This window comes from Periplaneta americana, chromosome 8 (genome assembly GCF_040183065.1).
Source record: "Periplaneta americana isolate PAMFEO1 chromosome 8, P.americana_PAMFEO1_priV1, whole genome shotgun sequence".
NCBI classification, from domain to species: Eukaryota; Metazoa; Arthropoda; class Insecta; order Blattodea; family Blattidae; genus Periplaneta; species Periplaneta americana.
The window spans coordinates 114,882,333-115,098,627 of NC_091124.1; the positions used below are offsets into that span (position 1 = coordinate 114,882,333).

Consider the following 216,295-nt stretch of genomic DNA (forward strand, 5'->3'; position numbering starts at 1 on the left):
TCTTCCAAGATATTTGAATTTTTGTCCACACCTGCAGAGTAACGGTTAGCGCGTCTAGCCGCGAAACCAGGTGACTCTGGTTTGATTCCCGGTCGGGACAAGTTACCTGGTTGAGGTTTTTTCCGTGGGTTTCCCTCAACCCAATATGAGCAAATGCCGGGTAACTTTCAGTGTTGGACCTTGAATTCACTTCACCGGCATTATCACCGTCATCTCATTCAGAGGCTAAATAGCCTAAGATGTTGATAAAGCGTCGTAATATAACCTACTAAAATAAAATAAAATATTTGAATTTTTCCACTTCTTCAAAGGATACAACTCCAATTTTTATATTTTCATTTCGTACAATATTATGGCCACGAAATATAATAATCTTTCCCTGTCACTCGGAAATTCGTGGAATGATATTGCTTCTATTCGGAGTACACAGTAGTACACAACAATACAGCATTTTGAATCATATCACAATAAACTCACATACCAGTAGAAAGAAGCGCAATATTACTAATTATAATCGTACAAGAAACCATACATATATTCCTCAGTGAACCTTGGGATTCAGTGCCATCTGGCGGGAATTTAATATTTTTCTCGATTACAGCTTTAACACAGAGATCGAAATGAATTGTCAAGGCCGGTAAAGAGAAGCGAAGCAAAGAGTTTGTAATATATAACTAGAGACACCAACGGCGCTAGTTTCGCGTACAAAATTGAACTGCTGTTCGGCCGCCATTAAAGGGAGTTGATGCTTCGCCGGGAGTGCGAGCAGTTCATGCTTATTGAGGAGTACGAATAAATATAAGTACACTTGAAAATGGTGAAATACTGCGCCGCAAATAAAATTGTTCGAACATAGCTACTATTGTAGGATGCTCAGGAAAGCATGCATATCTTAATATTTGGAAGAATGTTTCAAATGCAGTTCCTCCTTTGAATGTGTTTACAGAATGTCGGAATATTTCTTGGATAAAGTTTTTCCAGAAACACATTAATCAGGTTTATAAGGTTGGTTTCAACAATGTATGTAAGGGTTACGTGCCATCACATTACAGTGGATTATAATAGCAGAGTGCATAAGAAAATCCTCAGACTATATCTGTCTAAAACTGTTTTGTTTCACAATAAATGAATTAATCATTCAATTTCCGTTTTGTACAGATTGCACTTCCAGTTTTTGGTTGTATTAAATGCAAAGAAATTAGTGAGAACATAGCTGATGGCGTAGCTAGGCCTATTATTACCACTGCTACTACGCCTACTATTACCACTACTACTAGGCCTATTATTACCACTACTACTAGGTCTACTAGGCCTATTACTAATACTACTAGGCCAATTATTACCACTACTACTAGGTCTATTATTATCACTACTACTACGCCTATTATTACCACTGCTACTACGCCTATTATTACCACTACTACAAGGCCTATTACTAATACTATTAGGCCTATTATTACCACTGCTACTACGCCTACTATTACCACGACTACTAGGCCTATTATTACCACTACTACTAGATCTACTAGGCCTATTAATAATACTACTAGGCCTATTATTACCACTACTACTAGGTCTACTAGGCCTATTACCAATACTACTACGCGTACTATTACCACTACTACTAGGTCTATTATTACCACTACTACTAGGCCTACTGTTACTGCTATTAATTCTATTAAAAAGTCTGATCTCTAACTTGGTGGTCATCAACTACACATTGAATAGATTATTGTATGATAAAATTTATTCTCATTATGTTTTAAATCAGTTTCCAGAATTTTTATGGTCTCATATTTCACCACTAAATATTTTCTAAGCACCATATACCTTCCTCTTTCTTTGCATGAAAGGACTGAAATATAGATCATTTTAAATATTACAGTAAATATCCATTATTATGTCCTTAAAACAATACTACTAATACTGAAAATTAATGTTGACACTGCCATTATTCAATATTTCACATACTTATCCCGAGTGTATATGGGCGATTTAATTTATTTTTAGAACATCGCCCAAGATGAATCATTATAATACTTTAATAAATATAGCGCTCCTCTGCCATTCATGTTTATTTCATCACGATCCATCCTTGTAGAAGATGTTTAAAACAGTGTCTATCACGAGGCTACATCAATGTATTGTGGTACTGTTTTGGAATTTCGCGCCGCAAACACTCCCTTTAATGGCGGATGCTAGCCGATTCAATTTGTGACATTTTTCTTGCCTGCCACTCACGGGTATGTGTCTCTAGTAAGTATTACAAACTCTTTGAAGCGAAGCGAGCATCAAGTCGGCCGTGCTTCCACAACAACACCTGCAGCAACAATCGCTACCACGATCCCAGCGGCAACTGTATGTGCTCATTATGTGCAAAAATGTGTGAACGATACCATATTCTTCGTTGTGAGAAAAGGAAGAAGACTTTGACACAATATAGCAAAGATTAAATAACTAAATACCCATTGGTTGCTCTTTCTCTTTATTAATTAAATGTACGTTTTTGCGAAAGCATGAAAGGGAAATGTAATGTTCGATGGTAGTAATTGTTGGCGACACTCCCTGCTATTGAAATGAGAAACAAGAGAAGGTGATTTTCAAAATGCGCAAGAGATAAAATTCGTGTAGTATATTCGTTATGTGTAAGTTAGTGTAGTAATTTGGAATTATTGCAGTGAAAGGTAATGTTACTTAAATAGAAGAAAGAATTTTAAGAAAGTATTAATTACATTAATGCCGGGTGTGTAATAATTTAAATGTTATTACGAGTATATGTTGCTTGGTGTTGGTTTTTCTGTGTATCACTTCCGAGGGCCCATTTTTCTCAGTCCGTGCTACCGGTATATGATTTATTAAGATTTTATGTTCATGCTTACAACTTACATTAATATTAGTTATATAGTAAGAATCACTTGGAATAATTTTAAAGCCGTATTAGCGAATGTTGATGTGTCTAAAGTAAGAATAATTGCACAGTCCTGCAGAGGCTGTAGAATTGATTCTGTATGCTTTGTATCCGTGTAAATTTCAGATGACGGAGGATTTAGACTATCCTTTCTTAGCAAAAGTCCATATTCATGGTTTTGTGTTTAAGGTTTTCAGATGTTACTACGTAGTTATGTATCGCCAACGTGCACGAGTTAAAGTGAGATTTTAAACATTGGGAATGTGTAATTCATGTGTAAGACTTCCCTGTACAAGCCTACAAGAAAAATACTATAATCTCTAACAGCCACTATTACTATAACAGATAAATTCTGTAGGAGTAAAAATTAATCTTTACGTAGTTAACTATCAGAATATGTTGACTATAAAATGTCCAGATATATCGGCATGAATGTTAAGAGGAGGTCGTAAATTAAAATGGATTACGATTTTCTTTTCTGTAGGAAAAGAATGAGATAAAGAGCTACTTGGATTATGTTCAAGAAATATAAATGTTATGAAGATACTAAAGTAATCAAAATAATCCTGTAAAAGTCGTATTGGAAAATTTAAGTTAGCAGTATTCGCAATCATATTCACACTGATCTTCTGCGTAACAACCGGGTGTGATTTCTTTGGAAAGTTTTCTATTTCTCTGCCAGTATGACTCCTAAATACATTTTCTTTCGGTGTGTGTAGTTTTTAATTTAAGGAAAGTACGGAAGATAATTTCGGAGTAGGACCAGAATACCTCGATATTATACAGGAACCAAATCGTTAAATTATGTTTATGTTCCTAAAAGGAAAAGTAATGTAGCAAATTGCAAAATAATAGCCATGAATTGCCAGAATAAATTATGATGTTCTTATGCCTAAACATATAGCGATAAACCATAGGTTTATCATGCAAGAAGAGGGTTGTGCTTCTGAGAGATAGTCCAGATTCAGATTCATTACTTTATCTGAATGGAGAAATGGACGTTGAGGTAGTTCCAGTGATTCTAGAAGTGAAAATGGTTGAATTTGTAAGGGATTTCGGGTCTTGCGGAGATGAATTTTGAAAGTTAAGGATTTTATAGGGAAATATTTCAAGCGAAGAAAATTGTTCGGAAATGTAGGCCTAGTACTGTCATTGCAAGTTATCTTGAACCTTACATCCCCTAAGTCTGTCTTTGGAACTGCTTGGTACGGCATGTACTCATCAACGTAACGACACGGCAAGGATGCCCCTCCCTCGGGTAACGTGACTCTTTTAAAAAAACGTTGGTTCTTTTACCTTACGGCTCTCTACTGTAAAAGAACTTGGTTCAATACAGACATCATCTTCTCTCGATACTCCGGCTTTGAGAGGAGAACATAGTTTCGTAGCAAGTTTTAATTAACCTGTAATGAGTAAGTATTTAAATATAATCGTGTGTACACTCCTCTCTCATCTGGGCTGGGGACTGGCAATGGAGGAGTTACTACAGCTACTTCTATACATTATATCAGCTAATATGTACATATTCTTATAACAATATTTTACAGGCTTATTATTTGAATTTACATTAATTCACAATTATACACAATCCATATCCCTATCATTGCTGCCATCATCGCTTGTTTCAAAATTAATTATTTCGCCAATGGCATCATCCATTCGGAATTATCTACTTAATCATAGGTACTACTTTCTGAACACGATAGAATTCTTTGATTGTATCCCGAATAACATGTTGATCGAAGTCGTCCACTTCAACATTACACAAGTCTAATTCTGGAATGAAATAATATGTTTAGTAGAACTATAAGAAAATAATAACTTGCAACAGTAATTCATTATGTCGCTCTCAATACACACACTATTGTACATAACTATTATAGCAATAATTTCTAAACATTACATACCTATTCTTTCCCGGAGTAGTGTGAGGTTCATTCGGTTGTAATTCAATATTATTTTTAATTCTCTTCACGGAACTAATACTTTTGCCAGAGTATTTAGCTGCTCTCTCATATTCCTTAGCAAGAGGTTCCAGCAAATATATATTTAATTTTTCCTCCTCGCAACGCTTAATTTTATTATATTTGCGATAATTTCTCTTTCTCGGCTATGGATAACAGCGTTACTTTTTCTCTGCAGTGGTATGATTTCACCATAATTACTACCCTGTGGTTGCTGCTCCATGGTAACACTACTGGTGGGCAGTGAAGGAAACAGCTCTATGTTTCTTGACAAGAGATTATGATGCGGAGCATGCGCAAACAACTCAGTTGGCTCCACCCGCGTTACGCGCTTCCTTTCCTCTGCCCCTCTGTCCACGCTCAGAAGGTTCAAGATAACTTGCAATAACAGTAAATTACGTGTGAATGAGAGATGCGTGGTAATGGAAGTGGTCAATTCCACTGTGACGGGTGTTACTTTCAGAAAGAGATTCTTCGAAATTTAATTGGAATACAATAATTAAGTCGTCCACTTCAACATTACACAAGTCTAATTCTGGAATGAAATAATATGTTTAGTAGAACTATAAGAAAATAATAACTTGCAACAGTAATTCATTATGTCGCTCTCAATACACACACTATTGTACATAACTATTATAGCAATAATTTCTAAACATTACATACCTATTCTTTCCCGGAGTAGTGTGAGGTTCATTCGGTTGTAATTCAATATTATTTTTAATTCTCTTCACGGAACTAATACTTTTGCCAGAGTATTTAGCTGCTCTCTCATATTCCTTAGCAAGAGGTTCCAGCAAATATATATTTAATTTTTCCTCCTCGCAACGCTTAATTTTATTATATTTGCGATAATTTCTCTTTCTCGGCTATGGATAACAGCGTTACTTTTTCTCTGCAGTGGTATGATTTCACCATAATTACTACCCTGTGGTTGCTGCTCCATGGTAACACTACTGGTGGGCAGTGAAGGAAACAGCTCTATGTTTCTTGACAAGAGATTATGATGCGGAGCATGCGCAAACAACTCAGTTGGCTCCACCCGCGTTACGCGCTTCCTTTCCTCTGCCCCTCTGTCCACGCTCAGAAGGTTCAAGATAACTTGCAATAACAGTAAATTACGTGTGAATGAGAGATGCGTGGTAATGGAAGTGGTCAATTCCACTGTGACGGGTGTTACTTTCAGAAAGAGATTCTTCGAAATTTAATTGGAATACAATAATTAAGTCGTCCACTTCAACATTACACAAGTCTAATTCTGGAATGAAATAATATGTTTAGTAGAACTATAAGAAAATAATAACTTGCAACAGTAATTCATTATGTCGCTCTCAATACACACACTATTGTACATAACTATTATAGCAATAATTTCTAAACATTACATACCTATTCTTTCCCGGAGTAGTGTGAGGTTCATTCGGTTGTAATTCAATATTATTTTTAATTCTCTTCACGGAACTAATACTTTTGCCAGAGTATTTAGCTGCTCTCTCATATTCCTTAGCAAGAGGTTCCAGCAAATATATATTTAATTTTTCCTCCTCGCAACGCTTAATTTTATTATATTTGCGATAATTTCTCTTTCTCGGCTATGGATAACAGCGTTACTTTTTCTCCGCAATGGTATGATTTCACCATAATTACTACCCTGTGGTTGCTGCTCCATGGTAACACTACTGGTGGGCAGTGAAGGAAACAGCTCTATGTTTCTTGACAAGAGATTATGATGCGGAGCATGCGCAAACAACTCAGTTGGCTCCACCCGCGTTACGCGCTTCCTTTCCTCTGCCCCTCTGTCCACGCTCAGAAGGTTCAAGATAACTTGCAATAACAGTAAATTACGTGTGAATGAGAGATGCGTGGTAATGGAAGTGGTCAATTCCACTGTGACGGGTGTTACTTTCAGAAAGAGATTCTTCGAAATTTAATTGGAATACAATAATTAATAAAATATTTTTATTAGTTATTTTATACTCCAATGAATCTCCACTTCTTGCTTGTCAGACACAACTAATTATTTTTTTTTCTAAACATTATTTGTCAGGTGATATAAGTGAAATAAACAATGTGACGGGTGTAACATGAAAAAGACATGCATAAATTAATGATACAATTTAACTGATAACTCTGTGAAGTTCACAGTTTGAATTAATTGTGTTACCTATTTTCAGTGAGAGGAAAGTTCAAGGAATCAAGTAGTATAATGGATGTAATTAAAATATTAAGCCCTACACTTACAATTTAATTAACCTTATGTGACGGGTGTTACTTAATAATGTTACGGATGTTACTTGTCTGAAGAAATTTCACATTTGGTTTTTTTTTTTGGTTCAAATCATAGAACATATATTTTCTGTAGTTCACTACATAGACTTAAGAGTACTGGTAGCCTAATATCAATGGTAGACATATGTTTTCAAAGTGTGCAATTTTTTTTAAGTTAACTTTCACTTAGTAAATTACAAATATGATGTTGACAGCTTCAAAATTGTACATCTGACGCACTAAAGTAAATTAATACAAATATTTAATAGAAACAATAAAAAATACAGCCATAAAATCAAAATAGTGTGGCTAGAAGTACAGATTCGCTTTTGATATTAAACTGTTGTTCCTAACATAAATTTACATTTTAGTATATATGCTCACTTCAACAAATGCTAAATATAAATTTATATTTCTCACAATGGAATTTAATAAATTATACTAAAACTGTAATTACAAAACAAAATGCACAACTTAAGCAGCATCATACTCAGAGCTGTCTCAATTTTTACTATTTGGACAGCTTTTCCTAGTGACTGGAATTTCGTACACAGGTGAATCACTGAAAATACTAGTGTTTATTAATGCCGCTTTTCTTGCCCTTTAGTTTCAAACTTTCAGTTTTGTTTTCTTACTGTGAGCAGTAAATTCTTTTCTTGATAGCTTCTTTGTTCTCCTAAGCTTTTCCCTCCCTCCCTCCCTCTCTCTCTCTCTCTCTCTCTCTCTCTCTCTCTCTCTTTCTGCAAATAGTCTTCATATCTGTGTTGGGTAAAGGGAGATGTCATAAAATGAGCTTGGTGATAAATGAAAATTAAACTTGGAACTCTTACTGAAAATACTTTTCTACACAAAACACAACAACTGCTAGTATTCTTTTCATTTTTGCACACTAACTTGTATAATTTAACTTGTGTGTTCATCTGGGGAACAAAATTCCATCTGCACAAAAAATTACTTATCCCCCTTTACTCGAACACCACAGAAGTGTATCTTTATTTAATTTTCTTCGCCAAGGGCATTCAGGTTGCCTCTCAGCTGCTGATTTCCCCATTCTGCAATTAACTATATACGGTGTCCAGCTATCTCATGGTTAACATGCAGCTTCGTATATCCTAAAAATGCAGCAGCTTAATCTGCATTTATTTTTAGGTTATGCTAGTGATTAATATCGTCAGTAATTCATTCCTTGTTAAGTAAGCAAGAAATAATGTTACAGAATAGAAAAGTACTATGATTAACTAAAATAGAACATAAGTGGGCCTACATTTACCTTTGTAGCCTATAATTTTTATGTAAATCAGAACTTTCGACCAAACATTCAGCTTAATGTAAATTTGGTGGGAAATCTTTCAGACAAGTAAGATTTTGGAGGAAACAGGTATTAACGACTGTTGATAACTTAAACTTCAGATTTACCAACATTTGAAACCTATTTAATAATGTGTTGTGGGAACTACCTGCAATAAATCAAAATACAGAATTCCTGTGTTCTCCGTACTCTAATTTTGTAACACCCATCACATTAAAACACTTGTTATTTTTAGTACTTTTGGCATCATATTTTGACTTTGCTTTCAAAAATTGGTGCCTTCAGGACAAAAACTGAGAGCAAGAGAGTAACTTTAAGCATATTCTGTGACAGGTGTTACATAAAAACACTTATTTTAAAAATAGCAAATTTTTAGACTCACTGACATTCATAAAAGTAAATTGACACTGATTTTAAAGTCTTCTCTTTCTGTTAATAGAATTACAACAGAGAACAGCCTTGTTTATTAATTTTAAGTTATGGTTTGGCAACAAACTGCCAAAGTAAATTTGACAAATCAAAAGTACACACTAAAAATATTCACTTTGGATGTATATAAAACAAAGATGAATTAAGTAAATCTAACTTTTCTGTTAATTTCTGAAAATATGAACTTTCCTGAAGAAAATGATATAAAGAACATATACTGAACACGAAATTTAATTTTTAACTTCAGTGTCCAACATATCGTGGAATTGACCAAGTGCAAACATTGTATTTTCTAATGAAAGAAAGTAAGTTAACGTAGGGGCATAAAACACACTATACGATGTACGGTAATGTGAAGAACGCAAAACTTGTATTAAATAACAATTGGAATACAGCGAAGCGCAACAATGAAATAGACACAACATTTCTATATTGTAACTTCGTTTCCACGTCGGCCATTATGTTAGCCAGTACTGACATCACTAAACAAAAATCACCAGGCTTTGAAAATCCTACAGAGATTCGTATATGCAAGGTATAACAAAAGCCTAAACTAACCTAACCTATGACAGATTCGTATATGCAAGGCATATATTGTTAGTTTACACTAGGGTGAAACCTTCGTAATGTGACCAAAGTTATGTTGGTATGAGAGTTAAGACATTTGAAGGTGTATAAGCGAATTGGGAAGGGAACTACTTCTGCATTTGCTTAAATTTGAAGTGCACAGAATAGGCCTACAATTTGGTGTTTTGTAATTGCCTATCTTATGAAGATGATGTTCTTATGCCTAAACATTTGGCGATAAACCATTGGTTTTCTTACACTCAGTTATATTTTAGGGATGGTAGGCCTTTCATGCATGGAAAGAGTTGTGCACTTGTTGAGGTAGTCCAGATTCATTACTTTATTTGAATTACACGGAATAGGCCTACAATTTGGTGTTTTGTAAATTCCTATCTTGTGAAGTTGGCCTGTCAATAGCCTGAACATTGCAACTGTAGGCTTTCGTGATTCTTGTGGTATTACTTCAGGATTAGTTACAGTAATCTTCAATTTCTTGTCTTTAGCGACATTTTTATTATTTTGCTTCCTGATAAATCGAAATTGACCCAGCAAATTGACTTTCTTTTATTGTGTACAATAGGTTTGTAAGGATATAAATAAAGGCCTAGCAGCAATTTCTCCATAAAATATTTTGAGTGAACTATAAGGAGCAGGCGTATGTTAGCCTAATTCTGTAAAAGGAGCATTCCACTGTTACGTATGGGACAGTTGCTCACAATTTTATTTTGAAACAATTACTCTAACAGTTAGTAAAATAGTTGCAAAATAATTTGGCTTGTTGAGACTTAACAGGACACTTCAGGAGATTGAGTGCATTTAGATTCTTAGTGCAAGCCCTATTACTAGGGTTACTTAATTAAGATTTTATTGTCACGTATGGGACACTCGAAGTCTACTGTCATATTGCTTTTGTAAGACTACTATCAAAATTCAGCTAAACTATCAATGTTAAAAATTTGACAAATTTTTTATGTTTTCATTGTGAAGTTTGCTTATCGGCTAGACCATTCAGATTAACTTCTTGCTCTTCAACGGAGTAGAATTTACCTTTAATTGTGTTGTCACGTTTGGGACATCAACTGTCACGTATGGGACTTGTGCATTAAACTATGAAAAATGAGGTCAAGAACATGATTTCTTGGCGTCCTCAAAGCATTTAGTTAGACAGCAACACATTTAACATATAACAAACAACAGTGTGACAACATTAGCATGAAATATTACAGATTCTCAAATTTGAAACTTCTTTCTTGTTCACCTCTCTGGGTGATCATTTTTACAATGTCCCCCAGATCATAGATTATGCATTCTGGATCCTTTGAACATTTGTACTCCCAGTGCAAAACTCTTGCCTAACTGACATTTAATTCTATTACCTGAATTAATCTTTTTGACCTTATCTGGGTATCCATTCTACTTCTTACTTGAATTTCTTCTGACAGGGTGTGTACTTTGCAACTTACATTTATGTCATGACATGAAAGGTAGAAATGCCTGGAAACACGACCACTGTGTTCCATTTATTGTCATTACAGATTTACAAATTGTGGGTGCGCTTCCGAACAGGGGCAGCGGCATTTCCCCTAAGGTTAGAGCCCAGTTTAGGTGTGTGTGTGTATTAATCGAAAATATGTCATATAAACATGCGTCCTATTCTCAATATTTTCTAGCCCCTAATTTTCGATTACCGTAATACACACACACACACACCTAAACTGAGTCTAACCTTAGAGGAAATACTGCTGCCCCTGTTTGGAAGCACACCCCAAATTGTTTATATTTTTATTTTTTATTTATTTTATTGGGTTATTTTACGATGCTGTATCAACATCTAGGTTATTTAGCGTCTGAATGATATGAAGGTAATAATGCCGGTGAAATGAGTCCAGGGTCCAACACCGAAAGTTACCCAGCATTTGCTCGTATTGGGTTGAGGGAAATCCCGGAAAAAAACCTCAACCAGATAACTTGCCCCGACCGGGATTCGGACCCGGGCCACCTGGTTTCGCGGCCTGACGCGCTGACCATTACTCCACAGATGTGGAAATTGTTTATAAATGACTAAATAATTTTAATTATAACCTATAGAAGTTTTGTTTATTGAGAATTCATGGAAAATCATATTTATAAACGGACTGTAGGGGTGTCACCTGTAGGTGATATTGGGGAATAAATCTTATCGTTACATTTGGTCAATTCCACTGTGACGGGTGTTACTTTCAGAAAGAGATTCTTCGAAATTTAACTTGAATACAATAATTAATAAAATATTATTACTAGTTATTTTGTATTCCAATGAATCTCCACTTCTTGCTTGTCAGACACAACTAATTGTTTTTTTTCTAACCATTATTTGTCAGGTGATATAAGTGAAATAAACAATGTGACGGGTGTAACATGAAAAAGACATGCATAAATTAATGATACAGTTTAACTGATAACTCTGTGAAGTTCACAGTTTGAATTGTGTTACCAATTTTCAGTAAGAGGAGAGTTCAAGGAATCGAGTGATATAATGGATGTAATTAAAATATTAAGCCTTGCACTTACAATTTAATTAATCTTATGTGATGGATGTTACTTAATAATGTGACAGGTGTTACTTGTCTGAAGAAATTTCACCTTTTTTTTTTTTTTTGTGTTCAAATCATAGAACATACATTTTCTGTAGTTCATTACATAGACTTAAGAGTACTGGTAGCCTAATATCAATGGTAGACATATGTTTTCAAAGTGTGCAATTTTTTTGAAGTTAACTTTCACTTAGTAAATTACAAATATGATGTTAACAGGTTCACAATTGTACTTCTGACGCACTAAAGTAAATTAATACAAATATTTAATAGAAACAATAAAAAAATACAGCCATAAAATCGAAAGTGTGGCTAGAAAAACAGATTCGCTTTTGATATTAAACTGTTGTTCCTAACATAAATTTACTTTTTAGTATATAGGCCTCTACTCACTTCACCAAATGCTAAATATAAATTTATATTTCTCACAATGGAATTTAATAAATTATACTAAAACTGTAATTACAAAACAAAATGCACAACTTAAGCAGCATCATACTCAGAGCTGTCTCAATTTTTACTATTTGGACAGCTTTCCTAGTGACTGGAATTTCGTACACAGGTGAATCACTGAAAATACTAGTGTTTATTAATGCAGCTTTTCTTGCCCTTTAGTTTCAAACTTTCAGTTTTGTTTTCTTACTGTGAGCAGTAAATTCTTTTCTTGATAGCTTCTTTGTTCTCCTAAGCTTTTCCCTCCCTCTCTCTCTCTCTCTCTCTCTCTCTCTCTTTCTGCAAATAGTCTTCATATCTGTGTTGGGTAAAGGGAGATGTCATAAAAATGAGTTTGGAGATAAATGAAAATTAAACTTGGAACTCTTACTGAAAATACTTTTCTACACAAAACATATCAACTGCTAGTATTCTTTTCATTTTTGCACACTCACTTGTATAATCTAACTTGTGTGTTCATCTGGAGAACAAAATTCCATCTGCACAAAAAATTACTTTATCTTTATTTAATTTTCTTCACCTACGCCATTCAGGTTGCCTCTCAGCTGCTGATTTCCCCATTCTGCAATTAAATATATACGGTATCCAGCTATCTTAAAATGTTAAAATTAATAATTGCATGGTTAACATGCAGCTTTGTGTATCCTAAAAATGCTGCAGCTTAATCTACATTTATTTTTAAGTTATGCTAGTGGTTAATATCTTCAGCGGTTAGCGAGTCTGGCGGCGAAACCAGGTGACCCGGGTTCATTCCCGGTCGGGGCAAGTTACCTGGTTGAGGTTTTTTCCGAGGTTTTCCCTCAACCCAATATGAGAAAATGCTGGGTAACTTTCGATGCTGGACCCCGGACTCATTTCACCGGCATTATCACCTTCATCTCATTCAGACGCTAAATAACCTAAGCTGTTGATAAAGCGTTGTAAAATAATCTACTAAAAAAAAATATCTTCAGTAATTCATTCTTTGTTAAGTAAACAAGAAATAATGTTACAGAATAGAAAAGTACTATGACTAACTAAAATAGAACATAAGTGGGCCTACATTTACCTTTGTAGCCTATAATTTTTATGTAAATCAGAACTTTCGACCAAACATTCAACTTAATGTAACTTTGGTGGGAAATCTTTCAGACAAGTAAGCTTTTGGAGGAAACGGGTATTGACGACTGTTGATAACTTGAACTTCAGATTTACCAATATTCGAAACCTATTTTATGTGTTGTGGGAACTACCTGCAATAAATCAAAATACAGAATTCCTGTGTTCTCTGTGCTCTACTTTTGTAACACCCATCACATTAAAACACTTGTTATTTTTAGTTTAAAAAAAATTTAAAATATACTGTACTTTTGGCATCATATTTTGACTTAGCTATCAAAAATTGGTGCCTTCAGGACAAAAACTGAGAGCAAGAGAGTAACTTTAAGCATATTCTGTGACAGGTGTTACATAAAAACACTTATTTTAAAAATAGCAAATTTTTAAACTCACTGATATTCATAAAAGTAAATTGATACTGATTTTAAAGTCTTCTCTTTCTGTTAATAGAATTACAACAGAGAACAGCCTTGTTTATTAATTTTAAGTTTTAGTTTGGAAACAAACTGCCAAAGTAAATTTGACAGATCAAAAGTACACACTAAAAATATTCACTTTGGATGTATGTAAAACAAAGATGAATTAAATAAAATCGAACTTTTCTGCTAATTTCTAAAAATATGAACTTTCCTGAAGAAAATGATATAAAGAACATATACTGAACACGAAATTTAATTTTAACTTCAATGTCCAACCTATCGTGGAATTGACCATTTAATGACTGCAATATCATATTTTATTCAGTGGAGAATACGTATTTAAAATAGCATATATGTAATAATACTACTGGATGAGACTGAATCACTGACTGGATGTCTGTATGGATCTTTTCCATAGAGACCACAACATACTTGCACGATATTTCACCGGAATTCACAATACGTCAAGTCTTTTTGTATTGCATTTCTTCTTGATACTAACCACGCATTATGACAGGCTGCATCGAGACCAAATGCAAAAAGTGGGTACCACCATTTCGTTCCATGAAAGCTCACTTTCAAGGAATGAACATTTTCGTCAAATCTACCTACTTACTCCTCCCATGTATTTGATGTACTATTCAATAACTACTTGAATTTTGCTTCGTTTCCCTGCAATAACACTAACTCGATCTTTCAGAATTGGAGTTACATTGTGGCAGTTTGAAGCAAGAGTGACAGTATTATTATCATGCCATCGAACAACATCATCCTGTGTCACAGTGAAAGATATTGCACCACGATTGCGCTTTTTCATGTGCTTAGCATCATTTTTCAACCACACACTTCCCATGGGTTTTTCTCTAATGGTTCCTGTTCCTCCATTTGTGTTCAGTAAGAACTGACAACAACTCGGGACTTGTGAAGAAATTGTCAAAGTAAAAACTAAGGTGAAAAAGCTGCCGGTAATCTGCTTTCAAGTTCCAACACAACAGCAGCTACTAACCCATATTCTGCTTGGCCTGTTTAGCTCCTTGGTATGGTTCAAACACAGCGAGATAGCCAAGATGTGTAGCTGCTGACCATAGTTTATATCCAAAACTCAATGGCTTTCCATGAATATGCTGATTGACACTATGTCTCTCATAATAGGGAACCATTGTTTCATGAATAGATTTGTGACTCGACCATACCTTTTCAAACTCTTGGCCAAAATTATCATTTAGAATCTTGAAGTATCTTCGGACTTTACCAAATTCATCATTAGGAGGAAGATTGAAATTGTCCGAAAGATGTAAATATTTGTGGATTTTTGTAAACCTACTTCTCGTCATGGTATTGGATACAAGTTCATTGTGTACATCTGATTTTGTTTCCCAAAACATTCTTATGCTTTGGGGAGACATGTAGCCCGTCAATAAGAGAATGGCAATGTAAACTTTTTATATAATTTTTGTCCAATTCAATAGACTGATTCCTTTGGAGGACATACAATTTTGACATTTCACACATGTCATGACAGCAAGTATTTATTTACTGAACAAGAGCTCGAAACATTAGACAGGAGTAAGTTTCGGTTCATTATAATCTGCAAATGTTTCATCTACGTCGCCTCTTCCAGATTTACAAGTAAAGATTTTTTCTTTGTCAGACCACTCTTTATTATGAAAAGAAATATTAGAAGTAGATTATTTTGTTTTTTTTTTTTTTTCTCTGCCGAGGTCTGACTAATACTAGAAATAGATTGTCTTTCATCGCGAGAAATGTTAGAATAATACTGTGTTTTCTTTCGTAGACCATAATTATTTCTTCCATGTATATTCGATCTGAATTCGGTAGTTTGTTTTTGTCTATTGAAACTGGTCAATCGCTGATGGTCTCGGGTTATTTCCTTCATCATTATCTATTAGTATGTCATTGGCAGAAGTAATGTTGACTTCAAATGTAGATGAGTATTCTTCCTGGAAGATGGTTGATGTCACTTTTTGTTTCGTCACCACTTTCCTCATCGATAACTGGTCCATCAGCTGGTAGAAATATGGTAATATCACTTACAGACGATGCTCCAACTGTATCTTCGTCCATCATCTCCAGTATTTCATACACAGTGAGACTATAAAAGAAAAATAAATAACATAACTATACTAATATAATGAGTTCAGATGTTTAATGTATCTGACCAATGTCACCTGGAGGTGACATGTCACTTTGTAGTCCCTATATGAATCTCTTTTGTTTGAAAGGGCATCAGTCACCTAACGTAAATATTAAGAAAACAGCAAAAAACTATATTAATTGAAACAGACGTTTATAAAATATGTGTTTTATTATTTTTCTGTTTCATCATCATGTACCTTACATTTTGGGAATAATTTGTATTGTTGCATTAATTATTACTTTTTTTTTATTGATTTTTGAATTTTTGAAAATGATGCCCTTTCAATAAAAATTGAAGATTTAATGCATGAAACAATTACATTTTATTTTTATTGAATGAACAATGAAGTTATTTATTACAATAAAGTTAAATCAACCACTTGTGAAAAATAATATACAATAGTAGTTGTTTTCTAATGCCAGGAGTTTGACAAGAAAGTAATTTGACCTCTTGCACTCCAATATTTTTCAAAGATATTGTCATGGTCAGCCACTGAAGCACAGATCTCCCAGCTAGGTCCAATGGACCCGTCGACCAACAGCAGGTGTGGTCCTCCAGACATTCTGGGGGTTGTGTGTGAATGAAGTAGCCACCAAAACGTTAAAATATGGTGTTCACTTAAATCGGCTACAACTTGCCATTTTCACTTCAATATGAAATGAGTACCATTAAGGTAAAATTATCCAGAGGTAAAATAGTCCCCCAATCGGATCTCCGGGTGGGGACTACTTTAATGGTACAGAATCAACTAAACATCTTACAATCGAATGCTGGCAGTATAACATCAGCTAATATACAATAGTATAGTATTGTGTAGCATACAAAATTGGCTTTCTTGAGGAAATGAACACACTATATGAGGCTAGTCGTCATCTTGTCTGAGAACTGCTGTTGTCACTGGCCAGTTCAAAATGTCATTATAAAGTTCAGTCTTTTCCTGTGGTACAAAGTCTTTCAATCTCACAAAATCACTCATTTTGCTTGATTTAATAGGGACTTTCCCTGCTGGATATGCCTTTCTTTGTGTGGGTTGGATCACTTGATGCCATTGGAGTGCCATCTGAAAAGTATGAATGTTGAGGCCATTGATAGTGGTGTAACTTGTGACATAACCCTTTTTATCCATCTCAAAAACGAAGTGAAACTGTGCAGAGATGGAAAAGAACACCCGTTCTTTCCTTGGCTTATGTTCGCTTTCAATCGAAACTGGTATCTTCTTGTAGTAGTCCTTCCACCACTGCTTGTAATCACAGATGTCTGATGCTTCTACTTCCTTAACAATAAATTTTCCTGGTTTAGCACTAAGAATGATGTGTTCAACTACATCATGAATAGTGTATATTCTATCATGTCTCCGTAATCTACGCTTTATGATTCCAAAATCTCTGTCACAAGGCAGAAAACTGTGCCCCCTGACAGGAAAAAACTGCTCTATTTTGTTGAATTGTCCCAAATCTATGAGAGATAAACGGTATCTACAGAGAGTCTGGTTTTTGTTTTGAGCTGAGCAATTGTCTGCAAAGAGCCTGAGTTCAGTAATGTCATCACCTTTATTCTCCTTTAGGTAGTCACTCAAGAAACTACAAACTTCGTCGGGGCTTTTACGTCTATTGCCCTCATGATACACATAAAGAGTGCTTGTCTTTTTCTTTATGTTGGTTATGCAAAAAACATTAACAGTCAATTGTCTGAGGTAAAACAGTTCTTGTAGCGGTACTTTCGGAAGAGAAACATTCTGCATGAAGTCAAATGCTAATGATAAAACATGTGTTTCATTTTGACCTTCTTTTGAACTTTGATATTGTAGAGTATTGTAAAATTTCTTGCTCTTTCTCTTATGAACCATCAACTCGGCCACTGCTGTATGTTTTGCTGCTTCGTTGAGATGAGGAGATTTTATTTTTAAGTTTAGCTCCTCACACGTACAGCATGTATCCACTTGTGGCCTCCCAAATCTGTAGTTGAAGTGTTTTCTGAAATAGTCCCAGTATTTCCAGTAAGAACATTTAACATCAGGATGTTTTTGTACAAACCACTTCCACATCAGGATAATATTGAGATCAGCATTTAAGTAGTAGATTATTTTCCCCGAATAATGAGACTAACTTGAAATGATTCAGTATGTTCTCGAATCATCATTTCAACATCATGTGGTGTGGAATTGGAAACACCTCTACCTCTTCGGTCTTGTGGTGTTTTTCCTACTATTTTCAAATCACGAACCCTTTGTACTCGTTTTACACTAATGGCAAAAACCGATAACATTGCATCAAAACACACCTCGTTTCGATGAGCTCCAGTTTGTAAATGATACTTGAAAGAGGCTGATTTTAATCTACTTGACTCCGATCTTGGGCGCCTCTGTTTCACTTCTTGCACATCAATAAGCCCCTGAAGATATAAATCTTGTTGATTCTTTGTGGGCATATCTTAAAATTTAGTGAAGATGTCTATACAGTTGTCATTTCCTATTCCAAGCACTTTTTCTTGCACCTACGAGATATGTTCCATAAAAAAGACTCAGAAATTGCTTATATTCTGTACAGTTATAATGGTTATTCAAATTGAAAGTATGTTCCACTTAGCCTATACTTCATATTTCACATAAAGGTTATTTAAACTGTATTATGATTATTATTTTATTAATAAAATGGGAATTTTATTGTAGTAACGGTACTTACTTGCACTTAAATCCTGGCTCTTTAGCTGGTTTCTGGATTCCAATATAACTTACGTACTCATTTCCTTTCAATCTAGCGACACTTTATAATATTTCTCTTATATACATCAGGATTCCTTTTCCTTTTACTTGTACTTCTTATTGTACCACCATTCTCTTCTTTATCACTTTAAATCATGTTTTAAATTAAAGAAAACACACTGTGAGAAAAACTGTTACAATTATAATAAACAAAAACAAACGAATGTGATCCTTAGCAACTACAACTACAACTAGTACCATCTTCAGTTTTAAAAAGGAACTCACAGAAAAAATAAAATCCTACTGAGCTGCCAGATGGTGACATCTTCTGTGTTGAAACGGCATGAGTCAGTGACTGATGCCTTTTCAAAACCAATCTCAGTCTTTGCGTGCAAGTATTTTAGCTTTAAAACGGACTATATGATACCCTTTCAACACAAATGAACGAGTCTATGTCTGAAGATACCAACATAAGAAAAAAGTAAAAATGGAAAAATTAGTGACTGATGCCCTTTCAAAACAAATAGATTCATATACACTATATGCATCTTTTTTTTACTTGTTTATGAAAATTGCATATAAAATATCAATAGTTTAGTAATGTTTATATGGAAACAAAAATAAAACTACTTGACTCTTAGTTCTATTTTCACACGCCATTATGTGAAGTGCGAACAAAGTTGAGATTCTTCTGCATCCACACTGATGTTTTCTTCTCTACTACTGCAGATTTACGAGCTAGTCGCCAACAGTGGTTGAAATTCTGTTACAAGTTGTCTATTAAGGCATTGTCGACGGCATTTTTGTTTAAATATATTTATTGGTAATTTTGGACAGTTTGTTAGGAAGCGGCACCTGTAGGTGACATTGGGACATCAAGAATTAAATTCAGAAGCTGGTTCATCACTCCAAATTGCTTCTTCAGCAGGCTGTAGTGAATCCCCTTCCAGCATAAATATTCTGTTACAAAGTTGATCATGTCAAATAAAATATCTTTATCCTTGTGTGCAGTATTAGAATAGATTTGAAAGATCTTGCATTTATCCATGAAAAATGTAGCAGCTGTAAACAAAAGGATGCTTCTCCTGGACCATGAAGCACTTTGTATTTAATCCTGGTATTCACAACTGAATGATATTGAGAAGTTCACCTGTAATATACGAATATTATAATCCAATTTGTCATTTTCAAATGTGATGGCCTGAATTCTCTTTAGAGTGACATGTCACATCATTTCTGGAAAATCGTTAATTACAATATCTCGAAGTTCATCAACAAAGCCTTCCTTCAAGAACAAAGTCAGTCTGCCGTCTGAATCTTTTTCCTAGACCTTCCATGTGATTTTAGTTTAATTTCATCGGACACACTAATTTTTTTCCATTTGAGCAATCGTTGCAAGAGTTCTACCAACATGCAGAATTTGTTGAAAAATTACTTAGTGTAAATTTCCAGAATTATTCAGAATAATTTACTTTTAGTGCTTTCAGTTTCAAAATGAAGTGTTCATGTATCTGAAATCTGCATTGATCATATGGTATATCCTTCAATAAGAGGACCTTTTATGGTTTTCAAACTGCAAAACTTTGAAAAGCTGAACTGAAGCCTGGATTTTCCTCTCGAAAGATCGCAAAAGCCTCTTTCAATAACAATGTAATGTAATGTTTTTGTAGTGTCATCTTTTTGCCATTTTCCCATATAACAGTTGAATCTTTCCTGGGCATGTGTATACAATGTCAGGACGAAAAAAGAAGTTTGTAAACAAACTAGGCCTATAGTCTTTCTGCGAATAACACTAGTGGATTTTTTAAGCTTTTCATCCATTCTATACTATAAATACATACAATTCAATATTACATTATTATATAGTACTGATACATATAGTAAAAATTGTTCAGTAGTTCACTCCCAGTCACTTGATTCAAATTACTAACAATTCCATGTCACATATGGGACATGAAAACAATTGCAAATATGTAAATAAAAAAACGCATTAAAATTCTCAAAATTGCAAATGAATGTTAGTCATGCTAATGCTATTTAAAAATATGAAAACTTTACTCCTATTATATGTTGCTTTCAAAGAATATGAAAATATAACCTTTTAATGTCACGTATGGGACACACAACAATAAAATATTTCTGTAGTTTGAATCTTTCTTTGTTATAGACGGACTTAGGTTTTAATACCTGTGAACATACTACAAATACTCGTACCTTTCTGTCAGTACTCAAAAACCTTTCAATATCTTCTTAAAAATGCTGCTAGTCACTCCCAAACTTATGTTATTTTTCTTTGCTTTCACAGCTATTCCAAAGTCTTTATTTTTAAACAGGAATACTGCATATATATAACATGCAATTAACCTAATTTTCAACCAGACGTGCTTAATATAAAGTTTTTTTAACAACTTTAAGGAGAAGAAATTCTTCTTCATTAACTTTCCCAAAATCGTGTCTGGGTTGACTTTCCTTGGAATGCCCCAAAAGCTGGGTGCTTTTTACATCAGGCTTATTTCACTTTTGGACTACTCTTACATCTCGTAGGTATTGCTGTTAACACTGTGTTTGTTATTGATTATGTCGGTTTTTAACTGTTTAGACATAATAGAAGAATTGTTGCAAAAGTACATTATAATAACTTAATGGTTAATATCTTATCTGAAATAGATACCGTCTTTGCAGGTATAGCAGTATTAATACACAAATTACGGTATATAGTTATATATACATAATTACGTCATTTCGATACTCACCATGTTTGCTGTCTTCACTCATACTTTTGAAATGTCATTAATGTGAAATTTTGAAATAATAACCCGTACAGATGTTGTTGTAAAATTTGAATTTAGCCTAAATCATTTCTGTATTGCTTGAATAAATTAATTTGCATTGATAGTTGAAATACATTAACTAATGTATGTATGTCTTGTAAAGAATTTTAAGTTTGAATTTTTGAACAATGTTGTGGTCTAATGGTTAAGACGAGAGACTGCTAAGCAAAGGGTTTCTGGATCGATTCCCAGTGATACTAATATGGTAAGTAAAATTGGAACAAGTGCACAATACCTGAGCAGTGGATTTACTGGGAAATAAAAAAGGAAATTACACTCCTGTTCTCTTCTCCTCCTCGTCTCTTTCTCCTCCTCTTCTATCTGTCATATCTTATCTATTTTATATCTTATATCACTCACAATGTCAGTTATTTCACACATTACTTATATTTAACCTACATTAAACCAACTACAATGCATATTGTATTTTTAAATTTCTTACCTCTCCTAAGGGGAATTCGATCCTCGAACCTCCCAACTCGACACACTAGTAGCTTCAGTAGCTTAACCACTGTTACAAAGTCAAGTTGAAAGAACAACCTCTAAATCTCCAAGATAAATACACCTTCATTAATAGAAAGCCCACACTAGATCAGTGTTCCTCAACCGGTGTGCCTTCACAAGGTCAAAGGTGTGACGCGAACTTTTACCTATTATTGTAAGAAATTGATAAAATTAATTAAAATTAAAATTGAACTATTTTCATAAATATATTTTTGCATATAGGCCATTCGGTATCTTGTAAACCTACATACCCGCCGAGTTAGTGACATGTACAGTGACATCGAATACATTATGAAGGAGAAAATAAAGAGCAGTCAGAAGTTGTCACTTCAGATTAACGAGTCCAATGATATTGGTCATGCACACCTTCTTTCCCACATTCGGTACATTGATGATAATGTAATTGCAAGTAATTTATTTGTTTGCAAAGAACTGCCCGAGCGAGCTACCAGTGAAGAAGTATTTTGTACAACAAATGAATATGTGGTTTGTAATGAATTAACATAGGAGAATTGCGTTAGTGTTTGTAAAGACGGAGCCGCTTCTATGACAGGCTGAGTGAAAGGATTCGTGGTTACAGTATGTGAAGCAAATCCTAACATACGGAGCAACCACTGTCTCATTCACCGCAAAGCCATTGTTGCTAAGTCTTTGCCATCTTCTCTGAAAATTGTGTTGGACGACGTAGTAAAAGTCGTGAATTTCATCAAATCGCAGCCCCTAAATACGAGGCTTTTTCTGTTTTGTGTCAGGAAATGGATCAGAGCACATTACACTCGTGCTACATACAGAAGTGCAATGGTTATAACGAGGTAAAGTGTTAGGGCGAATGTTTGAACTTAAAGAGGAGGTACCGTACATGAATACGTAGATTATTTCCAGATGATGAATGCGTATCTAAGTTGGCATATCTTTTCGATATTTTCGTACATTTGAATGAGCATAAGAGAGAAATGCAAGGTAGGAACGAAAATATTCTGACTAGTATGGATGAGATTCAAGATTTGTGAATAAACTGAATTTGTGGATACAGATTATTTAAAATCGGTGGTTTGAGAGATGTGCCCAACTTTGCTGACGATAATAAAGTGTTGATGGACTTAATTAAAGAACATTTAGTAATCTTGCAGCGGAAGTTGAATTATTTTGGAGAGAATGTTCAAGATTTCGACTGGGTTCGTGTTCCATTGTGGATTCAAACAATCTTCCGAATAATATACTCGTACAAGAGGAACTGGCAAATTTAAAAGCAGACAAAACACTGACATTATAACTTCTCGAAATGCCTTTGGAAACATTTTGGTTGTCAGTAAGGAGTGAATACCCGGTTATCTCCTAGATGGCAGTTAATACATTATTGCCAATTTCAACTACGTATAATATGTGTGAAGTGGGCTTCTTGATGTTAACTGAAATTAAAACATGAAAGAGGGAGAGACTCAAATCCATCGATGAAGAAATTAGGCTTGCACTGTGAACGATTCCGACACGGATCAACTATGTGAAGTTAACCCCTTACCGCATGGGACAGTCTTGCACACATTGGTTTAATATTCAAATAATTTAAGTAGTTCTTTCTTTCTCAACTGATGTCACATATGGTCGAATCAAATTCTTGACAGTGTGTCATATCTGTCCCAGTATGCAGTTTGAAATATTATATGCTTATATTATAAATTATAAGAATATAAAACCGATATGTGCCATATCTGTCCCAGAATGTGGTAAGAGGTTAAGCAGGCCCAAGTATCACATTGAAAATATGAGTAGAGTTATTTACTTTATTTGAACCCTGGTTTTCAGCTCTACATGCTGACGCTCTATCCACTAAGCCACACTGGATTCCCATCCCGATGTCGATCGAATCCTCCCAGTGTAAGTTCCACCTCTTGGGTTCCCTAATTCGGTTTTTACTTTTTTTTTTCATTGCATATTATCTTTGGTTTTTTATTTAGATCCGATTTTCAGGTTTATATATGAATAATTTTTTTACTCGTTATGGGTGACAAAGTGACCGGGATCAGACGGAATTAGCGCCATCTTTAAATCACTAAGTGATTATTTTCCACATATCATATATTATTACGATGTATCGAAGTACATATGATATTTCCGTGCAGATATTCTGCGTCATCATATGATGAAAGATGAGTGGAACAGAGAAAAATTCTCTCCAGCACCGAGATTTGAACCCGGGTTTACCGATCGATCCTCTGCACATGTATGGGCATTGTGCCATTGTCATGCATCTATGACGCAGTGCATGAGGGTAGGCCACTAGAGGAAACCCAAGAGATGGAACTTAAACTGGGAGGATTCGATCTGACATCTGGATGGGAATCTGGTGTGGCTTAGCATGTAGAGCTGAAAACCCGGGTTCAAATCCCAGTGCCAGAGACAATTTTTCTCCGTTCCATTCATCTTTCATCATAGATTTTATCTGCTTCACCTCGGGTGACAATTTGCACGAGCATATAAAATGTGTTTACTCTAGTGTGCTATACAATATTTTATCATTACTGGTATGTAAATTTAATTTTAAATTGTACGCCTTTTCATTGTAATGTGTTGTTGGCGAAGAAGTTTTAAATTAAAGAATATATTCATTTTATTATTGCTAATATGTTGGTTGTCATAATAGAGAGTAATTTAAAAAACATAATTCACTGCTGTCAGTTAAAAACTTTTAAGCACTGCTATGAATAAAGCCATTGTGTAGGTTGCTAGGGATAATGAAATAAAGACTAGTTTAGATATCAGTCATGGATAAATTCCTTCTTTACATGATAGTGTATTTTTTCATCATTACAGCAAACGGCCACCATTATTGGAAGTTGATTTTACTGAATTCAGAGTTGCCAAACTAGCAAAGTATGTTGAAATATTACAAATAATTGCTCTAGTGTTGTAATTAAAGTTACTCCTGCCATCTATGACGAACTTCTTACTGAGAATCAGTCAGCTGTTCATAGTCTAATGTACGTAGATACTGTATATTAATATTTTTAAAAATATTATTTTCAAAATATACTATCGTGCAAAAATACTATACAATACACGTTTGTGAAGTGCATTACAAAATCTCGGAAATTGAAAAACTCGTTCTGCTCGTTTTTCAAACTCGTCCTCAGTTTTGTAAAAAGCACTTCCCAACCTTATATTGTAATATACTATTACATATTTTTTTATACAAAAATCATATTAAAACACAAAATAATATATTTGTTTCTCTTTCAGTTTAGTTGCCTGATGTAGATGTAAATTTTCTGTATGCCTAAGTAATGTTATAAGATACGAAATATGATTTAATTAATTAAGGGGGCTTGTACACTTCTTACACCTTAAAATCCTGTTATGTAAAATATAGGCCTAATATAAAATTTACATTTCTGCACCAACTATTGAAATTCATTACTTAACAACACTGTATCGATTACTAGGTTATTTAGTGTCGATGAAATTGGTGATAGCAAGATGGTATTTAGTGAGATGGAGGTCGAGAATTCACTATAGATTACCTGACATTCGTCTTACAGTTGGGGAAAATCTCGGGAAAATCCCAATCAGGTAATCAGCCCAAACAGGAATCGAACCCACGCACAAGTACAACTTCGGATTGGCACTTAGGCGCCTTAGCCGACTGAGCTACGCCGGTGGCTCTGTATTAGTTCTGAAGTTACGATTTTTAATGCAATGTGCGGCACTGGCTGTAATAGCTGTTAAGTGGAAAATGGTATGAGCTTTTTTTATTTTTTCCACAAACTATATTTCTTAAAACTGTTTCCTTGGTAATTTCGAAACTACTGGATAGAATCGAATGAAACTTTTCTGCATTCTTAAACATAATGTACAAATCAGGCCAGAATAATTATTTCCGCAAGATTATTTGCTGTTGGTAATATTTCTTTCATGTCCATATACCGTTCGAATATGAAATCACGCGTAAAATCGTCTATCTTCTGTTTTAGTTTTGTTTATTTTCTTTTTAGTTGGTCTACCATAAGTCTTAATTATATTTTTTTTTACTGTAGTAATACCAATGCCGCAGGTTGATCCAATGTTAAGTGATTAAGATTTTTACTTATCATACTGCCACAGCTTTCGATTACTGATTACTCCATGGATAAAATTCCTAACATTAGTCAGAATTTTAACACTTGGTTTTCTTAGCTATGCTCCTCTGCAAATAACATATTCTGCTTTCTTTGACAGTGTTCTTTGTTCTTGTTGTGATGGTCCTGGATCTCCAGGTCAATCAGGAGGCCTGACTGTGGATCATCTGCTCCGACACCCATTAGTCACGGCCAGAAAAAATTATACATGTTTTATTTTTATTTATTTGTTATTGAACATAACAGGTAAAGCCCAATTACAATGTTCAAGACTGACAAAGTAATTTATAAAACATAAACAAGAAAAAGGAAACATACTCTTATTAAAAACTGAAACAAAATAGAAAAAAAAAAAAAAGAGAGAGAGAGAGGAAAAAAAAAGAGAAATTAAAAATAAGGTGTGAGAGTAGCTTCAAATTAACTAACAACAATATTCTGTAAAATATGATAACAAATAATTCTGTATTTAGAGTTCATATTGAAAGTATTAACATTCGGATGTGGATGTAATTTATTGTATGATTGGAAAACTGGGGAATTTTTGTGCGATTCAGTATTTTGCCTTTTGTATGAAAAATAAATTTCGAAATTTTGTATTAAGCTTAGGTGCATATAATGTTATATAGTAAAATAAACCAACACAGTCCAACTTATTGTTAATAATTTTATAAAGAAAATAAAAAAATTGACAATTTCGTCTAATTTGCAAACTAGTAAAATGGAAATCTTAAAGCATTGTAGCATAACTCTCATAAGTAGGATAATTAATATAAAGTCTATAATATAACCATTTTAGAAATTTATTTTGAATTTTTTCTAGTAACAGAATATATGTTTAGTAACTGGGTTCCAGATACTGCAGCATACTTTAATTTAGATCGAACAATGGAATTATACAAAATTATTATAGTTTTGATTTTAAATTTACAAGAATTTCTCATAACAAAACCTAAACTTTATAGGACAAATTTATACTATTATTAATATGACTATGAAATGTAAAATTACTGCTAAATAATGTACCTAAATCTTTATATTTATTTTCTGCTGGTAAAACTTTTGCCTCTATTGTATTTTTCAATCTAGAAAAGGTCACATGTGTACACTTATTAATATCAAATAACAATTTATTATTAATACTCCAAATATGTAAGTTTGTAATATCTTTCTGAAGTAGCGTACAATCTAATATACTCGTAGTTTTGATTTCTTTATACAATTTAATATCATCCACAAATAATAAAATTTTAGAATGTTGTGCACAATTCACAATATAATTAACAAACAATTAAAAACAATAATGGACCAAGATTAGAACCTTGAGGCACACCAGAATTTACTGTAAAAGGCTTAGAAATATGTCCATGAAAGCTCACAACTTGTGTTCTTCCTTTCAAATAAGATTTAATTAACGATAGCAATGAGAAAGAAAATCCAAATTGTTTCAATTTCAATAAAGGAATATCATGGTCACCCTTACCAGATGCTTTCTGAAAATCTGTATAAATAACGCCAACTTGTAATTTATTATCTAGTTGGGTTGAAACAAATTGAGCGAAATTTAGTAAATTTTGATGGTTCTTCTTCCAATCATAAACCCATGTTGATCATGTGAAATTGATTTTGGTAGCCTACGTAAGTATAAGTTTGTTTATATATTAATGATTCAAATATTTTAGCTGCTGTTGATAAAATTGCAATAGGTCTATAATATTGAATTTCGTTAATTTTACCAGACTTGAATGTTGGAGTAATTTTTGTATATTTCCATTCTTTAGGGAAACAGTTTTATTTTATAATGAGATTGAATATACTAGTTAGTGGTGTTACTAAATTATCTGTACAAACTTTAAACACATAAGGTGGTAATATTTTCATGGCACATTTTACATCTTCATGTGTAAAATACATTAAGTTTACAGATTACAGTCATTGACTATATCAGTTGATACATCACACACAGGGTCCACATTATAAATGGGTTCAGTTGAAGAATAAATAGATTGAAAATAGTTGACAAAACCTTCAGATATTTCATTCAACATTTTTTCCCATTATATTCCATGCAACGCAAGTAATTTGTGTTTTCTCTTTTATTTTTAACAAAATTCCAGACATTATTAGAATCAAACAAAATTGTACTGTCTATGTTATTGATATATTGATCATAAGCTTTTTCATTTCATTTTTCGTGAGACTCCGATAAAATTGATACATCAGTAAATAATATTCTGAAATATGTTTTTTCTTTCTAAACTTTTCTTTCAGTTTTAAGTTTTTTATAACATTATTATTAAACCATATAGGATACTTATTTTTATATGGTTTAGTTCTGGGAACACATTGATGTATAATAAAATACATTTTAGTATAGAATATATGAACAACAAGATCAACATCGTCGCAAAGATGAATACTTGTCCAGTCACATTTTTGTGTAAGTCGATATAATTTCTCAAAGTCAGCTTTACGAAAATTATATTGCCCAGATTGACTGACTGAGTTACTAATTTAACTAATTTAAATGTTACAGACATTGCAGGATGGTTAATATCTATCTGTTCTAAAGACGGAATTTCTTCTTCAACCTCTAAATATTCTATAATGCTTATTACTAGATCAAGAGTTCTATTGTTTATATTAGATATTTTATTATGAGATTTTAAATTGAATAAATTCATAAATTTCATTAACTGTCTTGCTTTAAGTGATCCGCTCGAAAGATCATACATATCATTAATAATTTCAGGTATGTTAAGGTCTTCCAAAATCAAAATTTTACCGTCAGAAAAATTTTTATAATTTTTATAAGCATTTTCAAAAAAGTTATTGTAAATTTCAATTTTGCCAGATAATTGAATAAATAGCCTACTAGTATGTACAAAAAAAAAGTTCGTATTTCATAGTGCCAAATGTTCAGATTGCAGCCATATGTAGCTTATTTCTCTATCACTTGCTCATAACTGAATAAACATAAAAACTGTGTGGATTTTCCTTATTAAAACACATTACTTACTTACTTACTTACTGGCTTTTAAGGAACCGGGAGGTTCATTGCCACCTCACATAAGCCCGCCATTGGTCCCTATCCTGAGCAAAATTAATCCATTCTCTATCATCATATCCCACCTCCCTCAAATCCATTTTAATATTATCTTCCCATCTACGTCTCGGCCTCCCTAAAGGTCTTTTTCCCTCCGGCCTCCCAACTAACACTCTATATGCATTTCTGGATTCGCCCATACGTGCTACATGCCCTGCCCATCTCAAACGTCTGGATTTAATGTTCCTAATTATGTCAGGTGAAGAATACAATGCGTGCAGTTCTGTGTTGTGTAACTTTCTCCATTCTCCTGTAACTTCATCCCTCTTAGCCCCAAATATTTTCCTAAGAATCTTATTCTCAAACACCTGTAGTCTCTGTTCCTCTCTCAAAGTGAGAGTCCAAGTTTCACAACACATTACACAACACAAATAATACACAAATTCTAGGTTCGAATATTCCTTGAAAATTAAACTTCATGTGAACTTGCTAATTTGCCAACACTGACGGTATAAAACAACACCTCGACAAATGTCTGAAAAGACACTGAGAGCGGGTGAAAGCCATCAGGTAGAGGCAATGACTGCTAGATTTGGCAGTGCTGGGATCTATTGTATTTCTGCCACGCGACTAGGGGTTGAGTAGAGAATGGGGGTTTATGAGAGTTTACCAATTCCAAGAAAAGAGGCCATCATGTTTTGGAGGCAAGTTTATCCCAAGTGCAAGTATTTTGTTGAAGGTTGATCCTGGTCCTGCAACTGGACGAATGTACATATTAAGTGCTACAGAAATCCGAACTACAGAAGCAGCACTGCACAGGAGAAGCCACTAACTTGTTTGTTTTGTGAAAATTGTATGTACTGGTAGCATTATGTACTACCTTAGGTATGTACAAATTTCTGCACAAATGAAGTCATCTCAATGCGTTAATACATTTTTTCTCAAGTCCCGAAGCCTTCCTAAGATTAAACCTACACTACACCAAAGGGCATGACCCATGACCTTGCAATTAAAAACTGTATATTTTAGAATGAAACTCTTTTTTTATAACATTTCAGTTCCTTTAGCTTCAAAATAAGCCCAAGATGAAAGTTGTAGCATAATTAGAAGCAAAATTATTAATAACCGATTAAATGGCGATCTTACTAGTGTTAATTGTGTAAGCATGTGCGGCTTACAGCAGTTTCGGTGCTACTTCACACCAAATTAAACATGGATTATCAAAATTATTAATTTTTTGTTGACCTTGCAATCATATATTTTAACATTTTTATCATGTTTGCAACCCTGCTGTATGAACGCAGTCCGTTACTGAAGTCTGCTCTTTCACATATGTAAATTACTTTGTGACCTCTACAATCCTACCAACTTTATTGAAGATCTGAGATGGTCGGGTTGTGAGCTGTGTTGATTTGGCATGAAAAGACCCATATACAAATGTGTGACAGCTTAGGTTTGGTTAGTTTAGGCCTTTGTTATGCATTGCATATATGATCAATAGTATCTCCACAAAAGTCCCTTATAAATTCAACGATTTTCACTTCCAAAATCACTGGAACTATCTCAGCACTAGTTTCACCTTAAATGTAATATGAGTTAATATAAACGTATAATTTAGGTAGTAGAAAGTGAGAAGGAGAAGAAGAGAGAAAAAGGGAAGATAGGAGAGAAAGGAGAAGAGTTTTTATTCTCTATCCCCTTGCTTCCACAATCCTGTAAGACACTTGAGTTAATGCATCACTAGCTTAAGTGAAAAGCAGGCGGGTATTCCGCACTTGTTCCAAAATTTTTTGTGATGTAAGGAGAAAAGAGTGCATGTTTCTCCAGCTTGTTCCTCTATGATTTGATATTAAGAGATCCATTCTTAAAGATTTATGACCAGTCTGTGCGTGAATATTGTAATTCATTAGGGTGATTTCATAGAAATTTTGTAGAGTGGGTTGGGATAATTTGGGTATAGAAAACAAACCGTTTTTAAGTTTAGGGATTCATAGCCTGTTACCACTATACATTTTTCCAGTTAACTCTTTGTATGTGGCACTGTGACCTATAGAATATTTCCTTATTAAAACATATTACACAACACAAATAATACACAAATTCTAGATTCGAATATTCACTGAAAATGAAAGTTTGTGCGAACTTCCTAATGTGGCAACACTGACAGTCCGAACATAACTAACTAAACATTAAAACTGTGTGGATTTTCTTTATTAAAACACATTACACAACCCAAATAATACACTAATTTTAGGTTAGAATATTCACTGAAAACGAAAATTCTTGTGAACTTCCTAATGTGGCAAAACTGACTGTGGCAATCTGGCAGATTAAAATTTCTTTTTTGCCAAGCCAAAAGTGCAATTGTTTTGGTATTGCTGGTTATTTGGGTTACCAGGAATTTTACTATACGAAGCGTGCATTTCCAGAATGTTATAAGTGCCAATTTGTAATGTTTACAGTAGGAACAAAAATAGTTTTATATAGTACATACAACGTTGTAACTTGCACAACCTGAAAGGGCACTACTTTATTACTGGGAGCAGCATTTTCTTTATAACCTTTCGTAATATTGTCAAACAGGGCACCTACAACTGATATAATATGTGAAAAAATAGATTCTCCCGGTTTCAGCACTTACAACGTTATGGAAATGCACGCTTCATATGTGGATCTTTTTTTATCGTAATAATAACCCTAAGTTTAACTATACCCAATTTACTCCATGAATAGGGAAATTTGGGTAGGCTATAATATGTACCCGGTATTGTTGAATTAAAACATTCTTCAAAATCCTTATAAAATCAAATTATTCCATCCATAGCTTAGTGTATGTATCCTAGAACAGAATGCACAGGTTAGATAGGTATTTAAAATTTTTAATTAGGCCTAACAAGATAAAAAAATGTTAGCCATAGGCTACTTAAATTCTTGATAAGACTTATTTTGTAAATTTAAAATTATCTTTCATTAAAATTAGGAACAGAAAACACTTAGGATATTTGTCTTTCACCAATCCATTGTTTGTATAGGTCTATGTGCCATGATCTGGAACGAAAAACTAGGTTAGTTGTCAATTAACCTATAGTTAGCTTATACTCAAATTACCCCACGTTTGTAAATTGTAATTTACTAAGACACTATTAATGATATATTATTACATTTATTAAAACATGTTATAAACATGTGTAATGTACACGTGCATGAATTTGGTTACTATATCACAGCTGATTCCCCAACAATATTGCTTTGAATGTGATGGGTCATTTCATGGACTGACAAAAAAAAGTTTATTACCATGCAGTATCAGTGTGATTAACACAAATTTTTAACACTCCAGGATAGGCAGTTGTGAAATAGACAGTATACTGGATGCCTCAGGATGAATGTAAAATACTTTATGATAATATAGTTTGAGTTAAACTAGGCCTACATCAATTTAATCTGCTATACCTATGTCTGAAGTCTAATGGTTGGGGAGAAATACTGGAATGTATTGCTGTTCCACATACTTTACTTGACGTGTTACGTTATATCTTTTGCACAGGACACCATCTGGGTACAGCAACATCCCACAACTGAATACACATTCACCTGACATTTAATTCAGTTGAGTTGTGTCCACAGTGTGTGTTTACATTGCTTTTAATTCTTCAGTAGACAGTATTATTGTTAAGTACATTGCAGTTGCATTACTATAGTGCTGTGTTGAGTCATTGCATGTCAAATTAACACAGTTTGAATAAAAATCTCCCTTGACTTCTCATTTTGATGAAACTTGCTATATCAAGTGATCTTACATTTATGAATGGAAATCGTAAGAAAAACTGGTCTTTCTCTCAGAAGTTCTTTAGTATTAATTTGTACATTTTTTTATCAAGAAATGCTGCGTGCTGAAATAGTTAATTACCATTTTTGCCAGAACCAGATAACTTACAGACCTGGACAATGTCTCATTTTAAAGCTCTTTTGATGGACTTTAATTTTATTTGTAACATGATAGGGGTTATGATATAAAAATGTATCTTAAAATTCAAACAAATTTTTAAAATTAAAATTTTTCTGGAAATAGTATTTTTAAAATTTTGAATAAAGATTACAAAACTACTTCATACTATCATCTTACACCTCGCAGTTTCATTTTGGGATCATAATGGGATCAGGTGATATAAGGAATATAAGTTTCACATGTACAGAGAAATAGCCAGCATATCTGATCTAGCATTTGACAAAAGTTTTGTGTTAGACATGTCTAGCTATCTTATTACCAGCAGTTATAAACAATATATTTGCTAATATAAATGCTATTTTTAGTATATGGATCATTCCATGTCAATTAATTCAGAAAATTCTGAAAATGTCAGGGATTTACATAAAAACTTGCTACAAGCATATCTATGAATAGTCTTACAATTTGAATGGATTTTGCAGATTGGTTGCAGACTAGTGACTATTGGAAGTTACAGATGTAGGATTGAAAATTCTTACATGTCAACACACAAAATGTTCTGTATGTTCTACAGTGTTTGAGCTAGACATTTGATCTTTGGAAATGAAACTGTAGAATGACCTTCAGAATTAGATATGTAGTTTGCTAATTTGAGATCGTGGTTTATGCAGTCAGCCTCTGTACATAAAATTTAATTGCGAAAGTTCTCTTCTTTTTTTTTCATATTATTATGATGATCATGATGATGATGATGATGATTATTATTATTATTATTATTATTATTATTATTATTATTATTCTTAAATATTCGTGGAAAAGAACCCTAATTCACCAAGCAGTATGCTAGGGCTGTAGTTTTGTTATACGTTATACTACTTCTCTATACTACTCATTTATGTACACAGATAATGGTGAAATATTTCTCTACAGTCTTTTAAAGATAAAGTTTAACAAATCTATGAATTCTCGGTACCGACAGGGTTTTTTGATCACTAAACATAGTGGAGTCTGTATTCAGTGTTGCAGTCCAGAAGATGTGGCTTTAGTTGAAATCTCTTTATTTCAATAATTGGACAGTCAAACAGAAGGTGTTTCACACTGTGAAGGTCTTCGCGGCAGGAGCATATAGAGTCGATGTCTGCTAGAATGTTGAATCTGTTGAAGTAAGTTCCAAATTTCCCATGTCCAGAAAGAAACTGCGTTGTTATGAAAGTTGGTTTGAAGTGATGGCTTTTGAGTCTGTCGTGGATTGTTGGGAAGTAGGTGTCTCTTGTTAGTGATCTGGTTGTGCTTGTTGTCCATCTAGTATTCTGTTTTTTTTTTTTTTTTTTTTTTTTTTTCATAATGCCACACCATCAAATACCATGGAATGTCTATGGAATAATTATAGACTCATAAGGTTCTAAGAGGAAAAAAAACATATTTTGGAGAAACAATGGGTAGTATTGGAATAGCATGTTTTCAGTAGAAGAGAAAATGTTAGCTGTTATCATATTTTTTTTTCTCAAAGGCATATTGGTTCCGTTAAGTTCAATGTAATTGAAAAATGAGTTCTATTCAGTCAATATTTAACATAAAACACAATAAAACATGTTATAATAACATTTACACAGATTTAAAAACAAACGTTTTCGCCAATTTTGATTGGCATCATCAGGTCGTGTAGGTCGAATGGAACATGTTATAAAAAGTGAACACTTGGTATATGACGTTAAAAACCAAAGTTACAACTGTAATGTCACTTAAAAACAGAGAATAGAATATAGCAAAAAGCCTCCACGATGTGTGTAGAATCACTGTGTTGAAAGAGGCGTGTGTGAACCAAGAAAACAGCAAAACTCTTCTGTCATTGCAGATACAGTTTTCAAGATAGATTTGAAGATGCTACAAACAGGTCGGTCGTGTGGCCGTTATGGAGAGCAGGAAAAATAAAAAAATGGAAGAACGTCTTGAAATCCATGAGGACGACGACATGACTGATCTTTACATTAAGTGGTAGTGTATTCTTCACCTGATATAATTAGGAACATTAAATCCAGACGTTTGAGATGGGCAGGGCATGTAGTATATATGGGCGAATCCAGAAATGCATATAGAGTGTTAGTTGGGAGGCCGGAGGGAAAAAGACCTTTAGGGAGGCCGAGACGTAGATGGGAAGATAATATTAAAATGAATTTGAAGGAGGTGGGATATGATGATAGAGACTGGATTAATCTTGCTGAGGATAGGGATGAAGGGCGGGCTTATGTAAGGGCGGCAATGAAAGTCCGGGTTCCTTAAAAGATAGTAAGTAAGTAAATATGGTTTATTTTAACTGTCAGAGTTAAGGCCATTTGGCCTTCTCTTCCACTCAACCAGTATGATAGAAAATTACTACATTGCTATGAATATAACGTAATTAATATAATACGATACGATACAATACAATATAATACATAATTAATATAATACAATGACAATTCTTTTTATCTTCAGAACACCAATAAAATAATTATGTAATAATAATAATAATAATAATAATAATAATAATAATAATAGTCATACCTAAATTAAATTAAATTATTAAACTCAATCACAATATTATAACTTCAATTTGACTGCGCCCATAAGAAATTGTTTAGCCATTTCTTTAAAGTGGTTATTGTCTGGCAGCTTCTAACCTTCTGAGGTAGAGAATTCCATTCACGGGTGACTGATACAGTGGGGACTGATACAGTAAAAGAGGATGAATAGTGGGATGTTCTATGGGCAGGAATTGCTAGGATTTGGTTCTCCTGTGACCTGGTGTTTAGATTATGATTGGAGGATAAGTAGTTAAACCGGGAACGAAGGTAATTTGGAGTAGAAGTGTGGAGAACTCGAAACAGAAGAGACAGCGAATGAAGTGTTCTACGGTTTTTAAGTTGCAGCCAGGATAAAGATTTGAACGATGATGTAATATGGTCAAATTTGTGAGCATTGCTGATGAATCTGACACACATATTGTGCACACACTGCAGCTTGTTCGAAAGTTCATTTGTCAAGTCTGTAAGTATTACGTCGCAATAGCCAAACAGTGATAGTATGAGGGTTTGCACTAAAGTCTGTTTTAATTCTAGCGGGAGGAAGTTTCTGAATGGGTTAAGAGAATGCATGTTATAACACACTCTCTTGGATATTTCCTTCATTTGGCATTCCCAATTTAAATTTTCGTCCAAGAAAATGACGAGGTTTCTGACGATGGAACGGTAGGGAATAGTGGCATTATTTACTATAATAATTGGGATATGTCTGTTGTTCATTATGTTCAGTAGTCTCTTATGTCCAATTATTATAGCTTGTGACTTACTAGCATTTAACTTAAGTCCGAACTTATTTGCCCATGAAGAAACTTGATTCAAGTCCTGATTAAGTTTTCCAATAGTTACATCAATTTCGTCTGGTCGGGAGTGTATATAGAGTTGTAAGTCGTCTGCGTAAAAGTGATACTTGCAGTAATGCAAGTTTGTAGTCACGTCATTAATATAAATGGAGAAAAGCAGTGGTCCAAGCACGGTATCTTGAGGTACTCCTGCTTTCGTGTATCGCCAAGGGGAAAACCGATTTTGTACAGACACACATTGTTGACGATCACGAAGATAAGAGTCCATCCAATTAATGCAGTTGTCAGATAAGTATAACATTCTTAGTCTTGCAAGTAGTAGGTCAAGATCAACTGAGATCATCTCGCTATCACCAATCTCATCGACGCTAAATAACCTAGTAGTTGATACAGCGTCGTTAAATAACCAACTAAAAAAAGATCAACTGAGTCGAATGCTTTACTGAAGTGAAGTAGAGTTAATATGGTCACATCTCTTCTGTCCATTGCTTCTCGCATGTCTTCAGTCACTTTGAGTAGGGCAGTTGTTGTACTGTGTCCTGTTCTGAAACCAGATTGGTGTTCGTTGATAAGTTTGTACATGTTTAAGTGGTCTGTCAGTTGTCGATGTACGATGTGTTCCAGTGCTTTGGAGAGAGCGGGGAGAATATTTATAGGCCTGTAGTCATTTGTAGAGATCGGAGTTTTCCTCTTGGGTATAGGTGTTACTAGTGCCATTTTCCAAATTTTAGGAAAGGTATTAGTTATGAGAGATGCATTAAATATATGGGTCACTGTTGGCACGATCACGTCAATTATTTTATTTAACAGTGATATGCTCACACTGTCTGTGCCTTGTGCGTTAGATTTCAGTCGTCTTAGAGATTTTCTGACGTCAATTTCAGTAATGTATGTAAAGTGAAATAACGTGTCTATTGTAGTCGAAGCATTAGACAGGATGTCTTCCTTTGTTTGGTCCTTTTGTAGAGGTTTGGGAGGTGGGGTTCATTCAGATCAGTGAGTGATATGTCAATGGTCTATACCTGCTGCTTCTGTTCTCTTAATCCCATGGAGTTGATATTTTTCCATAGCTCCTTCATACTAACAGAAGGTTGGATGAGTGAGTGAGCGAGCATGACGAAGTCTTGCATTTCTGATTGACTGGTTTGTCCGTTTGTGTAGGTGTCTATCATTATCGTAATCAGAAATACATTTTGTTCTTCGGTACTTTCGATATGGAGCATCTCTTTCCGCCATGAGTATATGCAACGATTCGCACATCCAAAGAGCAGGTCTTCGAGTAGTGGTTCGTCTAGTTTTCAGTGTTTGTCATATAGCTGGATGACTAAATTATTAAATGTCTCAACTTTTTCGTCTACACTTCTCAGCGTCCAGGTAGTCTGCCACGGTAGTTTAGTTGCGTCATTAATTAGTTCGTCATGGTTAATGTGATTGAGGTCGCGATATGTTACAATATGAGGTTTATGTCTATGGCATCGTGAAGAAAATTCAGCGTAGATAATATGTTTTGAGATTCCAGGAGCAGGCACTTGTCCATTTGTTATTACGTCATGAAGTTTGTTTGTCGCGATAATGTCTAGTAACGTCTCTGAATAAGGAGTGTGATGTGTAGGTTCGAAAGGGAGAATTGTCATATTGCAGGACTGGAACATGTTCTGTAGTTGTATTGTTGTGTTGCTGTTAGCTGAAAGTAAATTTATGTTAAAGTCGCCAAGTACCACAGCATGCGGATAATTGGGAACCAGATTCAGTAGTGTCGCTTCAATATCACACAAATGATTTACCTTTGGCAGTTTGTAAACCACCCCAAGGAGGCATTTTTGATATTTTATTTTCACCTCTACAAATAGAAATTCTGGCCGTTCACTTTCTTCATTTGAAGACTTATGAATAATTTTATATGTGATGTCTGATCTTACATACATAGCTACGCCACCACCCCTCTTGTTGATGCGGTCATTTCTAACAAGTGAGTAGTTGAGAATATTAATGGTAGAGGAAGAGTGAGAAGATTTTAACCAGGATTCTGAAATTAGTATACCATGCAGATCTAACGGTGCGAAAATAGTAAGGAATTCGTTGAAATGTGACAAAAAATCCCACAAAAATTCCCCAGTTTTCCAAATGTTACAGTTATACAATAAATTACATCCTCATCCTAATGTTGATATTTTCAATATGAATTTCTCTAGATACAGAATTATTTATCATATTTTACAGAATATTGTTGTTAGTTAATTTGAAGCTACTTTCACACCTTATTTCAATTTCTCTTTTTTTCTTTCTCTTATTTCTATTTTGTTTCAGTTTTTAATAAGCGTATGTTTCCTTTTTCTTGTTTATATTTTATAAATTAGTTAGTCGTGAACATTGTAATTGGGCTTTGCCTTTTATGTTCAACAACAAATGAATAAATAAATAAATAAATAAATGAATGAATGAATGAATGAATGAATAAAAGGCTCTGTATGTTGATATGGGCTATTTTAAATGTCTCTGGATGTGTGCTGAAACAAGATTTTAACAAGTCGCAGGTAGAAAGGACTGTTACTCTGTCAGTGGATAGACTGGAAGAGAGAGTGGTTGCTGAGCGCGTCGCAGAGGGGCTGCAGACAATAGTTCTGACTCTAAAGCGTCAATGTTGCCAACTTACTAATGTTCCTGTACTATTGAATACTAAAATTATTTGAAATAGTTTGTTAAGGTTTGCAGTTAATACAAAAATAACACTAAATTACTTATTTACTAATAAACAGATGTTAAGGGTGCAGAAAAATTGTAGTTAATATAAGAATAACAGTAAATCAATTAGAATAACACTAAATCAATTATAACACTAAATCAAAGGAAATACAGTAAATAAAATCGGAAATAATTTGAGTGGAAGCGAGTCGCATAACAAAACTAGTGAATATCAGATGCACGAAAAATCTGCCTCTTGACCTCTCCAGTTTTTACAAAGATGTTACCATCAATTGTCCAGACACTAGTAACGTCATACTTGTCAATACATTGTCTTAACAGTTTGTGCCTAGCTTGAGTCAAGTCTTCTCTAATCGTAATTTGTTTACTTTTAAGTTTTTTCTTATTCAGGAAGACTTATCTTCTTTTCCTATAACTCACTAACTTGACGATCACCGGTCGTGGACGTTCTCCTCTCCTCCCCACACGATGGCTCATGTCGATGTCGTGCAACTCCAATTCCATACCGATTTGGGCTGCGACATCAACTGCTATCGCGTCAGTATCCTCACCTTCAGACTCTGGCACCCCGACGATACGCAGACAATGACGACGTTGATACTGCTCCAAGCAGTCGTTCTTTTCTTCGAACTTCGCTTCAAGAATGGAAATTTTCTCGTCCTTTTCTTTTAAGGCCACTTCCAATTTCTCAATAATAGCACTATTTCTGTCGAGTACGGCCTTTAACTCCGACACTATCGTGTCCCGCACAGAGTTCTTTATTAGGTTGGCAAGTTCACTCAACATGGTGGGATCCCTCCATGCTTCCTGTACACTGCGTCTAAGATTGTCGTCAGCAGCTGGAACCTCTTGCTTTTGGTTTCTCCTTCTCATTTTCAGGCAAGCAGGAACTAAGTGCTAAATACACTGATATGGCACACAATTAGTGTACACAACTTACAAACACTTCCGAAAAAATAAGCGAACTCATGAACCGACACAAGCGTCACATTCTACAATCCGCCATGATACTATATAGTGTGGTGCAACTGTTATATGACACATATGATAATACAATGAGTCCCAGCTAACATTCCCGGTGTTTCTGTTGGTGACCAGCAGTACATTCCTCCTGCTACCACCTCCACTTGCAGCCACGAACTCATGGCACTTTGTTGGATTAAAGTTTAAGTACAATATTATTTTATTATAGGTCTATTAGTAACATTTGGGTCTCTCTCTCTATTCAGTAGCTGACGGAAATGTTACCTGTCTTGTGTGATACTTAATTCACATCACATACACAAAATCTGTTTCATTAAACCTGTTCACTAAATTTAGCAATGTTTTTCTATACAAACTGGGTGGCTAGGAAATTTATGTCTAAAGTTTTCCCTTATTCTGCCACTCCAATTTCAGTTTCAATATGTATATTTTCAAAATGTATACATGCTCACGTAGTTAATATGTAACCATTTCAAAACACAGCGTAATAAAACTGCACAAGTATAACTACAAGTGTAACTACTCATTTTTCTCTGTTGTAACTTTGGTCCCCACGGAATATCAAACTCTCAACTTGTTTTTACAGGTATCTCTCATAGAGTAGGCCTACTCTTTGTATTAAAAATTTCAAATTTTTTATTTGGTCCCCCACATATTAAGGCTCAAATTAAGAGAAAATACTGAAAAGCGAGCATTTTTGAACTGCTTTAATTAAAAAGGGGACGAGTAAGAGAACTCTATTTCTTGCTAAAATTTTGAGTGTATAAGTGTCCTCTAACAAATGAGAGCCAGGTATTTCTTTCCTTCCTACTGCAAAAAATTAAAACTGTAATTTTTTTAAATACGATAATCAACTTCGGCCTTAATTTTCAATTATTAGAAAGAGAGATAGGGTAAAAAGGTACAGGACATAAAATGTAGCTTGTAATGTGCTGGAAATTGCTTCTCCCACCTTTCTGTCATTTTTGTGAACTGAACTATTGCATTTACTGCAATTGTCTGCAAAAGTAAAAAATGTGGAGTGATGTAATATAAAAATGACTTCCATTTACAGTATATACGAAGATAAATAATAAACTAATATTAATTTCTGTCAACTTACAGATAGGGGTCATCATTACTAAAAAATAAACATTTTTAAAAATCGTCGAGGTACCAGTTAATTTATTCCTGGAACATTTGACCCTAATTAGATGATGTGTATCAGAAAGGTAATTCAGACAAATTAAGCAAAATGCATAAAAATTCCTCTCACTGTAAAAGAATTTTATTTTAAGACACTAGGTGAAATTAAAGTGTTGTTGTTGTTGTTGATCAATGCTAAGGATCTTGGATTTCTTCCATTCTCCTGCAGGCATCCCAATAGTATTTAGTGAACTGCGATGGTAAATCAGCATCTATTTTCTTTATTGCTGGGCATTGTAGCAAATGTTCTTTATTCATGATGGAGTTCTGATTTCTACAGAGGGTGCACTGTGGATGCTGGTAGATATTAATTTGGTGTAGATGAGAGGTGAGACAATCATGTCCGATTGTTAAGTGAAATATAGCAATAGCCTTGGAGAAATTAAAGTAGGAAGTGTGTCTTCAGTGTTGTAAGACATAGTCCTGCAAGCTAAGCAGTATCCAACAACATTCTCTGTAAGAGTAGGCTATATTTTTTACTTCATTTCATTTGCCTCAAATATATTCAACTAAAACTTCCCTGGACTCTTGATCGTGTGCAGAATTAATTTCCATTCTGAGGTTAGGATGCTTGTAATGCATAATTAATTACTTTTAGTGATAGGAAGATGAGTGCGAATGGTGACTATCAATTAGATTTTTAGTGGTAAGTTTTGTTTATAGCCCTTCTCACTCAGTAAAGGGGTTCTTTCACGTGCCATAAATCAGTGATAATGGGAGTCCAACGAGGAAAACATATTATACATTTCTATTACCGTTAACCCTTTGAGACATAGTGGCTTCATTTGAATCATTCTTTACCACAGTAGTTCTGGTATTGTTTTTAGGTAAAAGTATGAATTGTATTAATATCGTGAAGTTGTGCCACAGTGGCTTCAAATAAAGCCACCTCCTAATTTTAATTTGTAGGTCTATGCAGATTTATGTATTTTATTTCATTTGACCAATATCCACCTCAAATTTGTTAATTAAGAGTTCTGTGTCTCAAAAGGTTGAAGTGTATCACTGTCAGTTGGTAAGTTTTAACCTGCAAATCTCGGATTTGAGAGTGAGTAGGCCTTTGATAACTGATGTGACTTGTCAGTATCATGTGCTGTTTATAAATGCTCAGAAGCACATACTATGTATCAGCTCTTCGACTTGTTCATTATTTGTTGCACTTTCTATGCGCTATTGCTATTAACTATTTTAACTACTTTTGATTATATAATAGTTGTTTTCTCTTTGTAAATATTGTTTTTGATATGTGTTGATAAATAAGTAATTTTTATATTATTTTATGTTACAGATTTTAAAATATGAAATTATTAAAATACTTGTAAAGCAATGTGATATTACAAGAATTGACCAATGAAATCACATTGTGGTATTATACAGACACTGCAGTAAATAATTTCAATGGATCATAATTGAATGACACAGTTATACACTTCTCTCAATGAATGCTTGAACTGGTGGAATATTGAGTGACGAGCAATATGGACATTGCAACAGCACAGTCCATGGTACTAGAAACATTACAAAGAGCAGCTAATCAGAATGCCGAAATTCTCAAACCTGCTGAACTGAAACTGAAAGAATGGGAAACTGAACCTGGTTTTTATTCAATTTTATTGGTATGTAATGTAGAAAATATTATTGTACAATTGCTATTGTTAAATAGTGAGTGTGCCTATGTTTACACACAAACACACTCACGCACACATATACACTCTATTAAAATATATGTACTCTTTATATTATTTTTTTTCCCTTCCAGAATATTTTTTCAAATCATTCCATAGATGTAAATGTACGGTGGCTGGCAGTGTTATATTTTAAAAATGGTGTTGATCGCTACTGGCGAAAAACAGCGCCCAAGTGAGTATGTCATTCAAAATAATAATTATAATATTAGGCGTATGTATATTATTGTATGTGTGTCAATCATTATGCATTGAGGCTAGTTTCACACATCCTGTTTGTAACCAGCAATTAAGCCCATCTTTTTGCTGAAGTAATGAAGCATGTGAAAGCATAGAAATATTTACACTACCTAATTTTAGTTTAGGAAGAACATTGCATGGATTAATAGCTTTGCTGTCCACTTCTGAAATCGCTTGATGGACAGAAACTGAGTATAGTGGAGTATGTGATCCTTTCTGTTTCATATGTCCAGTTTGCAACTGGCTTAAGCTCTGTCTTCAGTCTGCATATGTGTTCACACATGTAATTTGGGTGCTTCCAATTCATACCAACATAGAACTCTCTCTCTTTAAACTGAAATGAGTTCACCAATATAATAAACACTGGCTTGTTAATATTTCTAGTGGAAAATAGGCATATCTATGAGATAAAAACACTAAGATATGTAAGGACAGGAATAAAACTAAGCAACCTGAGGGAGGTTTGTGTAGGTCTCAGAGAAAATGTAAAACATCTGAAGAGAAAGAGAAAAGGATAGTTTTGATGAGTATTACCATAATTTATTTAAATCATGTATTGCACACTGCACAAAGTACAGAGCCTATGTACACTTCTTCTTCTTCCTCCTCTTCTTCTTCTTCTTCCTCCTCTTCTCCTTCTTCCTCCTCCTGCTCCATGCCACTAAGCTAATGTTGCCAGATTTATAGGTATGAAATAAGGAATGTCTTTTATCGACATCAAGTTTTCATGTATTTCTCACTTGACAATACCATATTTAGCAGTTTTTTGTGTGACAAAATCAATTTGTAAAGTTTGTAACAGTTTTCATCATAATTAAAATATACATTTTAGATCAATTCTACAGAACTCGTATTCCTTTCATTTCTCCACTTAATACCCATGATTGAAAATATTCTCTCTGTAAATGAATTTGATGGAAACATGCTTAATAAAAACTTAATTACAATTAAAGTGATTTTAAATTTTTGTGGACCAATGAAACCTACAAGGTAAACCCATCTTTCTGGTATTGTCATACTTGTGATACTTTTCTTTTAGTCTTTCTGCTATCTCTGCCTCCCCAGAAAAAAAAAAATCTCCAATTTCAGTTACTTAAGAATACATTTCATCAACATTTAGTTTTTCCTCTTGTCAAACTGGGGTGTATTCTCTAATGTTAGAACATTCATCATTAACAAAATATTATCACTATTGAAATCAAACCATTTATATAGGTAATCGACGCAAATTTCATATACATGTTCATATTCATTTATGCAGGCTTTATAACTTATTTAATGTGTGCATCACTTTATAACCAAAAAATTGGTTCTTCATGCTCTTTTCTAGTTGAACTTTCACGCTTTGCATTACATTGTACACTTTACAGTCAACTGATTTTTTTGTACTTTAGAATTGACTTGTGGAAAATTTCAGCAAGATGTAATAAAAAATGCAGATATAATTTTACAAGAATTTGTTGCTTGTTTGATTCTGAGGAACCCAATGAGTGTTTCGAATGAAAACTGGACAATCATCTACACTAGAAAAGTAAGGTATTACAGCTGAAAGATTCTTTAACAATCTTCCAATAGCAGGTTTTATAGAAACCATCTTGTTGGCACATGTCATAACAAATTAGTACCGTGTATTCGGTTTCAAAAAACTCAAAGACCTCTTTTAAGTGTTTAACTCTTTTGGTTGAATTTGAAAAATAATTGAATATTTTAATTATTACCATTTCAATAACAAAAGACATAGAGTTCATGCCAGATTTACAAGCATTGTGAGAATATGTGCAAAAGAGTTTGATTTTACTAAACTAGGATGATGTTTCCTCAAATGAACATATATAGAGCTATTTATCCTGTAGTTTGCATTGTTGTTATCTGCGGTATAACTTGAAACCTGGGATAATTTTAAACCATGATTTGTATTACGGGATAAAATTTGTTCAGCCATTGCAGTTGCACTTTTATCAGGATCTTCATAAAAATCGAGAATTCTGTTACAAACACCTGCTTTCTCATCAAAATATCTAACAGCTATAGGAAAACATTTTTGGTTCCCCTTATTTGATGCATCAAAACCCACACCAAAATATATATTTTCTTGTAGATTATATTTAACATGTGTCAAACTTTCGGATCCTATTATAATTATATTTCACCAAAGCCTCGTACTTTGTCTTTCCACAAGTGAACTTATTTGTTGTTGAAGAATCTGGAAAAAATTGCGGCAATAGTTCCACGATGAAATCTGTGCTAGCATAATTTAGATGGTGTTTTACAGCATGTTAGGCCAGTGCAAGCTCCGATACACTGATCTGAAATGCATGTAAATTAGACACATTTACAACTGCTTATTTAAACCTATTTCAATTCAAAGAATATGTACTATGAGTAATATGACATACCTTTTCTGACTCTGGAGAGTTATTGAATACATTCTTCATTAACATGGTTTGCAGTGATGGTTTCTACCTTTCCTTATGCAATATACTATTGAAATGCTGTCTGACATCTGTAATTCCACCATGAGAAATAGAAAAGCCATCCCCTGTTTTTCCTACACAAATGGCATATTTCACTTTGTACTCGTTATTGGTTACTGGGCAAATTCAGGAAATTCTTTTTCCCAGATGGTCTGATATTGCTGTAACCTCCTCTTTTTCTTTGTGTGTTCGCTATTTTCACTTTATCGTTATTTGTTTGCTTGTTCAAGAACTTATCCATAATACATACGGGAACGTTCATGAGAAAATGTCCAAAAATGAAAATAATAAAAATATATTTTCGTCTACGTATTATATATCAAATGAAAGCTTGAAATTACTGCTTTTAGGCTACATATCAATTTTCTTCATTTTAAGAATGTATTGGACACTACATTATAAGAAATATGACATGGTCCAACACCTAGCATTATGACAATTCTTAACATTATTTCACGTTATGTTCAGAAGTCTAATAAGTGAGGCACACATAGTTTTTAGGCACCAAGATATCCACTCTATCTTCTATTTCAAAAATATAATCCTTTTATGTAAGTATACTATAAGGAAAAATCAATATTTTTAATTTTGAAAATGGTTGTCTTCATGTCACACTACTGACAAAATATTTTAAAAATTTCCGTAATAAGATTATTACTGGTGCAATTTACTGGAAATTTTAAGAAATGCTAGTTTATTGAGTGGTCCATAGGTGGTGCAAAAAGTTGTTTCGCTAGCAACGTGGTTTTTTTTTTAAATAATTGTCCAAACATTGGTCACACTACTGACGCTGCTGCTGTTTGAAGTGTATTCAGTGCTGTATCATCTGAAAAATTGCTCTATTGAATCTACTAGCCTTAATAACAAGTAGTAAATATTGTATTATATTATGTGTGCAATATTTAAGCTAAAGTACCTCAGTTTGAATCCATACTTAACATAACTATACAAGCAACTAAGGTTATTGTAGATTAATTTAAATATTTTTACTTCATCTTTTTATTATTTTTAAAGTTCTAGAATTACTAAAACTGGAGCTGAGAGACAAAGGGCATACATATGCAGAAAAAAAATAAGAATGATGAAGACTACAAACGCCATAGAGCTGCCATTGATAAGCGTTATAGAGAGAAGAGAAAATCGACAGAAACTATCCTGGAACGGAATATAAGAAAATCTAAGGCTGCGATTAGGAAGCAGAAGAGTCAAAGACAAATTGAATAGACGGCCCGGATGGCTCAAGAAGTGGTAGGGGCACGGCATGTCTCTATCGCTTGTTCCGAAGGGTTGTGGGTTCGAGTCCCGCCTCGGGCATGGGTGTTGTGTACGTACTAGTTTAAGAGAGTGGAAAACAGAAAAACAGAAAAAAAGAGAAAAAGGAAAAATAATAAAATAAAATAAAGAATTACTCGAGGATAGTAGTGAGGCTTCACCATCTGCAATGTGAAAGGCATCCAAGAAAGTTGATAGAAATATGCGTCGATCTCCAAGGAAGCAGAGGGCTACGGTTGTAAAATTAGCCACAAAATATGGTGTTCCATTAGAAAATAAAGTATTAGCTATTAAGAGGGAAAGATTTTCTGATGATGTAACTAATCTCATTACAGAATTTTATGTAAATGATGAGATCAGTCGTGTTGATCCAAGTTTGAAGGGTGTCTCATCACAAAGATTCATCACAACAGCACGACGACATCTTCTCTATCCAATTAGGGAAGTCCATAATATTTTTTGCAGAAATATCCAAACAAGAAAGTTGGTCGTAGCAAGTTTGCCTCTTTGCGCCCTCCACATGTGAAACCATACAGGGATATGCCACATAATGTGTGTGTATGCTGCTATCATAAGAATTTCTCTAATCTTCATGAGAAGATTTCAGGTGTCCTGCCAGGATTTGGAGCATCCATTAGACTTCATACAAATACCTGTCTGTGACCATCAAAAGAAAAATGAAGCGATGAAGAATGTTAACATATTTTCTGATGGGTGTGCTGGACAACTCAAGTGCAAATATAACTTTTCAAACATTACTCTTCTCAAAGAACAGTTCAATCTGTCCAATCTGACTTGGACATTCTTTGCCACGTCACACGGCAAAGGTGCCGTTGATGGTATTGGTGCTGTAGTGAAACGAAAGGTTTGGAACTTGGTTAGAGCCAGAAAGGTAACCGTGCGAGATGCTGAAACATTTGCTCGAGCCTGTAGCTCACTCAAAGTAAATGTGCTTCATGTTAAGAGTGAGGAAATAAATTCTATGACAAAGAACTGGATAAAGCTTGGGAAAATACCCTACCTATTACGAGGACGCAAAAAATTCAACATGTTATTGCTGTGTCAGCCTATAAGATCAAATATAAATATTTTCCGCAGAACTCCAGTGAATTGGAAGAGTATCTTCGCCCTGAAGTCCGTAAGAGGCGGGGAGAAAGCGTCCAGTTCATCACAAGTAAAGAGGAGTGTGTCCCTGGTTGTAAGAACACTTGTCTTGCACATCAAATATAAAATGCAATTGGAAGTCACACTACTGACGCACATTATATTCTAAAATACTTTTTATAATTAAAATAGTTATAGTTAATTAAACAAAACATTATGCAAGATACATTGAAAGACTCATATTTGTGTCACCAGTCACTGTAATTAGTCCATCATTTTCAATTTTGCAGTAACATATCAAATTGTTTTCTACTACTTCACACCAGTATAAAAATTGTCACACTACTGACGTGTAAAAAAATTGAGGTAGGATTAATTAAGTTCGACTGTTGTTAACAAAATTTTGTACATGACTTTGCAAGTGCTCAAAAAGTATATACATACATTTGGTAAATGAGATTAATAAGAAATAACTTGCTAAATTTCACACAATAATAAAAATTGTGTCACACTACTGACGGTGCACACTACTGATGGCTACATTTAACAAAGATAAATTCCCCCAAAAAAGAATTAATGCGTTACAAAATTAGATTAATCCATGACGACAGTGTACGCTGGCTTTATAAAAAAAGACTTGAACAAAAAATGTTAGAAATACCTGAAGATGAAGACATTCACAAAGAATGGGAAAATATTAAAACTCAAATATCACAGGCAGCCACTGAGAGCATCGGAAAATATAAGGCTTTCACACAAAAGAAAAAATTAAGATCATGGGATGATGAAATTAAGGAGATCATAAAAAATAAAAATATAGCTTATAGAAAATACCTTCAAACAAAATCCGTTAATGATGAAATAGATTATAAACATAAAAGGGCGATAGCTAACAGAGAAATTAGAAAACGACACAGGCAATCATGGAAAGAGTTTATATCTTTTTTAGAAACTGACATTTATAAAATGAAACCCAATACATATAAAATTTTAAAATACATGAACAGAGACATAAAGGAATCCGCCAAGATAAACCCTTGCCCCAAAATAGAAACATTCCTAGACTTTTACAAAAACTTACGGAACAATCCTACTTTTGATTCAAAATTCTGGGACACAAAAAACCCAGATGAACAATGCATTACCAAAGAAGAACTACAAGAAGCATTAAAGAAGACGAAAAATAGTAAATAACCTAAAGAAGATAACCTAAATTCAGAATTGTATAAATATGCAGGAGATCTATTTCAAGAAAGATTACTAAGATTTCTAAACAGAATATATCTGACTGCCACTTTACCGGAAGAATGGAAAAATAGTGTAATTATTCCCATATATAAAACAGGAGATAAACAGAATGTTGAAAACTATAGAGGGATTAGTATCCTCAACACATGTTATAAGATATTTAGTAGGATTTTAAATGAAAAATTAAAAAAACATGCTGAAACTTTCCTTCTGGAGTGTCAAAATGGCTTTAGAAAAGGAAGATCATGTGTAGATCCATTATTTAGTATGAAACTATTGTTAGAAAAAAGAAGAGAATTTAATTTAGAAACCCATATACCTTTTATTGATTTTGTGAAAGCTTTTGATAAAGTCCGAAGAGACCTTTTATTCGACATATTACAAGAAAAAAATATTCCAAATTTGCTATTGCAAAATATAATAGAAATCTACACAGACAGCAAAATAAGTGTCAAAATAAATAACTGTATATCCGAAAGAAAATTTGTTAATAATGTTGTTCGACAAGGTTGTCCACTATTACCAACTTTATTTAATATTTATATAAATGAAATTATTTTAAAATGGAACCAAATCTACACATCAGGAATCAAAATAACCAGTGCTCTAACATTAAATACCTTACTCTATGCTGATGATCAAGTCATAATTTCCAATTCAGAGGATAATTTACAAAGAGGATTGTATACATTAAATAAAATATTAAAAGATTTTGGGATGGAAATTTCAGCACAAAAATCAAAAGTAATGGCATTTTTAGGACAAGACCCAGTCAGAAGTAAGATAATACACAATAACCAATGCCTCGAACAAGTGCAAAATTTCAATTATCTGGGTTGTGAAATATCTTATCAAAATGAAAAAGATGTGAACAAGAAAATTACCAAATTTACACAAATTCTAGGAATAATAAACAATGCATTAAAAGCTAAATTAGTACAAAAATCTACAAGAATAAAAATATATAATACACTAGCATTACCCACCCTTTTATACGGAAGCGAGATTTGGTCATTAAAGAAAAAAGATGTGAACAGAATCAAAGCAACGGAAATGAAATTTTTGAGGAGGACAGCAGGATATACTCTTTTAGACCGAAAAAGGAATGAAGAAATTTTAGAACAATTAGAAGTAGAGTCAGTAGAAGAAAAAATCAGCAGATACAAATTCAATTGGCTAGATCATGTAAGAAGAATGGAAAATTCAAGAATCCCAAAAATTATGATGCAGTATAAACCTAGAGGACATCGTCGACCAGGAAGACCTTTAAGAAGACTGCTAGATGGGGCCGAAACAGGTCTACAGAGGCCTAATTCATGAATGATGATGATGATGATGATACTGATGGTGGACATGCCCATACACAATATTCATAAACTTCGCACATGGTAAACAGATGCTCAGTACTTATGCTTAGTACAGTGCACTTGCATGCTACCTCACGCTACTCAGTCCACAAGCCAAGTGGATTACAATCATACTTTCATGGCTTTACGAATACCTATGTTGGCGTCACCACTGTGGATGTGATGTAGGTTACATGGGTATCAGCACAGCCTTCAACAAATGGATATAAAAATGGAATATTTGACATATGATTTAAAACTTCCACCTTACGTAGAATGAAAATGGAAAAACCATATTGTTCTGGGTAAAACCGTACATTTGGCAACCCAAACTACAGCCATGGTTGGCCTTTGCCTCCTCTATGGATCTCCTCTATTCATCTCTGTCTACAGCTCCTCCTATCTCTGTAATCGAAATCTTCCCAGATCCCTGTAAACCCAATCCCACCATATAAAGCATATGCACATGCACATGTTAGAACTATAATGGTTATTTTATGTGCAACAGATAATTATAATTGCAACAATTTTTTTAATATATTAGTAAATAAATAAAGGAATAGGAAAATTATTGTTTGGAATTTGTAATTGAACAACTCTATTTTCTGTTAAAAATAATCAGTAAATTTTTTAAATTTAAAATGATTTATTGTGTCAATTACAAATTAATAACGTGTTACTTTATTTATCAGTTTATTTACCAGTATTTGTTTGTTTGTTTACTTATTTATTTGTTTTACTTATTTATTTACTTATTTTTTCACTTATTCATTCATTGATAGATTTTGAGCCCTAATGATAGCCCAGCCTGTTACCTAATCAGGGCTGGGCAAAATACTGACATGCAAGTATTTCAAATACATGTATTTCAAATACTGCCCAGCCCTGTATCTAATCATACCAGACCATTTCTAAATGTCGGCAGGTTGTCCTTGGACACTATGGCCATCTGTCATATGCTAGCAACTCTCGCCATTGGCATTGGGAATACTCATATACGACATTCTAAAGTGATATTTAGTGCTTGGTTGTGCTTCACAGAAAAGACATAATTTGGCTGGAAATTTCCATAAGGCAATACCAAAACTCGTACTTCACACTATAACCATATTTTCCGATGATATGGAATGAGATAATGAATGATTAAATGAAGAATATTGAAATAAAATACAAGAATCTTGTTCACCACAAGTCTCACTCAGTGAATGCTAATGATTGAACTTGAGTCTGTGGAATGTAAGCACTTGGTCAAGCACTGATTTGGTGTAAGGACATTGTGTGTTCTGGTATCATTGTGTAAGCCTTCAGCTTGAGAAGTACAGACTTCAGGATTTTGGTGGGCATACTGAAGGGGGACAGTAACTTTAACATAATATTTGCACAGGATGAAGATCTATGATAAACACCACTAGTCATGCAGTTTATGAATATGATACATTACATCTCGGAAGGTGCCAGTTGTTTAGTATTATAGAGAGTAGAGAATATCACAAAAGAGATTGATTGTAAATTTATGAAACTGGTAAACATTTTGTATAAGTTTTATTGACTATAGCTCCCATTCTTGAGTGCAGCAAGGAATAAAGGATATTTTGCTAGAATGCATAAAGACGTGCTAAAAGTGAACGGGAAAATCTACAATCTAGAATTTTGTCAAGAAAACTTAAAAATTATTCATCAAGAATTACCTGATAAACGTAAAGGAATAAAAAAAATTAAATATATTAAAAATTTTAACAAAAAAAAATTAAATGTATTAAAAATTTTAACATTGCAACATAACATATGATTGAAAGCTCACGGAGTTTGGGATATATGCCAACACAAAAGGAAGTGAGGATGTAGTTAAAGAATTAAGGAAAATTGACGGACAAACGAAAACAAGATGTGTGGACATGGACGAAAGATTAGGGGTCATCAGCCAAGATGGAACAGTAAGCGGTGACAACAAATTGCAGGAAGCAACAATGAACATAAAAATGTATAGGGGACAAGTGTAACCCAGTTGATGGCAGAGGACATTGGCAAGACGAATAAGAACAAGATGTCAGTGCAATTCAAACAACAGAGCACATGGTCGAGTGTATTGCAGACGACAACATGTACTCAATGCATAACTGGTGAGAGAAACAGATTTGGCGACTTACCCCAACTATGTAGTAACATGTGGGTCAAGAGTACAGATGGTCATAAGGAAAGCTATAACTGAGATCAAGAAGTACAGGTAGAAGGAAACTACATCAAATATTAAGGAGGCCAAGGACGCAGAGAGAAAACCTCGAACTAGAAGAAGAGAAGAGTAAGAAGGCATTGGTAGTAAGAAATGTGAGTAGCTGTGCGAGAAATGTGAAGAATATAAGTGATACAGGGTTAAGGAAGTACTTATTTAAAGAAAAAAGAGAGAGAAAAGGTAACAAATAAAAGGGAGGGATTGTTAAATGAAGAAATAGAAGATGGAGTGAGGCATAATGAGTTGGAGATGAGTCTATTATCGAGTTTAAGTGATGAAGCAAGGCCAGCAACTAAGAGTGATATTGATAAGAGTGTTAAGTATTCTGTAAAAAGTCGAGGAGTTATATAAAATGACTATTGAGCTGTTAGGGAATGGAAAATAGGAGCGAAGTGTGATGAGGGTGATGTGCTAGATTAGTGAGAAACCTAATATAAGTTAAGTGAGTAAGAAAACAAACAATGACACGTGAATTTAGTGACATTGTAATAATGAAAGAATTGGAGCTAACAATGTTGCTATTTTTCAATGGTAAAGAAGCGATTAGTGGAAAGTTTTGCTAGTAAATGAGTAGTGATCAATAAAGTGAACTAATTAAAAATGATCCATGTAAGAAGTAGCTAAGCAATAAGTGTGCATACGTTATGTTAAGGCATAGATTTTTATTATGGTGAAGAGAGAAAAAGTGAGTGGGGTGTGAAATAAGTGGTTATAAAATTCAGTGAAAAAAAGAGTTGAAATTAGGATAGTAGGAAGAATGATCTAATGAAGAATAAATAGATTTAAATTATTAGGTTATTAATGAAGAGTAGATTAGAATATATTTAATGAAGGAAGAAAGAGATAGTTACATGGATGACATTAAGAAAGGGAGTAATTTAGGATTACTTCCTAAATAGTGCATACATTATGTTAAGGCATAGATTTGTATTATGGCGAAGAGAGAAGAAGTGAGTGGGGTGTGAAATAAGTGGTTATAAAATTCAGTGAAAAAAAGAGTTGAAATTAGGATAGTAGGAAGAATGATCTAATGAAGAATAAATAGATTTAAATTATTAGTTATTAATGAAGAGTAGATTAGAATATATTTAATGAAGGAAGAAAGAGATAGTTACATGGATGACATTAAGAAAGGGAGTAATTTAGGATTACTTCCTAAATAGTCAGTAAGGAAAAAAAGATAGGCTAAGTACAGTTTAAATCATGAATTTAACAATAGGGAACTGAAGAAGTAATTATTAGGAGAATACTGTAAGTCAGTGTAAATGGAACAAATGGTAATGGTGACACCATATACAAAAATATGAGGTCACATTTCATGTGAAGAGTTGCTTGACAATATATATATATATATATATATATATATATATATATATATATATCATACATCATATCTTAGAAATGGATTCGAAACACCTCAAAATCTGTGCTTCAGTGGCTGACCATGACAATATCTTTGAAAAATATTGGAGTGCAAGAGGTCAAATGATTTCATTGTCAAATGTCTGGCATTAGAAAACAACATATATATCATATCGTATATCATATATGTTCTTTTAACTGCCCTTTTGTGTAAAAGAGGTTGCCATAATTGTTTCACTTCAGCTGAAATGTTCTATTTATTTGTATTCTTTTTTAAATTGTACATATTTGTTTATATATACTTTATTTTCGTTCGAAAAGTATTAATTTTTATGGACATTTGTCATGTTTCAGTGCTCTATCTGAAGCAGAGAAGTCAACACTGCGCCAGGGTTTGGTATCTAATTTTCAAGAGCCTATCAATCAAATAGCGACACAGCTTGCTGTGCTCATATCAAAAGTTGCCAGGTACAACATCCATATTGCATGCAGTGTTTTCTTTAAAGCATTAATAAATATTTCTGTTTTCAGTTTTTGAATTTATACATTTACAAATAAATAAACACATAATATATAGCTTAGTATGTTTATGCCTAAAGCTTTATGTGTAAAAATGAACAGAGGAATTAAGGGGGAAGGAGTATCTGCATCTAGTGTAAGAGATCATAGAATAAAACTTGTGTAAGAACTGTTCTTCAAAGCAAGGTCTCAGCAAAGGAACCAGAATGCATTTCCATTAAGATTCGTTACTGAGAAAATGGTAGTGGGAAATGTTCACTCAGTAATAACAAATTAGTACAGCATGAAGAGTAAATTTAATATTTGTACTTTTTTAATTAATATACTTTGAAACTGTACTTCAGACTGTTCAATCAGGAAAGTTTCACTAGACAAAATAGTATTTGGAAGTGTAATAGATGTTATCTAAAACTACATTGTACATTTTTCTTACACTTTTATATGGTGATTTTAATATTGGATGATATTATTATCAGATAATGGTGATAGCAATGTTTGGCAAATTGTTTCTACTTGGGAATATGGACACAGTCAGATGCGGTTGTTCGATGTACAACCAACAAATTGTATTTGTAATGTAGATTGAGAAGTTTAGTGTTGTATTATTACAGTAAAACAAACCTCATTTTAATGTTATTGTGTTTAAGGAATGATTTTGAAAGTCCTGACAGAACTGCTGTAAAAACTGTAATTGATCCTACTTCAAAGGAATTAATTTCAATAAATTTGTGAATACACAACTCATTTCAGTAAAATCCGAACGTGTTGCAGATGTTTGTGATCTGTTTCTTTACAAGGTGTGATCTTAACAGTGTAGCATTAGTACACTGTAATCAGTATCTTGATCGATAGTACACATCATATAATACACCAGGCTATGAATTTATTTGATGTCCCGCACCATGGCGTCATGGTCTAAGGCATCCTGCCTAGGACTCGCGTTACAAATGCGCGCTGGTTCGAGTCCTCATGGGGGAAGAAATTTTCTCATGAAATTTCGGCCAGTGTATGGGACCAGTGCCTACCCAGCATCATGATGCACTTGGGGAGCTACGATAGGTAGCGAAATCCGGTTGCAAAAGCTAGCTATAACGGCTGGGGGGGATCATCGTGCTAACCACACGATACCTCCATTCTGGTTGGATGATCGTCCACCTCTGCTTCGGCATGTGGGCGTGAGGCCAACAGCTGGCTGGTTGGTCTGGGCCCTTCAAGGGCTGTAGCGCCACAGATTATTATTATTATTATTATTATTATTATTACTATTATTATTATTATTATTATTAATTTATTTGCAGTATTTAAGAATATATGTTACTCTGATTTTGTGAAAACATATTGTATGTTTGCTAATGGTACATTTAATGAGCATTAAGAATATGGTTACTATTACTCTTAGAGATGGGACCTCGATACTTGCAATCTCGGTACTTACGATACTCAGTAGTATCGAACCATGTCTAATACATCAGGATAAGTCCTTGATACCTTTTCGATACTTTCAATTTCTGCATTTCAAATAATATTCAATTCTAAATCCAAGAATTTCAACACATAGTGATCATGTTACGATCCTCTCTCCAAAAGGCAAAAATCATTGTACCTGGCATGCACAGTTCCCTCAATTAATGATTAGAAAATATAATGCATGTGTTGCCTCTACTCTTTTCCTATTGCCAGTCGGTTCAATTAGTGAATACTGAATAACAAAAACTGGTGGTGAAAGGTAATACAGTATTACTCCATTATGTAATTTCTGTACTTTACGTCAAAGACATTTACAATATGTCCTGTACTTGATTCTTTCGAGAAAAAGTCATTTATAACCGTGTGTGTGTTCTCCAAGTCCTCATGTTCACCACACTTCACTTTTCTGCGCTTACATCCTCTCGATGTCGCAGCTGCAGTGATTGAGTCATGAGTTTTTTATTATCGTCCTTAATGTCGATGATGGGATTCCTAATGAATCAGAGTGTTGTTTCTATTTAAGAGTACTGTTTTCATCGCACTTTTGTAAGATTTCCTTCATCACACTTTTGTAAGATTTCCAATTTTTCCGACACAGAAAGCACTTTTCCTGTAACACATATTGTAATCACACTCACAAACACTTCAATACACTAAAAGACAACAAACTGGCCAGCAAAAATTTCCATTCAATGGCCAAAATGTTTCACTGTTGTTATAGTACATTGCTGAAAATTACATCGAAAATATTCCACAAAAATAGAGTATTTTGTGGGACTTCAGCACAACAAATGGAGTATTTTATGAAGGCATTATATATGAAATGTGCAAGCATATAATAATCGCTGTTTTTGCAAGACTATGCTTCGACATCATGGACATAATGCTATTTAGGGCCATGTCAATCAATTTGTACAGAAAATACTAATTCAAATTAAGCCTATCATTCAATTTATTTTATCACACTGCGCCTTTGTGTTATTCGACAACTTTATTAACCCTAATAAAAGTAAAACTATTACAGAAACTAATATAAACTCAGCTAGTACGATTATTCACGTCTGACTCAACTAATTTTTCTATATTTTGTGACTTATTTTCATTCGATGCAGTCTGATGATATTTATTATTATTATTATTATTATTATCATTATCATTATCATCATCATCATCATCATCATCATCATCATCATCAAGAAGCCCTCTGCACCTCCCTATCAAACCAATCTCAGGTAAAGGGTCATGCTCCACAGTTTTAAAACTACTGCCGCTGAGAGACAGAGACGGAGAGAGTAGTAAGTGACTACATCGAGCTCGCATGTTACTGGTGCTCGCGAAACATCAGGAGGTTTGACCGCGACTGTATGAGTAGTTATTTATAACTTAAGGTATTTTGAGAAGTTGACAGCTATAAGATGAAAGTCGATACTCTTTCCACACCACCAGTTTTTGTTATTCAGTATTCACTAACTGAACCGACTGGCAATAGGAAAAGAGTAGAGGCAATACATGCATTATATTTAACATGCATTATATTTTCTAATCATTAATTGAGGGAACAGTGCATGCCAGGTACAATGATTTTTGCCTTTTGGAGAGAGGATCTTAACATGATCACTACGTGTTGAAATTCTTGGATTTAGGATTGAATATTATTTGAAATGCAGAAATTGAAAGTATCGAAAAGGTATCAAGAACTTATCCTGATGTATTAGACATGGTTCGATACTACTGATTATCGTAAGTACCGAGGTATTGCAAGTATTGAGGTCCCATCTCTAATAGTAATAGTAACCATATTCTTAATGTATCATGTATTTAAATAAAGAAAAATGCTAATAGATACTGTATATAAGTAAACATTAGTATACCCGCCTAATACGTGGTCCTGGTTAATACATGGTTTACACGCGATATTAACCCATAAAATTGAAACCACTGGAGGTAGAAATGTGATTTATGTTTCTGTGTGTTCAGAAAACATTAAACATTCATCATACATACATGCAGGGTCCCTACAACATACCAATTTTCCGAGCACACTTATTATTTTATTTTGAGACTTTCTAAGCGGCGAGTATGCATGCCCTTATATTGCAACGCAGAACTGCCGCTATTGGTTATCTATCGCTGATAAGTGGACACACCTGCAAAAGTCAGGAGGTTTAAGCGCTACTGTATGTAAGCAATACCATAAATATAAAAGAAGAATAAACCGTAGATTCGTAGTACTAGTTACAATATTTGTAATTTAAAATAAAAGATTGATGACAGGAGGTGAAAACGATAGTGTGAGAAGAGACATACTACCTAGCTACCTGCAATGACAGTTCTTGGGAGAAGAAAAAAAAGGGTGTTATTCTTAATGTTTTCAAAATAATTAGAATTCACTATAAAAGACATACCATATTATACTTTCCCTAACCTCTGTGGTGGCTGAATGGTCAGACCTTCAGACTGTCACGTAAGTGGCCTGGGTTCGATTCCTGATCAGGTCTGGGATTTTGGGTTCGATTTCCGGTTAGGTCTGGGATTTTGGGTTCGATTTCCGGTCAGGTCGGATTTTTTCAATTTTTTCATTGAAAAAATCCATAGTGACACTTGTGGCAGACAAGTGCGCAGTTGGAGTTTTTCCCGGGGTTCTCCCAATTTTCCCCAAATTAGGCTTTTACACCATTCCGTCACCATTTCTCAATTTCATTATCATTACGTAGCGTTCCCCAAATGCCGGCCGGCAACACATGGAGGGGTTGGCCTAGGGACGAGTGGGGTTGCCTGCTCGAAACCTGGTCCAGAGAACTTTAGCGTGGTTGGACTGTGTGGGTTGGGAATGCGTCACCAGAGGGCTAGCGCAATAGATCTGAACAAGGTCGCAGTGCTGGGCCATAGCGCCCCACTTCGTTAAATTCAATTCAATTCAAAATACTTTACCTAACGTTTCTCTCGCAGCTTCGAGGTTTCTTTCAGCAGATTATAATGTTACTGTCAATACTGTAGTGTGTAGTTCGTTTGTGTCTGACCATTCAACAGTGTGCTGTACATTCTATATCATCTGGAAAGTTTACAAATAAGTTTTTAACAATTGAGTATTGAGTAATGGGTATCAGTGTCAAAATTTTGGTATCAGTATTGGGTATTGTCCTTCGAAGAGGTGGAAAAATTCAAATATCTTGGAGCAACAGTAACAAATATAAATGACACTTGGGAGGAAATTAAACGCAGAATAAATATGGGAAATGCGTGTTATTATTCGGTTGAGAAGCTCTTATCATCCAGTCTGCTGTCGAAAAATCTGAAAGTTAGAATTTATAAAACAGTTATATTACCAGTTGTTCTGTATGGTTGTGAAACTTGGACTCTCACTCTGAGAGAGGAACATAGGTTAAGGGTGTTTGAGAATAAGGTTCTTAGGAAAATATTTGGGGCTAAGAGGGATGAAATTACAGGAGAATGGAGAAAGTTACACAACGCAGAACTGCACGCATTGTGTTCTTCACCTGACATAATTAGGAACAGTAAATCCAGATGTTTGAGATGGGCAGGGCATGTAGCACATTTGGGCGAATCCAGAAATGCATATAGAGTGTTAGTTGGGAGACCGGAGGGAAAAAGACCTTTAGGGACCGAGACGTAGATGGGAGGATAATATTAAAATGGATTTGAGGGAGGTGGGATATGATGATAGAGACTGGATTAATCTTGCACAGGATAGGGACCGATGGCGGGCTTATGTGAGGGCGGCAATGAACCTTCGGGTTCCTTAAAAGCCATTTGTAAGTAAGTAAGTATTGGGTATTGAGTATTGACAAAAAGCAGTATTGTCCCATCTCTAATTACTGCTATTAATTGATTAATTCATACAGGTCTTTCACTGCAAACCCAACATTCTCCATTCTTTCCTATTTTCTGTCTTCCTCTTAGTTTCTGCATATGATCCATATCTATAGTCTATCATCTGATTTTTTCTTCTGCCCTGAACTCTTCTCCCGTCACCATTCCTTACAATGCATTCTTCAGTAGGCAGTTTCTTCTCAGCCAGTGATCCAATCAGTTCCTTTTTGTTTTCCTGATCAGTTTCAGCATCATTCTTTCTTCACTCACTCTTTCCAACACAGCTTTGTTTCTTATTCTCTCTGTCCATTTCACATGCTTCATATTTCTCCATATCCACATTTCAAATGCTTCTAGTTTTTCTTCACTTTGTCGTAATGTTCAGGTTTCTCCTCATACAATGCCACACTCCACACAAAGCACTTCAGTAGTATCTTCCTTCGTTCTTTTCCCAGAGACCCACACAATATGCTCCTTTTTCTATTAAAAGTTTACTTTGCCGTTGCTATCCTGCTTTTGACTTCCTGGCAGCAGCTCATATTACTGCTTATAGTAGGCTACAACCCATGTATTCGAAGCTATTCATTTGCTCTACTCCTTCATTTAGAATTCGCAAGTTCACCTTCTTTATTTTTATCATCATCTTATCTTCTACTAACAATGCTATATCATCAGCAAATCTTATGAACTTTATTCATCCTCCTACTATCATTCCTCCCATGTTCTGAAAACAGTTCTTCACTAAATCTTTCAAGTAGATGTTGAACAGAGTAAGTGATACAGAGCAACCTTGTCGTACATTTACTATTATTAATGGAGAAAAATTTGTTCCGACACTGAGAATCAAACCCAGGATCCCCTCAGCTTGCCATGCTGAGTGCTCTTAATGAACTGAACTATGCCAGGATCTGTTCCACAATGTTCAATAGAGGATGGTAAGGTCCTCAGATAAGAATACGAATATGTTTAATTAGTTGGTGTCCAATGCTAAGCTCTTCGCTACGATTCCATCTGCCATCTTGCAACCCAGTAATGTTATTCATGTCTGTAGAAATCTTCTATTCACATGTGTCCTCTGAGTGGTGCCAAAGAACAATCCGAATTGCTCAATAGGAAGCAGCAAGAGTATTAAGAATACGTAATTTAATATGGATAAAAGCCTAAGAGTTGTTTTAATTTTTATTTTAAAGCCCTTCCTTGCTCATATTAAGTGAAAACTTCCTTTTAAGGAAAACCCACATATTTGGGAGATGGAAGTTAAAAATGAGTACCCCAGAGATTTGTTAAAAGGTTTTACTGTATTAATAATAATAATAATAATAATAATAATAATAATAATAATAATAATGTTAGTGTCTTATATTTAGGTTTGATTGTCCCCGTGAGTGGCCTGAATTGGTTCCTACCCTTTTGACTGCTGTGAAAAGTGAAGACCCTTTGATTCAACATCGAGCATTATTGATGTTACATCATGTTATTAAGACACTTTCTTCAAAAAGATTGGCGGGAGACCGCAGGTTGTTCCAAGAACTTACTGGTAATGTGTTCTCCTTCGTCCTCAACTTATGGAATAGTCACGTGGAGAACTTTTTGGCACAGGTTTGTACTGTTTGTGTTAAGCGCTTTATATTAATGATATCTTGTAAATGTAATATTAACTATAAATTACATATATTTTTTAAAAGAGAAGATGAACATTTTTATTATTTCCCCCCCTCTCCTCCCCTGATTAAGAACCATTTTCATCTACCTTTTCTTTTTGTAAAACTTGGCATTTTTGTCCTGTTCTTTTTTTCAGTTGAATTGTGTTAATCACTTTATTGTTTATGAAAGTTTCGGCTGTATTTTTCCTTTGTGTGTTTTGTACCGTATTATCCTCATTCACACATTTTGCAAGGATCTGACTTACCTTCTACTAGAGAAAAGATGCTCAAAAATAGCGTGTTCTTTGTTGCAACACTTAAAATTATAAGTTTTAATGATCTCATCTCATCACTATTGAATCCTTGTGCTCTTTTTACACATGGTTCATGTTATGCATGTGTTTTGTTGTCTGTGTAGCACTATATCAGTTTCTAATATGCCAAAGAGTGATGCTTGAAAACCACATTGTGATAAATTAGATTTTCTTATATTTGGATGTCACATAGAAGTGAACCTTTCTCCAAATATAGTTATGCAGTTCCTGAAATGTTTTTTTAATGTACAACAGGTAAATACAAATAATAACGAGATGGGAGCAACATTAGAAAAAGCTTTGCTGGCATTGAGGATATTGAGAAAGTTGACAGTACACGGTTTTAAGAAGCCTCATGAATCTACAGATGCAGTGCACTTTCTCAATATGGTATTTGATCGTGCAAAGACTATGTTGGAGTGCAGTAAGTATTAATCCTACTGTTACAGTTCTGTCCAAAAACATATTCTTAATATGTGAATTTTAGACATAAAACGTATTAATGTGTCATTCATGTGGGGAAAATTACGAGATTATTGTAATGTGTGAATTTCTCTCCCCCCCCCCTCCCCCCAATAATTTTAAAATTTTACTATGTTTGAGAAATTCAAGGCCAATGTTCTTAACACATGACCTTCAAATGTGGTTCAAGGTTTTTACAGTGTTGTTTTGTAACACAACATCAACATCATAAGCTTCAAAATGACATCTTTAAAAGTCTTGTTGCTCAATTACAACTTGAGATATATTTAAATTCTAACATTAAGAAGTAAGGTGAAAATATCCGATTTTTTTTTTTTTAATTTAAATATTAATTCCAAAAAAAGTATTCATCCGAGATTTTTAATTCTTAACAAAATTAATTCAAACTACAAAATCGTTAAATGTGCAAAGTTTCATGACTATCCAAGAAGGTTGGGTTGTGTCCTGTGTTCATTCGACATGGAATGATGTGTGAGATATTGCAGGTTTTCATTTGATTGTATAACTTGTTTCTTTTGGGACATGTTCATTTTGGATGTTTATAGGTTTTGAATTTAGTTCTCAGAAGTGTCGGTTGAATGATTTGAACATTTATATTTTTTTAGGAAAGTCACTTCGCAGCAGAGGTACAAATCTGTTGGAACTGTGTGAAAAGTTCATAATACATCTCACAAAGGTACTAATTGCTGTATTAGAGCACCATCCCTTCTCCTATGTTGATCTGATACAACCGTCACTGGAATTTGCTGTGTATTATGTGTTCACACCTTCTGGCGAGACTCTTCTGTTCGAGAGGTTTATTATTCAATGTTTGAACCTCATTAAAGGAATTCTGCTTTGTGCAGAATATAAACCAGCAAAAGTGATAGAAGGTGAGTTTTTTTAAACTTTAAGAAAGCAATGTTGGAAATTATATTATAAGTATATTAAGGTATTCAGGTATATCTCTTCCTTGAAATAGTAAAGATTGTATAATTTTTTCTTATTTATACCCAGAAACAAAAGAGCCTGGAACATTACGTGCACATCAGATAAAGATGTCATTCTTCACAGCAAATACACTGACAGAAATGTGCCGAAAACTAGTAACACATTACTTCCTGCTGACACGTGATGATCTTGAACTCTGGGATAGTGATCCTGAAAGTTTTGGTAAGTTTTATGTTTTGTTTTAAGTCATATGTAATTTATTATATTATATACTGAAAATGTTGATGTTTATGCACTTCATATTGTTACAATTTTATAACTGTTGAAATAATAATTGATGTATCTTTTTACTTTTGCATTATGCAAAGTGTAAGACAAGATTAAAAAAAATCGATTTCGAGATTTTCTCATAATTTGTTCTCAGCATCATTGATACTAAAAACGTGGTTGCGATTATACACTGTTGGACAGATTTTGTTCATACTCAGTATTTACAAGTCAATTTATCCAGAAACTATACACATGGTGGCTGGGTAGCTCATTTGATAGAGCAACTGGCTATGGACTAGAAGGTCGTGGGTTCAATCCCAGGTGGTGGTGCGATTTTTCTCATTGCTTAACCTTACAGAACAGGCCTGGGATCCACTCAGCCTTCTCTCAAATTAAGTAGCAGAACTTCGGGAGTAAAAGATAGTCAGAGCATGCTGCTGACCATACTACTTAATCTAGTGCTAAGGTCATGAAAACATACCCCCTTGTGCCTTTACGACACATAATCATTTTTAGTAAAATTTAAGAGGTCATACTTGAGTAATAATAATAATAATAATAATAATAATAATAATAATAATAATAATAATAATAATAATAATAATAGTGATACTTACTGTCCTTTAAGGAACCCGGAGGTTCATTGCTACCCTCACATAAGCCCGCCATTGGTCCCTATCCTGAGCAAGATTGATCCAGTCTCTATCATCATATCCCACCTCCCTCAAATCCATTTTAATATTATCTTCCCATCTACGTCTCGGCCTTCTCAAAGGCCTTTTTCCCTCTGGCCTCCCAACTAACACTCTGTGCATTTCTGGATTCGCCCATATGTGCTACATGCCCTGCCCATCTCAGACGTCTGGATTTAATGTTCCTAATTATGTCAGGTGAAGAATACAATGCGTGCAGTTCTGTGTTGTGTAACTTTCTCCATTCTCCTGTAACCTCATCCCTCTTAGCCCCAAATATTTTCCTAAGAACCTTATTCTCAAACACCTTAATCTATGTTCCGCTCTCAAAGTAAGAGTCCAAGTTTCACAACCATAAAGAACAACCGGTAATATAACTATTTTATAAATTCTAACTTCCAGATTTCTTGACAGCAGACCGGATGATAAAAGCTTCTCAACCGAATAATAACAGGCACATTTATTCTCTCCCGAGTATCATTTATATTTGTTACTGTTGCTCCCAGGTATTTAAATTTTTCCACTTCTTCAAAAGATAAATTTCCAATTTTTATATTTTCATTTCATACAATATTCTGGTCACGAGACATAATCATATACTTTGTCTTTTCGGGATTTACTTCCAAACCTATCTCTTTACTTGCTACAAGTAAAATTCCTGTGTTTTCCCTAATCGTTTGTGGATTTTCTCCTAATATGTTCACGTCATCCGCATAGACAAGCAGCTGATGTAACCTGTTCAATTCCAAACCCTCGCTGTTATCCTGGACTTTCCTAATGGCATACTCTAGAGCAAAGTTAAAAAGTAAAGGTGATAGTGCATCTGCTTGCTTTAGCCCTAAGTGAATTGAAATGCATCTAACAGAAATTGACGTATACGGACTCTGCTATACGTTTCACTGAGACACATTGTAATTAATCGAACTAGTTTCTTGGGAATACCAAATTCAGTAAGAATATCATATAAAATGTCTCTCTCTATCGAATAATAATAATAATAATAATAATAATAATAATAATAATAATAATAATAATAATAATAATAAAACAAAATAGGGATTACTTTTTTTTTTTTTGTACAAAATGAAGGGATAATGAAATAAAATGAGCATATGTTCGCTAACCCCAAAGTTTTGAAGAAAATGTTATATCCAAAATTATTTGTACCTTCGTTGGGAATTTTGTTAGACTGTCTACAAAAGTTTCCACACCACACTAGATTATGTAAGCCAAGTATACATACATACATACATACATACATACATACATACATACATACATACATACATACATACATACATACATACATACATACATACATAAGTGTTCTACCCATGGACAGGTCTTTCACTGCAAACCCAATATTCTCCAATCTTTCCTATTTTCTGCCTTCCTCTTAGTTTCCGCATGTGATCCATATATCTTAATGTCGTCTATCATCTGATATGTTCTAGTCACATCATTGTTGCAGAACTAAATCCTTACTAAATACATTTTTATGTGCAAATGAACCACTTTTGAATATCGAGTTTCATAAAATATAGAAGAATTATATTAGAAGTGGTTACATACAGCTACTTTATGTAAATTTATATAGAATTAAGTCCATCTATGTACTTAAGCCATGCAATACATAATTGACGTCAAATGTCTTATCTTTGGAATTATTGTATTAATAAATAATGACCTTTGTGTACAGTTCAGGAAACGAAAGTTCATCTTACTTGGGTGTGTATTAAATGAGTTCATTTATATATGTCTTCCGAGTATTAGTTAAAGAAAATAACTATAAACAAAAAAAAAAAACTTTAAGACAATTTGTTATATTTTTATTACCTACTGTTTATATTTCAGATCTTTGTTTGTTTATACTTTGCATTGCATGTATTGTATGTTTTAAGAGAATGGCCTTTGGTCAAGTTCTAAGCTACATTGGAAAAAAGAAATATATATAGTCCAGAAATGCTTGCACTAAAAGTTAAGAATGTCACCGAGTATGCTGGACTGAATGTGGTATCCATTTACTACGATTTTAAGCTTGATCCACAAGACACTTCAATCTAACATTGGATAACAAGTCACAAAGACTGGCAAATGAATCCTGTAAACCACATGTTGACGTGTGACATTGAAGGTCCATTAATGATACCAAAGTGAAATATTGACAACAGTGGCTTCTCAAATGAGTGGGAATATGACTTGTATGTTATAAACTGTCCTGGGTAAAAATATCAACTTTTAATGCATATACAGGATGATTCACGAAGTTTTACCACTATTAATGAAGCATTTTCCTGAAGTGATTTAAAACATGTTTTCCTAATAAATTTTTTTTCTTATCTCATATAATAATTGTATTGGTATTAATAGAGTTCTCAAATGTCAGCGTATGCACTTACTTTGCAGTGCATCAAGAGTTATTTATTGCACGTTCAGTTGATATTCATACATTGTGGAATTAGCAGCTTGTTAGTTGTCTTAAGATGCTAAATAAATTTACAACTGAGGAATATACTGATATGTTATTTATTTATGGTGTGTGAGGGAAATGCAACAACTGTTGTGGCTGAATATCACTGCCATTATCCTAATCGTAGGATTCAGAATCCTAAAACTATTAGTGGAACATTTAACACACTAAGGCAAACTGGTTCACTCCCAGTATTCGTATTCAGTTTGAAGGACATCAGCAACATGATACAGCAGAAGGAGAAAACATCCTCAATATTGTAGAATGCAGTCCTTGAATTTCAACAAGACATGTAGCTTGGTGATTCTGTGTTACTCAGTCAAAGGTATGGAGGACTTTACATGTAAGTGAACTGTATCTGTATCATCTTCAAGAAGTGCAACATTTAGAGCCACAAGATCATTCCCATCTTGTCGAGTTCTGCACCTGGTTAAACAGAAATGGTAGAGAGTTTTACCACTGTATTACAGTAAAATCTCGTTTTAACATTCCCATTTTTAAGAAATAATCTGTTAAATCCCAGCCAAATTACCATCATAAGAATAATATAATTCCCGCATTTAAGGAAACCTGGTTTAAAGAATACTTTTCAAGTGGGTTTTGTGATAATGTAGCCCGAAATATGGATTCAACTTTCATTAATAGTACCATCATATTCAATAGCGCATACCAATCAATAGTAATGCGGCTGCGTTGTTCTTTATGGTCTGGCTTTGCATTACTTTCACACAGTGGTTGCTTTGTTTTCGCGAGTTGTGTAGATCCTGTTTCCAATTTTTTTTTTTTTTTTTTTTTTTTTTAAGTTTGTGCTGTTTGTATATTGTTATAATGGCAACTAAATGGAAGAAATTAATTATTGGACAGAAAGTGAAAAAAATAAGGGATGTCGAGGCCAATCCTCAAATAACACTATCGCATATGACAAAAAGATATAGTTTGCCAGCTACTTCATTATGGGAAATAATGAAGATGGAAGAAGAAATTTTCAATGCCGAGCTTCAGTGTGGTTCAAGTTGAACCAAACAGAAAAACATTCGTACCTCACCATTTGAGTTAGAAAATATAATGAAATTTGTTACAAATAAAAATTGTAGTCCTAATTAAATAATTGTTATAATGTTTGGTATATAACACACGTTAGTTACTAGTTATTTTAGCCTTTCCTTTGCTTTTTAAGTAAACCCCCTTATAAGGAAAACCCGTATTTCAGGAAAAAAAAAGTAATTTCTCATCAGAGATTCGTTAAAAACGAAGTTTGCTGTATGTTCACTGATGAGTCACAATTCACACAGGATGGCATTAATAACTTACATGAATGGGCAGATATTAACCCTAAAGCCACAGAGAAAACCAATTTTCAACATCGATTCTGTGTAAATTCTGTGTGGTGTTCTATATGAACAACTGACGGGACCATTCATTTTACCTGGAAACTTAAATGGTGGCAATACCTAGGGTGACCAACTCTCCTGTATTTTTGTAGGAAGTCCCGTTTTTTAGCTTTTTTTTTATCCTCCTGACTCCTGTATTGCTCTTCTAATTCTTCCGTATTTTTCATACATCAGTGTTCGCTATTTTTATTGTAATATAATAATAAACTCAGTAAAATGTTAAAATTTTAGACATCATGTTAAGTATAGCAGGATCAAATGTCCACAGTGAAAGTATTCCTAATGTTGAACAGTAAATGGGCAGAGCAGAGAAATCAAAGCAGCTTGGAAGTAATAAAGTCAGACGCAATGATCATAATCAATAAAATTGTGACTGATGGAAAGAGTTTGTTTAGTTTGAATTGTAAGATAAAAAAATATTGTGCAGCATCCTGGTGATAATAGGCTAAATAAGTTAAAAGTAAGAAACATGCATATTTTAAAATATTATTTTACTCAATATTGTGACTTAAATCATATTTGTGTTATAATTAAATTCATAGTTTTATATTAAAAAATAAACCATATCATCAATGAATCCTGGCTTCACAACCCAAAAAATTGTACTAAAATTTGTTGTGACTAATCTCCCGTATTTTTGTGATAAAAGTTGGATACCCTACATATACCTACACTTTCTACAAAACAAATTGCCACAGTTACTAGAGATGTTCCTCTTGGAACGAGACTTAATATGCACTTCCAACTTTATGTGGTGCCTGTTCATTTCACCCTTGCAATAAGAAATCATCAAAACCAGTATTTCTCACACCATTGAATTGATTGTGGACAGCCAGGTCTCAAGATTTGGCACCTCTTCATTATTGACTATGGGGATGAATGAAGCATCTTGTGTACCAGATTAAGGTAAATGTACTTGAAGAATTAATTGTGCGCATTATGGATGCCACAGCAATCATAAGGAACAGCCTTGATAAGGAATGTGACGCATGTGAATCATAAGCTTGCGACCAAGTATGTGGAGGTACAGGGAGACACATTTGAAAATCTCTTGTAAAACTAAGAATTGATGAGCAGATGAAGTTTACAACAAGTAAGCAGTTATAAGAGTGGGAACTGTAGCCATTTTTTGTTTTTTATGTAGTGATATTATTACATTTTTCCACTACTTTCAAATTTTTTCAGTGCTTTTCCTTCAGTAAAGTCTCATTTTATAAACCTATGGATCAACAATTGGCTCTCTTCTGACAAAGGAAAAATTTTACAGTCTGTACAAAAGAAACCAAATGACCTAGAAATGTGCAAAAACTTGCTCAGACATGTTCAAACATTTTTAACAAGAGCCAGAACAGGTCGGATTGTCACACAATTGTACCTACAGCGATTTCACCTTTCTGATAATCCTACTTCTGTGTGGTATAATAATCATGATGAAGATCTGGAACACAGTCTTCTATACTGTCCATTCATAAACCACAAAAGAAGTAAATTAAAATCATCAGTACCAGTTACAGAAGACACAGCCCTGCAGTATATATTGACTACACCCCAACTCTAGCTACTAGCAACAGGCATCTATAATGAACACTGATCAAAATACCCCTCATTTCTCATAAAAAACAAAAACTGAATAGACTACAGTGGGCTATAGTGGACTTCATGTTGTCAGCAAACAGCTGGATACATAAATAAGATTGATTGATTTCAAATTTTCAGTAACCTGTGGCAGCTATAAGTCAGATCCTATTTTTTATTTACATTTTTTTTTTCTTTTGCTCCAGTTGATCTCAGAAAGGCCCACTCTAAGTGGCAGTGAAACTTCGTGAATCACTCTGTATATTCAGGCTCTGGGCTAATATAATTTATAACATGACAAAAAAACTCAGTTATGAAATGCATATTATGTAATGAGAAATTGTCTATTTCTTGACTCTCATTTGTTTTCATTGGCTTTCTAATTTAATCCAGAGGTTTCTTCATTATTTTGTTTCTTGCCATTGAGATTTTTACAAATCAGAATACAGTAGAACCCTGATTATCCGTCACTCTATTAACCAATTGGTGGATTATCTGACTGTCTTTCTCTCGGACTTTTTTTGTTACATAAATATATGAAGTACTGTACATTATATTAGGACGTTACTTTTTCTAGAGAGGGTTATTACAACACTTTAACCCTTACACAGTATGGTCTACTGTTGGAGTTGTCATACTGTATAATTTCTATATAAAATGTCTTTCACGGGTATCAAAAGAAATCATGTTGTACTAAGTATAAAAAAGTGCAAATAGAGTGGTTTGGGGAACGAGAAACTGTGGTTCATCTCAGAATACAAGTCTGGCGTCACAACCTTGTGCAATTTAATAAAAATCGAGGCTACAGTATACAGGGTGATTCACGAGGAAAGGTAAAAAATTTAGGACATGATATCTTAGGCCATTTTGAGTGAAAAAGTTCATATGAACATAGGTCCGTTTTCGAACGATGGCAGAGCTAGAAGCATTTTTTTGGTAAAAGTCTTGCCCCAATGTGAATCAGACGTTACCATATCGCTGGCTCAATATTACAAGATTCTATGTTTATATCAGAAATATTACTATATACACCCTTGTAACATTTAGCCAGCGATATGCTGCTGACTTGAGACAAGGTCACCAATCGCAATGAATGACGTAACATTGGAATCTGCATTGTGAGCGATGTAGATAAGAGAAGAGAAACAAACCGGGTGGTGGGGCATTACAAATGTCACAACAAATACGCCATCACTTATCACAGCAGTTTAGTCAACTACCTACAGTACAGTAGTTATACAGATTTAATTGTCGTAAGTGTTAAGTTGTGTTTTTCAAGATACCTTATAAATTTTCGACTACAGAATATGCCGATATTGTATATATTTATGATTTGTGCGATGGAAGTACATTGCATGCCGTCGCTGAATATGAACGACACTTTCCGAACAGAAGGGTACCATATCGAAGAGTATTTACTGTCTGTGGGGTTGGATGAAAGACTTGGTATAGCAAAGGAACGGGAAACGAGAGAGGCGCTAATCGACCGTATTTTGGATGCGGCATAAGAACGGCCACGTGCAACTCTCCCAAGCGAGGAGCGCGATTCACGCCAGAGCGCAACAGTGCATTGAAGCAGAAGGAGGTACCTTTGAAAATGTGCGAAAACATCGATCCCGACTTCTAGAATATTAGGTATCTATGCTTATGTGAATATATACTTTAAATTTGTTCGTAATCTGTCTCTAAATACGAGTTAGTACAATGGAATCTCAGAAGTTTTTGTGAAATCAAAGAGCCATAACTCCGTAACTGTTCGAAAATGGACCTATATTCATATGAACTTTTTGACTCACAATGACTTGAGAATTCACATCCTAAATTTTTTAACTTTCCCCGTGAATCACCCTGTATAAAGTATGTAAATATACAACATGAGACCTCTACTAATTCTATCTTCCCACAGAAGAGTTTTCTTGCCCCTTAAAAACCCGTCATTAATAACCAGACATAAATCAGTGAATTTCTGGTGCACTACCTAGCATGTTGAATACAAGGTCATGGAGAAAATTACGAAAGTGTAAGCATTATTCACAAATTTACGAAAATGTTTTATGGTATGGATTATCCGATTTTTTCGATTAACCATTCAGCCCACCCCTTTCATTACCACGGATAATAGAGGTTTTACTGTATAACATATTTGTACTTGAAAATGCCTTTTGATAATATTAACTATATGTTATTATTGTTGAAAAATTGTATTTATGACAGCAGGTACTTGGTACTTAAAAGAAATTGAAATAATTTATTGCATAATTACTTGTACAATAATATTGCTTCCATGCTGCATATATGTAGATGTAATTATACAGAGTCTGGCAGAATGATCTCCCCGGTTTGAATTGACTGCTGCACAGGTTCCTTGATAGCTGCGCTTGAGTGGCATATATCTTTGAGCAGCACAAGCCATGCCATTTCAGTTACCATCATGGCGAGGATAGCTGAATGTTGTGCATTTTGTTGTTGAAGCATTTTAAATATGGCTATTCTGTGATTGCAAAGCAGTGGCAATTTCCTACCCATTTTGGAGTAGGTTGATGCGAAATAATTCCTGATAAGAAAACAATACTGTTATGGGTGAGAAATTTCAGACAAAAGGTTCAACTTTGAAACAGAAATCGCCCAGTAGATGTTGCAATGTTTGAACTCCTGAGAATATCGCAGTAGTGAGGCTTACTGTTACATTTCCACAATACAATGTTCAGCCTTTAAACATGCTGTGATACTGGGAATATCTGACTGGAGTGTCAGACGAATCGTACACCTAGACCTCAAGTTCTATCCCTACAAAGTTACAGTGGTTCAGGAACTTCAGCAATGTGACTGACTCAACCACTCAACCGCTAAGATACTTGCAAAATCATATTGGAAAAGATGTTCCAGTAGTGCTAAGCTCATTTTCATTTGTCGGGCTGCATCAACAAACAAAACCATCGGGATTGGGCTCCAGAAAATCCTAGAGAAATGCATCAGCGACCTCTTCACAGCGAGCATGTTACTGTTTGGTGTGCTGTTGCACAATTTGGGGTAATAGGGCCATATTTTTTTGAGAAAGAAGGACTCACAGTCACTGTTTCAGGAGTGTATAGCTCGTGAGGGCAAGCATTTGGACGATATTTTATTTAAAACAAAGTGATGTTAAAATGGCAAGCATTCTTCTGTAAGATGGTAAAATAAAAAATTTTAAATGGGATCTATGTTTTTTTTTATTTATGTTTCAAATCAGGGAGACCATTCTGCCAGACCTTGTATATATATTAAAACCCCTCTTCTACATTTTACAAGGGATTAGGGGAAAAGTGGTGTAATTTGAGGGGAATGATTTAATGGTACAAAATTACAGTAATCTGTAGGTCTCCTAACTCACCCACAAAATGACATGTAATTTTTACTATTTTTTTTTTTTCTGGTAAAGTAGGTCCACACCTGTGGAGTAATGGTTAGCACGGCTGGCCGCGAAACCAGGTGGCCCGGGTTCGAATCCTGGTCAGGGCAAGTTACCTGGTTGAGGTTTTTTCCAGGGTTTTCCCTCAACCCAATTTGAGCAAATGCGGGGTAACTTTTGGTGCTGGACCCTGGACTCATTTCACCGGCAATATCAGCTTCATATCATTCAGATGTTAAATAACCTAAGATGTTGATACAGCATCGTAAAATAACCTACTTAAATAAATCGTAAAGCAGTTCGATATTTTAGTTTTTTTTATGTTTTGCAAAAACTCTGTCTGTTTTTCTAGTTCATATAGCTTCTCGAACACTGTCATCACTAGTAGCCATCACTATCTGAAGCAGAAAGGCAATTTTGCAATATTCCCATTCCTGTAATTGCCTCTGCACTTGGGGAAACAACTTCACAATAATTACCATGGTCACCATCCTGTCATTGCCACCACTATTGACACTGTCATTATGAAACGATCTTCAGCTGTTTCTTGTAACTGCTGTTCTAATGTAGTCGCCATTATTTTACTGCTGGGTCATTCCATATAAAATTTTAAAATTCGCAATGTCAAGTTCTGGATTTTTTCAATATTCTAGTAAATGAATGTCATAATAATAAATAGTTAAATGGTTTAATATGAACTTCATATCACCAATGGTTGAAAAGTAATGGAGGGTGAAATATTCGGGGAGTTGATATGTAGACTGTTGTTAAAAATATTATTAAAATGATATGCTTCATTGTATAAACGTAAAAATTGTGCCAATACAATGATAACTCTATGCATTTAAACTTACTGAAAGTTATTATGGATTTTTACTTCGAGCATGTATTGAAACTTACAGTAAAATAAAGAAATGTTAATATTTTCAAATCAAATATTTTTTTTACCATCCTCTATTTTTTTATGGTGAGATTAAACAGTTTCTTAATCTATTACAAAAATTTTATGATGGAATCTCTAATACTTTGGTAAATATTAAATAAACCAGAATTGCAAATGTTATCGTTAAGGATCAAAGTCACGTGCAGTGTACTACGTCCCGTGCTCATACCAGACACCCATACGCGTGCTTAGCGATCAATATGACAAATTCCTGATGTTATAACATCTGCTCAATGGTGCATTAATAGATTTCACGTGAGAGTTTGTTTTTTTCCTGTTATAATCTCAGCGCAACTTTTTCCCTTCAGTTTAGAGGGTGATTTTGTTCTGTTCTGTCCTGTCATTGTAACTTCTTCCCTTCAGTTTAGACGGCGAGTTTGATCTGTTCTGTCATTGTAAGTTGTAAGTGTTCAATATGCCTAAATTAAAGACGAAAAGTTGGAGTCATCTGTGGTGTTGCAACACTTTCAGACCTTAAAAACATTCGTCACAAGTCTGTAAAAGAAAAGTGACAAGTAGCATGTGTAAAAAAAGTCCCGCATTTAGTGGTAGGTGATGCTATTTGCGAACGCTTTTGCCATAGGATTTCAAAAATTGAAATAATTAGTGAAGTTGTTGGGACTGAAAGTAAGGTCGACAAATCAACAAGCGAATAAGGTTTACAAACAGAGGCAGGAAATTCAACAAGTGAAGAAAAATATGCTCCTGAACGTAAGGAACTATAAATGTATCTATCAGAAATCCATCAGAAATGTTGACGTCATTGTTATAGAGAAATTTACTAGAAATTTAGTACAAGGAATGGACGACAACTGACAGGGCCGATATGATTATAGTGAAAAGTGACAATGTAAATTTCATTAATAACTTCATTGGTTGGCTTAAAAAATTCAAGATACTGTACACAACTTCATTGCAAAGTCCCAAGCAAATTATTTAAAGTAGCTGAAAAATGAAATAAAGCCCGATGAGTTTATTATCATTGGTGATTTTTCAGAGAATTACAGTTTCATTATTCAGGATGCTACACAAGGTCATCACTGGAGTGCTTCTCAAGCAACAATACACCCATTCACAGTATATTACAGAAATTCAATTGGTGGTACTTTAGAGAACCTTTGTTTTTAGTAATTTCGGAATGCTTAGTTCACGATAGTGCAACAGTTCATGTTTTTTTAAAGGAAAATGATAGAACATCTGAAACAAGCACATACCGAAATATCTAAAATATATGATTTCAGTGATGGAGCAGCTAGCCAATACAAGAAGGAAAAAAAAACTCCGTTAATATACTCAATCATGAAAACGATTTTCAAATACCTGCGGAGTGGCATTTCTTTGGAACTAGTCATGGTAAAGGGCCAGGTGACGGTGTAAGGGGTACAATCAAGCGACTCGCTGCAAAAGCCAGGAACTCTAATTTCAACTCCTAAAGGACTGTATGATTGGTCAAAATGCAATATACAGGGAATTATTGTGTCATTCACATCCATTGAAAAACATGAAGAAGTAGTTACAAATCTAAATCCTCAAAGATTTGCCAGCCTCAAGACTGTTCCTGGAACAAGAAGTGTTCACTGTGTGCTTCCAGTTAATGGAAAGTTAGCAATAAAACCCTATTCTGCTTCATCAGAAGTACCGATACTAGTTGGAATCAGACGTGTGACACTCACCGGTCGTCAATGTGGAAACGCTTCTCGCAGTGACCAGCAGCAGTGATGGCGCATGGCACAGCAGCATAGATCAACCTTTACACGGCGAGTTGTTTTAATTTATAACCTATTTTTGAAGATCCCATTATGAAAATTTGACAGCCTAATGAAAATGCTCAGTAAATTGTCATTTATTTTTTTTTCATGCGAAGTGAAATATTTGATTTTATGTAATGGCGTTTTTTAAAATACATTTTTGAATTTCTCTAAATATAATTTTCAGAGCTGCACTGAATTATAGTATCTTAATAACCTATTTTGTAAGCTATCTAATGATATCTTTAAAAAAATTTTGTAATTATTCTTATGGTCAGAAAACAAATTGAAAATAGAGCTATGTGCTCAAATAAAAATATTTTAACTGCTCATTACATTTAAACGGTAGCTGTCGCAAACATAATTTTCTACATGATTAATATATACTACATAAAGAGTTGAATGTACAATTTTTAACAAATTTGGAGATATTAATGTTTTTCGTCATACTGTTTTGCATGGAATTATCCTGATGTGAATTCTGAAAATGATGCATTTGACTGAAGATTTTCCCAGTTTGCTTTTTTAAGTCGATGTGCAGTGGTGTAAATGGAGGAGAACTTGATCCTGCACTAACATAAATGCAGTGTATATATTGTCAGTTTACAAACAGAACACATTAAGTTAAAAATATAACTTCTGAGGAAAAAGTGTGTATAATGTGCATAATGTATGTGTATAAACTTGAAATTGGGAAATTAAATACACACAAAGAGATACAACGTACTAAAAGTAATATTTTCAGAATTCCGTTTTGTTAAGAGCTTTCAGAACGCCTTTTTTTCAGGTGTAATATTTAATATTGCTTGCAAGCTGACGATATAACTTTATGAATGTAGAGAAAATAATCTACACTTACACGAACACTTACACATACACTCATCCTAGTATACGACATAACTCTTCACAGATATACATCATGTACAGCGTGGTCTGCCGAAGTGGGTACAAATTGAAAATGGGTCACAGTCCTGCCATCTATCCACAATATACAGAACCCGAATCACGCAAGTGTAGTGGGTAGACATTAAATACACATACATATAGGGAAAATAATGGATAAAAAATAGTTGCATAAATGGTGAGAAAACGTAAATTGTGAGGGCTTAAAAGCAGGATTCTACTGTAGCCAATACCATTATTTTTTACATGCGGAATTGTTCTATTGAAAGATCGGGTGTGAGTTTACCTGCCACTAAGTTATTTGGCGATATTACGCACCTCTGGAGGATTATTGTTACTGTTTTGGTTCCAAGCCGATTACACAGTACAGTCACTTCTAAATATGAATAATTACCAGTACCTTCAGTATGTGTTACCTGTACATGGAAATTAACATATTGGAAATATACGCCTTTTAAATTTACGTTTTGTAGAAAGAATATTTAAAGTAACAAAAATTTGTTGTGTTTCAGTTCATCTATTCCTGACATGTCTTCAGATTCTACGTCATTATTGTCATTCATTTCTATACCTCTGAAATCAGGTGAAGTAATTCTCTCACCAAAAGCTTATATTGTTATCTTCAACAAGAACACCTCTGCTAGATTTGCTTTTTCATTTAAATCAAGACTTTTGAGGATCTTCTCAGACTTGTGGAGAAGCATTGAAAATTAATAACATCAATTTTACTAACAATATCTTTATGGTCAACATAGAACACTCTTGCACATATACTAGATACAATCATTGGGAAGCACAGTGAAATTTGTTTAATTATTTGTTTTGTATTTTGTGTTGTATTGTTGTCAGAGTCATGGCTAATGATAAGCTCAAAAGTCCTGTATTAAATAAAAAAAAAGTCATAAATAAGAGTCAGTTGCATATGAGACCCTTCCTCGTAATTTTTTGAAGAGATTAAAGAAAAATAGTATAAAAATGTTTATTGCTGGCCAATAAAGATAACTAACCCTCCATCTCTCTCTCTCTGTCTCTTCTCTCCCCCTTTAGCTGCTAGTATATATTATTGTCTATAATTATCTTTTTTTTTTTACTATGATAATACATTAAATGTTTTGAAATATATTTTTAAGGATATGAAGTTTTTATCATTTCATGTTTTGATTCCATACTAATTTTTTAGATATCTGCATATAGGACCCTACTCAATTTTTTTGGCATTGGAAATAAAAAGAAATGTCTTATATGCGAGTAAATACAGTATTTTATATGACAGTAATCGGCCAAATTCTTCTAATAAAGGTCGTTTACTTGCATAAAGTGGTCATGTATTGAATTTACAAGAAAAACAGTTGTACGGAAACAGTGCCAGCACACAACTTTCCACACATTATTATGCTAAACCTAAGTATGCAAGTAAATTGTCTGGGCCTGACTCCCCATATGAAGAAAGAGGATTTTGTTGTTATAGTTCAATTTCTAATGAATCACAATTAAATCTCCTGGCTAGTGTTAACAGAAACATTTTAAATTTATTTTTGAACTTACTGTTAGACACTACTCAACGCAAAGTAAATAAAGTAGACTTTTATGTTAGCCTTGCCATTTGCTGCCCTTTCTGTAGTTTTCGATGTTCACCGAGTACTATTTCTATAATGTTCCAATCTGTTTTACCTATACTTGCACAGGCAACTAAAAAGTTTGTTTTCTGGCCTGGCAAAGATACTATTAATGCAACATTGCCTACTGTTGTTTTTAAAGATAATAATCCGAACTGTAGAGCTATTATTGACTGCACTGAAGTTAAAACAGAACAACCTCCTGAAATCAGTCAGCGTATATATAGATACTCTTTATTATAAGTCTGCTTATACTGCAAAAAGTCTTAATGGTATTGCACTTTGTGGTGTGGTAAGATTAATTTCCAAATGTTGTGGAGGTAGAGCCAGTGATAGTTTAATCACAAATGACTGTGGAATTTTGAAACTGATAGAACCAGGAGATCAAATTATAGAAGATAAAGGTTTCCCCAGAATAAAAACTGTATTGGAGGAGAGCAATGAAATTTTGGTAATGCCACCTTTTATGAGTGAAGGTCATTAACACATGATCAAGTTGATGACTTATAATATTGCTAGTGTGCAGATCCACGTTGAACGCTGCATTCAAGGAGTGTAAGTGTATAACACATTTTTATAGCCTCCTCCCCACTAGATATAATTACCATCATAACAATCGGGAAGTCCAGGACGAATTACTAGGGAAATGGTCAGTTTCCCTAGTACTGCATTCAGGGGCCTGTTTCATAAAAGTTACAAAGCTACAAGCAGTAGGTCAATAGTGTAATGCAGCGGATCCCAACCTATGATACGCGCACCACTGGTGGTACATGAGCCCTATCAGTGGTACCTAAGCGAAGTGTGAAATAAAAATATGAATTATTGCAAATATAAAAATACATATATAATTGTTTTCAAACTTCAAACAATGAAAAAATAAATAAAATAATTTCTATAATATGTGTTTGAATATAAAATGATTTCATTAATATGTGTTTTAATATTTCTAATTGTTGACCAATTTCATCAAACTCGTTAATATTAATTCAATAATATCCAGTAAAACTAGACAAGATAACAAGTCAGACACTTGCATTAAAAGACTATTAGCTTTTATGAATCAAGGCCCTGGACCTCTCAAGTGTTACGTATATTTGTAACAAGTAGGGAGGGGGGCTACAACACATCATTATTCTACACAGATAATTACTCAAGTAAGTACTTTATATGTTGAGGAGTGCACCGAGATCGAAGGGCTAGTTCCATTCTTCGAATAAAAAAAGAGGAACAGCGCGTATTATTAATTGCAAAATATACATTGTATAAGTTACAGAATAAGAACATTTCCTGGTGTAAATGTACCAGTCAATAATAGACTACCGGTACAGCTTTGGTGTTGCACAGGAAGCATACAGGAGAAGGGCTATTTTAACAAGTGAAATTGGGCAAAATTAGATCATTGTTAGAAAGGAGTCAAAATCTATCGATCGTTTAGCAGCACAGTGTGCAGTTTCACGTGGATCCACACATACAACATTCATTCATAAAGGATGGCATTACCAAAATTGCATTGCTCTGCTCCAATACAGTTTTTATTCTGGGGAATTAGGGAACCTGTAGATGAACAACGAATGTTGTATTTAAATGTTAATCTTCTCTTTGAATTTTGTACATGAGTAGTCTTTACTGTAGAACACTTGCAATGTTGTAGAATACAATTATCCTGTTGTATTTTTCTTTAGACTGATAAAATATCTTATGGAACTTCATTATATCAATCATTCGTAATGTTGTACACCGGAATATTTTCGTCTTGTGCTTGGAATGGGAGAAAACCCGTAGCAATGTTGATGTTGACATAATAAAACGAACGTAAACAAACTTGGAGGTTGTGTTAATTACCTATCTTGGCGCATTCTATATCTTTTCCAGTTTTCTCTTTGTCTCTGTCGCTTTATAGATTTATCCAGTGGAACAATAGAACCATGTGCACTGAATTTGCTCATTTTTATTGTGATTTGCAACAAAAAACATAATTACGTTTCACAACAGAATCGTATTTAAGCTACAACAGAATGCATGATCGCCATAATGGCATGTGACCGCATCATCATCATCATCATCATCATCATCATCATCATCATCATCATCATCATCATCGTAATCGTTTGGCTCTTTTGTTGATAGAGGATTTCGATTCTAACAACTTTGTAAGTTTTACATTCTATAGGGGATTTTGATACTAAAGTCAATTTTCATCACTCTCTCTCAGCCCAATTGAGCGGCTTTCAACCTCAATATTTATAACGGTATTAGAATTCATTATACAGATTCAAATGGTATAAAAACATGAAAATGTGTGAAAATTGCGTTTAGGGGGATTTGAATCTAGACGACTCATATAATAGTTACTATTAGTTAAAATACTTAAATCCCAAATACTCAATTTCAGTGTACTCCTTACTGCTAATATCCACCGTCTTTTCAAATCCATTTTGTGGGCTCGTGATGGAAAATGATAAAACTTAACAGTTTGCTCTATATTACAATATTTATTATTATAGCCAAAAACACAGCACATAATTTTGCTGGACTGCTTTGACATTTTCAAAATAAATAATCTAAAGACAACACTGTATGAAAGATTGAATAAATGCGTATAAAATTACTCCTATTCAAATCTTCCAGCAGTCAGCTGTTAACACAGAGAGCACACAGCTGTTGATGACAAACCTACAAGTAGTTCTCGTAGTATCCGCCTGTAGCAGCACATTGCTATACGCACAGAGCCTATACAAAAGGAAAGTTCTACATTCACAAGTGAGGCATATGGTACGATTTTCACTTTTCATTGTATTATACATAGTTAATTCATTCATATTTTCTGCTCAAGGGCAAGTCTTTTACTACAAACCCAGCATTCTCCAATCTTCCCTATTTTCCACCTTTCTCTTAATCTCTTCATATACTCCCTATATCTTAATGTTGTCTATCATCTGATAACTACTGTTGAAGTTTCTAATCTTGGAACCTGACAGGAATGTGATGTGACCCTACAGTTCGCGATAGCGACCCCTATTAATAATTCTAGCCTGCTACCACCTGCCTAAAAACTGTGTTACCTACCTCATAGTGGAAGCTGTTGAGCAAGTTGCATGTCAGTGTCACTGGTTTCACAGTTATCTTGCGTTGTGTTGTCACCGTTCTCACTATCCCTGCTACCATCACCATTATCAGAATTACTAATAATATCACTATCACTACCACTGTCATCAACCCTTAAATTTATAACAATATGATCAGTCATATCTAATAGGAGTCTATCTTTTTTCCAATATTGTTTTTCTGTATGTTGAATACATTGTCTACAGAATCCTTCCTAGTCTTCTTTTGTCACAAGTGAAAGTGCAATTTTTGTCACTTGCATTAATTTCTGTAAATTTAAATCACCCATGACATTATTGTCCCTGACAATACGTTTCACTTTAGCCCAAGCCAATTCAACTGGATTCAACTCGCACATGTAAGGTGGCAATCTAAGAACTTTGTGGTTATGTTCCAAAATGTTGTCAATTCTGTAACTTTTTTGCTTTGGTTTCAGAGGTAGAATAAGGTTATAGAGGTCGTTCTTTCTCATACCTTCATCACAGTTCACTCCTTTCTTGCGAAGCCAAGAGATCATGTCTGCCTTTATTGCATATGCAGATGGAGGTTTGTCGATCTGGAGACAGTGATACGGAGCGTTGTCGAGAACAATAACTGATTAAGGAGGAAGATTGGGTATCAGTTTTTGTATAACCCATCTTTCAAAATTTTCGGCGTTCATCTGACCGTGGTAATCTCCTGTTGCACTTCTGGCTTTATATATAAGTTCTGCATTAGGAAGGAAGCCGTTAATTCCTCCTACATGTACCACGATCAATCTTTGTCCAGAGTTCGCATTCGTGTGGACACACACTCTCATTCTGCCAACATTTTCGACATGTCATATTGCTATCCACCCAAGTCTCATCTATATAAAAAATTGAATGTCGCTTGCTCTGGAATTCATTTATTTGCACCAAATATCTCGAGCTCCAGTCTATGATATCTCCTCTCTCGATCAGAATCTTTCTTTTGGATTGGCATTTTCTCTATTTAAAACCCAGACTTTTCACAATTCCCCATAGAAAATCGATCTTCTGTTTTATTACTGGTAGAAGTTTAGGAATCGTTGGCACTCTTTTTTCTTCGATGTAAAAATCTTATATTGCCCTTTTGATGACACCCTTATCAAAGTCATCTACAAAAATCACATTCGTCTCTTCTTTCCTGGTGATTTGAGAAGCTGAGTAGGATCTGAAATATTCCTTTCCTTGTGCTTCTTTCATATTCTTATTATGGACGACTGAGATTTCCCCGAATACATAGCTGCTCTCTCTGTTGCCTTACTCAGCGATAACAATAACTGTTGTTTCCTCGACTCCTCGTCACATTTTTTAATTAAGTTGGCAATAATTTCCATGCCTTCTCGGTGAATGACAACATTTTTAGGCAGTGACATTTCGCCTGATGTACCTGCACATAACTCTTTACCCTGAGATTTGTATACTAAACTTTATGAAAAAAAAAAAAAAAATCTAGCCTATCACTTGTTGCTACAACGTATAGAAAACACTACCACACTGCACATGTACACACTGGAAGAACGAAAGTAGTACTGAGGGTGAAATTATTTTCAGAACATCTTGTAATAGTGAACACGTGCAGTGATGAGAGACAAGCCTCAGTACGTTATCTGTTGTTTTTGATTCCCTGCTTAGACCCGCTTCCTCACACCGCAAGTTCCAAGATTAGAGTCTTCTGCCCTGAACTTTTCTCCCATTCACCTTTTCTTCCAGTGCATCCTTCAGTTGGCAGTTTTTTCTTAGCCAGTGGCCAGTGGCAGCTAGGCTTCCGAAACAGGAGGAGCAATCCAAAAGCAATTTAGTAATAATTATTATTAAAATTAACTGATGATAATATTGTAACTTTTATTCTACTTTTGACCACCACACCTGTCAACAATGTGACTTTTATTTCTACTTAATAATTCACCCTACAACAATGGGTATTCCACTTAACACAGCAACATAGTAGTCGTTATTACACTCCATACAGCGACAATGACAATACACGGGTATTATTGAGAAGAACAACAATGTACTCCTAATTTCAACTACTGTTCACAAGCACTATGTGCCGAACAAATCTGTCAGTTCACAGTTCTTCTAGCTCACTGTTCAAGTTCACTGCACATCGAACTCTGATCTTCCTGATACGCCGCACTCGCCTAGACGCTGCCACAGTTACGGACTCAAGTTCACTGCACGTTGAACTCAGGACTTCCGATACACCAATTAAAAAAATCAGTAATGAACAGTCATATATGTTTGATTAAGTAAGACTAATACTCTGTAACAGTCTTACCTTATCGTTTATAATGCAGATCTTTGTTTCCAGATTAAGATTAGGTTTTGGAGGACAATCCTTTATTATTCTACGTTTATTGCTATAACTCAGTACACTAAACTGCATTTGCAAAAGTTTGTCACTTACACAGTGATGATCGTGCAAGGATGTCATATTTCAAGCCTCACAATATATTTAATAATAATGCAAACCCCGTTATTTCAGTAACCATCTCAACTCCCATCCATAGATGTTTCAGGGTTCATTCACATAAAGTCGAGGAAAAAAAAACGACACTGGAAACTAATAAGTGGAATGGGAAAGATATTATTTTGTGCCATGTGCTTCAGTCAGCCGCTGAGATTGCATACATAATTTGTGGCATTATGTTTTCTCGAAGAGTTCAATTTATCTCGCATTCAGTATTAAATACCAACTGCAATATATTTTAATAAACAATATAATACACAGGGAATGTACTTTCTCATTAATAGTATAATTTAATTTAACATCATCTTTGAATTTATCATAGCTTGCAGTAAAAGGGAAAGATAATTTCATACCTATAGGCCTACTTTAGTTCACTTCATTAATACAATATGTTCAAACATAGCCTAATATAATCAATGTATTAAGTAAATTCAATTAACGAATAATATTTATGAAGCATATTAGGCTTATTGTGTTATAAACTTGATAGAAGTGAATCATCTAAATAATCTGAAAATATTTAATAATTTCCTTTATATTTAAAGTCATTAAGATATTTTAACGTGTATTTATTTTTTAATGGTTTGTTTACAAGTTAGGTAAGTCTATTCTTTATTTCCGATTATCATGTCATAAAAATGCATTACAGTATTCTTCGAAACATATGAATTTCCTTGTAATCTAAGAGTTATTTAGAGTTTCGCACTAGGTGAAATGCAATATAATGTCATAACATTTTCATGATTTTAATGCTGTACTTTTTAAATATTTTTCATATAAGTAGTTTAATTAAATTTAGGGATTATAATTGAAGAGTCCACTGCAAGAATGATGGATGTCACTTTCTTATCGAAAGTGAACCAAGACTGTCAATGCATAGCTTAAGACATATAGAATTTACATAGAGAGTTATATGGCATTAACATTGATAGTCATTGTCCGGTAATGATCGGAAAATAACAGTTAAGCTTTGAGCGCTAAGCATTTCAAACTTTCAATTGCTAGTTTCTGTTTACTGCATTTTATTTCAAACATTGCTATCCTCTTCTGTCTGTAAGATGCCTAAAATAAGTAAAGACAAATTTATATAATTTAATGTAGGTATATAATTCCACTTCCCTATACAGTAAAACCCCGATAGGACGCTGTTCAAGGGATTGCGTGTAAATTGCGTATTAATCGGGTCCATGTATTAGGCGGGTATACTAATTTTGACTTATAAACAGTATCTATTAGCATATTTCTTTATTGAAATACATGATTCATGAAATGTAATATAGCAATGTTACTCAAATTTTTTTGAAGTGGGAACCATTTTTTTAAGTCAGAACAGTTCCGTGGACCACCTTACTCTTATTCCCTTTGAAAGCATATTGATCATTTTTGTAGCATATTTTAATACTAGTATACTTATATTTTAAAGTAGAATTAATTTATTTCAATTAATTTTATATTAGTATTAACTAATTAAGTTAATGTTAATAGAAAAAAATTCATTTTAGTTTTTTTAATAATTCAAATCTATTAGAGTTTGGCTAATCTTTAACTTATTAATTAAAAAAATAAATAAATGTTGGTACTCACATTAATATTGTAATTCGACAAGTTTGCTTTTTACACTTGTGTGTTTCATCTCTAAGTGCCATTTCAATTTCGCGAGTTTCATACAAACAACGCATCGAGGATGTGGTTCACTCTCATTGTCACACCAAGTAAATTCAACTTCCAAATAACTCTTGTCATATTTACGAAAGTATTTTTTCTTTGAACAGCTACCACTAGGACTAGATATTTTTTTAATGGCACTAGAATCACTGAATATCACAGCTTCTGAACTATTGGCAGTGCCTAAATGAAGTGTATCATCACGTTCCTTTCTTTTCAAAGATGTATAATGGGCACTGTTTAACAGAGACATAGACAACAAATAGCCTGTACCACATAAGGATTTCAAACATGTAACTGCTAACAGGCAAGTGATGAATCAACAATGCACAGAATTTGTTATAAGTTACTTGTGATTGGCTGCAAAAATATAATTATAAAAGTATTGTAATTTGAATTTCTGGATCTGATTCGCCTGGATTTTAAAATAGGCGGAGTCTAAAATTTCTTATATCGTCATCTGAAAAAAAAAAAACAAATAACGCAGAAACATGTCCGATTTTCAACAAGTAAAGATGCAATTTGGCACATTCTATTATTGGTGTACGACATACAGTATGTGACCATTTCAATGTGCAAACTGGGTGTCGGCAAAACTATTAAAGTCATAAATACACGAAAAGATTCGTTACTTTGGTCCTCTGTTGTGAATTCGGGTGGTGTCTGGCTGGGTTACAGGTGTGGCACCAGACATGCTGGGAAAAGATGGTGAGAAACACCACGTTCATAGTCCTTTAAATTCCTCTTTAGTTGCTGAAAGTAGAATGAGAATTCGGTAGATGCGTAGGGTAATAAAATTCATAAAATGTCAGTATTGGGAGAAAAAGTGAAAGGCGATTGCCATGTATCATTGAGATTTTCAGCTAGAGTGTGATCGCAATTCGTTTGAATTTCATTTTTTTTGTCTTTTTTGAAGGCCACAAGGGCAGACTTTGAGGACCACAGGTGGTCCATGGACCATAGTTTGAGAAACACTGTAATATAGTATTACTCCATTATGTAATTACTGTACTGTACGTCAAAGACATTTACAATATGTACTGTACTTCTTTAGAAAAAAGTCATTTATAGTTGTCTGCCATATGCGTGTTCTCCAAGCCCTCATGTTTACCACACTTCACTTTCCCGCGCTTACATCCTCCTGACGTTGCAGTTGCAGTGATTGAGTCGCGATTTTTTATTATCATCCTTAATGTCGATGATGGATTCCTAATGAATCAGAGAGTTGTTTCTGATTAAGAGTACTGTTTTCATCGTATATTTGTAAGATTTCCACTTTTTCCGACACAGCGCTTTTCGTTTAACACTCATTGCAGTCACACTCACAGACATTTCAATACACTAAAGGACAACAAACTGACCAGCAAAAATTTCCAGAATTTTATTACTGCTGAGTGAGGAATGTTGTTTGAGATAGAGGGTTAGCAAGAGAATGGGGTATTGTAACTGTTTATAGGCTTTAAGCATGCAGATAAAGAGTTGAATAAGAGAGCGTAACAAGAGGGTGGGGTATTGTACAGTATGAAGATTTAAGTGTGCAGGTAAAAGGTCGAATACCAGTACTTTTCAGGTTAATAGCATCAATGAGTTCAATGGCCAAAATGTTTCATTGCTGAAAATTACATCGAAAATATTCCACAAAAATAGTGTATTATGCAGAACTTCAGCGCAACAAATGGGTTATTTTATAAATGCTTTATATATGAAATGTACAGGGACTGAACAAAAAAAAAAAAAGTGTATTACACGGGATAGCATAGTAAACGGGCGTGTCTTATCGAGGTTTTACTGTATTTTCAGTTTAAGACTTGTCTGCTTCAAAGATACATATAACGACATTTACACCTAAGATACATATAACAACATTTACACAATTAAATTTAGGTTGCCTACTTAAGTTTAGTTTCCCATATCGTAATTCTGATGTTGCTGTCCCCTTCTGATGTGCATATAAATGCGTAAAAAGATTTTTTTATGGCCTACTTCAATATTTTAAAACCTACTTTAGATGCCAAAATGACCTTTTTTAGAGTTTAAATATCCAAAGTCTACTCATAAAAAAATAGAACGGTTTGCATAATTTTGACGCCATGGGTGAGGATATAGAGATTCACAAAAACCACTTAGTTGTATTTAGTGATTATGTATTATTACTATTATTTATATCATTATTATTATTATTATTACTATAATTATATTCATATTGTTTATTATAATATTTGCTAATAATGTCATTCTTATAGCTGTAATATTAACATATTCATGTGACTATTAGTAATGTCACAGTAATTTAATTTTTGAAACACTACACAGTATCACATCGCATACATAACACGTGCTACTGGCTGATGCTAGTCAGTACAGCAGAGAAAGAGAGCGGAAGCCAAAACTCAGTTACATACCCTAAGAGACAGCATTATGCTTCTGTATCTGTCTCCCTTTTTCTTCCCAGCAACCCATGGTCACAAACAGGTATTAGGAAGCAAATATCTAACATCGACCTGTGAGTTCAAATTCATCGCGAGTCAAAATATCTTATAAACAGGAAATGAAATAGAAGAAACAACAAATAACAAAGTTGTTTCTGTATAAAAATAAAAGAAAATCTTTCTTAAAAAATAAATGGACACTATGCCTCTGCCAGTGGCCCAGCCAGTTTCTTTTTCTCTTCTGATCAATTTCAGCATTCACCCACTCTTTCTAACACGCTTTCATTTCTTATTCTGTCTGTCCATTTCATGCGTTCCATTTTTCTCTATATTCACATTCCAAATGCTTCTAGTCTCTTCTCTTCACTCGTAATGTCCATGTTTCTGCCCCATACAGTGCCACACTCCACTCAAAGTACTTCACTAGTCTCTTCCGTAGTTCTTTTTCCAGAGTTCTGCACACAGTGCTCCTTTTTCTATTAAAATCTTGCGACTTCCTGACAACAGTTCATGTTATTGCTTACAGTACATCCCAAGTATTTAAAATTGTCCACTTGTTCTACTGCCTCATTTCAAGTTCCCATTGTACCTTCTTTATTTTTCTTCTGGTAGCCATAGTCTTTGTCTTGTTTGCATTTATTTTCGTCCCAGCTGTCATTTAGCTCCAGTAGCGTATCCCTTAGTATCATCAGCAAATCTTATACATTTTATATTCTTTTTCCTTTTATCACTCCTTCCATGTTTGAAAATAGTTCTTCACTAAATTCTTCAAGTAGATGTACAGGGCAGGTGACAAAAGGGCATTCTTATCGTATTCCTCTCCTTGTTACACTTCCCTTTGACATTTTCTCTTCTATCCTGACTTTGGCTTCTTTCATATAAAGATTACTGAACAGTGTCCTTTCTTTTCAATCAACATCAATTTTCTTTAAGATCCCATAAGTTTATTTCAATTCACTCTATCGAAAGATTTTTCTAGGTTCACAAATACAACATACACTTCTTTATTTTTCTCAAGATATCTTTCATAGATTGTTCACTGCAGTCCAATTGCATCTGTCATACCTTTTCCTTTCCTGAAGCCAAATTGTTCTTTTTTAAACTCGACTTTCATTTTAGAATATAAATGGATTCAGTGTTTGCAGGAGAATCTTTGCTTAGTGCGGTATGAGGCTGATATTATTTTAATATGTTACTGTTAGGTTGGGTTTTGATTTTTACTTCTGTACAATTACTTTTACTCTTAGGCTTATACTATTACAGACTACAGTAATAGGATATAAAACCCTGAACCTCTAGGTATAAACTAGAGAATTAAATTAAATTAGGCTTAATTATAGTAAAGAAAAAGGAAATAATCTTCAATATTAATATGAGTACTAAATTACGTATGAAGAGATATAGATATGCTTATGTTGTATTATTGCCAGATTTGTAGCCTGCTGTATTTCCTCTTTCCTCTGGAGAAATAAACAGTACAGGATTGCTGTAGGCCTGCAAGGAAGTCTGAACATTTGAGCATACTTTCTCACTTACAGTTTTTCAAGTGAGAATGCCCACGTGTCAGACAGTGCAGTAAGACTGCAATATTCAATTTTTTTCTCCCGAAAATGAAGGCACTGTTTCTGTCTCATTAACAAAGTGAATTTATACACATCTTAAGTGAATGACGAAATTATACAAGTGTCATTTTATTTCACATGTTAGTGATTCCAAGATTTACTGATTTTTGAAGTGAAAGAAGTAATACAAATTGGAATAAAGATGACTTGAGTAAGATGGTAACGCAGAATTCCTGCACGGAAATATCGTATGTACTTCGGTACATCATAATAATATGATATGCGTGAGTAATCACTAAAGCCCGAATTTCTAAACACAATCAAACAGTCAAATAAACAAGCAAATAAGCACGAAAAATGGAGAAAATAAGCAAAAACGAATACACGGAAACAGTAAAATAAGCAGGAAAAATGGTGAAAATTAGTACCAAAATAAGCAAAAACGAATACACGGAAATATGACGATAAATTGTTTCGTAGAACTCTTACCTTATTGAAGGCTATTGCGGTATACAAGGAAGGACATCCTGAGATTTTCCTTTGTGAAGCTCCTGCGTTTGTCAGTGAAAAATGATTTGTACAGTGAAAATGTTCTTTTGATGGAATGTTGGAACCCGCTAATGCTAAACAGAAGTCTTTGAAAAATGTATCACTAGAACTCGAGTATTGCTTTCAATCAGTTGCTGGTTTAACTTAGATTTATTCTTAAACCTCTCCTTATGCTGCGTTGTATTAATATGCTGCACAATGTCGAATTTTTTCTTCACAGAATCACTCTTTTCACACACCAAACAAAATAAGACACTGCTGTCCTCGCTGAAAATATTACTTCCAAACTCATTTAAGCATTTGCATAAGAATATTGATTGAGAGGTTTTTGTGGGTGGCATTCCTTAACTACAACAGCAGCAATCACACACCCCTTACTGAAACAACGTCTTTTGCACAACTTACACACTGCAACTTGAAACTCGAGGATTCACAATCCACGCACATGACATCATTCCAATTACGTGATAAGTGTGATAACTGATTGACCTGCCTAGTCGCAGAAGCTTGTCAGGGAATCCCAAGGTTCTCTCCTAATTAGAACTACACGGTATTATTTCACAATATTCTGGGTCATACCTTAGCATTGCTTTCTTATGCATTCGACTGAAGTTAATTTTTTATTACCCAATAAAAAAAAAAGGGAATCGATGATAAATGACGGCTGGGAATGAAATATGTACTTTTAAAATTACAGTTTTGTGTAAAGCACTGTTTTAATCAAAAATCGTAAAATAAGTAAGCAAAACTGTTTTCCTACGAAATAAGCATTTGTAAGCACTACCAAACATAGTTAAAACTGCTTATCTTATCTGTGTCTTACGAAGTATAACCTTTCTGCTTACCTTTAAAAGTGTAGAAAAGAATATGCATTTTGCTTAGAAATCCGGGCTTTAGTAATCACTTAGTGATTCAAGATGGTACTCATCCCGTCAGATCCCGACAACTTATCACTCGTAATGAGTGCACCTCTATACATAGTGTGTTGGATATTGTGCCACTGTCACATATTGTGATACTGTACATGAGGATAGGTCACCAAAGGGAAAACTGAGAGGTAGAACTTAAACTGAAGGGATTCGATCCGGCATTGGAACTGGAATCCAGTGTGGCTTAGTGGATAAAGCGTCAGTATGTAGAGCTGAAAACCTGGGTTCGAGTCCTGTTGCCAGAGAGAATTTTTGTGTGTTCTGTCCATCCTTCATCACATTAAGTAAGAGTATTTAAACATTACACACAATGATGAAACAGGTTACTCACACTGCCCCCTACAGTGATTGACATTTTCTTTGTTTTTGCTCTGTCTTTCACTTACGCACCATGTGTTAACACCATCCTACTGCCAGCAGACTATTGGCTTAGGTTGTATGCCTTCTTATTCTAAAAGCCTTGTTTGTTGAAACTATATTCGGTATTTTCTTCGGGACATTATGCTTAATGTTTCATCCTGTCTATCAATATTCTTCAAAATGAACTAATTGGTATGCCATTCACTTTGCTAGCCTTCTTTCTTTCTTTTTAAACTGTTGATGAAAACATTTTTTTTTTTTTTTTTTTGCGTTTTTCTTATGAAATCATGTATGTAAATACTCGTAAAAGAGTAAGGTAACAGTGTGGTTTCTCCCAACCAAATAATTTTCAATACTATATTAAATATAAAATTTCACAGCTTTGGCCATGTGACTCAACACAAATCATGACATACATATGTATGAATACAATACAGACTATACTGTGTGATCCAGGTATATTTTTGTAAGCATAGACTAAACCAGACAGCTGCTTTGTTTTCTCAAAATTATGGGGCAGTGATATTTGGAATGTGATAGCAGGACTCACACACTGGGTTGTGGAGTGAGGGACAAATATAAAAATATGTGGCATCGTCTATAGCATCGGTCATTTCAGTACTATTGTATTTCCGTTTGATACTTTTGGAGCTTATTTAATTATTTTCGTTCTTTCTCGTTTTATATTGTCATCCTTGTTGGTCTCAGTTACAATACTGATTGTTGACCCGATGTTTGCAGGCTCGAACATAGCTGAAAGGAATGGTTTTTTTCTCAAAGGTCGATAAAATCCTTAGTATGGGTGAAAATTAAAGCTCTGAATCCCATGTTGTAAATTTACAGCACGTGAAAGAATTCTGCCCCTGATTGAGGATTTGCAGGCAACATTTTTCTGTCATTTCTCGCTCACATTAAACTTCAACACTATACTCCTTTTCATGTGATTTAGTTCATGGAGGTCATGGCTTTTTAGCTGTTCCAAACAAAATGAACCTTTCACACTTAAGTAACGTTGCCTAGCTGTAATATTAAGACTCATTCACTGTCAGTTTTGCTAAGTTAAATATTATATGTGCTCAGACAAAATATTGTAGCCACGAAGATGATATGTATGAACTGAATCACGTGAAAAACATAAATGGCCTCTGCAGTTAAAGGTGTCATTAAATAAAATACTACTGTTATCGTTCAACTTTGTTTTATTGGAAGCAAGTAAACAATGTGAATTTGATCAAAGACCTGGATAATGTGTATTTATATATTTCTTTTTCAGCTACTGATGAAGGGGGAGAATCTTGGAAGTATAGTCTTAGGGTATGTATATTAAACAACATTTCTAGTTTGTAGTTTGGTGTGACATAAATGCAAAACATACATATACCGCTACAATTAATATAAGGCTATTATAAAGTTACTGACATAGTTGAAATGTGGAGAACTTAGTACGAAAAATGAGTTAATTTTACTTACTTTACAATAAAAATACGAGGCACACATCTAATAATTGAGTTAAGAAGTTACAGTACAACAATGTTACAACATGAGTATTCCAGAAGTATATCAATATTTCCAGTAATTTCCGTTCAGAAATCAATATAACAATGTTACAGTACGAGTATTTCAGAAGTATATGAATTCTTATCAAATCCTTATTTTAGGTGTCTAGATAATAATGTAACATATAACATAACATATATATTATTACCTATACATTAATCATGTACAAAGATAATAACAGGAAAGTACATAACATAATAGAAACTTGCAACAAGTTACATCAAAATGTAAAGTTTACATTTGAAAAAGAACAAAATTCTATAAATTTTCTTGACATTACAGTTACTAGACACAAAACCAAATTCATTTATATGTACAAAGATAATAACAGGAAAGTACATAACATAATAGAAACTTCCAACAAGTTACATCAAAATGTAAAGTTTACATTTGAAAAAGAACAAAACAATTCTATAAATTTTCTTGACATTACAGTTACTAGACACAAAACCAAATTCATTTACAAAATATACAGAAAACGAACTAGTACAAAGCATTGTATTCATACTGATTCAGCTCACCCTTATTCACATAAAGATAAAACATGTTGAAAGGTTATACAGTGACTTCATTTTGATGCATGGCTGGTTGACGAGGATCTGCTTGGTCTTGCGCTGTGCTGCTTGTAAACGGTCATGTCCCCCTTCACTCTCCTGTCTCTTAGTGTGCCCCTTTAAATCAGTTGAAGCGAAGTCTTTGTGCTGTATGGAAGTTGATACGTGTTTCAATGTTTCAGTGTGTTTCTACAGTGTGTTAGTACTCTTATAATATTGGACTTTGTTGTAATCTCATTGAGTATTTCCTCTGCAAGAACACAGTGATTTACTTTGGTTTCTTATCAAGAACGAAACCCGTTTGCCTAAATCTATTCACAAGATTACAAACCATTTCTATTAGTGAGGCGCACAAACAGCAGAGAATCTGTTTATAAATCGCCATCTCACTTCTCTACAAGAGTTTTTCACATAGGAATCACACATAAAGATTCTGTATTCTAAAGTATACTGACTTTTTGGCATTATAACAGCACTAACACACTGTAGAAAAACACTGAAACACGTATCAACTTCCGTACAGCACAAAGACTTCGCTTTAACTGATTTAGTGGGCACACGGAGACGGAAGAGTGAAGGGACATAACTGGTTACAAGCAGTGCAGTGCAAGGCCAAGAAAATCACTGCCTACTGGCCACACGTCCAAATAAAGACACTGTATATGTATATTTATAATGTTTAAAATTAATACTGTACATTGAACATGTATGTAGGAATTACATACAATAGAAAATTTCATCCAAAGGATTGGTATTAGGAAAGATACTCATTATACTAACAAAGTTCCCTAGTTCAATGGCAATTCCTATACCTTATGGCAGGAATTCAGTATAACATGAGTCTCCACTAAGAAACTTTAGCTTACTACCAATATTTGATATTAGGATTTTGACCTCATGACACCACATTCCCAGTGTTTTAACTGCAAAAACAACAAAAGTACAATTTTCGATAATATGTTCATATTTATTCCTTTTATTGATTCTGCAGCTGAGCTTGAAATATGTGGTAGATAGGAAATGGCTAGGATATCGAAACAAGTAGAGAGATTTTTCTTTACTCCATGAAACTAAAGTTAAACCATCAGGGTGCTTACTGTCAGAGCAACTAATACCATTGGGTTCTAAGATAGTTGGAATAGGAATAGACATTAATGCTCTTTTAATAATGTCATTTATTGACAAATGTCTTGAAAATTGTCCTCCACTCTTAGGACAACTTAAAGCAGGTCAGCCGTAAACATCGGCAACCAAACCACATATGCATTTATGGGACTGGCAGATCTTGCACTCAAGTTATAAGCCTACTTCAGTTTTAAAGGAGGTGGTATCCATAAGTATGCCATTAGTGACCGAAGAAATAGTCTTAAGCCAAGAGCCCTCTTCCTTTTCTTGTGGAACAAAATGGCGAGCTCATCATTGTCAGATGGGCGTGATAGAATAAGAGAATCAAGAATGTGACAGATGTTTATCATATTCTAATTTCTTTGTTCAAACAGAGAAGCTGTGGATTTAAGCTGTTGGTCATAGCATTTCAATGATCAATTACCTCTGACAAATGGCAGCTCTCTATCTTATCACCATATGCAGAGAAATGAGACTATAAAGTCAGCTACACTATAGGCAGAAGCAAGAAAAGCAGGAATGTGGATATTGTTTAACTTTCGAGTTCCAAGGTCTTCAAATTTAATTGGTAAATACGCCGAAAGTCCTCTTATTGTCCTCCGGTGGTATGTTGAATAGAGATTCAAGATAGCTTGTGAAATTATCTGCTTGAGGAGGAAAAGAAGGAAATAGTCGGAGAGGAGTCCACAGGAAAATTAACCTTGGGAATGAATAAACAGTTTTTAATAAGAAATATACTACTTGGGAATTAATATCCAACAGACCAGCATGATCATCATTTCAATTCCATTTTTCATAATTTTCATAAACTACAGCATCCTCCTTCTCAGTGCAGAAGTAAATTTCACATTTATTGGATTTATTTCCAGACCAATGGAGTTTCAGGCATTTACAATTTTTTTTATCTCTATAAGAACAGTATGTGGATCATCTCAGAGGATTCCGTCATCCAGATATAATAGGTTGGGAAGATTTTTCAGTTCTGTGATAACAGAATGGAGCATGAGACTAAAAGCAAAGGACCTGCAGGATCTCCTTGCTGGGCTCCAGTTTGAGTAGCAATAATGTTGGAGCTGTAATATAAGTTAGAAGAGTTTCTACAAGCCTGCCACATGAAGGTAGAAAGTTCTGTAACTTTTTCCTTTATTGCTTGTAACGTAGAGTCTCTCAAAATGTTGTTAAAAGGATTTTTAAAACCAGTCTTAAGTAGTATTTTACTTGTATTCTCATTAATTTTCAGGAAAGAGCGTACATTCTTTAGATGTATACAAACCAAGCTGTTGAGAATGGAGATGCTCGTTAATTTGCTCTCTTACTGATATGCAAGACAATTTAGAAATCAGCCTTCGAAAAATATTGCCAATAGCAATGGGTGATAACTACCCCTCTCTTCTGGAGGATGATCAGTGCAGTCCCATATAAATTCGGGCAAATTTCTCTAATTGTCCTGTTAAAATGGAATTGCTGAATTGTGTGATTACTTGCAGTAGTCTTTTGCATGCATATAGATGTAAGGTCTTTTAAGTGCTGTGGACAGATGCCATCAAACCCAGAAACCAAACCATTAAGAATGTCTTTTCCAATTCTGATGACACTTTTAAGACAAGGGTCATCAGTATTAGGAGAAACTGGAATGCCAAAGTTCTTGATGGAGGAAGATTTTTTCAAATAAACATTCAAATGTGGCATGATAGCAGTTTGCTATTCCACATATATGCAGCTCCTCGTATATTCCCATTTCATAGGTACTTTAGTTTCAATGCAACGTGATTTTAGAAGGTATGGTATTCTTTACAACCAGAGGGGAAGTCAATTTAAATTCTCTTAAATTTTCTTTTATTTTAGACACTAAAGATGTATCTTTCCTTTTAGATTCCAGGAACTCTAAGAACAATGTATGCAAACAGCACAAGATTTTATATTCTAAAGAATTTTGTGAAATGTACCTCTGAGTCAACTGCGTGAGTTTGTCTGCAGTAAAAGGCACGAACTTCTTTTGGAGTTTGTTTCAGAACCCTTACATTATTCCTAAATGTTGAAAGCTTAACCTGAAATGACTATATTGAAGGCTTAATGAAAATATTGTCATTACCAGTAAAGGGATAATTCGAGTGGGCTGTTGTCCAATGGATTCGCACCACCTTCATCCTTTGAAGACCTTTGCATCATGACAACCACAGAGAGGACACGAAAGATATTCAGCACTAATGTCTTGAAGACAAGGAGCTTCGCTATGTGAAACTCACGATGGACATACTCACTTGAAATTCAATTCACCTAAAGCCGTGATTTCTTCATTACACAAATTCAAATATCATCCTTGAAACCAAAGATTACATCTATTACAAGAAATTTGTGCTTCATCTGCTGAACTTTTAGAGCTGCTACAGAGAGGCATGAGATATATTTTCCTGCATTGTATTCCATTCATCTAGTAAACTTTTGCTCATTAAAGCCCTAACTTCGAAGGAGTATCCATGAATTTTAATCGCAGATATTATATTAAACAAAAAAAAATATATATATTTAATAGAAGTAACACAAACAAGAACTTCTCAACTTGTTGAGATTATGTTCTTAGTAAAAAAAAAATATATATGATATTCACATTTCTGCTATGTGGAAAAATAAAGAAGGCTATAGTACATGTTTAAGAAATGTCAATTTATTTCATAAATCACTTTGCTGAAAATGCTGCTGACAATTCCATGGCTGCAAAAGGGTATCTGTCGGATACAGGGGGGAGAGCCATTAATCCTTCCCATTGAAGGCTTTAAGGAACCAACCTGGACAAATACCCAATGTTCCATCCATACCTTCCCGTGGTGCAGCTGTTAGTAAGCATAATTTTACGAGCTGAACTAAAGGGAGGGGCTACTCATCCATTAGCACTGGTCAGCTTGATGAGTTATTGACTGAATTTGGTATAATTTTCCTCTATCCAAAACCTAATTCCCTCTTTACCCTTTCTTATCCAGTCCTCTGACTGAACTCTTACTTTCTTCGACCCCGACGGCATTAGAGCATTCGAGGCCTAGGGGTTCATTTCCCTTTCCTTCCTCCTCTTTCTACTTTTCTGTTCCTAGTGCTGACCTGCTATGGCACTAAAATAGTCTTCCAGTGGCTTAAGGAGGGAAAGCTGGTGATCAACAAGATTTCCCAGCTAGGTCCAATGGACCGTCGACCAACAGCAGGTGTGGTCCTCCAGACATTCTGGTGGTTGTGTGTGAATGAAGTAGCCACCAAAACGTTAAAATATGGTGTTCACTTAAATCAGCTACAGCTTGCCATTTAACTCCAATATGAAATGAGTACCATTAAGGTAAAATTATCCGGAGGTAAAATAGTCCTCCAATCAGATCTCCGGGCAGGGACTACTTTAATGGTACAGAATCAACTAAACATCTTACAATGGAATGCTGGCGGTATAACATGAGCCAAGAAGACTGAACAAGCCAATATACTCTCAGATAATAATATAGATATCTTCCTTATTCAAGAAGCAAACCTTAATGGTGACCAATTAAAATATTTTAATTTTAAAGGTTTTAATATGAAACTGTTACCCAAAGGTAGACAGATCAGTAATGGAATTCTCGCAGGTACATCAAAGAAATTAATTATAAATTTTCAAATCATAAAAGAAATGGATAATCAAGACAAATTAGAACTAATAAAAATTGAAGTATGGAAAAATCAACAACATTTCAAAATCTACAGTGCCTATAACCCACCTAATAATCCCCTTGATCTAACTTTGTTTGATATACAACCTAAAACTATCATAATTGGTGACTTTAATGCCCACTCCCAACTTTGGGGCTACGATAATGTAAACCAACCTAGAAAAATGATCATGGACCTCCTAAATACTACAACCGCAGAACTTGTCTACAGAAAAGAAGATCCCTCTACTTTCATTCACTATTCTGGTTCTGGTACAAATCCAGACTTATTACTAGTAACATCAGATATACATCACGAAACCAAGAAAAAAATAATTGAAGACCCTGGATCTGGCCATAGAGTCATCATTGCTTCTATCCATCTCCACCAAAACCAAAGACAGGAACCCTACAATAACAAAACAAAATGGAACTTTAAGAAAGTGAATTGGAAACTATTTACAACAGAACTCGACGAACACCTCAAGGTCAACACACCACTAATGGAAAATACGAACTCAGATAGATTGAACAAATATTTCTGTGAATCTCTTCTTAAAATTGCAAAAAAGCACATTCCACGAGGAAAACCAAAAAAATACACCCATTCTGGATAGAAAACCTGAATTTATTGAAACAAGATAGAGATAAAGCAAGAACCAAAGCAGAACATAGCAAAACACCAGAAGATACTCAAGATTGGAGGAAGAAGAGTGCCATTCTTAAAAAAGCAGTCATAACAGCAAAAAAGAACAGTTTCAATAAATTTATTGAAAATATTAATTACAGAACTGATAGCGCTAAAACATATAAATTTCTGAAGAATATTTCCAATACACAGGAAAATACTAGCCAACCTATTATTCATAATAACAAAACACTAACAGATAGTAGAGATATAGCAAACGCATTTAATAAACACTACTCAAACTCTCACAGATTACATCACAATACCAAAAAAACTGACAAATTTATCAAAAGAGAGTTACATAAAAATAATAAAAACAATATTACTAGTACAAAACCTGAAATATTTCATCAAAATTTTACTTCCAAAGAATTAACTCTAGCTATACAAAATTTAAAAACCAAGAAATCTCCTGGCCCCGACAACATTCATTCGGAATTTTTGAAACATCTGGGGGAAAAAGCCAAGTCTGTACTTTTATCCATTTTCAATTTATCATGGAACACCTCAATTCCTGCAGCTTGGAAAAAAAGCAATCATTGTACCAATTCACAAAAAAGGGAAACCTGCTCATGATGTTAATAGTTATCGACCAATAGCACTATTAAGCATGATAGCAAAACAGATTAACTTGGTATTTAGAATCCCAAAATCTTTTATCACCAAGACAAGCCGGTTTTCGACAACTACGCTCTACCAATGAACAAGTCATACGCCTTGGCCAAGAAATAAAAGACAGTTTTAACAAGAAAGAAGATACCTTGGCAATATTTATTGACTTTCAGTTAGCATATGACTCTGTTTGGAGAAATAAATTATTACTAAAACTCCAAAAATTAGGTATCTCCAGCAATATGTTCAGATGGATATCAGAATAGAATTCCTTAGTCAAAGATTCATTGCCACTAAATTCAATAACTCATTTTCTAGTTACAGACAAACATATCGAGGTCTACCTCAAGACGCTGTCCTCAGCACAACTTTATTTAATATTTATATAAATGACTTACCCTCCCTATTAGAGGAATCAAACATGAACACAACACTATTTGCAGATGATATAGTTTTGTGGACTTCCGGATCTTACAGACATAGAAACAAAATTCAAAATTCTGCTCTTAAAGCTCTAACTCAACTACATGAATGGAATACATCAAATTTGATGGCACTCAATTTAAGCAAAAGTAACTACCAAATATTTTCACTTGGTAAAAAAGAAAGAGAATTCAATATCCAATACAATGGCCAACACCTTCCTAGGACTTATGAATCCAAATATCTTGGAGTTATTTTCGATAGTAAGTTAACATGGAGCAACCATTTGAAATACATTTCTGAAAAAGCTCGTAAAAGATTCTCCCTTCTAAAAAGACTAGCAGGAAAGAAATGGGGATGCTGTAGGAATACTTTGAACACTACATACAAAATGTTTATACAGCCAGTGCTGACTACTGCGGAGAAATTTTAATTACTTCACCTTCCATAAACGAAATAGAATATGTTCAAAACTAAGCTCTCAGACTCATTACTGGTGGAATCAAAACAATTCCAATAGATTCTGTGAGATTCCTCACTAATATTAACAGCATCAAAATGACAATGGAAGAAAAAGCACTGATTCAATATGAAAAACTTATCAGATTACCAGAAAACAATTGGCATTCATACAGTCCTCTCTGTAGATTGAAAACTCAAAAAAAGTTTCATATCCATTGTTCAAGAATTAAAACAGAAAATCAATATCCCGAATTTAAAAGAAAACTTACAAATTAAACCAAACCCTTTAACTCTATTAAATATAGAATATAATCTAAATTTAACAGAAGAAATACTGAAATCAGAAGTAAACACTGAAATACTGAAACAATTGTCTTTAGAGACAATTAATATTAGGTACCCTCCACAAAATTGGCTTCATTTATACACTGATGGATCCTTGATCTCCAGAGAACAAGGTGCCTGTACAGGTGTTACATGCAGTCTCTTCTCACTTTATAGATCTCTTGGGTATGGAACAACAAGTTCTGATAGTGAAATCATTGCAATAAGTGAATGTCTCAGGAATCTTTTATGCCACATCAATAAATTTAGGAATGCAGTTATATTGTAAGACTCCAAAGCAGCTATTCTATCAATCGTCTCTAAACACACACCTTCATCTCAAACAGCAGAAATAACTAAAATGCTCTCTCAATTAATATCACTCAATAAAAGAATTGTATTCCAATGGATGCCATCCCATTGTAGAATCCTGGGAAACAAGAATGTGGATGCTTTAGCAAAGAAGGGCAGCACTGCTACTTACAGACCTGTTACTAAATCTACGTATTACTCTGTGAAGAGATTTATTAAATCTGCATACTTAGACTTCAACAAACAAAATTTGGTAACTCAATCCCAAGGGAAAAAATGGAACTCTCTGCATCAAAATCCACAGTTAATTCCCGATTTACCACGAAAATCGTCTGTAGCTGCATTTAGATTGGCAACAGGCCATGATTGTTTGGCCAAACACCTGCATAGAATTGGAATATATCAGTCCCCTAACTGCCCATTGTGCAACTCAAACCAAGAAATGGATTCGGAACACCTCAAAATCTGTGCTTCAGTGGCTGGTCATGATAATATCTTTGAAAAATATTGGAGTGCAAGAGGTCAAATGACTTTATTGTCAAACGCCTGGCATTAGAAAACAACAACATTTCCATGGAATAAGAACAAACCAGTCTTAATACAAAGAAACTAAAATTCGTCTGGGAGATATTTTCATAGACATTCAGATGCGTACTTACATTTAATAGGGTTATTACATGTATAGAAAAGGTATTTAAGAAATGAGTTTCTTTCTAGCTATTTTGTATAACTTCATTTGTCACACTTATCACACATGCTAGAATTGTCATTTTCAAAATATTTACGTACCGGTACTTAAATTATGTGATCAAAGTTTAATAAAATTTGTTTTATTTTTTTTTTTTGCAGCCCTGCACAGAATCATTGTTCCTTGCCTTGTTCCATGAGTTCCGTGTTACGTTGTCACCAGTTCTACTTGAAATGATTCAGAATAATCATGCATTGGTATCACCATCTGATTTGAATGCTATTCTCAGGAAAGATGCCGTTTACAATGCAGTTGGTCTGGCAGCATTTGACCTCTATGATGAAGTATGGCTTGTTCTTTTAATTTTGTACATATTGCTGCATTGCATGTAGTAATACTAAAGCTTACTCTTCCGTACACTGTTGTTTGTCTTATTCTCTTTGTTGTTATTTATTTTGTCTGTTAGCATTTTTAACATTTTTATTTTTTAATATTGTTATATTTTATTTATTTTGTCGTTTTCTTTCTTTTTATTTTAGACTTCCATTCGTCCTACTTCTTTTTTGATTCTTTGTATAGTAAAACTTAATTTATACGTTTTTATTTGAGTCTGAAGAAGAAACGTATAAGTGAGAAAAACATAATTGAAATGGCATTTAATTACATCCGAAATACCATTAATAAATTATATTAATAACATGTGATTATTAAAAAAAAAGTCACTTACAAACACACTTCCTCTTTCTTCCACTCATTGGAATTCAGAAACTAATCAGCAACCTTCTCGTCATATTAGGTTGAGTCTACTGTCAAAATATTTTCAGTTTGGAGGGGTGTTAGGATAGTTTGTATTCAGTGCGTCATAGCTTTGAACCAAGATTCTCATTGTTAAAAATGTTCCATTTCTTGCCTCAACACATACTTCTCTCCCTTCTCTGAATTGTTTCTCCTACTGGAGCATAACTAATTCAGTGAAACTAGCACATGCAGAGACAAGAATGAACAGCTTCGAATTTCCAGGAATTTCAAAGCCGCCCAAATCTTAACAATAAACACATATTGTACCGCATTTACGTGATTATAATACACACCTTTTTTTATGTTACAAGATATGGTGCGAAACAACTGACAGAAACATTTATTGCGAATTCGTGTTTTCTCATGTCCATTTTTGACAACAATCACTAATAAGAATAATATTTTTAACTATTAGAATGACTTGATAACATTTATTTTTTTATTGAGATGTTATGAATACAGTTCCCAACAACTGCGCGTCTTTGATTAAACCAAAAGAATTTACCAATAATTACTGATGAAAGAGTAGTCTGTTATTGTCAATCAGTGTTCTGACATCAACTCAGACTTAATGACCAGAAGTTTCAGTTCTAATACTGCAAATGAGGATGAATGATGTATAGCTAGATTTGAAGATGGGTACTACTAAGCTGAAACTTATCAATTAGGTATTTACAAAGTTTACGTTTAACACGTGAAAAAATATATTCCTAAGTGATATAGTGTTAAAAGTTGTGTAATCAAGATGTATAAGCTAGAGGTAAGGGTGCCTTTATAACCTGTCTTGATAATAGGCCTATAATTTTAATCTTGAGTGGTTTTTATCTCAGGTGCATATTATGTTCGCCAGTTTTTTTTTTCTGGATTTCAGGATAAAAAATTGTGTGTTTATTATATTCGATGGCATATTCACGTTCTTACATTTTTGCGGCAAACCTAAGCAAAATTTTGTTGTAACATATAAATGAAGTTTTGACCTCTCAGGGTTTAAAATACGACCTTGTAAGTGTAAAAAACACATAAGTGAAAAATGTATAACTGAAATGAATTAACATGGAAAGTATAGGAACTATGCCTGGATTAAAAAAAAAAAGCATATAAGAAACATATAGATGAAGTTTTACTGTATTTGTTCCATTTTTTTTCCTTCCTATTCATGTGGTTTTCTTTGATTAGTAGAGAGCGTTCCAGTGATAAGTACCGGTTTATTCTTCGACTCTGGGCTGCATGGTGCCTGAGTGACTGCCAGCAACCGGGCCCTTAAACTCATGGCGCTTCACTGAATTAAACCTTAAATGCATACTTGCTAACTATAATATGTTGTATTTAACATTAATAATTATTATATGTTATATTAATTACAGAATTTTGTACTCACTCTTATGACAGTAACTGCTGGAAATGCTGACCGTTAGATTTTTATTTGTGGGGAACACTAAAAAATAGAGTGTATGCAAATAATCCTTGCACAGTTGAACAACTGAAAGATAACATTCATGGCGCAATTAGACAAATCAGTGCAGTGGAGCTCATGAATGTGAACAATGATTTTTTAAAATGATATGAACTCTGTATAGCTTAAAATGATCAACGCTTCCAGCAGCTACTGTCATGAGGGTGAGTACAAAATTCTGTAATTAATGTACTATGTAATAATTAATGTTAACTACAACATACTATGGTTAGTAAGTACGCATGTAAGTTTTAATTCGGTAAAGCACCGTGAGTTCAAGAGCCCAGTTGTCTGCAGTTGCTCAAGCACTGTGCTGCCCAGCACCCGAAGAATAAACTGGTACTTATTGCTGGAACACTCTGTATATTAACTTTAGTTAATTTATTAACTTAACTATTTTTTTAATTATTTTGTGTCTTCCCCATCCTCTCATGACAGAGTACTTATGTTCTGAAGTTTGGGAAAGATAAGGTGGTCATAGCATGACTAATAAACTGCCAATTCAAAAGTGTGTGCATGATAAAACACTGTGGAGTTGAGAATATTGAATTTAGCAAAAATTATGTAACAAACTTTTTGCCGTGTATAATATAAAAGCATAAAAACACTTTTTATGTTTTAATGTTGCAATATCTTTCATATTAACTTTTATAACTGCAGGTGAACTTCGACCAGTGGTTTTCTACAACTCTGACACAAGAACTCAAAGTGAAAGATGACAATTACCGTGTTATTCGACGACGTGTAGTGTGGCTAATTGGACAGTGGACAGGAGTGAAATTGTCACCAGAATTGCGTCCTGCCTTATATGCAGCAACATTGCCATTACTGCAAGGAGATGAGGATATGGCTGTTAGACTTACTGCCTCAAATACACTGAAACTTGCTATTGATGACTTCGAGTTCAACACTGATCAGTTCTTGCCATTCCTGGAACCTTCATTTGCTCTTTTGTTTACTTTATTGAAGGAAGCTCATGAATGTGATACTAAGGTATGTTGGAATGCAGTGATTAATACAATTCTGCAGTTTAAATGCTGTTGGAAGTGGCATGTGAAAGCGAGTGATCACTTACAGCAATCTGCATGGCTAGTACTAACAGAGTATTACGAATTTGTTTATTTGTGTTATTGTATAAACTCATATTATAATACAAATATCTGCACACATCAGAAGAAATGTTGAAAGTGTTTGCCCTTTGTTCTCAAACAGGCTGAACTGAAATTTGACTGAACAAATTTCGGAACAGTGACCGAAGCTCATTATGCTGGTTGGGAGCAACATTCATTCATATGCATTGTTTCAATTCCTCCAACATGTGAGAATTGTTACTGTACATTTCATTTTTAAGATTTCCTCAAAGACAAAAGTCACAAGAATTAGATCTGTTGATGCCAAGAGTCTCACATCATAACTTATCAGTCTGTCATGAAATCCCTGATGTGAAACACCCGCTGAATTTTGTGCAATATATGCTGTAGCCTGTCCAACTTGCTTGAATTACTCATGAAATTTTTCTTTTTCTTCAAAAAATGGATTCAAATGTAATTAGACTTTGTTCTCTTAAAAAAAATAAATAAATAGAGTCCTCTTATTTTTGAAGCACTTAACCATACCAAATATTGACTTATTTTATCTGAAAGTATACATTGAGAAGTAATGTTTGGGTTCTTCACTGCTCCAGTATCTGTTGTTTTGAGAATTAACATAACTTATTGATGGAACCATGCTACATCACTGAAGAAAGTTAACTATGTCAATATAACCATCACCTACTTTCTGTGAAAACCAGTAACATAAATTACCTAATTCTCCTCTTAAAACCAGCTTATTTAATTTCATGTACGGGTTAAATATTTTGTAGAAAAACTGCAAGTAACAATCCGGCTCTTGGTTGAGTTATTCATAGACTTCAGTTATCGCTATTGTTAATGACACATCATTGGGTCCAAAGGTCAGCTTACATGTGTCATATCGAATCTTTTGTAGAAATAAATGGACACATTTGTACTTGTGCAATTGTTGTTAAATATCATCATAAAATGGCACACAAATAAGTAGCATTGCACTTCAAGTATTTATGAATGCCTATTAACAAATTCGGCCCATTAATTTGGCAGCGATTTCAGGAAACATTCACAGGTGATAACGTTCCAAGTTTTAAAATGTTCCATAGCTTTGTAAATTAATGTTATGTGACTGCAAGTGTTACAGATAAATGCAGAAGGCAATATACTTTCCTCACCAAGGAAAATTTTGTTTGCATTGGCTATCTCTTGGGAAATCATTTAAAACATTGTTTCACCATCTGCAAGAAATTGACATATCTTACAGTTTTGTGCGAATTGCTACACAGCTGTTGAAGTTAAAACCCTACAAATTGATAGTGGTGCAAGAACTACCACCCAGTAATTCTGTAATAAGGCATTAGTTTTGTCAGTGGATATTAATAGAGTGCATGACAGCAAAATTGAACCTAGTCTCCTTCTGTTTTCGGACAAGACTTACCTATTTCTGACTTTTTTTTTTTTTTTCGAAATAGGCAAGTAAAAAATATGGGTGAGCAGCTTATTCGAAATGAAGTTGGCAGTAATATTGGATTTTCTTCCCATGCAACTCCTAAAGTGGTGTAATGCCATCATTTTCTCGCGCAGGTTTTCAATTGTTAAATGGCATTTGGATTAGCAATATATGTGTCAGAATCAAGTTCAAGTGATAAGTGTATAGTTTGTACGTCTTTTATTTTCAATTCTGAAAATGAGTACCAGTATGAGATTGCGATCCTTTACTTGCAGTGAAAAACTTAAAATTATTATAAAAAATACAGAGGAATGAAAATTGTGATGTGTTCTATTGTGTAAATGGCCGATTAAGTAAGACAACTGGCATGTGTGCAGTAGGGTGGAGTGAAAATTTATGATTTTTCGCTTTTTGTTAGAAATCGAAAACGTTTGGCTATGCAAAAGTTGTTGCATTTTATGCCTTACATAACCTGAAAATTTTATGAAACTCGAGTGCTATCTTGAGGTGCCACAGTGGCCTTAAAATTTTAAAATATTACAAAAAATTGTCTCCTTTTATTATCATTTTTTTTTATTTTGTTATATTTTAATAAATTTACATCTCAGATTGAATATTTTGAGATGCCACAAGACCATAGAGTTCTCATTATTTTTTATTAAAATTGGTTATTCGATTTTAAAACTATAACTTTGATTTGTAATTATGTATTACTTTTTTTAACCGATTTTCTTTTGTTGCTTCATGTTTTATGTAATTCAGTCATTTTTAATTGAGTTAAAATGGCGACCAATCAACAACTCGTGGAAAGGATTTCTATCTGTTATTTGGAGTTGAGCGTCATTCAACATGGATGTTTTACCCACCTATGAAGCCATTATTAGACAATATTTGCAAGCACGATGTGATATTAAAATCAATGTACAACAGAAGGAACCAACATTTTCTGAAGTAGTTGGAATTGTTATACCACGACTCCAGGAATTTTGAAGAAAAGCTTCTGTGCGAACTCTTTCGAAGGAAAGAATCACTGAAATAGTTCGTGACTATCATAAAAAATATCGTAATCTTCTAGAACCATACAAACAAAAATCTATAGTTCCGAGTTACATGAAACAGCAGAATTTAAAGCTAATTCAAAAAACTATTTGATATTGCGGCTGTAAATGCAACACATTTGAAAGATGTTTTTGTGAAAAATCAAGAAAAGTTAGCTATGCTAACTAATACAAGGGAAGCTATCCGGAAACTAGTTTTTTCTCGTATACTTACGACCAGAGTCAAACAAACCAGCAAGAATGTAAGAACGCAAGAACATAAGAATGCAAAAACATAAGAAAATTTATGGTACTCAAGCTGAACTTCCATGTTTTGGACTATTATGAAACTAAAAGTCATGAAAGCTACATCAGTACTGGACCACCCTTAACTCAGTCGATCTGCCAAGAAGATATCAAGAACCATATCAATGATAATGAGCCACTGACAATTCCAAAGTTCTTATGTCATACACAAGCAGTAGAACAGTGTGTTCGTTTAGTGTGTGTTCAGCAGTTTGTGAACCACAAAGGGATGGGTACATCAGGGCTAGACTGAAATCTGTCATGCCTCATTTCAACATAAAAACTGAATATCATATTTAATATAATCAGAGTTAATAGTTTTTACAGTTTATTTGTTATTCACTTACTCTCACAACTACATTTAAGAACCGTAATGTATTTGTTCTCTGACGTGAGGATAATTGTTTTTCATGTTCATAAATTAGTTTTAATTTAAATAAATAACTTTTCTTTTCAAAAATGAGTTCATATTGTTTCAACTACAACCAGTTAACCAATAGAAATTTGTATCATGTTCGTGATTTCTTAACATTTTTATAAAAATCCAGATTTTCAATGTTCTTCTAGCATTTGGAAGTTCAGTTTCAGAGAAGATATATATATATTTTTTTTACTATTTAACTTCCACTGACATTATTAAAATCCAAGATACATGAAATTTGAAATGATTAATAAATGTAAAAAATTAAAATAATAATAATGGAAGATATAATCTTTGGGGCTCTTGTGACACCTGAAGATATGACTCCATTTAATAAATTTAGCAGGTAAATACTCTCATAATGCATCAACTTTTGCACGTCCAAGCTTTTTGATATAAGTAAAAAAAAAATTTTTTATCCACATAGAATGTGTTTGAAATGCATCCTGTCTAAAGATAAAATTTATTTATTAATTATTAACTGAACTGTATTTGTGTTTAGTTGTTTTTTAATTTGTCGTGAATATATTTCTCGAAAGTTTTATTTCTGTATTTTATTTTTCTTTTGTCTTTTTTTTAAAAAATGGGGTACACAACTTATCGAGGGTGTGGAATATTCGAGAAAATACAGTAGTTTTTGGCTTGTATTTTCGAGGGACGGATCCTTACACTTTGGCTTTCTTTGGTCCATTGTATAAGGCTGACAGCCTGGGTGGCATTCATGAATCTGACACTGGCAGATGGGCCAGTCTGCCTGCTGACAGAGACAAATCTCATGCTCATACGATAAGCCCCAGGTCCTTTCTATATCAGCATCAGAATTCCGTACTACCCCAAAGTCTTCACCCTAGCCTGTTTTTAACTATTGCATATTATAGATGAAATAAAGGGAAGATGGAAAGTGTTAGTGAATTGATAGAAGGAAACAGGAGTACCAAAGAAAACACTCTGCTCTGCAATTTCTGCTTTTTATACCACAAATTCCATCATAACTTGGCCAGAGATCGAACCCAGACTGCCTGGATGGAAAACCAGCCCAGATGAGGCTAAGACTTGGTTTCATCTCCATGGGGATCTAAATACTCAAAACAACAGATATTGAAGTCCAGAGAAACCCAGCCTCTCATGAAGAACCCCTCCATAATGTGAAAATAGGAGTATGATGCACTATGAGTGGTGAGAGGGTAATAGGCTCAATATTTTTTAAACAAACTGTTAATGCCGAGATTTACATGGAAATTATTTTATGTTCTATTATTTGTGAGTTAATTGTGAGGGAGTGTGCTTTTGTCTTTTTCAACGGAACATTTTCTGTGACAATGCATTCAGCTGGCTATTCTATAGACAGAGTTCATGAAGTATTCGAGGATAGAATCAGTATAGCCAAGCTGTTGTAACTATACACTTGACAATTGTTATTTAGATCGGCAACTCTTCCATGAAAAAATTGAAGAATGCGGTGCGGTAGCCTTCCAAACCAAAGTAACATTTTCTATCAGCTGCTTTTGCTGCTATGTAAAGCAATCTTACCTCAGAAGCCAGAAGGAAGTAAGTCGAAAATCTACATTAGATATGGTGACATGAATGTTTCACTTTGCATACAGCTTTCTGACTTCTTTTGAATATCGAAATATATACGCAACTGTTCATCCCTGAAATTTGGGAATACCAACATCAAAACAAGCATGAACTACTATATAGTAGAACCATAACATAAAATCCATGCTTTGGTGCTTACTTCCTTTTGTCTTCTGGCACAAGCACTGCTTGTGTTATCAGTTTACTGTATGCTATGTTACATGCTGTCACTAGCATTTGCGTTATTTGTGTGTTGGTGTTCTAAATAATTTTTAGTGTTGGTTAGAAAAGTGCATAAAAAGGTGTTATAATTCACGTAGTGAGAATCCTTTTTGTAAAGCCATAGCATTAAACAGTCAGGCATCAGAATTGGTGGAAAAGACTGGTCAACTGTTGTGTTTTGGTTACTTTGGCATTATCACATCTTTTGCTACCAACATTAAGCAAAACTGTCAGTGCATAGTTACAGTGGCTTGAGTATAGGAATGTGTGGGTCCCCTCTTGATCTTCCGACCTAACCCCTTGTGACTTTTTATTTCTGGAGAACTGCTAAAGATGGTGTACAGAAATAATTCATGTATCCAGGAAGAACTGAAAATACGAGTAGCATCCAGCTAAACATCACCTCCATTTCTCAACAGGAACTGTAGCAAGTAATTAGTAATTTCTTAAACAGGTTTGACAAATGTTTGGAACAATGCAGATCATTTCAGCATGTTTTTTCTTAATTTGGGTAAGCAAGTGATGTTTTACTGTGAACTGCTTATATTTGGTAATATTTTACATTAATAGTTTGTGGTATGTGAAATTACTGATTTTGTGCTGTGTACTACTGTACAACATACACACTGCACAATCAGACCCTACAAACAACTCAGTCAAGAGTCAGGTTGCTGCATTGCAGTTTTTCTGCAAACACCCAATACTGTAGTTGTTTTCCATGCAATGCTTTTTGAAATGTTTGCTTCCTGAGCTAACTTTTCTGGAGACTTACATGAAGAATTTTTAGCATCTTTATTTTGTCATAATTTTGTTACTCTTAGTACAGCATACTCTTGGCAGTGTTTTCTACTCATAGATAGCTTATTTCCACCGGATTTTGAAAATAAAAAACTGGGACACCCTTATGCGATACTAAATTACTGATGAAATTAGCCATAAAAACTAAACAATTATCATTATTTTATCCTTTTGATGTAGCCCTTACTCACTTTTAGTTGAAAAAAATAATCTTACATTATTTTTCCACATAGTAGATTGATACCCTTCCCCAGTGATGCTCTAATAGTTACATAGCTTCCTGGAAAAAGGGTTGTTCAATATCTGCAGATCACTGGTTTATGGACTGTATGGCTTCATTATTGGATGACAATATCTTTCCACACAGATGTTCTTTGAGTTTTGGGAATAGCCTGAAGTTGCTGAACGCCAGATTTGGTAAATAGGGTGGATGGTCCAGCAATTCAAATCCTGTTGTTGAAATTGCAGCCATTGCAACTAAAGACTTGTGACTTAGAGAATTGTTTTGGTGGAAAAGAACCTTTCACCTCAACTTGCCACGACATTTCTCCTTGATAGCATCCTGCAATTTTTCAATTGAATTTGCGTAATAAAGGCCTGTTATTGTGGCTTCTTTCTTTGGTGGAAAAGAACCTTTCACCTCAACTTGCCACGACATTTCTCCTTGATAGCATTCTGCAATTTTTCAATTGAATTTGCATAATAAAGGCCTGTTATTGTGGCTTCTTTCTGCAAATAGTGTGTTAGAATAACATCTTGCATATCCCAAAAAACAGAGAACAAAACCTTGCCTGCTGATGGCTGCACCTTGAATTTTTTAGGGGTCGGTGAATCTTATGTTTCCACTCCATACTTCGAATTTTGGTTTCAGGGTCATAGTGATGAACCTATGTCTTATCTGTAGTCACATATCGTCCAATAATTTTTTTCTTTTTTGTTAGCTTTAAAATTAGTTAAATGTTGCTTACAGAGCACTGCTCTTTGTCTTTTTGCGTCTGTGTCAACATTCGAGGCACCCACCTTACAGGTATTTTTTCATGCTCAATTTGTTTACCAAAATATTGTGCACACTATGATAGGAGAAGCTTGTTTCCTCTGCTATATCCCTGATGGTAATTTGTGACAGTTCTCGAAAGGTCATCACCATGTTCATCTTTACATGATGTTCTCTCACCTTTAAGCATAAGATATAGTAGATTCTCCCAAGGTACCTGTCATAACTTGGTGAATTTGAGAGACATTCCCTTCTTTTGCACGTATTTAATCACAGCTCTTTGCTCGACAGGCTCCATTTCTCTACTCATGCAGCACCTCTGGCCACTCGAACACCTACAATGAGCCAACACAGACATGTACAGACTTTCAACTTGGCATGTAGCCATAACACATTTCAGCCATTTGTGTGCCACAAAATAGAAATTTTAGTTCAACTAGAAATACTGTATATCAGAGATACAGCATAGGGATCAACCTTGTATATTTTACCATGTTGCATATGTAACATACAACTGAATGAATGATTGACCACACTGTGTCAAACTTCAGTGTTCTCATGTAAAAGCATTGTTTATCTTGAAATTTCAGCGTTGTTTTATTTGACCTGCTTGAGTCCAATCAGTGTGTGCAGTAGAGGACTGCTTGAATTACTGTCAACATAAGTGCAGCATTGACTCTTTTGTCCTTCATTGATTTCTTGGTGAATGGTATATTTCAGAATATACACTAATGTTTGTGGGAATTGCTACATCAAGAAGGATACATGTGACTGAAATGAAATTGGTATCACAGATTAGGTACATGATAATACACAAATGATTAGAATTACATACCTGTACATGATCTGTGACCGTGAGATTTCAGTATGGTGTGAAGCATCCGTGCACTGCAATCAGAGCCTCTGAGCTTCATGGCATGTAATCAGAGAGGGCCTAGATATGTTTCTGAGGAATCTCCCTCCATGCACTTTGTATGCCAGTCCACGAAGTGTCAAGAGTGGGTGCTGGAGGACCATGACGAACAAGTTGCCGACCAACCATATCCCAGACATGTTCGATGGGCGACATGTCTGGCGAACTTGCAGGCCAGGGAAGCAGTGATACCCATCGTTTTTCGAAGAAGGCTTGCACAATCCACGCCGCATGTGGCCGGACATTGTCCTGCTGAAATATGGCATTGTGGAGTTGCCTGAAGGAGGGGCAGTCCTTGGACTTTAAAAACCTTCCTAATGTAGCAGTTGCTGTTCATATTGCCCTGAATATTTAAGAGGCGAGATCGCATATTGTATCCAATGGCACCCCAAACTATCACACTAGGCATTTGTCCGCTATGCCGCTCAACAATGCAGGCTCTTAGTGTTCACCATGGTAGTGTCTACCACGTATGTGGCCGTCATTGTAAGACAAGTTGAAGTGGAACTCATCCGAAAACACTACATTTTACCACTCAGCATGCTAGTGACAGCATTCACGTGCCCTTTGCAGTCTGAGGTATTGGTGGTTTCTGGACAATGGAAGCCGATTCAACGGCATGTGAGCCACTAGTTCAGCCCTCAAAAGACAGTGAAAGTACTCCAATGTCGACTCAACACTGTGAATGAAGCTGTACTGTCTGTCACGGCTATGCAGACAAGATAGTGGTCATCCTGTGCTGTTGTTACATTACATGGTCCAGTACCCGCTCGTCTCTGCGTATGACCCTCTTCTATCCACTGGTTCCACTGGCTGTAGCAGTATGCCCTGTGCGAGCCGAAATGTTACGGTATGACAAACCTGCTTCCCAGAGACCAACCATTCTGCCTCATTTGAACTCAATCATGTGCTGATATTGCATCCTTCCACATCGACGAAGCATACCTGCACTAGCTTTCACGTTTCCACTTCGTTTGGAAGCTCTGCACTGACTGAGCAAGGCATAACACTGACCTTGCTGGTGACACAAGAGACGTCACTGTTGGGCCTATGTATACGCTATCTCTCTGGAAACATAATCTTTTATTGGTGGTATACTGTTCTACACATCTCCCGAGTTTGGAGTCATTCTGGCTATTCTTTCTAGGTGTTGCACTTTTTACAAACAGTAGTGTAATAGTTCCGTTGTGTAAATGTGTTGTTACATGATCATTTTTTAAAATTACATTCTTATTTTGAGCTTTTATTTATTTTAATAATATTGGTCATATTTTATTTGTTAGTGCCTGATACGTATTGAACGAGTTCTGGGTTATTTCTTTATTACAGTGCGTAATAGAACTAGTTACAATTATATAAACGTATACATATAGAAAATAAATAACGAAACTACCATTACATGTATAAATTTGAAATTCAGATTATATTTTATTTTAATAAATTTACGAATTTACATTGGATACTCAGTTTAGTTAGATTGTTTAGTTGATTTCAAATATACAGTTCTGGAAAAAAGGTTTTGAGCCTCTTGGAATGAACAAGTTCCAGTTGAAAAACATGGAAAGTTTTAATTCGAAAGGAAGCACTAAGGCAGCTGTTGAAATTCCATTAATTCTGAATGTTGCCACAACCTGTTCCGAAATGATGCGAGAAAAATTGATTTGCAATAAAAAAGTGTTAAAATGATTTCTTCCCTTGGCAGGTTCCAAACTGCAGACCATAATTTTTTTTAAAGACATGTCAAGCCTAATAATGACCCACACTGTTGAGTAGTAGTAATTCCACTTATTTTTTAAACAAAACATTGCTCCCAGGACTCTGAAGAACAAATCAACTTCCATGTTAGGAATAAAAAAAATGGCAGTGGTCACGGAGACTTGAACTGCAGGCTGGTTGGCAGTCTGCCTGCCTGCATGCCTGCCTGCTTGCCTGCCTGTCTGCCTTGAGAATGAGAGACATGTGTCCTAGAGCTCTTGGCTAGTGGATCGAGACAGCTTTCTAACTTCATCATAAAGATTCAAGTCTCAAAATAATTAATTTTCTAGTGTTTACATAATTATATTAGTGTAAAAAAGTAAACTCATACTTTAATTACCAATATTTATTTAAATTGAATCTACGTGACATATCTTAGTGTTTACTATTAAAATGTTGCTCTTATTACTTTAATTGTTGTTGTTATTATTATTATTATTATTATTATTATTATCATCATCATCATCATCATCATCATTATTATTATTATTATTATTGGTATTGTTGTTTTTAGAACACAGTAATAAAAGAAAACTGCAACTGTCTCCTTCATTGATTGGCTGTAATTAAGAAACAAAGTTCTGAAGAACTCTGAAAATATTATCATATACTGTATTTACTCGCATAAATTTCTCCCTCGCAAAATTTTTTCACCCCCTCAATTTAGGAACTGAAATTCGGGGAGGAAAAAAAATCGCATAATTTTCCTGCCTTCATTAACATTTATAAAAATTTTATTCATAAATGTGACCTAAAAGCGCAAAGCGGCAACACTGCACTAATGGGACTGGTCAGCAAGCTATGCCACTTCCGTTGATTGCGATCATGCCTCATTTTTATGCTGACACATCATAAATGTTGTTAGAGTACACACTTCGCTCACTTGTAGTAACCATGTGGGTGATGTGCAAGTTGTTGTTTTGTTGTTTAGTCAACTGTCCAAAGACAGGTCTGAACCTCACAAGTGATACCAAGAAGCCACCACTTATGAGGCAACTAGGCCAGGAGATAAAGGGATAGGGTGTCCAGTTCCTTTCTCCCTCTATTGCATACATTGCTGACTAGCTACATATTATGCTAGTCGACATGCAAGTAGGCTGCAATATATACCAGTCTATGTACAAATAATTAATTTGTATTTCTAAGTGAAATGGGAAAGAAAAACTGCAGTTACAATGCACAATTCAAATTACGAGTTACAGAGTTCGCGGAAACTAATGGCAATCGTACTGTTGCACGTGAGTTTTGTGTTGAGCCATGACAAGTTTCCAGAAATTAAAAATAAGTGATTATACAACGGAGTTAAGAAATAACGGTTATGCAGTTTCGCACGAAATGATGTAATTAAAGGCTCTAAAGATTGCAAAGAAACTCGATATACCAGTAGGGATTTCTCAATTTAAAGCAAGCAGAGGGTGGATATGCCATTTTATGAAGAGGAATATACTCTCATTTCGAAGAAGGACATCTCTAAGCCAGTGATTGCCGAAGGACAACACAGAAAAAGTAATGGAATTCTATGGGTATATCATAAAGAAGCAGCTTGAGCACAACTATTTGCTGTCGCAAATTGGCAACATAGATCAGACGCCGATTTTCTTTGATATCCAAGGAATGAAAAGGATGTGTCTAGCGTCACTTTGTTAACAAAGGTGGAGAGAAACTTCGACACACAGTTATGTTGGCTGTCACTGCGGACAGGTGGAAATTCCCTCCGTACGTGATATTCAAATGAAAAATGCGTCCAAAAGGGAAGTTTCTCCTGAGTTACATGTTCGTGTTCAAGGGAAAGGATGGATGGCTTCCAGCGTAATGCATGGTTGGGTGCATGCTGTATGGAGGAAACTTCCAGGCTACCTGTTAATTCGCAAGTCTCTCTTGGTCTTGGACAGCTTCTGTGGCCATCTTGTCGACGATGTTCGACAAGAAATGTCGAAGATGAGAACAGATCTGACCATAATTCTTGGTGGTTTAACATCAATGCTGCAACCATTTGACGTGAGTGTAAAGAAACCATTCAAGGATCATGTGGGGCGAATGTACACAGATTGCATGGCTGTGGGATCCCATACACTGATGCCTACCAGAAAAATGAAGAGGCCTTCACTCGAACTAATATGCGAATGAGTCGTCCGGGCATGGGGTCTAATTTCAAATAATATAATTGTGAAAAGCTTCAAGAAAACTGGAATCTCGAACAATATGGATGGCACAGGAAGACGACTGTGTCTAGGAGAGAGATGACAATGATGAATTATCAGAGAAGGGGGCAGACGAGGTGACTTCCGAAGAAAGCGACGAGTGATAAGGTAAGTCATTTTCTCCCAAGTTACCATAATAATCTACTGATGGTAGGCAGATCCTAATATGCATTTTATAGTTGACCGTATCAATTAAACTTTTTTATTTTCCTTCTTCTGGCTTGTTTTTTGCATGTGTTCTCATATGCAGTCAGATGGCAGCGAGCAACACATTCAGTCGGATGGCAACGAGCAGTGTCACATTGGCCCCCTTCGTTATCAATAATATTATTCTTTCTTTTTGTGTAATTAAAGTTAATTGTATAAATTGTTTATCATAATTATTTCTATAGAATTTCAAAATAAATACTGGTATAACTTTAGTGAGTTCTATTTTTGCATTTTTATTTTATATTCAAAATTAAATTTGCATAATTTTCCCTCCACTCATTTTTCATGTTGAAAGTGCAAAAAAAAAAAAAGGGGGGGGGAGATTACGCGAGTAAATACGTGTATGATATCATACAAACATAATTAAAAAAAAAAAGTAGTGGCTACCGGCCTTGGGAATGAGAATCCTGTGTTCCAGAGCTACTGGGACTAGACGTAGGCCTTCCGTCTGCATGGCATGTCTAATCTCAATATGAAGGTTCGAGTCCAAAATACAATGAATGCAATTGTGTGAATGGTGGTGCTATGAAAGCAGCTTCGTGAGTTGGCTCAGAACTTTTTTCTAGAACTGGACCAGAAATAGTCACTAAACCCTGCTACTTTGGCAGTACTGATTTACAATTTTGGGGTGGGAGCATCTGGAAAGCAGAATTAGTTAACCCCAATAATAGAATGAAAATTGTGAGCAGTCATAAATTTTAACTTAGACTAAATACAGCCTGTAAATTTTTCTCTAGAACCCTCTTCAGAAAATAGGAAAGGATCTTCCTTTTCACTCTTATTCTGAGAAAACGTCGTGTGAAAGATTTAAAAAATACATCACTCATAACTGTTTGATCCTGTACAATTCTTCTCCTATTGACATGCATAGATATTACTGTAGTCACTTGACCTCCAATGACGACACCATCACATTTCCCATAAATATTTCATAGTTAAGAAAGTTTTCAAGTACTGTGTCCATCACCAGCAATCTTTAAAAAAAAAAAAAGTAATTATAAGATCATAATCTTCTTCCTAAATAATGGTGTAGACTGCTACTAAAGCATTTAGGCACCATTGTGCACTCCATGAACTGGAAATCAACCCAGAAGACTGCAGTGTGTGACTTGCAATGATGCCAGGCTTTATTTCCTGAAATTCTTTGGGAGGCAATATGTGTTTCCCGAGATATTGATGTCTCATATGGCTTAGACCTGGACAATCCAGCAAAACGTGGGGTAGAGGTCTGCACAGGCCAAAATTCTTAGGCCCGGTCTGGTCTGAGCTTGAACCAGACCCCAACCTGACCTGAAACCTGAGATTAGTTTAAAATTATCAACCCAAGTCCAACCCGAAACTCGAAGACTAACAGATAAAGCAGAGGTCACAGGAGTTAGATACAGCTGTGAGAGAGATCATTCTAGTAGGAGCTTGAGAAAGAGTAATCTTCCAGTGTCCCAGATGTAACAAACAATTTTGTGCAAGATCGTGCGTATTTGCTTGGTTTCCGCACAAAACCAACCCACGGTAAGTCTAAAATTCCATATTCAGTATTCCCAACCTAACACACATAACAATTTCCCTCTTCTTACCGCTTAAGTGACATATTGATTTTACTGCTTTAGGCTTTTAACATATTATTTTTAGAGATGTTCAATATAGTAATAATTATAAATTGGAAACTTACCACTGCAATTTCACCTAAATTGCACTGTTAATTATTGTTTTTAAATATTTGCAAAAATTAAGTAAACTCTACAACTCCACTAAAGTTACTGCATTTCGTGATGCATGTAACATTAAGGAAGCTGTTTGTTTTAAGTTCGCATTTATAGACTGGGGGGGAAAAAAAAGACAGACGTATATCACGGCCTGCTGGAGTATAGTAAACACAGAAGACATTTTAAAGCAACAATGTTGAAGATAGATATTTTTGTTTTCCAAAATTGCCGTCATTGAACAGAAACCAAGATGGAGATTTCATTGCAACTAATTAGAAATTCCTCTTTCAGGTATGTAATAAACGATCTTCGCACAAAATAATATACAATACACGAGCGGTATGTTTTCTTTCAATTCTCGGAAATTAAAAAAGCTCAACTACGTTTCGCTTTTTCAAACTTTTCCTCGAACATGAAAACTTCAACATACCGCTCTTGTAACGCATATTACTATTCTGTGTCTAAGAGAGAGTAGAGATGAGACAAGTGTCATTCTGAAATACGAAGTCGTACAAAACAATAACTTACAATAACTAGTAGTCTTCTCTTTGATGGGCACCAGGTGGACATATATTCGTGCATGCATTAAAATCGTCTTATTTTTTCTTAATATATAATTTGCAGAAAAAAAAAGATTTTGTTTCTTTAAGGCCAGAGTCCAGCCCACAGGCTGGTCTGGGCCTAGGCCCGCGGATTTGATCAGAGTCCGTGCAGACCTCTAATGTGAGGTGATGACTCAACATTCATCTTGCATTTCCTACAAGTTGGAGCAACAGTGGGCCCAATATGTGTAGTTACTTGTTCAGATGGCAGTGTCCAGCCAAAAGTCCGGTTATCTATCTTAAGCTTCTTCTTTCTAAAGCCAGGAATTGTTAAGTTAGATTTTGGTTCTCCAATGAGGAGTTTGGCCTTTCTCATGGCTGGTGTAGATCTCCAGGCTCTTAGTAACATCAGGTTCTCTTTTAGAGCCTGTTTAATTGTACACTTAGAGATGTCAACACAAGGTTCCAGGCAATAGCGTTGGATGATAGTTCCATGCTTGGCTAGCAGGCTGTCTTGTCCATTGCCATGTTTTATAGATCAAACTGCAACTTAAAAAAACTCTGAAGGAAGAAAAAAATACAGGAAAGCATTAATATTAGAATAAGTTAAAAATACTTAATTAACAGTTATAATTCATTACTCCCAGTGATAAAAAAAATTGAGTAAATATGGTGACTGGCAGAATTTAATTTTATCATGAGAGAGATATGGCCAGTAACACAGGTCTGCAAAATTAATTTTTATTTTGTGGTGGCATAAGGTTCAGCATGTGTCCAAATATAATTTTGATATGCTGAATTCCTGTATAGCATCACATTTTATTTATTTACAATGTTCAAATGAAATATTTATGATTGATTGGTATCTAATGTTGAGCAGTTAATGGTGTTATTTGCTCTCTTGCACTCCACTATTTAGCAGGTAGACTGAAAAATTGAGTAAAAGTTGGACAGTGAAGATGATCTTGATCCATATGTTCATTAAGATTACAGAAAGGGCATTAGGAGATACTGCAGTATCAATTCTATGTTCTTCAAATATGATTGGTGGTGGCTCCTTGGAAACTATCTAGAGATAAAATAGTGCCCTCATTTGGATCTCCAGGTGGGGATCTCTTTGCCAGGTTTCATGCATGAGAACTCTATCAATTAAAATTTTACAATGGAATACAGGAGAAATGTCGCAAGCTAAAAGACTTACAGGCCATGAAATATTTACTGATTTGGTGATTTCTAACCACACTATAAAATGCATAAGACACTGGCAGAAGTAGGATAAAATTTCCTGTATACACATCCTACGCAAATGATTTTCTCGCCTTCTTTGTTGCAAACAAACATTGAGTTCACTTGCATGTGTGGTTATGACGAGTTTACCTTATTAAACAGCAAATGTAGTCAGCCATCGCTACCAGAATCTCAATTCCATCCCTTTCTTCCCTGATCGAATCTCTTTCTCTGTTCCTCATTCTAAGTTACCTGGAAATAATTATGTAAAGACTGCACAAAATGTAACTTCAAGCTCATATTCAAATTTACAATTAATTTTATATATCAATATGCCTGGTAAATTATTAAATAAGTATATAATAAATTTCAATCTTAAGACATATCAACTTGCAAATGTTTATTTGCTATGTAATAACAATATGAACGTTTTTGCCATTTAGGGCATCTTCAGATATAACAAAAAACATATAATCTGGACCTATAACAGTAAATTATGCAAATGACAAAGAATAGAAAACAATATATGTAATACATAAGATTCATGAGCTATATGTAAATATGACATAATGCAGGATGAATATAGAGATAATCTTTGGATTTTAAAATTAGACTAGACGAATATTTTATACATATAGCTCGTGTTACAATTAAATATACAATAGTTAAAATTTGTCAATGATGTTAAAATTTAAAATTTATAATGATGATAATAAAATATTTTAGAGTAATCATAACTGAGAATTGTCGTGAGTTACAAGATAGTTTGCGTAGCTGATGTTCGTGTATTTTGTAATTGTTTCATCTGAAAATTGAAATGGAGAAATAATAATAAATGCAAAAATATAAACGAGTTATTATATAAAGACGCAGATAATTATTATTATAAAATTACTTACTAAAAAACATTTATTAATGCACTAATGTTGTTTATGTTAAAGAATTGCTGTTAGGTGTAATTAGATTTGTTGAGATATTTGAATAAATGCTCATTGATTATGAGTGTAGTGGAATGTACGAGTATTTCGTAATAGATAAATCATAAGTTAGGTATGAATTTTAATCATACACTGAAATTTAAGTAGAGAAAATCAATATTGTAATTCGTAGAATTAGTAATAATTAGATGAGCTATAATACCAAATATATGTAAATGATTTAAGGCAACGGTAATAATTAATATAAGATTACTTACTTAGAGAGATCATTGGCTTTTGAAATGGATGTAGTGGAATGTACGAGTATTTCGTAATAGATAAATCATAAGTTAGGTATGAATTTTAATCATACACTGAAATTTAAGTAGAGAAAATCAATATTGTAATTCGTAGAATTAGTAATAATTAGATGAGCTATAATACCAAATATATGTAAGTGATTTAAGGCAACGGTAATAATTAATATAAGATTACTTACTTAGAGAGATCATTGGCTTTTGAAATGGATCCATGTTGATTCCATTCCAGGACGTTTCATTGAACACTTTTGTCCACTAATATCTCGTTCACTCCAAATTACGTCCAAAAAATGTGACCGTCCATGGACATTTGGTCCACAGTTTTTCGCCTAACACCATCTATCAATAAAGTTGATTCACTATTTTGTCCATTTTATTAGCTATTCAATGCATGTAAATAATAAAATCAAAACTTATTCAATGCATGTAAATAATAAAATCAAAACTTTTTGTACCTGAACAAACATAACCAGTGGAATAGTGCATGAGCAAATCTTCCTGCTTAAAAATAGTGTACTTTTTCTGTTAGAAAAGATGAAATCACATATAGAAGTATATTCGAACTTGAAAACTGCAGCAAAAAATGTGAACTCAGATTTAACTCCACAATTCATCATAGTGCAATAAATGCTACTAATGCCATGTTTCAAAATACTAAGGTAAAAGGATATATATATATTTTTTTTTGGAAGATGTAGATGATGATTTGGACCAAGTAGTGGACAGTTGTCATGATGATGTCCAAGGTCTTGTTGCATACATCAAGGCAATATATGTAAGAGGCCTTCTACCAAGAGGCAGAAGAAGTAGTATACCTCCAAGATTTCCATTCGCACTTTTGAATGTCTATAACCAAATGATAAACAGAGTTCAGAGTACTAATTTGTGTGAAAGAATAGCACTCCCGTTTTCAGAAAATCATTAGCACTTATCATTAGAACATTCAGTCGTTTTTGGAACACATTCAAAAAGATATTTGGAAATCCAGATGGCAATTCTACAGCTATCTGTAGGACACACAAACATCCAGTACCCTATTAAAAAGGTAAGTTACATTCTGAAGCAATGTTAACTAGAACAAATTGTAAATGTAATAACATTGATTTGTATTTGTGAATCATAAGTTACAAACTTAAATTGTATTCCATACAAGAAGAAAGAGAATATTAGTTACATTAAGCAAATGTTGTGACAAAGAGAAGAATGTACTTAACATAGATTAATAATAAAATAAAATAATAGTAACAATAGTGATAATGATGATAATAATAATATTATTATTATTATTATTATTATTATTATTATTATTATTATTATTATTATTTGCATGACCATAATGTCATATGGACGAAAAACTCTTGTGAACAAACAATATAAGTGGATGAAAAGGGAATAGACAAAGAATTCGTGGACATATACTTACAATGGAGGAAATACACCATGTCCCGCTTAAAACACCAATAAAATAAAAGCCCATAGCTCTAATGAGAAACTTATTTAATTGAAACTGTTAACATTTTCTAATACCTAAAGAGTTGAAATTTCAATACACTTCAACATGACTACCATTAATAGCATGGCAGATATCGAGTCTGTTTTCCATCTCTGTCGATAACACAGCTCATCTGCCCTGTACCTTGGAAAAGTTAGGGATGGCTGTTTAGAAGAGTGTGAGGCTATCTTTGTAGCAAGCAGCTGGCTAACGGTACTTCTGGTGTGAATACACTCTGCTTAATTTCCTTTCTATTTTTTTCCAAAAAAAAAAATTCTCTCTCTCCATTTGTACTTGGAAGACGGACGTGAACATTTGCTTAATAGAATTGCTGGTGTAAATATATATTTAAAGCAAAAGATGTAGCAATATAACTTTCGTGTGTAGTGTTTGCATATATATATATATATATATATATATATATATATATATATATAGAGAGAGAGAGAGAGAGAGAGAGACTAAGTGTATATAGTAACTCTTGTAGAATAATTTCGTGCGTTTGTGTGTGTGTATATATATATATATATATATATAGAGACTAAGTATATATAACAACTCTTATAGAATAATTCCATGTGTAGTGTTTGTGTATGTATAGAGACTAAGTTATATAGTAATTCTTACAGAATAATTTCGTGCATAGTATTTGTGTATATATATATAGAGACTAAGTGTGTTTCTAAGCTTACCTGTATATAGCAACTAAATTTATTAACTTAATCTTAAGTGTGACTAATCATACCGCCTACTAAGAAAAAGGAAGTAATTCATTCCCAAGCACGTGAAATAATAACGAAAGTAATAGAAACGTGTGATAACGAAGCTAAGTACAAGAGTCTTATGCATTTAGTTACTCAGGCCACTAAACCCGCTGCATATTACACTGGTGTGTTTGAATTTACAGTAAAACAAATTAGAAAAGAAAATTTGGAAAGAAACCGGGATCGCCCCAATGAAATTCTCTCGACTTCTGGAAAAAAATGACCACCTCGGCCACAGCATACACATGTTATATTGATGACTTTGATAGGTGTGTTATTAAAAATACTATCAACGACTTTTATATTCAAGAAAAGAAAGTGCCAACTGTGACCAAACTTTGGCTGTAATCAGAAATAAAATTAATTTTCCATGCAGTGGTAGGTCACTAAATAGACTGTTGGAAAGGATGAACTTCGAATGGAAAAAATCCCAGTCTAAGAGAAATGTTGTAGTTGAAAGGGTTGATATTGTTGCTTGGCGTCATAATTATTTGAGGGAAATTGAAGAATTTCGTAATCAAGGGAAAGAAATTGTATATCTCGATGAGGCCTGTGGACAGCAACATAACTTTTAAGAAATGTTGGCAACATTCGGATGAGTTCAGCATACAGACAAACCATAGTGCAGGAAACAGACTTATCGTCCTACATGCATGTAGCAAAAATGGTTCCTTGAAAAATGCGGAACTTGTTTATAAAGCTGGTTCTGCAAGCGGAGATTATCACGGGCAGATGAACCAGGTAAATTTCGAGAAATGGGTTGATGAGAAATTAATTCCCAGTCTTCTGCCAAGGTTAGTCGTGGTCATGGACAATGCACCCTATCACTCCGTTCAGGTTGATAAGCCTCCAAATAAGTATGTGTCGAACAGAGACATGATAGGGTGGCGAGAAAAAAAGGAGTTGAAGTTAATGAAAGACTTCACAAAGTCGACCTTTTCACTTTAATGGAGAAACACAGGCCTCAAGAAAAGATTTTTAGGGTTGACCAAAGGCTGGTGGAGTTCGGACACACCATACTGAGACTTCCTTCTTATATGTGTGACTTATGTCCGATCGAATTAGCATGGAAAAAGATGAAACACAGGGTGAGAGAAAATAACGTGACAGGAAATTTATCTTTGCAAAGATTAAAGGAACTTACAGAAATGGCTTTATCGTCAATAAAAAAAAGAGGACTGGGAGGGTTACTGTCAACATACATTAAAAGTGGAAAGCCAATATAGATTTCGATATAATGATGACGATGATGATGATGAAAGTGATTCAGAATTAGCTACTCCATTGTAACATTGCGCAGAATTGGTGAGTCAATGTTTTTATAATGCATGCTGCACTGTATTTCTAACTTTCTCTCCATCCACTCCATTCACTACTAGTGCGAAACTACTACCCCAACTCCGCATTCCTTCCAGTGCAGATGAACTGTGTCACTGACAGTATTCCTCAGCATATCAGTAGTGACATTTTGAATCGCAAGACAGATTCTGAGCTTCAAATCATCGAGGTCAGCCACTAATGTTCTGTATATTTGATCTTTGACGAATCCCCATAGAAAAAAGTCCAAGGGTGATAGATTTGGTGACCTTGGCAGCCAAGCGATTGTCTCGGATCCTCTGCCAAAACCAATCACTATGGGTTCAGCAAAAAAGAAGGGACCTGTCTTTCAATAAACCACACCAGACATTAACTTTGGGTGAATCATTTCATGTTGAAACACAACAGATGGATTCTCACTTTCCCAGATTCTGCAATTGTGTCTATTGACTTTTCCTAATACCAGTACGTAGAAAGTTGACTCGTCAGAGAAACACACATGATCTAAGTACAAGTTGTTTTCGTCAGTTTTGTCCAAAACACTTGCAGACTTTTCATTTTGTATGATTCTCCGATAAGCAAGTTGTAATATAATAATATTAAATTGGGCTAACCGTCTATACTTATCTAGTTTATATTTGGATTAAACATTAACGTTTTCGGCACTTATGTGCCATTTTCAAATGAATGGAATTGCCTTATGTGTGTGAAATATATGGTATGTACCCTTGATAATCTACCATCGTTTACAAAATAATATGTAAATTAAATTAAAAACACTTACTAATAATTAAAATCTATACTAATTTACATCTACAATAAAAGTCCCATTGTTTTATATTCATGTTGTTTCACTTACGCAAGTCAAAGCACTGTACCACGATGAAATGTTGCGTAATATCAGTTACATTGATGCTTGTTATTGTATTCCTTCGGTTTGCCAAGGTTGGATGTTACAAATTCATCATTGTCACCATACGATTTTCAGTTAAGCCTTTTACATTGCGAGCATAAAATGTTGTTGTTATGTGTATGAATATACTGGAGTTTAAATGCATTGATTGAAAATATTAACTTACTTACATTGGTTGGACGTGTTGTGTGCTCAACGTTAGTCAGGCTGTTACTGAGAATCGTTCGGTGCTCACAATAGTTCTTATTTTAATGAACGTCTGGCGGAACCGGAAGTGATGTAGGGATACCTATGAACAAGAGTAACTACAAAAAAGAATTCAATTATATTCAAAACCTTGCAAAAGAAAATGGCTATGGAAAACACTTAATTCTTAAACTACTTAAAAACAGAAAAGCCATATTACTTAAGAAAAAACACACTACATTAGAACCAGAAAATGCAAAACCGAACAAAAAATGGCAAACCATGACTTATTTCGGGAAAATTTCTAATCAAATCAATAATTTTTTCAAAAAACAAAATATCAACATAGCATTCAAAACCAACAACAAGCTTCATAACATAATCCCCGATAGAACCAATAATAATGAACCCCTCTTAAATAGTGGTATATATCAATTGCAATGTAAAAACTGCACCTAATTATATATCGGTCAAACCCGCCGTAATTTCAAAATAAGATATAAAGAACACGTTACAGATTTTAAATACAATAGAAACAAGTCGAAATATGCCCATCACCTCATAGAAGAAGGACATGAATTATGTAATATAAAAGATACACTAAAAGTTATAAAAGCCATTAACAGCCCCTTAATAGACATTGCAGAGCAATTTTATATTGCAAAGAATTTCAACGAAGAAAAACACCTTTTAAACGAACAAATAGTTAATCCCAATAACCCACTATTCAATTTATTTAAATTAATCTCGAAAAATCGGACATCATCCCATAATATTACATCACATCCCCCTGCCTCTACATCACTTCCGGTTCTGCCAGACGTTCATTAAAATAAGAACTATTGTGAGCACCGAACGATTCTCAGTAACAGCCTGACTAACGTTGAGCACACAACACGTCCAACCAATGTAAGTAAGTTAATATTTTCAATCAATGCATTTAAACTCCAGTATATTCATACACATAACAACAACATTTTATGTTCGCAGTGTAAAAGGCTTAACTGAAAATCGTATGGTGACAATGATGAATTTGTAACATCCAACCTTGGCAAACCGAAGGAATACAATAACAAGCATCAATGTAACTGATATTACGCAACATTTCATCGTGGTACAGTGCTTTGACTTGCGTAAGTGAAACAACATGAATCCTTGGTGTGTTAATATATAACAAACAGAATTTTAACATTTTAATACGTGCAACACAGTGCAACTCAAAAACATTTTAATAAATATAGGAACTGCATGTGATAACAACTTCAAGATAACCATAATGTTACATAAAACAATGGGACTTTTATTGTAGATGTAAATTAGTATAGATTTTAATTATTAGTAAGTGTTTTTAATTTAATTTACATATTATTTTGTAAACAATGGTAGATCATCAAGGCTACATATCATATATTTCACACACATAAGGTGTATCTATTTGATCATGTAATAAGGCAATTCCATACATTTGAAAATGGCACATAAGTGCCGAAAACGTTAATGTTTAATCCAAATATAAACTAGATAAGTATAGACGGTTAGCCCAATTTAATATTATTATATTACTTGCAGACTTGCTTTTCAGATTGATTTACTTTGGCTTCTTTTAAAGGAGGTTCATACAAGTTCAATATTCTCTTCAGAAACTCCTTTCTTAGCATGCTTACCACTGCTCAACAACAAGCTTCCTGTTTGCTTCAACTTTGCATATCAGGCCATTATTCTCTTATAATTAGGAATGGATCATGTCTTTGAAGGTTGTATTCCCAATGAAATCGGCATTGAACATTCTTCACAGACTTTGTTTCTGCTAACCAAAGAACACACGACACTTTCTGCTGAATAGCCAACATGGCTATTTTTACAGAATTAGTTTGCTGTTATTTATTTATTTCTCCATTGCAGTTACATTGTTACATAAATTGCAAGATCTGCACTACCAAACCTGACTAGATATATTTGTCTTTGCCATTTATATATTTGGAGTTATAACCATTTATTTTTATGTTTTAAGCGGGACACATTGTATTAGTGTGGACCAAACATAAGAGTGGATGGAACTCATATGGATGAAATGTTTTGGAACCATTTATTCCCATTGTTATGAACAATATCTTTTATACTGTAATTCTTTTGCTCGAGTCAATAAATGAACTATTGTCTTTTGGTTCATAAACTGTTCCTATATGACCAATTGAGCCAAACATGTCACAAGAATACACAAGTTGCCCTTTCTTTTGAATATCTCCTCGGAATTGTGTAAAAGATTGCTTCAGGAGCTAAACTATTTTTTCCCTTCAATCTTGATCCTTATAGTTCACTCTTTTCTTTAATAAGATCCAAGTCACGTGGCAAATCCTTCAATTTCAAATGACTGAGAGGATGTGGATTGTCATCATCTAAGTCTGGTCAACAATTTAGATTGTTTTATATACTTGAGGTGATGGAGTTCTTCCACGCACTGGTAATGTCATTAGTTCTGTCAGAATTGGAAAATCTGAGCCATGTGGCACAAGTCTTACTACTGATAGAAGATTTGGGTATTCATGGTTGGTTGTTAGTGGCCATAAGGGTTGTTGATACTCATCATTTTCTCCCTGGCTTCTCATATTTGGGTATTCATTGGCCTTCTTGTTTTTCTCATTGAATCCAAATATTTTACACAAAAATAACAATCATTGTAATAATTTTTTGCTCGTGCCAAATGGCATAAAAGATCAAGTCCCTTTTCTGCACACATATTTTATATGCGACATGGGGAGCAAGCATTTTATCCTGATTTCTTAATTTAATTTTAAAACATGCCAAATACAAACTCTTGACAAATGAGATAGTGTTTCTTTTCTGCTTTATCATCTAACACAATATATATAATAACAAATATTGTTGAGCTTGTTCATACTGTCTCATAGATGCAACACAGGAACTTGCGATTTTAAACACACTAAAATCACAACAGCAGAGTGCGCACTTGAGACAGAGACACTGACACCACAAGGGGTGAAAATCAATAGATTTCGAGGTTGGCAGTGTTGAAAGTGGAAGGAGAAGGTAAGTGCTTTATTGTCTCTGCAAGAGAAAGACTGAAGAAATGATGCAAAGGGGCAGTGACTCAGTCATGGAACGAGCAATAACACAAATATATAATAAAAGTGAGCTATAGGCTGTGATTTGAAGCATTTATACAATTAAGATATTGTGCTATGCAGTACTTTTACTCCAAAAACTGATGTGCTGATCAGTATTATGCAAAAAAAAAAAAAAACAAACAAACAAACAAACAAAACAAAAACAAAAAACAAAACTTATTATACAAAATCTATATATAATATGTTTAAACTATTGATATCAGTCTGATTAGTGTAATATGTTACTGGTCAGTGATGTACACAATGGAGGAGAAAAGAAATTGGCCACCCTCTCCCATTATCTCCTGGCTTAGTTGCCTCAGTGATGCCTTATTGGTGTCACTTGTGAGGTACAAACCTGTCTTCAAACAGTTGACTAAATAAGAACAAGGTATTTGATTTGAATTATATCACGTGACGTGTCACATGCTGCAAAATCTTTGCAAGCCTATGTATTTTTTCCTTGAACCCCCTCATTCATGGAGAAGATTATTTCATATGTGATGAATCTAGTACACAAATACCACAGATATACTTTTCTCCTGAAAAAGGAGGGTTGGAAACTAAGAATTTTCAATTCCCATGAAAGCCCATTGCTCTCAATCACTTCGAATTTAATTGCAAACTTTGACAATTGAGAACAACAGACGAAAAACATTTAGAATTACAAAAGTATTGTCTAATATCATATAGGGCCTACTTGGTTATAAAACCGCAATAAAATAAATTGAGTTTGTTTCCTTTTTTTCAGATGCATGTTTTGTATGTGCTGTCTTTCATTGTGGAGAGAGTTGGTTTTGCTATCAGACCGTATTCTGGATCCTTGATTCAATACTTGCCATTACTATGGGAAGAATCTGCAGAACATAATATGCTACGCTGTGCTATTGTCTCTACCTTAGTGCATCTAGTAAAGGTATGTGTACTAATTTGTGTTGTATCAGTGCCAATTCTAAGCATGTCCATTGGTTATGGAGGATAATGGTAGTAGAAAAATGGGAGTACCCAGAAAGCCATTCTCAGCACAGTCTTTAGTCATTATAAATATCAACTCTCTCTCCATTTCCCTCCCTCCCCTCTGTCTCCCTCCCACCCTCGCTAACCCCTCTTCCCTACCTCTCCTTTCTCCCCTCCTCTTCCCATATCTCCCCCCCTGTCTTCCCCTCCCTCCCTCTTTCTCTTCCCCTCCCTCTTTCTCTCCCTCGCCCTCTCCCCACCTATCCTCCTCCCTCTCTCTCCCCCCTTCTCTCTCTCTCTCTCTCTCTCTCTCTCTATTTTTATTAAAATAAAAAAAAAATATTATGTTTTTTAAACATTGTGGGTTTTAATATAAATTCCTATTAAAATATACTGTATATTCTTTCAAGTCTGCATTACACTTCTTTATGAATTCTGTGTATTTTACACTACAGGCACTTGGCACAGTGAGTGAGAGTCTATCTCCATTTCTACTTCCTGTTATCCAATTGAGTACAGATGTGCAGCAGGACTGCCATGTTTACTTACTGGAAGATGGATTAGAGCTCTGGCTAGCTGTACTAGAGAACTCTTCGTCTATGTCCCATGACTTGCTTCAGTTGTTCCGCAACATGCCACCTCTCTTGGGTATGTTTTTACATTTAAAAAAATAATTTAATTTACCGAAATAAGACAGTTTAAGTTTATGTACAGTTAATTTTTAACTTGATGAACCTTAAATATTTCATATAAAAATTGGCTGCATGAATTAATATTTATAATATAATTTATATCTAACATTGATCTTGTTTAATTTTAATGGTTAATTGAATCATTCATTGTTGAAAGGAAGTAAGTCCACTTTATTGTCGATCTTGATTTTTTTTATTCGTATTGTTTGCAACAAGACACATTTGTTGCTGTAACGTGGTCGATATACTTGTATTTCTTGTCTCGTAAATGACACAAGTTTTACCATTCAATTTTTAAAGGAATTAAATCCAGAAGATAGAGCATTTTAACCCAAAACTTTGATTCCTGAACATGTTATTCAAGGTTGAATGTTGAGAAAATGCATACAATGTTTAAAAAAATGTACATTTTATGACAGTGTCAATTTCGTATACTAATTTGCTACACCCCACATTCATGTTTTGTTTTTCTTATGAAGAGCTTAAAACCTTCCTTTTTTTTTACTGTGTACAGCTGTAAAAAAACGTGACTGCTCTCTAGAATATAAGCTCCTTTTGGGTATCTTCGCTACAATTCAGAGACAGGCGATGTTACATGTTGTTGGACCACAGTTATAATTGAAGTGTTCTGCATGTTACTATTATAGCATAGTGATAGCGTTTCGGGCTGGTATTCATGAGGTCGTGCATTCAAACACAACCTAGTGCTTTTGTTTTTTTGTTTTTAAGAGAGAGAGAAAATATAATTGCTCCTGTCTCTTTTATGACTGATTTAGTAATTAAGATCAGGTTCATGAATGTATTATATATAAACTTGGCAATATCAGAGCTACTCAATTCTGCTACAGGAGAAAATGAAATCCATAACAGCATGTTGTTAAATTCCTCTGATAAAATTAGGTAAGAAATTCTCCATCTCTTCAATAATATTTGGAAAACAGGCTTTTATCCTAAAACTTGGAAAAATCAATTGTAATTCCTGTTCTCAAACCAGATAAAGACAAATTGGACCCTAAATCATATAGACCGATATCTTTAACATCCTGCATTTCTAAATTACTGGAACGCATTGTTCACATAAGATTAACCTGGAGACTTGAAACTTTCAGTCTTTTAAGCCCATATCAGTTTGGCTTTAGACCATCATGTGGCACAACTGAACCTCTATTATATTTTACTCAAGAAATTTATAAAGGTTTCACAGAAAGAAGACCATATTAGCTGTAATGATAGACTTTTAAGCTGCTTTTGATAATACTCCATACAGATCCATTTTATTACAATCTATGAAACTTGGAATCAAAGGCAGAATGCTAAGATTTCTACATTCTTTTCTTAATGAAAGAACAATTCAAACTTCAGTAAATAATCATTTGTCTTTATCCATAAAAATTACAGGTGGTATACCTCAAAGTTTTGTTTTAAGCGCAAATTTGTTTAATGTAATGTTACGTGACTTACCTTATGTTGTTCCACCTGAGGTAAAAATAAGTATCTATGCAGATGATGTTACAATATGGGCTACAAACAACGATCCAAATGAATCATTAAGAGTTCTACAAACAGCTGTAAATAATATCAGTAATTGGGCATCCAAATGGAATCTGTCTCACAATCAAAAACTGAATATACTGTCTTCACAAGAAGATATAGCTTAAAAAACTATAAACCTCACATTTATTTGAATAATCAAGAAATTCAGTACAATCCAACTCCTAAGATCCTAGGATTAATTTTTGATGAAAAACTTTTATGGAAAACACATTTAACCAATGTTGCTTCACAGTGTCTACCACGATTAAATCTCTTGAAGATCATAGCTAATAAGAAATGGGGATCAGATATTACGACAGTGCATCTGTTTTATAATGCTTATATACGATCAAAATTGACCTATGGATATGAAATATGGGTAGGAGCATCAGCAACTGATCTACAAAAAATTTCTGTTCTTCAAAACTCAGCTGTAAGATTATGCCTAGGAGTACCAAAAACCACACATCAACTGTTGCCCTAGAAATTTAAATGTAATATTCAACCAATCAGACACTATGTATTACAAAAGGATCCAAAAATACATTTAAAATTGCAAGCCTCATCCAGATCTCAGACGTTCTTCAAACTGTCAGGTAATATCCTGTGTAATTTGTATAAAATAAACAAAGAAGAAATATCAATCTATATCACACTCATTGCTAAAACTCCAGTTGTGAACGAAATTCCTCCATGGAAATGGGTGATTTCAGAACATGGCATACAAATTCCAGGAAATCATTCCAAAAATGATCCTCCATACTGTACATTCTTAAATTAGATGCCATGGAACTACTTTGCAGCACATATAAGGATCACTTTTAAATTTATACAGATGGATCTCTAAATCCTAATAATGGGACGTCAGGAGCAGGGTATTATATTTCAAAATATCAAGAAAGTTACTTCATCCCATGTTCATCCTCTTCCAGTCTTGACACTAAATTGCTAGCTATTGATACTGCTTTTCATTGTGTATTACTCAAATTTCTGAAAAATCTATTTGCATACTTATGGACTTCAAGGAAGCTATATTTAATATAATTAAATATCTACCAAATATATACGCACATAGAATTATTCCAATTCAGGAACAACTAAGTAAACTAAAAAAATCCAAAAGGAAATAACATTTCAGTGGATACCTAGTCATTGTGATATACCTGGAAACAAGAAAGTCGATAATATTGCAGAACAGGCAACATATTTGCAACCAAGACCTCTTCAAGTGATATCTGTATCCAATGCTTTTGTTTCAGTAAAGTCTAATTTTATAAACCTATGGATCAACAATTGGCTCTCTTCTGACAAAGGAAAAATTTTACTGTCCGTACAAAAGAAACCAAATGACCTGAAAATGTACAAAAACTTGCTCAGACATGCTCAAACATTTTTAACCAAAGCCAGAACAGGTCGGATTGTCACACAATTGTACCTACACCGATTTCACCTTTCTGATAATCCTACTTGTGTGTGGTGTAATAATCATGATGAAGATCTGGAACACATTCTTCTTTACTGTCCATCCATAAACCACAAATGAAGTAAATTAAAACCATCAGTACCAGTTGCAAAAGACACTGCCCTGCAGTATATATTGACTACACCCCAACTCTGGCTACTAGCAACAGGCATCTATAATGAACACCGATCATAATAACCCTCATTTCTCATGAAAAACAAAAACTGAATAGACTACAGTGGACTTTATGTTGTCAGCAAACAGCTGGATATATTAAGATTGATTGATTGATTGATTGATTGATTGATTGATTGATTGATTGATTAATGTATTATGCCATGACATGTCATTATTTATTATGACATTATGGCTGCTAATGGAAAGAAAGTAAGATTTTGTTCTCAACAAAAATATTTTTTATGGCATTAACAAAAAATTACTGGCGTCTGCATTAGAAAATTCAAACAATTAAAAGTTAAAAAAATAAAAACAAAAAACAAAACAAAGAGCCGCGATTCAATATTTAGTCCATCTTCCTCCCATCTCAATTACATCTTGCAGTTGAGTGGGCATGGAATCGATAGTCTTTTCAAATAGTGACTGATCTCACTCACGAAATCCCAGGCATCCTGGACGAGCTTCCACAAATCATCAGGATGTCTTGGAGGGGGATTGGACCAATCTTTCTGCATATGCTTTACTTATGCCCACATATTCTCCAAAGGATTCAAGTCTGTCACTTCGATATCTTGTCTCCTCACAAACCAGTCTCGAATCAATAGGGATATCCTGAACTAGCACCAACAGATAGCGCACGTGTATTTTGAGGGATGCGCTTTGCGTGTGCATTTCTTTTTCGGTATATAAACATTGATGATATACGTAGTGTATTAGTATATTAAATTCTCTTATAAACAATTAAAAATGGCAAATTTTTGTTATGTTCCTATATTGAAAAACCAGGGAAAGCTTTTTGTCTTCAATCAGGTCCCAAAATATTCTGAATATATGCTTTAAACCTTAAAAAAATATATCTAATTAAATTGCGCCTCGAAAGTGTTAGTTGTTAAATAAAAGTAACACTTCAACTAAGGAATTGTTGACTACAGTTTCATTTTGGAAGGGGAAAAAGAAAAATTAATAAAAACATATGCAACCTCGACAGCGAGCTATGTTAGCTTAAATTATGTAGTAGTTGTAGGAGTCTCCGAGTTTACACCTGCAGTAAACTCTCTGTAAACTGGGATGTTTATTATCCAGGACGATCCATAGTGAAATCCATTTCGTGAATAATGTTTTTAATGCACTGTACCCATGTTTTAACTTCAAATCTTCAAAATCATCCTACATAGTATTCAAAACTGCATGTCCTTAACCTACAAAACGCACGACTAATCGTGGTACTACTGCGATAATATAATAATAATAATAATAATAATAATAATAATAATAATGGTTTATTTTAACTGGCAGAGTTAAGGCCATTCGACCTTCTCTTCCACTCAACCAGTATGATAGAAAATTACTACATTGCTATGAATATAACATAATTAATACAATACAATACAATACAATTCAAAGCAAAACAATACTACAAAACAAGACAATATAATACATAATTAATATAATACAATGACAATTCTTTTTATCTTCACAACACTAATGAAATAATTATGTAATAATAATAATAATAATAATAATAGTAATAATAGTCATACCTAAATTAAATTAAATTATTACACTCGATCACAATAAATAACTTCAATTTAACTGCGCCCGTAAGAAATCATTTAGCTTTTCCTTGAAAGTGGTTATTGTCTAGCAGCCCCTAATCTTCTGAAGTAGAGAATTCCATTCATGGGGGACTGAGACAGTAAAAGAGGATGATTAGTGGGATGTTCTATGGGCAGAAATAGCTAGGATTTGGCTCTCCTGTGACCTGGTGTTTAGATTGTGATTGGAGGATAAGTAGTTAAACCGGGAACGAAGATAATTTGGAATAGAAGTGTGGAGAACTCGAAACAGAAGAGACAACGAATGAAGTGTTCTACGGTTACTAAGTTGCAGCCAGGATAAAGATTTGAACGAGGGTGTAATATGGTCAAATTTGTGAGCATTGCTGATGAATCTGACACATATATTGTGCACACACTGCAGCTTGTTCGAAACGTCAGTTGTCAAGTCTGTAAGTATTACGTCGCAATAGTCAAACAGTGGTAGTACGAGGGTTTGCACTAAAGTCTGTTTTAATTCTGGCGGGAGGAAGTTTCTAAATTGGTTAAGAGAATGCATGGTATAGCACACTCTCTTGGATATTTCCTTTATCATCCTATTAAAATTGCTTTTGATCTTTCTGCAACTACAGAAAAAAAATACATGGAATTCAATCTTGATAGTCCCTTCCCTATAAAAAAAAACCACTTTGGTGGCTGCATATCCTGTTTTTAGCGTACGGTTATTAAATACTAATGATTAAAGAGGGCAATATTCATCTTCGAAATAGTTCCTATTTTTTATTTGTGCTTCTCGTTCTCGAAGTTCTCGTTCAGGTTCATGAACATTCAATTTACTCGTATCTATATTCTGCATACTGCAGATTTCCCCACCCATCTCGGGGAATCCCTCAGTATTATACAGGTTTATGTTATTATTTATTGTAAATTAAATTAAATTAAATTATGAGGTAAGAAAATATTGAATTATATTAAATTATACTAGGTTATACAAAATAATTGTAAATATTATTTTGACACACACAGAAAACCAACAAGCGGGGAAACTTAATCAACTGTAGCATATGATATAACATAGCCCTACAACATGTTGTGCCGCATGGAACGCTCCTGCCAACTAGCGGTAAAACTTCGCATAAGATATCCCTATTGAGATATCTGTACTGGATGATTAATCTGCTGAAATTGAAGAATTCTAGCAGGATATAACAACCTAGCATAAAGCGCCATATACATCCTTAATCATTGCTTTGGTTATAGTTACAAGTACTACTGCTGTTGCAGTTACTACTACAACTATAATATTTTGTCATAGACATAAGCTTTTTATGTCATTATTAAATATTCAGAATCTACTCTAAATGAATGTTAAGTTGTAGTGTTTCTGAAAATGCGTTGCATTACATCAGTACCATATAAATGCCATAGCTCAGTCGAAAGAATGTCGGAATTTAGATGTCAACATCTCAGGTTCAAATCAGCGTCACTCCTTTTATGTTACTGTGTTACAGGATAGTGTAATGTAATAATATAAGAAGAAAGAAATGTGAAGGGCCTATGTAAGCTGGTGAAATAAATATCATATATCATCATACTAACATTCATATTATGTAGCTGTATTCTTCCAACCTGACATTAAATTTTTTATTATTTATATCACTAAAGAACAATAACAGAATATAAATGATAACTTGAATATTATTTATATTGCTAAAGAAACAGAATACAAATGATAACTTGAATATTATTTATATAGCTAATGAATGATAACAAAACAAAATGATAACTTGAACAAGGCTCGAACTCATAACCTCTGAATCATTAAGCGAACCCTCTACCGCTGCTCTACAAGATGCAGGTATTGAATGACTCCTGCTTAAACACCATAGTTCCAAAACTACTTCACGTGTACATCTACAAGCCATGCATTGTGTAACATCATTGTGATCCGAAGTGGACTTAGAATATATTCGTTGTTCACGATTGCGATCACTTTTTTTTTTTTGACAGCTGTACTTGACTGTTTTTCTTTCACCCTTATGAACTAGTTGCGTAAACTAACTTACTGACAGAGTTGCCCAGGATGCAACTTGGAAGGTTGGTCTATACTACAGTTGCTGTAAAATGAGATAATGGAGATTTGTTGGGACATCACAGGGAAATTGGAGTTCCCAGAGAAAACCCCTTTGTTATCTGGACCATGAGCATGCCCAACACCAGTCGTAAATTGGGGGCGCACCGGGGATCGAATCTGGGTCCACAGAATTATAAGTCCAGCACTCTAGTTGCTGGAACACCGTGTTGGCTATTAAAACCAAATAAAAGCCTTCACATTTATAACACACCATAAGGCTAACAGCTTTATGGGTTATTGCTTTGGTTATAGTTATAAGTACTACTGTTGCTGCAGTTACTACTACAACTACAAATATTATTGTCATAAACATAACCTTTTTATATCATTATTAAATATTGTGGCGCCATGTTGGAAGACCTGGTCGCGGCGGGGAAGTTGCGTGCGTATCTAGTGCGAGGGAAGGTGCGGCGGAACAGAAAGAAAAGAGGAGAATAGCTGGAAGTTTCGAAAAGCTGCGCGAGCCGATTGTTGTAGAAGCTACGAGACGTAATACGTTCGAGAAAGTGTTATTTAGTAAATAAAAGGGGCAAGGCAGAGCCAGTTTAGTTTAGCCAGTCTAGTGAATCAGCAGCGAGCAAGGAAGCCAGCCTTCGAGACTGGGGTTCGATGTGAGGAGGACCGCAACTGTGGCAGCGTCCAGGCGAGTGCGGCGTATCCAGAATTCTTGGGTTCGACGTGCAGTGAACTTGAGTGGGTCCGCAACTGTGGCAGCATCCAGGCGAGTGCGGCATATCCGGAAGTCTTGGGTTCGACGTGCAGTGAACTTGAGTGAGTCCGCAACTGTGGCAGCATCCAGGCAAGTGCAACGTATCCGGAAGTCTTGGGTTCGAAGTGCAGTAAACTATCTGGAAGGCCTAGGGTTCGATGTACCATGAACTTGAGTGAGTGAGCTAGAAGAACTAGCTAAGGCAAACGAACTGTGAACTGAGAACTGACAGTTTTGTTTTGTAAATAGTGCTTTGTGAACATCGGTTGAAATTAGGAGTACATTGTTGTTCTCAATAGTAAACGTGAATAGTCATTGTCGTTCTGTGGAGTGCAATAACGACTACTGTGTTGCAGTGTTGAGTGGAATACCCATTGTTGACGGGTGTGTGTTTAAACTCAGAAATAAAAAGTAACATTGTTATTGAAATATAAAAGTTAGAATATTCAGAAGATAGTCTAAATGAATGTTAATTTGTAGTGTTTCTGAAAATATGTTGTATTAAATCAGTACCAAGTAAATGCCGTAGCTCAGTCAGAAGAACGTCGGAATTTAGATGTCAACATCTCAGGTTCAAATAAGGAGAAGAATAAGATGGCATATGGCCTAAGCCAACAGAGTGCTGGCAGCAATACGGTGTTGCCACATGGTACATAAAATGTGAAAAATAGAGATAGCAGATATGTAGAACAAGACAGAAAATGTCAGCCACTGAAGTTTGTGATGTAAGCAACCTGTTTCATCATCATATATTATGTTTAAATACTCTTACTGAAGTCATTTTTATCCCAATTTTAATTATTTCTTTGCTTCAAAGGTCAATAGATCTTGGAGTCACTAACATGCGAAATAAAGTGACAGGTACGTAGAAATTTATTTTGTTACTGAAAGAGAAAGAATGTCTTAATTAAAAAAAAAATGTTGAATGTTGTATTGCACTATCTGACATGTGCATGTGGATATTCTCACCTGAAAAACTGTAAGCGAGAATGTTTACTCAAATGTTCAGACTTTCTTGTACAGCAATTCTGAATTTATTACTGTTTATTTTCTCCAGAGGAAAGAGGAGATACAGTATGTTTTGTATGGCTAACAACGAATCTGGCAATATTGCTTCATAAGCAAATCACTGTAATTTAATACTCATTTTGAAGTTGGAGATTTTTTTCTTTTTTCTTTTTTTTTCTGTTAGAATGAAACTTTTCTAATTTAATGTAATCCTCTAGCTTATACTTGCCTGGAGATCCAGGGTTCTATATTCTGGATATGATATAGCATAAGTATATCTGTTCATATGTAATTTAGTACTCATATTTAAATTGAAGATCATTCCTTCTGCTCTGTTAAATTAAGCCTCTCTAGTTTAATTTAATTCAATTCATACCAAGAGCTCCAGGGTTTTATATGCTGCCACTGTGGTCTGTGGCAATATAAGCCTCACAGTAAATAGTTATTCAGAAGTAAACTGCAACCCATATTAAAATATTTGAAGGAAAAACTGTATATTAGAAAAAAAGTGTACACAGTATAATATATATAAAATAAGGTTTTTAAAATACAAATTTAATTTTGGAATTTTAAAGTCTGCTTTTTTCTAGTGTGCTAATATAATTTTAAAAATAAAATGCAATTAAATTGTTTTATCTCACATTCTTATGCATTGTTCTTAAGGAGTTAATGCTCTACGTTATCATTCACTGAAAAAAAAGACAAGAGTATTGATGTTTACAATATCAAGAAAATATCTAATATGTTTTTACGATATTTCGTCAATATTAGAATGAAAAGTGAAAATCGTACCTGTGGTTATTTTGAGCTTTCTTCTTGCTTTCACAGTTCTCATTTCAAAATGCCCATAGTATGTCAGGATTTTTCCACGGCTCCCAAGTGAGAACATGACCTATTATAACAGTTGAAGTTAGGTGGGTTAAGTTAATTTTTAAATTAGACACATAGCTATTCATTTCCTGTTTCTCATTGATTTTCGTGTTATACTTAGTTTTTATCAGAGAGACTATTGAAAACCCAGATTCAAACAAATATGACATCACAGATGGAATTAAGATTTATTGAGGTTTAGGAGTGGACATTGATCTTTTATTGATATTCAAAACTTGTCTCTTTGCCCTGCTCGAAAATACAACATACTGTATGCACTCTACGCCACACTCCTGTGCAGTAGATTCTGTGCTTGTGAAAATTTGACAGTTTCACATACTGCGTCATTAGCAAGTTTCTTAAAAAAATTATATATGGAAAATACCATACCATACTGCTTGTGAGTGTACTACTTTCCTGTTGCATATTACGGATGAAACACCAGAGCCACTTGCACTCGCTTCAAGAGACATTGTTACAATAACTTACACCACATAGCAGAAAACAGTCCATGTCTGAATTTGAAAAGAAACTGAATCTATCTTTGTTTACAGAGAGGGAGAGCACAATATGTAGTGTATTGTAGGCTGAAAATCTCTGTTTAGTGTTAAGGCAGTAACACACCAGCCAGTTGACATACAGTTAAGTAATTCCATGCAAAACAGTATGATGCAAAACGTAAATATCTCCAAATTTGTTAAAAATTTATGTCATATATATTAATCATGTACAAAATTATGTTTGCGACAGCTGGTGTTTAAATGTAATGTACAGTTAAAATACTTTTATTTGAGCACATAGGCCTAATTTCAATTTGTTTTCTCACCATAAGAATAATTACAAAATTTCTTTTTAAGATATTGTTAGATAGCTTACAAAAGAGGTTATTAAGATACTATAATTCAGTGCAGCTCTGAAAATTGTGTTTAAAGAAATTAAAAAATATATTTAAAAAAGCCATTACTTAAAATTGAATACTTCAATTCACATAAAAAAAGTAAATGACAATTTGCAGAGCATTTTCATTAGGCTGTCAAATTTTCATAATGGGATCTTCAAAAATAAGGAAGTCATAAATTAAAACAACTCACCGTGTAAAGGGTGATCTACTGTATGCTGCTGCGCCATGCACCATCACTGCTGCTGGTCACTGCAAGAAGTGTCTCCTTGTTGATGACCAGTGCGTTTCACACATCTGATTTCAACTAGTTTCGGTACTTCTGGTGAAGCAGAATAGGGTTTTATTGCTAACTTTACATTAACTGAACCACACAATGAACACTTCTTTTTCCGGGAACAGTCTTGAGGCCGGCAAATCTTTGAGAATTTAGATTTGTAACTACTTCATGTTCTTCATTGGACGTGAATTACACAATGATTCCCTGTATATTGCATTTTGACCACTCATATAGTTCTTCAGGAGTTGAAATTAGAGTTCCTTGCAAGCTGGCTTTTGCACCGAGTCACTTGATTGTACCCCCCTGTGCCGTCACTGGGCAAAGAAATGCCACTCTGCAGGAATTTGAAAATCATTTTCATGATTGAGTAGATTAACGAAGTTTTTTTTTTGTCCTTGTATTGGCTAGCTGTTCTGTCACTAAAATAATATACAGAGTGTCTGGGAAAGACCTGACGAAAAAGAAACTGCATTTATTGTCGTGATGTTTTCACATTTACAAAGAGAAACAGAATAAGTTTTAATATGCCTCCATATGAGTATCGTTTGTGGCCCGGGCTATATCCAGACGATACTCAATTTCCTGCCACACACGCGAAAGCATCTCCGGTGTGATTAGTCCTGTTGCTTCGTAGATTCGGCTACGTAACTCTGCAATATCGGTCACAGGATTGCGATACACTTTGTCTTTCACAAAACTCCACAGAAAGAAATCCAGTGGGGTTATGTCCGGTGACCGTGGTGGCCATGGTGTAGATCCGCCTCTCCCAATTCAATGGTCAGGGAACATGTCATCGAGGAAAGAGTGCACATGGTTAGCGTAGTGTGGGGGGTGGTTCTGTCCTGTTGAAACACGGTTTCTGGTGGTAGTTGTGGGACTGTAATTTCGCAGCACATACACGTATGTGTTACCTGTTACTGTGAGCTCCTGAAAGAAGAATGGTCCAATAACACCAATCTTCATTAGACAGCATCACACATTTAACTTAGGACTGTCATGTTGGTACTCAATCATGGCACGTGGGTTTTCACTTCCCCAGATCCTGCAGATATGTCTGTTCACTTTGCCGGAAACTTGAAACGTAGCCTCATCGTTGCCAAAATATCCCTCATTTCTCGTTAAAAACAACAACTTAATAGACTACAGTGGATTATAGTGGACTTTACGTTGTCAGCAAACAGCTGGATACATTAAGAAGATTGATTGATAGAAATTTATCACAGCTTCACGTCATCAGGAAGGTTTTGTTGATATTTTCTATCTGGAAACGACATAATATCTTTATTTGTTTGAGTTACTTTTGCAGCATGGGCTATGTAAGACGACACTCTGAATTCAGGTATTATTTTATATTCACTCCAACTTTTTGGAAGGCAAGTTAAAATCATGTACTTTTCATTTGCTATTTTGCAAGTGTAAATTTTTCTTTAAATTGGTTGATAATTTCCTGTGCTTCATTAGTCGCGCCACCAACATTAAATATGTCTCTGTTAATTGCTTCATTCACAGAAGTTGCTTTTTGCTGAGGATATGATTTAACTCTCGAAGTTTATTTAAATTACTTACATTTATAGATTCCTTATGTTCAGGAGCATATTCTTCTTCACTTGTTGAATTTCCCGCCTCTGTTTGTAAACATTCTTCTTCGCTTATTGATTTGCCAACCTCACTTTCAGTCCCAGCAACTTCACTAATTATTTCATTTTTTTAAATCTTATGGCGACAGTGTTCGCAAATAGCATCATCTACCACTAAATACGGGACCTTTTTACACATGCTACTTGTCACTTTTCTTTTACAGACATGTGACGAATGTTTTCAAATCCGAAAGGATTGCCACACCACAGATGACTCCAACTTTTAACGGAACAAAATCACCTCTAAACTGAAAGGAAAAAGTTGCGCTGAGATTATAACAGGAAGAAAACAAACTCTATTGTGAAAGCTATTAGTGACCCGTTGAGCAGATGTTGTAACATCTAGCATTGTCATATCAATCGCTAAGCATGCGTGTGGGTGTCTGGTATGAGTGCGTGACACAATACACTGCTTGCGACTTTGATTCTTAACGGCAACATTTGCAATTCTGGTTTATTTAATATTTCCCAAAGTTTTAGAGATGCCATCATAAATTTTTTTGTAAACGATTAAAAAATTGTTTATCTCACTGTAAAAAATAGAGCATAGTATAAAAAATATTCGGTTTGAAAATATTAACATTTCTTTATTTTACTATAAGTTTTAATACATATTCGAAGTAAAAATCCATAATAACTCAAAAGTAAGTTTAAATATATAGTGCATGTATGTGTATCTAATGCTCTGGATTTAACAACAAAGTCGTCATCCTTCTTGCTTCCCAATATTTTGATGGAAGGTCCACAAAGGTCCTAAGAGTTTCACAATTAGCCAGGTGCTCCATCTCCAGTTTAAATATATAGAGTCTTCATTGTATTGACACAATTTTTACGTTGATACAATGAAGCATGTCATTTTAATAATATTTTTAGCAATAGTCTACATACCAACTCCCCGAATATTTCACCCTTCATTACATTTTAACCATTGATGACATGAAGTTCATATTAGGCCATTTAACTATTTATTATTATGACATTCATTTATTAGAATATTGAAAAAATTCAGAATTTGATGTTACAAAATTTAAAATTTCATATGGAATGACCCAGTTGCCATTCTTGTACATACCACTTAAGAATTTTTAGGTCTATCGAATGACACAGCTTAAAATTCATCCGTAGCTATAAATATAGTGTGTCCAACAAAGAAAGTAATATGCAACTCATCAGCAAGACTTTGTGATGATTTAACTAGGCAACACCGCTTCACTGTCACAGGCTAATCGACATAGACTGGCTTGAACTAGCTCCATATCCCGTCTTATTATGAAAGCACTTCAGTATATTGATGTTTGTATTTCCACATAATATTAATTTGTTCCACTACCGGTATTGTAACATTTTGCTCATATTGTGTTTCATTAGTATGACAATTTACTAAGCTACCCAAAACAGCAACTCATTTTTTATGGAACATTTGTTGTTATTAGCAATCAGCAGTTTGTTTTTGTGCTCGATGAGATTTTAACTTTGATCAGGGAACTTGTGCTATTAAAGTCCGTCACTGTAGAACAATAATATACACTTAAATGGTAATATAATGAAATAAAGACGATAAATTACTTTGAAGTGACAATACCAGTTTTACTTTAAGTAATAGCTTTAACGGTGCTTTCCTTATCAAATGATTGTCTGCACCTCGTAGTGTATTGACTGTAATAAGCGTTTTAAATGTTAAAACCTTATGAGGATCAAAAATATTAATGAGCTAGCCTATTTTCTGTCTTTCTGTCATAAAGTTACAGAAATTGTTTAAAAATTGCAGTAATTAAATTTATATAACTTTTTATACATACTTTATTCTTATTTCTTATATTTAATATTCCATCATTCATATTAAATATCAAGAAGGCTGTGAGCTTAGTGTGTCTACAAACAAATAGCTGTTAAATTATTTGCTTTAATTACAAGTTGTGGGAGTGTATGATTTTAATTTTCTTGTGATTTCAATTCCTAATTATGTTTTCTTTGCGTTCAACTACTTAATTGAAGTGAATTTCAAGATTTGTTTTAAATTAATTATAAAAAACTGTGTCCTGAAGTGTTGCCAAGTAAACCAGTTTCTAGCAACCCATTACTCTGAACTCTTTGAAGTACATGTTATAGATTATTTCTATTGTTACATACTATTTATTACCATTTTATTAGTGAATTATCGTTACTAATATTGTTCATCATGACCACTAATGTTAATTTAGGCCTAATGCCACATACTAGCGAGTTTGCACAGTCCCAAGGTATCAATGCTTTAGAAGACACTGAATCCGATTCTGATGAAGATTGGCAAGTAACGAAGACTTATAAAAGATCAAAACAAAGGTATCCCAAATCATTGAAGACTACTGTTAAATGACAGCATTTAGAAGATTTGAACCAATATGCAGTGCTAGTTACTGACAATGTAAATGAAATGCAACTTGACTGTAAAACAGAACTTAAAGTGGTAATGTTAATAAGAATTCACTAATGTCAGAAAATCCTAAACCCCCTCTAGTGTTTATTCCTGTGTTACAAACATTGTAAATTAATTATTAAGCACAGGATATAATTGTTTGAATGTAACAGAAGCCAGAAGTCTTGCTAAAGATGTTATTGCTAAAGCACTCCGAAATGACGTTCCTGTACTTATCAATTACCCATTGTAAAATTAATTCAGCATTTATCACTGAATGGTATTGATGCAAAAAATGAAATTATATAACATTAAAAACATTAAGTAATAATGAAATTAAACTTATGGCGAAAACAATTGACAGCTACAGGAAGCTAGTAAATTTTCTTTCAAAAGATAATGCAGAATTTCATATTTATCAACTAAAACAAGACCATGCCTATCATATTGTGATCAGGAATATACACCCTTCTACTTCTATAGATGATATAAAATCAGTAATTGAAGAATGTGATTATAAAGTAAGAAATAGCATCAACATCAGACATCGAGCCAGCAAAGATCCCTTGCTATTACAGTTTATTGATCTTGAACCAAATGAAAACAACAAAAGTATTTACAATATGGAATTTCTCTTAAATGCCAGAATTAGAGTTGAGAACCCACGTACAAATACAAATATTGTCCAGGTGTCATAGATGCCAACTGTATGGCCACACTAAATCTTACTGTAAAAGGTCTTTTCGTTGTGTTAAATGTGGTGAGGATCATGACACTGCAACATGCACCAAAGCCAGAGAAACCTCAGCAACTTGTGTCCTATGTGGTGGAGATCATCCTACGAATTACAAGGGGTGTGTCGTGTATCAACAAATTCAATACTGTAAAAATATCCCAAATAAAATTAAACAGTACACCAATAGATATCCACCAGTAAATGAAGTAACCAATACTTACAAACTATCACAATCATCAACATCACCACCACCCCCTGTGCAACCAGTTATGTCTGACAGGCCTTTATATTCTGATATTCTGCAAAAAATATGCATAGATGTAAACAGTTCTACTCAGTCGGATACTGCAAATATTAAAACCATTTTGCTATCCTTCAATAGATTGGAAGCTATAATAAAAAAAAAAACAAGCTGAACAAACTATGATGTTAGCATAATGGCTCAACCTCTTCGTATTGGATTGTGGAATGGCCTGGCTAATCAATGCCAGTAGGTTGAGTTCTTTTTAAATATACATAAACTGGACATATTACTTATATCTGAAACCCACTTCACAGATAAAAATTATTTCAATATTCCAAGATATACAATTTATGATACAAAACATCCAGATAGAAAAGCACGTGGAGGAACAGCAGTAATAGTTAAATCAAATTTACGCCAGTAATAATCGTGTAAATTTGAAGATTGGGATATTCAAGCAATTACTGTCATAGTAGAAGACAAGAGCAGACCGCTAGCTGGTTCAGCAGTATACTGCCCTCCTAAGTATAAAATCATTAGCAAACGTTTCGAGGATTTTTTCCAAAATTTAGGTCACAAATTTATTGTAGGTGGTGACTACCAGGGCCGCTGAGAAGGGGGGGCAAAGGGGGCAAGTGCATATGGGCCCGTGAGCAGTAAGGGCCCGTCAGATTAAGTGAGTCTGATTACTTTTTATTATCATGGATACATATCAGTACTACAAAATTTTGTGAGAACCTTTGTAACATGAATCTGACATATTAACCAACAATAGTAGAATTAGTACAAATTACCACTTCATTATGTAAATGTTTAACTTTTATATAATAGAATATCGGTTTCCCACGTTAACAATCATCGACACAACACTTGAGGGTTCTAGGATTTGCCTGAAATATGCACCTGTTGCTTGTACTGAACATGTTCAATTGGCTTGTCTTCTTAACTACCAACCCCTGCTGGTCCACCGCAATATGCTAGTGGACTCTCCCAAATCCAAGCCGCAGGATCATGTTTTCTTTTTAGTAGGGCCTACATAGTATGTTTCATGACGAAACTTTTGTTTTTTCGTTGTCGTTTTTGTAGTAAATTCTGTTCATTAGTGTTACCAGTGGACAATGGACAAGTGGAAGCATAAGTTGGGAGCTGAGAAGCGCAAGGAGAGACAAAAAAATTGGAAGATATTAAGAAAGGGAGTAGAACTTTGTTTGAAGTTGGTGTGAAATTGAGCAACCTTGGAAAACTAAAAGTAGCAGACAAATTGTGTCATTGAATGTGTTGTTCGAAAACAAGAGCCTTTCCAAAAACAGTATTACAGTATTTTCAGTACTCAAGAATGAAGAATGTATTCCCAGAGACTGGCTAGTGTGGAGTGAAACAAATCAGGGAAAATAGTACAGTGACTGATTTGTTTCACTCCACACTAACCAGTCTCTGGGAAAACATTTTCCATTCTTGAGTTTTGAAAATAATACTGGAAAGGCTCTTGTTCCATCACTTAGAAGGTTATTAGGCAGGTTGGGGGTAGTTTTTCGAACAACACATTCAATGACACAATTTATCTGCCACTTTTTAGTTTTCTAAGGTTGCATGTTACTTGCCATGGCTCAGAGTTAGGAACTAGTGTGTGTAAATTTGTTTCACCTGTACATATTAACACATCATTTTTACTATTGTTTGCTTGTTCTGATTCAATACTACTGTTATCAGATTTTTTTCTAAACAGTCACAACCATCAGTATTCACTTCTAAGCATGAACTGTCTTCTTTTTTAACAAACTGAACAGATGGGCTTGAGATTTGCAACTTCACTAGCAACACTCAATTTCACACCAACTTCAAACAAAATGAAAGAAATAAAAATGTATTCAGAGTAACAATGTTTCAAGAAAGACTTGAGTAACTTTGGCCTCCTTAGTCTGGAGACCGATCTTGCTAAGTCTTTAAATTTGTATGATATAATTGATGATTTTGCACCAGTGAAGTCTAGGAGAGTTGTTTGTTGATGTTGGCCTGCAAGTCAGAAATTACAGATGTTTAAGAATAGTGTTTTATGAAAACGAGATGAAACGAAACAGACGACAATGAAAAGATGAAAGTTTCGTCACGAAACATACTATGTAGGCCCTACTGAAAAAGAAGCGTGATGAATATAATATATTGTGCTAATGTGAAGTTCTGCTAAAAGTTTTCATTGTAACAAAAGTGTATATTTTTAGATTCGTATCTGTGTATGGGGTTATTTTTATTTATTTTGCAAATAATTATTATGGTCAGAATAATTGGTAACTTGGCATTTTTTAACTTTTTTTCTCAATGGGACCTGAGCACAATATTGCACAGGAGCCTATAAATCCTGTTGGCGGCCCTGGTGACTACAATGCAAAGCATCCAATGTGGGACTCAAGATTGGTAACTCCAAAGGGAAGGGAATTACAACAATGTGTAACAAATAAAATATTTGAAACTCTTTGTATAGGCCAAGCTACATATTGGCCAACAGATCCAAACAAAATACCTAATTTATTGGATTTCTGTATTGTCAATGGAATAGGGAACAATTATATTGATGTCGAATCTTGTTTTGATATTTGTTCTGATCGCACTCCAATTATAGCCACAATAAATGTAACAGTAATTAAGAAAATACATTCCCCTTTGCTTTACAACAAACATACAGATTGGAACTCTTTCAGAAGTTGGATAGAAAATAATATCACTCTTAACCTTCCCCTCATATCAGACACAGACATTGATACTGCCACTGAATATTTAATAAAATTAATTGAACAAGCTGCTTGGAGATCTACTCCAGTTTTGAGCCCCAAAGAAGAAACTTGCATCAATTGTCTAAAAGAAATAAAGAATAAAATTTCAGAAAAAAGAAACCTATGAGCAATTTGGCAAAATCATAGATGACCTGGAGACAAATCCAAACTAAATAGAAGCATCAAAGAATTAAAACAACTTCTCTTTAAATTAAAGAATGAAACCTTCAATGAATTATCTTGTAAATCTTAATGCTACAAATAGAGATAATTCCTTGTGGAAAATAACTAAGAAACTAAAACGTCCTCAGAGAGTGATACCTCCAGTTAGAAAAAGCAATGGTGATTGGGCCAGAAGTGACTTAGAGAAAGCCGAACATTTTGCAAATCATTTAGCAAATGTTTGCACTCCAAATCCAGTATCTACAGTAAATTGCAATGATAATGAAATTAAGGAATTTCTCAGTGTCCTACTTCATATGTGTTTACAAATTCCGAGTTTTTCTCCAAACAATGTCAAGAAAGCAATAGAAACAGAACTACATCCAAAGAAATGCCCTGGCTACGACTTGATAACTGCTAAAATTCTTTTGGAACTCCCCAGAAAAGCAATTGTGTTTATTACAGCTCTCTTTAATGGAATTCTTAGAACTTCTTATTATCCAGCACAGTGGAAAGTTTCTCAAATTATCTTGATTCCAAAACCAGGGAAATCACCAAATGAAGTGACTTCATATCGTCCAATTAGTTTGTTACCAATACTATCTAAATTATTTGAGAAGCTCTTTTTAAAGAGATTGGCTCCAATTCTTACTAACAGGAATATTATACCTGACCATCAGTTTGGATTCCGAAGAGAACACTCTACAATAGAATAAATTCATAGAGTCGTAAATAAAATTGAAGATGCCATAGAAACAAAAAAATATTGTTCTGCTGTATTTTTAGATATTCAACAAGCCTTTGATAAAGTTTGGCATCTTGGTCTACTTTACAAACTGAAAGTCATACTTCTGCAACCCTATTATTTATTACGAGGCGTGTTCTTAAAGTAAGTTCCGTTTTCAATTATAGCCGTCACATCGCCTGCAATCGTTATTTTGCGCATGCATATTTTCTTCTTCAATCTTCAGACAAGCTGTGCATGCAGTTTCAGAGCTTCAGTCCGTGTGTGTGGTTAGTTGTGATCAGTTGAAATGTTTAAAGTGATCGAGCACCCCACCGACTGTGAGATGCGCTCTGTTATCCATTTCTTGAATGCAAGAAACATGAAACCAGCTGACATTCATCGTCAACTTTGTGAGGTGTATGGTGATGATGCCATTAGTGTTGGAATGGTCAGGAGATGGGTTAGAAAGTTCAAAGAGGGCCGCGTCTTTGTGCATGACGAGCAGCATACCGGTCGGCCATCTTTGGTCAATGACAATTTGGTGCGTGCTGTCGATGAAAAAAATCATGAGGACAGAAACAAATTGACCATCCCTCCTACAGCCCGGATATGGTTCCGAGTGACTTTCATCTCTTCCTGCACCTCAAGAAGTTCCTCGGTGGTCAACGTTTTGATGGCGACGACACCCAAAATCTCATCTCGAAATTTGGCTGGGAACAAATTGACCATCCCCCCTACAGCCTGGATTTGGTTCCTAGTGACTTTTATCTCTTCCTGCACCTCAAGAAGTTCCTCGGTGGTCAACGTTTTGATGGCGACGACACCCAAAATCTTATCTCGAAATTTGGCTGGGAACAAATTGACCATCCCCCCTACAGCCCGGATTTGGCTCCGAATGACTTTCATCTCTTCCTGTACCTCAAGAAGTTTCTCTGTGGTCAACGTTTTGATGGCGACGAAGTGAAAACAGCAGTGCGGGAGTGGTTCGCATTGCAGGCGGGCGAATTCTACAATGAGGGGATAGAAAGACTTGTGCCACGACTCGATAAATGCCTCAATAATGGTGGAGATTATGTTGAGAAGTAATTGAAGTGTGGGGAATACAATGCAACAAAAATACTTTTTAAATATCTTCCCGTTTACTTACTACACCCTTTTGGAACTTACTTTAAGAACACGCCTTGTACTTCGCTCATACTTCGCTTCGAGAATTTTTCAAGTAAAGTTCAGAGAACATTTCTCCTCAGTCTATGATATAAATTCAGGTGTACCTCAAGGTTCAGTCTTAAGCCCCATACTATATACAATTTATACAGTTGATTTTCAAATTTCTAATAAAGTATTGGTGGCTACTTTCGCTGATGACACTGCTATTCTTGATTCACATGAAGATCCATCAACAGCATCTAAAAACCTGTAGAATGAATTGAAAGAAACAGAAGACTGGCTAACTAAATGGAGGATACAAGTGAGTGAAAAGAAATCAGTTCATGTTATTTTCGGAACCAGAACTGAAAACTGTCCTCCTATAATACTTTACAACAGTGATCATCAACTCGTGTATGAACGGGCGCTGGCAGTGCGTGGCTGATGCGTGCTCACTGTACCGGGCAGAGGACCGGTTTGTGATGTTGCGTTGTAGTGAACAGAGACGGTTCTTGATATCCATTCAAAAAAGAGATGTGAGGAGCAGAAAACACTTCAAAACGTAGGCCACACTCAAGAAATACAACTTACAGATGCATTATACAACTCACATTAATGAATACGACAGATACGAAGGTGAAGAGCATGCAGCATTAATTCAACAATTGAAGGAAAATGAATTAGAAGTTGTTTAAGACCACAATGTGCGACTCAGTTATAAAATTTCTCGTGTAATAGTAAGATATTAGAAACCTTTTAAAGATTGAAAATTTGAAGAATTTTTAATTATAACTGAAAAACTTCTTACAACAAGTGTAGGAGTTTGAATCTATCAGTTTGTTTCCTTTCACCGTGATGATCCCATCCGAAGTCTAGCCGAGGACGTTCAGATACAACTAGTAATTATTTGTCAGTCTTTCATTTCTTATTCTTTTGTAGTAGATGAAAATAGGCCTACTTATGTAAGCGATAATCCCCAACTGGTAATTTTTATAAGAGGCATTATTGAAAACCTTCAGATTAAGGAGAGCTCTTATATATTGTTCTCATAAAGGATACTACTACTGGTTCCGATATTTTCTTGTAGAGGCTGTAGAAATTATTTTGGACTTCCTTGGAGTAAACATATCCTCGGCAACCAATGGTGCTCCTTTCATAGTTGGAAGTAAAACGGGTGTAATAAGGAGTCTAAGGGACGAAGTGAAAAGCGTTAATTTATCCCATGAAATTATTTCTATTCACTGCATTATACACCAACAGAATTCATGTGCAAAACAAACAAAAAATGGTGTTATGGAAGTAGCCCAGTTGGAAAAACCACCAACACAATTATATCGAAAAGTCTCACTCATCATCAATTTTAAGTCTTTCTTGATGAATGCAATAGTGAGTATGGCGATCTGTCATATTATAGTAAAGTGCTGTGACTAAGTCGTGGCAAATTATTGGATAGGTTCTTTGAACTGAGGGAGGAAACATCATCGTTCACGGAGAAAGAAGAAAAGTCTGTATCATAAATGAAAAATGAAAAAATGGATTTGTGAATTTGCCTTCTTAATGGAATTATCTGAATGCTTCAAATTGTTTTCTACAAGGTAACAACAAGATTAGTACACAGTTATATGACAGAGTGAAGTCGTTTAATATGAAATCACCTCTAATAATGGAACATTAGCTTAACTAAAAGGATAAGTTACATCACATTTTTCAAAATTAACAACGATATAGGCATACTAGTTTCTTAAGACTTTGGATTTCGAATAATATATTCACACATCATGCGATCTGCGCCAGGAATTTGATTCGAGATTTAAAGACTAGGGAAATTTTCACTTTGATTTTCGATTATTATTTGTAATTGGAACTTATTGATTTACTTGACAATAGTGAATTGATGGACAAATATCAAAACAAAAGAAGTTATCTGACTTTTATATGAACTTTCCATGTATTAGCTTTCCCCGATTGTACAGACATGCATTTTCGGATTCACATATCTGTGTGAACAGTAATTTTTTCCTATGATGAAGATAAACAAGCCATATCATGGAAGCCAAGTATCGAATCACAACTTAAAATGTGCTATCACATTATACACTATACAAACAATAGTTCCAAACATTGAGAAAACAGAATTAAACAAATCCCGAAAAATCAGTGCTAATGCCAGTGTTGAGCGGACAGAATGGAGTTAATTTCTGCATTACTATTCCTAGGGTTTTTATCTATTTCGTTCAACATTTTCCCTAACAGAAGCAGTTTACACATTTACAATAATTGTCATGCATTGCCCGAATAATTAACATGAAATGTGCATACATTTCTGAAAGTAATTATAAATTTATTAACTTCTAACTTTGTTGAAAATAGGCTACAATGTTTTTTTTTTTTTTTTTTTCCCCCAAATTGCTTAAGATAGTTTATTTAGTTATTTCTATTCAGCCCTATCTTTTTTTATCCGAATCAATCATAAACCTAAGCATTGAATTCATATTGTGGTTCCGCCGCTGCATGTCTTATCTACCCTGTTACGCCTTTCCCTTGCCGAGAGGGCGAGCGGGCAAGGCTTGATGACGATACAGTGCTTTGAGTTCAGGACCACTGCCTTACAACAAAGAACTTCCTGAAATAGACAATGTTAAATATTTAGGTATGCATTTAGATCGCCAATTAACATGGCGTAAACATATTGAAAGTAAATGTAAAGAACTAAATTTTAAAACATCAAAAATCTATTGGTTATTGGGACCTAAATCAAAACTGTCATTAGAAAATAAAGTTCTTGTTTATAAAGTCATACTAAAACCAATCTGGACATACGGCATCCAACTGTGGGGAACTGCTAGCAACTCAAACACTATAAGTTCAGTAAAAAATACCTGCACCGATTAAATCAGCATCCCAATCACTATGCATTAAATTTGCTGGATAATAGTCAAACAATAAGAAGACTTAAAAGGACAATGTTCTTGACCTTCCATTCTTTTTTACTACAGTTATTTGAAACATTGTTATTTTTCTTTTGTCATGGGATAACATCTCCATTCACGTCATTCTTTTATAATATTTACTTATTGTCTATTGTAGACAGATTGTAAATGTGGCATAAGTGTTAAATAAGAAAAATCATTAATATTTTTGTAATATTGATGCTGTGCAGTTGTGAAAAATGCGAAAAAGAACGAGTTTCATTCAAAGAAAGACAAATGTTAACTAGACTCTGCAAATTATTGTTGAATTTATGGCTATTTTATTTAACTGGAACGTTTTAAATATATTATCCATATTCTTGTCCTTCATTCATTAAAGCAGAGCTGTCCAGATTTTGCACGTCTGGCATGCAGCCTTTGCGAAGCTGCACTTGCAAGCACAGTAGCGCCCCATTCTGCCACAAAGCGATGACTCATACAGTGTAGCTCTTGTAGCAGGGATGGGGACAGTCTTCCAACGTTTGTGGGTGCTCTTTTCCGATACAATCTAGATGTTGATACAAATGAAAATGGAGAGGAGGAAATTAAGTCTTGAGTGTAAGTACAGAGAATAACGAAGTGTTGCTAGAACTGTTTATTTGAAACAAGATAATACATTACTGGTGACTTACAATTTTTTCTATGTCTGGTACAAGTGCTTTTGACAATCAATTGAAGACAATGACGCAAATTGTCGTCACTGAGTGATCCTCGTAACCTAGACTTTGTAATATTTAAGGTCAATAAGTATCTTTCACAGATGTATGTCGATCCGAACATAGAAAACACCTTAGTAGCATGCTTATGCAACTTAGGATAGGTTTGTTGAGGAAACTTGGAGTAAAATGCTTGCAAATTGTAAGTTGATTCGAACATATCCTTAACCCTCGTGTTACATTGTAGTTCAATTACCTTCATTGCAAAGAATGTGAAATATTTTCAACTCGTATAGAAAATGGTTTGACAAACAAATGAAAAGTTGATCAGCTGTGACAAATCTTGGAATAGGTTCGAAAATTCTATTAAAGACCAAATAATTCTGACATATTCTCTTATATTTGCCCTTTCCCGAACTGATCAGATCTGGGAAGTGCATTGTTTCTCCCCATTCTAATTAGCTTTCCCATAGAGACAATTTTCTTTTGAACATTTAAATCTTATCGCTCATCTTTATGATTAAATGACTTTCACCTTGCAGTTCGACTGTGTCAATCAATCATGCCTTCAGAAATTCACCTTCCATAAACGTTTTTGGTCCTCTTGCTAATTACAACAAAATCTTGTAGCTTGCTCAGAGAGATGGACTCTATATTTCAGTTCCTGTTTAGACACATGGAATGCACACATTAGAGAAAAACAAAGCATATTAGACCAGAGACAGAATTCGTCAAAAAGTGTTAACACTTCCAAATTTGAATTCGTGGTTAATTGTAGTGCTTCCTTCAGTTCCTGCACCTTAGCAAGATGTTCTGCTCCTTCGAAAGTATGATATTCGTCTTTGTGCTTCTGGTTATAATGATACTGAAGGGAGTGTTTTTTCAAATTCACAACAACAAGGTGGCACACCAAGTATTTAGCATGTTCATTGTGCGACATAAATAAATAGGACTCTTCCCATTCTTGCTTGAATGAGGATGCCTCTCCACTTCTACACTTTTTTACACCACGAGACATCATGCATAAATCCAGCAGACTAGCTTAAACAACACACCGCAAGCAAGAAACTTTCCCTACCTATGCTCTCTTACAGAATGTGCGTCGGCACCGACTCTGTGCAATGCTGGTGTGCTTCTTGCACACTCATTTGGACAGTTTTGCATTAAAGAGTGGAATACATAGTGATTTGATAATGTTAGTCATATATTATAGATGGAAATTATAAATTATTGCTCTGATCTATGTATCTGTTTTAGTCTTATAATATACTTCTACGAGTATTAACAATTAGTCTATCCCTTCCCACTTGATTACAAGAAGTCAGTGACATCAGAGTTTACTAGTGTATATTGAATGGACACCCAAGAACAGCTCTTTTCAAGGCTACATAATTTTCTCAAAATGTTTTCAAGAAATATATAGTAATTGAGTAACACATTCAAAGTGCAAAGACGTAATAATAGACCCAAATAAAAAACCAGTCATGCCCAGGAACCAAACAGAACATTTTCTTGGCAGGATAACGTGCTACCCATTCAGATATGAATGAAATACAGAATGCATAAGTGTAATATGGAAGTTGATTGGCCTATACTAATATTATCTCTAATATTTTTCGATCATCATTCATTTACACATATAAATGTAGCTTCTCAACATTCTAAATCTTGATTACTATGCATGTTCTTGTATACTACAACATAAAGATTAGTTTTAATTGTATTACTGTATTATGACATATTCAGGTTGAATTTATGCAATAACCGTACCATTTGATGCCAGTTAAAAAAACATGTCTGGCTACTTTTTGTTTCCATGAGTGTACAATCTCCTTATTTTAATTTTTATTAAATAACATTTTGTACAGATTAACAAGTCTTACCTGAGAGGAAATGTAGATAAATTGTTAATTAAGAAAGGTATAATGTGAATTACATATTCATTTCCTTTTCAAGAATTGTTTTCCTGTTCCTTAGTGTACTTTACTCGTCATGTCACTTTGACATCTGGTTTTAGCAAGTGCTGAATAAGATTGTATGTTTCCCTGCTTTCTGTTACATATGTAAACTTAGCAGAAAACATGATATTCCAGTGAAAACATTAGAGACATTGTTAATGGTCATATTATAAATTGCCATGTGAGAAACTTCAAGAGCCATATTGACTGCCATAACAATGTAAAGGAACTTGGTTTTTGATAATATAATTTTATTTTTGTTACTTTTCAGAGTACTCATCAGAGAATCTTCGAACATGTTTTTACATCATTCAAGCAAATATTCTATTGTCTCCTGAAGAATTCTTGAATGTAAGTGTGCAGAGAAAATTTTATTACATAAGAATTAATATAATTCTGCTTAGTAAATCAATTAGTGCCTCTGGAATTTTTCTGAATTAATTTTCTCATTCAGTAGTAATGAAAATGTCAAGAGAAAATTAAATAACATTAGTTGTAATTTTAATGTCCCTTTCTTTCGAAGAATAAGAAAAAATTAAAGGAAAAAAAAATGCAGAAAATAATGGCAGGTGAAATGAGATTTATACACAAATAAGAAGGTTACTTACTTACAAATAGCTTTTAAGGAACTGAGGTTCATTGCCGCCCTAACATAAGCCATGATCAGTCCCTGTCCTGTGCAAGAATAATCCAGTCTCTATCATCATAGCCCACCTCCCTCAAAATCCATTTTAATATTATCCTCGCATCTACATCTCGACCTCTCCAAAGGTCTTTTTCCCTCTGGCCTCTCTACATGTCCTGCCCATCTCAAACATTTGGATTTAATGTTCCTAATTATGTCAGGTGAAGAATATAATGCATGCAGTTCTACGTTGTGTAACTTTCTTCATTCTCCTGTAACTTCATCCCTCTTAGCCCCAATTATTTTCCTAAGAACCTTATTCTCAAACATCCTTAATCTCTGTTCCTCTCTCAAAGTGAGAGTCCAAGTTTCACAACCATACTGATAACTGGTAATATAACTATTTTATAAATTCTAACTTTAAGATTCTTTTGACAGCAGACTAGATGACAAAAGCTTCTCAACCAAATAATAACAGGCCTTTTCCATATTTATTCTGCTTTTAGTTTCCTCCCGAATGTCATTTATATTTGTTACTGTTGCTCCAAGATACAGTATTTGAATTTTTCCACCTCTTCAAAGGATAAATCTCAAATTTCTATATTTCCATTTCTTACAATATTCTGGTCATGGGACATAATCATATACTCTGTCTTCAGGATTTACTTCCAAACCTATTATTTTACTTTTCCGTGTTTTCCCTAATCAATTGTGGATTTTCTCCTAACATATTCACGTCACCCGCATAAACAAGATGCTGATGTAACCTGTTCAATTCCAAACCCTCTCTGTTATCCTGAACTTTCCTAATGGCATATTCTAGAGCGAAGTTAAAAAATAAAGGTGATAGTGCATCTCCTTACTTTAGCCCACAGTGAATTGGAAAAGCATCAGACAGAAACTGGCCTATACAGACTCTGCTGTAAGTTTCACGAAGACACATTTTAATTAATCGAACTAGTTTCTTGGGAATGCCACATTCAATAAGAATATTAGGCTATATAAAACTTCTCTCTGAACCGAGTCATATGCCTTTTTGAAATCTATGAATAACTGATATACTGCCATTTTTTCCTCCAATATCTGTCAAATACAAAAAATCTGATCAATAGTCGATCTATTACACTTAAAACCACATTGATGATCCCCAATAATTTCATCTACATACGGAATTAATCTTCTCAGGTTACATAATTTTAAAGAAAAAGAGGGAAATTAAGAAATTTTAAAGAAGCTTCGAAGTCATCACTACTTTCCTCGACAAATGTTGACAGATATGGACAAACCACTTTAAGAGAATTTGATAGTCTAGGTGGCTGAAAGAAATGTTGAATTACCAGTGGAACAATTTTTCAAAAGATTACAATTCTTAGAGATGAGCAGATCTCTTTGTTAAATGCACGAATTGGATGTTTATTTTGTTATCAATGTTGTGCATGTGCAGATGCGGGTGCGGGCGCAAAAATATTTTGTTTAATCTTAATGATAGGGTTAAAAAAAGTGTTACTTATTATTGTCTTCGTGAAGAAAAGGTAATTTAATTTAAAAAAAATTAAAAATATGTAGTTGAAATTATTAATACCAAGATATAATTATTTTAAATTAATAACTTCTTTTTTACTAATGCTGCGCATATTGATACGTAACCATTTGTGCATCTTGGTGATTATGATGAGTCCTGTTCTGAGATTGAGGGCAACCATTAGATCGAATTTTATTAACCCCCAATGTTAGAATGATATGAGTATGGAAGTAAGCAGGATGGATGAAGGAAGGTGAAGGTGATAATGATGAAGTAAGTCCAGTTTCGGTTCTGAAAGTTATTCAGCATTTACTCTTAATGAGTTGAGGGAGAACCCCAGAAATAACCTCAACCAGATTACTATTCCACCTAAGATTCGATCTCTGGCCTGCTAGTTTCGCAGTCAGACATTCTAACCACTATACCAAAGCAGTGGGCAATTACCTAACCTAATCCTGATGAAATGTTGTCAAGCAATTATGTATAATGAAAATTTGGCAACTAGTCAAGCCTACTGATTTAACAGTCGCATACCAATGCCCATTGTTACACCAACTACTGTAATACCAATGGCGGGGTCAGTGACTGATCCCACGGAGAATTTATACTATTTCTGTAGTAAAACTAGGTAAATTATATACTTTTGTAATCGTTGTGAATTAAGGACCTTTTGTGTGAACTTTATTAAATTTATTTTCATTTTACAAAGCAGTTTTCTAACAGATACAAATGAAATAAGTCTTCTAAGAAATATATATAATTTTATTTACTACATTAATGTAATGTGATAATGCTTAGTTATGTACCATACACAAATACTCATGTAAACAGAAACAATCATTCGATTTTTGCCTCTGGATGTGGACACCTTCGTATGGGCTGAATTTCTAAAACAGTAAGTATTTACATGCAATAGTTAACCAGAAACCTGTTGTTTTCTAATGCTCCGTTACAGCTCGAAAAGGATAAATATTTATAAAATAATAAAAAAAAAGTTATGTAATTATTCAAAGGTGTAAAGTAGACATATCCATGCACTTCTTCTCAGTCGCTGTTTTCTTTCTATTATATCTTGCTCTATAGGCTGTTGAATAACATCTTCAGTTTCACTACTAGAACTATCAAATAAACCAAGTTTCTGAAACTCCATTTCATTATCTGTGTCCGTCATATATTTCCTCTTAGACATATTTATAGTGAAAGAAAGAAATATAACCTTCTAACTGCAGTTATGTTACTGATTCTAATAATAAATATGAAAATAAATCCAATGTGCACATATACCGGCAACAGTTACTTTTGCTGAAAATGGCTTCCAAGTTTAAACTTCTTGTAAGCTGTTTGGAATAATATTAGAGGTAAAAATTGTTCCGGGACCAGGGATCGAACTCGGGACCTTTGGCTAAGCGCGCCAACGGTCAGTGGTAGAGCATTGGCGCGCTTAGCCAAAGGTCTCGAGTTCAATCCCCGGTCCCAGAACAATTTTTCCCTTTAATAATAATTACTTTTACTCGACAATTAACTGTTGCCGGAACTTGACTTTTTGTTACAATGTATATAACAACAATAAAAATCATAAAAGCATAAAACAAATTTCTCTGTAATAAAAGAGATATTATGAAAAATATTCTTTGGGGTCACTAGTGACCACCCCCTCTCCAATAGGTATGCGACTGTTAATGTGGCCAATTATGTAAGATACAAATTTCAATTGTTTATATATGTGTATCTAATGTCAATGTTAAATACTCATGGACTCTATTTTTAAATCCACACTGTATATAAATTCGGTTATGAGACCTGCCAAGGACTGCACAGACTCTCACAATTGGATCGAGTTATATGTCAGAGTGATTACTAAATTTTAGAATAAGTGATGGATTGAGTAGTTAATAGAAAGTTGAGTGAGCTGGAGTATGTTTCTTATTTCCAAATAATCACATTAAATAGAGGGTTGACATTCTTCTGTGCATAGCACATTAATGTTGTTAGTCAACTGTCCGAAGACAGGTCTGAATCTCACAAGTGATACTAACAAGGCACCACTTATGAGGCAACTAGGCCAAGAGATAATGGGGTAGGGTGACCAGTTCCTTTCCTTTCCTCCTCCATTGCATACCTTGCCGACTAGTTACGTACAGTATTACACTAGTCAGACTTCAGATGCTACAAACAATTGTTTTTCCTTTGACACATATCGTCAAGTGAGATGTACATATCAGCGAGAACTTCAATCAGAGGATAGCACATTAATATACAGGGTGAATAAAAAGTAGGGGGACAAACTTCAGGAAGTGGTTCCTGACAGGAAAAGAAACAAAAAAGGTCATACCACATGTGTCCAGTATTTACCACGGTAGATGGCACTGAAGAGCGACATTCTTTCATAACAACATGCACCTAACTTGGACCATTAGTTTAGCCACAACACCTTAATGGACAGACGTATCTGGAATTCCTGCAGAACACTCTGCCTCTTTTAATGGAGAATGTGCATAATGGAGCACCAACCCACTTGACAGTTCGTCAACACCTTAACATATTCTCCAGAAGATGGATAGGACGAGGAGGCCCTTGCGCCTGGCCACCTCGATCACCGGACTTAAACCCCCCTTTATGTTTTTCTTGTGGGGGCAACTCTAAAGTATTGTGTATGCTGAGCCAATTCCTCATGTGCATACCCTTGAAGAGCATGTCTTTGTAGTCTGTGACGCTTTTCGGTTACAGGCTGGAACATTCGAAAGAGTGAGGCAATCCATGATGTGATGTGTGGATGCTTGCATTGCATCCCATGGAGGCCACTTTGAACATCTGTTGTAACATTGTAATATGGATGAAATTAATACCATGTAATGTGTAATGTAATATACTATTACTAATTGCTTTATTGCAGACTCACTGTCCATTTCCGAACACATAATGATATGAACTTTTTTGTTCGTTTTCCTGTCAGGAATCATCTCCTGAAATTTGTCCCCTTACTTCTTATTCATCCTGTATATCGAAAATGTAATAGTACATTACAGTGCAAGATTGGTAAGTGCTTTTCACAAAATGAGGAAAAGTTTGAAAAAAGAGTAGAGCTAGTTTTTCAATTTCCAAGATTTTGTAATGCACTTCACAAACGCATACTGTACACTTGGTAAAAATGAAAGTGGCTGGCATCTGAGAGACTAAGTTCAAATCGGGTATTCCTGTGAGCGATGAAAGAGTAATGGAACGGAGAAAAATTCTCTCCGGTGCTGGAATTTGAACCCGGGTTTTCAGCTGATGCTTTATCCACTAAGCCACACCGGATACCCATCCTGGCATCAGACAGAATCGTCTCAGTTTAAGTTCCAACTCTTGGTTCCCTCTAGTGGCTGCCCTCTGCACTACGTCATAGATGTCTATGAATGTAGGACTGAAGTCCGCACATGTGCTGAGGTGCACTCGTTATGAGTGACTAGTTGGCCGGGATCCGACGGAATAAGTGCCGCCTTAAATCATGAAATGCACCTCAGCACATGTGTGGACTTCAGTCCTACGTTCATAGACATCTATGACGTAGTGCAGAGGGCGGCCACTAGAGGGAACCCAAGAGTTGGAACTTAAACTGAGATGATTCTGTCCAACGCCGGGATGGGTATCCAGTGTGGCTTAGTGGATAAAACATCAGCACGTAGAGCTGAAAACCCGGGTTCAAATCCCGGTGCCGGAGAGAATTTTTCTCCGTTCCATTACTCTTTCATCGTATGATGACGCAGAATAATCTGCATGGAAATATCATATGTACTTCAGTACATTAAAATAATATATATTTCTGTGAGCGCCTGGGACAGCCAGGCTTTGTTCAAAAGATTGTGTAACTTCTAGTAGTTATAATGGGAACACAACTATTAATCACTAAAATCTTTTGAGAAAATAATTCAAACAGATCGTCCAGAGTGTTGAAACAGTGAATATTGTAACACATACACTATATACTGTATAACAGGTTTTCAAGTGGAGTATGGCCATTGCTCGTTACAATGCCATTCTGACTGCAGTAAAACTCTTAGCATAGTTGGTAGAGTATTTGCTAAGAGTTGGTGAGGTTGCAAGTTCTAATCTTCGTGGAGTTACTAAACTTTTTTTTTTGTTGCCTTTTAAATGCATCTGTGGAAATATTACAGGTTTTCGTCATTTTTTTAATCCTTAGAATACTTTTCGCTTTATTTTTTTCGTGTTAATAGAAACTTTTGACGCTATATGGAAGTAACACTAAAGACGACAATTAGGGGCTTTCATATTAAAATGCTGTGTTAATTATTTTATTAATCCCTGCTGCTTTGCAGTCTATTGCCTAAGTAACATTCAGTAAATATGCTGACGGTTAAATAATAATTGGCAATAATTAATTTGCAAGTTGTGCTACAGGGAATATGATTATTATACTAATTTAAATCCGTGATCATCAGGGCCTAAACATAGTAATTGTAAACAGGAAAAAAACCATAATTCTGATGACAAAATATATCCTGATTTCCTGAAGTTATAACCACAAATTTTCACCAATTTTGTAATTGTAAGTAACATGAATTAACATGAGCAAAATTATTTGATTATATTACACTAAAAGGCGTGCTTAAAAAGTAAAACAAAGGCTTAAACAAAAAAATCATTATGGAGATTCGAACTCGAACTGTTAAGTAGCTTAGCCACTGCTCCACGCCAAGCATGCTATGGAGATATTAAAATGCTGTGTTAATTATTTTATTAATCCCTGCTGCATTATACTCTATTGCCTAAGGAACATTCACTAATATGTTGACGGTTAAGTAATTGGCAATAATTAATTTGCAAGTTGTGCTACAGGGAATATGATTATTATACTAATCTAAATCCATAAACATCAGGACCTAAACGTAGTAATTATAAACAAGAAGAAAAGCCATAATTCTGATGACAAAATATATCCTGATATCATAACCACAGGGAATATGATTATTATACTACTCTAAATTCGTAATCATCAGGGCCTAAATGTAGTAATCGTAAACAAGAAGAAAAACCATAATTCTGATGATAAAATATATCCTGATTTCCTGGAATTATAACCACAAATTTTCACCAATTTTGCAATTATCTGTAAATAACATGAATTAACATAAGCAAAATTATTTGATTATATTACACTAAAAGGAGTTGTAAAAAATAAAATGGCTAAACAAAAAATTCTCTATGGAGATTCGAAGCATGCTGTGGAGGTAGTCCAATTCAGCGCCTTGTATTATGGAGTTACCTAAAGCGGCGCACAGAGGTTTACGGTAGTGAACTGCGCACACCTGAAGGGACTTAGAAAATTTTCACTGCTCAGGAGACTGGCCACTTTCATTTTGACCAAGTGTACAGTATTTTTTGCTCGGTAGTATATTTCGAAAATAATATTTTATACTGTATCTACATACTTTAGACTGTGAACAGCTAACTGATTCTCAGCAAAAAGTTTGTCATAGGGGTTGGTAGATGGCAGGAGTACTTTTAATTACAACCCTGGAAGAGTTATTTGTAATATTTCCACATACTTATCTACGTTGGCAACTCTGAATTCAGTAAAATCAACTTCCAATAATTGTGGCCGTTTGCTGTAACCACGAAAAAAAAACACACTATCATGCAAACAGTATGTTACAGGATTTGGAGAAAAAATGTAAAATGGCGTTTTCTAGTGTTAGGACTAGAACTTAATATTCAGATCCATTTTGATAGGCATTTGGGTCTTTGGCATATTGTAGATATGTGGATTCCATCACGTCCTTTGTTATCAGTATTCTGATTATCTGTAATAAAATTTAAAATAATTCAATCTTCCAACAAGTTAGTGAAACACTTTTCAGAGTCCCTTAGTATGTGAATGTAAGTAGATTGACGTAAGAAACATGTGATGCTGAATCCACAGAAGTGGAATAATATTTAGAAATCTACATTTTAATGCCAATTGCTTTCAATGCTTTGGAATTCACAAATTGTAGCTGACGAGCATGATGGAACTTCCATAATATCCAAGTAATTGCTCTTCTTTGTGAAGTCAATGGTTTGATTTTCTTCTCTTAAAGAAAGATCAGCTAGCGATGTACTGTAGTTCAAATAATAGGCACATTTGCTTGCTGATCCAGAGCTGTGCTTTGGCGTGAGTTCGATTCCTGCATGGGCTGATTACCTGGTCGAGTTTTTCCCCCATGGCTTTCCCCAACTGTAAGACGAATGTCAGGTAATCACTTGGCGAATTCTCATCCTCCTCACTCTCATCTTACCAAATACCAAATAACCGAGTAGTTGATACAACATTGTTAAATATCCGACTTAAGGAAAGGTCTCTATACTTATATGTGATTGCAGTATGATATGTATTTTCTATAGTCTTCTACATTTTTATGATGTGGTTCAAGGTTTCTGTTCATGGTTCCAGTCTTTAATCCCACCCCAAGAGGAGTAGGTTATGAGGAATTTCCTTGTTATTGTGAATAAAAAAGCCATTCCCTGCTTTAGTTTCTTCGAAAGTTTTTGCAAAGAACACGGAATTGATCAGGGTGACTGTTCAGGAAATGGATCTTTACTGTCATGTTGCACCCAAGATCACGGAAACCCAACAACATTCTTTCAAACATAACCTCATAGTTGTCCACCTTAGTGTTCCAAGAAAGTTTTATTTTTTATAACTGCCACTAAAGACAATCATATTGTATTCTTCTTGCTATTCATCTTCCTGACAAATTTCTCATCATGTACAAAGACACAAATTTGAAGTTCATAGAATACACCAGCAGAAAGAGCAGAAATTATATGTTGAAAACAATCATTATCAGTATTCAATGCCATGAACTACTTCATCAAATCAGTGTTGGTGTGGAGTAAGAGAAATATGATCCCATCTCAGCTGACAATTTGTTCATTGACAGTATTTAGCATGCCTGCTCCAGAGTTTCCTGGATGGAATTCTTCATGCACCTTATCTTAAACCTCGTGATCTTCCTCACCATGTTCATTTTCTTCATTTTCAGAAGAGACAAAACCATTAAAAATTTCATCTGGGAGTTCCTGAGAGTGTGGGATAGTTCACATTGCTGAGGGAATACTGAGATAGGGGATCGCATGCTGGTTTTTCTCGCTGACACCCTTTGCATTGCCCAGACAAAAACAGCAGTCACTTGTGTGGTCCTTTGGTCTTGCCAAACCATGAGAATCCCAAAAGGAATATCCTTTCGTCCTCCTTTTTTCCAGTCACAAAGCATTTCCTCACAATTATTACACAAATGCGGAGCCCATTTCTTGTCTTGGCTGTCAGATGGAACTTGAAATATCATATTTGTCGGTGTATAAGACGCACTTTTTTGTTGTCAAAATAGGCCTTAAAATTAGGCTGCGATGAAGGTAGGTCTATATGTCCTGTTATTTTTCATAGTTGCCCGCACTCTAGTTTTTCCCTTCCAAAATCGTGGAATGCTCTGCGTTCAAGTGATATTGATGTGACTTATGAATGAGACAAAGAGGAGAATAGTGCTGTATCACATGGGAATTGCATGGCTGTAGGTAGTAGTAGTTTGCATTAGCTCTTTTGGTTTTGCTGGTAACGTAGAGAGAGAGAGAGAGAGAGAGAGAAAGAGAAAGAGAGGGGAGGGGAGAGGAAGAGGAAGAGAGATTTTTTTTAGATCAGATCAGATCATCACATGACACTGAAAGTTGAATGGTTGTGAATCCCCAAATGCTTATTGCATCTGCATCACTATTTCTTTGTGTTGCTTATTGTGTCAGTCAATATTTTTGGTTAGTACGTTACAGTTGCAGATTAAACTTGAGTGTGTTAATGGTACTGTGCCAATACTTCATAAGTTTGTCTACACGACCTCAATTCCGATATAGAAAAAGATAATAAGCGACATTCCTTCCTACACTGCTAGTTTTAAACTTCAGATGATGAAATATGCAGAAGAACATGGCAGTAGGTCAACAGAATGCCGTTTCAGATCACCACCAATAGAAAAAAACCATAAGGCTTTGGCATTTTCAGAAGGATGTTTTGTGCAAAATGAGCAAAGGAAACCATGCACAACTGAAAAAAGTGCAAAATGGTCAGAATTAGAGATGATGTATTGAAATGGGTTCAAGAAAACCGCAAAAATGGCATTGCCATTTCAATAAAAATGATACGCATACATGCAGTAAGCTTAGCCCATGAGAGTAACATTAATGATTTTAAAGGAGAGCAGATGTGGTGTTACCACTTTATGAAGCACAGTGGACTGTCAATGTGCACAAAAACCAAGTTTTGTCAAAAAATGCTGAAGGAATATGAAGAAAAAATTATTTCTTTTCATCATTTTGTCATCCAGCATCGGAAACAAACAAATGTTGAAATGTGACAGATTGGAAATATGGACGAAATGCCTCTGACATTCGATGTTCCTTCAAATAGGACTGTTGATACGAAAGGTGAAAAAAGCATCGCTATCAAGACTAGTGGCTGTGAAAAATTCTGTTACACCATAACTGTGCCAATGTACTAAGCTGCTACTGATGATTATCTTCAAACGCAAAACTATGCCTATGGACAAAATACCGACATGAGTTGTGGTGCATGTGCATTGTGAATGAAAAAGAATGGATGTATGAACGTGGTATGAAAGTGTGAATTGATAAAGTGTGGGGAAGAAGGAAAGGTGCCCGCTTAAAGAAGAGTGCTCTCCTGAATTGAATTGAATTTACAGGAGGGGGCCGCTATGGCTCAGCACTGCGACCTGTTACAGTCTATTGCACTAACCCTCAAGCTAGGCGCATTCCCAAACCCACACCGGCTGACTACACTACAGGTTCGCTGCATACCCAGGTGTCGAACAGGCAACCCCTCTCGTCCCTAAGTCAGCCCTCTCTGTGCGTCACCAGCCGGCGATCAGAGAATGCTATGAAATGATGATGAAATGGAAAAATAGTGATGGAATGATGTAAATGTCTAATATGGGGAAAAACGGGAGAACCCTGAGAAAAACCCCCCAACTGTGACCTCGTCTGCCACAAGTGTCACTATGGATTTTTCAGTGAAAAATTCCAGACCAGACTGGGACTCGAACTCAGGGCACCTGCGTGACAAGTCAGAGGTCTGACCACTCAACCACTGCAGGGGTTAGAGTGCTGTCCTTGTGTTAGATCATTTTCGATCACAAGAAATAAAAATTCCAAGATTGTAACACTGGATTGGCTGTCATACCAGGAGGACTAACTTTACAACTACAGCCTCCTGACGTTTCATTAAACAATCCATTTAAAGTGTTCATGAGAAAAGAGTGGAATAAGTGGATGATGGAAGCATTATACATCAACTGATTCTGAAGAGCGTGATTAAACTGCCTACACTCAAGTTTGTGAATGGGTCAAAATATCCTAGTCCAAGGTCAGTGAGAGCACTGTTATATTAAGTCTTTTTTGAAGTGTGTTATCAGTAACTCCCTAGATGGAAGTGAGGATCATTTTCTCTATGAATCTGAAGATGGAGATTCCTGTTCTGATGGCGAGTTCAGTGGATCCAATCAAGAAGAAACTTCCGATGATAGTAATGGGAGTGAATTTAAAGGCTTCTGAAGGTCAGTGAATAATTCTTAACATTACGGTAGTTACATATTTCTTTAAATTTGACTTTTTTTTTCTGGAAAATTTCTTTCAATTTTTGAGGTGCGTCTTATACACCAACAAATACAATAGGTTTTATAGGGATGCCTCACAAGCGATGTTATATTGGCGTCTTTGACGAGGAAGTGTTTGGCATCACCATTCATAACAGAAGGCACTGTGCTTATTTAAAAATTTATATCTACTTGAAGCCATGATCTCGTTAAAGAAAATATGAGTTTTTGTTAATCAGAAATTATTGTACATTAAAAACTATAATGAAGAAAAATTATGTTTGTAAAACTACTACTACTGTTGCTACTACTACTTCTACTTCTACTTTACAGGTGTATGGTGAGTTGATTGTAAGTTCTTGCAATGACATGTTGTCTGATATGCGTTCCGAAGGCATTGTGATGACGATGAGGTTGGTAGAGATGTGTCTACGGGCATCACCCAACCTTTCTACTGAACTTGTGAAGCCTATGCTACCAAGAATATTTGAGTACGTAGTTCTTTGGTAATACTGGTAATTTATTTGTATTTAAAAGTAATGCCACAAATGTAATAGAGAAGTAATAAAATGTAAGATCTGCTAAAGTTTTAAGAATGTGGAAAAAAAGCAAACTTTCCGTTACACGAAAAATAGTTTTGTTTCAGGGACCTCTGCTGATTGTTGAGAGTTGGTCTATTTTGTAACCTTAACATTTTTTAATAATAGAGACAGTCTCTCACAGACACAGGCTACTGATTTTAATTACCAGGGCTGTTTTTTTTTTAACTCCGATGGTTCATAAAAAAAGGATAAGTGTAAATAACAAAATGAATTTATTACCAAAAGTTATGTACAAACATGGTTACTTTCCGACATAATCACTATGAAGATTGAGGTATTTGTCATATCTGTAGACGAGCTTTCCAATCCCCTCTTCATAGAATGTTGCTGCCAATGAGTTGAGATGGGCCTTAACATTGTTTTGAAGCTCCTCCTTAGTCTGGAACCTCTGCCCTCCTAGCCACTTTTTCAGTTCAGGGAAGAAGTGGAAGTTGCTCAGTGCTAAGTCGCGGCTATGCACTGGTTGTTCAAACACTTCTCATCGAAATTGGTAAAGAAGCTGTTTGGTTACAGCAGCACTGTGAGGATGGGTGTTGTCATGAATCAGAAGAACTCCAGAAATCAGCATGCCTATTCCTTTGTTTTGAATGGCTCTCTGCAGTCATCGTAAAGTCTGATAGTAAACAGTTGCATTGATCTTAGTCCCCAGTTCCATAAACTCAACAAGCAACACACACCTATTTGGTCCCAAAACACAGTAGCCATAACCATTCTGTTGTTGAAGATTTGTTTGAACTGTTTCGGTTTGTTTGGCGAGTTTGAGTGCATCCATTGTTGTGACTGTCGTTTTGTTTTGGGTGACATATTGAATCCAGGTCTCATCTCCAATCACACTTGATTTAAAAAATCTTCACCATCTGCCTCATAATGAGTGAGGAACGTTAGCGCTTATACCATTTGACAATCTTTGTGGTCATCAGACAACATCTTTGGAACCCATTGAGCGCACAATTTTTTGTAGTGTAGGTGTTCTGTTACGATTGTGAAAACAGATGATGGAAATTCCACACACAGTTGACTTATGATAAACCCCTGTTATTCTCGAACCACTTGGTCAACTTGTTGAACAATGTCTTCTGTTGCGACAGACTTGTGTCCTTGTCTCCCTTCATCGTGAACATTGGTTTGGTCTTCTTTAAATTTCCTACGTCATTCACGCATAGCACTAACACTCATAAAGTTTTCACCATATACTCGGCTCATTCTTCGATGAATTTCCACTGCATTATTCTCTTCTGCTTGAAGAAACCGAATTACACTACGCAACTCACACTTAGCAGAAGAATCAATCGTAGCAGTCATGTTCACGTGCCTACAACTCAGCTCAAAATGGCGTAATGAAGTTAGAAGTGGCATAGGTTATAGTGGAGGAGATGTACAGTCACCCTCCGAGCATCCCCGCCTCCTACCAGCACGATCGAAAAAAAAAAAAAAACAGCCCTCGTAATTTAATACATCTGGATACTTTCTTGCGTGACATGTAAGAATATGCACAGCATCTTCTAGTCATTCACAGAATTCCATCTTCTAAAATGCTGTGTTCGTACAACTTGCTTCCTGTAGTATTAGTTAAAAAGACTTGATTGGAGGAATATTAATCATGTATATTTGCAGTCATAGTGCCACTATGTGATCATTGTCATCTCTCCTCTTTTTTTTTTCTCCCTTAACCAATTCATATTTAATTTTTTAATTGCATTCTCCTAAAAATAGCCTGGAATATTTATCTTGATTGGTTATTTTTTTTTTTAAGTACAAAACGTGTCGATCCTTCACATTGATCCACCTCTGATTTACAAAATTTAAAAATGATTTTTTTGATCAAAGTTTTTTCTGGAATTTAATTAGCAATTACAGTTACAATTTCTGCACTTTCGGTGAGGAGATAGAAATTTTTCTGAATTTAGTTAAATATTATTCTGCAGAAAGGAACAATGCACGCAATAGAGGAACTGAGAAAAACTCTATTAATTTTGTGTCTATAAAAAAATGAGTGTATAGATAAGTAAATAATTATCTTATCTTCATTCCATACAAGAAAACTCACTTGTCAATAAATGCATATGCCCAAAGTCCTTCCTATTGGCTCCAGGACAGAGAACCTCTTTATGGCACCTAGAATGCGACTTTAGTCTGAAAGCTCAACCTGTTATATATTTTCGAAGTATTAATGAGAAATTTGCTGTTTTTAAGCATGAAAAGGAAATAAAATAATTAGTGCTGTTGATCGATCAAAATATTTAATCGATTAACTATTTAAATTTAATCGATTAATCGATAGAGTTGATCAAGTTGAAAAAATGTTTTAATATACTGTAAAACACAACTATTGTTAAATTTAACTTGTGTTCGGTGATAAGCATAAGTATTAAATGTTGTATATCTGTATATATTGTATCGTTATATTACAAAACAACTATTTTAAGTACTTACTAACATATTTATTATGAGGCTTATAATTTTTTGTGTCAATTTCTCTGGGAAGTTCTAAGGCAAACATAAATAACAAAAGGTATGAAGACTCACCTATTTAATACTACTTCATCTATGATTTTGAACATGTGAGTTCATTCACATGCTCCGAATCAAGTGCCGCTCTATATTTAGTAATAATGTTTCCTGCATCACTAAACACGAAAAAACTTTTTTTCTGTCAAGCACTTCTCCACGATTGTTCATTTTAAATCCAAACGTTTCACTGAGTGTACCTCTCAAATTCTCATATGAAATAATGGAGTTTACACTTTTCACAGCCCACAGAAAACTGATTTTTTTTCTTTATCAAACTAAACACACAACCGTCATATACAAACTCAGTGCAGAAACTGCAAGCACCTGCAAAAGTACAGAGGTCGAAACAGAAGACTGGTCCCTATTGTAAACCGAATTACCAGATTTTAGAGAAAGAAGAAGATAGTTACGCTCTCACTTGCACACAGTGTAGACATGGCTATTTTTTAAGGGAAGAGGGGGACGAATCCCAGAAAAGTATGTATTTCATATGCTAGGAAGGTGAGCTGACATCAAGGTGAAAGTTTTCTTGCAAAACCATAAAACTTAATAAGGGTTTCACATTGTGTTTCAACTTTCATTAGAGGTAGACTAGATCATTGTCCTCATATCTCCATCTCTTTCTGAAGTGTTTGTGCAAAGATTTTCCCTACACTGCCTGGTTTACAGTTATAACAAATTGAAGTAATAGGCCTTATGGTTGGAGCGCGCGGAACTATTCCCAGTTTCTTCTTCCAAACCTGGCAACATTTCAGCCTACAGAGGAAGGCAATTCATGACATTGTTCTTGCAGCTCTGAGAGGATCCATATTTCTACTCCGAAACCATCTCTCCGGTTAACAGTGATTTTCAAATATAATTAATTAGTACCTACTTATTTATTCAATCATTTCTTGTCATTGTTATGTGACTCCATTAAACTTAAACATATGTATGTTATTTATACTTTCAACTGCCTATTGTACAATATGCTCTGTCTTTGTGGCAGCCTGTTAATACAGGAAGCTGTTATTGTTTAGATAATTAAAAATAAATGTGCTTTTAAGTAAGCAATTTCCGAGGGAGAAATATTGTCGGAATTTTTAGTATGAGTTTGTCTTAACAAAATAATAATTAATATCAACTACAACTGATTAATTTTAATCAACTCGATTATTCGATTAAATATTTTTATTGATTAATCTTACAACAGAAATTGATCGATTAATCGATTAGATTAATTGATTAAATCCCACAACACTAAAAATAATACATGAAGCAGTTGGATAACCAATAAAGGCTTTCAGGAAAGAATGTGACTTGTAGGCATGGAGGATCACAGCATGGACCATTGGCGGAGAGGCATGATAACATAACAAGGAGATTGTGTAATTTATCTATGGCTGAGTCACGACCTATAACACAAACCCAAACACGGAGATGGGAATGGTGGTCAGTCAGTCAGTTTTTGTAAACTCCATGTAATATATATATAATACAGTGTCAATGCTGTGTTAAAATTACGCATTGTTAAACATCCTGATACATACATAATAGTGTAGGCTATGATGATTGAGCCAGTTGCCAGTAATTCAGGGCTCAAACATCATAACAGGAATCTCTTTAGCTTAAAAACAGCACATTATCTGATGTGGACGCTTCATAATGTAAGTATATTCTTGTAAAAATCCTGCATGCAATCAGTGCATTATTGTTAGGTTGTTATTTAAAAATAATTAGGTATACCTGTTTTCTACTATGAAAAATTTTGCGTTATGTTTGTTGACAAATTGACTCTTCTTATATGTAGTGAAGAATACAGTTATCACATCATACACTCTTATAAAATCAGTTTGGTTCTGCAACGAATCATTGGTTCAAATTATACAAAGGATGTAGAGGGACAAGTTCTTAAAATTATTTTTGAGTTGGTTCATTTTGCAGAGTGTCATTAGTTATGAAACCATTTCAGTTCGAAGTTTTAATAGTGAAATTCATTATATGTAGAAATAGTGTATCTTACTCATTTACTAATTTCAGGGCTATCTACCGAGGAGAAGAATATCCAATGGTTATGTCAATGTATCTTTCTATCATGGGGAGAATACTGCTTTGCTCCAGAGATGTGTTTAGTCAGGTAAATAATACTGTGGAAGGTCTTTTGTTAGCAACTCCTGCTGTATCACATTTCTCTGAGTGGTGAAGTTAAATTTTATAGTTATTTCTAATAAGGAAGTGACATTATATAATGATAAAAACTTTCTGACAAATTCTTGTGAAACTAAATTGCTTCATTCTAATGTGTTACAAAGTCATTTCTATATAAAAAATGAAAATGCATCTCTTTGTAGGTAATAGCAAAAGTGGCACAGAACATAAGCGAGACGCAAGAAACTGTATTGAATAAGATTTTGGATGTATGGTTGGACAAGATGGCACTTGTGACACAGCTAGAACGCAGGAAGTTATTGGGGCTTGCTCTTGCATCATTACTTACTGCACAATCAAGGTATGTTATATTTGTATATATATGTATATATATGTATTACGTTCTGTCTGGCTACTACATGTCATGTGTAGACTTAACTTACTTATTTATAGCTTTTAAGGAACTTGAAGGTTCATTGCTGCCCTGACATAAGCCAGCCATCAGTCCCTATCCTGTGCAAGATTAATCCAATCTCTTATCATCATATTCCACCTCCCTCAAATCCATTTTAATATTGTCCTCCCATCTACGTCTCGGAAAATTCCGGCACATCCGGTGACGCTGATATAACCTCTGCAGTTGCGAGCGTCATTAAATAAACCATAACCATAACATTCTACATCTCAGCCACCTCAAAGGTCTTTTTCCCTCCGGTCTCCCAACTAACACACTATATGCATTTCTGGATTCGCCCATACATGCTACGTGCCCTGCCTATCTCAAACGTCTGGATTTAATGTTCCTAATTATGTCAGGTGAAGAATACAATGCCTGCAGTTCTGTGTTCTGTAACTTTCTCCATTCTCCTGTAACTTCATCCCTCTTAGACCCAAATATTTTCCTAAGAACCTTATTCTCAAACACCCTTAATCTGTGTTCCTTTCTCAAAGTGAAAGTCCAAGTTTCGCAACCATATTGAACAACCGGTAATATAACTGTTTTATAAATTCTAACTTTCAGATTTTTTTGACAGCATTTTTTTTTTGTGGTACTTACTTAAAAAACACGCCTTATATATTTTGAATTTTGGAGACATGAAGGTGACATTGATGTCCTGACACCTACAGGACTCCAGCATAGAACCTCTACAGCCAGAATAGAAAGCTTTGTCCTGGCTACATATACTGGTAAGAGGAGCAGAAAGTCCTATGTTGGACAAAATGACAACAACAGAGACAGAATGTAAAGTACCGAATCTACACTGCAGTGATAACAGTGACAAAGTTCATGATTGTATTCCCAGATCTGAAAGATTGTTGTGTTGATACATATTTATTTAATTTATTTAACTAGCTAGCTAGCTAGCTAGTGAGTACAAATTAAAATTATAAAACAAAAATGTTTCTAGCCACTACCATAAGAGCCAGGCTCATGCACGGTGTGGTCTTAGCCAATAATATAACATAAAATTTACAAGGACAGTATCCTAAATACAGTAAGTAACTTGATTCAAATCAATAAATAACACGTAAAAAAAAAATTAATATAAATTGAAAATCAGATAGAAGCCAGTGATATTTAATAAAAACATGAATATAGTCGACAGAAGTAAAGGGTAAAAAAATACATACATTTATCAATATTATATATGATGAATAATTTTATAAATTTCTTTTTTATAAGCTTCAATTTTAAAATATTTCAAATTTTTTCTGAGCAGCCAGAGATGCTAGTGACTGGAAAACTTGCTTGTTATGTATTCACAAATTCTATTTCTGGACAGTAGATAAATAACTGATGCTGTGACATTGGTAAACATGCAATCATGCATATCAGGTGATAATATATGTACATACATACATACATACATACGTGTTCTACCGATGGGCAGGTCTTTCACTGCAAACCCAGCATTCTCGAATCTTTCCTATTTTCTGCCTTCCTCTTAGTCTCTGCATATGATCCACATTTCTTCTTCTGCCCCAAACTATTCTGCCATTCACCATTTCTTCCAGTGCATCCTTCAGTAGGCAATTTCTTCTCAGCCAGTGACCCAACGAGTTCCTTTTTCTCTTTCTGATCATTTTCAGTATCATTTTTCTTCACTCACTCTTTCCAACACAACTTCATTTCTTATTCTGTCTGTCCACTTCACATGCTCCATTCTTTTCCATATCCACATTTCAATGCCTCTAGTAATTTCTCTTCACTTCATCGTAATGTCCATGTTGCTGCCCTATACAGTGCCACACAAAGCACTTCACTGGTCTCTCTCTCTCCCTTAGTTCTTTTTCCAGAGGTCCGTAGATGATGCTCCTTTTTCTATTAAAAGCCTCCTTTGCCATTGCTATCCTCCTTTTGATTTCCTGGCTGCAGTTCATGTTACTGCTTATAATATGTACATTCCAAGTATTTGAAGTTGTCCACTTCTTCTACTGCCTCATTTAGAATTCGCAAGTTTACCTTCTTTATCTTTCTTGCGACAACCAAGGTCTTCGTCTTGTTTGCATTTATTTTCATTCCATACTGCTCACAGCTGTCATTTAGCTTCAGTAGGATATCCCTTAGGGTATGGCTACACGAGCTACATTTGTAGTAAGTTTTCTGCAACAAATGTAGCTGGAATTATAGACTGCATTGAGTTAAATGCAAGTGGCCACATGGAGCAGTAAATGTAGCAAGTTTGGCGCATCCCAAGGTCGTGTTGCAACTCGAACGGGTCCGGGTCCATTTCTTCTGCGACATTTACTGCTGTTGGGTGGCCACACGTACCGACACTGGGTGGCTACACGTGCAGCTACAAATGTCGCTGCGATGTGTGGTGTGTCAGTATGGTTGTCATTTCGTTTACATATTGTAGCCAGGTCATCATTTCTTGTAACCTGGAAGTATTTGACTTCTTTGCCTTTGGTTTTCTTCGCATAATTGTTGCATCTGAACATGGCACAATCTTGCATTTTGTAGTTTTTGAATCATACATAGGAAAACCTGTATAAACTTTTTTATATACATTTCTTAATTTTGCAATAATAATAATAATAATAATAATAATAATAATAATAATAATAATAATAATAATAATAATGATGATGATGATAATAGCAAGCAATGATCAGCGATGAAGTCATTAATAAAGTGGTATTCGTTTGTCTCTTTATTCAACGAAAAACTTCCAAGTTATTTAAATATGCTGTAAAGTTATTCTACAAAAATTCCCTCTCAGTAGACTAGCCGCACGTATTAACAATCCTTTATTAGGGAAAATTAATTTTTAGAAACAACGAATAATTATAGTAATAATAAAATAAAACTTAGGGGCAAGCGTCTGATATGTTAGGCCTGTTTGTGACCAATAATTTTCCACCTTAAATGAATTAACATTGTTGTTAGTTACAGGGAATTTCTTATTATGAAATCCATATTTTTAAACTTTAAATTTATATTATATTTATTTCCGCTTTAGTAATTCCCAAAGGAGACTTAGCGAGTCAAAGAATATACAAGTCAAAAGAGTTTTATCTACTAACTGACAATAAATAAAGAATAAATATCATGCAAAAGAAAAAAAATTGTAATAGAAGTACAAACAACCGTGTAAAATGAATGGCCATGCTTTAATTTTTTAGGAATGAAATAGAAAACGAAACTCAAATGTTATGTAAAGGACACACAGATTAAGACTTTAAAAACAGTAAAATAACAAATCAAAGTTATTCATTTTACAGTAGAGAATTACAATAATTTAGTGCAAATTAAATTTACAAATGCATATGGATACATGCGTAAGCTAATTTTAAATACTATTTTCTTAATCTTAATCCTGTTTTTGTTACTTCACCAGAAGGAAAAGTAAATATCGCCACTAAGTTCCCTTGTGGTAATTGAATTTACAGCCAGGCATACAACACCTTGGCATTTTATTCAGGCCTAATGTATTGAAAAATAAAAAAAAGTGACATTGATGAGTGCAGTGAAATTTGTCTCTCGAATTAGCTGTAAGATATTGGAATTTGTACCACCCCGCTTATCTTATAGCGTTAGAATATCTTTTGTTTGTCAAAAACTTTATGAGACACTGAGACTGTAACATACCCTAAGATTCACCTTTCAGTTTCCCCCTCCTCCGAAATTTAATAATCTGAGAAACGTGATCTATCATGTTTAAGAGAACGTAAACTCTGTTTTCTATTGGATAAGATGTACAATGGGAGAAAGGCATTCTCAAATTTGAAGGAAAACCCATTTTTTTTAATGGTTGAAATTCTCAGTATGTATATGTAATCATAACAACAGAATCAGCTTGTGTTTATGAGGGAGTGAAGTAGAGAGGGAGATTGACTTTTAGATGGGAAATTATTATCATGACAGATTTATAACAATACGATGCCAATATATATGACATATTTTGTTACTAACAATACGGTGCCAATAAATATTGCTTCGCTTATGTATAGTCCAGGCTAAGTTGCCCTGTTTTTTAACTCTCTTTAAAATATCTTTCTTTAAAAGTACATACATTTTTCTTCTTTCAGTTTCGACCTAAAGAATTCTTCAATAATAAAATGTATACAAAAGTGTTCTAGCAAATCCTTCACAGCAATTTTGTTTGGAAAAAGAAAAAGAAAAAAAAAAAAAAGTACAATTCTTTTCTAGGACAGACCTCACAAATCAATATTGTTTATATATATTATTGTGTTATCAAGACATTTCCACTTTGAATTGTATTTTTTGATATAAGGGTCGAGTTTAAATTGCCGCAACGTCCAATAAGCATTCTGCAAAACCAAGAAAAAGAGAACTTTTATAATAGATGTGTTTACTTATACTCTTTTCAAAATATCGTTCTTTGAGAGTACATATATGTTCTTTCTTTCATTTTCGACCAAAGGTATTCTTCAGTAATAAAATCTATACAACAGCGTTTCAGTAAACCCTTCACAGTGACTTCATTTGGTAAAAAAAAAACACAGACCCTTCTACACAACCACGAGAAATTAGGTCTTCATGCAACCTTTCAGCAAACCCTTCACCCACATTGTACTTTCGATTGTTACTGATGAACAATATTGCCTGTTGAAAAATCGACACAGGAATAAAAGTTAACTTTATGGCACTGCTATAAATTTTCTTCTCATGTGCATTACAATAAAATTGTGTGTGACTGTAATAATGTACACTAACACCACACACAAAGCGACTTTGGCTTCATAATCCATCTCGGAAGAAAGCTTCCACTACACTACTGCTGAGTGCTGCAAAACACAAAAGAACTAGCTACAAATGTCGCGTGTGGCATGTCATGTAGTCACACATAGCGACATTTAATGCAGAATTGAACAGTAATTGTTGCACCCGTGTGGCCACCCATTTTGCAACAATTACAGCAGCTACATTTGTAGCAGAAAAGCTGCGACAAATGTAGCTCATGTGGCCATACCCTTAAGATCATCTCCTCTTCTCCTAACGCCATATCATCAGCAAATCTTATGCACTTTATTCTTCTTCCTCCTACTTTTACCCCTCCCATGTTCTGAAAACAGTTCTTCACCAAATCTTCCAAGTAGATGTTTAAAAAAAAAAATTAAAATTATGGTTTATTTAATGACGCATCTGCTGAGGTTATATCAGCGTTGCTGGTGTCCCGGAATTTCGTCCCACAGGAGTTCTTTTACATGCCAGTAAATCTACTGATATGAGCCTGTCGCATTTAAGCACATTTAAATGCCATCAACCTGGGTCGAGATCGAAACTGCAACCTTGAGCACAGAAGGCCAGCGCTATACCGACTACTCTACCCAGGCCGACAGTAGATGTTGAACAGGGTAGATGATAAAGGGCATCCTTGTCGTACTTCTCTTCCTATTTTACTTCCTTCAGACATTTCTTCTCCTATCCTGACTTTGACTTGTTTCGTATATAGGTTACTGAACAGTAGAGTTGGGCAACACGATTCTTTTTCAGAAGTCGATTCCAACGATTCAATCACACATTACGAATCAATTCTAACGATTCGTTCACGATTCTTCTCAGTCTGCGATTCCAACTATTCTTTTGAATCGTCAACGAGTTCACGATTCTTCCCAGTCTGCGATTCCAACTATTCTTTTGAATCGTCGCAAGACACTTTCCTTTGCAAACCACGCGTAGAACAAAAACGTTCTACATCTCTCTCATAGATGGCATAAGAGGCGAGACATTGGATTGTCTCTTTCTCATTGGCTGGAACCATTCAGTATGAACTCCATTATCTACAAAATTACCCAAGATAATGTCTCTAAATTATAATTTATCAACTGAACCTTATTATGAAGTACATTTTTTGCATTACATCTCCATTTAACTATGCAAATTTCAGGTTTGTGTTCATTATTTTCCATACTTAACAAATGCAGTACATATTTTGATTTCACTCTCGCTCGGGAGCATTCGACACGGTTCGGAAATGTCCGTTGACAGGTTACATCAAACAACGAATAGAATCGTGGGTTACGATACCATGCCGATTCCTTCATATTCTTTTGAACGCCGATTCCTTCATATTCTTTTGAACGATGATTCGTTGATACCACGAATCGATTCTTACGATTCTTTATTATTAGTCGTTCGAATGAACGATTCGTTCACGAATCGACCCAACTCTACTGAACAGCCTCCTGTCTTTCCAATTCACATTATTTTCTTCAGGATTTCCATCAGTTTGTTATAATATAGGGCCTGTGTATCATTCATTATTTGATTTGACATTATGTTTAATTTGTGAAGTGTTACTTGTTTTGTATGTATGTAGTGATATTGGGACAAATTCTGATTCCAGGACACTGATTCCATGACGTAACATCATTCTAGGTATTCTTAAAGAATTCATATGAAGAGTACACGGGAAAAACGAACAATGTCACAGTGCTCTTAAGGGTGATGTCATTATCTAATTCACTGTATTACTACAAACTTTAGTGTTATTTTTATTAAAAGTGGTAAAGGAGAATTAAAACCACGGATACACTCATCATTTCCTTCATTTCAAGTAGAAACATCAATAAATTTTGTAGTAATATACTGAAATAGATCACTATCCCACCTCTAATGGAAATGTGACATTGTTCGTTTTTCCCGTGTACCCTTCATATATGATTGAAGTTAAAGAGATGTCATTTTTTGCACTGTGTTCCTTACATTATATACTTCCATGTGAATAAAAAAAGTTTTCTTCTTCTTTATAAATCACAGATATATGATGTTAACATGCCATCATACTATGGTTGACCCAAAGATGATTCTGTGACATTATAATTATTTATTTACTTGTGGTTTGCTGTATTGCAATTCAAAATGTCATGTTTCCTTGATGTACAGAGGTAACTGTACACCACAATGTAAAATAAGGTTAAAAAAGAATGGGCTAGCGACACTGTCTTAAGTTCCAGAAACAGAATAGTGTGCATGCTCGTCTCCTTGAAGCTTCAGTTCACAAGATGACACAATTAAACCATGCAGATGTGCTGTATTTTGTTCTAAAATATGTTATGAAATAAAACGAAGGGTTGATTCTAGCTGCATCAGGGCCTTTGAAGAGTGAAATAGCAATAAAATTGACAAATACTAAATCTGTTGAAACGGGGTACAAAATTTGTCGAAACAAATATGAACGAGAAAGCTACACAACAAGCCGGATTGAAGTATGAGCCATTGTAGCATAGGTGGCTTAAGCATGGGTCTAAACCATACCTGCACAAACAGCGCTCAACGAACGTGCACGCTCCTTTGGAGCGGGAGAGCTGTGTTTACCACTCACCGAAACGGAGAGGAAGATACGTCAGAATGACATAGACTTGCAGTAGGTAGAGGAGAGGGAAACGACCACTCATCTGTCTAGTGGAGTGCATTGTATAGGCCTATTCTCAGTAGCTGTTTCATGTTGCTTATCTACTGCTACAGTACAGTATGGAGGAATCTAAAAGATGGAACGTAACATTTAACGATTTACAGCTCGAACTTATTGATCTTCAATGTGACCTAAGGGCTAAAGACCATTTGAATAATACTACTAGCCTGGTTGAGTTTTACAAGACTAAACATTAGCAATAATATCCACGACTACACTGGCTGGCTGTGAAAATTATTGCTATGTTTGGCTCAACATTATATTTGTGAGCAACTGTTTTCTATAATCAACTTTAATAAAGGCAGACATCGAACATCTGTAACTGATGTTTCAATACGATCAGTAGGCTACTGTTCCTTTCAGCTGCCAACAGCATAAAACCTCGTTCTGATGTACTGATAAATAAAAATATAACAAAATGATATTGTACATTTAAGTAGCTATAGAGTTTCTATTATTTCTGTAAAATAAATATTTCTTTATTAATTAATAATAGTCCAAGATAGTTTTGCAAACACTGAACGGGAATTCATTTCATAAACACTCGTAATAGTACTTCCTTTTGTGTATATTTTGTACGAGATCACCCTTTCTTCCAGTTCACCCTTATGCAGAGCGCAGCTAATATCTGCATTCCGCTCATGAGCTGTGAGCCTGCTCGGAGAGTGCAAACCTTGTGCAGGCCTGGTCTAAACCAAATAACATTGGTTGTTAATCTTAATTTTTTACATTACAAATTACCATGATAAGACTTATACACCATTTACACAAGTACCAAGTAGTCACATCTCCTGGAAGTCGATTGAATGTTTAGTAAATAGCACAATCCGCCCCTGAGGCAACACTCCTATCTATTAATAAAACTGCCTGAATTTAGGCCTATATCTGATTTATAGCTTTTAAAAATATGTTTAACTACAACATTAAAACATGTTACCATTGTAAACATTAATTTAGTTCTGTCTGTTTTAATAATGGCAATACTGAAGTGATATTGTTTAGGCTGCCATTCTTCAATTCATATTGAAGTTTAGCTTTCTGTAGTTTGTTTACCTATATTCTTCACAATGTACATTGACAATATTTGAAAGCCAATTTTCATAAATAATAAAACAATATTAGAAATAATAAAAAGTAGAGTGATATGTTATAATAATATATAACATATATTGATATTTCATATTCTTCGTCAGTCATATGTCCAATACTTGCTGCTGTTTAGGTTCTTGAACCCCCTTTTTGGACCAGCCACAATATTGCAAAAATTAATTAGGGTCTGCATATCGAATTAAACCATAAAATTTTGCGTGGGATCTAGAGAAGGATAGTTCGTCTTTTTATTTTGCTACATATTAAAATTATTTTACTTTGATATGTGCTTTGAATATTAACTCCAGAAATTAATTGTATTTTCGTTCAAAAACACCTGTGACACCTACGAAAGTTTCACAACTCTCATAATGTAGGATCACTCACGACTTAACAAATGTGTTATGACAAGGGAAGAGAATCCTATTACAATGAAACAGTCTTCACTCAGGGCAGCGATTATGTGGCTTGGTCTGGGATATTTGTCGACAAACAAGTAGAAATAATATTATCATCAACATCATATTTTACAACACGGATTAAGTCAAGATTGTTCCGGTTTAGAAGTGGTTTAATATTTGTCTCATCAGCATTTTTCTTGGGCATCCTATGTTTCGCCTTTCAACTGGTTTGTAATGATGCAGTTTATGTGATATTTCAGGTAATTCTATTCATTCTACGTGTTCTCTCCATTTATTATTGTAGTCTTCTGTTTATTGAGATATTTAATTGTAATTTTCTCTGTGTAGCATGGCTATACTTATATAAATAATACCGCATACAAATTAATTTCTGTGAAGTATAAGGATCTGGAAATTTTTATAAAGGTGAACACATGAAACTGACTATAAATTTTGTTTACTTATATCTGATGTGCTTCTGATTTTCGAGAAAGCAAGTAACTATAAATTTTGTATACAGGCCAGGTCATGCCTAATAATAGCCTACGAATAATGGGCTGTAATATGTTTGCAGGACTTCCATAAGCATGTATATTATCAAATTCCACTATCACTTGTCATTAAAAATATAAAATAATACAACAAAAAAATAACCCCGACGGGAAGCAAGCTTAGAATCTCTGGTACCAAAATCAGAAACCTTACCTCTACTCTACAGCACCTTGTTGCCTTTGCTGCATTGTAGACGGATCACTATCAAAGAATCAACCAGAAAAAATATCACAGCATTGCCTTCGAATGCAATGAGTTTACTCATGTGAACCTGAATTAAAAACTTTATATTTAATCTGGCAAGAGTCGGCCTGTTCTTTTTGAACCCAATTGTACATGACATGATGACATATTCCTTCCCTGTTTACATTCTTAAAACTGTCAGAAATTACTTATGTCAAGACAGTCCAAAGCTGATTCCATGACAAATGGAATTGCCCTTATATCTTTGGAACATGTGGCAACATGATTAGTCCAATATATACATTTGAAAACCTGTGTTACATTCTATGGAATGCCTTCACCAGATGGCTTCTGTGTGCATTGGTGACTAATTAACAGCACATGTGTGCTGGCAGCCGTGCTCCAAGATGGACATCCTCCATGATAATGCTACAGCTCACACTGCAGTTCGTGTCAGTGATAGACAGTGAATGGTGTAGGTGCTAGATCTTAGAACACTTTCCCTACTCGTCCAATCACAGTCCATGCGACTTTGATCTCATTCCACAACTGAAGAAGCCACTGCCTTGGAAGCGCTTGGTAAACAAGGAAGACATTTTCACAGTATTTGGATGACAGATTGCCTTATACATTGATGAATCACATACAGCCGATGGTGTTCAGTGCTGTCTTCATTGTTAGCAGAGATGTGTGGAAGCCTTGAGGGACTATTTTGAAAGGTGTTAGCTGTGTGTAATGTACTTTATTTCCTTTTGTGTATAGGCTAATGAAACAATGATTTCTATTTACGCATCTTTTGATTGTCCTGTACCTGAGCCCAATTTGAAGTACATTCCTATGACCTTCAAAGACATATACAGTTGAATCTCGATTTATCATTCCCGGATCAATCATTCAAATTCGTTGGTCCCTGAACATGTTCAAACTATGACTATAAAACTCGCATCTATTGTTCCTCGATTTATCATTTTCCTGCATCTATTGGCCAGATTTTCTAGTTCTGAGTCATGTAAATCAGTAACATGATACAAATGTTTATAGCAGTTGATGTGTTCAGAATGTCATATAGCAAGCTTCAATTGTGAAGTTTCATGGTTATTGCCGTACTTACACACTGACTTTCCTCACAGCTTGCCTGCCGAGACAATGTAGCAATGCTATTGCTATTTTAAAACATTCCAGTCTGGGCTTTTACCGAGTTGTGTATGCAGTCTACTACACATGCTCCATTCTCGAACTGGGCCGTTGGTATGTTGTATTCCGAAAAAAAAAAATTAAAAGCTTAGGTATATTCTGGTCACATTGCTTACTTGCAACATGTCAACTCTTGAAATTGCTTCTGTATAATGATATGTACATAACACCAGATGCCTGATAGTGGAAGCAAAACATTGTTTGAACAGCCTTCAGATTGATGGAACTGAACCCTTCACTTACACAAGAGGTGTAATAAACACCAGAAAAATTAGGACTGAATTACACCAACGAGAACTCATGGTGAACTTACTCAAAAGGGAAAAGGCATTATTCTGTGCAGTGAATTCACGTCCTCTAACAAATAGATAACTAATTCTGATGGAAAGAGGTTATCAAAATGACGGCCAATGTAAGTGCTGTAAGAGCTATATCTGGTAGGTCTCGGGACAACCACTGCAGGCAATGTCCCAGTGAGATAGAAACCCTTGGACATGTCCTGGGAACCTTTCCTTATGTGAAACGTTGCGTATATTTTCCGCGCAACTTATCTAGGCAGCTGAGTTTCTTAGGCTGGTATTCATAGTCGACATTTTATATCACCACTTTGCAAAGTGACACTTTTGACGAAAGTGTCTCTTTCATATTATTGGTATTCATAGACAATAGAAGAAGTGCAATTTACAAAGTGTCACTTTATGCCAGCAAAGTGTAGAGTTACTATTTGGTTGGTAACAGAAGTCCCACAATGCCTTTCAAAACAAGTGAACAAACAATAACAAAATTAATGTGTAACCCACAGATTATAATGCTTGTGATTTGAGTTGGGAGCCTAATTGATTGTGTGCGAAAGAAAATATATATTTAAAGTTGTTTTATTTCAGTTTCTAGTTTTCTTGTTTTTGTTGTTGATAGTTTAGATTATTTCAGTCAGTTTAGATATATAATATTTTATTAAATAGGTAGTGATACTGCTGGTGAAATTAGGTTAGGTTTTGTGCAGTACATAACTGATTCATTGATTTATATAGTTAGATTAGGTTTTGTACATATCTCTTTCATTGATTTATATCGTTAAGTTAGGTTCTGTATGTATCCATTCCACTGATTTATATATAATTAGGTTAGATTTTGTACATAGCTTCTATTGATATATAGTGTGGTTAAGTTGGACTGAGTAGGTTAAGTTTTGTATATATATATATATATATATATATAAAATTTATATCGTTAGGTTAGGTTTTATACGTATCTGCTTCATTAATATATCATTTTATTCCCTTTATTTTAATTTTTGTCTTTTTCGTGAATAGTGAATAGAAGTCAAAAGAATGAAATAAACACACTACCACATTCTAGTATATACAGTCACGAAGCTTAATACTTACTAAATATGCAAACATAGACAGTTGAAATATGCATCCATAGATAGTTGCTCACCACCAGGATCGCTACTATCGCCTCATCACAGACTCTTTCCCTAGCAGACCATAAAATGTATTGTACTATCGATATCGTGTTCTTTTGAAAAAATTAACACCTTCCTTCCACTATTGAAATATGAAATACATAAGGTTTATATATTATTTTCATAAAATATATATTATATTCTATAAACTCACTTTTCTGGATCTTTTGGAAGAAGGATAACTCTAACCTATTTTTCTTACAATTTATAGTACTATAAACGTCTCCATGTCCCATATTATTATTCAAATTATTGTATTTTAGCCATTTACAGTTATTACAACCGATAACGAACATTTCACAGTTTATACAACTTTTCACAACAAAGCGAAATACGGCACAGTCAATGCCTTTTCGATTTAGACCAGGCCGTAATGTATGTTGGGGTTTTCTATTTCAGTGTATGGAGCTCGGTGAAATATTATAACTTTATTGTGTATCATTGCTATGATTTATGTAGTGTAATGTGTCTATAAGTTCTGTTTACTTCTTGTTGCATAATATGTTTCAGAAATAATTACAAAACTGTGTTATTTTAATGTGAAGAGAATTTTACATGTTAACATAATCTGTTTGCATCAACATTTTAAGTTTAGAATGGAAGCTATTTTGAGGTTTAATAAAAGAGAATTTATATTGTGATTTCAATTCAGCACATCTACCTTCCTTAATTTTAGACAAAACATTTACCATACCACTCCTATGAAATTAGTGTACGTACATTTGTGTTACTTCGTCTCTTAAGTAGTAGATAAATACAATAATTCAGTACTCAATTGTAGTATTAAAATACAGACAAATTGAATGTCCCGGTTATCATACATGACATTATGCTTAATTATAATGTATGATTGCGAATTTAGGAATATAAGTTAAATATAGTAAACATAACCTATAATTTTCATATGAATGGCAAGGCATTGGAGATCACTAAATTTAGACAGAAAGGGGCAAGTCGTACAGTAAACGTAACCTATAATTTCAACATATCTAAATATCCGTGCGGTGCAATTGAATATTATTGAATCGTGCCTAATTGAATGTACAAGAATTTCGCAATATTTAATCGAAATAAAGGCAGGTATTACACATATGAACAACGTAATTTTCACACCATAAATAATATTACATCTTAACTCGCAAGTGAATTATGTCTGAAGTGTCTCAAAATCATTGTTTTAAATTCTATTAATGGAATTACACTACATTTGAGAGAAACATATGTTACTGTTTATGCATTCCAACTAATTTATATGTTGAAACGCCGCCCTTCGTGATCGGGTTAAGTGAGTTACATGGTCTGCCTTACGACCTGTATTAGATCACGATGGCTGTGGCACAGTCTGTTGTTCCTAGTACTCACAGCGCTCCAAGCGGCTAGCAACTATCGCGAGATTTGCAAAAAAGCATCCCAAGCTTCGTGACTTTATATAGTATACTGTGTTACTACTGCTATTATTATTATTATTATTGTTATTATTATTATTATTATTATTATTATCATCATCATCATCATCTCTCTCTCTCTCTCTCTCTCTCTCTCTTGTTTCTATTATTGCCTGCTCTTCAAGAATATTTTGAATGCCAAATTTTTCTACAATGCAAAACAAAATAGGCCTAATGGCATGAGATCTCTTTTCATGGTGAGGTTATGACTACACATGAACCAGAGACAGAGTATCTCAGCAGAAGCAGCCATATCAGATGTATTGCTTACCGGCATGAAAATATATATTATCAAAACAGTAATGATTATATCAACATCAAGATAAATCTTATCTCAAAATACAAGTAGTCAACAAAAATCAAAATCATTTTAAACCCAATATAATTATGGAATCTGCTTAGAAGGCAGGCATGTGAGGTCTCTCAATGCTAATTTAAGATAGTTACGCCTACATTAGATTGAAGTTAGTTTAATATTATTTAAGTTAAAAAATTCGTTTCAGAAATAAAAATAGGTTATATAGGCATATCTACCTACATATCACTTCATCGAATTGATGTTATAAATATACGAATGTTACTACAGAAATACCTGAACTATAATATTATAGATATTAATGTATGGTACATATCTGTAGCATAGAATTTTAATGCAATCAATAACTATATTATTGGAGGCACTGGCAAACTCTATTATTCGTTTTTGTCAACTGGTCATCGAAAAGATGAGCAATCTCAATAACAATTTCTTTATCAAATCGGAACCGTTTTTTTTAATTCTGTATCATAAAATTCCACGGGATTGTCTTTAAGCCTATCCCTAATATAGCGCTTTCGTACATTGTCCACTAATTGTGCCACTTCTTCCGCACGTTCTAATAAGTAATTCGACAACTTCCAAGACGTCCGCCATTTTTCTACAAAGTGACACTTTCGACTCAAAGTGTGGTCGGAAGTACACTTTCATCCAAAGTGTTCCTTTGCACCAAAGTGTCGACTGTGCAACGGAAAAGTGATACTTTGGGTCTTCCAAAGGACACTGTGATCGAAAGTGTCGATTATGAATACCAGCCTAGTGCTCTCTCACTGCCCCGTAGCTGTCTGCTAGCTACCTGACCGTGGCTGCAGCAGTTGTACGTACAGTTATAAAAGCATCATTCAGTATTTAATTTCATTACATTGTATTGGACACGTTTAGTCAATGTGTATGGATTCACAAAATAACAAATATAAATAAATTACATTTTTCTTCGTCTGTGTACACTTGGTCAAAATGAAAGTGGCCAGTCTTTTCAGCAGTGAAAATTTTCTAAGTCCCTTCTGGCTAGCGCGCAGTTCACTACCATAAACCTCCGCATGCTGATGTAGTTAACTCCATAATACAAGGCGCTGATTTGGGCTACCTCCTTTTAGTGTAATATAATCAAATAATTTTGCTTGTGTTAATTCATGTTACTTACAGATAATTACAAAATTGGTGAAAATTTGTGGTTATAATTCCAGAAAATCAGAATATATTTTGTCATCAGAATTATGGTTTTTCTTCTTGTTTACAATTACTACATTTAGACCCTGATGTTTATGGATATAGATTAGTATAATGATCATATTCCCTGTAGCACAACTTGCAAATTAATTATTGCCAATTATTTAACCGTCATATTTACTGACTGTTCCTTAGGTAATAGAGTGTAAAGCAAGTGTAAGTGTAATAAAATAATTAACACAGCATTTTAATATGAAAGCCCCTAATTGTCGTCTTTAGTGTTATTTCAATTTAGCGTCAAACGTTTCTATTAACACGAAAAAAATAATAAAGCGAAAAGTATTCTAAGGATAAACAAAATGACGAAAACCTGTTATATTTTCACTGATGCATTTAAAAGGCAACAAAAAAAAAGTTTAGTAACTCCACGAAGATTTGAACTTGCAACCTCACCAACTCTTAGCAAATACTCTACCAACTACGCTAAGAGTTTTACTGCAGTCAGAATGGCATTGTAACGAGCAATAGTCATACTCCACTTGAGAACATGTTATATTGTAGATAGTGTTTGTGTTACAACATTTACTGTTTAAACACTCTGAACGATGTCTGTTTTAAATCTCGCATATGAATTATTTTCTCGTAAGATTTTAGTGATTAATAGTTGTGTTCCCCATTATAATTACTAGAAGAATGTATGCAGTCTTTTGAATAAAGCCTAGCTGTCCCGAGCGCTCACGGAAATACCCGATTCGAACTTAGTCTCTCAGATGCCTGCCACTTACATTTTGACCAAATTTGCAATACAGTATAATCACAACTCCAATTATTACAATTCGTATCTGACCATGATCTACTGATGGTACGCGATACATAAAGTCTTTCAAGTAGACGCTATAGATCTAGTTGTTGGGTTTCCAAAGACACTTCATTTCCACACAGAGTCACTATTATCTACATTCTTCTTTTTCTTCTTCTTCCTCCTCCTCTTCTGCTTCATTATTATCATCATTATAGTTGTCATTGCTGTAGGTGTCTCTAGACGTATTGTAAATTCATCAATGGTGTCCTCCATTATTGTGTCATTTTTCCAGTAGTCCTATTCGAGATGCACCACATGGTTCCAAAAGTCTGTCCAGTCTTCACTCGTCACCTGGTCAACAGCTGCTCTGGTCGTCTTCTGTAGTGTCTTCAGTGACAGGTCACCAGCAGGATTGTTTTCACGAACATAGTGCTTAATCTTTAACCATGCCAGCTCTATGCAATTGAGATTGCACATGTATTGTGGGAGCCGAAGTACTGAATTGTCATGCTGTTTCAGAAGCTGGTCAACTGTGAATAATTTCTCTACTGATTTATGTGTGTTAATTAGGTCCATCAAATCACATTTTCTCATAGGTGGCAAAACAGGAATGCATTTCTTATCGAGCCATGATATATCCTTGACAGCATATTTAGTTGTAGTGAAACAGTAACTGTGTTGCCATTACTTTTGGAATGCCCTAGTATTTAAAAAAAAATGCACAAATAACATCATTGTGCTAACATACCTCTTCTTCCCAGGAGATTTCAGAGTCTCGTTCTGATGTTCTTATTGTGAGTAGGTATCTCATACTCACACCTGTATATCTGGTATCTCTTTCAGTCACCTTATTAATATTTATCGTTAGACATTTCTCTTTCGCCTCTTGATCATAATAAACAATCAGTGACCTTGTTATCTCCCTCTCCTTACTGTGTATAACCTTGTTGCATCTCGTATTACTACTGGTCATTGCATAAATATATCTTCACAGAACGCAGAACTACTTTAAGTATAGAGAACTCTTTGATCACACTAAGCAAGCAATTGTATTTTCCACACGGAGATGGGAACCTGCAGCATGACTGCGGCTGCAGAAGTAGTGCCTTGCGTGTGAACAGACTCGCAACCTCCAGCTGCAACTTTTGCAGCACTCGGGTTGTGCAGCATGAAAAGTAGCGTGCAGCGTGCTACTTTTGGCTTACGTGTGAACACGACACGCAACTTTTGCAGCTGCACAATATGAAAATAGTGCTGCAAAAGTAGCGACTTGTGACCGTACCTTAAGATATATTGTTTGTAACACTTTAAAGTTTGAAGTGGCTCTTGAATAACCTTATACATTGCTGGAATACATATGGTGCAACATTTTAGGTTTATTTTGTTACATTACAGTGCCGTGCTAGAGAGGTTTTGTGGTGTTCTGCTTAATGTAACTGAAGCTCTTAATGATATTATCAAAACTGATGACATGGGCATCCAAATTGAGTAAGTATTTCCAAGTGAACATACCTTGGACAATTTTTTTCTCAAAAACATACAATCTGTATGTAATGAAAATTTCTGGGTGTATAGAAACAGATTGAAGTATTTGAAAATAAGGAAAATTTAAGTACTACTTTAAATTACGCCATTTTGCCTAAAGAACAAAACTTTATTATATTAATTACAAATTTGAAGTACTGGTATATGTAACTTTTACTGATTCTTTATTGTACAACTATTTTAAATGATTCATACTAATTTGGCTATAATGAAGGGTTTTGGTTTGCAACTGCGGAAAATTGAATTTCTCTAATGTTTCAGTAGAGAGAGTAGAGTAATGCTCTGTAGAGAGCAAGTCAAATCTAACTTCTTTCTGTCTGAGGTCATAGACAACTGCACAAGCACTTAGGCACACATGGTCCATTGCATGCCCCACAGACTGGAAAACATTCTAGGAAACTGCAGTGTGTGATCTGCAAACCTAAGTTACCAGCATTCTTATCAAGCCAGAGATTGGTTTTTGACTGGCGGTATGTCATTGTCATTCTTCGTCAGTCAGATGTCTGAACTATATCGAGAAATTTGTATTTTTAAACATGGTTAGATACACCGTATTGCAACATATTTTCTTTGTTGAAACATATCTACAAGAAGAAGTCCTACAAGATGTGTTTATATAAGTTTTGGCAGCATTTTCCAGAGGCTGCACAACCATTTAAAGTGTGTTAAATTAGTAGTGAGAAGGAGGTTCTGCCTTGATAAGAAAACACATTGTTAGAAGTATACTTTAATATAAAGAACACTTGAATAAATGCTTGTGAGGATGGAGTTGAGTCCAAGAAAAAGTACTTGTCACCCAGTACAAGAATTGAACTTAATTTCATACAATGTTCCTTCTATCGAAAATGAAGTCTCTTTCTCGCAACTTACTAATTACTTTAACAACATACTGGTTTTATGGCTGTGTAGCCATTGGAACCTGCATAAACACATCTTGTATGACTTCTTCAGTAGATATGTTTCAATGAAAATGCGTTTTTGTATTGTGTATCTAACCATGGTTAAACATAAGTATTTCGCAATACAGTTCATACAACTTGCTAATTGAGACTGATAATGTAAAGTGTCAGCAAAATTGTGTTGTCAGCTCAGTGCAACAACTAAGAAGGAAAACCCAGTGCTCCACCCATCAAAAAACAACCTCATGGCTAAATAAGAATACTGGCAACTTCTGTGTGATTCGCCTCTATATTTATCAGAGTAATGTCATTTGAAGCCTTGAAGGATAAAAAATTTATTTTCAATAATTCCGTCTTTACTTATCATTAGGTGAATACATTGATATTACACCTTATTATACATTACATATTTGGACTAACATTTTCACTTTAATCAAAGCATCATCAGGTTCTTATTATTGCTATTTTATTGAACACTATGTTGGTGACCTAATCTAATTATGGATCTTAAGGTATTGAATTGAAATATAATAATAATTTAATTTATTTATTTAATCTGGCAGAGCTAAGGCCAGTAGGCCTTCTCTTCCGCCCAGCCAGACTCTAATTCTAATTAAATACATTTGCTTACATAGTTATTACATTAATATCTAGATCATAAAACAACATGAAAGTAAGTGATGAAAATTGGATAACTAATGTTAGTGTGACAATAATAAACACTGGTAAGAAATAGTTATAATAATAATGATAATAATAATAATAACAACAATAATAATAATAATGGTAATTATAATAGTAATAATAATAATAATAATGAGATAATTTATATATTTGTCTGTGATATATATAACCATTAAACACTGAGAAACCTGAAACAGCTATTATTGTTGACAATAATTGTTAGAAAAATATCTCGTTAACCTATTCTTAAATTGATTTGATGTCTGACAGTCCCTGACATTACTCGGTAGGGAATTCCAAAGTCGAGGAACAGCCACAGTGAAAGAAGATGAATATGAGGATGTTCGGTGGGAGGGAATGGATAATATTGAGGAGTGTTGTGATCGTGTGTCTAGGTTATGATGGGTGGATAAATTTTGAAAACGAGACGCAAGATAGACAGGAGTGGAGAAATGTAATATGTGAAAGAGAAGGGAAAGACAGTGGATTTTCCTACGATCTTCTAGACGGAGCCAGGACAACATTTCGAGGGATGGTGTTACGTGATCAGCCCGGCGAATATTGCAGACGAAACGGACGCACATATTATGAACACGTTGTAGTCTCTGCGCCGAAGTAACGCTTAGGTCAGTAAGCAGAATATCAGAGTAATCGAAGTGGGGCATCACGAGTGTTTGCACTAACATTTTTTTCATGGAAAGGGGTAGAAAATTCTTCAATCGTCTAAACGAGTGGATTAATGAAAATACCTTTTTGCAGGTTTCTGCAACTTGAATGTTCCAATTTAAACTTTTATCCATATAAATACCTAGATTCTTTACTGATTCACTGAACGGAATTTCGGTGCCGTGTATTTTAATCGGGGACAAATTTGGTATGGTAATAGTGCTTAACAAACGTGAATGGCCCACAATGATTGACTGTGATTTTTCTGGATTTAGTTTAAGTCGGAATTTCCGTATCCATGTGCAGATTGAGTTCAGGTCGTCATTAATTTTAGTTATTGCATCATTTATTTCGTCAGTGTGGAATTTTATGTATATTTGAAGGTCGTCTGCATAGAGATGGTGTCGGCAGTACTTTAGAGATTCTGATATGTCGTTGATATAAATTGTAAATAGTAAAGGGCCAAGAACTGATCCCTGTGGGATCCCTGACCTTACGGCCTGCCAAGGGGAAGAACGATTTCCAGCTATCACACTTTGTTGGCGGCCATTAAGGTAAGAGTCAAACCACAGGACAACGTGCTCTTCTAGGTGTAGTCTTCTGAGTTTACATATTAATAAGTCAGTGTCTACAGAATCGAAGGCTTTGCTGAAGTCAAGTAAAGTCATTATTGTCAATTTACGTTCGTCCCGGGCCTCGCGTAGGTCTTCCGTGATTTTAAGTAATGCTGTACTTGTGTTATGTCCGGCCCTGAAACCTGATTGATAAGAGTCGAGAAGTTTGTATTTGTTTAAGTATTCTGTCAGTTGCTTGTGTACAATGCGCTCCAATGCTTTAGATAGGGCAGGTAGGATGCTGATAGGTCTGTAGTCGTTATAAGATGTCGGTGTTTTGGTCTTGGGAATTGGGTGGACAAAAGCGAGTTTCCATTGCTGTGGGTAAGTCGAAGTCATAATTGAGGCATTGAAAATGTGGGTCACAGTCGGTAGTATTACGTCTATGATTTTGTTTAATAACGAAATATTGACGTGGTCTGGTCCTTCTGCTTTAGTTGTGATTCGTTTCAGGGCTTTCTTTACGTCAGATTGCGTAATATACCAAAAGTGAAATTTTTCCCTTGAGGGGTTGGTCCGTAGGTTTAAGAGTTCATCGATTGTCTGTTGTTTGTCAATGGGGCTAAGGGTTGTAGTGTGAGTTTTCGTAAAGTGGTCATTGAGCCGTTCCAGTGAGATTGAGTTGCCGTCTACCTGGATCTTTGTCTGTCTTAATCCCATTGTCTGCACATGTTTCCAAAGCGTGGAGGGGCTAGTTCCTGGTTCAATAAGGCTGTATGCATGTCGGATTTTAGCATTCCTAACAGTCTGGCTGGTTCTGTTTCTCAGTTGCTTGTACCTGTTAAAATTAGTTTCGTTTTTGTCTCGTCTATATTTTCGATATGCCGAATCTCGTTCAGCCATCATGTTGCGTATGTCAGCAGTCATCCACGGCGCAGGCAGTCTTCTCACACGTCTAGTTTTTAGAGGAGCATGTCGGTCATACAAGTCTATAATAAAGTTATTTAGCTGTTCTATCTTCTCGTCCACAGTTCGCAACTTCCATATTGCGTCCCAGGGTATACGTAATGCGTCTTCTATTAAAGCAGAATTGTCAATACGTTTTAGGTCTCTATAAGTAGCTATTCTGGTTGTCAATTTGGGACACTGCAATGCGTATATTACATATATTATATCGTGGGAAGATATTCCAGACGCAGGTAGCTGTCCATGTGAGAGAACTTTGGCAGGATTATATTACCATGGATGAATATATAATAGGATGTGAAACTGCGGTCAGCACCATCTGACAGAAGGGGGTTCAAAGAAGATGAACAGCGCCCAACGGCATGGGTGGTGAACATTAGAACTATGTGTTGGGTAGATTACCCAGAGTTCTCTATCCGTTCATTCGAGATGAACAGACGATGCTCGAAAAGACAAAATGGCAGCCAGAAACTTGCTAATGAGTGGACATAAAGTGATACTAAGTGTGTGTATAAGCAGTGTATGTTAAACAGTGATGTTTATGGACGTTGTAAAAATAGTGTTGTTGAATGTATTGTAAACTAATAGTAATATAATAAATTGAAGTAGTTTCTGCAGACTTTTCCATTGCACTGTACACTAAATACCGGTACCCAAAGAATACAATCTCAATCGTCTAATCTTTTGCTTTATTTTCTGTCTCTATTTGGTTATATTTTAATTGGGTAGTGTAAAATAGATCGTCTCTTTTATCTTCCTGTTGACTCCGGTAAGAATTTTCAGTGGAAGATGGTGTGAGAAATAAAAATGTAAATGTTTTATTTTGAATTGGGTTGGTTGATAATATCGGTGAGGGTGGGAAGGAAGGAATATTTTCTTCATAGCTTAACATTTTCGTCACCAGGTGTGGTGCTAAATGCATGGAGTAATTAGTTTTTGTTTTCGTTACTTGGCACACTGCTAGATGTAATAAATTCTCCTCCGTCCAACAGATAGCAGCAAGATCAGTTTCTACATTAGCGCCTCTAGCATGTGTTACAGGAAACTCAGTAAGTTTCGCATCCTATTATATCCATGATATTACCCTACTACACTCGGTCAATCTTTGAAACATGCTAAACTAAAATTAATCAAATTAAAAATTATATAAAATGTACAATCCATTGTCATCAATTTTACAATGTAGTTACTTTCAAGTTATCTGTAAAATTTTCTTATTACTATTTTTTATGTTTGTTTGTAGTCAATGACTCCATTGGTCATGTACTAGCCATTTGCAAAATAAATAAATTTATTGTTTGTACTGAATCCTGCAGCAAAATTTCAAACAAATTGTTTAACTTTTTTAAAAAATAAAAAAATAAATGTAGCCTTCAGTACAAACAATAAATCTATGTCAAATAAAACACACGATAAGGACAGATGCTCAAATGGCGGAATATACTTATTAAAACTGTAAAAACTATAACATGAAATATGTACGACAAATGAAAAGAAATTTTAGGACAAGTTGCAATGAACATAAATCTGATTTTCATCACAATAAAAACAAATTAAAATTTGTTATGCACCTAATAAATAAAGGTAACGAATTAACAAATATTAAAGAATCTTTAGAAATATTGAAAGTTATCAATAACAATAGGAACATAAACACCGGAGAAGAATTTTTCATAGCTAAATATTTTAGCAACAATAATCCATTAATTAATGAAATAGTCTCAAACTCAAATAACGTACTTTACAAAATCAATAACTAATTTACAACTTAACGATTAGTTCCACCATGTGAGTCACTGCCCTACTCTAGGAAATATTGAAATCTGTAAACTCATTAGCTGATACGACATTTGTTGCACAGAACAGCAAGGGAACAACATCAACATGATAACCATGTAAGTAATTTCAATTCAAATATTAATCAGTCAAAACAAAAGAAATATAAATTACTATAAATTATTTTCAGACCATCTAAACGTACCATTAAGTAACAGCAATGCATTACCAGCTATGGAATCAACCCAACATGAAACATAATCATAAGCTGCAACTTGTAACAAAAAGCTAGAGAATGTGCACCATACATGATTTTTGAGAAAACTAATTTTAATACAGTATTTTTATATATAGAAAACTGCATATACTGTACACCATGATTTTAATGAAAGTAACTACATTGTAAAATTGATGTTTATGGATTGTACATTTTATATAATTTTTAATTTAATTAATTTTATTTCAGCATGTTTCAAAGATTGACGGAGTGTAGTAGGGTAATATATTTTAATTGAATACTTTAAGATCCATAATTAAATTAGGTCATAGCAATAATAATATAATAGCAATAATAAGAATCTAATGATGCTCTGATTAAAGCGAAAATGCTAGTTCAAATATGTAATGTATAATAAGTGTAACATCAATGTATTCACCTAATGATAAGTAAAGACGGAAATATTAAAAAGAAATTTGTTATACAAATACTTATCTGAATAGTAAAATTATTTTGAAAAAAAAAAAAACTGGAAGGATAAGTTATACTTGGATGATCTTTCAAATCTCAAGTGACATTACCCTGAGAAAAAAGAAAAAAACCTAAATAGTTCTAAAATGATTGGGGAATTAAATTTCCATACATAGTTGCAAAATTACATTGTACAATAATCAGACTTGTTTTGTCACAGTTCACTTCTGCTAACTGAACACTCAAGTCCTGGCCAGGATGATGATGTGGACTATGAAACTGAACATGATCATCGTCGAAAACAACTTGCTGTGTCAGATCCAGTCCATACCATTGCGCTTAGGGACTACTTCCAATCTCAGGTAACTAACTATTGTATACTATGTACATGAAGTTGGGTAATACTTAATTTATTATTACACAAAGACTACAAGTGGTATAACTGTCCTAGGTATATTATATGAAAGAAAAACTTAAAAAATAGTTTTGTTTGAATTTTAACACAAAAGCTACTATAACCAGGCAACATACATTTCAGTGTGCGTAGAAACGAAATGCTCCTGTTGGTCAGACTGGAGTAGGGATTAAGTCACTCATCTTGAGTCTCTTGAAGAGTACAGATCTTCTCTTGTGAAGTACAGATTACACTCATATAGTGTTCTATTCCTACTACATTAGCATATTTGAGGTCAAATTTAAAGTGTAAAATGACCTACCGCTCTGAAACGCCTCTTATTATTAGTTAGCGTATATGGAACAATAATGTCATGCGTGACTTCATAATGGAAGAGCTATGTTTTGTTGTTGTCTGGCTATTGTTTCACCATTCGTCACATTTGGTACTCTTGTAAAATGGTGATCTTTGGTTCAAACCGTGTTTTGTGTGTGCTACAATATGATAAAACAGGGATGCTACAGATGTGCAACTGAAATTCTGGTCTAAGTATGACAAAGCATCAAGTAGGACGGCAATTTATGACAAATTCGTAAACATTGGAGTTGCTATTCTTGCGTGAATGAAGAGAATATTAACATTGACAAAGTCAGACATTCACAGGAAGCCCAACAAAAATCAATTCCTAGAGCAGTCTGTGAGCTCCAAATGTCAGTTATGACAGTGGAAGATAGTATGTAAGAAACTTTCTCTGAAGCTGTATAAATTGGAGCTATTGCATCAGTTAAAACCAGATGATAAACTTCAGTTTTTCTAGTTTTATTCCCAACTGCAACAATGGATAGAAGAAGATGAAGACCTCGTGAATTGTTTAGTTTTCTGTGATAAAGTTACATTCTACACAAATAGGAAAGTCCACACACACACACACACTACTGTCCAATTTGGGGTAAAGTATTGAATATGAGTTTGATTTACCTGAGGTGAATGTTGTGCATTGTCACACTGAAAACTTTGTAAAAACTTTCTTTCCCATGAGCACTGTTACTGCATATTTATACTTGGATATGTTGCAGTCATAGTTAGTGCCGAGAATGCAGAAGATTCTGATAATTTCCTTTCCCAACAGGATGGGGCCCCACTCCATTTTCATCACTATGTTTGTAATTATCTGAACACCAACTTGCCTCAACACTGGATTAGATGTATTGGAGAAACGATGGATGTTTTGCAATATGACTTCCAAGGTAGCCAGATTTGACTCCATGCAATTTCTTCCAATGGGGCTACATCAAGGGTTGCATGTATATACACAACAAAATCTAGAGGAACTCAGGCATAGGATTTGAGAAGCAGCTGCCACTGTAACAGAGAATATGCTGGGAAGTGTATGGCAAGAGTTTGATTACCATGTTGACGTTGCCGAATTACACATGGTTTCCACATGGAAACTTTGTGATGTGATGTGGAAACAAACTTGGAGAATTTATTTTGCAATGTTGTATATATCGTTTCAGCCATGCTGGCACATAAATTGACCGACCATAAACCGCATAGGAAGCCATGCAGCTGCTGCTAAGACTGCATGCATGCTCTTGCAACTGCTGTGTTAAGACAGCACTAGGAATCTATTTGACAGCATTCTGGGAGCTGTGATTGAGTGCATTTTGTTCTGTCATTCTGTAGCAATCGTGAACAGATATTTTTTAATGGAACAGATTTACATATCCAACACGTATATAAAGAATAAAGAATCTTGGGCTACAACCAGATGTAAATTAGAGGGAAACTTCATGAAATTGGTGTAGCATTAGAGTGTAGCCCATGCAAGTCTCTTGAGACGTTAATATAGCAGACAGGATTTGTAAAGCATGTGCAGGAGTAGGAACAGAATTATTGAAACCATACAGAATTCCACCATATCATGAATTAGAGTCCCAAGATTACAAGATTACAGTCGCAGGCTTAACTTTTGTAATTAGGTGTTAAAAAAGAATGAATTCTTGGCAATAAAGCCATTACTAGGGTGAATATTAGTAGCCATAAACATTGAAGAAAATATATGAATTATCTATTTTCTGATCTACTCAATATTTCTCACACATAATGATTTAGAGGAAAGAACTGGACATTGCTGAAGATGATTCTGATCCAATTCTTGACTGCAAAATGGACAAGGTGGTGATGAAATCCAAGTTTGTTCAATTATTATATATATATATATATATATATATATATATATATGATGCCATAAGTAATGTAATTAATTTCAGGGTGTTATTCTTTGAGATATTTCTTTCAAACAAAAAATTTTAATACAATTTTGCTTGTTTTTGCTTCCTTTCCGAGATAATTGTTTGTATAAAAATTTCGTAGTGAGTTTTGGGAAAGCCATTAATTTAATTTTCAATATTCTCAGTGAGTTTAAGGGAGCAGAGTTGTATGATAATAAATAATTGAAAGAATTTTAGTTTTGTCCTTTAAATGTGCAGAAATTTGATCTGAATGAATGTAATATTTTTAAATTCCCTTTCAGAAGGAAAAGTTACATTTGTTCGGATCAAATTTCTGCACATTCAAAGGAAAAAGCTAAAATTCTTTCAATAATTTATTATCATAATACACTTTTCTCATAAATTGACTGAGCATGTTGGGAATTTCACTAGCTTTCCCAAAATACACTATGAAATGTTTCATATAAAATAATTTTTTTTTCCTCGAAAAGAAGGAAAAACAAGCAAAACTGTATTAAACTTTTTTGTTCGAAATATGACAAAGAATAACCCCTTGAAATTAATGACATTACTTATGGTTCATCGTGTGTGTGTGTGTGTTCCCCCTCCCCTCCCCCCCCCGATTGATTTACTTTTCTGATGAGGTTTGGTTTCATCTTCATGGCCACGTGGCATCACAGAATGACAGATATTGGTCATCAGAGAAACCAGATGTTGTGCATGAAGCTCCATTGTACAATTCAAAACTAAGGATGTGATGTGCCATCAGTGGCTGTAAAATTATTGAACCTTTTCTCTATGAACAAATAATAAACAGTATCAGGTACATCAGTAACATTTTAGAACTTCTGTGTGATGAGTTAACGTATGTGGAACATATCTCAGTGTATTTCCAACAAGATAACGCATAAACCTATACTGCATACAAATCCATGACCGAAGTGCGCCAGATATTTGAAGACAGAATTATAAGGAGGAACTTGAAAAACATGATAAAAGTTCACTAAAACGAAGTCTATAAACAAAAGCTGGTGTAAAATTCTTAAAACTTCGGCTCAGACTTACATCAAACATGGGATGTCGCATAATCCATGGTGGAGTGGTGGTATATGCCAGTGTGCGAACTGATGGTAGATGGATGTCGAGCTCAGAAAGCAGTTCACGAAATCGCACGCCTGCTGGACGAAGTCTCCGTGGATTTTCACTGTATTGGCCATAAAGAGACGAATGATGGAAAGAGTCAAGAATTGTGCTCAGGCTGAGAGCAGAGCTTAACCACATATGAGCACAGCAGGACATTACGTCGCCGATACAGTGAAGGTTCTCCCATTTCACAATACAGGCTCTCTATCCGACTCGTTCAGAATCGAATCCCATGACAATGGACAGTATCCAAAAGCCGTAATTTAGATTTATTTGCTGAGCCATAAATAAAATAGCTATACAAAATTTAAAAACCAAGAAATCTCCTGGCCCTGACAACATTCATTCCGAATTTTTTAAACATCTGGGGGAAAAAGCCAAGTCTGTACTTTTATCCATTTTCAATTTATCATGGAACACCTCAATTCCTGCATCTTGGAAAAAAGCAATCATTGTACCAATTCACAAAAAAGGGAAACCTGCTCATGATGTTAATAGTTATCGACCAATAGCACTATTAAGCATGATAGCAAAAACCATGGAGTCCATGATCTCCAACAGATTAACTTGGTATTTAGAATCCCAAAATCTTTTGTCACCAAGACAAGCCGGCTCTCGACAATTACACTCTACCAATGAACAAGTCATATGCCTTGGCCAAGAAATAAAAGATAGTTTTAACAAGAAAGAAGATACCTTGGCAATATTTATTGACTTTCAGTTAGCATATGACTGTTTGGAGAAATAAATTATTACTAAAACTCCAGAAATTAGGTATCTCCAGCAATATGTTCAGATAGATATCAGAATTCCTTAGTCAAAGATTCATTGCCACTAAATTCAATACGTTACAGACAAACATATCGAGGTCTACCTCAGGGCGCTGTCCTCAGCACAACTTTATTCAATATTTATATAAATGACTTACCCTCCCTATTAGAGGAATCAAACATGAACACAGCACTATTTGCAGATGATATAGTTTTCTGGACTTCCGGATCTTACAGACATAGAGACAAAATTCAAAATTCTGCTCTTAAAGCTCTAAATCAACTACATGAATGGAATACATCAAATTTGATGACACTCAATTTAAGCAAAAGTAACTACCAAATATTTTCACTTGGTAAAAAAGAAAGAGAATTCAATATCCAATACAATGGCCAACACCTTCCTAGGACTTATGAATCCAAATATCTTGGAGTTATTTTCGATAGTAAGTTAACATGGAGCAACCATTTGAAATACATTTCTGAAAAAGCTCGTAAAAGATTCTCCCTTCTGAAAAGACTAGCAGGAAAGAAATGGGGATGCTCTAGGAATACTTTGAACACTACATACAAAATGTTTATACAGCCAGTGCTGACATACTGCAGAGAAATTTTAATTACTTCGCCCTTCATAAACGAAATAGAATATGTTCGAAACCAAGCTCTCAGACTCATTACTAGTGGAATCAAAACAACTCCAATAGATTCTGTGAGATTCCTCACTAATTTTAACAGCATCAAAATGACAATAGAAGAAAAAGCACTGATTCAATATGAAAAACTTATTAGATTACCAGGAAACAATTGGCATTCATACAGTCCGCTCTGTAGATTGAAAACTCAAAAAAGTTTCATATCCATTGTTCAAGAATTAAAACAGAAAATCAATATCCCGAATTTAAAAGAAAACCTACAAATTAAACCAAACCCTTTAACTCTATTAAATATAGAATATAATCTAAATTTAACAGAAGAAATACTAAAATCAGAAGTAAACACTGAAATACTAAAACAATTGTCTTTAGAGACAATTAATATTAGGTACCCTCCACAAAACTGGCTTCATTTATACACTGACGGATCCTTGATCTTCAGAGAACAAGGTGCCGGTGCAGGTGTTACGTGCTGTCTCTTCTCACTTTATAGATCTCTTGGGTATGGAACAACAAGTTTTGATGGAGAAATCACTGTAATAAGTGAAAGTCTCAGGAATCTTCTATGCCACATCAATAAATTTAAAAATGCAGTTATATTGTAAGACTCCAAAGCAGCTATTCTATCAATAGTCTCTAAACACACACCTTCATCTCAAACAGCAGAAATAACTAAAATGCTCTCTCAATTGATATCACTCAATAAAAGAATTGTATTCCAATGGATACCATCCCATTGTGGAATCCTGGGAAACGAGAATGCAGATTCTTTAGCAAAGAAGGGCAGCACTGCTACTTACAGACCTGTTACTAAATCTATGTATTACTCTGTGAAAAGATTTATTAAATCTACATACTTAGACTACAACAAGCAAAATTTGATAACACAATCTCAAGGGAAAAAATGGAACTCTCTGCATCAAAATCCACAGTTAATTCCCGATTTACCACGAAAATCGTCTGTAGCTGCATTTAGATTGGCAACAGGCCATGATTGTTTGGCGAAACACCTGCATAGAATTGGAATGTATCAGTCCCCTAACTGCCCATTGTGCAACTGAAACCAAGAAATGGATTCGGAACACCTCAAAATCTGTGCTTCAGCGGCTGGCCATGATAATATCTTTGAAAAATATCGGAGTGCAAGAGGTCAAATGACTTTATTGTCAAACGCCTGACATTAGAAAACAACAACGTTTTGTGATTTTTATTTCTTGGAATGTTAAAAAAATTAAGTGTATAAAACTAATCCCCATATGCTAAATAAACTGAAAAAAAAAAAACAGACGAGTAATTAGGTCCATTACAATAGTAGAACTAGTACACATGAACATTGTTTGAGAGGGTGTGAAATATGTGTACAAGGAAATGGACATCACATACAGCATCATCTGCGAGCAGAGTGAGTTAGTGGAGTTTAAAAAGTCAGTTACTATGTTTATTTGCGCCCTTATCTAAAATCCTTCACAAAACAGAAACTCAATACAATAATCAGATGCTTAAAAGAACTAAAAAGCGTTGTCACAATCATTTACCTGGGCTCTGTCAGTAAAGACTAAAGAATAATTTGAAAAACATGATAAAAGTTCACTAAAACGAAGTCTATAAACAAAAGCTGTGTAAAATTCTTAAAACTTCGGCTCAGACTTACATCAAACATGGGATGTCGCATAATCCACGGTGGAGTGGTGGTATACGCCAGTGTGCGAACTGTTGGTAGATGGATGTCGAGCTCAGAAAGCAGTTCACGAAATCGCACGCCTGCTGGACGAAGTCTCCGTGGATTTTCACTATATTGGCCGTAAAGAGACGAATGATGGAAAGAGTCATAAGAATTGTGCTCAGGCTGAGAGCAGAGCTTAACCACATATGAGCACAGCAGGACATTACGTCGCCGATACAGTGAAGGTTCTCCCGTTTCACAATACAGGCTCTCTATCCGACTCGTTCAGAATCGAATCCCATGATAATGGACAGTATCCAAAAGCCGTAATTTAGATTTATTTGCTGAGCCATAAATAAAATACCAATAATCCAGCTTTGATTGGATGAGAGTACGATAAAGCCATAAAAGAACTATGCGGTCTGCACCTCCAGCGAACCCCTGACAAAAGGCGTAAAATATTTAGGGACTTTCCACAACGCCTTCTTAAATCACATATATGTAACTCCCACGTTAATTTATAATCAAAGATAAGGCCCAAAAATTTAGCAGTGTCTGTATATTGCAACTCCACTCCATTAAGACGCAGTTCAGAATGTGGATGAAGTCCACGATGGTTGTAGAAGTGGACACACTGCATTTTTTGAGTGGAGAATTTAAAGCCATTGTGAACAACCCATTCTGATAGCACGTTGATGACCAGCTGCAACTGTCGACCGATGGATGGAAGATATCAGGAGCTGTAATATAAGCTGAAATCATCAACTTACAACAGAGAAGATACTCAGTCACCCACACAGTGGGCAATTCCATTGATTGCTATGCAGAAAAGCAGTACGCTTAATACAGGCCCCTGCGGAACGCCGTTTTCTTGAAGATGTTCGTTAGAAAGTGTGGTGCCTACTTGAACTCGGAAATACCGCTCTGCCATGAACTTCGCAATAAACGTTGGAAGACTGCCTCGAAGTCCCCAATCATGCAGAGTTTGCAGAATTCCATAACGCCATGTGGTATCGCAAGCTTTCTAGAACAAAGAAGACCGCCACAAGATGCTCCTTCTTGAGGAAAACATCTCTAATGGCGGTCTCTAGCCGAACAAGATGGTCTGTGGTGGATCTGTGCTTACGAAAACCACATTGGATATTAGATAATTGGTTTTCCGATTCGAGTACCCACATCAGGTGTTTGCTTATCATCTTTTCCATAACCTTGCATACGCAGCTGGTGAGACAAATTGGCCTATAACTGCGAGGTAAAGAAGGATCCTTTGCCGGTTTCTGAATTGGGATTACAATGGCGGAATGCCAAGAAGATGGAAATACACCCTTAGTCCAGATTCTGTTGTATATTGACTGAAGAAAGGATTTTCCAACTGGTGGAAGATGACGAAGCATGCAGTTATGGATGTTGTCAGGGCCAGGGGAGGTGTCAGGGGATGTGTCTAGTGCCACCTCCAGCTCCTCGGATGTGAATGGTGCATTGTAGTCTCTGCCATCTTCAGGTGTAATGACGAGACAGAACGTTTTATTAACAGACAGTATTGCTTGAAAGAGAGAGGGAGGTTTATTATTTATTAGATTTTGGGCATATTCTAAGAGATGTCGCGACATAAATATAGCTTTGCGAGACATATATAATATCAAATTGGTAATTAAAAAAAAGAAGATTGGGGGAGATTCGAATCTTGAGCTACTACCATCTATCCATTCAGTAGACCAATGCCGTAACGACTTATGCTACTATGACTGTTAATATCGTTCGAGCATAATACGTGCCTTTCCTTTTCATATTCGCTTCGGGTGATTTTGTATTTATCAATTTTATTATTATTTCACTTTTCAGAGACCCTGGTTTATCTAGAATTAACTCTCTATTCGATTTTATAACATATTTTAGACTCTTAAACAAAGTGGAGCAAATTTAAATGGGTTAATTATGTGTTACCTGGTGAACTACGGCTTTGACGAGACAAGCATGCACAATGTTACATATCTGGAACTTAAGAAATTGTCAGCAGCCCATTCTTTTTGCTGTTAAGTGTACATCTATTATCAGTAGTACATCTCACTTGACGATATGTGTCAGAGGAAGAACAATTGTTTGTATGCATTGGAGGGGGAAAGGAACTGGCCAACCTACCCCGTTATCTCCTGGCCTAGTTGCCTCATGAGTGATGCCTTATTGGTGTTACTTATGAGTTTCTTTGGACAGTTGACTAAACAACTATTATGTTAGGTGAAAATTCCAATGCGTGTAGTTCTGGATTGTGTAACTCTCCATTCTCCTGCAACTTCATTCTTCTTAGCCCCAAATATTTTCCTAAGCACCTTATTCTGAAACACTCTTAACCTCTGTTTCTCTCACAAAATGAGAGTCCAAGTTTCACAACCATACAGAAGAACCAGTAATATAACTGTTTTATAAATTCTAACTTTCAGCTTTTCGAGCGCAAACTGAATGATAAAAGCTTCCCAGGCGAATAGCAACATGCATTTACCATATTTATTCTGTGTTTAATTTCCTCTTGAGTGTCATATTTGTCACTGTTGCTCTAAGATACTTGAATTTTTCCACTTTTTTTAAGTATAAATATCCAGTTTTTCTATTATCATTTTGTACTATGTTCTGGTCACGAGACATAATCATATATTTGTTTTTTTTTTTAGGTTTACTTCCATACTTATCTCCTTACTTGCTTCAAGTAAAATTTCCATGTTTTCTCTAACATTTGTGGCCTTTCTCCTAACATTCACATCATTCGCATAAACAAGTAGCTAATATAACCTGTTCAATTCCAAACCCTCTCTGTTTTCCTGGACTTTCCTAATGGCATATTCTAGAGCAAAGTTACAAAGTAAAGTTGATAGGCATCTCCTTGCTTTAGCCTGCAGTGAATTGGAAAAGTGTGAGACAGAAACTGGCATATACAGACTCTGCTGTATGTTTCACTGAGAGACATTTTAATTAATCAAACTATTTTATTGGGAATATCAAATTCAGTAAGAATATTATATGAAACTTCTCTCATAATCGAGTCATATGCCTTTTTGAAATCTGCGAATAACTGGTGTTCTGTGCCCTTACACATCCATTTGTTCTCCAATATCTGTTGAATACAAAAAATCTGATCAATAGTCAATTTATTACACCGAAAACCACATTGATAGTCCCCAATAATTTAATCTACATAAGGAGTTCATCTTCTCAAAAGAATATTGAACAACATTTTGTATGACGTCAATGAAAGTGATATTCCTCGAAAGTTATTACGGTTAATCTTGTTCCCCATTTTAAAGAATAGGTACAATTATGGACTCCTTTCATTGTTCGGGTACAATTTCCTTTTCTCAAATATCAAGTACAAGGTTATAAATTTCATTAGATAATGCATTTCCAACCTCTTGTATTAATTCTGCTGGAATTTGATCTGTTATTAAAAGTGAGAATTTGTTACCCGTCCTCTCCAGGCCATAACACCTGCATTGTGTCTTTAACTGTGCAAGCTATGGTGCTATTTTTTTTTTTTGCAAAATTTTGCACAAAATTAAGTGAAGTTTTCCTGGCAAGTATCTTCTTTCCATTAATATCCTCTAAAAATAACTTAAGACTTACAGTTCAGGGCATTCCACAGTACTTTTTTTCCTGCTGCAGCAAGTGAAACTTCTGTTCATATTTCACCTGCACATGACAAAAAATAACTTGAGTAGTGGTCCAGGAGTGGGAGAGTTAAAAAAAATATTTATTATTTTATAAACTAGCCAGTAATAGAATTATTTTGGCAATGAAACCCAATACTTCACACAAATTACAAAACATAATCCCTGAGTGGTGGTTTCGGCACAAACAAAAAATTAGAATTTAAATCTCGTATGTTCAAATTTGTTTTCACTTTACATCCATACAAAAAATAACGTTTGCAAAATGAAAAATGTTATAAATGACAATCTGAAATGCATGTATAAATTGAATGGATTTAAACATAACATCTTTCGAATTTTTAAGACCTCTAATTTAATAGCTGATCAATAAATAATCAATAATTGTTTTATATTTTTTCTTCCCCTAAAAATTCTAGATGTACCTGTGATATTTATTTATATACGACATTAACAGGTACAATGTGTGTGAAAAAAATTGATACTTGTTTCTGGCAGGCTTAACAATGGATAACTTTTCCCTTGGTGGTAAAGATGGAATCATTTTCAATCCACTGTCGTAATAAATGTGATTTCACTTGTTTTGATATAGCTTTACAAAACACAATATAAAAATTCAATGTTAACATCAGAAGCATCACAATGAGACAGACTGCACAGAGATCTCAGAAAGTTCATAGCTCGTACCCGCACACGCAAGATCAGAGTCTTCTATCAGGGAACATGTCCGAAAACTTCACAAATTTCTATGATGTGATTTTTTCGCAGTTCATTCACTTCAAGAAAAACTTCAGTCACTTCATACCCTTTTACTGGCATGTCATATCTGTGAATAGTGGAAATTTCAAAATACATACAGTCCCAATCAGCGCTCTTGAGAGGCTGAAGCCTCTGAAGGATGGCTCACTATACAAAGAAGGACGGAATTCCCTGTTAACCATTTTATTCAAAACAACAACTAAAAACTGAAGGGGTGAAGAATTTTCTTTAGTGCAAAAGAGAATGAAAACTATAAGATATATTGAAATTTCTAAATATATTTATATAAAACGCAGTAAATATATATATATATATATTCATTATGATTTGGATTTTTTTAGTTCTTGAAGTCCAATTTAGACTTTTAGATTCAGCAGAATTTACGTATATGACTCTAAATGGCCATGATTCGGAAAATTATCTAAGAAATTATGAGTAAAGCAAAAAAAAAAAAAATAGGTGAAAACCTATAAATTCGGTCCCTAGCCATAGCCAGGATGCCATCCGCAGGCTTATCAGAAGCATGCCACTTCAATGCCTAGCTGTATTCCATGCCAGAGGTGGCAACACAGGTTACTGAAAAGCGATTAGCAATATTTTTTTATTCTTTATTTTGATTACAGCTGCTGTTACATTCCTGTTTTTGCCACTGTTGTTTGTTTAGGCAATAAGCATGATTTTTATGTAATGGAACAAAAGTTTTATACTTTTTATCACACTCTTCTCTCTTTCTCTTTCCCTCTCCCACCTCTCTTTATGTGATTTTTTTGTGCTTGTGTGCCCATGCAATATACCTTCTGTATACATATATGAGTTATATTGTTTGTAGTCTTTTTTTTTTATAAATTAAGAAAAGTGTTATCGAATTTTATTGTATACAGTGTATTTAAAAATGTTGCCTTTTACAATCTGCTCGTTAGTAATACATCTTGTTTTAAGGACAAATTTCTAACAGCCTAGTTTAGAATATCTAAAATCATTCAAATAATTAACAAAGAAATGTTACAGCAAGAAACTATCATTGAGTACAATAATTAAATCATTAATGTTCTATTCTAATTTAGTATTTCACATGCTTACAGTATGTGTATAAATATGAACCTCCTATTATTCTATTGAAAAGATGTACAAAATATTTTAAGACTTGATAAATATTGGTGAATTTATTTGAAGTCTTTTTACTGTCCTCTGTATTTGTTAATTTTAGTTTCAGGAACGAAAACAGCTACATATCACAGATATGGAAAGCAATATTCACATATATATGCCTTAAATTACACAAATGATATAAAGTTCCTTTAGATATGAACAAAAAAAAAAAAAAAAAAATCTGGTTTGCTATTTAGTTTCCTATACCTCCAAACATTACTAACTCTTGATGTTCTTAGATTCTGATAATCTACCAATGTCGAAATTCATTTCTGATCATGAAGCAGGAACCTATCTTTTATTATTTTCAACTAGTGAACTTCAACACCATTAATTGCAAGAACTATATTAACAATCATAAGAGATGAGATCTGTAAATAAAGTAATGAAACTGGATGCTTAGCATTACACCCTGCAACACTGCATGGCTATCCTTGAGAGGGGGGTAGATCAACATTCCATGTGCCATGAATGTGAGTTTCAACACCCTAGCGACTATTGTTGTAAATGTGTTGGTTGCTAGTATGTTCTGAAATGGATGATAGCAAGTTCTAGCAACGTTGTACTATCAAATTTTGTTTCAGACTTGGGCACACTGCAAGTGAAACATCTGCAAAGCTTCACAGGTTTGTGGAGAGAATGTTTTGTCAAGGGCTCAGGTTTTTAGATGGTTTAAGGCATTTTGGAAAGGCCGAGAATTATTTGATGATGAACCTCGCATTGGAAGATCAGCAACATAGAGAACTGATGAAAATGTCGTCAGAGCCCGAGACCTTGTGCATTATGACTGTTGGTTAACAACACAAATGATTGGGGAAGAGTTGAATTTGAAGAACACCACCGTTCATTATATTTTGACATATGAATTGGGGATGAAGAAATTTCGCGCCAAAATGGTTCCAAGGAACCTTTCTCAGCAACAAAAGGACAACAGGAAGGACGTGTATGTTGATCTTATGAGAGGGATTGAAAATGACCCCCCCTTTTTTTTGGATCATGTCATTACGGATGACGAATCATTGATTTGCAAATGCAACATGGAGATAAACCACCAAAGCCAGGAATGCTGATTTGCATTTTTGATAGTCCATAAGGAATTTGTGCCTCAAGGACAAATGGTGAATCAAAATTTTTACCGCGAAGTTCTCGAAACGCTTTGAAAAAGGGTAGCTTGTGTGAGACCAGGAATTGTGACCACCTGGTTGCTGCATCACGACAATGCACCTTGTCACACTGAGGTCTCCATTAATGAATTTTTGATACTTAAAACATTCCCTTGGTTTCTCAGTCTCCTTACTCACCGCACCCAAGTCCTTACGACTTTCTTCTCTTCCCGAGGATGAAACATCACCTGAAAGGACACCATTTTTGGGCAATAGAGAACATTCAAAAAGCCGGTAACTGGTCAGCCGAGAGTGATTCCAGTTTTGGAGTTCCAACACTGCTGTGAAGAATGGAAACAATGTTACAGGTGCTGTGTGGCTACCCAAGGGGGACTATTTTGAAGGAGACAACTTAGATGTGTAATTTATTTTGAATACAAAAATAATAAAAAAAATCAGTCTCATTACTTTATTTACAGACCTCGTATAGCCTAGCTAAGTTCTTTAACCACTACTTCCTTAGCACGTGATGTACAGGCATTTTCCTAATAAAATGTGATCTCACTACAATACACATTTTATATAAGACATGCTTGTTTGTTAAAAGTGTAATGTTTATATACTTGTTTGTTAAAAGTGTAAAGTTTATTTATTAGTATTATTTCTTTGTTTGCAACTTTGTGTTGACAGATGTCAGAGTTACAAAATCAGGTTGGAGCATCACAATTCGAACAGCTAATGCAAACAGTTGATATAGAGACTCTAGAACAAGTTCGTGAGTACATTGTGTTGTAAATATACGAGGTCAAGACTGAGAAGGTTTTATATATTGCTAATGTGGGGATGAATGCATGAGTGAATATTCTTAAAATTGAACACTTTCGTGTATTTTTGCCTCTATTTCAAGTGATAAAAGAAGAATGACTTACTGGATTTTAAATCTGTGACTTTACTTGAGATTCTTTAATTAAAGCCCAAATTTCTTCTTCATCTTTTTGAAAGGGGCAAAATTAAAGACAGAAATTGTTCTGAGATTAAGGCATAACACCTGCTGCATTTAATAGTTAACAAAGCATAAGTTTCTCCCTAGTCATTCTTTTATTTTCCAATCAACAATATTTTCGTAATTTGGATTATGCTATGAGATATCGTAATGTTAAACTTTGCTTAAGCTGGGACATTATTACCATACTTCTTTGGTATTATGTAGTTTTTATTCATAAATTGTGAACATCGTTAAGTTTTCTTATCCAAAAAAAATTGAAGAATGTCAGTACTGTAAATTTAAGGATGCATGTATGCAGGCAATCAAACTGAATTTATCTGTAATATAACAAGAAACACTGTATAGTATGGGATTTCAAAGGATAAATATTTTTCACAATTATAATGAATTTGTTGAAGCTGAATTTAGTGCAGTGCTTGTCAAATTCACATTAGAATATTATACATCATGCTATGGGCTGGTTTTATTAGCCCTTTTGGTGAAGGTGTTAATTATTAATTCGGGCATTCCTGACTGATGTTTTAATGTAGCTCTTCCATTAAGAAAAGTAGGTGTATTTTCAAGATCCTCCTTCCCGAGTTTTTTTTTTTTTCCTCCTTCCCATTGAAGTGCACTATAATAATTTGAAAAACATTGCACTAATCACAAAAGCCCTGTAATACTGAGACTGAGAAGGATGGGTACAGTATATATATATATTCTGATACCTATGTTGATTGTTGACTATTTTATATGTATATACGAGCCGTTGAACAGCTTATGTTCAAAAACAGACATTTCTTTTTAAACATTTTATTGCTACATATATAGTCTTAGACAAAGAGTGAATGATAAGAAGAGTGATGTTTGTAATGTGCAGAATTCGTGCACATGTAAAATGTATTTACTTCTTGGTTCTGAAGATTATGCAGTTTATTCACATTCATAATTTATTCTCACATAAATTATTCAGTATTTTGTCTGAAACAGCAATGTTTGTAAGAAATATAATCTGTTCTGCTTTAGGAAGTGACACTATAGTTTGGAATGTTCTTGAAAAATGCGTCGTACCCACCATTTAATTTTCAGTTAATTTCATAAGCATATCATTTAACATGATAGACATCACCAGAACAGATGTTTTCGTAATCTGATTGTAGTACATTTAAATGGAAATATGTTGGTGGGGAGTGAACAGAGTAAGTCAATACCAGAAGTCAACTAAAACATTTGTGATTGTCATATGTTGTGACAATGTTGTATATCAGTTGATTAAAAAATACTTTGTTACAAAATATAAAATAAAAATGAACACTGAATGATCTTGACTAAGTGAGTACCATATTTACTCAAATCCAATACACATTTTCATTCATTAAATAAAAATCTTGGTTTATTTTGTAAGATACCAATGTACAGTAAAACCCCGATAAGACGCTGTTCAAGGGACCACGTGTAAACTGCATATTAACTGGGACCGTGTATTAGGTGGATATACTAATTTCGAAATACATACAGTATCTACACTGTATTAACATTTTTCTTTATTCAAATACGTGATTCACGAAAGGTAATACAGTATTACTCAATTATGTAATTACTGTACTGTATGTCAAAGACATTTACAATATGTACTGTACTTAATTTTTTCGAAAAAAAAAAAAGTCATTTATAGTTGTTGCCGTGTGCGTGTTCTCCAAGTCCTCATGTTTACCACACTTTACTTTCCTGTACTTAAATCCTCCCTACATCGCAGCTGCAGTGATTGAATAGCTATTTTTTTATTATCGTCCTTAATGTCGATTATGGGATTCCTAATTAATCAAAGAGTTTTTTCTGATTAAGAGTACTGTTTTCATCGTACTTTCGTAAGATTTTCAGTTTTTTCGACACAGAAAGCGCTTTTCGTTTAACATTCATTGTAATCACACTCACTGACACTTCAATACACTAAAGGACAACAAACTGACCAGCAAAAATTTCCAGAATTTTATTACGACTGAGTGAGGAATGTTGCTTGAGAGAGAGGGTTAGCAAGAGGGTGGGATATTGTACAGTATGCAGTGCGCAGTTAAGGGTCAAATACCGATACTTTTCAGATTAATGGCACCAGTGAGTTCAATGGCTAAAATGTTTCATTGCTGTTACAGTACATTGCTGAAAATTACATCGAACATATTCCACAAAAATAGCATATTATGCGAGACTTGAACGCAACAAACGGGGTATTTTATAAAGGTGTTATATATGAAATGTGTAGGGAACAGACAAAAAAAGCATACTACATGGGATAGCGTAATAAGCGGGCGCTTCTTATCGAGGTTTTACTGTAACTTCAACTCTTTGTTGATCAAAGTTATGTTCCAGGAAGGCTTAGTGGAGTATATAGTATGAAAGAGAACAGTGGATTGTTACAAAGTGTATAATATGCTATTCATATTATTTTGTATATAAAATAAGTTTTCTTATGCAATAAAAGTTACATATATTAGAAAAACTAGTGCTGATAACATAATACAATACAAATTATATCATATTAATGTTATGTATTTCGTCATCCTTTTTGATATACTGTACAATACTGTATTCTCAGTTTATATATGGTTATAATGATGTAGACCAGTGGTCGTCAGGACTTACTGAAATGGGTAATGGGTAAGGAGTGTATCAGAATATGCACTGTCATGCAGAAGGGAGAGGGAGAAAGAATACCCACCAGCAGTCATGGATGCTAGCTGAAACAGACCACCTGATCTAAATTAGGGTGATAGTGGTCATGGTGAAGATGTAAGAAAAATTGTTACCAGAAATGTAGGCAGAGGTCAGAATCTCTAATAACAAAAATCGTTTTGTAACATATTAGAAGTTCTAAGTTCATTTGTCTCTATACAAATTTTACTCACGAACTACGGAATAAATATTTCTTTTTTTGTCAGTAATGGAAAGAAAA

General features: G+C 34.6%; 1 protein-coding gene across 3 annotated transcripts; it reads left to right on the forward strand.

Moving 5' to 3' along the window:
- The first annotated feature begins 2,570 nt into the window (after nucleotides 1–2,570).
- Nucleotides 2,571–214,673, forward strand: Impbeta11 (importin beta11). Of its 3 annotated transcripts, XM_069833446.1 has the most exons (20): nucleotides 2,571–2,684; nucleotides 42,808–43,135; nucleotides 43,279–43,379; nucleotides 54,835–54,948; nucleotides 61,665–61,896; nucleotides 62,510–62,678; nucleotides 63,343–63,609; nucleotides 63,734–63,889; nucleotides 93,011–93,051; nucleotides 102,309–102,491; nucleotides 105,059–105,391; nucleotides 130,611–130,775; nucleotides 131,272–131,464; nucleotides 157,805–157,884; nucleotides 169,649–169,806; nucleotides 174,448–174,544; nucleotides 174,759–174,916; nucleotides 192,454–192,546; nucleotides 199,057–199,198; nucleotides 213,051–214,673. In XM_069833446.1, exons 2-20 carry the CDS (start codon nucleotides 42,998–43,000, stop codon nucleotides 213,153–213,155), a joined length of 2,925 nt encoding a protein of 974 aa, XP_069689547.1. In that variant the 5' UTR covers nucleotides 2,571–2,684; nucleotides 42,808–42,997; the 3' UTR covers nucleotides 213,156–214,673. The 3 variants fall into 3 exon arrangements, with proteins under 3 accessions (XP_069689547.1, XP_069689548.1, XP_069689549.1); XM_069833447.1 differs by lacking the exons at nucleotides 2,571–2,684; nucleotides 102,309–102,491 and having other exon boundaries at nucleotides 42,853–43,135; nucleotides 213,051–213,163; XM_069833448.1 differs by lacking the exons at nucleotides 2,571–2,684; nucleotides 192,454–192,546; nucleotides 199,057–199,198 and having other exon boundaries at nucleotides 42,853–43,135; nucleotides 213,051–213,163.
- Nucleotides 214,674–216,295: the final 1,622 nt, after the last annotated feature.

What these genes read in the sequence shown, in the direction of transcription:
- Impbeta11 (XM_069833446.1), top strand. Translation starts at nt 42,998, where the DNA reads ATGGACATTGCAACAGCACAGTCCATGGTACTAGAAACATTACAAAGA. An exon ending in GTTTTTATTCAATTTTATTG is followed by an intron (nt 43,136 to 43,278) that starts GTATGTAATGTA and finishes TTTCCCTTCCAG; the next exon opens with AATATTTTTTCAAATCATTC. An exon ending in CAACATGCCACCTCTCTTGG is followed by an intron (nt 131,465 to 157,804) that starts GTATGTTTTTAC and finishes GTTACTTTTCAG; the next exon opens with AGTACTCATCAGAGAATCTT.